Source organism: Pristis pectinata, chromosome 38 (genome assembly GCF_009764475.1).
Source record: "Pristis pectinata isolate sPriPec2 chromosome 38, sPriPec2.1.pri, whole genome shotgun sequence".
In the NCBI taxonomy this organism is placed as follows: Eukaryota; Metazoa; Chordata; class Chondrichthyes; order Rhinopristiformes; family Pristidae; genus Pristis; species Pristis pectinata.
Genome location: NC_067441.1, coordinates 1671822 through 1958791, shown reverse-complemented (window position 1 = coordinate 1958791; position 286970 = coordinate 1671822). Strand labels below are relative to the sequence as shown.

The 286970-nt window shown below is 51.2% G+C and overlaps 6 protein-coding genes and 1 non-coding gene across 7 annotated transcripts; 3 read left to right on the top strand and 4 right to left on the bottom strand.

Annotated features, from left to right (window-relative positions):
- Nucleotides 1–7606: 7606 nt before the first annotated feature.
- On the bottom strand, nt 7607–14408 carry LOC127586961 (chymotrypsin inhibitor-like). Its single transcript, XM_052045013.1, has 4 exons — nt 14036–14408; nt 9899–9945; nt 8773–8885; nt 7607–7749 (listed from the first exon to the last, which is right to left on the bottom strand). Exons 1-4 carry the CDS (start codon nt 14148–14150, stop codon nt 7674–7676), a joined length of 351 nt encoding a protein of 116 aa, XP_051900973.1. The 5' UTR covers nt 14151–14408; the 3' UTR covers nt 7607–7673.
- Nucleotides 14409–35086: 20678 nt separating this feature from the next.
- On the top strand, nt 35087–40529 carry LOC127586913 (trypsin inhibitor ClTI-1-like). The gene is made up of 4 exons (XM_052044941.1): nt 35087–35243; nt 36276–36313; nt 36804–36916; nt 40436–40529. The coding sequence occupies exons 1-4, from the start codon at nt 35189–35191 to the stop codon at nt 40527–40529; spliced, it is 300 nt and encodes a 99-aa protein (XP_051900901.1). The 5' UTR covers nt 35087–35188.
- Nucleotides 40530–64561: 24032 nt separating this feature from the next.
- naa40 (N-alpha-acetyltransferase 40, NatD catalytic subunit) lies at nt 64562–75658 on the bottom strand. Its single transcript, XM_052045011.1, has 8 exons — nt 75616–75658; nt 72466–72561; nt 71345–71397; nt 70356–70451; nt 68978–69139; nt 67962–68045; nt 67728–67805; nt 64562–65155 (listed from the first exon to the last, which is right to left on the bottom strand). Exons 1-8 carry the CDS (start codon nt 75619–75621, stop codon nt 65014–65016), a joined length of 717 nt encoding a protein of 238 aa, XP_051900971.1. The 5' UTR covers nt 75622–75658; the 3' UTR covers nt 64562–65013.
- Nucleotides 75659–75693: 35 nt separating this feature from the next.
- LOC127586912 (REST corepressor 2-like) lies at nt 75694–124900 on the top strand. Its single transcript, XM_052044940.1, is given in 21 exon segments — nt 75694–75803; nt 92430–92475; nt 93980–94048; nt 108542–108745; nt 109787–109843; nt 113394–113474; nt 114386–114438; nt 115015–115176; nt 115892–115913; nt 115916–116015; nt 116245–116317; nt 117681–117809; nt 117811–117900; nt 120265–120341; nt 120512–120536; nt 120604–120661; nt 122005–122146; nt 122904–122958; nt 123749–123798; nt 123800–123935; nt 123937–124900. Coding segments are annotated over 20 exon segments (1779 nt in total). The 5' UTR covers nt 75694–75803; nt 92430–92456; the 3' UTR covers nt 124114–124900.
- A 6948-nt stretch (nt 124901–131848) lies between these two features.
- On the bottom strand, nt 131849–258854 carry mark2b (MAP/microtubule affinity-regulating kinase 2b). The gene is made up of 19 exons (XM_052044939.1): nt 258289–258854; nt 193563–193757; nt 188566–188619; nt 165987–166035; nt 164434–164499; nt 162755–162825; nt 161624–161680; nt 159889–160125; nt 158588–158707; nt 157817–157916; nt 157621–157733; nt 156637–156782; nt 155620–155785; nt 154617–154717; nt 152346–152477; nt 149295–149555; nt 140510–140536; nt 134025–134069; nt 131849–133241 (listed from the first exon to the last, which is right to left on the bottom strand). The coding sequence occupies exons 1-19, from the start codon at nt 258331–258333 to the stop codon at nt 132899–132901; spliced, it is 2328 nt and encodes a 775-aa protein (XP_051900899.1). The 5' UTR covers nt 258334–258854; the 3' UTR covers nt 131849–132898.
- A 13024-nt stretch (nt 258855–271878) lies between these two features.
- Nucleotides 271879–277973, top strand: LOC127586952 (dual specificity protein phosphatase 10-like). The gene is made up of 4 exons (XM_052045002.1): nt 271879–271956; nt 272140–273122; nt 273985–274326; nt 275526–277973. Exons 2-4 carry the CDS (start codon nt 272165–272167, stop codon nt 275789–275791), a joined length of 1566 nt encoding a protein of 521 aa, XP_051900962.1. The 5' UTR covers nt 271879–271956; nt 272140–272164; the 3' UTR covers nt 275792–277973.
- Nucleotides 277974–283676: 5703 nt separating this feature from the next.
- trnat-ugu (transfer RNA threonine (anticodon UGU)) lies at nt 283677–283749 on the bottom strand. Its single transcript has one exon. It is a non-coding gene; the product is annotated as a tRNA-Thr (tRNA).
- Between the last annotated feature and the right edge of the window lie 3221 nt (nt 283750–286970).

The following is a 286970-nucleotide window of genomic DNA, read 5'->3' as shown; positions in this document are numbered from 1 at the left end:
GAAGGAGGCTGAGGGGTGACCTTATAGAGGTTTATAAAACCATGAGGGGCATCGATAAGGTGGAGGGTCACAGAATTCTCCCCAGGGTAGTGGGGAGTCTAAAACTAGAGGGCACAGGTTTAAGGTGAAAGGGGAGAGATTTAAAGGGGACCTGAGGGTCAACTTTTTCCCATGGATGCTGCTCGACCCTCTGAGTTCCTCCAGCAGATGGTTTGCTAGCTGAGGCGGGCATCTTGGTCAGCATGAACGAGTTGGGCTGAAGGGCCTGTTTCCCTCCTGTATGACTCTGTCACTGAGATCGGATTGGCAGGAGAAATTCCCAGCGATTTTCCAACGGATGGTGGGGAGGGACGGGATTGTCCCAGTCACCGGCACATCCCAATAGGTATAGAGAGATAGAAACTGGAAGGTGAAGGCCATTCAGCCCATCGGGTCTGTCCCAACACCCAACACTGAACCTCGCGAGGAATCCATTTCTTCCCACAGGTGACCCCAGCTTTCCGGGGGTAGCATTCCCCGAAAACTGTCAGTATTGCGATTTTCTGCAACGCATCATTCGCGCATGTCAACAGATGTGTGTTGAAAAAGATAAAGTTTGTGTCTATTTCTCCAAGACAGAGTACAAGGTTAATGGCAGGATTCTGGGCAGTGTGGAGGAGCAGAGGGATCTGGGGGTCCATATCCACAGATCCCTGAAAGTTGCCTCACAGGTGGATAGGGTAGTTAAGAAAGCTTGCGGGATGTTAGCTTTCATAAGTTGTGGGATCGAGTTTAAGAGCTGCGAGGTAATGATGCAGCTTTACAAAACTCTGGTTAGACCACACTTGGAGCACTGTGTCCAGTTCTGGTCGCCTCATTATAGGAAGGATGTGGAATCATTGGAAAGGGTGCAGAGGAGATTTACCAGGATGCTGCCTGGTTTAGAGAATATGCATTATGAGGAGAGACTAAGGGAGCTAGGGCTTTACTCTTTGGAGAGGAGGAGGATGAGGGGATACATGATAGAGGTGTACAAGATGCCTCTATCATGGTATTTCGTATACCATGATAGAGCCAGCATCTCTTTCCCAGGGCACCAATGCTCTATACAAGAGGGCATGGCTTTAAAGTAATGGGTGGGAAGTGGGAGATATCAGTGGGAGGTTTTTCACCCAGAGAGTGGTTGGGGCATGGAATGCGCTGTCTGGGGCAGTGGTGGAGGCAGGTACATTGGTCAAATTCAAGAGATTGCTAGATAAGCACATGGACGAATTTAAAATAGATGGATATGTGGGAGGAAGGGGTTAGATAGTCTTAGGTGTGGTTTAAATGTCGGCACAACATTGTGGGCTGAAGGGCCTGTCTTGTGCTGTACTGTTCTATGTTCTATGGTTCTATTTCTTTGTCTTTTTTAAACAGCTAAATTCCACAAGAGGGAATTTTTATTCCACATCTCAGGTTTTTCAGTAGGGGTTTGAGAATTCTGTGGGGCGAGTTTCTGTTACTGGGACAGTGGTAATGCACAGTTCGTCTGTACCTTCGGAAACTCGTCACCACGGGCTTCCGTGGGAGAAATTTCTCCTCAGTCATGTGCAGTTCCAGTCACCCTGTTACAGGACGGATGTGGAGGCTTTGGAGAGGGTGCAGAAGAGGTTCACCAGGATGCTGCCTGGATTAGAGGGCATGAGCTATAAGGAGAGTAGGAGGCAGAGGGGAGACCTTACAGAGGTGTACAAAACCATGAGGGGCATAGACAGGGTGAATGCACTCAGTCTTTTTCCCAGGGTTGGGGAATCAAGAACTACAGGGCACAGGTTTAAGGTGAGAGGGAAGAGATTTAATAGGAACCTGAGGGGCAACTTTTTTTACACCATGGGTGGTCAGTATATGGAACGAGCTGCCAGAGGAAGTGGGTTAGGCAGGTACAATAACAAAAGACAGTTGGACAGGTACATGGACTGGGAAGGTTTAGAAGGTTGTGGACCAAACGCAGGCAAATGGGACTAGCCTGGATGGAGCATCTTGGTCAGCATGGACCAGTTGGGCCAAAGGGCCTGTTTCCGTGCTGTATGAGCCTATGAGAGGTGGGAGAAACTTGGGTTGTTTTCTCTGGAGCATTAGAGATTGAGGGGAGACCTGATAGAGGTTTATAAAATTATGAGGGACTCAGATAGAGTAGACCGTCAGAATCTTGTTCCCAGGATGGAAATGTCTAATACTAGAGGACATGCATTTAAGTTTAAAGGAGATGTGAGGGGCAGGTTTTTTTACACAGAGAGTGGTGGGTGCCTGGAACGGGCTGCCAGGGGTAGGGGTGGAGGCAGATACGATAGGCGGGTTTAAAAGGCTCATAGTCAGGCCCATGGATGTGCAGGGAACGGAGGGATGTAGGTCATGTTCAGGTAGAAGCACCAAGCGATCTGCTGCAGGAACTCAGTGGGTCAAGCAGCATCTGTGGGGAGAAGGGAACTGTTGACGGTTTGGCTCAAAGTCCCACATCAGGACTCTGGCATCGGGTCTCGACCCGAAATGTTGACGGTTCCCTCGCACCCACAGACGCCGAGTTCCTCCAGCAGGCCGTTTGTTGCTGCAGATTCCGGCGTCTGCAGGCGGATAGGTTTAGTTTAACTTGGCGTCAGAGTCAGCACAGACGTGGTGGGCCGAAGGGCCTGCTCCTGTGCTGCACTGTCCTGTGTTCCATGTTCTCGGCTGGTATCCTGGGCAGGAGGGAAGGAAGTGGCACTGCCCCTGTGTGGCTGAGCTGTACACGGCCCGACTCACCACTGGTGGAGACACAGCATGCACTTGTTGGGATAGGTCCGACCATTGGATCCACAGACGCAGATATCTGAGATTTCCTTGGCACAGAACACGCTGGGATTACCATCGCAAGGGGGCCACAGCTTCTAGGATCGGCAGCGATAATTGACCGTTACTCAACCGTGGGTTCAGCTGAGCCTTAATACCCTTCCGTTTGTTAATGGGGGGGGGTGTAAGATAAGGGGGGATTAATGGGGGGTATAAGGTATGGGGGCAGGGTTAATGGGAGGGTGTAAAATAAGGGGAGGGTGTTAATGGGGGGTGTAAGACAAGGGAGGGTTAATGGGGGGTGTGAGATAGGAAGGGTTGGGTGTAAGATAAAGGGGGAGTTAATGGGGGTTTGGGGGGGTTAAGTTGCCCAGACCGGGGCTGAGGGATGGGCCAGTTCCCGTGGGAGGGAGCAGCAGGTCATTGGGCACGGAGCCATCGGGCCGAGGGAGGAACCGACGGGATCCCGCTCGAGGACTGTGGGGAGATGCGCCCCACCGGACCGTCCGGACAGTACCCCCCCACCGACCCTAACCCTGATCCTCGGAGAGCAGCGCTCGGCGGGATCGACGGGCTGTATGCTTTGGTCGACCTCCACACGGTGGGGTTGGGGGGAGGCCGTTAGTTCCCACTGACCGATGGGGAACTGACATTGCCTGGAGAACTTGCCCCCCTCCACACGCCCTACGTGACTCCAGACCCACAGAGCTGACCCACGGCCACCCTCTGGGTCTGCTGGCTGGGGAGGGCGGGGCAGGGTCCTGGCGGGTGGGAGGGGAATCCCTCTCGGGGTAAGACCCCTCAGCTGACCCCACGGACTCACCATTTTAGTCCAGGACAGATCTGGAAGAGAACAGAAGGGAGAGGTTGTTACCTGCACAAATCCTCCACCTTGTGACCCGTCTCAGCAACGAGAGGTCACCAAGGCCCCATCACCGCCCTATCCGGATGTATCATGGCTTAGCACGGCAACTGCTCTGCCCAGGGCCGCAAGAAACTGCAGAGAGTTGTGGACACAGCCCAGTGCATCACGGACACCAGCCTCCCCTCCTTGGACTCTGTCTTTACCTCTCGCTGCCTTGGTGAAGCAGCCAGCATAATCAAAGACCCCACCCACCCGGGTCATTCTCTCTTCTCTCCTCTTCCATCGGGTAGAAGATACAGGAGCCTGAGGGCACGTACCACCAGACTCAAGGACAGCTTCTACCCCACTGTGATAAGACTATTGAACGGTTCCCTTATACAATGAGATGGACTCTGACCTCACGATCTACCTTGTTGTGACCTTGCACCTTATTGCACTGCACTTTCTCTGTAGCTGTGACACTTTACTCTGTAGTTATTGTTTTTACCTGTACTACATCAATGCACTCTGTACTAACCCAATGTAACTGCACTGTGTAATGAATTGACCTGTACGATCGGGGTGCCCAAGACAAGTTTTTCACTGTACCTCGGTACAAGTGACAATAATAAACCAAGACCAATACCACCAGGCTCAAGGATAGCTTCTATCCCAATGTTATCAGACCCTTAAACGGACTCTCATACATTAAAGATGAACTCTTGATCTCCCAGTCTACCTCGTTGTGGCCCTTGCACCTTATTGTCTGCCTGCACTGCACTTTCTCTGTAACTGTAACACTTTATTCTGCATTCTGTTATCGTTTTCCCTTGTACTACCTCGATGTACCGATGTATGGAATGATCTGTATGGATGGCATGCAAACGAAAGCTTTTCACTTTGACAATAATAAACCAATTACCATTAACTTTTCCCTGACCCTGCCCTCTCCGAGGAGATTTCCAAACTGTTGATCCATCTGGAGACACCGGAGACGGCAGATACTGGAATCTGGAGCAACACCCAATCCGCTGGAGGACCTCAGCGGGTCGGGCGGCGTCTGTGGTGGGAGAGGAATTGTCGACGTTTTGGGTTGAAACCCTGCATCAGTCCCAGAACGTTGATAATTCCTCTCCCCCCACAGATGCTGCTCGACCCGCTCCGTTCCTCCAGCGGGTCACGTGTTTCCAATCCATGTGTTTTCCTTTGTGGTGGCTGGGAATTCAGATCAGAGTCCCGATCCCCAATCCCAGCTCCTCTGGAGGCTGAGGATCTGTATACGACAGAGGGTGGGGTTTGGTAGGATTTGACCCGGAGGAGTTTCCATCCACATTGCCAAGTCCCAGAAGCTATGGATCGAACAGAGTAGCAGATAAATCCCGATGGGAATCTGGGAGGAAGCCCCATCGCAGAGGCAGCACTGGGAGGGGGCTGAGGATGTTGAATGCAGAGGAGGGGTCAAGGGGCAATTGTGCAAGGACAGGAGGGAAGATGGGGGAGGAGGTTGGTTGGGGAACGGGGGCAAGTATGGAACAGTCGGGCCGAATGTCCTGTTGCTGGTTTGACACTGGCCCTACCTAGGATCCAAATGATCGAAACCCCCAGGAACCAGAGCACAGTTTACATAATAACCAAAAAACTCTCAGAACCCCAAAAATCTGAAGGTTCCAGGAGGGAATATTGTCCCGTTGACCAGGGAGAACAGCCCCCCTATCAGGGTGGAATGGGGCAAAGTGAACAAAGATGGGGCTGGATCGGGGTGGCAGTCTGCAGTGGGGGGGGGAAGGAGAACAAACACAGGAGGGGCAGGTGTCTGCTGCACCCAACCTGACCCCCTCACCCCAACACAGTCCAGGACTCACCCCCAACACAGTCCAGGACTCACCCCCAATACAGTCCAGGACTCACCCCCAACACAGTCCAGGTGTAACCCCCAACACAGTCCAGGACTCACCCCCAACACAGTCCAGGTGTAACCCCCAACACAGTCCAGGACTCACCCCCAACACAGTCCGGGTCTAACCCCCAACACAGTCCAGACGTAACCCCCAACACAGTCCAGGACTCACCCCCAACACAGTCCAGGACTCACCCCCAACACAGTCCGGGTCTAACCCCCAATACAGTCCAGGTGTAACCCCCAACACAGTCCAGGACTAACCCCCTAACACAGTCCGGGTCTAACCCCCAACACAGTCCGGGTCTAACCCCCAACACAGTCTGGGTCTCACCCCAACGCAGTCCAGGTGTAACCCCCAACACAGTCCAGGACTCACCCCAACACAGTCCAGGACTCACCCCCAACACAGTCCAGGTCAAACCCTAATGCTAATTCTAACCTTAACCCTAATGCATGGTAACCCTGTCCACCTTGAAACTGGGGATGATCCTTTACCATGCTGCGAAGCTGGCATCAGAACTGAACGTGTACTCCCACCCCCAGCACACAGACCGCACAGTGGATGATCAGTGTACACCCCACTTACTGACGAAAGAAAGAGTAACGGTTGCAGCAAGGATTAGCTGGAGACTCATCCTCTTGATCTGCTAGATGCTGGCTGAAAAATCCTGTATTTATGCAGCCACTCATCCTGTTACCGGTTACAATATCCTCGTTCCTGCGATAAATGAGTGACTAGATCCAGAGTTTTGCAAAGACGTTGTGATGGGTCGGATAGGACAGTGTCAGTGTGTCTAGTTTTGCCACGGTTGGGTGGGTGGTGTTGGGAGTTGGGTGTTCCCCGACGGGATGGGTTTCCAGCCAGTTCCCCGCTCACTGAGATGGGAGGTCCACAGCTCTGTGCCTCTTAGCACCCAGTAACAGGCAGAGTCCGAGCAAAGAAAAAAATCAGCACATTGAGATGCCGGCAATGACCATCTCCAAGTAGGGAGGTCTAACCACCTGCCCTTGGCATCCACTGGCACCACCATTGCCAGCCTCACCCTTGTGGTCACCAGTCACCTAGAGCTTGGCACTGTGGGCACTGTGGTGTAGTGGTTAAGTTGTTGGTCTGGTAGGCAGGGTATGGACTAGAGACGAATTCAAATCCCACCATCTCAACTAAAACCAAGTGATTGAACACATTTTGACCTAAAAGAGGAGGAATTGGAATTGGTTAATTATTGTCACAATGCTTAGCCTGCTGCTCTACACTCATGACTGTGTAGCTAGGCACAGCTCAAACGCCATCTATAAATTCATCCGATGACACCACTGTTGTTGGCAGAATCTCAGATGGTGACGAGGAGGCGTACAGGGGTGAGATAGATCGGCTGGTTGAGTGGTGTTTCAACAACGACCTCGCGCTCAACCTCAGCAAGACCAAGGAACTGACTGTGGTCTTCAGGAAGGGGAAGTCGGGAGAACACACACCAGTCCTCATTGAGGGGTCAGCGGTGGAAAGGGTGAGCAGCTTTAAGTTCTTGGTGTTAACATCTCGGAGGATCTATCCCGGGCCCAACACATTGAAGCAATCACATAGAAGTCACGCCAGTGGCTCTACTTAGGAGTTTGAGGAGATTCGGTCCATCACCAAAGACTCTTGCAAATTTCTACAGATGTACGGTGGAGACCATTCTGACTGGTTGCATCACCGCCTGGTATGGAGGCTCCAATGTTTAACCCAGTCCTGGCTCCAAGTTTAACCAGGTCCCAGCTTAACCGGGTCCCAGTTTAACCAGGACCCCCACCTTAACCAGAAACCCCAGCTAAACCAAAACCGCCGACTTAACCAGGTACACAGTTTAACCAGGCCCTCGTCTTAACTAAAACCCCGAGATTAACCAGGTCCAAAGCTCAATCAGACCCCCCAGTCTGTACCTAGTTTCACCAGCACCCCCAGTAACACACCAACACCCCCAGTTTCACCAGCAGTCCCAGGAACACACCAGCACCCCCAGTAACACACCAGCACCTCAGGAACACACCAGCACCCTCAGAAACACACCAATACACAATCTCCAGGTTAAGTCACGTTTATTCAAACCAAGACAGCCATTTCTCCACGGACTCGTCCACGACCCCTCCTCTCACCCACCCCGGTCAGTAACTTTCTTCATCTTGATCCGGCCTCACACATAGCCCGTTGTATTTGATTTTAACCCGGGCTCCATTCAGCCTGAGGAAGAAGAGAAAGTTATAAAGGTAATGGCCACTCCGTACAACAGCTCGTCAACTTGTTCCTGAACTCTGGGACGCAAATAACCGTACGGTCCCTGTGGATTTACAGAGGGAAGGCTGTTCTGGTCAGGGGATGGGATTCACAGCGTGGTACAGCACGGAAACAGGCCCTTCGGCCCATCGAGTCCATGCCAGCCACCAGCCACCCACTTACACCTATCCCATTTTATTCTCCCCACATTCCCATCAACTCCCCCCAGATTCCACCCCCCGCCCACACACTGGGGGGGGGGGGTGATGGGGCGATTGACAGTGGTCAGTTAACCCACTGACTCCGCACGTCGTTGGGGTTTGGGAGGGAACCGGAGCACCCGGGGGAAACCCACGGGGTCACGTGAGCTGACATGGATATGATGGGGTGAATGGCCTTCCATGTCATGTGAACCAGTTTCATTATCCTGACTGGTTGCATCACTACCTGGTCTGGAGGCTCCGATGCTCAGGATCACGAGGGGCTGCAGAGGGTTGTAGACTCAGCCAGCTCCATCACGGGCACAACCCTCCCCACCATCGAGGACATCCTCAAGAGACGGTGCCTCAAGAAAGCGGCATCCATCACTGAGGACCCTCACCATCTGGAACATGCCCTCTTCTCATTACTACCATCAGGGAGGAGCCTGAAGACCCACACTCAACGATTCAGGAACAGCTTCTTCCCCTCCGCCATCAGATTTCTGAACGGTCCATGAACCCATGAACACCTCCTCGTTATTCTTTTTATGACCCTGCCACTCCCTCCCTCCCCACTCTCTCTCCCCTCCCTTCCAACCCTTCCTCTCCCTGCCCGCCTCTCTCTCCCTCCCTGCCTCTCTCTCCCCTCTCCCACCTCCCTCTCCCTCCCTGCCTCTCCTCACACCCCCGGAGCTGGCCTCCCAGTGTTAAGGACCTGAGAGACCATTTGGCCCCAGTCCCCTTCCCCGTGCTGTTCCTGACGTTCACCGACGAGCAGCCTGTCACTCACCAGTTGTAGAGGCACAGGTTGCACCGGTTGATGTAAGTCACACCATCTGTGCCGCAGATTCTCTTGGTGAACATCGGACAGACCGGCAAATCCGGGAAATCCTCACAGTCCGGCTGCAGGGAATTAGATCAGTAGGCTATGGGAGGGAACTCTGAGAGTCACACAGCACGAAAACAGGCTCTTTGGCCCAACTCGTCCATGCTGACCAAGGGGCCTATCTGAGCCAGCCCCACTTGCCCATGTTTGGCCCACTTCCCTCTGAACTTTTCCTATCCGTGTACCTGTCCAAGTGTCTTTTAAACGTTGTAATTGTCCCTGCCTCACCTACTTCCTCTGGCAGCTCGTTCCACACACTCACCACCCTCTGAGTGAAAAACTGGCCCCTCTAAATCTCTCCCCTCTCACCCTAAACCCATGCCCTCTAGTTTTAGGCTCCCCTCCCCTGGGGAAAAGACTGTGTCCATCCACCTTATCTATGCCCCTCCTGATTTTATAAACCTCTTTCAGGTCACTCCTCAGCCTCCGTCGCTCCAGGGAAAACAGTTCCAGCCTGTCCGGTCTCTCCTTATAACTCCAGCCCTCCGGTCCCCGTAACGTCCCCGTGAATCATTTCTGCCCCCTCTCCAGCTTAATGACACCCTTCCTGTAGCTGGGTGACCAGAACTGCGCACAATTCTCCTGGTGTGGTCTCTCTAACGTCTTGTACAGTTGCAACATGATAAGATGAGATCTCTTTATGAGTCACCTGTACATTGAAACACACAGTGAAATGCATCTTTTGCGTAGAGTGTTCTGGGGGCAGCCCACAAATGTCACCATTGGCGCTTCCGGCGCCAACATAGCACGCCCACAACTTCCCAACCCCTACGTCTTTGGAATGTGGGAAGAAACCGGAGCACCCGGAGGAAACCCACGCAGACACGGGGAGAACATACAAACTCCTTACAGACAGCGGCCGGAATCGAACCGGGGTCGCTGGCGCTGTAATAGCATCACGCTAACCGCTACACTCATGATGTCCCGACTCCTGCTCTCAGTGCCCTGACCGATGAAGGCCAACATGACGAACGCCTCCCTCACCGCCCCGAAGTGTTTTAAATCGCTCGCTAGTACCCTGTCATCTCACCTCCTCTTCTGAGGTCCCAGGAGTGTAAAATCGAGCAGCTGACAGCTCTGAAACAGAGAAAGTACACGGCTGGTTACAGGCGACGTGGTGACTGCAGGAAGCTGTACCTCGATTACCCCTACGCCCGCTGCACAGGAAGAGTTCGTTCCCCCCCTCCACCCCCAACACACACAGTTCCAAAAACTGCTGCGTCCCAAGCTGTGACAATTTGCGGATTGCGTGACAGTGACTTTTGACTGCAGGGTCTAAAATGTGATTCAGGCATGTGACAAAGCTGGGGATGGGGCGGAAAAGATTCACGGGAACGTTCCCGGGACTGGAGGGCTGGAGTTATAAGGAGACAGAAGACAGGCCGGGACTGTTTTCCCTGGAGCGAAGGAGGCTGAGGGGTGACCTTATAGAGGTTTATAAATCATTAGGGGTATAGATAGGGTGAATGGTCACAGACTTTTCCCCAGGGTAGGGGAGTCTAAATCTAGAGGGCACAGGTTTAAGGTGAGAGGGGAAAGATTTAGAGGGGCAAGTTTTTCACAGAGGGTGATGCAGGTGAGTACAACTACAACGGTTAAGAGACATTTGGACAGGTATGCGGATAGGAAAGGTTTAGAGGGATACGGGCCAAATGCAGGCAAAGGGGACTGGCTTAGATCTTAGAGCAGGATAAAATGTCGGCACAACGTTGTGGGCTGAAGGGCCTGTACTGTGCTGTAGTTTTCTATGTTCTATAGATGGGAATCTCAGTCGGCACGGACCAGTTGGGCCGAAGGGCCTGTTTCCATGCCGTGTGACTCCATGCCGTATAGTAGGCTCATTACGTCCAAGCACTCAGCAGGTCAGGCAGCATCAGTGGGGAGAGAAGCCCCTCAGCGGAACTGGGAGGGAGCGGAGACAGGCGTGTCACGTTTCAGGGGAAAGGTGGCTGGGGGGGGCGGGTAATACCTGCGATTGGCCGCAGACCTGCGTTGTCAGGGTAATTAAAAATAAAAACCGGAAAAGCTGGGATCAGGCAGCATCTGCGGAGAGAGAAGAACGTCTTCCCAGTAGTTCCTGCCTTTTATCTCAGACTTGGAGCATCTGCAGGGTTTTTTTTTGGACTTTCAATGACTTTAAAAATGTTGAAGGGGGGAAAAAGTGAAAGGAACTGAAGGAGGAAGGTTCGAGGCGATCTGCGGGGAGAGAAAATCAGAGGTAATGTTCCAGACACGAACAGGAACGGTTGGTTATCTGAAATGACTGGATTCCATGTTGAGATCCAAGGGTAGATCATGTTCAGGTAGAAGATGAGCTGATGTTTGTTCTTTACCCTTGAGCTCAACTAAAGATATTTCAGCAGAGAACAAGGAACTCTGTGTTTTTATTATGGTCAATTAATAAAATTCTCTAATCTGGGTCACGAAATTACTGCAGACACGAGAGAGACTTCAGATGCTGGAATCTGGAGCAACACAAAAGGTGCTGGAGGACCTCAGTGGGTCAGGCAGCATCTGTGGAGGGGAGTGGACAGTTGATATTTCGGGTCGAGACTCTTCGTCTGGGCTGATGAGGTTCCAGGCCTGGGGGGGGACAACAGGCTGACCCCGGGCAAGAGGTTGGATGGCAGCCCTTGGTTTCTCCCTCAGCTACGACAGGGGAATCCGCAGCCCATCTGCTTTACCAGCGGACGCCAGTAATGGTTCCCAGCAGGGGAAGGGATGGGCTTCAGTCCCAACCTCTGGGAGTTTCCTGGGCCAGATTTTCCCCAGGGTCATCGTGTGCCGGAGAGAGGGAGAGGGAGGGAGAGAGGGAGGGGGAGAGGTAGGGGAGGGGGAGAGGGAGGAGGAGGGGTGGGAGGGGGAGGGGGAGAGCATTGTATTCCACACTGCAGGACAAGGCAAGGAACGAGAACCTTCCACACACGTGGCCCCTGCTGGGACCTTCAGCAGAGAGGGACCTGCACCTCCCTTTGTCACACAGAGTCACAGAGCTGTACATCACAGAACCAGGCCCTTCGGCCCAATCTGTCCATGCCGACCTCTCTGTGCATCTGTACGTCCCACTTGCCCGCATTACACGTGGGATTATGTTCTGTTAGCTCCAGGGGAGGGAATAAAAGAACAAAAACTCAATCCCAGTAACGACCTTCTCCAGAAAATTAATCATTAAAAGAAAATGTTACCAATGTGACTTTGACGTTTCATTCCCAAATATTCCATCGGCGAGAGATTGGGCAGGTTTAGAACAGCAGAGGGACAGGCCCTTCAGCCCACCATGTTGTACTGAACGTATTAAACCATTGACACCTAATCCCTTCTGTCTGCACAATGCCCACATCCCTCCGTTCTCTGCACATCCATGTGCCTGTCTAAGAGCCTCTTAAACCCCTCTATCGTATCTGCCTCCACCCCCACCCCTGGCAGCACGTTCCAGGCACCCACCGCTCTCTGTGTAAAAAAACCTGCCCCGCACATCTCCTTTGAACTCCCCCCCCCCGCCATCTTAAATGCACACCCTCTAGTATTGGACATTTCGACCCCGGGGAGAAAGATACCGGCTGTCTACCCTATCTGTGCCTCTCACAATCTTATAAACCTCCATCAGGTCTCCCCTCAGCCTCCGACGCTCCAGAGAAAACAATCCAAGTCCATCCAACCTCTCCTTATAGCTCATGCCCTCTAATCCAGGCAGCATCCTGGTGAACCTCCTCTGCACCCTCTCCAGAGCCGCCCACACCCTTCCTGTAACGGGGCGACCAGAACTGAATGCAATACTCCAGATGCGGCCTGACCAGAGTTTTATAAAGCTGCACCGTAACTTCCTGACTCTTGAACTCAGTGCCTCGACTAATGAAGGCAAGCACACCGAATGCCTTCTTTGCCTCCCTATCGACTTCAGTGATAAAAGTTCTATTAGGACTGTGTCCTGCTATACCTTGCTTACTTGAACTGAGTAACTCTTTCCACCTCATTGCAGCTATTAACCACTCCCTGTGCAAAAAACTTGCCCCTCAAATCTCCTTTCAACCTCCTTCCTCTCACCTTAAACCCACACCCTGTCTTTGATCGCCCTCCCATGGGAAAAAGACTCTGCCTCTCATATCCCTCTATCGGGTCACACCTCAGCCTCCTTCGCTCCAGGGAAAAACAGTCCCGGCCTGTCCCGTCTCTCCCCAGAAGTAAAGTCCTCCAATCCAGGCAACACCCCAGAAAACCTCCTCTGCACCCCCTCCATCCATAAATGTGGCCGTCCTCTGGAGTCTGTCTCGGCTTGGCGCCGGCTGTGCGATTGCATGCAGACAACGTTCCCAGTCGCTGCTAACTGTAAAGCTCCTCCCCACCAACAAGATTCCCAGAGGATCTGCAGGACTCACAGAGCGAAGGAAAAATCGAACAGCTTCTGGCAGGAGCAGCCTGACGTGCCATATTTCCTCTCGACATTGTAGGGGAACATTTGGCCCCTCATGTTAACGCTGACCCGTTCCCTCACTAACTTTCCTGTGATTTCTTCTCCCCCCCACCCCACATCCCCCTCAAAGATTCTACCCCTCACCCACACACTGGGGGCAATTAGCCCACCGACCCCGCACATCGTTGGGATGTGGGAGGGAACTGGAGCACCCGGGGGAAACCCACGCGGTCACAGGGGGAGTGTGCAAACTACACACACACACACACACACACACACACATACACACACACACACACACACACACACACACATGCATGCACACACACACACGCACACTCACACACACACACACATGCACGCACACACACACACGCACACTCACACACACACATGCATGCACACATGCACACACACACATGCACACGAGCACACGCACACACAGCCATACACATGCATGCACACATGTGCACACACACACACACGTGCACACACACGCACACTCGCACACGCACACACACATGCACACAGGTACACACACACACACGCACACACAGGTACACACACATGCGCGCACACACATGCACACGCACACACACGCGCACACACACGCACACAGCGCCGGAGGTCAGGATTGAACAGCTGTGAGGAAGCAGCCCGGAACCGTTTAACGATTCAATCAGGTTTGAGGGACTTTGGGGAGGAGGCTCGTTCAGCAGAAATTAAACGGGAATTTGCGGATTGAACCAAACTCACCGGTCGATGCAAGGAGGAGGAAGGCAGTGAGTGTACAGCCGTGGCCCATGGCACTGGCACTGACTGCAGTTGGGGGAGGCCGTGGGTGGCACCGAACATTTATACGGGAGGACATCCTGTTCCCCAGAGTCACGGCTCACGGCCTGCAGCTCACAGCAGCTCAGGCTTCCCCTCTTGCAACAGACGGATGCCTCTGTGATCCACCAGCCGAGGAACACCTGGCCGGATCCGCAGTCACGGAGCGATGATCCAGCGAGGAATTTATCACCGGCACCTGTGCCCCGGGGATGCTCAGGATCAGACTGTGCTGGGGCCTACGGGCTGCCAGGATGGGCCTGCTGGAGGTCAAGAGGGTGTTTCCTGTGACAGAGGCTGTCGATTGTACACCGCACTGACTGTACACCACACCGACTGTACACCACACCAACTGTACACCACACCGACTGTACTCCACACCCACTGTACACCACACCGACTGTACTCCACACCCGCTGTACACCACACTGACTGTACTCCACACCCCCTGTACACCACACCGACTGTACTCCACACCGACTGTACTCCACACCCACTGTACACCACACCGACTACACCACACCGACTGTACACCACACCCACTGTACACTACACCGACTGTACTCTACACTGACTGTATTCCACACCCACAGCACACCACACCCTCTGTACACCACACCAACTGTATATCACACCAACTGTACACCGCACCGACTGTACTCCACACTCACTGTACACCACACCGACCAGTTTCCCCCGAGTGCTCAGATCCCAACGACGTGTCTGTGGCCACTGTAAATTGCCCCCCTGGTGTGTGGGTGAGGGGTAGAATCCGGGGGGAGCTGGTGGGAGTGAGCGAGGAATGGTACGGGATCGGTGTAGGATTGCTGAGCGACAGTCAGCAGGGATTCAGATCTATCAGGGACGGGGCAGTGGTCTCACAGACTCACACAGCACGCAAACAGGCCCTTTGGCCCAACCGGTCCATGCCGACCACAATTCCCATCCAAGCCAGTCCCATTTGGCCCATATCCCTCTTAAACCTTTCCCATCCATGGACCTGTCTGAGTGTCTTTTAAATGTTGTTAATGTACCTGCCTCAACCACCTCCTCTGGCAGCTCGTTCCATGTACAGACCACCCTCTGGGTGAAGTACATTGGGCAGATCTTCACTCTAGAGGGGAGTCAAGGGTTATCTGGGGCTCTGTGAGTGCGTAAGTGGAGCTGAGCTCACAGTCTGATCGAAAGCCTCCCGGTGACCAGAGTTCCCCTGTGATTGGCCTGTCCCGTTGATAACCCTGCGTCCCCGTAACCGTGGGTTGTGAGGTCACAAACAGGAACACGGTCAACAGAAGCCGCAGAGCAGACGAACCCTTGTGCCATCACATCTCCAGCCCAGGAGCTCCACAAGAAACATGGGACTGCTGTTCATCGCTGCCACCGTCCTCCTTGGGTCTGTGGGTGAGTTATCGGTCTCTGCATTGGGATCTGTTCCACTAAACGCTGACAAGTCTCACGGTTGCCAAGCACACACATCGCTCCTCGGTTAAAATTAACTCCGCCAGGTTCCTGCCCTGCTGCCTGGTGACTTTCACATTGTCGATAGCTCATCAACGTGAAGTCCTGACCCTGTTTCTCTTTCTGCAGAGGCTGCCTGACCTGCTGAGTGTTTCTGAGATTTTCCGTGTTTCTTTAGGGGAGATTTACCAGGATGCTGCCTGGATTGGAGAGCATGTCTTATGAGGATAGGTTGAGTGAGCTGGGGCTTTTCTCTTTGGAGAGAAGGAGGCTGAGAGGTGACCTGATAGAGGTGTACAAGATGATAAGAGGCATAGATCGAGTGGACAGTCAGAGACTTTTTCCCAGGGCGACAATGGCTAACACGAGGGGGCATCATTGGAGGAAGGTATAAGGGGGACGTCAGGGGTAAGTTCTTTACACAGAGAGTGGTGGGTGTGTGGAACGCACTGCCGGCAGAGGTCGTGAGGGCAGATACATTAGGGACATTTAAGAGACTCTTCGATAGCCACATGAATGATAGAGAAAAGGGGGGCTATGTGGGAGGGAAGGGTTAGATAGATCTTAGAGCAGGATAAAATGTCAGCACAACATCGTGGGCTCTAAGTTACACAACATTTTGTAACTTAGAGTAACTTTATGTCTTGCACTGTACTGCTGCCACAAAACAACACAGTTCACATCATCTAAGTCGGTGATAATAAACCTGACTGTGATTCTGATCCCACTCCCCTCCTCCCCTCCCCTACCTGGCTCTACCTGCCCATCAACCTCCACCCCCACCTCAGTCCACCAATCCCTTCCGGCCCCCGTCTCTGACGACACTAAATTGAGTGGAAAAGTAAATTGTGCAGAGGATGTGGAGAGTCTGCAGAGAGATGTAGATAGGTTAAGTGAGTGGGCAAGGGTCTGGTAGATGGAGTACGATGTTGGTAAATGTGAGGTCATCCACTTTGGAAGGAAAAATAGAAGATCAGATTATTATTTAAATGGTGAAAGATTGCAGCGTGCTGTTGTGCAGAGGGACCTGGGAGTGCTTGTGCACGAATCGCAGAAGGTTGTTGTGCAGGTGCAACAGGTTATCAAGAAGACAAATGGAACGTTGGCCTTCATTGCCGGAGGGATTGAATTTCAGAGCAGGGAGGTGATGCTGCAACTGTACAGGGTACTGGTGAGGCCGCACCTGGAGTACTGCCTGCAGTTCTGGTCTCCTTACTTGAGGAAAGATATACTGGCTTTGGAGGCGGTGCAGAGGAGGCTTATCAGGTTGATTCCGGAGATGAGGGGGTTAGTCTATGAGGAGAGATTGAGTTGCCTGGGACTATACTCGCTGGAATTCAGAAGAATGAGAGGGGATCTTATAGAAATATATAAAATAATGAAAAGAGATACATAAGATAGAGGCAGGAAGGTTGTTTCCACTGGTAGGTGAGACTAGAACTAGGGGACATACCCTCAAGATTCGGAGGTATAGATTTAGGATGGAGATGAGGAGAAACTGCTTTTCCCAGAGGGTAGTGAATCCGAGGAATTCTCTGCCCAGGGAAGCAGTAGAGGCTACCTCATTAAATATATTTAAGACACAGTTAGATTGTTGCATAGTAGGGGAATTAAGGTTTATGGGGAAAGACAGGTAGATGGAGCTGAGTCCACGGCCAGATCAGCCATGATCTTATTGAATGGCAGAGCAGGTTCAACGGGCCGGATGGCCTCCTCCTGTCTCACCCTCCCCTCTCCTCTCTATACTGCCCACCTCCCCTCTCCACCCTCAGTCCTGACCCAGGGTTTTGAACTGTTGCTCCCCACAGACGCTGCTCGACCTGCCGAGTTCCTCCCGCGAACCCCGGGTTGCCTCCAGCTGCGACCTCGTTCCTGCTGCCTGTGGAATGTCCGCCAACCAACACCTCACTTCTCTCTTCTCCTGTTTCAGACCTAACCGAGATGAAACTTCTCCGTGGCAACAAGGTGAGGTAGGGTTTGGTGGGTGGGGGTGGGGGGTGCGGTTGTGGGAGGGGTGAACTGAGGGGAGAGGGGCAGATTTTAAATTCCGGGCAGAGTTGGAAGAGGCACAGAGCACGGAAACAGGCCCTTCTGCCCAACCGGTCCCTGCCGACCAAGGCGCCCATCCAAGCCAGTCCCGTTTGGCCCATATCCCTCTAAAGCTTTCCTAGAGGGATGGAAAGCTCCTGGACCTGGAGCTTTTATTTTTGTGTAAGCTTAAAAATGAAAGCTTAAACTTAAAAAGTGGACCTGGTCATTTTTAAGTGTAACTGTCCCCACCTCTCCCACTTCCTCTGGCAGCTCGTTCCACATACCCACCACCCCGTGTGTGGAAAACCTGCCCCTTTAAATCTTTCCCCTCTCACCTTAAATGTTCTGTGTTAAAGGATCCCAGAAGTGAAACCTTTAACATAGAACATAGAACAGTCCAGCCCTGGACGGGATATACGGCCCACAATGTCGTGCCGATCTTGACGCCAAATATACTAAATGTCCTCCTCCTGCGTATCATCCACGTCCCTCCGTTCCCCTCAGGTTCAAGAGAAATGAAGGACTGAAAATGCTGGCATCTAGATGATGCCGGAGGGACTCAGCAGGCCAGGCAGCATCTGTGGAGAAAAGCAGGCGGTCAACGTTTCAGGGCAGGACCCTTCTTCAGGACTGAAGCTAGGAAAAGGGGAAACCCAATATACAGGAGGGGAAAGCAGAGCAGTGATAGGTGGACAGAAGAGGGGAGGCGGGGTGGGCGCAGGGTGGGCGATAGGTAGATGCAGGTAAGAGACAGTGATGGGCTGGTGTGGGGGAGGAGGGGAGAGCAGATCCACCAGGGGAGGGGTCACAGGTAGTCTGGGAAAGGCAGGAAGAGAAGAAGCACAGTGGTGGTGGTGGGTAGGGGTGGGGAAGGGGGGTGGGGATGACCTAAAGTGGGAGAATTCAACGTTCATGCCGTTAGGCTGCAAGGTTCCCAGACGGAAACTGAGGTCTCTATACATCTAAAAAACTCCACCAAACTGCCTGCTTCCGCCACTACCCCTGGTGACCCACTCCAGGCACCTGCCCCTCTCTGCGTCAAACACTTGCCCCTCGCGTCGCCTCTAAACCTTCCCAACCTAAAAAGCACGTCCTGTGGTGTGTTGACGTTTGTACCCTGGGGAAAAGACTCTGGCTGTCTTCTTACAGTGCAGAGAGGAGCTCCCTGGAACTTATTGTCAACACCAAGAGACAATCAGGTCCTTCAGAAGGGAACCAAGAGGGATTAATGTCCAGAAGACCTTAAGATGTAGGGGCAGAATTAGGCCATTTGGCCCATTGAGTCTGCTCCGCCATTCGATCGTGGCTGATTTACTTTTCAACCCCATCCTCCTTGGAACCCTGAACCCCCTCACCGATCAAGTGTCTGTCCATCTCTGCTTTAAATACGCCCAATGACATGGCCGCCACTGCCCTCGGTGGCCACGAGTTCCACAGATTCACACACGGATTATAGTACAGAACACGTCAGAAACACACAGCAGGTAAGTCAGTTCCTGCAGAGGGAGGAGAGGTTGATGTTTCGGGGGGGTCGGGCAGCCCCTGAGAGAGAAACAGGTCTGGGACCCTCCGTCAAAACAGAGGAGACGGGACGTTAGTTTTCCGGGTGGGGGAGCAGGGATGGGGAGAACATCTCTGATAAGGAGAGACCAAGTGCTGTAATGTGCAGGTAAGATTAATTTGAACTGCTACATTAACTAATATGGTCCCTCCCTATCAGAGATTTGCCCCTTTTTCTCCCTCTCAGAGGCTGCCCGACCTGCTGAGTGTTTGCAGAGTGGGTGGGTACACGGGAAGCAGGCATTGAGTCGGGCGGCAGGGGGTTTCACTGCTGACCTCCTCGTCCTGCAGCCAAACTGCGAAGATTATCGGGACACCCCTTTCTGCACCAGGGAATACTCCCCCATTTGCGACTCGAGCGGGAAGACCTTCCCGAATCGCTGCGTCCTCTGCAGTGAAATCAGGTGAGTGTGCAGGGGGGTTCAGCCTGAGGGGAGGGAGACCCTTCCAGCGGGGTCCGGTGGTTTGCTGGGGAGGGGGATGCTTCAATCCGCCTTGGGAAAGCAAGTTCAACCTGATGCAGGACAACCCTGAAATTTTACAAGTCGGAGATTTGCTTTCTTGGTTTATTATTGTCACGTGTACTGAGGTACAGTGAAAAACTTTGTTTTGCATGCCATCCGTACAGATCATTTCATTACACAGTGCATTGAGGTAGTACAAGGGAAAACAATAACAGAATGCAGAATAAAGTGTTACAGTTACAGAGAAAGTGCAGTGCAGGCAGACAATAAGGTGCAAGGCCATAACGAGGTAGATTGTGAGGTCAAACGTCCAGTTTATTGTTCAAGGGAATTCTTCAATAGTCTTATAACAGTGGGATAAAAGCTGTCCTTGAGCCAGGTGGTACGTGCTTTCAGGCTTTTCCATACAGGTTGGACGCAATAATTCCCCCACACTCCCTGATCTGGCAGAAATCTTCCCCTCCGTACACAGTCTGGCTTATCCCCAACTCCAGAAGAGTCAGTTTACTGGACTGGTGCCTGGAATGGGTCAGTCGTCTTAAGAGTCAAAGTCAAGGTCGAGTTTATTGTCAGATGCACAAGTTCATGTGTGTACAGGTGCAGTGAAAAACTTACTTGCAGCATCATCACAGGCACAGAGCATCAGATAAGCAGCATTCACAAGAACACATAAACTATACACAAATTTTACAAGAAAATATAATTAGAACAAAAAATACAAAGTCCGTTGTAGTGCAAAGTGGTCCCAGTGTTGCTGTACTGAGGCAGTGATCAGGGTTGTGCCGGTCGGTTCAAGAACCGAATGGTTGAAGGGAAGTCGCTGTTCCTGAACCTGGTGGTGTGGGACTTCAGGCTTCTGTACCTCCTGCCCGATGGTAGGAGAGGTTGGGGTTGTATCCACCGGAGTTTAGAAGAGGGAGAGGGGGCTGGATTAAAGTATAAGATCCCGAGCAGTGTGTACAGGGTGGGAGCGGAGAGGATCTCCCTCCTGTGGGAAGTCTAGAACTGAGGGTGTCACTGGTTAGGTATAAGGGGCAGCCCAGTTACGACGGAGGTCGGGTGAGATGTTTTCTCTTGGAGGGCAGTGGGTGTTTGGAACTCTCCGAAGGGAGGTGAGAGCAGAGTCTTTGGATGTCTTTAAGGCAGAGGGAGACCGGTTTTCGATAAGCGGAGGGGTGATAGGTCACTGAGGGTGGGCAGGGACATGAAGGTTGACAACGTGTCCTTATTGGATGGTGGGGCAGGCTTGAGGGGTTGGGTGACAATGGAGGAGAGGGAGGAGAACTCAACATAACCAGTATTGGTTTATTATTGTCACTTGTACTGAGGTCCAGTGATAAACTTGTCTTGCAAACTGATTGTACAGGTCAGTTCATTACACAGTGCAGTTACATCGGGTTAGTACAGAGTGCATTGAGGTAGTACAGGTAAAAACAGTAACAGTACAGAGTAAAGTGTCCCAGCTACAGAGAAAGTGCAGAGCAATAAGGTGCAAGGTCACAACAAGGTAGATCGTGAGGTCAGAGCCCATCTCATTGTATAAGGGAACCATTCAATAGTCTCATCACAGTGGGGTAGAAGCTGTCCTTAAGTCTGGTGGGACGTGCCCTCAGGCTCCTGTATCTTCTACCCGATGGAAGAGGAGAGAAGGGAGAATGTCCCGGGTGGGTGGGGTCTTTGATTTGGAGCCAACCTGGTGGTGAGTCTGGGATGGGACATCTCCCTGTCCCGGGGAAACCTGTCTCAGATCCTCCTGTCTAAGAACAAGGAACCGCATTGAAGCTTGTCTCCCCACTCCCAGACTGTGTCTACAGGAGCGGGTCAGGGGGTGGGGACCCCGTGGTGAGGGACTCACCTCCTGACACCCCGAGGCCGTTCCCCCATCGACACGGCACAGGTCGGGAGTGTGACGGGACACTCCCCACTGGCCTGGGTGAGTGCGGCACCAACAACCCTCGAGGAGCTCGACACCGTCCAGGACAAAGCAGGCCGCTCGATCGGCACCCCATCCACCCCCCCCAAACACTCCCTCCCTCCACCACCGGCGCACAGTGGCTGCAGTGTGCACCGTCTACACAACGCCCCGCGGTTACTCGCCCAGGCTACTCTGACAGCACCTCCCAAACCCACCACCTCTCCCACCGAGGGACACCACCACCCGCAGGTTCCCCTCCCTGTCACACCCCACCCCGACTGGGAAATATCTCGCCGTTCCTTCACTGTCACTGGGTCTAAACCATGGAACTCCCCTGCACCCCACTACACACCCCAAAATCTACCTCCACCTTGAATGTATTCACTGACAACCCCTTCCCCACAACTGCCTACCATCCTCCCAGCTCTCTGGGGGAAGAGGATTCACCAAGAGAAGGAATCCTTCACCGCCTTTGTCTGAGTAAGGCCACGCACCTTATCTATACCCCTCATGGTTTAACTCTTTACAATCTTCCCCCCCTCACCTTAAACCTGTGCCCTTTAGTTTTAGACTCCCCACTACCCTGGGGAAAAGTCTGTGACCGTCCACCTTATCGATGCCCCTCATGGTTTTACAAACCTCTATAAGGTCACCCTGCAGCTTCCTTCGCTCCAGGGAAAACAGTCCCAGCCTGTCCGGCCTCTCCTTATAGCTCAAGCCCTCCGGTCCCAGAAATGTTCTCGTGAATCTTTGAACCCTCTCCATTTCGGTGACGTCCTGTGAGTGAGGCCTCCTGCCAGCAATGAGTGATGACCTCTGGAGTGATGACACTCCGCAGACCCCGGGAACTACCCCCACGGCTCCCGAATGCTCAGGAGGTTACCTGGACTCCTCCCGTCCCACCATCTCCCCTGCCCAGCCCCCTTCAGGTCTTGTATCTTTGAGTGAGCTCACCCCTCATTCTCCTAAACTGCAAGGAACGCAGACCCAAACCGTCCTGCCTCTCTCGATGGGACAACCTACTCATCCCAGAAATTACCTGGTTCAGTCCCCCGCCTGGCAGATTTCACAGTCGCTGTTTCTCCTTCATTTGCAGAGAGAGAGGAACGCAGATCCTAATCAGCCACGATGGGGAATGCTGATGCCACAGATCTCTCCAGAACCTCTCTCGAAACCCGTTTAATGCTGAGTGGTCGGCTGTAAAATAAACTCCTGTATATACAGATAAGATTTCTTTATTAGTCACACGTACATCGAAACACACAGTGAAATGCATCTTTTGCGTAGAGTGTTCTGGGGGCAGCCTGCAAGTGTCCCCACGCTTCCGGCGCCAACATAGCATGCCCGCAACTTCCTAACCCGTACGTCTTTGGAATGTGGGAGGAAACCGGAGCACCCGGAGGAAACCCACGCAGACACACGGGGAGAACGTACAAACTCCTTACAGGCAGCAGCCGGAATCGAACCTGGGTCACTGGCGCTGTAATAGCGTCACGCTAACCACTACACTACTGCGCCTGTCCATAACAGCTGCGTACAGGCAGGATGTTAAATAAAAGATAATCCTTCCTGAATGAACGACTTCTTTTGTAGAGATCAACTTTGGCAAGATAACATCTCCTGGTCTCAGTCAGGGGTTAAAGCCCTCAAACTGCACCCCAGGATTAAGATTTGGGAAATCTGACTCCGCAGGATTTATATACCACAGCCTCACTGTTGTTGGGGTACGTGCAGGGAGATTGGAGGGCTCAGCAATGGAGATGAATTCATCAGGACCTAGCCAGAGCACCTCCCAATAACTTGGCACTGCAAGGCTACTGAAAGTCGGTTAAACAATCCACTGACGTCAGTGGTTCTGGTTGAGGGACACAATCTTCTGCTGGAACTTCAAGTTCAAGTTCAAGTTACTTTATTGTCGTTCACCCGTGTGCTGTAAAAACACACGGAGGAACGAAATGTCGTTTCCCCCAGGCTCTCACAACAGAGGATGTACAGAGAACAGAAGACATACAACAAACAACTGGGCACGTACAAATATATACAGAATACAAATTTAGTGCAGAGTTAGTGCAAAACCGAGTTGGATGAAGAAAATACAGAACTCAGTGTGTTGCACTAATTGTATAAACATGTTCAGCAGCAGCCAAAGTTCTTACACGCTGTTGTGCAAACCAGGTCTTTGAACGTGGCATTTGTCCGAAGACCTTGCAGAATCACAGGTGACCCTTCTCACCCCTCACACGACCTTGTCCCACTGCCGTCTGGCAAGCGGTACCAGAGCGTCCGGGCCAGAACTACTAGACTGTACAACAGTTTTTTCCCCCGTCCTTGAGTGGCTTGTAGTCAGTGGGACAAACTGTGTGAGCAGGAGACCTGATGTCCCATGTCCCTGTCAAGTCAGTCTCCTCACTGGAGCTCCCGGGATCGGACGTACAGATACAAGGAACATAAAGACTCAAGGAAACAGGAGTAGGCCATTCGGCCCCTCAAGATTTCCCTACCATTCAATATGATCATGGAGACACATCTTTCATGCGCAAATCCCCCGCTGTGGTGTCCTGATGTGGGTCCTCTACATGATTTTCCCCCGGTTTCCAAAGGAGGTTTATTCAGTGATTAGAGAGTCGCGTTAACAGTACTTCACGGTACGCACGGTTTACAGTTTCAAATTAGAACGAGGTCATTGCTATCCAGAACGCACTCAAGCCCCTGAGGCACCCACCGGCCCTGGCAATCCCCCCCTGTACACACACACACACACACACACACACACACACACACACACACACACACACACACACACACACACACACACACACACGTACGGGCATGGACGTGACCCCGGCCCTCCTGGACGTCGGTCAGACCGGGTGCAGACCGGGCGAAAACTTCGCAGGGCACCTGCGCTCCACTCACCCTCCCCGGTGTTAGATCCTCCTCCCCACTCCCACCCCAACCTGTCTGTCCTTGGCTTCCTCCGCTGCCGGGGTGAAGCTAAACCCGGACTGGGTCTATATGTGACTCCAGACCCCGTCTGTACCCGGTCTGGGTCTGTATGTGACTCCAGACCGTCCGTACCCAGTCTGGGTCTACATGTGACCCCAGACCGTCCGCCGTACCCGGTCTGGATCTGTATGTGACTCTGGGCCAGGGACGTACAAGGAGTCAGCAACAGCGATATCCTGTGAAGGAACAAATGTAAAAAAACAAAGCTGGCGCCCTGCGAGTGGGAGATCACCAATTATTTGTTTGAAGTCTACTGTGCCTTTGAGAATCTCGTTGTTCAGTCACTTATTGAGGCGCAGTTGTAGGGAGATTCAGGAGAGTGGGTCTGCGAGAGGATATGTTGTCCGGGAACAACCTCCAAGCTCTGCTCACACACCAGGCCTGCACCATGAAGACAGGGGCACTTTCCCCACTGCTCACCCTTCTTGTGCTCGGTGAAGTATTGATTTTTATTCTTATTTCATATTTGTAGAATAATTAGTCGGAGCAGGGTGGGGAGTCATTTTACACCTGCAGTCTTCTGTGTGTTAAACCAAGCTTCTGATATAAACCTTATAAGATAAGATAAGATTCCTTTATTAGTCACATGTACATCGAACACACAGTGAAATGCATCTTTTGCGTAGAGTGTTCTGGGGGCAGCCCGCAAGTGTCGCCACGCTTCCGGTGCCAACATAGCATGCCCACAACTTCCTAACCCGTATGTCTTTGGAACGTGGGAGGAAACCGGAGCACCTGGAGGAAACCCACGCAGACACATGGGGAGAACGTACAAACTCCTTACAGACAGCAGCCAGAATTGATCCCGGGTCACTGGCGCTCTGATAGCGTTATGCTAACTGCTCTAGGATTTTTCAGTCCTCTGCTCACAGTTAGTGGATAGTTCGCGATACATTAGGGTAGGGGAGTCAAAAACTAGAAGGTTTGAGGTGAGAGGGGAGAGATTTAAAGGGGACCTGAGGGGCAAGTTTTTCCACGCAGAGGGTGTGTGGAACGAGCTGCCACAAGAAGCAGGTACAATTACATTTAAGAGATATTGGGACAGGTTCATGGACAGGAAAAGTTTAGAGGGACACGGGCCAAATGCGGGCAAATGGGACTAGCTTGGATGGGCATCTTGGTTGGCATGGACCGGATGGGCCAAAGGACCTGTTTCTGTGGTTTATGAATCAAATACTATTAGAGAAACTAGTGTGTGTGGTAAGGATGGAGATATCTGCGGCAGCTAAAGTCCAATGCTTGTTTAAGAACGGTTACTGCAGTCACGACTCTCTGCGTGTTGTTAGGGTGCATTAATATGCCAGAACTTGCAGCCCCTCTTTGCGTATCTGAAGGGGCTGCTGCTCAAGTTCTGGCTGCACTTCAGCCCGATGCTGCTGATCTACGGTCACCCGGTGCGGCGCCGGGTGGGGGGGGGGGGGGGGTGTCGCGCGGAGGATCTCCTGGTGGGTCTTCTCCTGGGCCTGGCCAAGCTGGCCATCCACGGGTCCCGGCGGCGGGCAGCCAAGGGTTCCGGCCGGTCCGCCTGCCTGTCTTCTGGGCTTATGTCTGCAGGCGGGTGTCCTTGGAGAGGGAGCGCACAAGTCTCCGCGGGCACCCTGGCTGAGTTCCGCGCTCGGTGGGCCCCTCAGGGGATCGTGTGTGTCGTGGACGGTGAGAATGCAATTCTTCTCTGAAGTGTTGCGTGGTGCGTTTCGTGGGTGTTTAGTTCACGTTATTTTGCTGTAGTTCTGTAGCTGCTTAGTTTGTTTTATTCTCTTTCTGTGTTAGTTGTAGTGAAGTGATACTGGCTGTCGTTTTATAGTGCTCTTAGCTAATAAATGTTTATAGTAAAAACAAACACACCAGTGCTGATTCTCTGCTTCTCTCTCTCTCAGGGGGTTTGATACCAGTGGCGATGATGGCGCGAACCACGGTGAGCAGCTGGACTCTTTCCTATCATCAGCTCCCTCCCTTGCACCCCTGCCCGACACCAACACTGTCCCCCAACCCCACGGCCTTGCCTCCGAGAGGCAGGGGCCGCACCTAAGTCCTCGCGGGAAGACGAGAGGGAAGCGGGGCAAATATTCTTCCCCCCCCCCCCCCCCCCCGGAGGTGGTGGGTGTCGAGAACTCACTGGCTGAGAGGGTGTCAGAGGCAGAGACCCCTTTTTTGCAATATAAACATTTATTAACTAAAAGCACTACATAAGCACAACCAGAGTCAGAACACTACAACTAATACAGAAGAGAAGAAAAGAAATAAGCAGCTACAGAACTACAGCAAAGTAACGCTGACTAACACCCACAAAACGCATCAAGCAACACTTCAGAGAAGAATCACATTCTCACCGTCCACGACACACGTGACTCCCCCTGACGGGCCCACTGAGCGCAGAGCTCAGCCAGGCTGCCCGCGGAGACCGCGTGCTCCCTCTCCAAGGACACCCCCGCGCGCACGTAAGCCCGGAAGACGGGCAGGCAGGTGGACCGGCCAGAACCCTCAGCTGCCTGCCGCCGCGTCCCGTGGATGGCCAGCTTGGCCAGGCCCAGGAGAAGACCCACCAGGAGATCCCCTGCGTGACCCGCACCCCTCCCCCACCCCAGATTCATCTGGAATCTGGGTCCAAGTGAAGGGTCTCGAGCCGAAGAGCATCTACTGTCCATCTCCCTCCACAGATGGTGCCTGACCCACCCTCCCCCCCGAGTTCCTCCAGGTATGCGTTAATCTGAAAAAGGGCTAGTACAGACACAGTGGGCCAAATGGTCTCCTTCCACGCTCTCAGCCCCTCGAGAAGGTGGGGGGGTTGAGCCGCCACCTTGAACCACTCTGTGTGGTGAAGCAGCTGTCGGAGAGGGAGTTACAGAATTTAGACCCAGTGAAGGTGTAAGAACGGTGACATATTTCCAAGTCGGGATGGCGGGGGAACCAGCGGGTGGTGGTGTTCCCCTGCACCCGCTGCCCGTGTCCTCGGAGGGAGAGGTGGCGGGTTTGGGATGTGCTGTCAGTGTAGCCCGGGCAAGTAATCATCCATCGTCAAAGATCCCCACCATCCGGGCCTTGCCATCTTCTCACAGCTCCCATCGGGCAGGAGGTACAGAAGCCTGAAGCCCCCACACCACCAGGTTCAGGAACAGCTACTTCCCTTCAACCATTCGGTTCTTGAACCGACCAACACAACCCTGATCACTGCCTCAGTTCAGCAACACTGAGACCTCTGCACTACAATGGACTTTTTTTTGTTCTAATTGTGACCTTTCTCGTAAAAATTGTGTTTAATTTATGTTTTTCTTGTGAATGTTGTGCCTCTGATGCTCTGTGCCTATGATGCTGCTGCAAGTAAGTTTTTCATTGCACCTGTGCACACATAAACTCGACTTGACTCGACTGTAGTGCGTTTTGTAGACACAGTGATAAACTATAAGACTCAGATAATCCAGCATCTGATCATTGAGAAATCCTGACAGTCCAGCATCAGGCTGACCTGTTAGTCCGGAATCCGGAATGTGAGCTGAGAGTGCGAGGTGTGAACTATGGGCCAGGGCTGGGATCAGGGTGTGGAACACTGGTGGGGAGGAACATGGGTGGGTTTGCAGATGGAGCCAGCATGCTTGTAGATTCCTCATTCCCTTTAACATGGTGTATCACTGGTGCTGAGGTGGAGATGGTCGAGAGCTTCAAGTTCCTGGGTGGATATGTCACCAACAACTTGTCCTGGTCCAACCACCTAGACGCCACGGCCAAGAAAGCTCACCAGCGCCCCTACTTCCTCAGAAGGCTAAGGAAGTTCGACATGTTCCCGTTAACCCTCACCAATGTTTACAGATGCACCACAGAAAGCATCCTATCCAAATGCATGGCGGTTTGGGACGGCAAATGCTCTGCCCAGGACCACAAGAAACTGCAGAGAGTTGTGGACACAGCACAGCACATCACGGACACCAGCCTCCCCTCCATGGACTCTGTCTACACTTCCCGCTGCCTTGGGAAAGCAGCCGACATAATCAAAGACCCCTCCCACCCGGGACATTCTCTCTTCTCCCCCCCTCCCATCGGGCAGAAGATACAAAGGCCTGAAAGCACGTACCACCAGGCTCAAGGACAGCTTCTATCCCACTGTTATGAGACTATTGAACAGACTCTCACATGCTAAAAGATGAACTCTTGATCTCCCAATCTACCTCATCGTGGCCCTTATTGTCTGCCTGCACTGCACTTTCTCTGTAACTGCGACACTTTATTCTGCATTCTGTTATTGCTTTTCCCCTGTACTACCTCGATGTGCTTATGTGTGGAATGATCTGTCTGGATGGCACACAATGTTTTACACTGCCGCTTGGTACATGTGACAATAATAAACCAGTTACCTGACTGGGTTCACCGAGAAACTGATTGTACGACTGTGCAATGTGTAAAAAAAGTGAATGAAAAGTGGGTTGAGGTGTTACTGGATTAACATCCAACAATCTGGAGAACCTATCTCCCAGTCTCCTGGTGATGGATTGTCAAAAGTTTTGCTCTAGTAGTCTCAAAACTGTTACATCATGGTTAATAACTGGAATGGATTCATTCTGTATTTCAGTATTACTGTGACGATATCCTGAGCTTCCCAGTGTGTCCCCTAATGATTCGAGAACTCTGTACACCACACGGCCCAAGTTATGGGTACCGATGCCTGCTCTGTCTCCTGAGCTGGTGAGTGCTAATTACATAATCATTTCCCCAGGGCTGGGGAATCAAGAACTAAGAGGGCACAGGTTTAAGGTGAAAGGGGAAAGAGTTAACAGGAACCTTTTTACTCAGAGGGTGGTTCATGTATGGAGTGAAAGTCAAAGTCGAGTTTACTGTCAGATGCAAAGTCCGTGTGTGCACAGGTGCAGTGAAAAACTTACTTGCAGCAGCATCACAGGCACAGAGCATCAGATTCACAGGAAAAACATAAATTAAACATTAATTATACACAATTTTTACAAGAACACAATTAGAACAAATAAAACAAAGTCCATTGTAGTGAAAAGTGGTCCCAGTGTTGCTGTACTGAGGCAGTGGTCAGGGTTGTGTCGGTTGGTTCTAGAACCAAATGGTTGAAGGGAAGTAGCTGTTCCTGAACCTGGTGGTGTGGGGACTTCAGGCTTCTGTACCTCCTGCCCGATGGGAGCTGTGAGAAGATGGCATGGCCCGGATGGTGGGGATCTTTGATGATGGATGTTGCCTTCTTGAGGCAGCACCTCCTGTAGATACTCCTGATGGTGGGGAGGGATGTGCCCGTGATGTATTGGGCTGGGCTGCCAGTGGATGAGACAGGTACATTAACAACATTTAAAAGACACTTGGACGGGTACATGGACAGGAAAGATTTAGAGGGATATGGGCCAAACGCAGGCAAATGGGACGAGCTGAAGTGGGCCACTTGGTCGGCATGGACCAGTTGGGCCGAAGGGCCTGTTTCCATGCTGTGTGACTCTGTGACACTAATAGTCTCTCCCTTTACTCCAGCTGTGGGGCACCTTCATCTCCAGCTTACACCTTCCTACAGTGAAATCCCTGCTTAAGGTGTGGGATAGGTTTACAAACGCTGCAGCAAAGTGGGACAAACTTTCAGAAGGTTACATTTACTACTTGCAGAACTTTACATAAGTCCTCGGGCAACTAATTTCTTACAAAGGAGTCAGGAGATTCAAACTGCACAGGGGAATTACATAGAATATAGAACATTACAGCTTAGTACAGGCCCTTCGGCTCACAATGTTGTGCCGACATTTTATCCTGCTCTAAGATCTATCTAACCCTTCCCTCCCACATAGCCCCCCATTTCTCTATCATTCATGTGGCTGTCTAAGAGTCTCTTAAATGTCCCTAATGTATCTGCCCCCACAACCTCTGCCGGCAGTGCGTTCCACACACCCACCACTCTCTGTGTGAAAAACTTACCCCTGACATCCCCCTTATACCTTCCTCCAATCAGCTTAAAATTATGTCCCCTTGTGTTAGCCATTGTCGCCCTGGGAAACAAAAATTTTTCTCGGTACATTTGACAATAATAAACCAATTACAATCCTCTTACAGGTTAAAGGGAATGAACCCTACCCTGTTACTATCCCGGGCCTGTACCTAACCAGGGAACGTTTGGCACGCTGGAAGACTGCGTCCCCCGATGGGGTTTGATTGAAGAGAGGAGGACCTTGCAACAGATGGTGAATAAATGAGACGGCTCCTGGATTGTACGAGTTCTCATTTCTGCTGCCTGTTCCTGGAGTCCGGGAGGTCGTCCACACCCCCTTCCCCCTCTCCCTCCGGTGCTCAATGGGAACGTCAGCAGAATTCCGGAGAATCCTCTCCTCTTGTCTGCTTCCCATTGTCCCATTTACGCCCTTCCGGCTTCATCACTGCCAGTTCAAGGTCAAGTTTAATGCCAGGAACATCAGCTCCTCCCAGCAGCAGCTCAGTACATTATGACCACAACAAAAGGGGTTAACCTAAACTTAAATTAACATAAATTATACATAACTTACACGACAAAATGAACAAAATAAATATAACGGTTAGTGCAAAAGTTGAGGTTATATAGTCCGAGGTGGTGTTGGGGTTTCTCAGGTGGGTTCACGGCAGTGGGGAACAAGCTGTTGTTGAACCTTGAAGTGTGGGTCTTCAGGCTCCTGTACCTCCTGCCTGATGGCAGCATCGAGAAGAGAGCACGGCCTGGATGGTGGGGGTCCCTGATGATGGATGTCGCCTTCCTGAGGCATTGCCTCCTGTAGATGTTCCTCGATGGTGGGGAGAGCTGTACGCGTGATGGAACCGGCTGAGTCCCACCGCTCTCTGCAGCCTCGTGCGTTCCTGGAATTCCCATGCCAGGTCGTGATGCAACCAGTCAGGACGCTCTCGCTCACCCGCACGCTCCCGGGTTTGATCATCCTCTGGTTCCGATACAATTCCCTGCTGGAAACTCAGCTGCCCCCATCCTAACATCACCAACCCAGGACCAAGAGAGTTCCTCCTCAATCCCCCTCATATTGTCCGATCAAGTCAAGTGGAGTTTGTTGTCATCTGCACAGGTACGGTGAGGTACAGGTACCGTGAAAAACTTGCAGAGCATCACAGGCACATAGGTACAGACAACACACAGAATAGAAATTATACAAGGCAGTGGAGATGAAAACAAAACAGTGAGGGGAGAAGAGAGTATGTCCGGGGTGGGTGGGGTCTTTGATTATGTCAGCTGCTTTACCGAGGCAGTGAGAAGTGTAGACAGAGTCCATGGAAGGGAGGCTGGTTTCTGTGATGTGCTGAGCTGTGTCCACAACTCTCTGCGGTTTCTTGCGGTCCCGGGCAGAGCAGTTGCCGTCCCAAGCCGTGATGCATCCGGACAGGATGCTTTCTGTGGTGAATTGGTAAAAATTGGAGAAGGTCGATTGGGTCATGCCGAAATTCTTTAGCCTCCTGTGGAAGCAGAGACGCTGGTGAGCTTTCTTGGCCGTGGCGTCCGTGTGGTTGGACCAGGATATTTACGCCCAGGAACTCGAAGCTCTGGTTCCCTCCCACATCCCAACGACGTGCAGGGTCAGTGGGATAATCAGCCGCTGTAAATTGCCCCCCAGAGTGTGTGTGTGGGTGAGGGGTACAATCTGGGGGGGGAGAGCTGGTGGGAAAACAAGTTGCAGAGTTATAGGAGGGCTATGGAGGTACCGATGGGCCGAACAGCCTCCTCTCTGGGGTCTGGACAATCTCAGCCCCCACCCCTGAAAAGAAGGCAGGGACCCTTGAAACAAAACTGGCCTTAACTCCGGAGAAGGTGAATAATAATTCAGAACAAAAATCTCCCTGTGCCTGCAGGGATCCCAAACGCTGCCCCCTCAGCACATCCACACACGTACAGCCTGTATGCACATGTCCCTCCCATCCCCAAGCATCACTTGAAGCCGTCAGAGCCCCACATGCTGCGTATCTGTTGCTGTTCCTGAGAGGGAGGATGTGTTCTCAGGACCTTGGGAACAGGGACTGCTCTGTCTGTGCAGTACGTAGTGTGAAACGCCACTAATAGACCCCTCAATCTTTGCAACTGAGACACGGCAGGTGCCCTCTTCACCCACGCTGGGTGTAACGCACACAGACTTGCTCCTCAAAAACCCACCTGCTTGTCTGCTCCAGGACCGCTCCCAAGGTCAGTTCCCACACCCGATCTCTCCTCGTCGGGACCAGGACTGAGATATACGCCAATCGGTCCCGCGTGCCCAAATTCTTCCCCGGCTTCCATGGATCCCCCCAAGCGTTTGGCCTCGGAAGGCGGGCGCGGGTGTGGCAGCTGGTGGATCCCGGGGATCGTGGGTGAGGTCAAATCAACGGGGGATGTCAGGTGCTGGAGCGAGGGCAGCAACGTTGTTATCTGAGTTAATTAAGTCTGTTGAAATGTTTTAAACTGGTTTTAAGTGTCTGCCTGTGGGTGTCAGTGTGTGTGTGATTGTGAGGGTGCATCTTGTGAGAGTGAATCTGTGTGTGTGTGTGTGTGTGTGTGTGTGTGTGTGCGTGTGTCTATCTATGTCACTGTGTGTGTTTGTGCGCGGTGTGTGTGTGTGCGCGTGTGTGTGTGTGCGTGTGTCTATCTATGTCACTGTGTATGTTTGTGCGCGGTGTGTGTGTGTGTTTGTGCACGGTGTGTGCGTGTGTGTGCGTGTGTGTGTGTGTGCGTGCGTGTGTCTATCTATGTCACTGTGTATGTTTGTGCGCGGTGTGTGTGTGTGTGTGTGTGTTTGTGCGCGGTGTGTGTGTGTGTGTGCGTGTGTGTGTGTGTGCGTGTGTCTATCTATGTCACTGTGTATGTTTGTGCGCGGTGTGTGTGTGTGTGTGTGTGTTTGTGCGCGGTGTGTGTGTGTGTGTGCGTGTGTGTGTGTGTGCGTGTGTCTATCTATGTCACTGTGTATGTTTGTGCGCGGTGTGTGTGTGTGTTTGTGCGCGGTGTGTGTGTGTGTGTGGAGCATTGGGACCCTGCCGCAGTGGGGACTGAGGGGAGGGAACCAGGACCCCAGAGTGGGTGGGGAGGGGGTGAATCAGCAAACTCCGGGCAGGGGAACCTTTGCAACATCCCCCCCACCCCCACCTTCTCTGCCTGCCAGCCCCCCCACCCCTCCCCGTTCCATTCAGCTGAATCAGTGCTGACCTCAAACCTCACCCAGTCTGGGTCTATAATGATGCAGCGACAGTGGAATCAGATCCCATCACGACACAGACAGACGGGGCTCAGGACGATCTAATGTGGGCAAACAGGATTAGTGCAGGCGGGCAAAAAGGTCAGCATGGATGTGATGGGCAGAAGGGCCTGTTTCTGTGCTGTACCCCACTGTGACACCAGGCTGTTAACATAAGACAAGGATGTCGAGGCTTTGGAGAGGGTGCAGAAGAGGTTCACCAGGATGCTGCCTGGATTAGAGGGCATGAACTACAAGGAGAGGTTGGATAAACTTGGGTTGTTTTCTCTGGAGCAGCGGAGGCTGAGGGGAGACCTGTTGGAAGTGTATAAAATGATGAGGGGCACAGATCAGGTGGACAAGCGATATCCTTGTCCTATTGTTGAGGGATCCAATACCAGAGGGCAAGCATTCAAGGTGAGAGGGGGGTAGGTTCAGAACAGATGTGGGGGGTACGTTTTTTACTGAGAGAGTGGTGGATGCCTGCAATGTGTTGCCTGATAGGGAGGTCGAGGCAAATTCATTGGGGGGTTTTAAGAGGGGCTTGGATGGGCACATGAATGAGAGGAAAATGGAGGGACATGGGCATTCTGTAGGTAGGAGGGATTAGCCCACAACATTGTGGGCCGAAGGGCCTGTTCTGTGCTGTACTGTTCTATTTTCCATGTTCTATAGCGCCCTTGGGGAAAGCCATAACCTGGACAGAGTGCAGAGGAGGTTTATGAGGGTGTTGCCAGGACTCGAGGGCCTGAGTTATAGGGAGAGGTTGGGCAGGCTGGGACTTTATTCTGGGAGTGAGGGGTGACCTTATAGAGGTGTATAAAATCATGAGGGGTATAGATAAGGTGGCTGCGCACAGTCTTTTCCCCAGGGTTCGGGAGGGCATGGGTCTAAGGAGAGAGGGGAGAAATTTAAAGGGGACCTGAGGGGCGAGTTTTTGACACAGAGGGTGGTGGGTGTGTGGAACGAGCTGCCAGAGGAAGTGGTTGGGGCAGGTACATTAACATTTAGACGACATTTGGACTGGACACAGATAGGAAAGGTTTCGAGGGACATGGGCCAAACACGGGAAAGTTGGACAAGCTCAGAGAGACGTCGGCCAGCATGGACAGTTGGGCTGAAGTGCCTGTTTCTGTCTCTGACTCGATAGACGCTAACTGGGTCAGGGGTCACTCAACATAAAACAGCCACCCTGGTCACGTGCCAACATTCTTTGACTTTTGCAACAGACTGCACCAGTTCCAAAACATGGATCAGATTTTAAACTTTATATTGGGACAGGATCCACCGTCCCGGGAAGCGGAGACTCAGGGGAAAGGTTGGAATCTGTCGGGCACGGGCTGTTGAACAAAGACAGGACTGAGCCACCTGGGCACTTGCTCACCTGTCGGGGCAGGTATGTGAGGTGGGACGGGGGTGAGGAGCAGGAGATTCGATATAAACCGTCTCCCTGAAGCCTTGTGAATTATTTCCAGGGTTCAGCATGAAGGGGATTCAGGTGTGGTTCAGCCTCAGCTTCCTGCTCTACACTCGTCCCGGTGAGTGGGGCGTCTGCGGGCAGCGGGAGGGTCTGGGTGGGGTCCCAGAACAAAGGTACAGGCTGGTGGTGTAAGCAGGGTGGTGAGGGAGTGCTGCGCTGTGGGAGGGGCGATGAGGAGGGAGCGCCGCACTGTGGGTGGGGCAGTGAGGAGGGAGTGCTGTGCCGTGGGACGGGCGGTGAGGGAGCACCATACTGTGGACAGTGTTACCTGTCAGCTAGGTATTAAAGATCCCGTTGCAGCCCATCAGAACAGGGAAACTCACCGACCAAATATTTACCTACACTGGGAACAATGAACAAATTCTCTCGGCAGTTAGTCACCAAGCTACCACTGTGTCCCAGTGACTGAGGAACACTGCAAAGTCTCTGCAGGAACTTGTGCCCTCGGGTGAATCTGTCCAAGACCCTGTGAGCTAGTTGCAGAGGGGCTGTCGGTAAACGATAGCTAACGTTAAGCAGATGGAATAATGTGACACGTAGGCTTCAACGAGTTAGCCTTAAGCCACCAAATCTCTGTGAATAATGTACATAGAACATAGAACAGTACAGCTCAGTACAGGCCCTTCAGCCCACAATGTTGTGCCAACATTTTGGTATTGATATTGGTTTATTATTGTCACTTGTACCAAGGTACAGTGAAAAACTTGTCTTACAAACCAATCGTACAGGTCAATTCATTACACAGTGCAGTTACATTGAGTCAGTACAGGGTGCATTGATGTAGTACAGGTAAAAACAATAACAGTACAGAGTAAAGTGTCACAGCTACAGATAGTTTATCCTGCTCTAAGATCTATCTAACCCTTCCCTCCCAATATATACAGTATTTATATAATAAAAATTTTGAAATATAAAGATAGTTCTGCTCCCAGTGGAAATCCTGGATTGTAGAACTGTAGAGGTGGGGGATATTGCAGGAAACTTTGGCTGTTGTGGTGACCGGTCCTCGATAGTTTCGGTGAGAGGTGACTGGACTTTGTTGGTCAGACCTTGGTCGGCTGCTGCAGCTCTAACCCTGTCTGTGTTTCAGAGATGGTTGGCACAACTTGGACGTCGGCTGGCATCGAGGTATTCCCATCTTGCCGTTCCTCTCTCGGTCTGAATCGCCGCCCCTGACCCCACTTGTACCGTTACAGAACCCACAGCCGTTCAGCCCATGAGTACTGGCTCCCAGCTCAGCAACCACGTCCGTCCTGTTCGCTCTCCGCTCCCCAACGTCTGTCCAATTCCCTTTTGAAAACCCTGATCCTGATTCCACTCCCCACCCACAGGCAGAGATTTCAGTTCCCACTCCCTTTAAACCCACCGGGGCCCCATTTCCCAATTGGCCAAGACCCTTTCCCCACTGATTTCACTGGAAAATTTATTAATCTGCTGTGCAACATCTAAACAAAAGTGAATTAAGTGTGTTGGGGCATTAATTAGGAATCGCATCCAACTGTCTGGAAGACGCTCATCCAGCACCATGTCCTGAGCATTCCGGGTTATCGGAGTTTTCCTGGAAATGCCGACCATGCTCTCCACCTTAGTTCTGACCAGCTGATTGTGTTTGTCGCAGCCCCGATGCGAGGACTTTCCCTATCACCCTGTGTGCCCACTGGTCCTGCAACCTCTCTGTGGGACTAACGGAGTCACTTTCACCAGCCTCTGCAACCTGTGCCTCTACAACTGGTAAGTGCTCGGTGACTGGACGCCCCCTTCCCAGGGAACACCCTGTTAGGAACAGGCACCTTAAACCATGTTGGTAACTCACAGCTGGGATGTCAGGTTGCAGCTGGACAAGACGTTGGTGAAACCGCGCCTGTGTATAGTTCTGGTTGCCCAGAGACAGGAAGCGTGTCATTAAGCTGGAGAGGACAGAAACGATTCACTGGAGGGCTTGAGTTATAAGGAGAGTCTGCAGAGAGATGTAGATAGGTTAAGTGAGTGGGCAAGGGTCTGGTAGATGGAGTACGATGTTGGTAAATGTGAGGTCATCCACTTTGGAAGGGAAAATAGAAGATCAGATTATTATTTAAATGGTGAAAGATTGCAGCGTGCTGTTGTGCAGAGGGACCTGGGAGTGCTTGTGCACGAATCGCAGAAGGTTGTTTTGCAGGTGCAACAGGTTATCAAGAAGGCAAATAGAACGTTGGCCTTCATTGCCGGAGGGATTGAATTTCAGAGCAGGGAGGTGATGCTGTAACTGTACAGGGTACTGGTAAGGCCGCACCTGGAGTACTGCCTGCAGTTCTGGTCTCCTTACTTGAGGAAAGATATACTGGCTTTGGAGGCGGTGCAGAGGAGGTTCACCAGCTTGATTCCGGAGATGAGGGGGTTAGTCTATGAGGAGAGATTGAGTTGCCTGGGACTATACTCGCTGGAATTCAGAAGAATGAGGGGGGATCTTATAGAAATATGTAAAATGATGAAGGGGAGAGATAAGATAGAGGCAGGAAGGTTGTTTCCACTGGTAGGTGAGACTAGAACTAGGGGACATACCCTCAAGATTCAGGGGAATAGATTTAGGACAGAGTTGAGGAGAAACCTTTTCCCAGAGAGTAGTGAATCTGTGGAATTCTCTGCCCAGGGAAGCAGTAGAGGCGACCTCATTAAATATATTTAAGACACAGTTAGATAGATTTTGGTAAAGTAGGGGAATTAAGGGTTAAGAACATAGAACATAGGACAGTACAGCACAGAACAGGCCCTTCGGCCCACAATGTTGTGCCAACATAGTTAATCCCTCCTACCTACAGAATGCCCATGTCCCTCCATTTTCCTCTCATTCATGTGCCCATCCAAGCCCCTCTTAAAAGCCCCCAATGAATTTGCCTCCACCGCCCTATCAGGCAACACATTCCAAGCATCCACCACTCTCTCGGTGAAAAACGTACCCCTCACGTCTGTTCTGAACCTACCCCCCCTCACCTTAAACGCATGCCCTCTGGTATTGGATCGCTCAGAAATGTGAATATTGCTTGTCCACCCTATCTCTGCCCCTCATCATTTTATACACCAACAGATCACCCCTCAGCCTCCACCTCTCCAGAGAAAAGAGCAGGTAGGTGAGTCCACGGCCAGATCAGCCATGATCTTATTGAATGCCAGAGCAGGTTCGATGGGCCGGATGGCCGACTCCTGCTCCTAGTTCTTATGTTCCTATGACAGGCTGGGACTGTTTTTCCTGGAGCGAGGGAGGCGGAGGGGTGACCTGACAGAATGAGGGGCATCGATAAGCTTCATTCATTGGATAGTCAATACCACAGGTCATAGAGTTATACAGCATTAGCTGGGGTGTTAGAGCAGGGAGGTGATGTTTCAGCTGTATAAAACACGGGTCAGACCACAGCTGGAGAACTGTGTGCAGTTCTGGTCACCACACTGCAGGAAGGATGTGGTTGCACTGGAGAGAGTGCAGAGGAGGTTCATCAGGGTGTCGCCTGGATTGGAGGACTTTGGTTATGGGGAGAGGTTGGAGAGGCTGGGCTTGTTTTCCCTGGCGTGGGGGAGGCTGAGAGGATGACCTGATGGAGGTGTACGAAACATAGAAAGGGTAGACAGCAGGAACTTTTCTCTGTGGCAGAGGTGTCCAGAACCAGAGGTGCAAATGAGGAAGAAGAAGTTTAGCGGGGATCGGAGGGGAAGGTTGGAAACTGGAACGCACTGTCTGAGGGGGTGGTGGAGGCAGAGACTCTCTCAGCATTGAAGAGGTATCTCAATGAGCACTTGAATCACCAAGGCAGGGAAGGCTGTGGAGCAAGTGCTGGTAAATGGGATCAGTGTAGGTGGGCTGGCAGGGACATGGTGGGACGAAGGGCCTGTTTCTGAGCCCTGTGACCCTACAGCAGGATGTCACTAATGCAATAAATTGTTTCTCATTACTCCCCCCAAAAAGGAAAACAAAATGAATTTTGGACACAAGGTTTCCTAAAATTGGCTTTCAGAAGAAGGTGCTGCTGTGTGGGAGCTCTCGTGTCCGGGAGTCACTTCACTCCGAGCCCCGGACTTTGGGAAAGGTGCAGGAATCCTAGAGACTGGAATGATTAGATTGAGGGGTTTCAGTTGAGGTTCTCTAATGCCTGACTGATACCCTGTTGGGGGCAAAAGTGCCTAAGGGGAGGTGAACAGGGTCCTGGTGGGTTCTGATGGGGTTAATCGTAAGACCACAAGGTTCTGGAGCAGAATTAGGCCATTCGGCCCATCGAACCTGCTCTGCCATTCAATTGTGGCTGATTTTCTTTTCTCAACCCCATTCTCCCCATAACCCTTAAACCCCTTACCCATCAAGAACCTCTCAATCCCTGCCTTAAATACACCCAGTGACTTGGCCTCCACAGCCCTCTGTGGCAACGGATTCCACAGATTCACCGCCCTCTGGTTGAAAAAATTCCTCCTCATCTCAGTTCTAAAGGGACGTCTCTTCATTCTGGGGCTGTGCCCTCAGATCCCGGACTCTCCCACTGATGGAAACATCCTCTCCATGTCTGCTCTATCCAGGCCTTCAGTATCCGGGAGGTTTCCATGGGATCCCCCCCTCGTCCTTCTGAACTCCTGTGTGTACAGGCCCAGAGACACCAAACGGTCCTCAAACTTTAATCCTTTCATCCCCAGGATCATTCTTATGAACTTCCTCTGGACCCTCTCCAATGCCAGCACATCCTTCCTTAGTTATGGGGCCCAAAACTGCTCACAATACTCCAAATGCGGTCTGACCAATGCCTTATAAAACCTCAGCATTACATCCTTGCTTTTATATTCCAGTCCTCTCGAAATGAATGCTGACATTGCATTTGCCTTCCTTACTACCGACTCAACCTGCAAGTTAACCTTCAGGGAATCCTGCACTAGGACTCCCAAGTCCCTCTGCGCCTCCGATTTCTGAATTTGCTCCCTGTTTAGAAAATAGTCTGCACCTTTATTCCTTCTACCGACGTGCATGACCGTACACTTCCCTACGCTGTATCCATCTGCCACATCGTTGCCCATTGTCCCAACCTGTCCAAGTCCTTCTGCAGACTCCCTGCTTCCTCAACACTACCTGCCCCTCCATTAGGAGATGGACATTCAAGGCAAAAAGAGGAGAGTGAATGAGAGAGAGAGAAAGAGAGAGGGGGGGGGGGGGGAGAAGGAGGGAGAGGGAGAGAGAGATAGAGAGAGAGAATGAAAATGGAAGCCTTCAATGAATTGATATCTTCCATTGTGTTACAGGGGAACTGGCTTCAAGATTAAAATTCTTCATGAAGGTGTGTGTGACTTGGTGACCGGCCCCACAGAACTAAGAATAAAGAAGACAAAAATATAAGACTGAAGAATTTTGGAGAATGCTTTCAACAGCAGAACAGAAAATAAAGTGCTCCTTCCGCTCGGTCCTGCGTCGATGTTGTCAGTGTGGTATCTTCAGGCCGTCGTGAGAAACACGATGATGCTGGAGGGACTCAGCAGGCCGGGCAGCATCCGTGGGGAAAAGCAGGCGGTCAACTTTTCGGGTCAGGACCCTTCTTCAGCACTGAAGATGGGAAAAGGGGAAGCCCGATATACAGGAGGGAAAAGCAGAGCAGTGACAGGTGGACAGAAGAGGGGAGGCGGGGTGGGCACAGGGTGGTGATAGGTAGATGCAGGTAAGAGATGGTGATGGGCAGGTGTGGGGGAGGAGGGGAGAGCAGATCCACCAGGGGAGGGGTCACAGGTAAGGATAGAAAGGGGAGAAAGGGGGGGTGTAGGAAAGGGAAGGAGCATGGTGGGGGGGTGTCGTGGGGTGGGGGGGAATTACCTAAAGTGGGAGGATTCAATGTTCATGCCGTTAGGCTGCAAGGTTTCAGGACAGAAAACGAGGTGCTGCTCCTCCAGTTTGCGCTTGGACTCCTCCCGGCAGTGTCGGAGGCCGAGGACTGACATATCAGTGATGGTGTGGGAGGGGGAGTTGAAGTGACTGGCAACGGGGAGATGCAGGTCGCGGTTACGGACAGAGCGCAGGTGTTCTGTGAAACAGTCAACTAGTCTGCATTTGGTCTCGCCAGTGTAGAGGAGGACACACTCGGAGCACCGAGTGCAGTGGATGATATTAAGGGAGGTGCAGGTGACTCTCTGTCTCACCTGAAAGGACTGTTTGGGTCAGTTGTGTCAGTGAAACAACTTGCTCGGCCACCTGTTCACCCTCACCTTGAATTACCCCGATGACTGTGCATCGAAACACACAGTGAAATGCATCTTTTGCGTAGTGTTCTGGGGGCAGCCCGCAAGTGTCGCCACACTTCCGGCGCCAACATAGCATGCCCACAACTTCCTAACCCGTAGGTCTTTGGAATGTGGGAGGAAACCGGAGCACCCGGAGGAAACCCACGCAGACACGGGGAGAACGTACAAACTCCTTACAGACAGCAGCCGGAATTGAACCCGGGTCGCTGGCGCTGTAAAGCGTTACGCTAACCACTACACTACCGTGCCTGGATGGGCACATGAATGAGAGGAAAATGGAGGGACGTAGGCATTCTGTAGGTAGGAGGGATTAGCTATGTCGGTACAACATTGTGGGCCAAAGGGCCTGTTCTGAGCTGTACTGTTTTATATTCTATCCTTCCTGTGGTGTGGTGACCAGAACTGTACACAGCACTCCGAGTGTTGTTGAACTTGGTAGGACAGTTTAAGAGTTTGGCAATTAGAAATTAAAAGTGCAAGTCAGAGTGATAACATGTGACATGGTTGAGGACATCGGGAGCAGGGAAGTGTAAGATCCAAAATAAAATCCAGGCGCACACACAGAGACCCCACTTGGAGTATTGTGCACGGTTTTGGTCACCCTGTTATAGGAAAGACGTGATTAAACTGGAAAGAGCGCAGAAAAGATTTATGAGGATGTTGCTGGGACTTGAGGGCCTGAGTTACAGGGAGAGGTTGGCCAGACTGGGCCTTCATTCCTTGGAACGTAGGAGAATGAGGGGCGACCTTACAGAAATATTTTGAATTATGAGAGGCACAGATTAGGTGGACAGTAACAGTCTTTTCCCCAGGGTAGGGGAGTCCAAAACTAGGGGGCATAGGTTTAAGGTGAGAGAGGAAAGATTTAAAAGGGACCTGAGGGCCAACTATTTCACGCAGAGGGTGGTGAGTGTATGGAACGAGCTGCCAGAGGGAGTGGGTGAGGCAGGTACAACAGAGTCATTTAAGAAGCACTTGGATAGGTACATGGAGGGGTGGGGCTTGGAGGGATATGGACTGAACGCAGGGAATTGGGACTAGCTGGGTGGGCACCATGGTCGGCATGGACTGGTTGGGCCGAAGGGCCTGTATCTGTGCTATATTGCTCTGTGACTCGGCTCTGGCCACTGCGGTTTGGGCAGGTTGCAAAGGTCCCAGAGCAGAATGGAGAAGCTGGAAGCCAAGAGGATTGATGGGGACTCTGGCCGAGGAGGGGAGGTCACTGGAGTCAAAGCAAAGAACCAGGAAGAAGGGGCAGCCATGCCCTGCAGCTCATTGGCTCGAGGGGCGGAGGAAGCAGCCAATCGGAATCTGAGCGATCGCGGAGAGTGGAGAAACTAGGAAAATTTGATGAGGAGGAACCGGGACAGGTCTCAGTCCTTCCCTCGAACACAAGGACATAGCAGCAGGAGTGGGCCACTTGGCCCCTCATGGCTGACCTACCCCAAGGGCCTCAGCGTGAGGTTATGACCAGTTGGCCGGCGGCTTCCCGAGGTTTCCGGCTTAATCGAAGGAGTTAAACCCCTCTCCCTGGGAGAGCTCTTCACGCTTCAGCGCAAACCAAACACGGGTACACATTGATCTTCACCACATCCTGTTCGTCCTCTGCCAGCCCAGCGCGAGCCAAAAGTAACGGCTGAGGAGGTACTGTGCGTTGGACTGAATCACCCTCTCTGTTCGATCCCCCTGAGTGACTCACGACCAAAACCACACCCTCCCACCATCCAATCATAGACTCGTACGTGACAGGAACAGGCCCTTCGGTCTGCCATACCCATGCTAACCCTCCACGCTGATCCCATTCGCCAGCACTGGGTGCGTCCCCTTCCCTGCCTCTGCCATTCAAGTGGTCGCCCGGATACTTCTTCAATGCTGTGAGGGTCTCTGCCTCTCCCACCTCCTCAGGGAGTGCGTCCCAGGTTCCAACCTCCCCCCCACCCGCACACAACCCGCCCCCAGGGGAAATAAAATCCGCCCCAGATGTCCTCTAAACCTCCTCACCTCAAACTAATCTTGGAGACGTCTGGTCTGCCATGGGGAAGGGTTTCTGACTACCTACCCTGTCTGGTATTGGTATTGGTTTATCATTGTCACTTGTACCGAGGTCAATTCATTACACAGTGCAGTTACATTGGGTTAGTACAGAGTGCATTGAGGTAGTACAGGTAAAAACAGTAACAGTACAGAGTAAAGTGTCACAGCTACAGAGAAAGTGCAGTGCAATAAGGTGCAAGGTCACAACAAGGTAGATCGTGAGGTCAGAGTCCATCTCATTGTATAAGGGAACCGTTCAATAGTCTTATCACCGTGGGGTAGAAGCTGTCGTTAAGTCTGGTGGTACGTGCCCTCAGGCTCCTGTATCTTCTACCTGATGGAAGAGGAGAGAAGAGAGAATGTCCCGGGTGGGTGGGGTCTTTGATTATGCCGGCTGCTACACCAAGGCAGCAAGAGGTAAAGACAGAGTCCACTGAGGGGAGGCTGGTTTCGGTGATGCGCTGGTCTGTGTCCACAACTCTCTGCAGTTTCTTGCAGTCCTGGGCAATACATCCCCTCTAGTATTAGACATTTCGAAGCTGGGAAAAAGACTGTCTACTCTATCTGTGCCTCTCATAATCTTATAAACTTCTATGAGGTCTCCCGTCAGCCTCCGACGCTCCGGAGAAAACAACCCACATTAGTCCAACATCGCACATACCCTCTAATCCAGGCAGCATCCTGGTGAACCTCTTCTGCACCCTCTCCAAAGCCTCCACATCTGTCCTGTAATGGAGCGACCGGAACTGCACACACGCACTGCAGTTAGTCACCCAGGATACACCGGGGGCATCTCCCAAACCTAGACACATCCGGCAGCAGACTGACGTTCCGTGAGAACAGACGGCTGTCAACCAGGAGACAATTATCAACTCTGGGACAGGGAACGACCCCAGGAGTGAAGTCTTTAATTGAAGCCCAATTTTTATTAAGGATCCTTAATGAAAGCACCCAATCATGAGTGACAATTCTATCTTGGATGGGTAAAGTCTTGTAGTGACATTCGCTGGGCAGATAATATTTTGAGCAATGGAATATTTTAGGAATTTTTTTCTGATAGGAACAGCTTCTCCCTGTTGGAAAACACTTCTTGTGCAGTAGAAGTAGAACAGGAATGCGTTGCCTGATAGGGCGGTCGAGGCAAATTCATTGGGGGCTTTTAAGAGGGGCTTGGATGGGAACATGAATGAGAGGGATGTGGGAATTCTGTAGGTCGGAGGGATTAGCTATGACGGCACAACATTGCGGGCCGAAGGGCCTGTTCTGTGCTGTGCTGTTCTATGTTCTATGTTCTATGTGCTTATGTTCTAACTTTGAGCCACAGAGTCATACAGCACGGAAAAAGGCCCTTTGGCCCAACTCGTCCATGCTGAGTTAGTCCCATTTGCCCGCGTTGGCCAACTTTGTCAGCACGGACAAGTTAATGGTTTGGCCCACATCCCCCGAAACCTGTCCCATCCGTGTACCTGTCTAAGTGTCATTTGAACGTTTGAACCCACCTCTACCACTTCCTCTGGCAGCTCGTTCCACACACCCACCACCCTCTGTGTGAAAAACCTGCCCCTTTAAATCTTCCCCCTCTCACCTTAAACCTGTGCCCTCTGGTTTCAGACTCCCCTGCCCTGGGGAAAAGACTGTGGCCGTCCACCTTATTTAGGCCCCTCCTGATTTTATAAACCTCTATCAGGTCACCCCTCAGCCTCCTTCGTTCCAGGGAAAACAGTCCCAGCCTGTCCGGCCTCTCCTTATAACTCGAGCCCTCCAGTCCCGGTAACATCTCTGTGAATCTTGCTGCCTACAGCGTTGATGAAAACAGAGTCAATCGGGTCTTTTAAAAGGGCTGCTGTAAGACCAAACGTATGATTGGAACTGAACAGGTGCCCCCATCAAGAGCCTGGTGAAGCAATGAATTGGTCTGTGCTGGGACATCTCCACAAGTTTGTACCGTACGTTCCCACTGGATCCAGTGCCAGCAGTGTCCTTGCTCAAGGAGTGACTGCTCATTGGGACAGGGTCCAAGCTTTCAGGGAACGGCAGATGTAGGGAAGCAAGGAATAAAATTGGATGGGCACATGAATGAGAGGAAAATGGAGGGATGTGGGCATTCTGCAGGTCGGAGGGATTAGCTATGTCGGCACAACATTGCGGGCCGAAGGGCCTGTTCTGTGCTGTACTGTTCCATGTTCTATCTTCTTATGTTCTAACTTCAAGCCACAGAGTTACAAATCCAGTAGGCACACTACCCTGCTTATCTTTCAGGGGCTTCCCTCAAACTTGTGTGAGGTACTTTCTCCCTGGCGTCGTTTGAAAGGTCCTGATTGGTTCTGCTTACAGCGGCCTGATTACAATCACATCTAGAAGACGTTTGGACGTGTACATGGACAGGAAAGGGAGAAGAGAAGATAAGATTTCTTTATTAGTCACATGTACATTGTAACACACAGTGAAATGCATTTTTTGCGTAGAGTGTTCTGGGGGCAGCCCGCAAGTGCCGCCACGCTTCCGGCGCTAACATAGCACGCCCACAACTTCCTAACCCGTACGTCTTGGGAATGTGGGAGGAAACCGGAGCACCCAGAGGAAACCCCCGCAGACACGGGGAGAACATACAAACTCCTTACGGACAGCGGCCGGAATTGAACCCTGGCGCTGTAATAATGTTACACTAACCGCTACACTACCGTGCCTGCCCTATGGACCAAACGGGGGCAAATGGGACTAGCTCAGGAAGGCACCTTGGCCAGCATGGATGAGTTGGGCCGAAGGGCTTGTCTCCACTCAGTATGATTATGATTGGTAATTGGTTCATTATTGTCACACACACTGAGATACAGTGAGAAGCTTTTGTCTGTACCATCCAGACAGATCGTTCCATACATCAGTAGATCGAGGGAGTACAAAATGAAAACAGAATGCAGAATAAAGTGTAACATTCACAGAGAAAGTAACATGCAGGCAGACAATAAGGTGCAAGGGCCACGATGAGGTATTGGTATTGGTTGGTATTGGTATTGGTTTATTATTGTCACTTGTACCGAGGTACAGTGAAAAACTTGTCTTACATACTGTTCATACACAACCCTCTCGACCTCAGCACCATTGATGTAGACGAGTGCATGTACACCGCCCCCTTTCCTGAAGTCAATAACCAGCTCTTTTGTTTTGCTGACATTGAGGGAAAGGTTGTTGTCATGACACCACGTCACTAAGCTCTCTATCTCCTTCCTGTACCCTGACTTGTAGATGGAGTTGGAGCAGAATCTGGCCATGCAGTCGTGAGTGTATAGGGAGTAGAGTAGAGGGCTGAGGATGCAGCCTTGTGTGGCACCAGTGTTGAGAATAATCGTGCTGGAGGTATTGCTGCCTGTCCTCACTGATTGCGGTCTGTTGGTTAGAAAGTCAAGGATCCAGTTGTAGAGGGAGGTGTTGAGTCCCAGACCTCGGAGTTTGGTGACGAGTTTGCTTGGGATTATAGTATTGAAGGCAGAGCTGTAGTCAATGTAGGTGTCTTTACTGTCCAGATGCTCCAGAGCTGAGTGTAGGGCCAGGGAGATGGCGTCTGCTGTAGACCTGTTGCAGTGGTAGGCTTTGTAGATTGGGAGATCAAGAGTTCGTTTTTTAGTGTATGAGAGGTCCGTTCAAGAGTCTGATAACAGTGGGATAGAAGCTGTCCTTGAGCCTGGTGGTACGTGCTTTCAAGCTTTTGTATCTTCTGCCTGATGGGAGGGGGGAGAAGAGAGAATGTCTGGGGTGGGAGGGGTCTTTGATTACGTCGGCTGCTTTCCTGAGGCAGCGGGAAGTGCGGACAGAGTCAACTGCTTTGTTCTTCCTTCTTGAATTGTTGGGACCTGCTCCCTGGTCCTTGATCCATTGCCAGTGGGAACAGTTCCTGTCTCAAGGAAAAGCTTTTTATTACACAGAGGGTGGCATGGTGGTGCAGCGGGTATAGCTGCTGGCCCACAGCTTGAGAGACCCGGGTTCGATCCTGACCTCCGGCGCTGTGTGTGTGAGTATGGAGTTTGCCCGTTCTCCCTGTGACTGCGTGGGTTTCCCCCGGGTGCTCCGGTTCCCTCCCACGTCCTGATGACGTGCAGGGAGGTTAATTGGCTGCTGTAAATGGCCCCCAGCATGTGGGGGAGTGGCGGAAGGATCCCAGGGCAGTTGACGGGCATGTGAGAGAGAGTAAATCGCAGGGCGACAGGGAAGTAAAGAGAAGGGATTGGGATGGACAGGACTCCTTGTACATAGAACACGGAACAGCACAGGAACAGGCCCTTCGGCCCACCATGTCTGTGTTGAACATGATGCCGAATTAAACTGAATCCCTTCTGTCTGCACATGATTCACATCCCTCCATTCCCGGCACATTCACGTCTCTAACAGCCTCTTAAACGCTTCTATCATATCTGCCTCCACCGCCAGCCCTGGCAGCCCGTTCCAGGCACCCACCGCTCTCTGTGTAAAAAAACTTGCCCCGCACATCTCCTTTGAACTTTCCCCCTCTCACCTTAAACTTATGTACTCTAGTATTTGATATTCCTACCCTGGGGAAAAGATACCAACTGTCTACTCTATCTGTGCCTCTCATGATTTTATACACCTCTATCAGGTCTCCCCTCAGCCTCTGCCGCTCCAGAGAAAACAACCCAAGTTTGTCCAACCTCTCCTTATAGCTCATGCCCTCTAATCCAGGCAGCGTCCTGGTGAACATCTTCTGCACCCTCTCCAAAGCCTCCACACCTTTCCTGTAATGGGGCGACCAGCACTGTACGCAATACTCCAAGTGCGGCCTGACCAAAGTTTTATACAGCTGCAACGTGACTTCCTGACTCTTGTACTCAACACCCCAACCGATGAAGGCAAGCGCGCCGAAATCTTTCTCCACACTTGTGTGGCCACTTTCAGGGAGCGATGGACTTGGACCCAAGATTTCTCGGTACATCAACACTGGTAAGGGTCCTGCCATTTACCGTGTACTTTCCCCTTGCATTCCCAAAGTGCAATGCCTCACACTTCCCCGGATAAACTCCATCTGTCGTTTCTCTGCCCCTGTCTGTAACTGCTCCAAATCCTGCTGTGTTAACGAAGTATCTCGGCTGCCTTTTGGGGAGGTGAATCAATCAGGGTTTTTGTAATGGAATAGAATGGGGAAAGGGGAAAGAATAATTTGGGATGGAACAAGGGGAAGGTGATGAGATTGCTCTGGTAGAATCCAATGCAAGACGTGTTGCCCTCCCCAAATGTCATTGTCCTTTGTTTCCGACGCAATGACTTCCCTCTCATGTTACCAGCGTTGACCTGTTGGGTGACCACGCTTCCTCACGGGGGGGGGGGGGGGGGGGTTCAAAGTGGGAGCCACGGAAGAGGGGAACAATTACAGACCAGTGAGACCGCAGAAATTCATAAAAACCTCTGTTTTATTCACAGTTCTGCACAGTTCGACAATCGACGGGTATCTCTGAACCCCAACAAGTACAACGTTAAATAAACCTGTGGCAAAATCCTGAAATGTCCGGATCCTGCCCGCGGTTCAACACTTTCCATGATTTTTTATGTTGATGTCTCGGCCGGATTTCCTGGAAAAACGAGTAGAGAAAGTTTAGGTTGTTAAGGCAGCGTGTTCTGAATTCCGTCACTTTGAAGATGCCCACACTCATTATAATTCCTCTCCAAAGCCTCCACACCCTTCCTGTAACGGGGCGACCAGAACTGAATGCAATACTTGAGGTGCAGCCCAACCAGAGTTTTATAAAGCTGCAACGTAACTTCCCGACTCTTGAACTCAGTGCCTCGACTAGTGAAGGCAAGCGCGCCGAACGCCTTCCTTACTGCCCTATCAACCACTTTCAGCGAGCTATGGACTTGGACCCCAAGGTCCCTCTGCACATCAACACTGTTAAGGGTCCTGCCTTTATACAGGTGCAACAATGACCTCCTGACTCTTGAACTCTACGCCCTGACCAATGAAGGCAATATGTCTTCTTAACCACCTATCTAGTTGTGTGGCCACTTCCAGGGAGCGATGGACTTGGGCCCCAAAATCTCTGGGTACATTTACATTTGATCTCCCAAAGTGCAACACCTCACACTGGGCCAGATCAAACTCCACCTGCCATTTCTCTGCCCATATCTGCAACAGATCTATATCCTGCTGTAACCTTTGGCAATCTTCGACACCATCCCCACCTTTAATTGAACAGTGACTGGCCCACTGTGTAACATCATTAAGAATGGATTGGGGAATTAATGAGTGGCATCCAATAGCCTGAAAGATCTGCTCATCTGGCGGAACCAAAGCCCTGGGCGCGCCGAATCATTGGAGCTTCACGATCAGTTTGAGGCACTCAGTAGGGAGAGGTTTGGATCCCGGGGAGGGAGGAAGGTCACTCACATTTTCTCCTTGCACAGGTCACACCGGTTCTTGTATGTCTGTCCGTCCGTACCACAGACGGGGCGAAGCTCCCGCACGCAAATCGTGGTGTAGTCACAGTCTGCCTGTGGGGGGGGGGGGTGGACCGGGTCAACGACAGTCGGTACCTGACCAACCCCGTCACATGTCTCCCGTGGAAACCCAGTCCACCAATGGGAGTCATTATCCCCAGTCCCCCCCTCCCGTGGGAACCTCTATCCCCAGTCCCCCCCCTCCCGTGGGAACCTCTATCCCCAGTCCCCCCCTCCTGTGGGAACCTCTATCCCCAGTCCCACCTCCCGTGGGAACCTCTATCCCCAGCTCCCCCTCCCGTGGGAACCTCTATCCCCAGTCCCCCCCCTCCTGTGGGAACCTCTAACCCCAGTACCCCCCCTCCCGTGGGAACCTCTATCCCCAGTCCCCCCCCTCCTGTGGGAACCTCTATCCCCAGTACCCCCCCTCCCGTGGGAACCTCTATCCCCAGTACCCCCCCCCTCCCGTGGGAATCTCTATCCCCAGTCCCACCTCCCATGGGAATCTCTATCCCCAGTCCCCCCCCTCCCGTGGGAACCTCTATCCCCAGTACCCCCCCTCCTGTGGGAATCTCTAATCCCCAGTCCCACCTCCCGTGAGAATTTCTATCCCCAGTCCCCCCCTCCCATGGGAATCTCTATCCCCAGCTCCCTCCTGTGGGATTCCCAGTCCCACCTCTCCCATGGGAATCTCTATCCCCAGCTCCCCCTCCCGTGGGAACCTCTATCCCCAGTACCCCCCCTCCTGTGGGAATCTCTAATCCCCAGTCCCACCTCTCCCATAGGAATCTCTATCCCCAGTCCCACCTCCCATGGGAATCTTTATTCCCAGTCCCCCCCCCCGTGGGAATCTCTATCCCCAGTCCCCCCCCCCGTGGGAATCTCTATCCCCAGCTCCCCCTCCCGTGGGAACCTCTATCCCCAGTCCCCCCCTCCCGTGGGAATCTCTATCCCCAGTCCCCCCCTCCCATGGGAATCTTTATTCCCAGTCCCACCTCCTGTGAGAATTTCTATCCCCAGTCCCACCTCCCATGGGAATCTCTATCCCCAGCTCCCTCCTGTGGGATTCCCAGTCCCACCTCTCCCATGGGAATCTCTATCCCCAGTCCCCCCCCTCCCGTGGGAACCTCTATCCCCAGTACCCCCCCTCCTGTGGGAATCTCTAATCCCCAGTCCCACCTCTCCCGTAGGAATCTCTATCCCCAGTCCCACCTCCCATGGGAATCTTTATTCCCAGTCCCCCCCCACCCCGTGGGAATCTCTATCCCCAGCTCCCTCCCGTGGGAATCTCTATCCCCAGCTCCCTCCCGTGGGAATCTCTATCCCCAGCTCCCCCTCCCGTGGGAACCTCTATCCCCAGTCCCCCCCTCCCGTGGGAATCTCTATCCCCAGTCCCACCTCTCCCGTGGGAATTTTTATCCCTAGCTACTCACCGGCCAGGAGAAGTTGTGGATACTGGCAGCCCTTGAGAATTCTGAAAGAGAAGGACATGAATCTCGGACTGTTACTGAGGTGTCCATGGCCGTTGGCATTCCTCGGGGAACAGACCCGATTGAGCGTTTATAAGGTGTTGGTCAGATCGCATTTGGAGTATTGTGAGCAATTTAGGAACCCGTATCTAAGGAAGGATGTGCTGACCTTGGAGAGGGTCCACAGGAGGTTCACAACAATGATCTTGGGAATGAAAGGGTTAACACATGAGCAGCGTTTGATGTCTCTGGGTCTGTCCTCGATGGAGATCAGAAGGATGAGGGGGGGATCTCATTAAAACCTATTGGATACTGAAAGGCCTGGACAGAGTAGACGTGGAGAGGATGTTTCTATCAGTGGGAGAGTCCGGGATCCGAGGGCACAGCCTCAGAATGAAGGGATGTCCCTTTAGAACTGGGATGAGGAGGAATTTCTTCAGCCAGAGGGCGGTGAATCTGTGGGATTCGTTGTCACAGACGGCTGTGGAGGCCAAGTCACTGGGTGTGTTTAAAGCAGAGATTGATAGGTTCTTGATCGGTGAGGGGTGTTATGGGTTACGGGGAGAATGAGATTGAGAAAATAATCAGCCATGATTGATTAGCCGAGCAGATCCCTTGGGAGAGTAAAACTGCATTCAGAGCAACACAAGGAAACCTTCCCTGCCCTTTAAACCTGTTCCACTTAATCGCAGGTGATCTGCCAAATCTCATTGGGAAATTAAAAGCTATTAATCCCAGGTTTAAAGATTTTACCAGATTTTTCCTGGTGTGGGAGCTCCAGGAACGCACGAGGCTGCAGAGAGCGGTGGGACTCAGCCGGTTCCATCACGGGTACAGCTCTCCCCACCATCGAGGGACATCTACAAGAGGTGACGTCTCAGGAAGGTGACATCCAGCATCAGGGACCCCCACCATCTGGGCCGTGCCCTCTTCTCGATGCTGCCATCAGGCAGGAGGTACAGGAGCCTGAAGACCCCACACCTCAAGGTTCAACAACAGCTTCTTCCCCACTGCCGTCAGGTTCTTGAACCAACCTGAGAAACCCCAACACTGCCTCAGACTGTGTTCCTTTTCTCTCTCTCAACTTGCACTGATGTTATGTTTAATCTGTCCTGTAAGTTATGTGCACAGTATTGCAGCGGTTAGTGTAACGCTATTACAGCGCCAGTGACCCGGGTTCAATTCCAGCCGCTGTCTGTAAGCAGTTTGTACGTTCTCCCCGTGTCTGCGTGGGTTTCCTCCAGGTGCTCCGGTTTCCTCCCACATTCCAAAGACATAAGGGTTAGGAAGTTGTGGGCATGCTGTGTTGGCGCTGGAAGCGTGGTGACACTTGTGGGCTGCCCCCAGAACACTCGATGCAAAAGATGCATTTCACTGTGTGTTTCGATGTACAGGTGACTAATAAAGATCTTATCTTGTAATTTATGTTAATTTAACTTGATGTTAATTTATGTTTGTGTGTATACTGTACAGAGCTGCTGCTGCAGAAAGCTAACGTCCATGGCATTTATACCCTGTATGCCTGTGACAATAAACTTGAACTGAAAAATTAACATGTGGCTTGGCACCGACGGGGCAAAATCCCACTTCTCACCTGCTCCCTGCTTGAAGAATTGTCCCCAAACTTCACTGCTGTAACCCGGCCCCTAATCCCCCATCCCCAGACTCCTCGATCAATTTGAAGGGCTTTCTCTCCATTGATATCCCAGGAACTGCGTTACAACTCAGCCTTAACCTCCGAAATTTGAGGGAGCAGGGCAGTGTGTGTAACTGTGCCTCATAATTCTAGGGATACAGACAGAAAGTACTGGAAAAACTCAGCTGGTCAGGCATCAGCTACCGTCGGGCAGGAGGTACAGAAGCCTGAAGTCCCACACCACCAGGTTCAGGAACAGCGACTTCCCTTCATCCATTTGGTTCTTGAACCGACCTGCACACCCCTAACCCTCCCTCAGCAACGGAACACTGCACACCACCTCTTGTACCACCATGGACTTGTCTCTGATTGTGTCTTTGTGCTTTTTGCACTAAGGTCTTGCTTTTGCACAGTCTTTTTTTCCACTGTATGGTACAAGTTATGTTCTGTGTGTGGTCTGTACCTACGTGTCTGTGATGCTGCAAGCAAGCAAGTTTCTCATTGCACCTGTACCTCACCATACCTGCACACGTGACAATAAACTCAACTTGACATCAGCGTCTCTGGAGAGAGAAACAGAGTTTACAAAGAACCGATGCCGGATCCTCAACCTGAAATGTTAACTTTGTGTTCCTCTCTCCACAGACGCTGCCTGACCTGCTGAGTGTTTCCAGCATTTTCTGTACCTTTTCCAGATTTCCAGCACCTTTTTATTTTCAGTTGTTCTCATAAACCACATCTCACCCCGATTCCAACCTCTCCCTTGCAGGCTGGGGGACACAGAGCTGTGAGGTAGTTCAGATCCTGCCAGAGGTGCGTATCAGCAGAGTGTAACCTCCATCCCTCCTCCCTGCTTTCTAATAGTCCACTGTGTATAACAATCATTTCCTGCACTCTGCTATGGTACAAGTCTCCCGAACCCCTCCTCTTCCTGCTTTTCATTGCTCTGTTGTTTCAAGAGCCCTACACTTGCCTGCATTGAAATTTTGCCCAGTCGCTCAACTGGAGGATGTTGCTGGGACTCAAGGGACTGAATTACGAAGAGACGTTGAGCAGGTTGGGACTTTATTAAATGGACTGTAGGAGAATGAGGGGTGACCTTATAGAGGTGTATAAAACCATGACGGGTATCGATAGGGTGAATGCACTTTTTCCCAGGGTTGGGCATCAAGAACTAGAGGGCACAGGTTTAAGGAGAGAGGGGAGAGGTTTAATAGGGACCTGAGGGGTAACATCTTCACCCAGAGGGTGGTCCGTATATGGAACGAGCTGCCAGAGGAAGTGGTTGAGGCAGGGACATTAACAACATTTAAAAGGTACTCGGATGGGTCCATGGATGGGAAAGGTTTAGAGGGATATGGGCCAAACGCAGGCAAATGGGACTGGCTTAGATGGGTACCTTGGTCGGCATGGACCAGTTGGGCCGAAGGGCCTGTTTCCATGCTGTGTGACTCTCTGACTCTAACTGGTTCCTATCCCTCCGCAACTTAACGCTTCCAGATACAATCGCTAAACAGGCGTAAAGGCCTTTCTTGGTAGTTTAAATTGGGTATAAAATTTGAGATTATTTGTGGCTCCAACACAGTCCTGTGTGGGAAGGATTGTCAGAATAATCCCAGCCACCCGCACCCCCAAACACCCCCACCTTCCACCACCGGTGCACAGTGGCTGCAGGGTGCACCGTCTACACAATGCCCCGCAGTTACTCACCCAGGCTACTCCTACAGCACCTCCCAAACACACCACCTCTCCCACTGAGGGCAGCAGGTTTAGGGGGACACCACCTCCCGCTGTTGAAGTCCCTTAGTACGATAAAGTGGACTCTTGACCTCACAATCTACCTCGTTATGACCTTGCACCTTATTGTCTGCCTGCACTGCACTTTCTCTGTAACTGGAACACTTCATTCTGTATTGTTTTACCTTGTACTACCTCAACGCATTGTGTATTGAACAGATCTGTATGGATGCTAGGCAAGACAGGTTTTTCACTGTATCTCAGTCTATGTGACAATAGTAAACCAATTTACCACCCTGACTGGGAAATATCTCGCCGTTCCTTCACCGTCACTGGGTCTAAACCCTGGAGCTCCCTCCTCAACAGCACCATGGGAGCCCCTTCCCCACACAGTTCAAAGGGGGCGGCTCCCCCCCTCTCATGGGGCAGTTAGGGATGGGCGGTAAATGCTTGGCCTTGTGACACCAATAGGAATTTAGTTCCAAATCATTTCCACAAAATAGTTTCTCTCTCGCTCTCACCTGTAGCCTGAAGTTTTAAACCTAGGAAACAGGTACATTGTTCCTTGAAAGTGGCAATGAAGAGTCGTGACATGGTGTCATGACAACAGCCTTTCCCTCAGTGTCAGCAAGACAAAAGAACTGGTCATTGACTTCAGGAAGGGGGGTGGTGCACACGCTCCTGTTTACATCAGTGGCACTGAGGTCGAGAGGGTTGAGAGCTTCTAGCCTGTCTTGGTCCAACCACGGAGACGCCACGGCCGAGAAAGCTCACCAGCACCTCTACCTCCTCAGGAGGCTAAAGGAATTTGGCATGTCCCCTTTTGTCCCTCACCAATTTTTACAGATGCACCACAGAAAGCATCCTATCTGGATGCATCACGGCTTGGTACGGCAACTGCTCTGCCCAGGACCGCAAGAAACCGCAGAGAGTAGCGGACACAGCTCAGCACATCATGGAAACCAGCCTCCCCTCCTTGGAATCTGTCTATACCTCTCACTGCCTTGGTGAAGCAGCCAACATAATCAAAGACCCCACCCACCCTGGACATTCTCTCTTCTCCCCACTCCCATCGGGTAGAAGATACAAAAGGCCGTACCACCAGGTTCAAGGACAGCTTCTGTCCTGCTGTTATAAGACTATTGAATGGTCCCCTAATACAATAAGATGGACTCTTGACCTCACAATCTATCTCATCGTGGCCCTTGCACCTTATTGTCTGCCTGCACTGCACTTTTTCTGTGACTGTAACACTTTATTCTGCATTCTGTTATTGTTTTCCCTTGTACTACCTCAATGCACTGATGTGATGAAATGATCTGTATGGATGGCATGCAAAACAAAGTTTTTCACTGTACCTCAGTACATGTGACAATAACAAACCAAATTAACAGAGGTAGACAGGGTGGTGAAGAAGGTGTTTGGCATGCTTGCCTTCAGCAGTCAGGACACGGAGTACAGGACCTCATGTAGGACCAATACCAAGGGCCCACAAGCGGCAACAAGGTCTCTGCTGTGTTGGAACCTGTGCAGTTCCAGCCTTGGCACCCTCAACCCCAAGCCTGGCACCCTAAGCAGCAGCTCGAAGCCAAGCACGACCTCAGAGTGAATTGGGCTGAGGTGCAGGGTGTGGCGGGGAGGAGACTATTGTGGGACGAACTGAGGAGATGAACATTGGAGCAGTGCACACAGAAGTGTTTTAGAACCTCCCGTGTGACTCAAAGCCCATGATTAACTTACTGGACTGCTCTATCATCCTGGGGTCGTAAGTTCAAATCCCACTCAAACCAGTGGAGAAATTAAATTAAATGTAATTAATTAATTTGGAATAAAAAGACCGATTCAAATGGATTTCAGTCTGCAAGCCAATCTGGCTCCCTAATGCGCCCTTAATATCATCGACTGCATTCAGTGCTCCAAGCGTGGCCTCCTCTACATTGGCGAGACCCAACGCAGACTAGGTGACCGTTTCACAGAACCCCTGCGCTCCGTCCGTAACCGCGACCTGCGTCTCCCCGTTACCGGTCACTTCAACTCCCCCTCCCGCACTATCACAGATAATGTCAGTCCTCGGCCTCCTCCACTGCCGGGAGAATTCCAAGCGCAGACTGGAGGAACAGCAGCTCATTTTCCGTCCTGGAAGCTTGCAGCCTGACGGCATGAGCATTGAATTCCCCACCCCCCTTCCCCACAACCACCCCCCCCCCCCCCCCACCACCGTGCTTCTTCTCTTCTTCCCTTTCCTAGTCCTTTTTTTCCCTCTCTCCTTACCTGTGACGCATCCCCCAGTGGATCTTCTCTCCCCTCCTCCCCCGCACCAGCCCATCACTATCTCTTACCTGCATCTACCTATCACCACCCTGTGCCCACCCCGCCTCCCCTCTTCTGTCCACCTGTCACTGCTCTGCTTTTCCCTCCCGTATATTGGGCTTCCCCTTTTCCCATCTTCAGTCCTGAAGAAGGGTCCTGACCTGAAACGTTGACCGCCTGCTTTTCTCCATGGATGCTGCCCGGCCTGCTGAGTCCCTCCAGCATCATCGTGTTTTTCATCTGGATTCCAGCATCTGCTGTCCTTTGTTTCCCCCTTTTATTTGCATTGGAATTGGTTTATTATTGGTAATTGGTTTATTATTGTCACATGTACTGAGATACAGTGAGAAGCTTTAGTTTGCGCGCCATCCAGACAGATCATTCCGTACACGAGTACAGCAAGGTAGTACAGAAGGAAAACAGAATGCAGAATAAAGTGTCACAGTTACAGAGAAAGTGCAGTGCAGGCAGACAATAAGGTGCAAGGGCCACGACGGGGTAATTTCTGTGGTCAAGAGCCCATCTTTATCGTACAAAAAGTCCATTCAATAGTTTTATAACAGTAGGGTAGAAGCTGCCCTTGAGCCTCACGGTACGTGCTTTCAGGCTTTTGTATCTTCTGCCCGATGGGAGGGGGGAGAAGAGGGAATGTCCGGCAAGGAATACTGTCCCCCACTACTTGATCTGGGCTGATATGTGACTCCAGGCTATGGGAGTGTTGCCCTTTTTGAAGTCCGATGAAGGATGGGCAATAGATTCTGGCCCTACCAGTGGATAGTCACATACACCCTGGATGGGTGAATGTTCACCTGCTCCCCAGTGATGAGGGCCAGCCCCTGCTCCCAACCATTTGGAGATCAGAGCCAATGGAGCCAACACCAACCGAGTAGACAAGACCCCAAGCTCAGTGACCAAGTAACTAAGAAAGGTTTGTTTTTACTTGCCCAGTAATAGGAAAACCAGAAGGGAGGTGGCGAGGAGTGGCCTGAATATCTCCATTGTGAGGGCGAGGGGTTTGGGTTGGTGACCGCATTGTTTATGGAACCTCTGGCCCCATTGTCCCTCTCTGTTTGTGACCTCAACAGTAACAGAATGAGGGGGCTCTAACCTGCTGATCTGGTCTCTGACACTCCACTGACCTTGGAGTCAACATTTCTCAGATAAGGTCCATTCTCTATGTGGAGATATTGAGCCTCAACTCACTGGAGTTTCTGAAACATCCAAGGTCCTGACTGAGTAGATGCTGGGAGACGGTTCTCCCTTGCTGTATCCACTCAGGTTTGCATTGGTTACACGGGGCATTGGTGAGAGCACACAGTCAGAGTCATACAGCATGAAAACAGGCCCTTCGGTCCAACTCATCCGTGTCAACCAAGATGCCCATCTAAGCTAGTCCCTCTCCCATTGGGTAGAAGATACAAAAGCCTGAAAACACGTACCACCAGTCTCAAGGACAGCTTCTATCCCGCTGTTATCTGACTCTTGAATGGGCCTCTCATACAGTAAAAGATGAACTCTTGACCTCAGAAATTACCTCGTCGTGGCCCTTGCACCTTATTGTCTGCCTGCACTGCACTTTCTCTGTAACCGTGACACTATATTCTGCATTCTGTTATTGCTTTTCCCTTTGTACTACCTCAATGGACTTGTGTCTTGAAATGATCTGTCTGGATGGCACGCAGAACGTTTTTCACTGTGTCTTGGTGCATGTGACAGTAATAAACCAATTACCAATATGTCCACATTTAGCCCGTGTCCCTCTAAACCTCTCCTATCCATGAACCTGTCCAAGTATCCTTTAAATGCTGTTATTGTTCCTGCCTTAACTACTCCCTCTGGCAGCTCGTTCCATATACTGACCAGCCTCCCTGTGGAAAAAGTTACCGCTCAGTTCTCTTAAATCTTTTGCCTCTCATCTTAAACCTGTGCCATCTGGTTTCTGAGTCCCTTGCCCTGGGAACAAGACTGTGTGCATTCACCCTATCGATGTTCTTCTATCAGCCACCCCTCCAAGGAATAAAGTCCTGGCCTGCCTGACCCCTCCCTCAAACTCAGTCCCTTGGCAACGTTCTCGTAGATTTTGTTTGCACTCTTTCCAGATTAGTGATGTCTTTTCTATAACAGGGCAGCCAAAGCTGTACGCAGGTGTGGCCTCACCAACAGATTGTACAAAACCTCCTGGAGTTACTGAAACATCCAAGGTTCTGACGGGGTAGATGCCGGAAGACTGTTTTCCCTTGCCGTATCCATTCAGGTTTGTTTCAGCTGCATAGGGCGTTGGTGAGACCACATCTGGAGTGCCGTGGACAGGATCGGGCTCGTTGTTTAAGGAAGGATATCAATGCATTGGGAGCAGTTCAGAGAAGGTTTACTGGACTGATACCTGGAATTGGGTGGGTTGTCTTCGGAGAGGTTGGACAGGCTGGGGTTGTTCCCGCTGGAGTTTAGAACAGAGGGGACTGAATTGAAACACAAGATCCTAAGTGGGTGCGGAGAAGGTGTCTCCTTCTGTGGAAGGGTCTGGAACAGGGGTCACTGGGATGGAGATGGGGGAAAATTTCTCTGACCGTCCCTCAAAGGGCAGTGGGAGCAGAGTCTTTGGATGGTTTTAAGGCAGAAGGCGATTGATTCTCGATACGTGAGGGGGTGAAAGGTCACTGGGGGTGGGTGGGAAGGTGGAGTCGAGGTTACAATCAGATCAGCTGTGACCTTGTTGGATAGCGGGGCAGGGTCGAGGGTCCGAATGGTTTCCCCTGCTCGTAACATGGTTTGGAAGCAGGAAGTCCAGCGAGGGGTTGAGGACAAGATGGAGATGGGGACGGACAGAATGCTGGGCCCCAGGAAGACTTGGTTGCTGAGTGTATTTGAAACCAGGGTCAATAGGTTTTTTGGGCTTCACAGACAGTGAGGTATTTGGATATCACACAAACAGAGTTAAATTCCGGGATTAGCCACGAGCTCCTGGTGAAATTGGCTTGTGCGACCATACTGTTCAGTCCTGTCATGATTTCTTATTGATCATCAGTATGGTCAACGTTTACCCCGTGAGAAGGAGGGGGTGAGCTGCCTCCTTGAACTGCTGCAGTCTGTGTGGGGAGGGGGTTCCCAAGGTGCTGTTGGGGAGGGAGTTCCAGGGTTTAGACCCAGTGACGGTGAAGGAACGGCGAGATATTTCCCAGTCAGGGTGGGGTGTGATGGGGAGGGGAACCTGCAGGTGGTGGTGTCCCTCAGTGGGAGAGGTGGCGGGTTTGGGAGGTGCTGTCTGAGTAGCCTGGGCGAGTAACCGCAGGGCCTTGTGTAGACGGTGCACACTGCATGGGGTGGGTGGGTGCCGATCGAGCGGGCTGCTTTGTTCTGGACGGTGTCGAGCTCCTTGAGAGTTGTTGGCGCCGCACTCACCCAGGCCAGTGGGGAGTGTCCCGTCACACTCCTGACCTGTGCCGTGTAGATGGGAGAAAGGTGTTGGGGGGTCAGGAGGCCAGTCCCTCAACGCGGGATCCTCAAACTCGTTGAAGCAACCTTGTAAACAACTCGTAAGATTTGCTCCACTAACAGTTTGGACAGAAAATTCCAAATTCCAACGGATGAACTGGTAAGGCCGTGTCTCTCGGCAGACGACGTGGCACCCCCCAAGCTCCCACCCTATGGCCACTGCTCTCCTCACCCTGCTACAGCCCATTGAATCTCATGGAGTCTGCTCTCGTCAACCTTCAGCCCTCTCAGACGGTGAGGAACGAGGGTTGAAACTACTGACGAGCCTGTACAGCACCTCATCTTCCAACTGGGCACAGTGCAGCCCTTGGGACTCAACATGAACCGAACTTCAGATAACCAGCCTTTCCTGTTTGTGAGATAACTGGCCGGTTCTGATGCAAAGTCACCCCCTGCCCACGCACCCCCCACATTTAATGTTGTGGAGACACGAGAGAGACTGCAGACACTGGAACCTGGAGCCACACTCAAGACGCTGGAGGAACTCAGTTGATCAGGCAGCATCTATGGAGGGAAATGGACAGAAGATGTTTCTGGTCAACCGGAAACGTCAACTGTCCATCTCCCTCCATAGATGCTGCCTGACCCGCAGGGTAACTCCAGCACCTGGATATCATTGACACCCAAAGCTCTAAGTTTGGAAACAACATCACCGACCTAAACTTCCTTCCTGGACAACACAGAGTGGGGATGGGAGGGGAGAGACGGAGGGGAGAGGGGGGAGGGGAGAGGGGGAGGGGAGAGGGGGAGGGAGTGAGGGGAGAGGGGAAAGGATCAGAAGAGCCAATGAACTGCTGAAGCAAAAGAAGAAATGCAGGAAGTTGGCAGCTGTGGAGAGACAGTTCTAGATGCCGAGCCTTTGCTCGAATGGGGAACAGCTGGAGATAAACAGCTCAGTGACGCAGTGGGTAGAGTCGCTGCTTCACAGATCCAGAGACCCTGGTTCAATTCCGACCTCCGGCGCTGTTTGTGTGGAGTTTGCATGTCCTCCCTGTGACCGTGTGGGTTTCCCCTGGATGCTCTAGTTTTGATGCACAGAGGGATCTTTAGGTGCAAGTCCAGAGCTCCCTGAAAGTAGCAACACAAGTAGATAGGGTGGTAAAGAAGGTGTATGGAATACTTGCCTTCATTGATCGGGGTGTTGAGTATAATTGTTGGGAAGTCACGTCGAAGCTGTATAAAACTTTAGTCAGGCCACACCTGGAGTATGCAGTTCTGGTCGCCCCATTACAGGAAGGATGTGGACGCTTTGGAGAGGGTGCAGAAGAGGTTCACCAGGATGCTGCCTGGATCAGAGGGCATGAGCCATAAGGAGAGGTTGGACAAACTTGTTTTTTTCTCCCCAGAGCATTGGAGGCTGAGAGGAGACATGATAAGATTATGAGAGGCATAGACAGGGTAGATAGAGACCTTTTCCCCCAGGGTGAAAGTGCCAAATACTAGAGGGAATAACTTTGTGAAAGGGTGAAAGTTTAAACAAAATTTGCAAGGCTAGTTTTTCTTGGTGGGTGGCACATTCCCGACGCATGAACCATTTGGGTCACCAACGGTTCTCGGGAAGGGAACCCTGTCGTAATGCAGGGAGGATGTGCCAGCTACCATGGATCACAGACGCTGGCGTTTCCCCTCTACTGTCCTGGATTATCACTGATGGAACCTTTGAGGAACAGGAGCGGTTAAAGTGCCTTTCGGAACATTGTGTCCAGTTCTGGTCACCCTGCTATAAGAACGATGCCATTAAGCTGGAAAAGGTGCAGAGGAGATTTACGAGGATATTGACAGGACTCGAGGGACTGAGCTATGGAGAGGTTGAGCAGGTTGGGACCTTATTCCTTGGAATATAGGAGTGACCTTAGAGAGGTGTATAAAATCATGAGGGGCATTGATAGGGTGAATGCACTCAGTGTTTTTCTTGGGGAACTAAAAACTGGAGGGCACAGGTTTAAGGTGAGAAGGGAGAGATTTAAAAGGGACCCGAGGGGCAACTTCTTCGCCCACAGCGTGGTCTGTATATGGAGCTGCTGGAGAGAGCTGAGGCAGGTACAATAACAGCACTCAAAAGACATTTGGATAAATACATGGACAGGAGGGGTTTGCAGGGATATGGGACTAGCTTGGACAAGTTGGGCCGAAGGGCCTGTTTCCATGCTGTGTGATTCCATAGTGGGAGCCAGATGGAGAATTAATGTGGCCCACAGCTGGACTGAACTCTGCAAGGCATTTGGTTTCCCCAGTGTGGCGGAGACCACATTGAGAGCACCGCACTCAAATAGAAGCCATTCCAGCCTCGTAATCCCCAGCTCCAGGATTTGGTTTTCTCCCCCTCTCCCCTGTTCTGGGATTAAGAGAGGCATAGATGAAGTGGACAGTCAGAATCTTTCCCCCAGGATAGAAATGTCAAATACTAGAGGGCATAGCTTTAAGACGAGAGGGGGTAAGTTTAAAGCGGATGTGCGGGGCAAGTTTTTTTAAAACCATAGAGTGGTGGGTGCCTGGAACGGGCTGCCAGGGGTTGGGGTGGAGGCAGATACGACAGAGGGGTTTAAGAGGTTGTTAGACAGACACATGAATATGCAGGGAATGGAGGGGCATGGACCGTGTGCAGGCATATGTTTAATTTAAGGGATTAGTTTAATTTGGCATCACATCACTGTGTTCGGCACAGACTCCTTGGACTCTGTCTTTACCTCTCGTTGTCTTGGTGAAGCAGCCGGCATAATCAAAGACCCCACCCACCCGGGACATTCTCTCTTCTCTCCTCTTCCATCGGGTAGAAGATACAGGAGCCTGAGGGCACGTACCACCAGGCTTAGGAAAGCTTCTACCCCACTGTGATAAGACTATTGAACGGTTCCCTTATACGATGAGATGGACTCTGACCTCACGATCTACCTTGTTGTGACCTTGCACCTTGTTGCACTGCACTTTCTCTGTAGCTGTGACACTTTACTCTGTACTGTTATTGTTTTTACCTGTACTACATCAATGCACTCTGTACTAACTCAATGTAACTGCACTGTGTAATGAATTGACCTGTACAATCGGTTTGCAAGACAAGTTTTTCACTGGACCTTGGTACAAGTGACAATAATAAACCGATACCAATACATTGTGGGCCGAAGGGCCTGTTCCCGGGTTCCCACTCTATCAGACTTTCCTCTCGGTTCGCTCCTCCTCCCCACTTTCTCCACAACATTAAACATGTTTTACTTCCAACTCCCCCCCCCCCCCCCCCCACTTCTGACGGAAGGTCTCTGAACTTAAACATTAACCCTTAGCTTTTCTCTCTCCCAAACATTCCCCAGAATCCTCCGCTGTTACTTACACTGGACACGGAGATGGCGCTGTGCGGATTCACTCAGGAGAGAGCTAGGACCGGCTGATGAATCGGGGAGCTCAGAAGCACGAGAGGCGACCTCAATGTCAGATTCCAAGGGGTGATTGGCCGTGTGGGAGCCGTGACCTTCCTTCCCCAGGAGAGTCGGAACTGGGGCAGATCAGTCTCATGATGAAGGGTCAACCACACAGTCAGTTTTTGGACCCGAAACACTGTTTCTCTCTCCACAGACGCTGCCTGACCTGCTGAGTATTTCCAGCATTTTCTGTTTTTATTTCAGATTTCCAGCGTCTGCAGTTTTTGAGTTTCGCCGGCTTCCCCCCCCAGGAATGAACTGAGAAGTCCCGGCATTCCTTCTCGCTCAGGTGCTTGTGGGAACTCAGGTGTCGAGTACATTCAAGGGCAAAGTTGACGGGGGGGGAGCAAGGGCAAAGTTGACGGGGGGGGAGGGGGGAGCAAGGGCAAAGTTGATGGGGGGGAGCAAAGGCAAAGGGAGGGGGAAGATTTGAGACACAGGATTAACAATGGAGCAGAAACTCTTGGGCCAATTAGCCCCTCCTGTCACACCTTAAACAGACACGGCAGGTTAACACAGGCAGCTGCCGTTATAAATGTGTGCAGAATGCTACAATGGAGACATACACATTTTAAAATACATTTACAAAACTTACTGCTAGGAGAAAAGTAATTTATTTAAAAATTGAAATGAAGTAACAGTTCAAGTTTCTTGTGAAGGTATTTTGCTGGTCTCTCAGTAATTCATCTTCCTCTGTGTATAAAAAGTGAGGGTTTTTTCTTTGTTTGAAAATGAAGACAGCAAAAAGCCATTTTGGCTTTCAGAAGGATTGTGCTACATTTTGCCCAGATTTTCAGTGAGATTCATTTTGCCCAACCAGGGGTAGACTCGAACGGGTCTGGCAGTGAGAGGCTGGGTGTTATTCACAGTACGTTATATTTATATATATATAGACGGATGTGCAGTAAAAGAACGAAACCTTTATAAAACAAAAGCTGTCTGCTATTCCACGCACTCACAGAGCTTCCACTTTCCAGTGGAGCGATGGACGGCTTCCCCCCCCTCCCCAAAGGAGGGGAAGGTAGGATTGTATCAGTGGGAGGGCTGAAGGGCGGCCCCTCAGTGGCAGCAGCCCCCGCAGTGTGGACTCCCGTGTTGGTGTGGGTGCTCGCCGTATTTGGTTCGCCGGCTCAGGATCTCGTAGGAGCAGTCATCCGTGCAGCATCCAGAGAGGCTGGGTGAGGACTCGTCGATGTCGAACCTGCGGAGGGAGAGAGCGGGATGGTCAGTGGGGCGATCCTGCGGGGCCGGGGGCCCCTGGTTATGTACAGAGGGATCTTGGGGTCCAAGTCCACAGCTCCCTGAAAGTGGCCACACAAGTAGATAGAGCGGTAAAGAAGGCATATGGCACGCTTACCTTCATCGGTCGGGGTGTTGAGTACAAGAGTCAGGATGTCCTTATGGAATGCTTGCTTTCATTAATCAAGGTATTGAGTACAGGAGTCAAGAAGTTATGATGCTTCTCTACAGAACTCTGGTTAGGCCGCATTTAGAGTATTGTGTGCAATTCTGGTCACCTCACTATAGGAAAGATGTCGAGGCTTTAGAGAGGGTGCAGAGGAGGTTTACCAGGATGCTGCCTAGATTAGAGGGCATGAGCTATCAGGAGAGGCTGGACAAACTTGGGCTCTTTTCTCTGGAGCGGTGGAGGCTGAGGGGTGAACTGTTGGAAGTGTATAAAATTATGAGGGGCATAGATAGGGTGGACAAGCAATATCTTTTTCCCATTATTAAGCCATCCAATACCAGAGAGCATGCAGTTAAGGTGAGAGGGGGTAGGTTCAGAAGAGACGTGAGGGGTAAGTTTTTTACTCAGAGAGTGGTGGATGCCTGGAATGTGTTGCCTGATAGGGCGGTCGAGGCAAATTCACTGGGGGGTTTTAAGAGGGGCTTGGATGGGCACATGAATGAGAGGAAAATGGAGGGACATGGGCATTCTGTAGGTAGGAGGGATTAACTATGTCGGCACAATATTGTGGGCTGAAGGGCCTGTTCTGTGCTGTACTGTTCTATGTTCTAGGTCCTGTTGCAGCTGTATAAAACATTGGTCAGGCCACGCTTGGAGTATTGTGTGCAGTTCTGGTCGCCCCATTACAGGAAGTATGTGGAGGCTTCGGAGAGGGTGCAGAAGAGGTTCACCAGGATGCTGCCTGGATTAGAGGGCATGAGCTATAAGGAAAGGTTGGACAAATTAGGGTTGTTTTCTCTAAAGCAGCAGAGGCTGAGGGGAGACCTGATAGAGGTTTATAAAATTATGGGAGGCACAGATAGAGTAGGCTGTCAAAATCTTTTTCCCAGGGTGGAAATGTCAAATACTAGAGGGTGTGCCTTCAAGGTGAGAGGGGGAACGTTTAAAGAAGATTTACAAGGCAAGTTTTTTTTCCTATGCAGAGGGGTGGGTGCCTGGAATGAACTGCTAGGGGTGGGGGTGGAGGCAGACGCGAAGAGGCTGTTAGACAGACACATGAATGTGCAGGGAACAGAGGGATGTTGACCATGTGCAGGCAGAAGGGAAGGGCACATATAGGATGAATGCACACAGACTATTTCCCTCAGGGAAGAGGAGCTTAAAAACTAGAGGGCACAGGTTGAAGGTGCGAGGGGAAAGATTTAAAAGGGGACCTGAGGGGCAACTTCTTCTGGCTGAGGGTGGTGGGTATAAGTAACGAGCTGCCAGAGTAAGTAGGTGAGGCAGGTACAACAAAAACATTTAACAGACACGGATAAGTACATGGATAGGAAGGGTTTAGAGGGATAGGGGGTCAAACGTGGGCAAATGGGACCAGCTTGGTGAGCACCTTGGTCAAGATGGGCTGAAGGGCCTGTTTCCATGCTGTGTGTCAATGTGTTTATTTCTAGTGTACACAGTGATCATAAATACAATAATACAGTCCCGAGCACAAAACAGGATTGTGCAAAGATTGTAGTGCAATCTGATGTAGTGTAACAAGAAATGCTAAAGTGAGTCAGATGCTTGCTACAAATTGCCCCTAGTGTGGGTGAGTGGCAGCAGAGTTGGTGGGGAGGTATTTGGAATTGGTTTATTATTGTCACTTGTACCGAGGTGCAGTGAAAAACACACCGTTCATACAGATCAATTCATTACACAGTACATTGAGGTAGTACAGGGTAAAACAGCAGAGCAACAGCTACTGAGGAAGTGCAGTGCAGGTAGGCAATAAGGTGCAAGGTCATAACGAGGTAGATTGTGAGGTCAAGAGTCCATCTTATCGTACTAGGGAACCATTCAATAGTCTTGTAACAGCGGGATAGAAGCTGTCCTTGAGCCTGGTGGGACGTGCTTTCAGGCTTTTGTATCTTCTGCCCGATGGGAGGGGGGAGAAGAGAGAATGTCCGGGGTGGGTGGGGTCTTTGATTATGTTGGCTGCTTTCCCGAGGCAGCAGGAAGTGTAGACGGAGGCCGTGGAGGGGAGGCTGGTGTCCGTGATGCGCTGGGCTGCGTCCACAATTCTCTGCAGCTTCTTGCAGTCCTGGGCAGAGCAGTTGCCGTACCAAGCTGTGATGCACCTGGATAGGATGCTTTCTGTGGTGCTTCGATAAAAATTGGCGAGAGTTAAAGGGGCCATGCTGAATTTCTTTAGCCTCCTGAGGAAGTTATTAATGGACGAGTGAATAGGTTACAGGGAAATGTAGGCATTGGGACTGCGCTGAGAGCTGGCATAGATTCGATGGGCCGAACAGCCCCCCTCTCGGCTGTAAGGAAATACGAAACGGACAGGCCTACCCAGGACAAGCGCGGAGACCTGACTTACTGCATTGCCTCTCTGAAGAACTGATACGCCCCGCTGTTGTGCTTAAATACAGTGAGCATCACCTTCTTCATCTGCGTGCTAGGGAGAGAACAGAGGACGGCAGTCAGCGTTGGAGTGTCTCGGATGGGGGAAGCACAAACGGGAGGAGACGCGAGCGTCTGACCCGAGGGGATCTGCCCCAAGGCGGAGAGGGGATCCGGGGAGGCCGCGTACAGCCTCCAGCACGTCCGTTACCTGTTGGCTAACAGCTGGAGGATCTGCATCAAGAACTTCCCCAGTCCTTTCCTTCTCACCCGTGTCTCCAGTTGGACTTCATAACTGTAACGCAAAGCAGACCGGTCAGAGAGTGGAGACAGAGGCAACGCCAACAAAGCCAGTCGCTCCCGTCACAGCTTCACAGGAGCAGATGGGGACACCACACTGCCCAGTCCCTGACTTTACAGGGGAGTGTGGTGCTAAAGCAACAGGTTCACTCATGGGGATACTTGACCAGACAATGATAACGGAGGGTTATTCTGCATCTAACTTATGCTCTCCCTGCCCTGGAATGGTGTGGCGGGATATTGCAGAGGGAACTTCACTGTGTCTGACCCCGGGAGTGTGTGATGGGACGGGATAGAGGGAACTTCACTGTGTCTGACCCCGGGAGTGTGTGATGGGACGGTGTGGAGGGAGCTTCACCCTGTGTCTGACCCCGGGAGTGTGTGAAGGGACGGTGTGGAGGGAGCTTCACCCTGTGTCTGACCCCGGGAGTGTGTGAAGGGACGGTGTGGAGGGAGCTTCACCCTGTGTCTGACCCCGGGAGTGTGTGATGGGACGGGGTAGAGGGAGCTTCAGTCCGTGTCTGACCCATGACGTGGGAGGTCAGGCTGCATCAGTGGGAAGAGAAACACAGTCGACATTTCAGGTAACTTGATTTCTCTGCCTGCATCAGCCAGAACAGTAGCACAGCTTGTTTGGTTTATCCCTCTGGGAGTGGAGCACCTTCCCGGCCTGACCTGCTGGGCACATCCTCCTGCTCTGCATTTTGCAACTCCTCCATCCTTTAGTCCATGTTCTCCCCCCCAACTGCTCCCAGTCCCTCACTGACCTGATAACCTAGTTTGCAGCTTATCCCCATGGTCACCCTGATTTTATCCCATTGGAGACATCCCTCCACCACCCCCCCTTGTCTCCTTGACCCAAAACATTGGCTCTGTTTCTCCTCCAGCGGGCGCTGCCTGACCGGCGGGTTCCCGCGGTTACCGTACCAGTACAGGACCTCCTCCCCGCACTCGACATCAAACCGGAAGTGGGAGAAGGCAGCGGGCTGTTTGCCTCCTCCATCCCGGGCCACCAGGTACCAAGCGCGCTCGTCCGTCATCTCCTCCCGCTTCTCTCGGTCCTTCCAACCCCACTCGCTCTGCTCGTACCTGGAAGGAGAGAGTGTGGCAGCGAGGTGGCTGGTATCGGACGCGCCCCTCCCTTCTCCGCTGCAAACTCTGGCACCCAAACCACCCCTCCCAAACCGTCCCAGTGGTCCCAGTGTGGGACAGGACGCATCAGTCAACGCGGTGGGGGGGGGGGGGGGAGGTCACAGACCCGCCTCTGGGTCAGGCTTCACTCGAGACCCCTGATATCCGAGGGAGCGCAGTGACCTTGGAGGAGGGTGTGAGGGAGCGCCCTGAGGTCGGGGAGGGGGAGGACGTAAGGGAGCGCCCATGCCGGCGAAGGAGCGGGGGTGAGGGAGCCCCCCCACCAGCGACCAGCCCCTCTGAAGGGGTTCAGTAGTACTGGAGGGGTGGGGCAGAGTAGACAGGGAACACAGCGGACAGAGTTACTCCTCAACCCTCACACAGCTGCCCCCAGACCCAGGCAGTGCAAAAGCAGATCCCAAAGCCATGCCAATCACACAGATATAAGAACAGAAGCAGGCCATTCAGCCCATCGAGCCTGCACCATTCAATGATGGCTGATTTTTTTTAAAAACCCCATTCTCCCCGTAACCCTTAACCCCCCTTACCAATCAAGAACCTGTCAATCTCTGCCTTAAATACACTTACAGCAGCCAATAGCCCATCTTTGGGATGTAGGAGGAAACCGGAGCATGGGGGTGGGGGGTGGGAACCCACACGATCACAGGGGGAACACAGCGCCGGAGGTCAGGATCGAACCGGGGTCTCTGGAGATGCACCTCTGTTCTGCCCTGTTGGACTGAAGAGACAGCACAGAGAAGGGGAGGGTTGCTGGAGCTGGATGGGTGATTGGTGAGGTTTGTCCCATCAGCAGGACCATATCGGAGCAGAATTAGGCCATTCGGCCCATTGAGTCTGCTCTGCTATTCAATCATGGCAGATTTTTTATTTTAACCCCATTCTCCCCAGAACCCCCTTACCAATCAAGAACTTGTCAATCTCTGCCTTAAATACACCCAATGACTTGGCCCCCACAGCCTTCTGTGGCAACAAATCCCACAGATTCACCGCCCTCTGTCCCTTTAGCCTGAGGCACGTCCCTCTTTCCCGCACCCTCTCTGGACTGAACTGCTGACCCAATGGTTGTCCGGAGAGTGTGAGAATTACCTACTGATATCTCTTTCTATTCCCTGATCCACAGGCAGGTGCATGCAGTGTCCCGGCTCTCACTCACATGGTTTGCATGTTGGTCTTGGTCAGTTCCACAGCCCAGTCCACAGTGCTGGTGTCCAGGTCTGCCACTCTCTTGCACTCGATCAGTATGTTCATTCTGGGTGAGAGGGGTAAAGGGAGTCACAGAGCGCAGTCACCTCCCGCGGTCGGGCACAGAGTTGACCTCCTACCCCCCTCCCCGTGAACAGTGGCAGGGAGACGACTGGCCAGGACAGCACCGATAACCCAGCCGGCAATAACACCATAGACTGGGCAGGCAACATCTGCAGAGAAACAGATGACCACCGAGGTGCAGGATCCTTCTCTCACTGCAGAGATGTTGAATTGTTGGGCACTGCCAGCATCTGCACCGTGCTCTTGGCCTGATCCTCAGTGTTTAGCAAGGTGTGGAGTAGCAGGGATCGAAGATTGGGAGGCAAGACAGGGAATACCAGAAGAAGCAAACTTCCTTCAATGCTGGTTCTCCTTAGAGACACAACAATTAGGGCATAGGTACCTCCCTGAGAGAGAGAGACTGACAGGCACTGGTCAGTGTATACATATCCCCGAGAAGAAAGGGACCGAGAGACACCAGTGTACTGATATCCTCCTGAGACCGAGAGGCACTGGTCAGCGTACAGGTATCTCCATGAGGGGACAGAGTGACACCAGTCTCCACAAATCACTTCCAAATGTTCAGTTTTGCCTTAATATTCGCTGGAGAAACAAGGCGAGCAACTTGCACCAGCGGACGCAGATCCGAGAGTGGATTGGGACCAACACTGTGAAAACAAGGGGTTGAGGGACGGTTGGTAACAGGCGAAGGAGTGGGGGTAGGGGGTGGGGGGGGTGGTGAAGTGGGCAGGGGGAACAGCAGGGTGCAACTCAGTGGGATCATTTCAAAGAAACGAGCATCTGGCAGACGATGACGGGGAGATGGGAGGTGTAAGGGCTGGTGGGGGGTAACACCGCTGGAGACGGTACACAAGGACACAAGTGACTCACCCTTACCCATTTCTGTCGTACTTTCTGAAGGCTGGGAAAGGCGCCAAAGGGTCTTCGAGCTGAAAGGGGGAACGGGAGGAGGGAGAGTAAGTATCTGCAGTGACGGCCCACCCCTCTCCTTCCACACACAACCCACGAACCCCACACCAGCAGGGCAGCCAGCTCAGTGTGCTGGACAGTGATTGGCCATTCTCCTGGTTGCTCCCCCCGCCTCCCTCACCCAGGGGTACCGAGGCACAGAGCACCCGGGTCAGTTTGTGTCCCAGCCAGGGTCGCCACATGCCCACCCTGGAGTGCCATTGGTTGGCAGGAAAGTCGCAGGCGACGGCTCCCAGAGTGGAACAGCCAGTTGTGTGGCCCACTTGGAGAGAGGCCGGAGGGTGATAGTCCCGTAGTCCCAACTGTGGTCTTCAGGAGGAGGGAAATCTGGGGAGCAACCAATTCCATACTAAGTGTGCGAGGGCAAGACCAGCCGGGGCTCCTCGGTGTTGTGGAGACCACACACCACTGCCCCTGCCCTTGTCCCCACTTCCCCTGACCACCCCCACCCCCCTTTACACCTCTGGCTCTAACTCCCTTCCCTATCCCACTCCCTGCCCTCCTCCCACACCCTCAAATGCTCCCTTACCTCCTCCTTTCCCTCACTCTCCGGTGAAGCCTCCCACAGTGGGGGAGGTGTGAGGGTGCAGGGACCCCGGAGGGGAGGTGTGGGGGTGGGCAGGGACCAGGGAGGGGAGGTGTGAGGGGGGAGGTGTTGGGGGGGAGATGCTGGGGTGGGCAGGGACCAGGGAGGGGAGGTGTGAGGGGGGAGGTGTTGGGGGGGAGATGCTGGGGTGGGCAGGGACCAGGGAGGGGAGGTGTGAGGAGGGAGCTGTTGGGGGAGAGATGTTGGGGTGGGCAGGGACCAGGGAGGGGAGGTGTGAGCTGCAGGGGGGAAGGGGAGCGCTGCAGGGAGGCAGGGGCCACTGCAGGGAGTTGTCGGTGGGGGGGGCGGGAGGAACGGCCGCGGGGTGGCGGGGACCACCGCGGGCAGACATGGGCTTTGTGAGCCTCCCTTGCGCTCTCCCTCCTCTCTCTCCCACTGCCGCACTTTCCCCTGTCCTGCTGCCCCCTCTCCCCCCGCCTACCTTGTTTGCCGTCTCCACCTTTGCACAGATCGCGTCCATGGCCGCCCTCTCCTCCAGCCTTTTCTGCTTTTTCTCTTTCGCTCTGGATGACTTTCTCTGGGGAGGGAACACAGCAGTGTGATGGGCAGAAGGGCCAGCCCCCCCAACCACCCACAGAGAAACTCAGGGGGAGTGAGACAGCGAGGAGGAGGAGGTGGGCTCATCTAACATTGGCACACTACGCCACAGATAACATGGGTCCTGTCTCAGCACACGGGGAAAGAACCTTAGGGTGGCACAGTGCCCTCAGCAACGCTGGTTTGATCCCGACCTCCGGCACTGTCTGTCTGTGTGGAGTTTGCACGGTCTCTCTGTGACTGCGTGGGTTTCCCCTGGGGGCTCTGGTTTCCCAACGACGTGCGGGGTCGGTGGGTTAATTGGCCATTGTATTACCCCCCAGTGTGTGGGTGAGGGGTAGAATCTGAGAGGGGGAGTTGCTGGGAATGTGGGGAGAACAAAGGATTGGCGTAAAATCAGTGCCTGGTGTTCGGTTCAACTCTTGGTGGGCTGAAGGGCCTGGTTCTGCGTGGTATGAGAGACCGCTGCAAATGCAGAGCACACATCACCTTCTGGACAGGGCCCGCAAGTACACCGTGACAGTTGACATAGCAATTTATTGTGGGAAATTTGATCAGAAAACTACAAAATGCTAATTGTGATCTCAGAAGGCAAGGTTGACATTTAGGGTCCCACACCTCGTTCACTGCCCCGGCCTCTCAGGGTTTGAATGCCCAATATCAATGATCTGACTTGTTCCTCCCTCTGCCCCATCTCCCAGAACAAATTCTGCTCCCTCGCCATTGACCGTATCCTCCTGCCAGCTGAGGTGAACATCAACACTCGCAATGGCTTCTGATCCGAGTGATAGATTCCTCGTCCACTTCACCGCCAGGTCCTCGCCCACTCCCCTCCTCCCTTCTATTCCACGGCAGCTCAAACTCTGGCTATCATCTCCCACAATGAAACATCCCCCTCAAGCAGACGCTGCTCGACCCGCTGTGTTCCTCCAGCAGATTGTTTGTCAATCAAGACCTGATCAGCATCCGCGTCGGCAACTCCTCTCACTGGAAGCAACATCCCCACTCTCCCACCCTCCTCCTCCTGGACGTTCCACCTCTCCCCACTCTGCCTGCTCGTCCTGCCCATCCCTCAGTCCTGCTCCGCTCTCTCTCCTGTCCCCTCACGCTGCCTGCTCCTCCTCCTCCTCTCCTTTGCCCCATTCCCCACACCGTTCAATCACTCCTCCCTTTCCCCACCCTGCTTACCGTAAACCCCTGCACCACCTGCCCCTTTCTCTGCAACGACCTCCAACACCTCCCACCCAATGAAAACCCCAGCAGCTCTCCTCACTGTTCTGTTCCCCCCTTCACCAGCACTGATGTGCCTCTGCAGCCCCAGGGTCACCCCTTCCTTCGCTCCCTCCTGCTCCAGCCTGGCTCTGGCCAGGCACACATCCCATCCCACCCACCCATTAACCCTCACTCATCCCCACACCTTCCTGAACTTCACTCGACCCCAACCTTTCCCTCTTTACCGCTCCCCTGTACTCCAGCACACTGCTCTCCCGCCTCCCCCCCCACCCCCCACCCTCCATCCCCACCAACCTCTCCGCTCCATACCCTTCCCTCCCCCTCTCCCCTCCACCTCCCAACCCTCACTCCCTCCCCCACCACCACCCTCCCCTCCATCCCCTACCCCCATCCATGCTATCCCCCTCCGCTCCATCCCCTTCCCCACCCTCCGTCCCCTCCACATCCCTCCCCACATCAACCCCTCCCTTCCCTCACTCCCTAGACACCACCCCCCCACACCTCTCCCTCCCACCACCCCCCTGCCCCTCCCTCCTCCCTCCCTACCCCTACTGCCGTCCCTCCTCACCCCCTCCCTCCGTCCTGCACCCTCCCCTCCCTCACCCCACCCCTCCCTCCTTCACCCCCTCCCTTCCTCCCTCACCACTTCACTCCCTCCCTCACCCCTTCACACCCCCATCCCTCCCTCACCCCCCTCCCTCACCTCCCCCCCTCCTCCCCCCCTCACTCCCTCACCCCCTCCTCCCACACCCCCCCTCCCTCCTGTCCCACCCCCACCTCCCCTCCCACCTCCCACCCCCACCTCCCCTCCCCATTCCCCCCCTCCCCTCCCACCCCCACCTCCCCTCCCCATACCCCCCTCCCCTCCCACCCCCACCTCCCCTCCCCATACCCCCCCTCCCCTCCCACCCCCACCTCCCCTCCCCATACCCCCCTCCCCTCCCACCCCACCTCCCCTCCCCATCCACTCCCCACCCCCTCCCCATCCCCTCCCACCCCCACCTCCCATCCCCTCCCCCCACCTCCCCTCCCCATCCCCTCCTCCCCCCTCCCCATCCCCTCCTCCCCCTCCCCTCCCCTCCCCCCTCCCCCCATCCCCTCCTCCTCCCCCTCCCCTCCCCTCCCCCCTCCCCCATCCCCTCCCCTCCCCCCTCCCCATCCCCTCCTCCTCCCCCTCCCCCCATCCCCTCCTCCTCCCCTCCCCTCCCCCCATCCCCTCCTCCTCCCCCTCCCCCATCCCCTCCTCCTCCCCCTCCCCCCTCCCCCCATCCCCTCCTCCTCCCCCTCCCCCCTCCCCCATCCCCTCCTCCCTCCCCCTCCCCCCTCCCCCCCATCCCCTCCTCCTCCCCTCCCCCCTCCCCCCCATCCCCTCCTCCTCCCCCTCCCCCCCCTCCCCATCCCCTCCTCCTCCCACTCCCCCCTCCCCATCCCCTCCTCCTCCCCCTCCCCCCTCCCCATCCCCTCCTCCCCCCCTCCCCATCCCCTCCTCCCACCCCCCTCCCCATCCCCCTCCCCCCCCTCCCCTCCCCCCCTCCCCATCCCCTCCTCCCCCCCTCCCCACCCCCCTCCCCATCCCCTCCCCCATCCCCTCCTCCCCTCCCCCATCCCCTCCTCCCCCCCTCCCCATCCCCTCCTCCCCATCCCCATCCCCATCCCCCTCCCCCTCCCCATCCCCCTCCCCATCCCCCTCTCCCCCCCCCTCCCCATCCCCTCCCCCTCCCCCCTCTCCCCCCCCATCCCTCTCCCCCCCCCTCCCCCCTCCCCCTCTCCCTCCCCCCCTTCACTCACCCCCTTCACTCACCCCCATGGCGGGTTCAGCACCACCGGCAGCGGGAGGTCGGTACTTCCGGTCCTTCCCCGCCGAACGTCCGCCACTTCCGGTCCGTCTGCGTCGAGTGTCCGAAAGTTCCGGGGGCGGCGGCGGTGGCGGGGCAGCCGGGCCGGAGGCGGCGGCGGGGGGAGGTGAGGTGAAGCTGAGCTGAGCTGAAGGTAAAGCCGGAGTCTCTGCCGCTGACGTGGGGACACGTTAACCCGCTGGGCGGTCACTCCTCGTACCCACCCCTGCGGGGAGCATGACACCCTCCGTGGGCCGTGCACCCTGAACTCCAACCCCCACCCTGGGCCGTGCACCCTGAACTCCAACCCCCACCCTGGGCCGTGCACCCTGAACTCCAACCCCCACCCTGGGCCGTGCACCCTGAACTCCAACCCCCACCCTGGGCCGTGCACCCTGAACTCCAACCCATCCCCTGGGCCGTGAACCCTGACCTCTATCCCCTATCCTGGGCCATGAACCCTGACCTCTAACTCTCACTCAGGGCATGAACCCTGACCCCTAACTCTCACTCAGGGCATGAACTGTGAGTCTCCCCTCTGTGGACGGTGAACCCCTGTTCTCCCCACCCCCCCAACCCAGCCCGACCTGTGGGACACTCACCCCTTCTCTCTTCCCCATGGAGCTTTTCCCCTTCCTCAGTTCTGAACTGATTCCTCAGCCGTGCTCTTTCCAAGATCAAAGATCCCTAGCCCGTCCCTCCTCGCCTCCTCTATCCCACCCCTGTTTGTTGAGATTGTGGAGATTTGTACATTTCCTAGTCAGTGCTAAGTGTTGTAACTCTTGACGTCGAACTTAACCACTTTATGTTTCAATTCTGCACCTCAAGATATAAACACCAATGATTTGTGTGTTATTGATTTAAATATGTTTTTACTCTGCATAACTGTTGTAATGAAATGCCTATTTGTAATCATCAATTGCTTTTAAATTCTTATCTGCAAAGTGAAATATGACCTCATTTTGTTCAGCAGTAGTCTGGAAGTTATTTGCCCATCACTCACCCAAAATGCAAGGTTATAAATATTTCTTGTAGGATGTTGCGAAACTCTGGACAGACCATCCCCACGCTCCGCTTGGGGGGGGGGGGGGTCACCTGCACATCTGGAAAAGCTGATTCTGTTTAAGATGGGGAGGAGGAGGAGGAGGAGGGATGGGAGGGACGAGTGCAAGGAGTAGTAAGAGGGTGGGAGGAAGAGATGTGTGTGGAACGGGTGGGAGACGGAGATGGTCTGATCAGATGGGCAAGTGCAATTTATACCCGAGAAGTATGAGTTAGTCTATTTGGAGAGACATACCAAGGCAGAGGAATGCAATGGGAGGATGTCAGAATCAGGTTTATTACACTTTGATGCAATCAAACGAGGCTGCAGAGGGTTGTAGACTCAGCCAGCTCCATCACGGGCACAACCCTCCCCACCATCGAGGACATCTTCATGAGGCGGTGCCTCAAGAAGGTGGCATCCATCACTAAGGACCCTCACCACCCGGGACATGCCCTCTTCTTGTTACTACCATCGGGGAGGAGGTACAGGAGCCTGAAGACCCACACTCAGCGATTCAGGAACAGCTTCTTCCCCTCCACCTTCGGATTTCTGAATGGTCCAGGAACTCGACTTTGTTATTCCTCTTTTGCACTATTTTACATATGTATCTTTTGGTAATGCAGTAACTGCTATGTCTTGCGCTGTAGTGCTGCCACAAAACAACAATTTCACAACATACGTCAGTGATAATAAACCTGATTCCGATATTATCATTGACATATGTCGTGAAGTGTGTAGTTCTGTGGCAGCAGTACAGTACAAGACATGAAATGACTATAAATTACAAAATAAGTAAATAGTCTGTAAAAAAAAAAGGAATAACGAGGTAGTGTTCATAGGTTCATGGATATTATTGTCACATGTACCGAGGCACAGTGAAAAACTTTGTTTTTGATGCCATCCATACAGATCATTTCATCACATCAGTGCATTGAGGTAGTACAAGGGAAAACAATAACAGAATGCAGAATAGTGTTACAGTTACAGAGAAAGTGCAGTGCAGGCAGACAATAAGGTGCAAGGTCATAATGAGGTAGATTGTGAGGTTAAGAGTCCATCTTATCGTACTAGGGAACTGTTCAATAGTCTTATAACAATAGAATCTGTCCTTGAGCCTGGTGGTACGTGCTTTCAGGCTTTTGTATCTTCTGCCCGATTGGGGGTGGTGGGGGGGAGAGTGTCTGGGGTGGGAGGGGTCCTTGATAAAGTTGGCTGCTTTACCCAGGCAGCGGCAAGTGTAGACGGAGTCCATAGAGGGGAGGCTGGTGTCCGTGATGCACTGGGCTGTGTCCACAACTCTCTGCAGTTTCTTGCAGTCACAGGCAGAGCAGCTGCCGAGCCAAGCTGTGATGCATCCGGATAGGATGCTTTCTGTGGTGCATTGATAAAAATTGGTGAGGGTCAAAGGGATGCACCAGGAGTAAACATTTCAGGATAGGATGAACAGACCGGGTCTCTCTCATCTGGGGGGGTTGACCTACTAGATGTCTTTGGTGTGAAAGGTTTCGATACAGAGAAACAGGAAGGATATTTCAACTTGTGATGAAGATTATATCTAGACCCTATCAACATAAGATGGCCACAGGGTGTGTTCCCATGCTCATAGAGACAGCACAGAAACAGGCCCTTCAGCCCATTGACTCTGCACCCACCCATTTACACTAATTCCATTTTATTCTCCCCACATTCCCATAAACTCCTCCCAGATTCTCCCCCTCACCTACACATTAAGGGGGTTAATTCACAGCTGTCGATTAACCCATTGACCCCCGCATGTCGTTGCGACGTGGGAGGAAACCGGAGCACCCGGGGGAAACCCACACGGTCACAGAGAGAACTTGCAAACTCCACACAGGCAGACAGCGCCGGAGGTCGGGACCGAACCCGGGTCTCTGGCACTGTGAGGCAGCGGCTCTGCCCATTGCACCACTCTACTGTGTGAGTCTATCACTAAAATTAATTTGAGCAGCTGGTGAGAGACAGGAGAGGCTGGGCTGCTCTCGTTGGAGAAGAGAAGGTTAACAGAGGTTAAAACCACGAGGGGTTTTGGATTAGGTAGGGGCGGCTGGAGACCAGAGGGACAGTGAGTGAAGTGGATCAGCAAAGGAGTCAGGTGGGAGACGAGGACGTTTATCTGCAGTGAGGTGCTATGATCGGGTACACACTGCCTGAAAGGACGGTGGAAGCAGGGAATTGGAAAAATATCAGAATCAGATTCATTATCACTGACATATGTGATGTGAACTGTGTTGTTTTGCGGCAGCAGTACAGTGCGAAGGCTTAAAATTACTATAAATTACAAAAATAAATAAATAGTGCGACAAAAATGAATAACGGTTCATGGACCGTTCAGAAATCTGCTGGCAGAGGGGAAGAAGCTGTTCCTGAATCATTGAGTGTGGGTCTTTCCTCGATGGTAGTAACGAGAAGAGGGCATGTCCCAGACGGTGAGGGTCCTCAGTGATGGATGCATCACTAAGCACTGGAGAGAATGTGGAGTTTGCTCACACAGGGAGTGGTGAGGACGCAGGCAGAGATGGATTTAAGGGGAGGCTGGACAAGGGGGTGGGGAAAGGAGCAGAAAATCCCGGGATAGATTGGGCTGAGGAAAGACAGGAGGAGCTTGGTGGAGCATGAACAGAATGGACAGGCTGGGCCGAATGGCCTGTTCCTGTGCCTGTGTGATCACAGCCACTGCTGCCAGTTCTAAAGCGTGATTACCAGTAGGGGATGAGCAGACACAATTTTAGGGAAACTGGTCTAACGGTTACGTAGATCAGTTCCAGATATGGGCAGGATGGAGTTCAGTCCAGACAAGTGTGAGGCATCGCACTTTGGGAGGTCAAATGTAAGAGGAAAGTACACAGAAAATGGCAGGACCCTTTGAAGCATTGATGTACAGAGGGATCTTGGGGTGCAAGTCTGTAGCTTCCTGAAAGTGGTCACACAAGTAGACAGGGTGGTGAAGAAGGCGTGTGGCATACTTGCCTTTGTTAGTTGACGTGTTCAGTATAAAAGTTGGGAAGTCACGTTGCAGCTGTATAAAACTTTGGTTAGGACGCATTGGGAGCATTGTGTGAAGTTCTGGTCGCCCCATTACAGGACGGGTGTGGGGGCTTTGGAGAGGGTGCAGAGGAGGTTCACCAGGACGCTGCCTGGATTAGAGGGCATGAGCTATAAGGAGAGGTTGGACAAACTTGAGTTGTTTTCTCTGGACCGTCAGAGGCTGAGGGGAGACCTGACAGAAGTGATTGTTTTTTTGTGGTCACATGTACCGAGATACATTGAAAAGCTTCTGTTTGTGTCCCATCCACACAGATTATGCCATACATAACCACATCAAGGTGGTACAAAAGGGAAAAAGGAACAATGCGGAATAAAGTGTTACAGTTACAGAGAAAGTGCAGTGCAGGCAGACAAAGTGCAAGGGCCACGATGAGGTAGATTGAGAGGTCAAGAGTTCATCTTTATCTATGAGAGGTTCAATCAAGAGTCTTATAACAGCAGGGTAGAAGCTGTCCTTGAGCCTGTGGTATGTGTTCTCAAGCCTTTGTATCTTCTGCCCGATGGCAGGGGGGAGAAGAGATAATGTCCGGGGAGGGAGGGGATTTTGATTATGCTGGCTGCTTTCCCGAGGCAGCGGGAAGTGTAGACAGAGTTTGTGGAGGGGAGGCTGGTTTCCGTGATGCGCTGGGCTGTGTCCACAACTCTTTGCGGTTTCTTGTGGTCACGGGCAGAGCAGTTGCCGTCCCAAGCCATGAAGCATCCTGATAGGATGCTTTCTATGGTGCATCGATAAAAATTGGTGAGAGTCATCGGGGACATGCTGAATTTCCATGGCCTTCTGAGGAAGTAGGGGCACTGGTGAGCTTTCTTGGATGTGGCATCCACATGGTTGGACCAGGACAAATTGTAGGTGATATTTACACCCAGGAACTTGAAGCTCTCAACCAGCTCCATCTCAGCACCATTGGTACAGAAACGGTGTAGATAAAATGGTGAGAGTCATTAGGTAGGGTAGATACAGTTTTTTTTTCCAGGGTAGAAATGTCAAATACTAGAGGACACAGCTTTAAGGTGAGAGGGGAAAGTTTAAAGAGGATGTGCGGGGCAAGTTTTTTTTACACAGAGAGTGGTGGGTGCCTGGAACTGGCTGCCAGGGGTGGGGGTGGAGGCAGATATTTTAACAACATGTAAGAGGCAGTTAGACAGGCGTGAGAACATGCAGGAGGTAGAGGGATATAGACCATGCACAGGCATATGTGCAGTTTAAGTTGGCACAGACATGATGGGCTGAAGGGCCTCTTCCTGTGCTGTACTATGTTCTCAATGGTGACTGAATCAGACTGGTCACAGATTGTCCCTGAGATCACATATCAGTGTTGTCACCGAGTCTGCCATTCTCCGATCTGTCACCTCCAGTGCAACCCAGGCCAGACAGAGACGGGTAGGGGTGTAGGGGCCGGAGAGGGTTACAGAGATGGGAAGGTGTGTAGGGGCGGGAGGGGTTACAGACACAGGGAGGGGTGTAGGGGCCGGAGGGAGTTACAGAGACAGGGAGGGGTGTAGGGGCCAGAGGGGGTCACAGAGACGGGAGGGGTGTAGGGGCCAGAGGGGGTCACAGAGACGGGGAGGGGTGTAGGGGCCGGAGGGGGTTAGAGTGACAGGAAGAGGTGTGGGGGCGGAGGGGGTTACACCCCTCCCTATCTCTGTCCACCTTGTTTCCTTTGGTCCATCTCCAGCAGTTGCCTGGGCCCCAAGCTCTGGAAACCTTTCTCTGTGAATCTTTCACCATTTCCTCTCTCCTTACGAGGATGGGTGGGAAATTTTTTTCCCTCATGGTTTCTGTGAAGGGCCTTGGGATCTATTACAACAACAAAGGGCAGCAGGTAAACAAAGGTGGATGTGCACGGAATCTCAGGAAGGCGATCGCGCAGTGAAAGGCCATTCAGACCATCAAGTCCATCCTAGCCCTTGTTCAGGAGCAGTCCAGTTCAACCTCCTCAGCTGCCCTCTCCCCATCACTCTGCAATCTCTCTCCGTTCAGGCCCTGACCCAGCTCCCTGCTGAACGTTACGGTTGGATCTCTTCCTCCACTCTGCCCTCGGACAGTCACTGCGCAGGGAAAAGAAATTTGCCGCGACCATTTTGCCAATCACCTTCACTCTCTGTCCTCTGGCTCTTGGCCCCCTTCACCAATGGGAACACTTTCTCTCCACCTCCTATCTATATCCTTCAGGATTGTACATCCCTCCGTCAGAGCCCCCTGCAGCTCCTCGTTCCATGGAGAACAGCCCCAGCATCCCCGGTCCATCCACTCGGCCAAATCGTGCTGGTGAAGTGATGATGCCTTTCACCTCATTGAACTTTGCCAGCTCTTTGAAAGAACACTCCATTTAATCCCACGCCCCACCCCAAAATATTCCCCCCAAAGTGCTTCTCCAATCTGCTCCCGCTGCCTTCCCCAGTCACGAGGACCCCCGCGGGAAAACGTTCCCCTCGTTTCCCCTCTGGTTCTTTTGCTGATTACCTTCACTCCGTGTTGTCTGGTCTTTGGAATTGGTATTGGTTTATTATTGTCACAGGTGCAGTGAAAAACTTGTCTTGCACACCGTTCGTACAGGTCAATTCATTACTCAGTGCATTGAGGTAGTGCAGGGTAAAACAATAACAGAATGCAGAATAAAGTGTCACAGTTACAGAGAGAGTGCAGAGCAGGCAGACCATAAGGTGCGAGGCCATAACGAGGTAGATTGTGAGGTCAAGAGTCCATCTGATTGTACCAGGGGACCGTTCAATAGTCTTATAACAGCGGGATAGAAGCTGTCCTTGAGCCTGGTGGTACGTGCTTTCAGGCTTTTGTATTTTCTGCCCGATGGGAGGGGGGAGAAGAGAGAATGTCCGGGGTGGGTGGGGTCTTTGATTATTTGGCTGCTTTCCCGAGGCAGCGGGAAGTGTAGACGGGTTCCATGGAGGGGAGGCTTTTGACCATTTTGCCCCAGAACAGTTTCACCCAGTCCAAAACCCCTTGTGATTTTGAGCAACGCAGTTAAATTTTCCCTTAACTATCTTTTCTGTAAGAAGGTTGTAGTGTTGCTGTCTGTGTGGAGTTTGCAGGTCCTCCCTGTGACCATGTGGGTTTCCCCCGGGTGCTCCAGTTTCCTCCCACCGACTCAAGTTGATTTTAGTCATGGTCACACGGCTCAGAAACAGGCCGTTCGGCCCACTGAGTCCGTGCTGAACTTCCACCACCTAGCAATCCCACTTTATTCACCCCACACTCCCACCAACCCTCCCCCAGATTCTACCCCTCACCCACACACTAGGTGTGTCTGGATCTGTGAGGCAGCAGCTCTAGCCACTGCGCCAATGTGTTGTCCCGTTGTTTGAATAGAGTGAATAACATTCTTTTGCTAATATTACTGAACTGTCAGTGCACTTACAAATAAGCCGACCCTACTGAGAGGAGGGAGGAGGATTTATCATGATTATCTCTCCTTTTGGTTCATTATGATTATTGTCATTTGTACCTAGATACAGTGAAAAACTTTTTGTTTGACTGTCATCCAGACAAAGGTAATGAAAAGGATATAGTGCAGGATATAGTGTTGCAGTTACAGAGAAAGTGCAGTGCAGGCAGACAATAAGGTGCAAGGGCCATGACGAGGTAGATTGGGAGATCAGGAGTTCATCCTTTAGTGTGTGAGAGTCTGTTCAAGAGCCTGATAACTGCGGGATAGAAGCTGTCCTCAAGAATGCGTTCTCGAGCATTTGTATCTTCTGCTCGATGGGAGAAGGGAGAAGAGAGAATGTCCGGGGGGGGGAGGGGTCCTTGAAGATGTTGGCTTCGGCCCAACCGGTCCACGCCGACCAGGTGCCCACCCAGCTAGTCTCAATTCCCTGTGTTTGGCCCATATCCCTCCAAGTCCCGCCCCTCCATGTACCTATCCAAGTGCTTCTGCAATGATACTGTTATACCTGCCTCACCCACTTCCTCTGGCAGCTTGTTCCATATACTCCCAACCCTCTGCGTGAATAAGTTGCCCCTCAGGTCCCTTTTAAATCGTTTGTCTCTCACCCTAAATATATACCCACTAGTTTTGGACTCCCCTACCATGGGGAAAGGTCTGTTACTGTCCACCTTATCTATGCCTCTCATAAGTTTAAACACTTCTTTAAGGTTGCCCCTCATTCTCCTACGTTCCAGGGAATAAAGTCCTAGCCTGGCCAACCTCTCCCTGTAACTCAGGCCCTCGAGCCCCCCAAACATCCTTGTAAATCTTTTCTGTACACTTTTCAGTTACCATAGAACCATAGAACCATACAGCACAAAACAGACCCTTCGGCCCACCATGTTGTGCTGTCCATCAAACCACCCTCACACTATCTAAACCTTTCCTCCCTCATATCCCTCTATCTCACATTCCTCCATGTGCCTATCCAACAAACTCTTGAACCTGGCCAATGTATCTGCCTCCACCACCACCCCAGGCAGTGCATTCCATGCACCAACCACTCTCTGGGTGAAAAACCTCCCCCTGACATCTCCCCTGAACCTCCCACCCATAACCTTAAAGCCATGCCCTCTCGTCTTGAGCATTGGTGCCCTGGGAAGGAGGCGCTGGCTGTCTACTCTATCTATTCCTCTCAATATTTTATATACCTCTATCATGTCTCCCCTCATCCTCCTCCTTTCCAGTGAATAAAGCCCTAGCACCTCAAGCCTCTCCTCATATTCCATACGCCCTAATCCAGGCAGCATCCTGGTAAATCTCTGCACCCTCTCCAACGCCTCCACATTCCTTCCTATAATGTGGCGACCAAAACTGAACACAGTACTCTAAGTGTGGTCTAACCAGAGTTTTGTAAAGCTGTACCATCACTTCGCGGCTCTTAAACTCAATCCCACGACTTATGAAAGCTAACATCCCATAGGCCTTCTTAACTGCTCTATCCACCTGTGAGGCACCTGTGAGTTCAACCGCATCTTTCCTATAACAGGGTGACCAAAACTGTACGCAGTCCTCCCAGTGCAGCCTCACCAACGACTTATACAACTGCAACATAACATCCCAACTCCTATACTCAATGGCCTGACTGAAGAAGGCCAGCGTGCTAAATGCCCTTTTCACCACCCTGTCTACCTGTGATGCCATTTTCGATGAACTATGCACTTGTACTCCTCGGTCCCTCTGTTCAATTACACTCCCTAGTGCCCTAATAGTGTAAATCCTATGCTGGTTTGACTTTCCAAAACGCATCACCTCACACTGATCTGTATTGAAATCCATTTGCCACTCCTCGGTCCACTTCCCAAACTGATCAAGATCCCCCTGGAATCTACGACAAGCTTCTTCACTATCAACAACACCTCCTAATTTTGTGTCATCTGCAAACTTACTGATCAAGCCTTGTGCATTCCCATCCAAATCATTTATATAAGTAACAAATGACGAGTCCCAACACTGACCCCTGCGGCGCACCACTGGTCACCGGCCTCCATTCCGAGAAACAACCTCCAACCACAACCCTCTGCTTCCGACCTCCGAGCCAATTTTGAATCCATCTAACTTGCTCTCCCTGGGTTCCATGGGACCCAACCTTCCAGACCAGCCTGCCATGCGGGACCTTGTCGAAAGCCTTGCTAAAGTCCAAATAGACAACATCCACTGCCCTCCCCTCATCTACCCTTTTGGTTACCTTTTCAAAAAAGTCTGAAAGATTTGTCAAGCACGACTTTCCACGCACAAAGCCATGCGGACTCCTCCTAACCAGACCCTGTCTTTCCAAATGCTGGTAGATCCTGTTCTTCAGAATTCCCTCCAGTAACTTCCCCACCACTGATGTCAGGCTGACCGGCCTGTTGTTCCTTGGCTTGTCCTTGCTTCCCTTCTTAAATAACGTAACAACATCAGCCACCTTCCAGTCTTTGGGAACTTCACCAGTGGCTAACGATGAAGCAAATATCTCCACAAGAGCCTCCGCAATTTCTTCTCTAGTCTCCCACAAAGTCCGAGGATGCACTTGGTCAGGCCCTGGGGATTTAGAATCAGAATCAGGTTTATTATCACTGATGTATGTCATGAAATTTGTTGTTTTGTGGCAGCAGTGCAGTGCAAGACATAAAGACAAAAACTACCATAAGTTACAAAAATAAATAGTGCAAATAAGGAATAACGAGGTGGTGTTCATGGACTGTTCAGAAATCTGATGGCAGAGGGGAAGAAGCTGTTCCTGAGTCGTTGAGTGTGGGTCTTCAGGCTCCTGTACCACCTCCCCGATGGTGGTAACGTGAAGAGGGCATGTCCCGGGTGGTGAGGGTCCTCAGTGATGGATGCCACCTTCTTGATGTATCACCTCTTGAAGCTGTCCTCAGTGGTGGGGAGGGTTGTGCCCGTAGTGGAGCTCCACCATCTTGTTTGACCTTGCACCTTATTGTCTACCTGCAATGCACTTCCCTGTAGCTGGGACACTTTACTCTGTATTCTGTTATTGTTCTTACCCTGTACTACCTCAGTGCACTCTGTACTACCTCAGTGCACTCTGTACTACCTCGATGCACTCTGTACTACCTCGATGCACTGTGTAATGAGTTGATCTGTACGATCGGTATGCAAAACAACTTTTTCACTGTACCTCGGTACAAGTGACAATAATAAACCAATACCTTAATCAACCATAATGCACTGTAAGGCACTGTGATACCTTCTCCATGGTAATACAAATGCCCTCCAAAACATCACCACTTGTTTCCCTTATCTCTTGAGCAACCATGATTTTCTCTTCAGTAAACACTGAGGAGAAATATTCATTAAAAATCCCACCCATCTCCTGTGGTTTGAGACATCAGCGGCCCTGCTGATCTCTATAAGGGGACCTACTCTCTCCCCGGCCACCCTTTTACTCTTAATATAGTTATAGAACCTCTTGGGATTTTTCTTAACCTTACCTGCCAGATCCATCTCAAACCCTCTCTTTGCCCTCCTGATTTCCCTCTTAACAGTATTCTTAATCTTTTTATAGTCATCAAGGGATTCATTCGTCCCTGACCTCCTAAACCCAATGTACAATTCCTTCTTTTTCTTGACTAGAACCTCAGTATCTCTCATCAGCCAGGGTTCCCTAAACTTGCCCGGTTTACCCTTCACCCTGACAGGAACATGCTGCCCCTGGACTCCTGATATCACACTCTTAAAAGCCTCCCACTTGCCATTCGTTCCTTTCCCTTCAAACAGGCTCAAACAGGCTCACCCAACCGACCTCTGCTAGATCCTGCCTAATTCCCCCTAAATTAGCCCTCCTCCAGTTTGGGACCCTAACCTGTGGGCCTGTCCTATCCTGTTCCATCACTATCTTAAAACTAATAGACTTATCGCCACCAGAGCCAAAGTGCTCCCTGACTGCCACTTCAGTTACTTGCCCTGCCTTGTTCCCTAAGAGCAGGTCCAGTATCGCACCCACCCGTGTATGCCTCTCTCTATATTGACTCAGGAAACGTTCCTGGACACATTTCACAAATTCCACCCCGTCCAGGCCCTTAACACCCTGGATAGTCCAGTCAATACCGGGGAAATTATAATCTCCCGCTAACACAACCCTGTTATTCTTATAACTTTGAGCAATTTCTCTCCACACCTGCTCCTCAAGTTCCCGCTGACTACTTGGGGGTCTATAACTCAGCCCTACTAGTGTGAGCTTCACTGAGGCAGCGGGAAGTGCAGACAGAGTCCGTGGAGGGGAGGCTGGTTTGCCTGACGGACTGGGCTGTGTTCACAACTCTCTGCCATTTCTTGCGGTGTTGGGCAGAGCAGTTGCCGTACCAAGCCGTGATGCCTCTGGATAGGATGTGTTTGTTTTTTGTGTCAGGGTCCTGGCTCATAACTGTCTGCATACCGACAGACAGGTGGTGCTATCCAGCTTCACTTGGTTATGTGAGTGTGCTGCTGCCCCCACCCCCTGCTTACTGCTCCTCAAGCTCCCGTGTTAAGACAGTGGCACCCAGCTTGGTGCCGTCAGGATCCAGCCAGCCGCCTCCCAACCCCACCCAAGGCAATGCCAAAGGCTGCTGGGGAACGGCTATCAGGATCCTGGCAGCAGCAGGGAACACAGGCGTCGTGTCAGCCGCAGAGGATTCCTCTGATCACTGCTGGTTTCTAGTGCTGGTTTCCCCCGACTGTGCAGTGGAACAGAAGGCTACCCCGTGGGTGTGTGGGCCCTGTGGTGTCCACACCACTCAGACCCCTCCCCTCACCGAAACACTAAGCCTCCGACGTTTGATTCAGGGCTTCGGGCATCAAATCTGGTCACGTGGACTCACAAGGTATTTTCCTGGGACATCCCTCTCCCCCTCTCCCCCTCTGCCCCTCTGCCCCTCTGCCCCTCTGCCCCTCTCCCCCTCTGCCCCTCTGCCCCTCTCCCCCTCTGCCCCTCTCCCCCTCTCCCCCTCTCCTTTCACTCCCACCTCCCCCTCTCCTTTCACTCCCCCCTCCCCTCCCCCTCCCCCTCCCCCCTCCCCCCTCCCCCTTCCCCTCCCCCCTCTCCCACCCTCCCCACCCTCCCCACCCTCCCCCACTCTCTCCCTCTCTTCCCTCCCTCCACCATTTTTCAATCTCTCCCCTCCCCCTTCATCGCTGCCTTGTTGCTTTGGGAGCTTTGCCCCTGTTAATCTGCAGTCCTGTATTCTCCATCCAGACAAAGACCAGGATGATCCCAGAGAGGTTCGCCATTGGCATGTTGGAAGGGCTTGGTATGGGGCAGAGATTGGGTACCCACAGACGGGGCTTGGGCATGGAGGGTGTTGGGTCTGGCAGGGGACAGGTGGTGTTGATGAAAATGAGAAAACAAAGCTGCAGATGCTGCAAGTCTGAAACAAAACCCAGAGAAGGTTTATCGGTTTAGTATTGTCACATGTACCGAGGTACAGTGAAAAACTTTGTTTTGTGTGCTGTCCATACAGATCATTTCATCACATCAGTGCATTGAGGTTCGACAAGGGAAAACAATAACAGAATACAGAACATTATGGTGCAGGCCCTTCGGCCCACAATGTTGTGCCGACATTTTATCTTGCTCTCAGATCTATCTAACCCTTCCCTCCCACATAGCCCCCCATTTCTCTATCATTCATGTGTCTATCTAAGGGTCTCTTAAATGTCCCTAATGTATCTGCCCCCACAACCTCTGCCGGCAGTGCGTTCCACACACCCACCACTCTCTGTGTAGAAAACTTACCTCTGACATCCCCCTTATATCTTCCCGTAATCACCTTAAAGTTATGCCCCCTCATGTTAGCCATTGTCGCTCTGGGAAAAAGTCTCTGACTGTCCACTCGATCTATGCCTCTTATCATCTTGTACATATCTATCAATCACCTCTCATCCTCCTTCTCTCCAAAGAGAAAAGCCCTAGCTCACTCAACCTTTCCTCATAAGACATGCTCTCCAATCCAGGCAGCATCCTGGTAAATCTCCTCTGCACCCTCTCTAAAGCTTCCACATCCTTGCTATAATATGGTGTTATAGTTACAGAGAAAGTGCAGTGCAGGCAGACAATAAGGTGCAAGGCCACAACAAGGTCGATTGTGAGGGTCAAGAGTTAATTTTTATTGTACAAGAGGTTTGTTCAATAGTCTTATAACAGTGCGATAGAAGCTGTCCTTGAGCCTGGTGGTACGTGCTTTCAAGCTTTTGTATCATCTGCCCGAGGGGAGGGAGAGAACAGAGAATGTCCAGGGTGGGAGGGGGTCTTTGATTATGTTGGCTGCTTTCCCGAGGCAGTGGGAAGTGTAGGCGAGGCTGGTTTCTGAGATGTGCTGAGCTGTGTCCGCTCTCACACTGCGTTGGAAACACTCAGCAGGTCAGGCAGACTGCACTGCATCAGGCATGCACTGGCGGTGCAGTGGGTAGAGCAGCTGCCACACAGCTCCAGGGACCTGAGTTTGATCCCGACCTCTGGCACTGTCTGTGTGGAGGTTGCATGTGTTCTCCCTGTGACCACGTGGGTTTCCTCCGGGTGCTCTGGTTTCAAAGACAAAGTCGAGTTTATTGTCAGATGCACAAGTGCATGTGAGCACAGGTGCAGTGAAAAATTTACTTGCTGCAGCATCACAGGCACAGGGCAATAAACAGTCACAAGAAAAACATAAATTAAACATCAATTATACACAATTTTTACAAGAAAGAACACAATTAGAACAAAAAGAAGTCCACTGTAGTGCAAAGTGGTCCCAGAGTTGCTGTACTGAGGTAGTGATTAGGGTTGTGCCGGTTGGTTCAAGAACCAAATGGTTGAAGGGAAGTAGCTGGTGGTGTGGGACTTCTGTACCTCCTGCCCGATGGGAGCTGCGAGAAGATGGCACGGCCTGGATGGTGGGGAGCTTTGACAATGGATGTTGCCATCTTGAGGCGTTGCCATCTTGAGGCAGCGCCTCCTGTAGATACTCCCGATGGTGGGGAGGGATGTGCCCATGATGTGTTGGGCTGAGTTCACTACTGTCTGCAGCTTCTTGTGTTCCTGTGCGTTCGAATTGCCGTCCCAGACCGTGATACAACCAGTCAGGACACTTCCAACAGCACATCTGTAGAAGTTTGTTAGAGTGTTCGGTGACAAGCCAAACCTCCTTAACCTTCTGCGAAAGTAAAGACGCTAGCGCGCCTTCCTTGTGATTGCATCTACGTGCTGGGCCCAGGACAGGTTGTCCGATATGTTAACACCCAGGAATTTAAAGCTGCTGACCCTCTCCACCGCCGATCCCCCAATGTAGGCTGGCACATGTTCTCCCTCCCTCCCTGAAGTCAACAATCAGATCTTTAGCTTTGCTGACGTTGAGTGAAGGGTTGTTGCTGCAGCACCACTCAACCAGGTGTCCCATCTCGCTCTGGTAAGCTGACTCATCACCACCTGTGATTTGTCCAACAACAGTGGTGTCGTCAGTGAATTTGTAGATGGCGTTGGAGCTGTGCTCAGCCACACAGTCGTGTGTGTATAGAGAGTAGAGCAAGGGGCTAAGCACACATCCTTGAGGTGCTCCTGTGTTGATGGTCAGTGAGGAGGACATGTTGTTACCAATCCTCACTGTGTGAGGTCTGCCGATGAGGAAGCTGAGGATTGTCGAGGGGTTCCTCCCACAACCAAATGACGTGCGAGGTCGCTGGACTAATTCACAAGATCACAAGACAAGGGAGCAGAAGCAGGCCATTCGGCCCATCGAGTCTGCTCCAAGGAAAGGGAAATAGAAATGAGAAATGGGGAATGGGGGAAGAAAAAAAAACAACTTATTCTAATCCCAATTTCCGGCCTTATTCCCATATCCCTTGATATCCTGACTATTTAGATATCTATCTATCTCCTCCTTGAACGCCCCCACTGATCTGGCCTCCACTGCTGTACGTGGCAAGGAGTTCCACAAATTCACCACCCTCTGGCTAAAGAAATTTTTCCTCATCTCTGTTTTGAAACTGTACCCTCTAATTCTAAGATTGTGCCCTCTGGTCCTGGACTCACCCACCAAGGGAAACAGCCTAGCCACATCTACTCTGTCCTTTCCTATCAATATTTTAAATGTCGCTATGAGGTCCCCTCTCATTCTTCTGTACTCCAGTGAGTACAGTCCAAGAGCCGACAAACGCTCCTCATACGTAAGCCCTAATTAGCTGATGTCAGTTACCCCTCATGTGGGAACTGGATAACCTGCCACAGAACTGGCCAGGTCTGATACAGACACAGGAAGTGAGTGACCCGATGTCTGATTACCAGCTGCTGGGTATCCCAATAGAGTAAGACCAACAGCAACTGAGGAGTGACCCTTTCTGCACAGAAAGCTTTGGGCCTTGGCAGCCCGATACCGAAGTTTGTAGATGAAACAAAAGGTGATCATGTGGTAATGGAAGAGTCATAGAGTTCGACAGCAGGGAAACAGGCCCTTCGGCCCAACTCATCCATGCCGACCGAGTTTCCTACCTAAGCCAGTCCCATTTGCCTTCATTTGGCCCATATCCCTCTAAACCTTTCCTATCCCTGTACCTGTCCAATGTTATTGTACCACCACCCCCCGCCCCCCCCCATTCTACCACTTCTTCTGACAGCTCGTACTGCTTGAAAAGGTGGGAGAGGCCAGAACATTCCCCATGTAAACAGTACTTGGGTGTGGATTGCAGCTGTGCCCTGCAGGATTATGGACCCAGTATTGGTGTTGGTTTATTATTGTCACTTCTACCGAGGTCCAGTGAAAAACTTGTCTTGCAAACTGATCGTACAGGTCAATTCATTACACAGTGCAGTTACATTGGGTTAGTACAGAGTGCATTGAGGTAGTACAGGTAAAAACAATAACAGTACAGAGTAAAGTGTCACAGCTACAGAGAAAGTGCAGTGCAATAAGGTGCAAGGTCACAACAAGGTAGATCCTGAGGTCAGAGTCCATCTCATCGTATAAGGGAACCGTTCAATAGTCTTATCACAGTGGGGTAGAAGCTGTCCTTGAGTCTGGTGGTACGTGCCCTCAGGCTCCTGTATCTTCTACCCGATGGGAGAGGAGAGAAGAGAGAATGTCCCGGGTGGATGGGGTCATTGATTATTCTGGCTGCTTCACCAAGGCTGGAGGGTGGTGGGGTTAGACAGGGGAGTGTCTCCTTGACCGGAGCAGTTACAATTGGCTAACTGACCTCTTCCAGGGCCGTACATTTCTATGAATCTGCATCTCAATGTATTAATATCTGTTTTTTATTCCTTCTGCAGATTCAGAGACGCCAATAGTTCGCAGAAATGAACATTGCAAAAGATGGTAAGCAGAATGCTAAATTCCTTGCTTTTTTAAATACTTATCAAAATAGATTATTTGCCTCTGGTGTGTCAAATGCCTCTGGTTACTGCCCTCTTCAATGCAGACAGAAATTGTCTATGTAAACGTCATGCTACAATTGCAGTCTCCCACCAGTGGGAGTGCTGCAGCAACACCACATGGCTAAACAAACTCTCTTGAGCTTCACTGCTTCTGTTGAAACAAGCTTTTGCCTATTAGGGGGGTAGAGAGGGAGGGGTGTAGTGGGGGGGAGAGAGGGAGGAATAAGGAGGGGGAGAGAGCGGGAGGTGGAGAGGGAGGGGGAGAGAGAGAGAGGTAACTTGTCTTGACAGGGTGAAAGGAAGCGCAGACTAGCAAGCTCTACAAATGATTTGCAGAGTCAAGTGCAGCGCAGTGGCCCACCAGTAGTGCCACTGCCTCACACCTCCAGTGGCATGGGTTCGATCCCGACCTCTGGCGCTGTGTGTGTGTGGAGTTTGCACGTTCTCCCTGTGACTGGGTGGGTTTCTCCCAGGTGCTCTGGTTTCCTCCCACATCTCAAAGACGTGCGGGTTGGTAGATTAATTGGCTGCTGTAAATTAGCCTGAGTGTAGTTGGAGGTGGGGTGAAGTTGACGGGCATTTGAAAGAGATTAGGTTTCAGGGAAATAAGTGGGGGAATGGGATTCCCGGAAAGTGGCGTCACAGGTAGAAAGGGCGGTGAAGGAGGCGTTTGACACGCTGGCCTTCATCAGTCAGGGCATTAAGTACAGGAGTTGGGACGTGATGTTGCAGTTGTAGAAGACATTGGTGAGGCTGCACCTGGAGCACTGTAGACAGTTCTGGTCACCCTGTTATGGGAGAGACATCGGTAAGCTGGAGAGAGTGCAAGGAAGATTTACCCAAATGTTGCCAGGACTCGAGGGACTGAGTTATAGGGAGAGGTTGGGCAGGCTAGGGCTTTATTCTTTGGACTGTAGGAGACTGAGGGGTGATCTTTATAGAGGTGTATAAAATCAGGAGGGGCATCGATAGGGTGAATGCCCACAGTCTTTTTCCCAGGGTTGGGGAATCAAGAACTAGAGGGCACAGGTTTAAAGTGGGAGGGGAGAGATTTAATAGGAACCTGAGGGGCAACTTTTTCACCCAGAGGGTGGTCCGTATGTGGAACGAGCTGCCAGAGGAAGTGGGTGAGGCAGGGACAATAACAACTTCTAAAAGACATTTGGACTGCTACATGGATAACATGCCAAACGTGGGCAAATGGGACAAGCTTAGTTGGGCATCCTGGTCGGCATGGACTGGTTGGGCCGAAGGGCCTGTTTCCATGCTGTATGAGAGCCAGCATAGACTCCATGGGCCAGATATCCTCCTCCTATGTTATATAAGCCTGTTTAATAAAAAAAAGTTTCAGCAATGGAAGTTGGACATTTGTTGAGCTGTGTTTCTTCCTGGTGGGAATTGCTAAGTCCGTCGATGGTTTAAGGGAATCTTGTGTTTATCCGCAGGCTCTCCCATTCCCTTCGGAGCCCGGAGTAACAGGGATCATTGGCTGACCAAACGCACTCCGTTAGCAGGTGAGTGAGAGGTCCCTTGCTGATATTAAGAACATGTGCACTGCTGCTTTTCTTCTGCTGTTGGTGTATTACATAGAATTGGCAGAATGAGGACATTCAGTCCATTGAATCTGTGCTAGCTCCCTGTATGGCCATTCCATTCCCCCTTCCCCGCTCTCTCCTGAAATCCCTGTATGGAACCTTACGGTGCAAGGTACCAGCTGCTCAGGGGTGCTGCAGGACTCAGTAACTATTGGCTTGGTGCAAGGAGTCAGAGGGTGGTAGTAGAGGGTTGTCCGTCGGATTGGAGACCTGTGACCAGTGGTGTGCTTCAGGGATCGGTGCTGGGTCCGCTGTTGTTTGTCATCTATGTTACCGATTTGGATGAGAATGTTGTTAATGTGGTTAGTAAGTTTGCAGATGACACCAAAATTGGTGGTGTGGTGGACAGTGAAAATGGTTGTCTCAGTTTACAAGGAGATCTAGACCAACTGGGGAAGTGAGCCAAGGAATGGCAGATGAAATTTAACTTGGACAAGTGTGAGTTGTTGCACTTTGCAGGTGAGGTGGTGTAGCGGTTAGCGTAACGCTACTACAGCGCCCGCGACCCGGGTTCAAGTTCCAGCTGCTGACTGTAAGGACCTTGTACATTCTCCCTGTGTCTGCATGGGTTTCCTCCGGGTGCTCCGGTTTCCTCCCACATTGCAAAGATGTACGGGTTAGGAAGTTGTGGGCATGCTATGTTGGCGCCGGAAGCGTGGCGACACCTCCAGAACACTCTACACAAAGATGCATTTCATTATGACACTTTACTCTGTACTGTTATTGTTTTTACCTGTACTACCTCAATGCACTCTGTACTAACCCAATGTAACTGCACTGTGTAATTAACTGACCTGTACGATCGAAATGCAAGACAAGTTTTTCACTGTACCTTGGTACAAGTGACAATAATAAACCAATACCAATATACACGTGATTAATAAAGATATCTTATCTCTTATCTTTGGTAACTTAAACCTTGGCAGGACCTACACTGTAAAGGGTAGGGCTCTGGGAAGTGTTGTAGAACACAGAGACCTAGGGACAGGTACATAGTTCCCTGAAAGTGGAGAGACAGCTAGACAGGGTAGTGAAGAAAGCATTTGGCACACTTGCCTTCATCGGTCATTGAGTACAAGAGTTGGGACATCATGTTACAGCTGTACAAGACGTTGGTGAGACTGTACTTGGGATACTGTGTACAGTTCTGGTTGCCTGGCTACAGGAAGGACGTGATTAAGCTGGAAAGGGTGCAGAAAAGATTGACGAGGATGTTACCAGAAACCGGAGGACATTAGCTATAAGGAGAGACCTTACAAAGGCTGAGGGGTGACCTTACAAAGGTTTATAAAATCATGAGGGGCGTAGGTAGGGTGGATGGTCAGTCTTTTTCCCAGGGTAGGGGAGTCTAAAACCAGAGGGCATTGGTTTAAGGTGAGCGGGGAAAGATTTAAAAGCTATCTGAGGGGCAACATATTCACACAGAGGGTGGTGGGGATATGGAACGAGCTGCCAGAGGAAGTGGGTGAGGCAGGTACATTAACAACACTTAAACGATGCTTGAACAGGTCCATGGATAGGAAAGGTTTAGAGGCGTGTGGGCCAAATGCAGGGAAATAGGACCGGTTCAAGTAGACAACTTGGTCGGCATGGACGAGTTGGGCTGAAGGGCCTGTCTCCGTGCTGTATAACTCTAACTCTATGACTATTTGCCTGTGGTACCATCACAGTGGACTGTGATCGTTCTCTCAAACAGGCCTGCCTTCCAGCCCTGCCCCCTCTCTGTCATATACAGCGTGTCAAAGAATTGCTGGGAACCCGTCCACCAAAGAGGGTGGGTATGTGTTTAAAGCAAAAGGAAAGCTTGTCCAGTCATACAGTCAGATCACAACCCCCTGTCCCCTTCAACGAACAGTCCGGAGGGGGCAGGACTGAGCTGTCGTGTCCTGCGCTGCACACACCAGGTGGCAGCTGTGACGAAAGGTTTTCCAACAAGCTCCTGAGCTGAAGGCGGCCTGTCCCTTTAAGGGGGAGCCAGCTGGTCCACTGACGTGTGTGTGCGAGGGAGGGAGGGAGAGAGAGAGAAAGTGTAATCTTCACACAAAAGACCTTCTGTCCCTTCCCAAAGCAGTGTGTTTAAGGATGGCAAATCTCATCGTTATCAGGCTAACTCCTCTACTGGTGCCTCAAATCCCGAAACCTCTCCGAGCCCTTCCCCATACTCTTTCCCCAACACCAAGCTGAGAGTTTAAAGGAACATTCCCTCCCCCTCCCCATTCCCCCTCCCTCCCCCTTCCCTTCCCCCTCCCCCCCTCCCTCCCTCCCTCCCTCCCCCCCTCCCCCCTCCCTTCCCTGCCCTTCCCTTCCCCCTCACCTCAAGTAAATTCCATTTTGAGCTTTTATTTTTCTTGTTAATCTTGCCCCTCACTCCTGGGGGTATTGTTTTATCTAAGTATCGGAGTATCTGAACCTGATCCAGCAAGTACCCTGGCCACCCTGTGGACTTTGGGGAAAGCTGGGTTGTGATGCCTTTCACAGTTAAATAGCCCCCACTTCCTGCAGATGTCAGGAGCTCAGATGAAGAACACAAGAAAATAGGAGCAGGAGTAGGTCTCTGGAGACTGCCCCGTCACTCAAACTGATGGTGGTTGTTTGACACCTTAGTGATCCATAGAGTTACACAACATGGAAACAGGCCCTTCGGCCCAACTCGTCCATGCTGACTAAGTTGCCTACTTCAGCTCGTCCCACTTGCCCACGTTTGGCCCATGTCCCTCTAAACCTTTCCTGTCCATGTACCCGTCCAAGTGACTTTTAAATGGTGCAATTGTACCCACCTCTACCACTCCCTCTGGCAGCTCGTTCCGTATGCCTGCCACCCTTTGGGTGAAAAACTGGCCCCCTTTGACTTTTTTTCTTCTTGTCACCTTCAAGTATTTAAAGTGAAGGTAGTTTTAGACTCCCCTACCCTGGGGAGAAGTCTGTGACCATCCACCTTATCGATGCCCCTCATGATTTTATAAACCTCTACAAGGTCACCCCTCAGCCTCCTTCGCTCCAGGGAAAAGAGTCCCAGCCTGTCCGGTCTCTCCTTATAACTCAAGCCCTCCGGTCCCCAGTAACATCCCCGTGAATCTTTGAACCCTCTCCAGCTTAATCACATCCTGCTTATAGCGTAGAGATCAGAACTGCAAACAATACTCCAAGTGCGACCTTACCAATGATTTCTACACCTGTAACCTGTTGTTCCAATGAGCCGCCTTTTCACCAGTCCCCATATCCTCAATTCACCGATCTTTCGAAAATTTATGTACTTCCATTTTAAGTACTTCTAATGATCCGGTCTGCACAACCCTCTGGGACAGAGAATTCCAGAGGTTCACCACGCTCTGCAAGGAGAAATTGCTATGTACCTCCATACCTTATAGCTAGGTCTCCTTGTTCAAGATTCTACCACTGATGGAAACATCTCAACAGCCACCCTGTCATGTTCCCTTAACATATTATACATAAGAACAAGATCACCCCTGATTCTTCATTCTTCAGGGAGGGAGGGGGAGGGAGCAGGGAGAGAGAGGGGCTGTGAGGGGTTTGAATGAGTGGGAGAGGTGGGGACTGAGGAGCAGGACAGAGCATTTTGGGGCAAAGGCTGGTGACGAGAGAGAAAGAGGGAGCGAGGTTCTCTGGAGGTGCAGAGGCTGTGTTAACATAATCTACAGCTGCTGTCACCTGAGTGGATCCACGTTCCAATCCCTTCGAAGGGTCTTGTCAACCAACAGACTGAGAGTGGGGGTCTGCGTCTTGTTCAACGGTCTCCCAACAAACTGTCCCAAACGGGACCCTGTCAGGGTTTGGTGCTGGGAATCGCTGGTTTCCCACTGTAAGGCCTGAAATCCTGCCTCTATCTCAACCCTTGCCAACAATCACCCTGGTCCCCACCCACACCTTGTTCATCTCTAATCTTCTCTGCCCCTCCCTCACCACATCTGACCCCTGGTCACTCCTAGGGTCACAGAACAACACTGCTTGGAAACAGGTCCTTCTTCCCAACTCGTCCATACCAACTAAGATGTCCATCTAAGCTTGTCCCCTATCCCTCTGAACCTTTCCTATCCATGAACCTGTCCAAATATCTTTCAAACGTAATTGTACCTGTCTCTACCACTTCCTGTGGCAGCTCGTTCCAGATACAATTCTCATCTCCCCCCGCCTCTCCCCACCATCCCTCTCCTAATCTCTCTCACCCCCCAACCCCCAGCCAACTCCTTAGATCCATCTCCATCTGTTCAACCCCTTCCCGTCTCCACCCCACACTCCTCTGCTGTCGTCTTCCAAATCCAACCTTCCCTCACCCTCCCCATTGCTGTCCTGCTCTCACCTCACCCTCCCCAGCCCTCTCCACCTCAGCCCACACCCACACCTCCACTCCCTACCCCCTCCATCTGTTCCTCTCAATGCAAAATAGATAACACCAGTTCTAACACTTGCATCATGAGGTTCAGTTAGTTTGAGTTGAGTTGAAATTGTAATGCCTATTCTTTAATTTTTAAAAAAAGTATATAAGATAAAAAAAATACATATAATTTTCTAATTAACAATAATGAATTGGATTGGGTAGGGTTCTCCTGACTTGGATTGTTTGGGTTATGTTGACTCTTGTAAGGGGATTGGATTTGGTCTTGCATTTGATTTAATTGATTTGGATCATCCTGGATTGATTTTTTTTGGATTGGAGTGAGATGTGTTGATTTGAATTGTGTTCTGTTGTGTTATCTTGGTCTAAAATTTGTCCTGGATTGGATCAGTTTCTTTGTCTTGGACTGGAATGTGTGTGGATTGCCTTGACTTGACTTGAACTGTCTTTGGTTGGGTGGTCTTGCATTGGATAGTGTTCTCTTGTGTTGGTTTGATTTGGTTTGTTTTTCATAGGTTGGGTTGTATTGTTATGCAGTGTTTTGAGTTAGTTTGCATTGTCTTCTATTGGGGGTATCTTACATTGGATTGGTTTGAGTTGGGTTGGCTTGGATTGCATTGGAGTTTTCTCGATTGGGTTCTATTGTGATAGATTTGGGGCTTTGCCAGAATGGGTTGCACAGTCCTGAATTGGAATGTCTTGAATTTGATAGGCTTGGAGTGGCTTGCCTTGGTTTGAAGTGCCATTTGTTGGAATGGAGTGGCTTATGTTGACTTTTGGAGTGCGTGGGGTGACCTGGAGCGGCCTGAGTTGGCCTGGATCAGCCTGCATTGTCTTGAGTTGTCTTGGAGCGGCTTGGCATGACCTGGCTTGCGTTGGCTTGGTGTGGCTTGGGTAAGGTCTGCATTGGCTTGGAGTGGTCTGCATTGGCTTGTGTTCACTTGGATTGGCTTGACTTGGACCAGATTGCACAAATTTAAAATATGTTTGAATTCTCTTTGACTATGTACGTTGTCTTGGATTTTAGAGCATTACTCTGCATTGTGTTGTCTTGGAATAGATGATCCTGAGTTGGTTTGTGTAGCCTTTATTGGGATGGAGTTATACAGAAATGTTTTGAGTTGTCTTGGAGTGAGTTGCATTGTGAGAGATTGCTTTCTTTTGGGACTTTAACCTTGAGATGCATTGAGCTGGTTTGCGTTGTTTTGAATTGGTCGAGCTGCCTTGGGTGGGGTGGGGTGGAGCTGCCTTGATTTGTGTTGCATTTTCTTGGATTGAGGTGTGCTATATCTGAGTACATTTCCATTGGGTTGTGTTGACTGGGGCTGAGTCATCCAGTGTATACTGGGATGCTTTTTCTTGTACCGAGTTCTCTACCTTAAATACAGTGTCTTGGTCCAGATTCCTTACGATGAACTGGATTGTCATTGACTGGTTGCATTGTCTTGGATTGCTTTGTGTTGAGCGCATTGCCTTGCCCTGGATTGTTTCGGACAGGATTGTGTTGCCTTGAGTTCAGTGATCTTCTTGCACTATGTTGGATTTGATTGCTGTTGATTGGGTTTGCATTGTTTTGAAATGCATTGGATTATACCAGGTCAGTTGTACCCTGTTGGATTGAGTGTTGTTGTCTTGGAATGGACTGTATTATCATGGATTGCATTGTCTTGGATTTTGGTTCCAATGTTATGGTTTGGGGTGTGGGTTGCTTTGACTTGGACTGAGATGTGCTGTCTTGAATTGGGCTGTGTTTTGAATTGGATTGTATTTGCTTGGGAAGGGTTGAATTGACTTGATCTGGCTGGCACCGGCTGGTGTGATTTGGACTGACTAGCATGGTTTGGACTGGCTGCTACTGGCGTGGACTAGGTAGATTGTCTTGGTGTGGCTGCTGTTGGACTGGGCTGCCTGGCTTTGAAGTGTATTACACTGCCTTTCATTGTTTGGTACTGGCTTGCATTCTCTTGAATTGTGTAGTGTTGTCCCAGATCAGTGGCAGTGTCCTGGAGCAGTCTGCGTTTTCCTCAACACTCTTGTGTATCCCCTGATGGGAATGCATTGTGCATTGCAATGTGATCGGATCATGTTTTATTGTGTTGTATTATAATGGAGTTACCTATGATGGGATAGGATTGGGATGGGCTGTATTGGTTTGCTGTATCTGCTGGTTATGCTGTCCTGGCTGTGGGAGTTCCCCTGCCTTGGATTGCTTTGACTTGGGTTGTATTGTTGTGAATTGGGCTGGGTTATATGGGATCACTTTGAGTTGTCTCGTATTGGGTTGTGATACCCTTGTGAGACTGAGATGCAATGGTCTTGACTGAACTGCATTATCCTGGTTGGATTGCGTGGTCTTGAACTGTATTGTGTTGTCTGCCATTGGGTTGCATTGTTCTTGACTTGCTTTCTCTTCTTTTGCATTGGGTTAATTTATTACAATCTCTTGGTTAAGGATGTTTACTCTCGGTCTGGATTGGGTGGCATTGTCTTATGTTAGCTTGGTTTAGCTTGTGTTGTCTTAGATTCGGTTGGATCAGTTTAGATTAGCTCGCGTTGCCTGGGATTGGGTTGCACTGCTTGGTTTGGGGTACATTATCTTAATCTGGATGTAGTCGCCTTGTACTGGGTTCTATTTCCCTGGATCAGGTTGCGTTTTCCATGGATCGTGTTGGATTGTAATGACTTTGATTGGGTTGCCTTATCGGATTGAATTGAGTTCCAACAACCTGAGTGGGGTTGCATCATCTTGGGTTATTGTGTCTTGGACTGGGTTGTGTTGGTTTGGGGATCTGTCCTTTTGGATGGGATTGAATTGTCTTGGTTTGGTGACTGTAGTCTTGGACAGGTTTGTGATGTGTTGAATTAAATTATCTTGGACTTGACTGCATTTTCTTGGTTTTGGGGTGCTTTGGTCTGGATTGGATTGCATTAACTTGAATTGGTTTGTGTCACTTTGAACTCGATTATTTTGCATTGGGTTGCATTGACCTGTATTGGGTTGCATGCTTTGGATAAGGTTTTGCTATATTGAACTCTACGGGGCTTAGCTGCATTGTCTTGGTGGATTGCTTTGAATGGTTCTTGTGGATTGGATGAATTCTTCCCGTTATTCACTACTGGACTGGCGTGCGTTTCGGACCCCATGCATTGTCCTGTGTTGGATAGTCCTGTTCTGGCGGATTGCCTTCCCTGGGATTGAATTAAGCTTTAGGTTTGGGTTGCATTGCACTTTCTTGGATTGCAATGAATTGAATTCTCTTGGATTGGGTTTGCATTGACCTCAAATGAACCAGCCTCTCTGGAGTCCATTCCTCCCACTTCCTGCCTCCCTCAAAGCTAAAAATACGCTCGCAGTTTTAACAGATGCTGCAGTTGGTCTGGAGCCGGCCCACACCCAGGGACCCAGTTCCAGGGCGATCCCAGACACTCCTCCCCATTGACTCTCAGCCATTTGCAGCCCCTCCATTGTCCCAGCACTGGGCCGCTGCACGCCCCCCACCCCCCGCCGGCGAGCGTGCTCTCCCGCCGCAAGCAATCCCCAGTCACATCAAAGAAAATGCAAGCATCAAAGGAGCCACCGCCCCCCCCCACAATGCACGGAGGGGCATTGAAGGAGGGGAGGGGGGAGGAATGTGCAGAGTGTGGGGTGCACGGGGGGGGGGGTTATTTTTCTATGCTGGGATGAGGGTGGAAGGCTCCCGCCGGTGTGCGGGGGCAGTGAGGCGGCGCTGCCGGCACTACTTTCCCCGGGCCAGGCTCATTGTGCGCGAGCCCCGGAGCCGCGCGCGGGGGCTGCAGGCGGGAGGCGTCGCCGGGCGCCGCGGCCACCCGGCAGGGCTCGGGCTGCAGGGAGGGGCAGCCACGCCGGCTCAGCGTGCACAATAACGTCCCCGCTGCATTGATCAGTGTGCACGGAAGAGAAAGGCAGGCGGCAGCGGCGGCTCTGGAAGGAAGAAAGAAGTAAGGGGGGGGGGTGAGGATCGCGCACTGGGAGGCAGCGCTGGATTTGGATGAGCGGGGCGGGAGCTGAGCGGCCGGGAGGCGGCTCCTCGCAGGCAAGTGTGAGGGGGGGGTGAGGGAGGAGGGAGGGGGGTGAGGGAGGGGGAGGGGGGTGAGGGAGGGGGAGGGGGGTGAGGGAGGGGAGGGGGGTGAGGAGGGAGGGAAGGGAGGGGGGTGGGGAGGGAGGGAGGGGAGGGGGGTGAGGAGGGAGGTGTGGAGGGGAGGGGGGTGAGGAGGGAGGTGTGGAGGGGAGGGGGGTGAGGAGGGAGGTGTGGAGGGGAGGGGGGTGAGGAGGGAGGTGTGGAGGGGAGGGGGGTGAGGAGGGAGGGAGGGAGGGGAGGGGGGTGAGGAGGGAGGGAGGGGGGGTGGGGAGGGAGGGAGGGGAGGGGGGGTGGGGAGGGAGGGAGGGGAGGGGGGGTGGGGAGGGAGGGAGGGAGGGGAGGGGGGTGAGGAGGGAGGGAGGGGGGAGGGAGAGAGGGGAGGGGGGGAGGGAGAGAGGGGAGGGGGGGAGGGAGGGGTGAGGGAGGGAGAGAGGGGAGGGGGGTGAGGGGGGAGGGAGGTGGGAGGGGATGGAGTGAGGGAGGGGGGAGGGGGAGTGAGGGGGAGGAGAGAGGGAGGGGGGAGGGGGAGGAGAGAGGGGGGATGGGGAGGGAGGGGATGGGGGAGGGGAGGGAGGGGATGGAGTGAGGGGGAGGGGATGGTGAGGGAGGGGATGGAGTGAGGGGGAGGTGGGAGGGAGGGGATGGAGTGAGGGGGGTGAGGGAGGGGATGGAGTGAGGAGGGGTGGGGGGTGGGAGGGGATGGAGTGAGGAGGGGTGGGGGTGGGAAGGGAGGGAGCGAGGGGGTGGGGGGTGAGGGAGTAGGAGTGAGTGTGGGGTGGGAGTTGAGGGGGCAGGTGGGGAGATGAGGGGGGAGGTGAGGGGTGGGAGGGAGGTGAGGGGTGGAACAGGAGAGGAGAGGGGTGGGAATGAGGGGGAGGTCAGGTGGAGGGTGAGGGTTGGGGTGTGAGAGGGAGGGGAAGAGGTGGAGGTGAGGAGGGATGGGTGGGGTGAGGGGGTGGGAGGGAGGAGAGGATGGGTGGGGAGGTGAGGAGGGGTGGGTGGGGTGAGGGGGTGGGAGTGAGGGAGGAGAGGGTGGGTTGGGGATGGGGAGGTGAGGAGGGGTTGGGAGAGGGTGGAGGTGAGGGAGAGAGTGAGGGGAAGTGGTGGGGAGGAGGTGAGGAGGGAGGGATGAGGGGTGTGGGTGGAAGGAGGGGTGAAGGGGTGGGTGGGGGACAGGGAAGGGATGAGGAAGAGCAGGTGGGCTGAGAATGGACAGAGAGTGGAAGGACAGTGGTGAGATGGGGTGTGGAGCGATGGGGGAGGAGAGTGAGGGGCAATGGCAGGAGTGAAAGTAGGATTAGAAGGCCACATGAGGGAGAGGAGGGTGAGCGAGGGTATGGGTTGGGTTGGGTTGAGGGAGGGAAGGAAAGTTGGGAGAGGAGGTGTGGGGTTGGGAAGGAGGGTAGAGTGAGTGTGGGAGGAGGGTTGGGGAGTGAGGTAAGGAGGGGAAGTGGAGGGAGAGGCTGATGGGAGGGAGAGAGGTTGGGTGGTGCTGGAGTGGGTGGTGTAGGAGGGAGTGGAGTGGGAGGTTTGGGGTATTTGGGAAGGGAGAGTGGGGTGGGAAGGTTGAGTGGAAGGGCTGTGTTCAGTGGATTCAGGATGAGTGTGAGCGGCATGAGGGGTGTGGGTCGGGGAGGGTTTGGGGGCATCGTGAAATGGAGGTGAAAGGAGGCGATGATTGATAGGATATGAGGTGCCCAGGCGGGGTGCGGAGGTGGGGTTTCTTGGGGGGGGCCAGTGAGGGGAGGTGTGCGGAGGTGAGATTGGTGAGGTTGAGAAAGCAGATAGTGGAAGTTGGAGGGGCTTTGGAGGGTTAGAGTATTGGATGGGGGGGGTGGTTTGGAGGGTTGGAGGAGTGGGGAATCGGATTGTCTGTGTCTTGAACCTTGGGTTAACCGAGTTCTGTGTTCCTGTGGATCGGAGGGGAAGCCACCCTGGGTTGGTGCCACTTCCTGGGCTTGTAGGTGATTCCCGTGCAGCCAAATAGCTTTGCCCTGTTGGAAGCACAGTCACGGGGCCATGAGCCGACAGAGCCTCGGGATTGGGGCAGAGCTCAGAAAGCAGCCGTCCTTGTAGGGCAGGCGGTCACTCTTTGCTGTGGAATGTGTCACAGCCCATTGATCAGGAATGGTGATAGGGGAAGGGGAGCAAGGGTTGTTAACAAAGTCCGGCGGGGGGGTGGGAGGGTGATGCGGAGCTCTCGTCTCCCAGTGAAGCATGCTTTGTGTTGAACTGGATGAGGACATGTATTCGAGGCATCAAAGGGGGCTGTTTGTACTCCCCACCACTCACATCTGTTCCAACCAGTGCTTGGGAAGCCTTTTTCCCTTGGTTGTTGCAGCTAATTGCAATGTGGTAACTAGCTGGGAGGGGACTGTTCAGCCTTCTGAGCCTGTTCAGTGAGATCTCAGCTGATCTAAATCTTAACTCGATATGCCCACGTTTCCGACCCGCTCACCCCGGTTGAAAATCTATCGTATGTCCCGGAATCTCCACCAGAGCCCCACTGCTCACCACCCCTTTGTGTGGGGAAACCTGCCTCTTGTGTGTCAGTGCTGAACGACCTGGCTAGAATTCGAAGGTGCCGTATCATCTCTTTCGTTCCCTCACCAGAGGGATTAGCTCTTGTCTGTCAGTGCGGGCAGTTTTTATTTCCACTGCTTTAAACAGCTCGCTGAGGTCACTCTTCAAATCTCCCAACCTCAGGAAACCACAGTCCTGATTTTAAGAAGTCAGCCCCAGGGGGGATTTAACTGCCGAGAGCCCAGAATGAGTCAGTTTAATCTCCCTCCACCCCACCCCCACGCTGTTCTCGCCTTCCCTTGTCTTTGCCCTCCCTCGCAGCCACCTCCTAACTCTCCCACCCTTTTGGATCAGGAGCAGATCTTTCCTGTGGTTTTTCTCTCTCCTCCCCTTGTGTCTTGTGCCTGAAACCACAGGCAACATCTCTACCCTTGCACCAGCTGCGGCATGTTAATCCAGCACAGTCCAGGAAGTCAACCCCTTCCTCGGCCTTCGTCCCTACACGGGGGTTTTGGGGGTGGGGGGGTGGTGGTGAGTGAGTGGTGTGATGGTGATTCGATGGGGGAGGGGTTGTGCTCTTTGACCTGAGTTGGTGACGTCTGTTAAAGCAGAGAGCGGTGCTTTACTCCAGGGTTTTCAGACCATAAGATTTAGGAGTGGAATTAGGCCATTCGGCCCATGGAGTCTGCTCTGCCATTTAGTCATGACTGATTTTTTTTCCAATCCCATTTTTCCACCTTCTCCCCGAAACCCTTACTGCTCCCACCAATCAAGAACTTATCAATCTCTGCCTTAAATATACCCAGTCACTTGGCCTCTGTACTAACAAATTCCTCTGGCTGAAGAAATTACTTCTCATCCCCGTTCTGAAGGGATGTCCCTTCATTCTGAGGCTGTGCCTTCTGGTCCCAGACTCTCCCACTGATGGAAACATCCTCTCCACGTCCACTCTGTCCAGGCCTTGCAGTATCTGGTAGGTTTCAGTGAGATCCCCCCCTCATCCTTCTGAACTCCATTGAGTACAGGGCCAGAGACATCAAATGCTCCTTGTATGTTAAGCCTTCCGTTCCTGGGATCATTTCTCGTTTTGGGGTTGGTTCAGGTTGTCTGAGCGTTAGTGCGTGAAGCTGGGCTTAGGCTGGTGACTACAGGGGGCTGTGTGTGTGAGTGCTTAGGGTTGTGAGCTGCATTAATGTTGCTTGTCTGTTCTCAGCAATACATGCTGCTGAGATCAACGCTGTCACTTTAAAGTTTGAGCCTCTTTGGTTGGTAACAGGGGATGTACCCAGTTGGATGTAGCCAAGATGTGATGCCCACCTCCTGTAGTTTGTTTGATTGCTGCTTTGGTGTAGGGTGGGGCCAAGGTTGATGAGACCAGGCGGGGACACCTGGTTCCAACGCCAAGCTTGTGTTCTGAAGGTGATAGGAAGGCCCGAGTCTTCCGTGGTTCTTGTGACTGGTGATTGGCCAAGAATCCAACATCCTAATCCAGTTCATTCTGATGGGGCATTTAAAATTACCAAGGGGGCAGAGGGAAGGTAATTTCACATGCAAGCAAGATCAGAATCAGGTGAAATCACTCTTAAATTCAGGGGAAACTTTTCCCCAGAGAGCCAGGAGAATGTGGACAGGTATGTGGATAGGAAAGGTTTAGAGGGATATGGGTCAAATGCGGGCAAATGGGACTTGCTTAAATGGGCATCTTGGTCAGCATCAGCAAGTTGGGCTGAAGAGCCTGTTTCTGTGAGTCGAACGTGGATTTCTCTCCCACAGGAAGTGTTATAAGGGCAATCCAGAAAAATACATTGGGGGGAGAGAGAGAAACGAGGAGGGGATTGGCACAGAAGCTGATTCCAGAGACCTGGGTTTGATCCTGACCTCCAGCGCTGTGTGTGTGTGTGTGTGTGTGTGTGTGTGTGTGTGTGTGTGTGTGTGTGTGTGTGTGTGTGTGTGGAGTTTTCATGTTATCCATGTGACTGTGTGACTTTCCCCCGGGTGCTCCGCTTTCCTCCTACGTCCCAGAGATGTGCTGTTGGTTAATTGGCCGCTGTAAATTAAAAACCAAGCCAGGAACTTCAGCTTGGTCACCTGCGGCTCGTGGGGAATGCTGCAGGCTGGGTCTCTGGTTTGTCCTGCTCTCCGGGAGTGCATTAAAACCCTGCCTTGTTTTTACCGTGACCATTCTTTTGGGAGTAAATTGAATGTTTTTAATCTAGTTTCCATCCTCCTTGCAACCGGAGTCTCACCCGCCTACAGTACTGTGGCTCCACTTTGATGCATTTTGCAGGTCAGCGCTAGGCAGCATTGCAGTCAACGCAGTGGTGTCCAGATCTGCCTGCAGGCATTGGTTGAGGGCATCAGTTCCCATCCCCACAGAGGCGAACACTGTCTCGGTGTCAAACCTGCTTAGTGTGGCTCAGGCCACTCCCCGTGGGACGTTTGCACTCGCTGGGCGAAAGGTGTGACAGCTGGCAAGGGGCTCCCTTGGCGCCGCAAGCACTTGGTGTCGTTTGGCGGGTGTGGGACGGGCCAGAAGTGGTTGTGGGCTTTGGGAGTCGTCACAGCCTGCTTGGAATGAGGTTCTGGAGTTGGGGATCTGAGCTACTGCACTGGGGCAGTGTTAAGAACTCTTTTCCCTTCATGTGTGGTTCTGGTGGAGGTTTTTGAACCCTTCACTTGAATGATAAAATATCTTTTAAAAGTGAAGATTTTGGTAATTGGTTTATTATTGTTACATGTACCGAGATACAGTAAAAGCTTTCGTTTATGTGCCATCCAGATGTATTATTCCATACATAAGTGCATCGAAGGACGAAAAAGAAAAACAGAATGCAGAATATAGTGTTGCAGTTACAGAGAAAGTGCAGTGCAGGAAAAGTGCAAGGGCCACGACAAGGTAGATAGATCAAGGGTTCATGTTATCACATAGGAGGTCCGTTCAAGGGTCTTATAACAACTGGGTAGAAACTGTCCTTGAGCCCGGTGGTGCGTGTCCTCAAGCTTTTGTATCTTCTGCCCGATGACAGGTGGGAGAAGAGAGAATGTTCCAGGGTGGGAGGGGTCCTTGATTACGTTGGCTGCTTTCCTGAGGCAGTGGGAAGCATTTACTCCCCCTTTCCCATGTGCCAAGCTGGTGTGGCTGATGAGTTGAGAAGTTTGGCATGCAGATCAAGACCCTGCATCAGTCCTTTGACCATCCCTCTGCCTCCACAGATACTGCTTGACTTGCTGAGTTCCTTCAGCAATTTGTTTTTTGATGCAGATCAATATTATGCCCTCAACTTCCAAGGAAGGATTTGGGAAGTTGCTGACGCCGTTTTTCCAGGAAAGTGACGCAGTGCCTGTTTGGAAGATTACCGTGCTAACAGCCCAAGGTGTGGAGGTTTGGTAACCTTCCGCTGTCTCCTCTTCTGACCGATTGCCTCCCTCCCGCAGTGATGCCGGTGATGATGGAGAAGTCGGGCTCGGCGGGAATTCTGTCCCGGGGAGCCAGGATGAAGGGCTTGAACAACGGGAGCAACAACGGGAGCCAGCACCTGCGGGAGTCGGAGGAGGAGAGCAGTGACGAGGAGCAGTCGCATGCCACCATGTCAGTCGTCTCCATCGAGTGGAAGAAGCGGGAGCAACATGGCCTGCACGGTGGGCACCTCCATCTTAGTCAGTCCCCGTTTTACCATCCTCTGGTGTAATTGTGTAGTTGTCCCCAACGACATTCCCTGCCCCTCCCTCCCCCAGCCCTCCACCCACCTGCCCTGCCCCTCTTGCCTGCCTCTCCTGCCCCTCTCCCTCCCCCTGCCCCCTCGCTCGCCCCCACCCAGCCCGCCCCTCCCTGCTCCCTCGCCCCCACCCAGCCCGCCCCTCCCTGCTCCCTCGCCCCCACCCAGCCCGCCCCTCCCTGCTCCCTCGCCCCCACCCAGCCCGCCCCTCCCTGCTCCCTCGCCCCCACCCAGCCCGCCCCTCCCTGCTCCCTCGCCCCCACCCCGCCCGCCCCTCCCTGCTCCCTCGCCCCCACCCAGCCCGCCCCTCCCTGCTCCCTCGCCCCCACCCAGCCCGCCCCTCCCTACTCCCTCGCCCCCACCCAGCCCGCCCCTCCCTGCTCCCTCGCCCCCACCCAGCCCGCCCCTCCCTGCTCCCTCGCCCCCACCCAGCCCGCCCCTCCCTGCTCCCTCGCCCCCACCCAGCCCGCCCCTCCCTGCTCCCTCGCCCCCCCCTGCCCAGCCCCCCTCCCTTGCCCCCCATCCAGCCCCCCTCCCCTGCCCCACTTAGCCCCTCCCTCACCCCTCGTCCCTCGCCCCCCACCCCTCTCCCGCCCCGCCACTCCACCACCTCTCACCCACCTGCCCTGCCCCTCCCCCTCCCTCGCCCTGCCCCCTTCACTCCCCCTGCGCCCACCCCTCCCCCCTCCATTCCTTCCCCTTACATTTGCCCGCCCCACTCCGGCCCCTATCATCTCTCCTGTCCCCCTCACCCGCCGCTCCTCTCCCCCCAATCTTGCTCCTCTCGCACATGCCTTCCCCTGCTCCTTCCAGTCCCGCCATTCATTCCCCTTTCGTTTCTCTGCCCTCTGCCCCTCTTACCCACTCCCCTACCTTCTCTTCCCCCACCTATTCCCCAATATTTCCTTTTATTTTCTGAACTGTACTCCAGTAAATTTGTGCCTTGTTCTCTCTTTCTGTTCAGACAGCATGATCCGGGTTGGATCCGACTACCAAGCCGTGGTCCCGGAGTGTCACCCAGGTACGAATCCCACGGGTAAAGGAAGGAATAGCTCGTGAGCAATGTGGAAAGGACTGCAGAGGCTGGAAGGGTGAAACAAGGGATGAGTGCTGAAATGCTGCCTGACCTGTGGGGGTGTTGGCGGAGAGTGAAACACTTACTGTTTCAGTGGACGATCTCGTCATTGGTGACGGTAATTTTGGGGTCTGACTGAGCTAAAGCAGAAAATGTGGGAAAAATTCAGCAGGTCAGGCAGCATCTGTGGAGAAGAGAAGCATTCAACGTTTTGGGTCTGTGATTCTTCATCGGAACTGGGACGGGGAGAGACGCGAGTAGTTTATCAGTAGGAGAGAAGGTGAGGAAGGGACAGAACATAGAACAGTGCAGCACAGGAACAGGCCCTTCAGCCCACAATGTCTGTTCTGAACACGATGCCAAATTAAACTGAATCCCTTCTGCTTGCACACCATCCCTATCCCTCCATTTCCAGCATATTTGTGTATCTATCTGACAGGCTCTTAAACATCTCTGTCGTATCTGCTTCCACCCCCAGCCCTGGCAGCACATTTCCAGGCACCCACTGCTCTCTGTGTATAAAAACAAAATTCCACCTCTCCACCCCCCCCCCCCCCCCCCCCCCCGCCATAGCTCCTTTAAACTTCCCCCTCTCACTTTGAATGCATGTTCTCTAGTATTTTTCATTTCTCCCCTGGGAGAGAACCAACCGAAGTTTGTCCAACCTCTCCTTGTAGCTCATTCCTTCTAATCCAGGCAACACCCTGTGAACCTCTTCTGCACCCTTTACAAAGCCTCCACATCCTTCCTCTAACAGGGTGAGTGAGAGCAAGGGAGTGTCTGCGATGATGAATTGAAATGGCTTAATGCAGAAAGTTACCAGCACATCAAGCTCCTGGCCTGTGTAATGAGGTGTTAATAGCAAGGTGGTAGGACTTGCCCGGCACACTAGACATCTATGCAGGATAAGAAACAAAACCAAGAAAATGGAAAGTGCAGGAAAAGCTAAGCAGATCACAGAGCATCCTTCCTATAATGTGGCGATCAGACAGATGGTAATAATATTATGAAAGCTTAATTCATTCACTAATGCTAGCCTTGCTTAGTAAAATGCACCCTAAGACGTCTTCAGTACATGCCTGCTCTAGTGACAAAGTTCTGCTTTCACAGCTGTAATGGAGGGCACCTATGTAAACATTGGTGGTACTGTGATCGCGTGGGTTTCCTCTGGGTGCTCTGGTTTCCTCCCACATCCCAAAGACGTGCGGTTTGGTGGGTTAATTGGCCGTTGTAAATTGCCCCTTGTGTGTAGGTGGCAGGAGAGTTGAGAACGTGTGAGAGAGAATAAGGGAAAAGTGGGTGAATGGGACTGATGGGATTGCTCTGAGAGCTGGCATAGACTCGATGGGCAGAAAGTGTGTGGAAATATGTCGGACATAGCACAGCATCTCTAATGGGAGGATGCAAAGATGGTGTGGCACGCTTACACGGGCAGTTGGCATGTAAAGATATGGAAATTTATGACATGCAATTTGGAATAGATAACTGGATTAAATTAAAACAGCGCTCCCTGATCGAGTAGTCTCCAGTTCACCTAACTTAACAAACCCAAAGACCCTCTCCCAAGCGGATGGCATCCTCCGTACCCTCCGCACGTGTTGTTCCAGCATTCTCGGCTGCTGCACAGTTATCCTGCAGTTTCTCTGCGTTTATCTACAGCGCGCATCCTGCTGCCTCAGACACCATTCTGCCATTTTCAGGGTGTCTGTGAGGAGTCGGAGGTGTCAGAAGTGTAAAGGGAGTGCCAGGAACAGCAGTAGTGTGTCAGAGAGAGGTAAGACAAGCCTGCAAGGTATTAAGAATGTCTTAGACCCAAGTACTGGAGCACAAGAGTGATAGGGAACTGGACTGGACGTTGCATGCCCCTCTCCTTTCCCCATTGACTGACGTCCAGGGCACCTTGTCATCGTGAGGGTCTGACCCCATCTCCGATCAGAGCCTTGTTCTGCCTGGTCTGGTAGATGTCAACCTTGGGAAGAGTGGAGAGTTCTCCCGATGTCCCGGACAACCTTGATGTCTCAGCTACCCAACACCCAGAGGTTCTGAATCTCTCTCTCTGTGGGGTCCTGCTGTGTGAAAACAAGATTGCTGCGTTTGGCTTCATTGCCACCACACTTGTAGCTCTACAGTGTTTGACTGACAGTCCACTGCTTTTCATTTGGTTGGCCCACTGCTTTGTGGCTCTTGCTACGTAACAAAATGTATAGTGCTATTCACATCATGACCTCTTCCTGTCCCAGTGTGCGGCACAGATGTGAATTAGTTGTGAGAACTCCCAACCTAAGTCAGGGGCCCATCTGCCCTCTTAGGATAACTGGTACTTTTCAAGGTGCAAGGCTCCTTTAGATTTGCCCCTCTGGCACCTTAACATTCCAAAATTCACCTCCTTCCCAGCCTTCCCAAAGTTTTTCCGCCATCCACAAGTCAGGAGCGTGATGAAACACCCTCCGCTTGCCTTGGTGAGTGCAGCTTCAACAGTACTCGAGAAGCTTGACACCATCCAGGACAAAGCAGCCCCTTCCTAAACACTCTCTCCCTCTACCACTGGTGCACAGTGGCTGCAGTGTGCACTGTCTATAAAATGCACTGCAGTTACTCACCCAGGCTACTCCGACAGCACATCTCAACCCCACCACCTCGCCCACCAAGAAGGACAAGGGCAGTAGGCACAGGGGCATGCCAGCAGGTTCCCCTCCAGGTTACACTTCACACACCATCCCATCGGGGAAACATATTCCTGTACCTTCCTCGTCACTGGGTCTAAATCCTGAAATACTGTGCCCAACACCCTCACCAGGAAGACTACAGTTGTTCAAGATGGTGATTCACTCCCATCTTCTCAAGGCAATAAATAATAAAAACCTTGCCCTTCTGAAATAAAGATGCTCTGCAGAAATGCACTGGGGTCATTGGGCTGTCAACACTCTCTGGTGTTGGTGTGGGGGCTCAGACCCACAGTATTCTGACTGAGCCAAGACTGCTGCCCGCTGAACGTTTCCAGAACTATTAGGCTGGCCGCTCCCCCCTTCGACCAGGATGACACACAAAACTGGAGCTACACCTGGTGATTTGTGAACTGACAGTAGAGTTAAAACCCAACTGAGCCAGTGTTCCTTGGGGGGGAAATGGGATCTCCCTCTTATACCTGTCCTGCATCTCTGTGACTCCAGCAGTACATCTTGCTCACAGTAAGTTCCCCACCCCATATCCCTGCAGACTCTCCAGGGGGAGGTGGGGGTAGTAGAACAGCCAGTCACCAGGGGAGAGGAACACAGTGTCCTTACTGAAATCCAGTCCAGTTAGTCTGTTGACATACTTATGATTTGGAAGCTTTTATAACTTAGCTCACAATAAGGGCAAATGTTTGAAAGAGTCACAATTCTCCCCCTTACCCCACCCACTTCAAAATGTGACACATCTGTGTAAGATCCCCCTCTCTCTGAAGGAAAGGATCTCATTCCCAGCTGAGCTTCTGCTTGTGTGTTTTTGTTTTTAGACAGTGCCACGCGCTTCATTGAGAAGGATGCTAAGGGCATGTTGGTCTGGTCTCCCAACCACAACATCTCGGATGCAAAGCGTAAGTTTTAGCCTGATGTTCAGCATCCTACCAAGAAGGGATGAGGGGCTGGAACTAGTGAGTTGCCCTGGTAGAGAGCCAGTGCAGACACAGTGGGCCGAATGGTCTCCTCCTGTGCTATAACCATCTGTGACTGTGTACTGGGGTACAGAAGGAAAACTTGACCCTGGTTCAGTCAGAGGAAAGCACTGGACACCTGAAGGTGTGATGCACACATTGTTAGTGAAGGTTGAAGAGGTAAAAGCAGCAAGGAGGGAGGGTGGAGCGCTGGCCAATCAGAGGGGGAGTGCCGGAAGAGAGGCCAGCCATGGTGGAGGTCATCGGCACAGAGATCAGTGATGGAGACTGGAGGTAATTATTAGGCTGATTCCTGGGACAAGAGGGTTGTTCTGTCCCAGGCAGCTGAGAGTTGGAGCTGGATTCTTTGAAGAATGAGGGGCGATCTTATCGTAGGTGGGACATGGTAGGTATCGAGATGTTTCCACTAGTGTGAGAGTCTCGAACGAGGGGCTGGAGTTACAGGATAAAGGGTTGGTCAATTAACACTGAGGTGTGTAGGAACTTCTCGCAGAAGGTGGTGATTCTCTGCCCCGGAGGGTTGTGGAGGCTGGATCACTGGGGGGGAATTAAGGAGGAGGGGGATAAATATTTGAAAGATTGGAGAGTTGAGGGCAATGGGGAACTGGCACAGAGGAGGAGATGGGGCCTGGGGCAGATCAGCCATGATCATATTGAATGGTGGGGCAGGTTTGAGGGCCCTGCCTCGGTCAGTGTGTAATCACAGACCTCTACTTTGTTGTAGTACTCACCAGTCTATGAAGGTTCAGATCTTTGATTGCAGGATTTGTCTTTCTGTATCAGTGACAGTGCCCGGTGTGAAGCCCTTTTCTAATTCTGCTTCTGTCTTTCAGTCGATGAGTACATCGCGATGGCCAAGGAGAAGCATGGATACAACATCGAGCAGGTAGGCTGGATCTGGGTTCCTGGCACTGAGTCGCGCTCTGTGATCCAGTCAGGTTCGGGACTTTATAAGTAGTTGGGAGTGAGTAACTGGCTGGAATCTAATCAGGAGGTTTGGTGGGGGTTTATGTATAGAATAATAGATATCCAGGAGTGAGTTGCAGGCTGGGATCTAATCCATGGGTTTAGGGCGTTTATATATAGAATAACAGATCCCAGTTACAGGCTGGGATCTAATCCAGGGGTTTGGAGGGGTTATATATAGAATAATAGATCCCTGGGTTTGAGTTACAGGCTGGGATCTAATCCAGGGGTTCAAGGAGTTTATATATAGAATAACAGATCCCAGTTACAGGCTGGGATCTAATCCAGGGGTTCAAGGAGTTTGTGTACAGAATAACAGATCTGTGGGAGTGAGTTACGGGCTGGAAACCAATAAGGTGATGGTAGATGTGCAGAAGGTTGTGGGGTGGTTTACAGAGGATGGAGTAATTGTGTAATTTGAGGGTGTGTAGCCTGGGGAATGGAGGGAGCTGCTCTGCTGACTGTTAACACTTGGACACCTGCTTCTCCCCGTCAGGCGCTGGGGATGCTCCTCTGGCACAAGCACGATGTCGACAAGTCGCTGGCTGACTTGGCCAACTTCACGCCTTTCCCGGACGAGTGGACCGTCGAGGACAAGGTCCTGTTTGAGCAGGCCTTCAGCTTCCACGGGAAGAGCTTCCAGCGCATCCAACAGATGGTGAGGCTGGGGTCAGGAGGGAGGGAGAACTGGGATGGACTGAGGTGGAGGGAGGGCTGGGATGGAGAGGGAGGACGGGAGGGATTGGGGTGGATGTGTGGGGAGGGAGACTGGAGTGGAGGGAGGTAGGATTGGGAGGGTGGGAGGTTGGAGAGGGAGGGAGACCTGGGGTGGAGGGAGAGAGAGGAGGGAGGAGTGGGCCGAGGCTGATGGGGACCTGATGGAGGTGTACTGACCTATGAGGGACGTTGGTAGGGTGGCTCGTTGGAAATGTTTTCCTGTTGCGGGGGCACAGGTTCAGGGTTTGAGGGGGAGAAGTTTTTGGAAATTGGAACACAGTGCCTGCAGGGGTGGTGGGGGCAGAGACATTCACATTTGAAGTATCGAGACAAGTACCTAAACGAGGCAGAGAAAGCGACGGACCAAGTGCAGTCAATGGGATCAGTGTAGACGGGTGCTTATTGGCAGAGACGTGGTGGGCTGAAAGGCAGGTCCCTGTGGGATATGTGAGCGAAGGGTGAGTGTGACCTGATGGTTCAGCCCCGCATGGCTCAAGCATCAAGGGTTTGACCAGCTGAACTGTAACGGGCACAGGGGAGAGAGCCTGCTGCCTTTGGGGAGGAGTGGATGGAGCGGTCTGGGCTGGTGATGCTGCAGGCATTTACATAGAGGGTGTGTAATCCCCTCCTCCTCTTGGATTAAAACCCCCCCCCAGTTACCAGACAAACTCATCTCTAGCCTGTGAAGTACTATTACTCCTGGAAGAAGACGCGGACCCGGACCAGTGTAATGGACCGTCAGGCACGCAAACTGGTGCACAAGAAGGAGCGGGAGGACAGGTGCGTGAGTCGTTTCTGTCCATCCCACCCCCTCCCACTTCTCCCTGGCTCTGAGCTCACTCCAGGCAACCCTGCCCATTGCCCTGTGTCTGTGTTCCCTCCTCCCACCCCCCCAGTCCCTGCTTGGTGGTGGACGGTGAGAGGGGTGGGGCGGTGCTGACAGAGCCGGGGGCGAGAATGAGTCCCTTCCTGGACCTGCCCTCACCTCTCGTCTTTGGTCTGTGTGCAGCAATGACGAAGCAGAGGAAGTGACGGTCCAGATCGCAGATGACAGTGATTATGAGCCCGATGTGAAGAGGGAGGTGAGTCCTTGTCTTGCTCTGCTCTCCTACCTGGGTGGCCAACGTACCTCCTGTGTTTAAGAATTGTTAAGTTCGTCGCTTTGATAGACTGGTTTCAGAGCTGGATAAGGCACAGAATGAGCTAAACCTGATGATATGTGAACTGACAGCTCTACTGTCACTGGGTCTAAATGCTGAAATGCTGTACCCAACACCTTCATCAGGAAGGCTACAGTCATTCAAAACAGTGACTCAAGGGCAATAAAATTAATAAAAACTCTTGCCATCCAAAATGATATGAGCCTCCACAGAAAGGCACTGGGGTCATTGGGCTGTATTAGAAGCTAAACCCTCTGTTGGTGATGTGGGGGCTCACACCTACAATGTTCTGACTGAGGCAAGACTGCTGCCTGCTGAACATTGCCTGAACTGTTAGCCTGGCCGCTGCCCCCTCGACAGACTGCCTCCTGACCTGGATGAGGCACAGCTCTGGAGTTAAACCTGGTGATTTGTAAGCTGACAGCAGCGTTAAATCCCAGCTGGGCCCATGTTCCTCAGGGAATGGACTCTTAAACGGACCTCTTGTACAATAAAGATGGACTCTTGCCCTCACAATCTATCTTGTCGTGGCCTTGCACCTTATTGTCTGCATGTGCTGCACTCTCTCTGTACTAACACTACATTCTTCCTTTTGTCACTTTTCCTCCCTTTGTACTACCTTGACATGCTTATGTTCTGAAATGATCTGTATGGAAGGCATGCAGAACAAAGTGACAATAATAAACCAATTACCAAAGGGGATCTTCCTCTCACCTGCCCTGCTCTGTAGATTAGGAGATCAAGAGTTCATCTTTATTGTACAAGTCTGTTCAAGCTGTCCTTGAGCCTGGTGATACATGTTCAGAAGTTTTTGTATCTTCTGCCCGATGGGAGAAGAGAGAATGCCCGGGGTGGGTGGGGTCTTTGATTATGTTGGTTGCTTTCCTGAGGCAGTGAGAAGTGTAGACAGAGTCTGTGGAGGGGAGGCTGGGTTGTGTGATGGACTGGGCTGTGTCCACAGCTCTGCAATTTCTTGTAGCCATGAGCAGAGCAGCTGCCGTCCTGAGCCGTGATGCATCGGGATAGGATGCTTTCTACGGTGCATCTGTAAAAAAAAAATTGGTGAGGGTCATCGGGGATGTGCTGAATTTCCTCAACTGTCTGAGGAAGTAGAAGCGTTGGTGCACTTTCCAGGCTGCAGCATTCACTTGAAGTTCTCAGGTAGGTAATGAACAAGGGCATTGCCGGGGTCGCCACAACCTGAGAGGGATCAGTCACTTCATGCAGCGCGGTGCTCCATGCAGGCGGATTGAGTGGTTGCTTCTGACGCTGTGCATTCCCTCAGCGCCCCGGGGAGCAGAAGCAAACGAATGGGAAGTCAATGGCGGTGAAGAGAGAATCGCAGAGCATCCAGTACAGGCACCACCCACCACGGGCCAAGAGGCGACCGCCCAAGGACATGTACCTGAGCCCAAGATGAGGTGGCTGGAGTCTCGGCCAACCCCAACGCTGCCACCATCGCGCTCCGACAGCTCGACTCCCAGCTGATCTCCATCAAACGGCAGGTGAGAGGGGCGGCTCTCAGGTACTTGCACGGGCTTCACCTTTCCGTGGTTCTACTGAGCTTCCTCTGGGTGGGCCAGGTTTCCTCCCCCTTCACTCCTCGCATGGTTGCAGAGGGATAATGAGCCGTAGGACGGGGGATGGAAGTGCCCCTCCAGTGTAGTCACACCACAGAAACGGGCCCTTCGCCCTACCACGTCCATGCTGACCTTCAAAACCTACCCATGCTAGTGCCATTTGCCAGCACTTGGTCTGTAGCTTTCTATAATTTGCTTCAATGTTGTGGGAGTTTCTGCCTCCACCACCCCCTCAGGCAGTGCATTCCAGATTCCAGCCACCCTCTGGGTGAAAAAAAACTTACTCATATCCTCACTGCCAGGCCCTCGCTTCCTCCCAGCAACCATGCCCTCTGGCCTTGGATATCTGTAACCCTATCAATGCCTTTCATACCTTTACCCATGTTCATCCCCTGCCCCATCAAAAGCAGACCCAACCTCTACAGGCTCCTACTTGTCACTGAAACGCTCCACCCGGGCAACATCTTTGTGAATCTCCTCTGCGCCGTCTCCAATACAATTGCAAAGTCAAAGTTGAGTTATTGTCACGCACAAGTCCATGTGTGCACAGGGGCAGTGAAAAACCTTACCTGCAGCAGCATTACAGGCACATGGCATCAGATAAGCAGCATTCACAAGAAAAACATAAATCAAACATAAATTCTACAAAATTTTTGCAAGAGAGATAACTAGAACAAAAAAGTTCTCTAGTGCAAAGTGGTCCCAGTGTTGCTGTACTGAGGTAGTGATCAGGGTCTGTGCCGGTTGGTTCAAGAACCGACTGGTTGAAGGGAAGTCGCTGTTTCCTGAACCTGGTGGTGTGGGACTTCAGGCTTCTGTACCTCCTGCCCGATCGGAGCTGTGAGAAGATGGCACGGCCTGGATGGTGGGGACCTTTGATGATGGACGTTGCCTTCTTGAGGCAGCACCTCCTGTAGATACTCTCGATGGTGGGGAGGGATGTGCCCGTGATGTATTGGACTGAGTCCTCTCTTCCTATGGTGTGGTGACCAGAACTGCACTCAGAACTCCAGCTGTGAGCTGACTGATACTTTACATAGTTGTAACATGATCTCCCTGCTCTTGCACTCTCTGCCCTGACTTCTGATGGCAAGGGTATAATTCACGGTGAGGACGTTGGAAGTGTTTCCATTGCAAGGTCTTTTTCCTGGCGTTGGATCCTCAGTCCAGCAGGAGGAGGCCACCAGCAATGATGAGTGTCATATTTGATGACGGGGGGGAGGGGAGGTTGGTGGTGGTCTCCACCAGCGGGGAGGTCCTGCCCACAGTGAGCCCCCTCGCTGTTGGTCCGGGGCGTGGTATGCACATCCTTTCACCAGCCTCTGGGCTGACTGCTTTGGCCGTTGCCTCCAGGTGCAGAGGAAGATCCCATGGTTGGAGATGTCGGAGGAGCTGTGGGTGTCAAGAGTCACCCCTCCCTGAGGTTCAAGGGTGGAGAGGAAGGGCATTTGAGGTGTGGGAGTTGGGTAGAGCTGCTGCTGCCTCCCAGCTCCAGAGACCCCGGTTCGATCGTGACCTCCGGCGCTGTCTGTGTGTGTGGAGTTTGCACATTCTCCCTATGGATGTGTGGAGTCCATACCCGGCCGTGATGCAACCAGTTGGAATGCTTTCCGCCGTACATCTGTAGAAGCTGGTCAGAGTTGGGGGAGGAGATGCTTTGTGCCTGTGAAAGGCAGCTCAGCCACTGGAGGAATCTGCTGCCATCCTGGGCCAAGCTGTGGGGATGTGGAGGCAGGGTCGCTGCAGCAGGATTAGAGGGACATGTGGAGGCACCACTGTGTCTCCCCCAACACTCCAGTGCCGTGTGCTTCAGTGTCAGGCACCTGCCTCAGTTGGAAGGTTGTGGTTCTGCTCCTCTGGGCTGTGTGTTAATTGTTTCACAATGTCCCACACTGGCAGAGATGGTTCAGGGTTCACGTAGATCCCCCTCTGCAGTAGCCTTCAGCTCGGGACACAGTCAGCTGACAGTGGTTAGTGGGGACAGGTGCAGCTCTAACTCATGTGTCCCTGCCCCAGGAGTGTGTGATGGGATGGTGTGGAGGGAGCTTCACCCTGTGACTGACCCTGGGAGTGTGTGATGGGATAGAGGGAGCTTCACTCTGTGTCTGACCCGGGAGTGTGTGATGGGACGGTGTAGAAGAAGCTTCACTCTGTCTAATCCTGTGTGTGAAGATGAAGCTGCAGCTGGTGTTCTTCTGTGGGAAAGGTTTGAGGATCAGGTGAGAGAGCGTTGCCTTGCAGTGGTTTTTGAGTTCTCGCTGGAAATGTTTGTCCTTTCCCACGCTGCAGGTGCAGACGATAAAGCAAATTAACAGCTCGCTGAAACAGACACTGGACGGAGGGATCGACAAACTGCGGCACCAGAGGTAGGGCTTCGGCTACTGTGTCGCGAGGGTACAGCATGGGTGGCCCAGTACAAACAGCCCCTCCACCAAGGGAGCGCCGCACTGTGGGAGGGCGGTGAGGGGGGATGATGGTGTGTGGGATGTTGCTGTACTCAGTTTGAATGCTGCTGTTCTTGTGACAATGACTGCAGCTCGAAGTGGTTTGTGTGGGGGAGGGTGGGGTTCAGGAGTTTGCTGCGGGTTCCTCTCTGTGGTTAACCCCATCCCCCATGTCTCTTTGTAGTCCAATCCGAAACTGAACTCTCGATGGACAACAGAGGAACAGCTGCTGGCAGTGCAAGGTACCCCTCCGCCTCAGTGACTGTTGCCTTCCCCCCACCTCTCTCCCTCCACCCCGTTCGCCTCTCCCTCTCTCTCCTCTCCCCCCCCACCCCCCCCACCCCAAGTAAGTCCCACACTACACCCCATCCTATCGCCCGCCTGGGTTGGAAACAAGGGAGGGGTAATTTCCCGCCCCTCCAGAGATGTTCACCCACCGCCCCCTCTGCAGTGTGTCGATAGGGGTGGAGTTGGGTAGAGACTGTGTGAGGTGATGGTGGAGGTTAACCCCACGGTGGGCAGGGTTGGCAGTGAACGTCTCGGACACACTCACCCAGTATTGCCCATGGTCCTGGGTCTGGGGTCAGACTGTGTATTGGGTAGTCGCAGCATTTATACAGCACGGAAACAGGCCCTTCGGTCCATCTCATCCCCTGCCGACCATGATGCCTGTCTGCACTAATCCTGCTTTCCTGCATTAGGCCTGTATCCTTCTGCATTTAAAGTTGTTGGATGGGAAAGGAGTAGAGTCATTGAGTCGTATGGCACGGAAACGGGACCTTCAGCCCAATTTGTCCCTGCCGACCAAGGTGCCCACCTGAATTTGTCCCATCATCTTCTAAACCTTTCCTATCCACGGACGTCCAAATGTCTTTTAAACATTGTAATTGTACCCCCTGTTGCACATACCCACCACCCTCTTGTGTGGAAAAACTTACCTCTCAGGTCCCCTTCACATCTTTCCTTAAGCCCATGCCCTGCAGACTCCCCTGCCCTGGGAGAAGGACTGTGGTCACCTATGTCCATCATGATTTTATGAACCTCTGGACGGTCACCCCTCAGGGCAAACAAGACCCAGCCTATCCAGTCTCTCCTTTTAGCTCAAGACCTCCGTTCCCAGCAACATCCTTGTGAATCTTTTCTACGCCCTTTCCAGCTTAATCACATCCTTCCTATAGCTGGGTGACCAGAACTGCACACAACACTCGAGTGTAGTCTCACCAATGTCTCGTGCAGTTGTAACATGACGTCCCAACCCCTGTACTCAACGTGTTGAACAATGAAGGCCAGGGTGCCAAAACACCACCTTCTACCTGTGTCTCCACTTTCAGAGAAACTAAGTACCTGTACCCCTGGGTCTCTGTTCTACAACATTCCCCAGGGCCCTGCCATTTACTGTGGAAATCCTGCCCTGGCTTAACTGGTTAAAATGCAGCACCTCGCACTTGTCTGTATTTATACACCCCTCCAAAATCACACCTCTCTTCCACCCCCCCCCCCCCCCCCCCCCCCCCCCCCCCCCCCCCCCCCCCCCCCCCCCCCCCCCAAATCAAAGAAACAAGTTCCCGAATTGTTGTGTGCCCAGGAATCCGCAAGTACGGCCGGGACTTCCAAGCGGTGGCGGACGTGGTTGGCAACAAGACCCTGGCGCAGGTCAAGAGCTTCTTTGTCAGTTACCGGCGCCGTTTCAACCTGGAAGAGATCGTGCAGGAGTGGAGGCAGAGCAGGTGGTGCCGGGACCATCCTCCCCTGGACGAGGGCTAGCGGTTCCAACCCCTCGCTGGTCAGCAGTGAGGAAGAGGCTGGACGAGGAGGCGGAGGTACGTGGGTGGGGGGGTGGGGGAGTTATATAACGTAGAACAGTACGGCACAGGAACAGGCCCTTCGGCCCACCATGTCTGTGGCGATCACAACGCTGAATTAAACCACATCCTGCATTCCTTGCACATTCATGTGTCTAATAGCCTCTTGAAACCCCCTCTGTCATATCTGCCTCTGCCTACGCCCCCACCCCCTGGCAGCACATTCCAGGCACCCACCACTCCTCTGTAAAAAAACTTTCCCCCTCTTGCCATTAAATTCATGTCCTCTGGTATTTGACACTTCTACCCTGGCAAAGCGATTCTGATCGTCTATTATAGTCTTTATAAATATCTTACCAGGTCTCCCTCAGCCTCTGACACTCCAGAGAAAACAACCCAAGTCTGTCCAACCTCTCCTTATAGCTCAAGCTCTCTAATCCAGGCAGTATTCTGGTGAACCTCTTCTGCACCCTCTCCAAAGCCTCCACATCCTGTAATGGGGTGACCAGAACTGCACACAACACTCCAAGTGCAGCCAACCAGAGCTTTATGCAGCTGCAATGTGACTTCTGACTCTCTTACTCAGCACCTCGACTAATGAAGACAAGCATGTTATACGTCATCTTTATCGACCTGTCTAGTTGTGTGGCTACTTTCAGTGAGCTATCGACTTGACCCCAAGATCCCTGTATACATCAATGCCCCTGAGGGTTATGCCTTACATTAGACCTCCCAAAGTAAACTCCTCTCACTGCTGGGATTAAACCCCATCTGCTATCTCTCAGCCATCTGATACTGTGGGCAATTTTGGGCCCTGTATCTAAAGAAGGATGTGTTGGCCCTGGAGAGGGTCAGAAGAATGATCTTGGGGATGAAGGGGTTAATGTATAAGGAGCATTTGATGTCTCTGGGCCTGTACTCGCTTGAGTTCAGAAGGATGAGGGGGATCTCATGACACCTACTGGATACTGAAAGGCCTGGACAGAGCGGACATGGAGAGGATGTTCCATCAGGGGGAGAGTCCAGGATCTGAGGGCACAGCCTCAGAATGAAGGGATGTCCCTTAGAACTGAGATGAGGAGGAATTTCTTCAGCCCAGAGGGTGGTGAATCTGTTGAATTCGTTGCCACAGACGGCTGTAGAGGCCAAGTCATTGGGTGTGTTTAAGGCAGAGGTTGGTAGGTTCTTGATCAGTGAGGGGGTTAAAGGTTACGGGGAGAAGGCAGGAGAATGAGAGGGGGTGTTTGAAAATAAAATCAGCCATGATGGAATGGCAGAACAGACTTGATGGGCTGAATGGCCTAATTCTTCTCCTGTGTCTTCATGGTCTGCATTCTGTACATTTTGGGTTATTGCCCCTGGCCATTCAAAGGGCAAGTTGAGTGTCAGTGAGGGGAGGGGGGGGTGAGTAGGGAGGGCTCTAGGTGAGGGGGGTGAGTAGGGGGGCGTGGGGTGGGGACAGTCAGAAGTTTTGGACAAAGGTCGGTGAGCTCTAACCTCCTCTCTCTCCTCCGCTTCCACCTCCAGGTCCAAGTGACTCCGGTTCCTGCTGCTCCGGCTCCAGCCCCTGGCCCCTCCCCTCTCGCAGCCCCCTCCGCTGCTGCGCCCCTCCCTCCCCGCCGCCCCCCCGGCCCTGCACCGGCAGCCCCCTCCCCTCCAGCAGGGCCGCTTCCTGCAGTCCCGCCCTGTGCTCAACCAGCCGCCCCCTCCTCTTCATACGCCCGGCCGTGGCAGCTCGGCACAGCCCGCGAGCAGCCCTGCCCTCGGTTAGTCCCCCAGCACCTGCCCACTCTGGTGGGCATCGGGCTGGAGCCCCCGCCCTCCTCCACGCACTGAGCCCCCCACCGGCCGGAAGGAGGTGTTGGGGGGGGGGTGGGGTGGGGGAGCATTAGCACAATGAGTGGCCCCCCCCTCCTCCCTCCCGACCGCTCGGGAACTTGGCAGGAGATGGGGTCTACCAGCGATCGATTCAGCAGAGAACCACCAGGATCTTGCGTCGCGGCTGCGATCGACCGCCGCCCCCATGGCTGTGACTCGCCTCCGTCCTAGGCGCTCTCGGCACAAGTCAACCGGGACCCTGGCGTTGCACCCTCGACCTCCTGGGACCCTCGCACCTCACCGACGGTAGACCCTGATATTGCACCCAGGATCTCCCAGGACTCTGTGCATCGCGCCCTCCATCTCCCGGGACGCCTGAGCATCAGCCGCACCCCCAGTCGATCGGGAAGCATGGACATCGCGCCCTCCATCTCCCAGGACCCTGACACGGTGGCCAGGATCGCACAGGTGCAACTTGAGTTTTAACGCTACGTTTTTTTCCTCACTAATTTAAAGCTTTAGATTTTAAAAATTGGAAATAGAGTTTTAACTTTTTTAAAATGTGTGCTTTCAGTGTGTGGGAATCTTGGCCCTCGTTCTGCAAACACTACATGGCAGCGATCTGCTTCCTTGGAGCGGGTACTTTGAGCATGGGGCAGGGCCTGGGCCCCTCCTGTGTTTCCTGCTCACTTACTGGTTCCAGGGTGGCCGTGAGGCGGTGCTGACCCGCGGTTGGGCCCTGTCGCGCTCAGCGGTTCCTCTAACGAAGCCTCCTGGTTCCCTGGGTGTCCCAGATGGTGCAGTGGAGGGTGAGGGGGAACGGCAGCCCTCTGGTCTCGGGACTGGTGTGGGTTTCTGACCGAGGACCAAGGAAGGGCTGGGGTTTGGTGAGCCCCAAACTCTGGGTAAACCCCTGGGATACCGTTGCCCCAGCCTGGAGGTGGGGACAAGAGCCACGGACCAGGAGAGGGGGTCGGTGCAGAGTCTGCTTTTTTATTCAAAAAAAAGAATGTTTTATAACTGGAATTCCCTCCGGCAAGTGTCAGCAGCCTTGCATCGGGAGGACGGTGCCTGAGGAGGCAGCTGAAGTGATTAGTTGTGTGTGGTTTATGTACCACGTAATTAAAGGGTTAATCATGCAATTTCTGGGAGGATGTTCGACCCATCGAGTCAGTGCGGCTCTCTGAAAGAAATCCTGCCTCCCTCACTATCCCCATTGCAACGTTTCCTGCTGAGTCTGCCTCTGTTGCTTGGTGGGGGGGGGGGGGGGGTGGGGAGGGTGGCATTGTGTCCCAGCTCGGGAGATCAGAGCTGCCTGATCAGCCCTCAAGCGTGGCCCATCAGTTGGTGTGTTCCCAGAAAAGCTTTCCCCCTCATCTCTCCTCCCCTCCTCTCCCTCATCTCCCCACCCCCAGGGGAGTGTTTCCTGCACATTCCTGGTGTAACAGGGTCTGTTTCTGTGCTGTACGAATCTGCACAAAGCACAGCCCCCAGAGTGGGCACTGCTGCTCCCACTACCAGGACCGCCTGGTGATGAGAGAGTCTCCCTCTCTCCTTCCCCACTACTGGACCTGAGCTCCCCCCACTCCAGGGCACGTAGAGCACGGGAACAGGCCCCGCAGCACATGCTGCCCCCTCTCTTCACCAATCCCACTTGCCCATGTTAGGTCCATGCCTTCTCTGCCTTGGAGATTTGAGTGCTTGTGTAGACCTTAAATATTGTGGTCGTCTCTGCAGTGCGTTCCAGGTTCTAACCCCCTCTGGGGGAAATGTTCCCCCTCAGATCCTCTCTCACCTGCCCTCTTAGCCACCTCCACCATTGGGAAGAAGATTCCTACTACCTAACCCACTCATAATTTTATGTACTCTGGTCAGGTCACACCCTCGGCCTCCTCTGCTCCAGGAAAAGCAAACCCAGCCCATCCAGTCTCCCCTTGTAACTGAAATATTGCAGTCCAGGTAAACCCTGGTGAATCTCCCCTGCACGCTCTCCAGCGCTATCACCCCCTTCCTGTAGTGTGGTGACCAGAACTGCACATGGTGCTCCAAGTGCGGTCTGACCAGTCCCAGCTCTTGTATTCTATTCCACAGCTAATGAAGGCAAACATCCCATGTGCTGCCTGCACCACCCTATCCACCTCTGCTGCCACTTCCAGGGATCTATGGACGTACCCCCAAAGTTAATCAACACTCCTTCGGACCCCACCATTAATGTCCAACCTTTGTTCGCCTTTTCAAACTGCACCTTGTATTTGTTGGGATTAAATTCCATTTGCCAATGCTCCGCCCAATTATCCAGCTCACCCATTTCATGCTGTGGCCTTGGGCGACCTCCCTCGCTGTCCACAATACGTGTGTCATCTACTGACTTGCCTTTTATACCTCCTACATTCCTATCCAAATTGTCAATGTATCCCACATCCCTTGTGGTGCATCACTGGTCATAGACACCCAATCGACCCTCCACCGCCACCACGTGGGCCTTGTCCAAGGTCTTACTAAAGTCCACGTAGATGAGATCTATTGCACTCCCCCATAGGCATGGTAATCTCAAAAATTTTAATCAAGTTTTTGCAGACAGGATCTCCCATGGACAAAGCTATCCCAATCTATCCCTGCCATTCCAAATCCCTTCCCTTAGAATTTGTTTCCAGGAGGGCCGAATGGCCTGTTTTCTGTGCTGTAGTTTTCTATGGTTCTATAGTTACTGAGCAAAATGGACACTTCTACTGCTCCTGTTTTTGATGAGACCCTGAAAGTCTTCCTCTCTTACAGTCAAATGGGATTAGTGTGAATGGATGGTTGCACGGACTCTGTGGGCAGGCCCTGGCTCTGAGATTTTCACTTCTATTTATTTCGGAATGTTGATCCAAAATCTTCCTGTTTACTGAGACAGAAATGTTCAGTCCCCCACAGCCTGCAGTCCCCTGGCTAGTGGAACACCTTCCAAACCAAGTCACTGTTGGAAGTGTAGAAAACCCAGTGGCTGATTGTGCAGATCAAGATCTCATAGGCAAGGGGGAGGGTGGGGCCTATGAATGCTAGTCCCCAGCCTGACTCCTCTCCGGTCACTGCCATGTGTCCTGAGGTCAGGGAAGGGTTTCTGATGTGGCTGGGACCCTTGGATTCCTCCCTCCTACAGGCTGGATGCAGATGTGTGGCGCTCGCTGGGTTTTGGGATCCTGCGGCCATCTCAACATCTGACAGATGTGAGCACTGCCTCAGTGTCCTGTAGGTTAGACTGGCCGTGACCCCAACAGGTACCAGCTCAGATCACTGGTCCTGCCCAAGAGGGGTGTCCTGGTACCAGGTGACGTCCTTTCACTGTCGTAGAATCTCCTGTGAACCGTGGTTAAGTATCCCTCCAGTGAGGTCAGACACACACACCTCCCCAGTCATTGTACCCTGACTCGAACCCCTGAGGGAGGATAATGCAGGATTAGTGTGAACGGCAGTGTCTGACCCTCCCTGTTCCAGTGTCCCAGCAGCTGAAGTTGAGACCAAGTGTGACAACTACTGATGGTGCAGTATTAGAGGACAAACATTAGTGGAGAGATGGTGTTAGAGATTCAGTTCCGGCTTCTCTGTATCATCTGACGGCCTTTCTCCCCCCCCCGTCAAATATAAAACTCTGATAATCCAGTACATTTGGGACTTAAGACTGGCAGATATTCTGCACTATTGAATGTCAAAGACACATTTAATTCACATTATTTTTAAAGTAGAAATAATAACTTTCCACTGAACCCAGTGAGTTTTAAGGGAGTGTGAGAATTAGCACCCTCTGGGCCAAATCATTGGGACTTGTGAATGGTCAGAGTTTACCGCAAAACGAGCTACTCAAGTTTGTCAGGGAGATGGGGGAACCACTCCACACTCATTAGACAAAGGTAATGAACACGCTACACTGCCCTGCTTGAGCAGTGTTCTCTGTTCAGCACAGTCCTGGGTGGGACGGAGCTTGCAGGCTCACCTGGTTCCCTCCACACTCCTGTCACAGACCCATACCGAGAGGTGGCAGGGTTCACGGATACGGGAGTGTGGAGTGGTTCCCCCATCTCCCTGACAAACTTGAGTAGCTCGTTTTGACTTCTGCATTGGCATGTTAAACCTTCTGGGGGGGGGAACTAGTTGGGAGTGAAGTTTGGGGGTGGCAGGAACCCCATCCAATGTTCTTTCAATCTTCAGTGCATTCAATCTCAATCCCACATCACCTTTCCCTGCAGAGTACCAGCAGTGGGTGAATTGATAGTTTAATTGGCGTCACAGTATAGATTTCAAGGTGGAATTGGTGTGGTCTAAGAGTGCAGCTCAGTGTGGTAAGGTCAGTGGGGCTGCAGATTGGTTCCTGGGTGTGTGTGTTTCTGGGGCAGATGCCTCGGTCAGTACTCCTGTGTGCTGTGGACAACTATTTCAGTATTAGCTCCCCGTCCATCGTGTTTCTTAGAGTGAGTGTGTGTGTGTATGCGCGTGTGATTTTTTTTAAATGTCAATTGATGATACTTTAACTTATTTTTGGTGTTTAAAGCGAGTTTTTTTAGTGAGTTTGTTTCTCCCTCCCTCCAATTGTTCAGAATTTCCTGGGTGTTCCTGCAATGGAAGTTGTGAATTATGGGATTTCAATAAAATATTTTACTAGACATGGACTCGGGCTGCTTGCTTTTTGGGGGGTGGGGGGGTGGATGTGTGAGGCAGGTAGTCCTGGCTATGTGACCTCCCCCCCCCCCCCCAAGCCAACACCCAGGTGTTGAAACTACAGAGCTACTTCTGGGAGCTATGCCAAGGTTTCTGTAACCATCGCTGAAGGACGTGAATCCGCTGCCAAGGGCAGGAAGTGGTAACCCAAACCAAGTGAGGGCCTCTCGCCATGGCCTGCTCTGGGAAAAGCTCCTGTGTTGGGGCCTGTTAACTTCCACTTCTGCTTAGGGGAACAGGAAGGGACCCCAGCACTGGGATAGCAATAGGAGGCCATTCCTCCCTTAGTTAGATTGCAGCTGATCTGCATCCCAGCTCCTGTGTTCCATATCATGTTGGGCACAGACATTGTGGGCCAAAGGGCCTGTTCTGTTCTATCCTTATCCAACCCATCAGTCTCAACCTCTGGAATGGTCCCAGTCCTTCAGAGGGATGGTATCCCAAGAATCATCCTAGGAAAAGGAGGGGAGGTCTGGGGGGGGGGGGGGGGGGGGGCCAGAACCAGAACCTTAAAATCAAGACCCAAGCTACATCCGTTGGCTACTGGAAAACTTCAGTGATCTTTAACATCTCAATCGACTTGCCCTTGGATGTAAGGCGAGGACTGCGGCAATCTGGAGCAACTATCTGCTGGAGGAACTCAGCAGGTTGAGCAGCATCTGTGGAGGGGAAGGAATTGTCGACATTTTGTGTTGGACCCCTGGCCAGAAGACTGGAGGAAACATCAGTGTCATCTGTCCAACTTCCACCCCATCCATTGTTCTGATACTTGGTGCACCTTGGTCAAAGATCACACCCCATCCGTCAGCCGCCCATCCAACTTGAGCAAGGACACTATGTAGACCACAGTTACGTTAAACTATAGAAGGGGATTCTTTATTGTAATCATAAATGCAAACTTCTCCCAACTCATATTTAACACATTATTTTCCTCTCACTGGTGCTGCACTTAAATAATTCTCAAAGGGACATTAAACCATCTAAAGGAATGATCACCAAAACAAGGACTGCACAAACCCAATTCCCAGTGTAAGCCATGCAAAAAATGTGTCCCACATGAATTAAAAAAATAATTCCAACGCTCCCCACTCTAGACCCAAGTGACAAGGAAGCAGAATTATTCACCCTCCCTGGGAGTGCGAGTGGCTCAGGGCTCAGCCACCACTCTCATGGTGAGAGAAACGTTGGCTGAGAGGACCGGAGCCCGTTCCAAAGAGTGGAATGTTTGTTTTTTAAAGCACAATCCCTGAAAAAATGAGACAGGACAAGGGGTACAGGGAGTTGGCCATTCAGCTCATCAAACCAGTTCTTCCATTCAATGAGATGTGGCTGATCTCATCTTGGTCTGAGCTCTACTTTGCTGAGTGTTCCCCAGAACCCCCCCCCAACAATAGACCAGATATCTGCTTCAAGCCTTACACTCTGCCTCCACAGCCTCAGGAAGAGAATTCCAAAGACTCACCAGCCTTGGAGAGAAATTCCTCCCCACCTGTGTCTGAAACAGGGAGGTTTCCATCGTTCTAGATTGGCCTAGCTGGGGAAACATCCACCCTGACAGTCCCCCTCACTGGATTGTATTTTAAGCAGGTAACAAGACGTAGTAGAAACACTGACATTAGATGAGGCTGGTCAGGGAGAACTAAAGGGAGAGCAGAGGTGAGAGCAGAGGTGAGAGCGAGAGAGAATATGCCTGGCTTGCTCATTACCAGTTTGCTGAAAAATCTCAGACTCTTGCTGGGATTCTGTTGAGCTATCCCATGCCCTTGAAGGTAAACAGCATATAGGTTCTCAAAGAACTGGGGGTGGGTGATCCATAGAGGGAGACACCAACCAAGGCTGCCTGTTTTGGGGCTGGTTCAGCTGTCCTGTGGGGCTGTTTCCCATCAGCTCTGCAAACTGTAATGTGGCCCATTGCAATTCTAGCAGCCAATCCTCTCTCCAGAATTCGTTTACAGAGGGAGCACAGGGGCGCGGAGCAAATGGGAATCCAAAAGAGACTGGAAAGTCTGCCTGCCCAGCGTTAGAGCAAGGGGAAAGTTGGCACTGTTACACCACCCAGGCCAGGGAAAGATCCCAGGGAAACCTAGGAAATACTGGAAAAACACAGCAGGTGAGGCAGCGTCTGAGGAGAGAGAAACTGCCCAGGAGGCGAAAGGGTCACTCACAGGTGGATGGTCAGGGACTGGAGATAATGCAGGGAAGATCGAACAAATGTTCGTGACTGCTCTCAGAGAGGGAGGAGAGCAGGAGAGGTGCATTTGACAGAAGGAGTGGAGGTACCTGCTGGTTCACACTACCTCAGCTGCAGGTAGGATGTGATTAGAGAGGAGGCAGGGAAAGACTACAGATGCAAGGATTTGGAGTGAAAAACAAGCATCTCCTCACCTCTTTATACTTGTCATCTCTCCTCCGCACTCTCAGCCCCTCGACCCAAAACATTGACTATCCTTTTGCCTCCACAGATGCTGCTCGACCCGCTGAGTTCCTCCAGCAGCTTGTTTAATTATTTCACAAGGATGTTGCTGGGACCGGAGAGCTCGAGTTGTGAGAGGCTGGACAGGCTGGGACTGTCTTCCCTGGAGCGAAGGGGGCTGAGGGGTGGCCTTACGGAGGTTTATATGATCATGAGGGTTGTAGGTAAAGTGAATGGCAGGTTTTTTCCCCAGGGTGGGGGGAGTCTAAAACTAGAGGGCACAGGTTTAAGGTGCGAGGGAAGATTTAAAGGGGCAGGTTTTTCCCACACAGAGGGTGGTGGGGATATGGAATGAGCTACCAGAGGAAGTGACAACGTTTAAAAGACATTTGGACAGGAAGGGTTCAGAGGGATGTGGGACTAGCTCAGGAAGACATGGAGGAGTCTTGGTCAGCACGCACGAGTTGGGCTGAAGGGCCTGCTTCAGTGCTGTACGACCACAACCTTGCAATGCTGACAGAGCCAGCAGCCAGAACCAACGTGGAGTGGACACTGTTGTGGGGAGGAAACATCCCTAATTAAGCTGCTCTCGGGAGCAGTAAATGAACGTAAAGGGGAGACAAAGACCATTGAATCTGCTGTGGGCAACAACACTCCAGGAGCTCGGACACTCCGGCAGGTAAAGAACAGGCCCCGAGAGCTTCTGCGATTCATCTACCGTTTAATTAATTAAAAAAAATTAACAGACAGGAACAGCAGATTCTGAAGACAGGACAAGGCTGCATTAGTTCATTTACAATTTAAAAAAGAACCCGCTGCGATCCACAGCGAGGACCAATGACTCCTCCCCAGTCCCCACAACCCAGACCCCGGCGCTGTGGTGGGAGAGGGGCTCGGATCGGGAGCACCAGCCGGAAGGTTATTCACAAAATAAATGCAGATGAAAGGGGTGCCCGCAGTTTCGGGGTACTCATGATTACAGGGGCGGGGGGGGGGGGGTAGCAGCTCTCGGGAACAGCCTGGCGCCGGTGTGTAGTGTCACTGGCCTCAGAGTGGGGAGCAGACCACCCACCCCACAAAGACCAGGGTACATGGTCCCAGCACACCTCACCCTGTGTGTGGGGGACCTGGTGGGCTTCCCACAGAGGGGGGTGGGTGGGAGAGAGAGTACGTGTGCTGCCTGGGTTGGGGGGGGAGGAGATGGTAGGAACGGCTCCCTTCCCATGCCCCCGAGAAATCCACAGGGGGAAAGGCAGGGATCTGGGATCAGTGTCGGGCGACACCTCGACACACGATTCCTGGGGGTGGGGAGGGAGAGGAGGGGGGCAAAGAATATAGTGGGGAAGGGGGAGCGAGTAGATAGTGGGGAGGGGAGAGGCGAGGAGGGAGGGGAGGGGAGGGGGGGAAGAGGACACCACCTTAACCCCTCAAGTGCCAGGACCCAGGCAGGCGTGACCCCCCCCCCCCCCCCAACCGTCGCTACATTGAGTTAGTGTAATGCTCTGTGTGAGACAACCCTCCCCCTCTGCCTCTGCCCCCACCCAGGGGCAAGCTGTGGACCAGCCTGTGACCAACAAACAGACCCCAGTTGTGACCACGTTGTGCAACTCATGATCAGGCAGAATTTAAAAAAACATAAAACTAAAAAATAAACTTAAAAACACTAACGCAAAAGGAAAATAGATAGTCACGGAAACAGGAATCCAGGCCAACGGGAGTGAGTCCAGCGGCATTCCCAGGGTCAGTGCCTCTCACAGCTTCAGCTCGTTGGCGATTTTGGACGCAATGTTCTTGAAGGCCATGGAGGTGCCAGATATCCGCTTGAAGCGGACGCCGTTGAGGGAGAGCCGGGGCAGCTTGCACACCTCCATCTCCCACTGCACCAGGTTGTCTTTGGCGGGGTCGCCGTGCATGCAGAAGAGCATGTACCGCTCTCGGCCCTCGTGCTCACAGTTATTGGCGTCCAGCACCTTGCCGATCTCCTTCATCATCTCGTTGGGCTCCATTGAACTCGTCGTCTTCATGCTCCAGGTGAAGCGCAGCGATCGCGGCTTCGAGTCCTTGTTCTCCTCCTTCTCGCCGGCAGCGTTGGGCCTGAGGAGGGAACGGAGGGAGAGGGTCGTTACCCCTCAACATCACTGCAGGCCCTTCAGCCCCTCTGCGTCTGCTTCACTGAGGGGGACGGCACGGAAACAGGACCTTCGGCCCACTGAGTCGCTGCTGACCATTTTTATCCTATCCCAAACCCATTTTCTCCCCATATTCCCGTCATAAACACTTTGGTGGAGAAGGTGTGTGGGGGGGGGCTGTGGTAGGGAGGGAGGGGTGGGGGGCCTGTGAACGGCCACACCTGGGGCCGGAGGAGGCAAGGGGGGGGTCTCTGCAGCGAAGACATGGATCCTCACACTGATGGCTGGGGACTTCAGCCCCCCTACCCCCACACCCCCGCCGGACAACCCAAGGGCGGGGGGGGGGGGGGGGGGGGGGGGGGGAGAACGGGGGCCAACAGCTGAAGACCGCATTGAGAAAGACCCTCGCCCCAGACCCATCAGGGCAGAGGCTCTGCCCCCAGCCACACACCCCACATCAGACAGGAGGATTGAGACCGGGGAGCACAGGGACTGGGCAGAGAGGACCGGGTTTGAGCCTGGAGTCTGACGGGGGTGGGGTGGGGCTGGTGGGGGGTAACTGACCCGGGGCATCTGACCAAGAATGGCCACAGATACCCCCACCCCCCACTGTCCTGGAGTCTGGGCGGGGGACCAAGGGGCCCTGGTTGGGTGTGAGGGACATTCACCGCCCCCCTCCCGCAGCCGGGGACAGGGCGCGAGGGGCGACCCCTCGGGAGGGATCGGCCAGATGGAGACAGGTTCTCACCTTAAGCCCTCAGCTCGTTCTCTGATCTCTCCCTCATTGGGCGCCCTCAAAAAAAGTAAATCAGAGTTCAAGTTTAGAACCGAGGCGTCAGATCTCACACGGGGGTCTGTGTACCCCACCCTCGCCCCCCTCCACAGACTGCAGTCCCACCTCCCCAAACACCCCAGTACGTCCACTGCTGCCCTTCCCCACCCACCAGCTGCCCCGAGACAGCAAGAAGCTACAGAGTCGTGGACACAGCTCAGCACATCACAGAAACCAGCCTCCCCTCCGCGGACCCCATCTGCACCTCCCACTGCCTCAGGAAAGCAGCCGACATAATCAGAGACCCCCTCCCACCCCGGACATTCTCTCTTGCCCCCCTCCCATCGGGCAGAGGATACAAAAGCCTGAAAGCACGTACCACCAGGCTCAAGGACAGCTTCTATCCCGCTGTTATAAAACTATTGAACGGTTCCCTAGTACGATAAAATGGACTCTTGACCTCACAATCTACCTCGTTATGACCTCGCACCTTATTGTCTGCCTGCACTGCACTTTCTCTGTAACTGGAACACTTTATTCTGCATTCTGTTATTGTTTTCCATTGTACTACCTCGATGGACTGATGTGATGAAATGATCTGTATGGATGGCACACAAAACAAAGTTTTTCACTGTGCCTCAGTACATGTGACAATAATAAACCAGTTTTCCCAGGTGGGTCCGTTCCGAGCTCCCGCACTGTCCCTGGTGTGTGACCGAGAAGCTGCAGCGGCACGGTAGTGTAGCGGTTAGCACAATGCTATTACAGCACCAGTGATCGGGGTTCGATTCCCGTCGCCATCTGTAAGGAGTTTGTACGTTCTCCCGTGTCTGCGTCGGTTTCCGCTGGGTGCTCCGGTTTCCTCCCACATTCTAAAGACGTACGGGCAGGTTAATTCGGGGTTTAAAATGGGCAGCGCGGACTCGTTGGGCCAGAAGGGCCTGTTACCACACTGTAAATAAAATTTAAAAAAACCTCCAGCCGTACCTTCCCCCGGAGACCCCCAACGTCACAGCTGCACTGGTTTACCAATGATCAGAGTGTCACTGGGTACTGCCAGCCTCCGTGGGGCAGTGGTCTCGAGGCAGCCCCCACTGGTTGTGGGACTTACTCTGCCTGACTCTCTGCAGCGATGCAGAGGGGCAGCCTGTGCGACACACACCTGGGGACATCGAACAAGGCTCCTCACTCGACTGGAAGCAGTTCAGCGAGTTGTGGGCAAGGTCTCAGTCACACAGCACAGAAACAGGCCCTTCAGCCCATGAAGTCTGTGCTGTCCATCGACATTGATCCCATTTTACTCTCTCCACATTCCCATCAACTCACGCCAGATTCTACCCCTCACCCACACACTGGGGGGGCAATTAACCCACCGACCCCACACGTCATTGAGACGTGGGAGGGAACCAGAGCACCCGGGGGGGGGGGGGAACCCACATGGTCACAGAGAGAACGTGCAAACTCCACACACAGACAGACAGCGCCGGAGGTCAGGATCGAACCCGGGTCTCTGGGGCGGGAGGCATTGGCACTACCTGCTGCGCCACCCAAAGGAAGGTCCCAGCAACAGATGGCCGTGCAGTCCAGCGACCAGCTGCTCGCTCGTGTCGCTGGGTGCTGGGACATCAGGGCTCATCACTGGCCTGCCTTGAAACCATTCCTAGCAGAGTTTCCACCAGTAATGCTGCTTGTACAACACAGGGGGCAATGAAGCTTGGAGACCCTCCTCAAGGGACAGGGTGGATCTGGATCACTGGCCCAACTCATCCATGCTAACCAAAGTGCCCACCTGAGATTATCCCATTCACCAGTGTTTGGCCCATATCCCTCTAAATCTTTCCTATCTGTACCTGTCCAAATTTCTTTTAAACATATTGTACCTGCCTCAACCACTCCCTCTGGCAGCTCAATCCATCTATCCATCACCCTGTGTGAAAAACCTGCCCCTGTAAATCTTTCCCCTCTCAATTTACACCTATACCCTCTAGTTTTAGACTCCCCTACCCTGGGGAAAAGACTGTGACCACCCACCTCATGATTTTATAAACCTCTATAAGGTCACCCCTCAGCCTCTTTTGCTCTGGGGAATACTGTCCCGGCCCATCCAGTCTCTCCTTATAACTTTGACAAGGTGCTGCACATGAGGCAGCTAAACAAGACGGGAGCCCGTGGTGTTACAGGAAAGGTACCAGCATGGATAGAAGGTTGGCTGACTGGCAGAAGGCAAAGAGTGGGAATAAAGGGGGCCTTTTCTGGTTGGCTGCCGTGACTAGTGGTGTTCCGCAGGGGTTGGTGTTGGGTCCGCTACTCTTCACGTTGTATGTTAATGATCTGGATGACAGAATTGATGGCTTTGTGGCCAAGTTTTTAAGATGATACAAAGATAGGTGGAGGGGCAGGTAGTGTTGAGGAAGCAGGGAGTCTGCAGAAGGACTTGGACAGGTTGGGACAATGGGCAACGATGTGGCAGATGGATACAGCGTAGGGAAGTGTACGGTCATGCACGTTGGTAGAAGGAATAAAGGCGCAGACTATTTTCTAAACAGGGAGCAAATTCAGAAATCGGAGGCGCAGAGGGACTTGCGAGTCCCAGTGCAGGATTCCCTGAAGGTTAACTTGCAGGTTGAGTCGGTAGTAAGGAAGGCAAATGCAATGTTCGCATTCATTGAGAGGGCTGGAATATAAAAGCAAGGATGTAATGCTGAGGCTTTATAAGGTGTTGGTCAGACCACATCTGGAGTATTGTGAGCAGTTCTGGGTCCCATATCTAAGGAAGGATGTGCTGGCGTTGGAGAGGGTCCAGAGGAGGTTTACGAGAAAGATCCCAGGGATGAAAGGGTTAACATATGAGGAGCATTTGATGTCTCTGGGCCTGTACTCACGGGAGTTTAGAAGGATGAGGGGGGATCTCATTGAAACCTACCGGATACTGAAAGGCCTGGACAGAGTGGACGTGGAGAGGATGTTTCCATCAGTGGGAGAGTCCGGGATCCGAGGGCACAGCCTCAGAATGAAGGGATGTCCCTTTAGAACTGAGATGAGGAGGAATTTCTTCAGCCAGAGGGTGGTGAATCTGTGGGATTCGTTGCCACAGACGGCTGTGGAGGCCAAGTCACTGGGTGTGTTTGGGTTGATAGGTTCTTGATTAGTGAGAACGTCAAAGGTTATGGGGAGAAGGCAGAAGAATGGGGTTAAGAAGGAAATATAAATCAGCCATGATCGAATGGTGGAACAGACTCGATGGGCTGAATGGCCTAATTCTGCTCTTCTATCCTATGGTCTCCAGCCCTCCGTTCCTGATAACATCCTCATCAATTTTTTCTGTGCCCTTTCCGGAATACAGGCCACAAAAACTTCACCCTGCAACTGCCTCCCACGACAACGCGCAGGTCAGTCTCCAAACCACAGGGAAAAGAACTGTGAATGGAGGGGGAGCCTGGGGTATCCTCCAGCCCTCCCCCCCCCCCCCCCCAGGTCTGGGATCCCCCTGTGCTGGCTGGTGTGGTGAATGAGCCACAATGCGTATACGCTCTGTGACATTGTTGTGGGGGCTTCATTAGAACACAGAACAGCACAGGAACAGGCCCTTTGGTTGTACTGAACCAATTAAACTAGTAATTAAACACCTAACTAAACTAATCCCTTCACCCTGCACAAAGTCCACATCCCTCCGTTCTCTGCACATCCACGTGCCTAAGAGCCTCTTAAACGCCTCTATCATATCTGCCTCCACCCCCACCCCTGGCAGCCCGTTCCAGGCACCCACCACTCTCTCTGCGTGAAAAAACCTGCCCCGCACATCTCCTTTGAACTTTCCCCCCTCTCACCTTAAGGTCATGCCCTCTGGTATTAGACATTTTGACTCTGGGAAGAAGGTACCGGCTGTCTACTCTATCTGTGCCTCTCATAATCTTATAAACCTCCAACAGCTCTCCCCTCGGCCTCCACCGCTCCAGAGAAAACAACCCAAGTTTGTCCAACCTCTCCTTATAGCTCATGCCCTCTAATCCAGGCAACATCCTGGTGAACCTCTTCTGCACCCTCTCCAAAGCCTCCACATCCTTCCTGTAATGGGGCGACTAGTCTAAAATTAACCTGTCATGAAAGCTAGACGTTTGAGAAGGTTTTCGGATCCCCGTGATCTGATCAGACCCAACCCCTTTGCAAATCTCGCAGAGTACCGTGCAGCCTCACTGTGTGAGGCTTCTGCCAACCCCAGACAGATCCCCGACTCTGCTTCACACCACTGCCCCACAACACCCCCTACAGACAAGTACTTAACCAGGAGTTTTAGGTCCAGTCCTGTCCTGTCCAGAGCAGGCACCTTTACTCTCCGAGGAGTCACTGAATAGGCAATGTGGACTCTGATCATAGCAAACCATGAGGACAAGCTCTTAGCCTGCCCGTCCCCATTAAGTCAACACAGCCACACCTGCCCTACTATACAGGCTGATGGTGTTGTTATCTGATTTCAATGCCTTATCCATCATTCTGGGCTGGATTTGATGCTGGTTATTGATTAAGTTGGACTACCTTGAGAGGTGTTACTGAACACATCTGGTTAATTTTAGTGGGAGTGATCTCAGCATGAAATATTGATCAAGTTGGATTGATTACAGGGTGAGTTATTGATCAAGATGGGCCAGATTAACGATCACATCAGACTGATGACACAATGAGTCATTGATTAGATTACAGGCTACATTATTGATCAAATCGGACCGATCACAGAGCAAATTACTGATTGGGTTGGCCTGATTATGGGCTGGGTTATGCACCAAGAGGGGAGTTATTGATCGGGAATCTGATGAGGGAGCGAGTTATTAATTTAGGAGCTGATCACAGGGCGAGTTATCAATCGAGGAGTTGATTACAAGTTATTGATCAGCTCAGACTGGTTATGGGTGGCGTTAATCGCCTAGTCTGACTGCAGGGCGAATTATTGATCGAGGAGCCGATTATGGGACCAGTTATTGATCAGGTTGTGCAGATTTCAGAGGCGGATCCTGATTTTTGGGACAGAGGTAGCTGACTCCCTCTATGCAGCTGCTTAGTCAGAGCTCTGTCCCGCTTCTACTCCCACCGTCTGTTGTCCACTGGCTGTCAGGCTGAACTTCACCGCACCTGGGGGAACAAGGGTTCTCTCCACCAGAAGGGAAGCAGGCAGGTTACGCATGCAGCAGACAGCGAGAGCACCCTGTGTACCTCTCGGTGACGGGGTTAGAACGTACACACAGCAATGGTACTTGCACAGTACAGGAGGACAAGGAGGGACCGGGTTAGGTTCAGACAGGGTTAGAGTAGGCATGCATGGTGTGAAGCACCCTGTCCCTCGACCATCCCAGACAGATACCAGCCATGCCAAATCACCAGCACAGGGGGAGTTGGGGGGGGGGAAACGACACACACAATCCTCGCTGTGCTTGTAATAGGGGGTGACCATGGGGGGGGGGGGGGTGACCTGAGTGCTGGGCTGGAATTTGGACACTGGACACAGTTCCCCTGCAGGTACTGGGCTCCGGAGATAGGACCCTGGGAGCAGCAGGGGCTGGAGGGGTTACTGGGACACCCGGCGTCCTCGGTGCTGCTTCCAGGAACGTTGTGAGCTGGCTGGGACGGGAAGGACGGCCACTTGGGCCGGTGACAGAGAAAGGAAGCAGAGACTCCAAACACAGGCAACTGCAACGCTGGGGGCACTGGGTCCCTTCTGATGCTTCACTGGGTCCGGCTGGGCTTTGGGTGGGTGGTGGGGAGTGGGAGTCGGGGGGGGGGGGGGGGGGGGGGGGGGGGGGGAGGCTCCTGACTGCCACAGGGGCAGCAGAGGAGGGACTGATCAAACCACCCCTGATCCAATGCCCCAGCAGCTTCTGTGAAGCAGGACACGGTGCCACCTCCATTACGGAAGGTCCAATCCGCACAGGTTGGGAGTCGGGAAGTGGGCTGCAGCAGCAGTGATGGGATGGCTCCAATGTGGTGGGAGAGCAGGTCGTTCCCGCCCACCCCCACTGCCCCTCTGGGGGGCACCACAGAGTTGGCATTGGGATGGGGGTAAATGACTGGGAGACAGGACACCGGGGGGGGGGGGGGGGGGGGGGCTGTGACTGGGAGACAGGACGCTGGGTGAAGTTGTCGGCTGCCTTTCATTCCTAGTGGGAGCGGTCTGCTCACACACACGCACACACATCCCCCTCCCTGCTGACAAACCCCCGCCCCTAGTCCCTCCTGAGCACCAGTCACCCTTCCCAACCTCTCGAAACAACATGCACCTTGGAAAGAAACAACCCCCACCCTCCCACTTGCCCCCGTTAACCCCCTCCCCGAAAACAACAAACACACAGAACAAGACAGGAAGAGAGGAGGCTGGGTGAGGGGATGGGGAAGGAGGGAGGTGGGTCGGGGGGCCAACAGCCAGCGTGTTAGTAACGTAACTCGCACAGAACGTACAGCGGCCGTGTTCCTACCTTCTCGCAAATCTGAAAGACAGATTTCTAAAAACAGAAACAAGAGGAGAGGTGTGAAGGGTGAATGAGTCACACACAGAGCGACACAAGGCTCTGACGGCTGAAGCGCACATCACCGAGACCCCCAACACACCCCGCGCTCCCTCCAACCGCACTGCCCGCTTCCACCGCTGCCCTGGAGAGCAGCAAGGGCTTTTGTTCCTGATTTATTGGGAGGCGAGAGGCTGGCATTGGGAATGTGCTGGGCAGGTCTAACCTCCCCCTGCCCTGGACCACTCGCGTGTGTGTGTCGCTGGAGGGAGGGGGGGAGGGAGGGGGGGGAGGGGAATTAGCCCCATGGTGAGGGAGCAGCCCCATGTTTTTCCGAGGTGGGACGGTGTGTGACCTGGAGGGGTCTGTGTTGTCCCCGTCTGTTGTAGGGGATAGAGGCACTTGGTGTGAAGCCGAGACTACAATTCGACTGTGGGGGGCATTGTAATCCAGCTTCCCTCCCCCACCCCCAACCCCCCCCCCACCCCCCCTCCCACCCGGAGTCTGTACGCCGTGCATTCCAACGGGAGAGGCTGGACTGAGGAGCTCAGAGAGCTTCTGATCTCTCAGCCCACCCTGAACACAGGTGAGATGTGAACAGTGGGGCAGCATCTCGCTGAATGACGTTACTGCAGCGCCTGGTTTGTGGGAGGGCAGAGCTCGGCACTGCAAGGAAATGCCCAGCACAGGAGGCAGAGATAGAGCAGGGGTGTGGGACAGAGTGACGCCCCCACCCACCCCAGGAGCTGGGCGAACCCATTGAGCTCGCACCCACAATGGGGCTCACCGATCTCACTCGCCCTCCCTGGGCTAACTCCTGGGACAAGAGGGTGACTACCGTGTACACTGTTCACTCTGTGAGCTTCACACCAGCAAGGAGTTTCATTGAACCCTGGTGTATATGACAATAAACTAATCTAGAATTACATGCATTTCCACTGGACTTTAGAAGGATGAAGGGGGATCTTATTGAAACATGCAAGACCCTGAGAGGTCATGACAGGGGAGATGTGGAGATCCTTCCACCAGTGGGAGAATCTCAGACAAGGGGACAGAGTTACAGGATTAGGGGGTGGTCATTTAACACTGAGGGACTGCTTCTCACGGGGGGGCGGGGGTGTGAATCTCTGGAATTCCCTGCCTCAGAGGGTTGCGGAGGCTGGATTACTTGGGGGGGGGGGGGGGTGAGGGGAATTGGGGGCAATGGGAAACTGGGATGGAGGAGTAGCTGAGGTCTGGGGCGGATCAGCCAGGATCATATAGAATGGTGGGACAGGTTAGAGGGGCCGGGTGGCCCTACTTCTGCTCCATTTTTAGCTGGGTGGGTTCACTGTTCCCGAGCCGACCGAACAGCCAGGAACAGAGGGGATGGGGGCTGCTGGTGAGATGCAACCGGAGACATCTTGCTCCATTCCTTCCCAATGTCTCCAGGCATCTGTCCAGTGACCCAGCTGTGAGTTCACCCCCGGCACACCGGGAGAAGGTCGCCTCACATCGGGGCCATCGCAGGAGACAGGGGAGACGTGGTTCAGGCATCACCTCTCATGGGCACTGGGTGAGGGGGCAGAGTGAAGTGAAGCGGCCACCCCCCCAAGCCAGAGACAGATCAATTTACTGGACCAGAGGGGTTCAGGGGGATGGAGACCAGGCAGTCTGAGCAGATCCCCCACCTTCGAAACAGCAGAACATGGACACAACACAAAGAGGGACATGACTCACTGACGCACAACACGGGGGGGGGGGGGGGGGGGAGGATCAGGAGGCCACGCTGAACCCCAGAATCGCCAACAATGAACAAGCCCTCCCACACAAGACCACTCCCCTTCATTCTGCCCCTGACAGGAAAACTACTGCACAACTTGCATGAAGCAGGCGTGTTTAATACTGTCAGAGTCACAGAGAGCAGAAACAGGCCCTTCGGCCCACCGAGTCCGTGCTGACCATCAAACACCCATTTAAAATAATCTCAGTTTACTCTTCCCCACACTGCTGTCAACTCCCCCACGGTTCTACCAACACACAGACAGACACTAGGGGAAATTTACAGTACAAGCAAACTAGCAGTGCAAGCAGGATTAAGTTACAATTAACCCACCGACCCCGCACGTCGTTGGGATGTGGGAGGAAACCGCAGCACCTGAGGGAAACCCACGCGGTCACAGGGAGAACATGCAAACTCCACACACACACAGCGCCAGAGGTCGGGATCGAACCTGGGTCTCTGGAGCTGTGAGGCAGCGGCTCTACCCACTGCCCCCACTAATTAATACAAGGAAGCTCTTATCCATAAATTTAAAAATTAAGCGTTCATTCTTATTTCTTTCCGACAGAATTTCCCTCCATTTACATCTTCCTGTGGCGTCACGTTTTACCATGGAATTTACCCATGTAAACGTCAAGGTGTAATGACCCTCCCAACAACGGTGGAGCTGCAGGCTCTTCTGACGCCATTTCCAGGTTCACGCGTTACGTTCTGACCAAACCGATCTCAATGCTTCCAGAATTACTGCACTCCTTTTTAATGATTTTTTAAAAAAAATAATCCAAGCACTAAGTAACGTCAAAATCTTTGATTTCAAATTGGGGATGTGCCCACCCTAATGCCCCCAACACTAGGGTTCCCAGATGCAACAATGAGGAATAAACTAGAATAAAGTGAATGATGTGACTTTATACACAGTCCCGTTACAAGGTCACAACAACGTACGATTTACATAAAGTCCTGTAATATCGGGTGTGATTGTTAGAGGGTCAATCCTTTAGTTAAGACCGTGCAGGGTCAGCTGTTGAGAGGAAGTGCCTTCAATGCAGGGGAACTGTACCTGACTCTCTTCGGGGAAGTGTCTCTAAGGGGATCTGCGTTGTGAAGAGGGACAGACAGACAGACACAGCAGGTGAGCGGTGTGGTGGGTGCCGTGTCATAGGGAAGGGGGCCAGGAGAAGTGGTGGGGAAGGAGGGGAGAGGAGAGAGAGCTGGGGTGGGGGCAAGGGGCAGGGAGGGGAGGGAGCGAGCTCTGCTGCTTTGGTGGGAGAGCTCAGCCCTGGATCTCTTAGCCAAGAGCAACAGCACCAAACCTCTCCCATCTCCATGTTACCGTGGGAACATTTACCCAGCAGGGAGGGTAATAGATGTGCGACTATCTTTAAATTGTTGACCACGGAGACATTCTGCGGGCTGTGGAAAGGGGAGGGGGTTGGGCGCCCGCGGATCACAGGTCACAGCCGCCAGAGGACGGGCCAGTCCCAAGCCACCCACTGCGTGAGCTTCACTCTCACCGGCAGCCTCCCTGGGCTTGGTTTGTGACGGCCCTCTCGGTGTTCCGGGGGGGTGGGGGGCACAGTTGGCGAGACTCCAAGTGGGACTGGAGTCAGCCCTCAGCACGAGGCGACCCGCAGCGGGGCTCCGACCCCCAAACACGGTACAAGGCTGCAGTGGGACGGCTGTCTCCACACCAGGAGTTGGGCTTGTCGGAAAACGGGACAGTATCTCCTCCAGACAGCCATCCCACCGCTCCGCGGTCCGCCAGTCTATTCGCTTCCCTCTGTGACCCTTTCTTAGCATCCTAAAGTTGTACAGCTCATAGAAACAGGCCCTTCGGCCCACCACATCCATGCTGACCCTATTGCCCATCTCCACTAATCCCATTTGCCCGCAATAGAACCGTATCCTCCCATGCCTCGACTTTTTCTGTCAAAATATCTCAAACACGGTGATTGTATCCGATTCCGTCACCTCCTCTGGCAGCGCATTCCAGATATCAGCCGCTCTGTGTGAAAAGACTTCGCCTTTAAATCTTTCCCCTCTCACCTTAAATCTATGCCTCCGGTTTTACGCTTCTCTACCCTGGGATAAAAACTGTGACTACCTACCCTAAAGTCAAAGTCGAGCTTACTGTCAGATGCACAAGTCCATGTGTGCACAGCACAGGTGCAATGAAAAACTTACTTGCAGCAGCATCACAGGCAAGTTTTTCCATTCACCTTATCGATCCCCTCATGGCTTTATAAACCTCCTTAAGGTCACCCCTCAGCCTCCAGGGAAAACAGTCCCAGCCTGTCCAGCCTCTCCTTATAACTCAAGCCCTCCAGTCCCAGTAACATCCTTGTGAATCTCTTCTGCCCCCTCTCCAGCCTAGTCACATCCTTCCTATGCTCTAACTCCATCTACAAGTTTGCAGACGATACCACCGTAGTGGGCCGTATCTCAAATAACGATGAGTCGGAGTGCAGGAAGGAGATAGGGAGCCTAGTGACATGGTGTCATGACAATAACCTTCCCCTCAATGTCAGCAAAACAAAAGAACTGGTCATTGACTTCAGAATAGTCTGTCCTGGTCCAACCATGTAGATGCCACGGCCAAGAAAGCTCACCAACACCTCTACTTCCTCAGGAGGGTAGAGAAATTTGGCATAACCTTCACTAATTTTTAATCAATGCACCAGAGAAAGCAACCTATCTGGATGCATCACAGCTTGGGATGGCAACTGCTCTGCCCGTGACCGCAAGAAACTGCAGAGAGTTGTGGACACAGCCCAGCGCATCACGGAAACCAGCCTCCCCTCCATGGACTCTGTCTACACTTCCCGCTGCCTCAGTAAAGCACCAGCATAATCAAAGACCCCACCCACCTTGGACATTCTCTCTTCTCCCCCCTCCCATCAGTCAGAAGATACAAAAGCCTGAAAGCACGTACCATCGGGCTCAAGCGCAGCTTCCAGCCCACTGTTATTAGACTATTGAATAGTCCCCTAGTAGGATAAAATGGACACTTGACCTCACAATCTACCTTGTCACAGCACTTGCACCTTATTGTCTGCCTGCACTGCACTTTCTCTGTAACTGTGACACTTTATTCTGCATTCTGTTATTGTTTTGCCTTGTACTACCTCGATGCACTGTTGTAATGAATTGATCTGTATGGATGGTATGCAAAACAAGTTTTTCACCGTACCTCAATACACGTGACAATAATAAACCAATTTACCAAGATGCATCAGCTCACACTTACCAGGATTAATTCCATCTGCCAACGGTCCGCCCAACTTTCCATCTGAAATACACCTCCTGCTGTAGCCCTAGACAACCTTCCTCCCCATCCACAACACCACATGCCATTCGCAAACCCACCAATGATACCTCCTGCATCCAAGACGTTAATATACATCACAAACCACGAAGGTCCCAGTACCAATCACTGGTACACAAGACAGAGACGAGGTTGTGGGAGGGATTGGGAACCAGGGTGATCACAGACAGCAGGGATGGACTTCTCATTCCCAGCCCTGTGTCAGGGGGGACAATCGGATCCAATCCAGTTTCCCCCAAGGTGAGGAACAGAAGACCCAGCAAAGACCTGGAGGAACCCCAGCCAGTGAGGTCCGTCGTGAGCCAGGGGTCTGGGGATAGTCCTCCGGTAGGCTTGTATGTGTTTGGGTAATTGAAGACTAAAGTATCTCATAGAGTCAGACAGCATAGAGAGAGGCCCTTCAGCCCACCACAGCCATGCTGACCATTGACTATCCACCCACGCCAATTCCATTTACCAGCACAGTAAATGGGCCCTAGTGGGTGTTAATGAACAGACACACCTCAGGGTAGGAGCAGCGATCCCCAAAAGTGGCAGCACTGATGGAGGTGGTGGTGGTACGTGCGATGCTTGCATTCATTGGCCATAGCACAGACATAGCAGGAGTCACATTACAACTTTATAAAATGCCAGTTAGGTCACAGCTGGAGCACTGCGTGCAGTTCCGGTCACCGCACTGCAGGAGGGAGGAGACTGCACTGGAGAGGGTGCAGGGGAGATTCACCAGGGTGCTGCCTAGGATGGAGCATTTCAGTTACAAGGAGACACTGGGCCGTGATTGTTCTCCCTGGAGCAGAGGAGGCTGAGAGGGGACCTGATAGATAGAAAATTATGCAGGGGTTAGATAGTTAGAATCTGTTCCACATGGTGGGGGGGTCTAAGACAAGAGGGTATACATTTAAGGTGAACCGCAAGAAGTTTAGAGGGGACTTGAGAGGAAATCTTTTCACCTAGTGGGTGGTTAGAGTCTGGAACATACTGCCTGAAGACATGGTGGACACAGAGACTCTCAACATTTAAGTAGTATTTAGACAAATGCTGCCTGGACTGGAGAGCTTGAGTTATAAGGAGAGACTGGACAGGCTGAGACTGTTTTCCCAGGAGCGGAGAAGGCTGAGAGATTTATGAAATCATGAGGAGTGTTGATAGGGTGAATGGTCACAGACTTTTCCCCAGGGTAGGGGAGTCTAAAACTAGAGGGCACAGGTTAAGGTGAGAGTAGAATGAATTAAGAGGGTCACAGAGGGTGGTGGGATATGGAACAAGCTGCCAGAAGAAGTGGCAGAGGTGGGTACAACTACAGTGTTTAAAAGACACGTGGACAGGTAAATGGATAGGGAAGGTTTAGAGGGATACGGGCCAAACGCGGGCAAATGGGACTAGCTCAAGTAGACCAGTTGGTCGGCATGGACGAGTTGGGCTGTAGGGACTGTTTCTGTGCTGTATGACTCTGTGACACTAGGTCCATAGCCAACTAAACCTTGGCTACAAGTGCTCTTGCAGCTGCTTTGTAAATGACCCTCCGGGCTATTTGAAAGAATTCAATTGAATAGGTCGAGAAGCTATTTCCTACCAAGTCTGGTGAATCTACACAGCCCTCCCTCTTAGGTCAGCTTTCCCTTTGTGAGGTGTGGCCCCGGATGCTCCCGGTCATCTAGCCAGGGTTGTGTCTGGCTGGAGAGCAACTGTCGCCTTGCACTCCAATCCTCTGAAAGTTCAGCATGTACCCTTTGATCCTCAGCAATTTTTATCGATGCACCACAGAAAGCCTCCTACCTGGATGCATCACAGCTTGGGACGGCAACTGCTCTGCCCGTGACCGCAAGAAACTGCAGAAAGTTGTGGACACAGCCCAGCACATCAACAGAAACCACCCTCCCCTCTGCGGACTCTGTCTACACTTCCCACTGCCTCAAAAAAGCAGCCAACATAATCAAGGACCCCTCCCACCCCGGACATTCTCTCTTCTCCCCCCTCCCATTGGGCAGAAGATATAAAATATTGAAAACATGTACCACCAGGCTCAAGGACAGCTTCTATCCCGCTGTTGTAAGACTCTTGAATGGACCTCTTGTACAATAAAAATGAACTCTTGACCTCACAATCTACCTCGTCGTGGCCCTTGCACCTTATTGTCTGCCTGCACTGCACTTTCTCTGTAACTGTAACACTTTATTCTGCATTCTGTTATTGTAATCCCTTGTACTACCTCAAAGCACTGATGTAATGAAATGATCTGTATGGATGGCATGCATAAAGATTTTCACCATACCTTGGTACATGTGACAATAATAAGCCAATTCCAAAGGCCAGCCTTCTATTCACCACCTTGACTCTTACCCACACACATCTGTGACTCAAGGATCAGTGCACACTGAACCCCAAGATTCTCTGGGATTTCCTGCCTCTCGGCTCTCCATTTGGTCTCTCATTTGCCCACAGTGAAACCCACTCACCAACACATAGACTCAGCCTATCAATGCCAGCTTGGAATTTAAGCCTCTCCCTACACTGCTAACAACACCACCGATCTGTGTGTCAGTGGAAGCCTCTCTCTCTCACCACACAAGCCACTTTACAAATGCGGTGAATAGTGAATAGTCCCAGTTCCAAAGAAACCCTTGCACAGTGCACCGATATCCCTTCCACCTCCGACCACTTGGGTCAATAACGTGCCTTCCTTTGAGTTGACTGTACCATTTACTACGTCAGCTACAATGACCTCACTGGTGCTGGAGGAACTCAGTGGGTCGAGACTAGTCCAGATGAAGGGTCTCGACCTGAAACGTCAACTGTCCATTTCCATCCACAGATGCTGCCTGACCCGTTGAGTTCCTCCAGCGTTTTGTGTGTTGCTCCAGGTTCCAGCAGCTGCAGTCTCGTGTCTACAATGACTCTGCTGTTGCTATGTACGCAAGGGCTTGGAAATGAGCCTGACAACTGTGGGCAGATTGAGCCCATCTTATCGGGCACAGACCAGGGTCCTCGAAGCTCAGCCCATTCCATGTCCTCCTTCCCCAAACCAAACTCTCCCCAGGCTCGTTAGCCCCCAACCCCGTCTCCCACAGTGGGGAGCCCCTCTCCCTGACCCCGCCTCTCATAGTTGGGGCACCCCCCCCCCCCCCAAACCCACCGTGGGCTTCCCCTGACCCTATGCTCTTTAAGCCTGTGAACTCCTGAACCAAGGTCGTGGCAGACTGCCGCCTTGTGTAGGTTGGTGACAGACTCGGCCACTGGTGGAAGATGGTCGGGGGCAAGCAGGGAGTTGGATAGGGATGTCTACGTAGGGTCGTCTAAACAATAGAGCAGCAATGCACAACGAGGCGCTTCTCAGGTCCCCCGTGAGATACTACTGAAGGAAGGGAGGGAGGGAGGGGAGGGAGCAGCCAACGCCTTGGCCTGTGTCGGGATAACCACACAGCTCAGGAGGAGCCCGCTCCACACAACATGCCTGTGCCAGCTCTGCATTAGATCTATCCAGCCCCACCACTTCCCTCTTTGCAACAAGTTCGAAGATCTTGTCCTCGGGTATTATCCAACTCCCTTCACATTCTGGGTTGGGGAACAGAGGGGTAGATGGGTCCTGATTCTGAGGGAGGTGTGCTTCTGGACAGAAGACTGTTGGGGGGTCCCGAATAAGAGGGGGAAACCAGAGAAGAGTTCCTTACCTGCGCACAAACTTGGAGGTGAACTTGCTGAAGATGCTGCCGGATGCCCCTCTCCGTGGCTGGCTGTTGCCATGGGAAAGCGTGGGCGAGGCAGGGGGCCCGTTGTAGGCGGTGTTCTGTTGATCGCGGAACTGTCGGAGCTGGCCTCCGTCGATGGTGCGCCGGCTAGCCACGCCCCGGGGGAAGTTGCTGTGATCGGCCATGTTGCTGCTGATGTTGTGAGCGGAAGGAGAGGTGACAGGAATCCGCTGCGGGGCTGTGCTGTAAGGGGGGAGAGGAGGGAAGGCACATTAAAGGGACCCATGGAAGCGCACACACACTTTAGCAACACCAGGATCACTGCACTGACTTGGCTTTGTTTTGTTCTAATTGTGTTCTTTCTTGTAAAGATTGTGTATAATTTGGTTAATTTATGTTTTTCTTGTGAATGCCGCTCACATCATGCTCTGTGCCTGCGATGCCGCTGCAGGTAAGTTTCTCACTGCACCTGTGCACACATGGACCGTGCATCTGACAGTAAACTCGACTTGACAAGGCAAAACATGGCTGTGATTCAGAGGGACTCCTGCACAGTAGAAACTCTGGGAACTGAGGTACAGGAGCCTGAAGACCCACACTCAGCGTTTTAGGAACAGCTTCTTCCCCTCCGCCATCAGATTTCTGAACGGTCCATGAACCCATGAACACTGCCTTGTTATTCTTCTTTTGCACTACTTAATTTTGTAACTTCTACTAATTTTATGTCTTGCACCGTACTGCTGCCGCAAAACAACTAATTTCACAATGTATGTCAGTGATAATAAACCTGACTCTGATAACCTTGGCAGGCTGTGGGGGGCGGGGGGCTACAATCTCACTCCCTTCCCATTCAAGTTTATTGTCACGGGCACACACACCCAGGGTACAACTGCCGTGAAAATTAGCCTTTTGCAGCAGCAGCAGCTCAGTACATCACAGACACAAGTTAAATTACCATAAATTATACACAACAAAATAAACATAACACTAGTGCAAGTGGAGAGAGAAAGAAAGAAAGATAGTCTAAGGTTTCTCAGGTGGGTTCAAGACCCTGACGGCAGTGGGGAAGACGCTGTTGTTGAACCTTGAGGTGTGGGGTCTTCAGGCTCCTGTACCTCCTGCCTGATGGCAGCATCGAGAAGAGGGCACGGCGCAGATTGTGGGGGTCCCTGATGGTGGACCTCACCATCAAAATAGGCAGCAAGAACATTTGCCAATTTAAAACACAAATATGGAGGGCATACATCGTAAGGACCCACACAAATTGCTGTGAACTTTGGAAATAGGTAAATAAAAGTGTTTCTGAAAAAAGTGGGAGGGGATGGGCCACAGCTCAGGGCTCTGCTGCACACACATTAAAGTTTGTGCTGAAACCCCATGAACTATTACTTCCAAGTTTGTAAATGGACGATGTTAATGTAATGGAGTAACATCACTTACTATGAAAATGTTGATCTGAACATTATTTATATAGAAACGAGACTGCAAGTGCTGGAATCTGGACATTGTATTTACATACTTTTGAATTTTAATGAACAAATACAACAAAGAGGTGGAGAGCTGAGGGAGTGCCACACCCTCAGAGCAGGCAGTGCTGAGGGTATCTGGCACTGGCTTGTGTTTTACACAGAACCACATCATTGTTTTGGGATTGGCGCAGGAAGGATGCTTTGTTGTTAACGTGACTGCGCAACGTTCAAGCACGACATGGCTGTTTTACAGGATCTTGGAACAGGGCACTCCCTCAGACCGGTCCTGTTTGTAGTATTTGGCTGTGATTTTCCACAGGGTTGCTCTGACCCCCGCAGTGGCTCACCATCCAAGGCCGAATATGGGGCCCTGACAGGGAATATTAATTCCCACCTTTCCCTCTCTACTATCCGCTCTACAGTGCAGGCACATAACGAAGGAGAATCATCTCGCAATGTGCAGCAGGATCCTCCTGGAAGGTTGGATGTCGAATGCATGAATAATAAATAGAGAGGGCTTCCCCTACCCCCATCTCTCAGTTGGTTGTGTGGGAGGTCAGCCTCAGGGTCCTAGTGCCCCCTTGTCTCTTTGCTCCTAACTCGTCCCAGAGGGAGTTAGAGGAGTACAGTCTGTACTGGGTCAAGCTCATTTTCATTTTCTGGGCTTGTCAACACTGCCGTGCAGAAATCAGAACCAGTGAAAAGTGGAGAGGATGGTGCGTTTACAGGAAGGATGTGAAGGCTTTGGAGAGGGTGCAGAAGAGGTTCACCAGGATGCTACCTGGATTGGAGGGCATGAGCTGTAAGGAGAGGTTGGACAAACTTGGGTTGTTTTCTCTGGAGCGGCGGACGCTGAGGGGAGAGCTGACAGAAATTATGAGAGGCAGCAGATAGAGTAGACAGCCGGAGTCCTTTTTTCTTAGGGAAGGAATGTCAAGTACCAGAGGACAATGTTTAAGGAAAGTGCTTTTTTGAGGAAAATGCGGGGGATGCATTTCACTGTATGTTTCGATGTGCATTTGACTAGTGGAGGTGTCTTATCTTAGATGGGACTGTGGCTCAGGTGGGCATCTTGGTCAGTATGGACAAATTGGGCCAAAGGGCCTGTTTCCGTGCTGTATGACTCTGTGACTGAGAAAGTTTAAAGGAGATGTGCGGTGTTAATTTTTTTCTAAAACAGAGAGTGGTGGGTGCCTGGAATGGGCTGCCAGGGGTGGTGGTGGAAGCAGATACGACAGTGGCATTTAAGAGGCCATTAGACAGACAGATGAATATGCAGGGAATGGAGGGAGACGGACCGTGTGCAGACAGAAGGGATTTAGTTTAATTCGGCATCGTGTTTGGCACAGACACGGTGGGCCAAAGGGCCTGTTCCTGTGTGGTACTGTTCCGTGTTTCATGTACGTATGTTCAAGTGGAGAGCTGTCATGTGGGTCACCTTGGACAGCTCACAAGTGCAACACTTGTTTCGTTTGGAAGTGTACCCTCTGAGGCAGTGTCACAACCTGATCGCCCCTCAACCCGTCCCCACCACCCCGGGGGTCACCGTGCCCAGACAGCTTGCCTGGGACGTTGCGAATCACTGCTGTTCCCCGTGGATTTCGAAGGGTGAACTGAGGTGGACATGGATTTGGTGTGCCGTGTTCTTGCCGAGGTCACCGACATGGAGGATATCCTGGAGCTCTGTGTCGACGAGCTGCAGGGCGAACAAAGTTTAATTAGAGCACTGCGTCTGCCACCCCTCCCTCCCATCTCCACCGCGTTCCCCGGCCGGATGTGGACAGTCTGTGGGGGAAGGATCTCTGCAAGATATGTGGACCAGTGTTTAACCCCGCTGCCCCACAGCTCCGGAGACCTGGGTTCGATCCCGACCTCCAGTGCCAAGTGTGCCCAGTTTACGTGCTCACAGCATCACCGAACACTCCAACGAACTTCTACAGGCGTACTGTTGGAAGTGTCCTGACTGGCTGCATCACAGTCTGGGATGGCAATTCGAATGTGCAGGAACGTAAGAAACTCAGCCCAATACATCACGGGCACATCCCTCCCCACCATTGGGAGTATCTACAGGAGGTGCTCCCTCAAGAAGGCAACATCCATTATCAAAGATCCCCACCATCCGGGCTGTGCCGTCTTCTCGCAGCTCCCATCGGGCAGGAGGTACAGAAGCCTGAAGTCCCCACACCACCAGGTTCAGGAACAGCGACTTCCCTTCAACCATTCGGTTCTTGAACCGACCGGCACAACCCTAATCACTGCCTCAGTACAGCAACACTGGGACCACTTTGCAATAAAATTGATTTTTATTTGCTCCAATTGTGTTTTCTTGTAAAAATTGTCTATAATTTACATTTTGGTTTTCCTGTGAATGCTGCTTATCTGGTGCTCTGTGCCTGTGATGCTGCTGCAAGTTTTTCATTGCACCCGTGCACACGTGGACTTGTGCATCTGACAATAAACTCGACTTTGACTCCCATGACCGCGTGGGATTCCCTCCCTGCCTCCCAAGCACACGCTGGTACGGTAACTGGCTGCTACAAAATATCCCTAGCGCAGGTAAAAGGCAAAGGAACAGCAGGGGAGCTGATGAAAGAGAATAAACTGCAAGGGCGCAGGGGGAATAGGACAGTTGGGACTGCTCTGCATGGGCACAATGGGCCGAATGGCCTCCCCCTGCCTTGCTTGCGGCTTTTGAGATATCGTTGTGCACAAAGCGGCTGCCAGCTCTCCTACACAACAACAGGGACTATAAATCGGCTATCAAATGGTTTGGGCACATTGAGATGGAGATGGAAGGCACCAGCCGTCTCCCCTCCACCTCTCAGTCCAGGTGAAGGGTCTCGACCCGAAACGTCAACTGTCCATCTCCCTGCACAAGATGCTGCCCGACCCGCTGAGTTCCTCCAGCTGTTTGTATGTTGCTCCAGATTCTAGCATCTGCTGTCTCTTGTCTCTCCATACGGGGTCTCTATTAAGTTCAGGTGCTCCAGACTCTGGATCTTAGCCATTCTCTTGCTCCACGTCCCAAACCCACCAGTGCTCGCGCCTGTCTCAGACTCATTGCAAACCTCTGGCAGTGATTCCCAGTTGCTGATGGCAAGCTGTGGTTTGCTTTCTCACTGTACAAGGTAACCGATTTACCACCAGCATCATTTTGGTGTTGCAAAGGATTTCACCGTCACGGAGATACAGCAATGGAAACAGGCCCTTCAGTCCATACCGACCATCAACCCTACATTAATCCTTTTTATTCTTCACACATTCCCTTCAACTTTACCGTTCACCTACACATTAGGGGGCAATTAAGCCCACCGACCCACACGTGGTTGGGATGTGGGAGGGAACGGGAGCACCAGGGGAAACCCACGCGGTCACAGGGAGAACGTGCAAACTCCACACACACACACAGCGCCGGAGGTCGGGATCGAACCCGGGTCTCTGGCACTGTGTCAGTGTGCCACCCGTGTTTAAATGAGCTCATGAGGCAGAAGAGGACGAGAAGTTCTGCCTCGGGGTAACCCAGACTCGGTGCCTTTTGGTACCTTTCAGCAGGAAGTCTCACAGCACCCTTCAGTTCCATGACAAAGAAAGTGCACGAGGTCAACACCAGCTCAGAAAGTTTAGAATTGCAACCAACCTCCTTCTGGTCTGTCTACCTTTCTTTATCTCAAATCAGGGTGTCCCCTAGAGCCAGTCTCCCTTCTACCTGCCCCCCGTCTCCCTTCCTTCAGAGGATGACAAATCAGGGGGTCCCCTAAGAGCCGAGGCTGCACCCGAGTGTCAGGGACCCACGAGCCATGGTGCGGAAGGAACACCAAAGCTTAGTGTTAGTTACCTGTCTTTGCCGTTGTGTATGCTGCCCTGCTGGCCGACGCCGGCTCGGTCCACCATCGGGGAGTTTCTGCCTCTGGCCACGCTGGTAGGAAGGGCACTGTTCTGTGAGGGGGTTGAGGAAAGACACATGTTTAGGTTTAACAGCCATGGGTACATAGATCAGTTACAGATATGGGTGGAGAAATGGCAGATGGAGTTTAATCCATACAAGTGGGAGATGTTGCACTTTGGGAGGTCAAATGTAAGGGGAAAGTACACAGTTAATGGCAGGACCCTTAACAGCACTGATGTACAGAGGGATCTTGGGGTCCAAGTCCAACGCTCCCTGAAGGTGGCCACACAGGTTGATAGGGTGGTAAAGAGGGCGTAAGGCAGGCTTGCCTTTATTAGTTGAGGCACTGAGTTCAAGAGTCAGGGAGTCAAGTTGCAGCTTTATAAAACTCTGGCTGGGCCACATCTGGAATATTGCATTCAATTCTGGTCGCCCCCATTACAGGAGGAATTGTGGAGAGGGTGCAGAAGAGGTTCACCAGGATGCTGCCTGATTAGAGGGCATGAGCTATAAGGAGAGGTTGGACAGACTTGGGTTGTTTTCTCTGGAGCGGCGGAGGCTGAGGGGAGACCTGATAGAGGTTTATAACATTATGAGAGGCACAAATAGAGTAAGCAGTCAGAATCTTTTTCCCAGGGTAGAAATGTCAAATACTAGAGGGCATGTGTTTCAGGTGATAGGGGGAAGTTTAAGGAGATGTGCGGGGCAAGTTTTTTTTTTACACAGAGGGCGGTGGGTGCCTGGAATGTACTGCCAGGGGTGGGGTGGATGGCAGATACAAAGTGTTTAAGAGGCTGTTAGACAGACACGTGAATGTGCAGGGAATAGAGGGATGTGGACCATGTGCAGGCAGAAGGGATTTAGTTTAAATTGGCTTCGTATTTGGCACAGACATGGTGGGCCGAAGGGCCTGTTCCTGTGCGGCGGAGAGTGTTTCGGTGGCTTGGCTCACCATGGCAGTGGACGGGACCACTTTCTTCCTGTCAGCACCGCTGTGGGGGCTGGCTGGCACTTTGACGTTGCTGCTGGAGCGCTGGGACCCGTCCTTCTCCTCTCCGGGTGTTTGGAATCGGTGCTTGTTGGCCTGGTTCCTCTTGGACGTGGAGCGTTGGGTCCAGCTGCAGCGAGAATCAAACAGGCAAGGTTAACCCCGGGTGGGTGGGTGAGCTGAGCACCAGGATGGAGCAGATGGGCTGAATGGACTTCTCCCAGCTCCTACAGCCCAGGGACCGTGAGGTCTATCCCTATCCAAATTCTGGTTGTGAAGTCAGTACAATATGGGATGAGGCTGGACAAATAAACCAAAGGTTTGCATCTCACCCCTGTAACTTGTGACATTGATTAATTTAGACTAGAACACTAACATCATTGAAATCTTACAACTCCAATGGAGGCCATGTGTCTGTCTGTGAAAGGTTGGTTTATTATTGTCACATGTACCGAGGTACAGTGAAAGACTTTGTTTTGTGTGCCGTCCATACAGATCATTCATCGCATCAGTTTATTGAGGAAGTACAAGGGAAAACAATAACAGAATGCAGAATAAAGTGTCACAGTTACAGAGAAAGTGCAGTGCAGGCAGACAATAAGGTGCAAGGTCAGAGAGCTGTTGAGCCACCGAAGCACAGTAGTGTAGCGGTTAGCGTAACACTATTATATCGCCAGGACCTGGGTTCAATTCCAGCCACTGTCTGTAAGGAGTTTGTACGTTCTCCCCGTGTCTGCGTGGGTTTTCCCTCCGGGTGCTCCAGTTTCCGCCCACATTCCAAAGACGTATGGGTTAGGAAGTTGTGGGCATGCTATGTTGGCGCCGGTAAGCGTGGTGACACTTGGGGCTGCACCCAGAACACTCTACGCAAAAAATGCATTTCACTGTGTGTTTCGATGTACACGTGACTAATAAAGATGTCTTGTCTCGTCATGATACCCACCACTCCCCCAGAAGCTGGACAGTCAGAAGTGGCCAGACCTACCTTGGTCACTGAACCTCCGCTGTTTTTGGCTGGCTGAGACACTCCGCTGTACCTTGTTGGAGGGTGACTGTGCGTTACTGTTTGCATGGTCAGTGCGGGGCTTCAGGCACAGGTTACTGGTAGAGAGAGAGTCCGCCTCCAGCTGTGGGCCAAACAGAAAATGTTGCAATCCTTAGCAATGGGGCAGGATTATTAGGTACGAGGCCCAGATCCGTGGATAGGCACCAGGGTCGGCATGGACAAGATGGGCTGAAAGAGCACGTTTCTGAGATTCGGATTCAGTCCTCTTTGACTGATCCCTTATGATCCTTTCCTCTCATCACAGGTTAATTACAGAACATGATTCAATTTACAGCAATAGCTTCAGATACTCCAAGGGCAGGACTGGAGGGCTTGAGTTATAGGGTGAGACTAGATCGGCTGAGGCTGTTTTCCCTGGAGCGTAGGAGGCTGAGGGGTGACCTTACAGAGGTTTACAAAACGACGAGGGGCATCGTTAAGTTGGATGGCCACAGCCTTTTTCCCAGGGTAGGGGATTCTCAAACTAGGTTTAAGGCGAAAGGAGAAAGATTTAAAAGAGACCTGAGGGGTAAGTTTTTTCACACAGAGGGTGGCGGGTGTGTGGAACGAGCTGCCAGAGGAAGTGGTAGAGGCGGGTACAATTACAATGTTTAGAAGTCATTTCGACGGGTACGTAGATAGGAAAGTTTTAGAGGGACATGGGCCAAACACAGGGAAATGGGAGTAGCCCAAGTAGGTAACTTGGTTGGCACGGACGAGCTGGGCTTGCTTCCATACTGTACAACTCTGTGACTCTATAACTATCTTAAATTAGCCAGGTAACTTTCTGTTGTGTTAAACAAGGGGGAGAATGGAGTTACTTAAACTCTGGGTGAGGTAGAACAGGTAACATTGGCAAGTGGGGCAGGATGGGATGATGGGGGCAGGTCCTGACCCCTCCATTCCCAGCCCCCACTTACCTCCGATGTCTTCCAACCCAGCAGCAGGTACGTGGCCATGACTTCGTTGTACTTCTGGTTCACCAGGGAGTCGGTGATCTCCTCCCGCGAGTACCCCATGTTAACCATGAGCTCTGCAGCACAGAGAAGACGCCATTAAACCGCTGGCAGTTGAAGGCTTGCGGCAAGAGGCAAGCGGGCACTTGGGGAAACTTACCTGTCCGCCGGGGATCCTTGTAATCTGGCTCGGGATCCACATAGGGCTTCAGCTCGTCGTCTTCGTGGCCGACATTCATCCACCGATCTTTCATGATTTGCTGCACAAGGCAATGGCTGAGGTCAGTTTCACCAAGGAGAGGCTTGGACTTACTGCTGTGTTTGAACACAGGCAGGGCCAGACCGAGCAATTCCCAGCTAATGAGGCAGTTTTATCGAGCTCTGCCACCGTTGTTACGGAAGGAACTCAGCAAACAATTTGAGCCCAGTGGGGTCCCGGACACAAGTAACCAGATCGCTGGCTTTTTAGCTCATTGAGAAGAGAATACTGTGCAGGAGGAGGTACAGCCTGAGGAATCTTTTACATCCAAGAGGTCAAGCAAAGGCCTCTGATTAATAAGACTCAAAAGGTCTCAGCAACGAGGCACTGCCCCTCTCGCGGGGCTCCACCCCTCGCCACCCCTCCCAAGGAACTCCCCCCTCACACCCCCTCCCACAGTTTCAATGCTCCCTCTGCACTGATCCCTCCTTAAGCCCTGCCCTCTTGGTAGTGCAGCACTCTCTTAGCACTGCCCCTCCAACTGAACACTCTGCCCACTGCTGCTCCTCAGACCCTCCTGGAGATTTTCAGTCTGTGGGCACCAGACCATTGAGAGCACCCTGCTCCTGACAGACCTCGCTCTGCACTGTGCCCCACTGCAGTGGCAAACAACTGTGCTTTTCTCTGCCCTGTGAAACCTGGCAACACGTCACGAATGCCTCTCAAGCTCACCTCTAAGTTGCCGCGTTTGGCGGGGTTTAGTACCAGGAATTTCTTGAGTAAATTTTCACAGTCTGTGGACATGTAGAAGGGGATTCGGTATTTGCCTCGCAGCACCCTCTCCCGGAGCTCCTGCAGACACACACACAGCAGATATAACAGCATGGCTTTACAATTTTCTTTTTTTTTAAAAAGTCCTTTTCAAATTTCATCAAGACTCCAGCTTAAGTCATCCTGATTGCAAGCGACTTAGTTCCGAGAGGCAATTATGGTTTACACACTCGCTTTTGCAACCTCTTCATCTATATGGAGCAAGTCTGACCTGGGTCTGTCTGATACCAGTCCCAGCCACACTATCAGACAGAGGCATCCCTTTCACTAACCGTGTTGACATGCCACATGCCATCAGGGAGGAAGCAGGGTGTCTGAGGGCAGCACACTGGGTAGACCCCCCGCTTCACACTGCCAGAGACCTGGGTTTGATCCTGACCGCCGGCGCTGTCTGTGTGCATATCCAGAGTTTGCGCATTCTCCGTGACCGCGTAGGTTTCCCCCGGGTGCTCCGGTTTCCTCCAGCATCCCAACGACGTATGGGGTCAGTGGGTGAATTGGCTGCTGTAAGTTGCCCCCCCTAGTGTGTGGTGAGGGGTAGAAACTGGGGGTGTTGGTAGGAATGTGGGGAGAAAATTGGATGAATACAAATGGGCCGAACTCAACGGTTAGCATGGACTCGACGTGCCAACAGGCCTGCCTCTCTCTCTGCCATCCCTCTCCCCCAGTCTGGGATGGGAAACGAGTTGGGGGGGGGGGGGGGGGTGGTGGGGGGAGAAAAGCAGGTAAAAGAAAATCGGAAAGCACTTGCACTCTTGACTGAAAGATTTTGTGCTACTGAATCTGATGTTTGATCCTGAAGTGAAATGAGGTGGTTAGTCTCTCTCTGTTTGAAACATAGAACAGTACAGCACAGAACAGGCCCTTCGGCCCACAATGTTGTGCCGACATAGCTAATCCCTCCTACCTACAGAATGCCCAGATCCCTCCATTCTCCTCTCATTCATGTGCCCATCCAAGCCCCTCTTAAAAGCCCCCAATGAACTTGCCTCCACCACCCTATCAGGTAACACATTCCAGGCATCCACCGCTCTGAGTAAAAAACTTACCCATCACGTCTCTTCTGAACCTACCCCCTGTCACTTTGAATGCATGCCCTCTGGTATTGGATCACTCAATGATGGGAAAATGATATTGCTTGTCAAACACAGAAACAAAACCTCTCACCACTCGGAGACGCCCAGCTCAGCTTGACCCAATACCTTCAAGTTCTGACCGTCGAAGGGCAATGAGCCGCTCACGAGTGTGTAGAGGATCACGCCAAGGCTCCAGACGTCCACCTCTGGCCCGTCGTACTTCTTCCCCTGGAAGAGCTCTGGGGCGGCGTAAGGGGGACTCCCGCAGAATGTGTCTAGCTTATTCCCCAGCGTGAACTCATTACTGAAGCCAAAGTCCGCTATTTTTATGTGCATGTCTCCGTCTAAGAGCAAGTTCTCTGCCTGGGTGGGAGAAAGTACGCAAAAATCAGAACAGAAATGGAGATCCACCAGCCGGTCACGACACAGGAAAGCAGGTACGAGAGTCGGCTTTGGAAAGTTTCCCAGATCACTTTACCCCTCTCGTTTCAAAAGACCCTTGCCCCTCCTCTAACTCAGGGGAAGCCCTCAACCCCATTGAGTCTTCTGATCAGTTTAAAGACCAAAGCTTGGTGACAGGTCCGCCCTGCTCGGAGATCATGCCACCTGACTCCTGCATCATAGTCACAGAATCGTACAGGACAGGAACAGGCCCTTCGGCCCACCACATCCATGCTGACTCTTCCACCCATCTACACCAACCCATTTACCAAATTAGGTCTGCATCCTTCTGTGCCTTGTCTATTTAAGAGGTTTCTCCATCCAGATACCATTTAATTATCCCCTCTCAACTCCCAATTAGACCATCCCTCCAATACCCAATATTCAAGGGGCTACAATTCCCAACCATAAGAAATAGGAGGCGGCCATTTGGCCCTTCAGTCCTGCTGCCCCATTCATCAAGGTCATGGCTGATCTACCTTAGAACTACTTTCCTGCACTATCCCCATATGCCTTGATCCCCTTAATACCTGGAAATCTATCCATCTCTGCTTTGAATAAATCTCCACAGCTCTTCGACAGAGAGAATTCCAAGATCCACCACCCTCTGAGTGAAGAAATTTGTCCCCATCTCCATCCTAAACATCAGTCCCCACCCCTTATCGAGATTATGTTCCTTGGATCCCGTAGATGAAATTCCCTCCTTGCACCCAGCCTGTTAAGCCCTGTAAGGATTTTGTACGCTTCAATGAGATCCGTTGTTCTAAACTCAGAAGTCATTCCATTGCCACCAATGTGTTAGTAAACCTGGAGACACAGGAGACTGCAGACGCTGGAATCTGGAGCAACACACAATCTGCTGGAGGAACTCAGTGGACTGAGCAGCATCTGTGGAGGGAAGGAGAAGGAAGAGAGAGCAATCCTGATGCAGGGTTTTGACCCGAAACATCGACAACTCCTCTCCCCCGCCACACAGATACTGCTCGACCCGCGGAGTTCCTCCAGCAGATTGTTTGTTGTTCCAGTAAACCTGCCCAGCAGACACTCCAAGACGGTTTCTCCTTTGAAGGTGCATGGCCCAGAACTGAATGTTGTTATTCCAGGGTGTGACCAGAGCTTTGTACAACTCCACCCTCTTGTGTTCCGTCCCGAGTCTCCATTCGGCAGCAGTGAGCTGAGTGCCTGCAGAGTCTGATGCATTTCAGGGTTACAGTAGTCCTTGCGGCAAACCCCTTGGTGCATTATGAGATGCACCTCAACTAGTCTGCGTAATAACTCTCTGAAGACAATTGCAGAAGCTCGCAATCAAACAAGGCACAATGTGAAGAAGTGATATAACTCAATGTCAGTGCTGCCCAAGAGTGTTCTTCTCAGAATGAATGCCCTGGCAAGACAAATAGAGAGAAACTATGTCCCTTACCTTCAGATCTCTATGGACAATGCACTTCTGGTGACAGTATTGCACAGCAGATACTATCTAGAAAACACAAGTCCGAGAAACATCAGATTAGCAACAAGCTCCTACTTCAACTTCCCAAGCACAAGGATTGCTTTAGATGCCAGTCAATGAACATCGAGTCTCCAAGGGGTGGGCAGAGATTTTATAGGTCTCAGTAACCCACAGGCAAGTACAATGATCTCCAACCCCAAAAAGCTGATGCCACGGGCAAATGGCATAAGCATGGGCAAAACTAGTTACATCATGGTCTGGTATGGCAACTCAAACGTGCAGGAACGCAAGAAGCTGCAGAGAGTAGTGGACTCAGCCCAACACATCACGGGCACATCCCTCCCCACCATCAGTAATATCTACAGCAGGTGCTGTCTCAAGAAGGCGACATCTGTTTTCAAAGATCTCCACCATCCGGGCCGAGCCATCTTCTCGCAGCTCCCATCGGGCAGGAGGTACAGAAGCCTGAAGTCCCCACACCACCAGGTTCAGGAACAGCTACTTCCCTTCAACCATTCGGTTCTTGAACCAACCGGCACAACCCTGACCAGTACAGTTTGGCAACACTGTGACCACTTTGATCACTCTGCACTGAAAAGGACTTTGTTATTCTTTTGTACTAATTGTGTTCTTTCTTGTAAAAAGTGTGTTTAACTGTGAATGCTGCTTATATGTTGCCATGTGCCTGTGATGCTGGTGTTTTTCACTGTACCTGTGCACACATGGACTTGTGCACCTGACAATAAACTCCACTTTGGCTTTGAAATTCAACTGCAGTGGGGAAAAATTCTCCTCACAGGGACACCATGTGGCCAGATGCTGGAACTGCACCGTGACTGTTTACATTGGAAAATCAAATGGGAAATGTTGGCATGGAAGTTTATGGCAGGCATTAGGAGAGAGGGTAATGAGATGGTAGGAGGGAACAGACGGCAGAACGGTGGAGCGGATAGAGGGAAGAAAGGAGTGAATGGACGCTGCACGATGCAGGGCCGGTGGGAGGGGGATGTAGAAGAGATAAGGAAACAAGGAAGAGCTGGGAGAAGCTGGCACCAATCTGACAGGCAGTCAATCACCTGGGCTCGCGGAGTTGACACTTACCTGTCTAAATTTGGCTCGGGCTTCTTTCTCTTTCATTCTTCCATGCGCAACTAAGTAATCAAAGACTTCTCCTGCAGGAAGGCACGCACGGTTAGCCATGGAAATTGAACAGAAGATCCTGCAAGCCACCCTCACAAGTGAGAGAGGTACTGCAATGCAACGCTGGCGCGTGTATTGACCGGTCCCTCAGTACTGGTCATTGATCCACAGACATGTATAGCGTGCAAGCATGACAAAAGGCAGTGACGACCAGGGAGAAATTCACAATCTGTCTTCTCCAGCAACCAACTTCTCTCCGGGCTCACTGTGGCAGTGCAGTAGTTAAGTTACAGGACTAACAGCCAAACATTAGGATCAATGGTCCGGACACAACTGAGTCCCACCAACCACAGCTGGGGAATTAAATAAATCTGTAAATTTTACAGAACTCATAGTGCAGCAACCACAAAACTACTGGACTGTTGTGCCTGGTTCACTGACGTCTTTCGGGGAAGGAAGTGCGCTGTCCTTCCCCAGTCTGGCCTCTCTGAGACTCCTGAACCACCAGTGTGGTTGTTTATCACCGTCCATGGTTGGGGGCTAGTCAGGGATGGACAATTGACGTCAGCGATGTCCACACACCCAGGTATAAATGAACTCGCTCTGGATTGTTCTGGTAAGGTTGAGGGGAAAATCAGGTGCTGTGGACAATGGATTACCACACAGGAGCAGGAGGAGGCCATTCTGTCCCGCGAGCCTGCTACTCCATCCACTGAGATCATGGCTGATCTTCTACAGTGCTATTTTCCTGAACTTTCCCCACCTCTCCAATTCATATATTTATCTAAATGTCATGAGTGTATCTGCCCCCACAACCTCTGCCGGCAGTGCGTTCCACGCACCCACCACTCTCTGTGTGGAAAACTTACCGCTGACATCCCCCTTATACCTTCCTCCAATCACCTTAAAATTATGCCCCCTTGTGTTAGCCATTGTCGCCCTGGGAAAAAGTCTCTGAATGTCCACTTGATCTATGCCTCTTATCATCTTGTACACCTCTATCAAGTCACCTCTCATCCTCCTCCTCTCCAAAGAGAAAAGCCCTAGCTCGCTCAACCTCTCCTCATAAGATGAGGAAGGTGGTGGGTCCTTGGGACATCTGATGAGTTTCGCAATTCCCCAACAGTTTAGACGGAACCATCTATTCACTGGACCAGCGGAAGGTGGGTTGCTTCACTCAGTGACCCGTTCAAAAATTAGGGAGCGACCAGTCCGAAACACCCAGTGTTGCCACCAGGGTTTTAAGATGGGTGTAAGGTCCACACCAATCTGGCCTGAATGGCAAGCGATGCTGTGGTGACACAGCCACGTGTTTGGGTTTAGGGTGACCAAAGGTCTTGGCGTTCCACACGGGTTCAGTTAATGTCGCTGGGTCATGGAGAGGTGACGGTGGTCTCTCCCAGGAAGGGCGAGGAGTGGTGGTACACTAGGAGCAATCCAGCAGACAGACAGGTGGTCTTTCCTAGAAGCTCCCCCCTCGAGTTATTGGTGAGAGGATGGGTAAAGAGTATCCCTCACACTGAGCACCTGACCCCAAGGGGTGGAAGCGAGTTTCAGACCCACTGCACATTGGTGGCTCCAACCAACACAGGGCAGTCATTCTGCTCTCTCACACACCCATCCCACACCAAGATACTCACCCCCACTGGCATACTCCATCACTAAATACAGCGTTTTCTCCGTTTCTATAACTTCAAATAATTTAACTGCAAGAGAGAAAGATAAAATTAGGTTTAAAAAAGTGCCACAGGAAGGTTTCAAACTTCTGCCGGAGGGAAGGGGTGAAGTATAGAACAGTTCATGGTTGTAAATTTCTGTGCTGAGCTTGGTGTGTCTGGTGCCACAGGTAATGGGAAGCTGTCTGCAGTTACGTTTCAGGACTGTGATAGACTGCCAAACATCTCACCCTTCCTCCTCCCAGCTCTGGTTCAATCCCCATTCTCTCTTCTCCTCCCCTCTACTGGGCAGAAGATACAAAAGCCTGAAAGCATGTACTACCAGGCTCAAGGACAGCTTCCATCCCGCTGTTATAAGACGCAGTTCCCTAGTACGATAAGATGGACGCTTGACCTCAATCTACCTTGTCATGATCATGCACCTTATTGTCTGCCTGCACTGCACTTTCTCTGCAACTGTAACACTTTATTCTGCATTCTGTTGTTTTACCCTGTACTACCTCAATGCACTGATGTGATGAATTGATCTGTATGGATGGTATGCAAGACATGTTTTCCACTGTACCTCAGTATGTGTGACAATAATGAACCAATTTTAAAATGAGTGCAACTTCATTTGGTGTTGGGGTTCAGACATCCAGTGAAGGAGCAATGCAACGTGAAGGAACCTTGCTCTGCTCTCACTGAAAGCACCCAAAGCCCAGAGAGTTGTGGACACAGCCCAGTCCATCACACAAACCAGCCTCTCCTCCATGGACTCTGTCTACACTTCCTGCTGCCTGGGGAAAGCAGCCAACATAATCAAAGACCCCTCCCACCCTGGTCATTCTCACTTCCCCCCACCCCCTGATCACTCTTGCTTCTCCCCCCCACTGCATTGGGCAGAAGATACGAAAGCCTGAAAGCACGTACCACCAGGCTCAACGACAGCTTCTATCCCGCTGTTATAAGACTATTGAACGGAGTACAATGAAGATCTTGAACTCTTGATCTTTCAATCTACCTCATCGTGGCCCTTGCACCTTATTGTCTGCCTGCACTGCACTTTCTCTGTGACTGTAACACTATATTCCATTAGTCCTTTTTCCTTTGTACTACCTCAATGTACTGGTGTTTGGAATGATCTGTCTGGATGGCATGCAATGTTTTTCACTGTATCTCGGTACATGAGACCGATTAGCCCACGTTTGGAAGGAGGCTGCTCTCAGTGGTTTTATTTGTGAGGCTTTCCTTCAGTTCCTCATCTAGGGTGGCCTGAGGCCATGTGTGGGACTGAGCAGGATGGATCACGGACAAAGTAATATCAGCCCTTTCCCCAGCCAGCATGGGGGAGTGCTGCGGTGATGGGAACCCGAGGCCAGAATCCAGGGAGTGCAAGTGATGCAGAACACCAGGTTGTGCCAACCCCATACACCGCGAGAGCGTGCGAGGCCCAAAACCCCAAAACCAGCCCGAGGCTACACTGGGCAAGGGCAGGAGGCTTATGCCGAGGCTAGGTCGAAGCAGCAAGTTCTCACCTATATTAGGATGATTCAGAATCTTCATTATTCGTACTTCACGAAACAACTGCAAGGAAACAAAAGAAATAAGATTAAATGCAGGGTCAAATCACAGCAGGTTCTTACGTTACACCAACACCTATGGAAAAGTTGTCTACACGCTGCGGTTCCAGTCTGAGGCTTTGTGCGATATCGGTTTCCCCACGATGAGGTTTGATGGTCAGCTCTATACTTGGAGCTACCTGTACAAGCCTACATCACACGGTAACACCACCATGCTGGCAGTGTCCTCCCACATTTTGTACAGGATGATCAAGGTTGTACTGGGAGCAGTGCAGCAAGACCAGAGAGCTGTTGTTATTCTGCAGGGGGAGCAGATAGTTTCTCAGGGATGACACTCCTGCTCAGTCTCCAGCTCCCTGCCCACCTGAACACAGGGGAGCACTCAGCGGCAGACCCTGCTGCTCTCACTTAGACACAGAACAAGGAACAGGACAGCAGCACAGGCCCTTCAGCCTGTAAAGTCTTTACCAAACATGATGCCATAATAAACTAATCCCTTCTACCTGCACATTATCCATATCCCTCTTGTCTAAATGCCTCTTAAATACCACTATCATATCACCACCACCCTGGCAGCCCATTCCAGGCACCCACCGCTCTCTGTAACATTTTGTCCTGGATATCTCCTTTAAACTTTCCCCCTCTCACCTTAAAGCTATGCCCTCTAGTATTTGACATTTCTACCCTGAGAAAAAGATTCTGACCATCTAACCTATAGCCTCCGACGCTCCAGAGAAAACAAGCTTAGTTTGTCTGACCTCTCCTTATAGCTAATACCCTCTAATCCAGGCAGCATCCCGGTGAACCTCTTCTGCACCCTCTCCAAAACCCCCACATCCTTCCTGTAATGGGGTGACCAGAATACTCCAAGTATTCCAAGTGTGGCCTAACCAGTTTTATACAGCTGCAACATGACTTCTTGACTCTTATACACAATGCCCTGACCAATGAAGACAAGCACACACCTTCTTTACCACCCTATCTACTTGTGTGGCCACTTTCAGGGAGCTATGGACTTGGACCCCAGTTTCCCCCTCTACGTTAATGCTGCTAAGGGCCCTGCCATTAACTGTATACCTTCCCCTTACATTAGACCTCCCAAACACTTCACACTTGCCCGGATTAAACTCCATCTGCCATTTCTCTGCCCATAATCCGTAACTGATCTATATCCTTCTGTGTCCTTTGCCAACCTTCTTTCATTGCTTGCAACTCCACCAATCTTTGTACTGTCTGCAAACTTACCAACCTACTCATCTTCATTTTCATCCAAGTATTTATATACATCACACACAGAGGTCCCAGCACTGATGCCTGCAGAACACCACTGGTCACAGACACAATGACACCCTTCCACAACTACCCCGTCTATGGGCAAGTCAATTCTGAACACAATGACACCAACTCACAGCGGATCTCACACCTTAACCTTCTGGATCAGCCTACAACTTGGCCTTGCCTCTAAAGTACGGGCAGGGCAATCAGACCCGACTAGTATAGGGAGCGGGCAAGGGGTCTGGGACACAGTGAGTACGCCAGTACTGTAATTGCCCTGGGACTCGGTTCAAGCTGGTTCAGAATGTTTGTGGCTTCAATGAGCGACTGAAGGAGGGAAAGCAGAGAGGTTTAGGGAGGGAATTCCTCGAGCTCAGGGTGCTAGCAACTGAAGGCGCAGCTGCCAGTGGTGGAAATTGGGGATACACAGGTGGTTGGAACCAGAGGGACGTGGATATGGAGGGTTGAGGAGGTGGTTACAGGGTCGAAACCAGGGGGAGATTTGAAGTCAATTAGAACATAATCCATAATGGAACCTGAGGGTGCTGGGTATATGCAACGAGCTGCCAGAGGAAGTGGTTGAGGTAGGTATATTAACAACATTTAATGGCTACTTGGACAGGTACATGAACAGGAAAGGTTTAAGGGATATGGGGCAACTGCTCTGCCCAGGACCGCAAGAAACTGCAGAGAGTTGTGGACACAGCCCAGTGCATCACGGACACCAGCCTCCCCTCCTTGGACTCTGTCTTTACCTCTCGCTGCCTTGATGAAGCAGGCAGCATAATCAAAGATCCCACCCACCCGGGACATTCTTTCTTCTCTCCTCTTCCATCAGGTAGAAGATACAGGAGCCTGAGGGCACGTACCACCAGGCTCAAGGACAGCTTCTACCCCACTGTGATAAGACTATTGAATGGTTCCCTTATACAATGAGATGGACTCTGACCTCACGATCTACCTTGTTGTGACCTTGCACCTTATTGCACTGCACTTTCTCTGTAGCTGTGACACTTTACTCTGTACTGTTATTGTTTTTACCTGTACTACCTCAATGCACTCTGTACTAACCCAATGTAACTGCACCGTGTAATGAATTGACCTGTATGATTGGTTTGTAAGACAAGCTTTTCACTGTACCTCGGTACAAGTGACAATAATAAACCAATACCAATACGCAGGCAAATGGGACTAACTTAAGTGGGAACCTTGGTCGGCATGGACCAGTTGGGCTGAAGGGCCTGTTTGCGTGCTGTACAACTTTATGGCTCTAATCCAGCTGCTTGGGTACAATGCACTTGCCTGGAGATAACTAAAAAGCTGGTTTACATCAATTTGAGTCTGCTATTGCCTGTACAAAGCATTCGAAATTCTCCCCACAACTCTCTCACAGCTTTTAGCTTCTATTTGCCATTCTGAGCGAGGTCCACTGTTTGCGTGTGCGGGGAGGGTTGCAGGAGTGGGAGGAGGAGGGTGAGAGCGGGAGCGACCGTGTTCTCACATTACGATCAGGCCTGCTGAGTTTGAGCAACTCCCATTGCAGGCAAGAGGTTTTGTTTGCGCCTCTGGCGGAAACCAATAGTAATCCAGTTCTGGCTGGTGACAAGGTTCCGAGAGATTTGTTTGTGTAGGGTTTAATGATCTGGGATTTACAGGTGGACCTGCTGAAAAGCTCGTGGCGGCCAAAGAAATTTGTCTCTGCGTCAGGAACGGGGAGTTGAGGGGTGGGGGGGGTTGCAGAATGAACCTCATGCTAAATTGCAGCATCTGAGGAATTGGGGGCAGTACAGTTGACGTAGCAGGTAGAGCCGCTGCCTCATGGCTCCAGAGACCCGGGTTCGATCCCGACCTCTGGCGGTCTCTTGAGTGTGGAGTGTGCACGTTCTCCTCGTGACCATGTGGGTTTCCCCTGGGTTCTCCTGTTTTCCCCCCCCCACATCTCAGAGTTAACTGGCCACTACGAATTGCCCTGAGAACACAGAACAGCACTGTGCGGGAACAGCCCATGACATCTGTGCTGACTATGGTGTCACATTAACTTAACCCCAGCTGCCTGCACATGAACCATATCCCTCCATTCCCGGCCTGTTCACATCCGTCTAATGCCTCTATCCTGTCTGATTCCACCGCCTCTCCTGGCAGAGTGCTCCTCAGTGTATAGGTAAGTGATAAAATCTATGGGGAAGCAGTACAAGGAGAATGAAATGAGATCAGTCCAGGACTTCTGTGAGTGTTTGAGGGTTGGTGTGGACACAGTGTCCTGGGACACAGTGAGTATACCGTTGACTAACCCACCCATCTACATTTTTGTACAAGTCATTCATATCTATTACAAAACAACAGGCCCAGCACCAATCCTTGTGGAACACCACTGGTCACAATAACACCCCCTCCACCACTACCCCGTCTTCTATGGCCAAGTCAATTCACGAGCCAACTCAGTGAGCCGTTTCCCACATTGTGCGACTCCAGTCACTGCGGTTTTGGACAGTTTGTGCCCAGAGAGGGAGCCGGCTTGAGTCAGCAGCGACTCTGGCCTGCAGCCATTTGCCACCCTCACTCCCCCCAGCCCGAAAGCAATCTGAAAGAGAGAAGGAAGCGGAGATGGAAGTGTGGGCACTTGCCCGGCTCTCGGGGCTGTGAATAAACACACCACCGCTGATCTGCAGCCAAGCACTGACATGCCCCGGGTTGAATCCAGCAAGGTGGATGCAAGAAAGTTGACCGCTGCGTCAGCCAGCGCCTTGTGAACCTTTTCGCTGGGGCATCAGGCGGACAGCTGTGCTGGGCGAGAACTCTCGCTTGGTCCAAATGTGCTCCAGTTCACCACCCCCACCTCCACTCACACCACAGTCCCAGTGCACCCAGCCGCACGCCCACTCGTGGCTGCTGCCTGCAGCGTGACACCTCGTGCAGCAACGGGGGGGGGGGGGGGGGGGAAGAATATTGACATAGCAACGTACAATGGGGAAAACGATCACAGATCGAGTCGGCACCTCGCATTCCAGAGCCTTACGCCCTATCCCCTGCTCTGGCATCAGCTGGAGGCCACGCTGTGCTATTAGCAGGCCATTCAGCCCCCTGATCCTATCCTATCTGCAGCTGCCAGGTGAGTATGTGAGAGGGAAAGCGTGCAAAAGATTCATACAGCATGAAACAGGCCCTTCGGCCCAACTTGATCATGCTGACCACCATGACAATTTACGTTAATCCCATTTGGTTGCGTTTGGCTCACATCCCTCTAAACTTTTCCTATCCACGTACCTGTCCAAATGTCTTTCAAGCATTGTATTGCACCCGCCTCTACCACCTCCTCTGGCAGCTCGTTCCACACACCCACCACCCTCTGTGTGGAAAACTTGCCCCTCAGATCCCCTTTAGACGCCCTACCTTGGGGAGGTCTGTGACTGTCCACCTTGTCTATACCCCTCATGATTTTATAAACCACTATAAGGTCACCCCTCAGCCTCCTTCACTCCAGGGAAAAATGTCCCAGCCTGTCCAGTCTCTCCTTGTAACTCAAGCCCTCCAGTCCCAGTAACATCCCGCAAATCTATCCTGCACCGTTTCCAGCTAAATCACATCCTTCCTACAGTGTATCGACCAGAACTGCACACAATCCTCCAAGTGCGGTCTCACCAACGAGTTGGATAACTGGAGACAGCCCAGAGGTAAGGGAGAGAGAGAGGGGAGGGGTTGGTAAAATGTTCAACTGTGTACACTGAGTAGAAACGTTCTCAAGGTTCTGGGTGTGTCTGCAACACCTTAAACTGTGGTGACGTTAAATTTGCTTTCAGTGCTGCTGATTACAGAACACCACACCCTGTGGGGATGACAACTCCCTCGAGGAAACCGGCTCCCTGGCCTTTGACAGCTCTGCTCTTCCCACAGATCCCTCTTCTGGGAGGAGGACAAAGAAGGGAACTTCATGATCTTCCTGCCCCTCAACCTTGTCTCCTCACCATCACTGGCTGTACCCTGGGCTGCACTGCACTAGCATTCATTTTTAATCTGCAATATTGGTTCCATTTATTTCATTCCCAATTTTCGCCAGAAAAAAACGACTGGCTTAAAAGTTAGGGTGAGTGGAGCTGTGTGAAGTCCACTCAGGAGGAGAGAGGGCAGAGTGTGAGACACCAGACAACAGGACAAGAGAGCGGGAGATGAAGGCAGAAATATACAGATCAGAGAGAGACTCTGAGAACAAGCAAAAGGGCAGCATGTGGGTGGTGGTTTCCCTGCCCTTGCTGCCCTCTTCCTTAGTGGGAGAGGTGGGGGGGTTTTGGGAGGTGCTGGCGGAGTAGCCCGGGCGAGTAACTGCAGTGCATTTTGTGGACGGTGCACACTGCAGCCACTGTGCACTGGTGGAGGAGGGAGGGGGTGCCTAGCGGGGTGGGTGATCGAGCTGGCTGCTTTAATGAGGAAGTTCAAGCTGTGGGTGAAGATGCAAATTGTCTACGCAAGTTGCATTAGTGTCGTTAAGTTTACATTAACTTGTGTTTGTCCTTGTCTTTTAACATACTGTGCTGCTGCTGCAGAAAGCTAATTTTCATGGCATTCATACCACATCTGCCCATGACAACAATAAACGAACTACGCAAATCCACCCCCCCAGCCCAGCTCTGAACAGCAGGGCAGTGCGTAGTCTGCTCTGCTTGACATGTTGGTCAGATGCACTGAGGGGCAGTGGAGAGAGCTGCTCTCTCTCCTTGCCAGCAGCCTAGGTTCAATACCTGACCTCTGCTGCTGTCTGTCTGTGTGGAGTTTGCACATTCTCCCTGTGACCGCGTGGGGTTTCCCCCCACGTCCCAATGACGTGCAGGGTCGGTGGGGTAATGGGCTGCTGTAGATTTTCCCTCTTCCACTCCCCCCACCCCCCCCCCCAAAGAGTTTGGGTGAGGAGTACAATCTATGGGGTGGGGGGCGTAGTTCATGGGAATGTGCAGAAAATAAGACAGGATTCCTGTAGGATCAGTGTAAATGGGTGCCTGACAGTGGACAAGGTCTCGTGGGCCTGTTTCGGAAAACAAAACCAGAACAAGCTGGAAACGTTCAGCAGGTCAGCCCGCAGTTGTGGGAAGAGGAGCAGTCAGGTGCAGCCTGACCAGCCTCATTTTCTTTTAAATTTCCAGCCTCTGCAGTCTTTTTTTTTGAAAACTTTACTTTTCACACACTAGGGAAATGAGTCCAGTTACAGGAAGCCAAACTCCAGTGTTAAGAGATAGGAGATCAGCAGCCTTCCTGTTGGGGCAGCACGGTAGCAGAGTGGTTAGCGTAACGCTATTACAGCGCCAGCGACCCGGGTTCAATTCCAGCCGCTGTCTGTAAGGAGTTTGTACGTTCTTCCAGTGTCTGCGTGGGTTTCCTCCGGGTGCTCCGGTTTCCTCCCACATTCCAAAGACGTACGGGTTAGGAAGTTGTGGGCATGCTATGTTGGCGCCAGAAGCGTAACGACAGTTGCAGGCTGCCCCCAGCACATTCTTAGCAATGCAAAAAGACATATTTCACTGTGTGTTTCAATGTACACGTGACTAATAAATAAATATCTCATGTCTTAAGTTGATGCTTGCAGGACAGGGAAAGAAACCTCAATCCAGTCAGCTGCAGCGAGGCAGTGCTGGGCACAAGACGGAGGGTGCCTCACACAATCAGGGACACTACACAGGACATACTTTAAGCAACTGTTAAGTTCTGTGACAGGCTTGTATTTTGGGACTGTGAGATCAACCGACCAATGACAGCCTTGTCTGCCACTAATGAGGACATGTGAGAGAGCTGCTCAACCTCCAGACTTGGCAACCACCCATTCTCAATGACTCCCAGGGTGACCCAAGCCATGGATGGGGCACAGGTCAACAGCAAACACTGCCTGCAGTCGCTCTGAGATCTCGCTGTGGTGGACAGGATGAGGTGACACACAGCAAGTTGCCACACGAAGCATAGGATCACATACAACACAAACTGGTCCTTCAGCCACCTTCGTTAGTCCCACTTAGAGTCACAGTCATACAGCACTGAAACAGGCCCTTCGGCCCAACTCCTCTGTGTTGACCAAGATTCCCATCTAAGCTAGTTGCATTTGCCAGCGTTTGGCCCATATCCCTCTCAACCTTTCCTATCCGTGCACCCGTCCAAGTGTCTTTAAAGGTTATTGTTGTACCTGCTTCAACTATTTCCTCTGGCAGCTCGTTCCATATACCCAGCACGCTGTGTGTGAAGAAGTTGCCCCTCGGGTCCCTTTTAAATCTTTCCCCTCTCACCTAAAACTCTAGTTTTGCTCATATTAGGCCCTTCTCCCTCTACACCTTCCTATCCAAGTAGCCGTACAAATGCCATTTAAAACTCGTAATTGTATCTGCCTCCACCAGCTCATTCCATATACCCACCCCTCAGATTGACTTCAAATCTCTCCCCCCTCACCTTAAACCTGTGCCCTTTAGTTCTAGACTCCCTGCCCTGGAAAAAAGACCCTCTCTTATCTATGCCCCTCTGCAAGGTCACCCCTCAGCCTCCGATGTTCCAGTGAGCCCAATATCTCTTTTAATGGTGAATCTCTTCTGCACTCTCTCTCTCTATTGTTACCACATCCTTCCTGTGGAGTGGTAACCAGAACTGTACACAGCACTCCAAATGTGGTCTAACCAATGTTTTGTACAAGATAGGAAAGGTGTAGAGGGACATGGGCTGACTGCAGGCAAGTGGGACTAGCTCAGGAAAGCATGTTGGTCAGCACGGACAAGTTGGGCCGAAGGGCCTGTTTCTATGCTGTTATAACTCTATTAGCTGCAACGCGACTTCTAGCTCTTGTACTCAATGCCTCAGCCTACAAAGGCAAGTATACCAAATGACTCCTTCACTACCCTACCCACCTGTGTCACCACTTTCAGCAAGCTATGGATTTGCACCCAAGGTCTCTCTATACATCAAATGCTCTTAAGGTCCCTACTGTTCACTCCACATGTCCTACCATAGTTTGAGGCAACACTCTTCTGATGCAGGAGTCTAAACAGTGAAGTGACACAAGAGTTAAACAGCACAGAAACAGACCCTTTGGCCCACCGAGTCTATGCTAACCACTGAGCACCCATTTTACACTAATCCTGCACCAATCTCATCAAGCACTCATTTTACACTCATGGTGGAGGAGGGAGAGAAGTGCCTGAAGTTTTGAAGAAGGCCCTTACTTTGGCAGGAGAACATGGAGGAGAGCTGACCATTGGAAAGCAATACCTCAGACTGAGTGGCAACACAGAGAAGGCCCAATCAATCCACTCGTCCCTGAACGTCACCACACATCCCTCTTTGTTGTATCCCCTTGGGACCCCAGGGTTCCACCCATCCAGGTGGGTATAGAAGGAGTTCAGCCATATGGCCAGCTCTGCCATTCAATAAGAAAGGTTCGGGAAAGGGTGGGAGCGTTGGGTGCAGCCTGAGGACAAAAGGAGCAGGAGCAAGAACAGGGCCAAGGGTGGGAGAGTGAGGCACAGTGAGGGAGGGCGATTCTGTTCCATTCTCCCAGTTCTTCCATCTCTGTGGCATTTGTTCCCCTCTGCCATCGTTAACAAAGCCCGTGACCGCATCTCAAACACTTCCCCGAACTTCTGCTCTAGGACAGATCAAGGACAGAGTTCCCCTGGTCCTCACCTTCCACCCCACCAACCTCTGCAGTCAACAGAATCATTCTCCGCAATTTCTGCACTGAAGATTCCACCACCAGACACATCTTCCCCTTTCAGCATTTCACAAGGACCATTCCCTTTGTGACTCCCTGATCCATTCTTCTACTACTAACCACACGGCCCTTTCTCTTGTAACAAGCGATGAAACACTCATCCTCTCACCACTTCCCTTCGGACCCTGACAGTTTTTCCAGGTGAAGCAGCGATCACGTGCACTTCTTCCAACTGCAATCGGTGTTCACACTGTGGTCTCCTCTACACTGGGCAATCACTTAGCGAAGCACATGTGCTCAGTCCGCAGGGGTGTGACGCCAAGCTTCCCGCTGCCTGCCACCTTAATTCCCCAGCAACGCACACCAAAATGCTGGAGGAACTCAGCAGGTCAGGCAGCATCTACGGAGAAATAAACAGTCGACGTTTTGGGGTCGAGACCCTTCATCAGAACTGGAAAAGGGGGCAGAAGCCGGAATAAGAAGGTGGCGGTGGCAGGAATACATGCAGGCAGGTGACAGGTGGGACCAGGTGAGGGGGGAAGGTAAGAGGGGAGATGTAGGGAGCTGAGAGGTGATAGAAGAGGGCGGTAGACCATGGGATAAGGGAAGGAGGTGGGAATAGATGGGCAGGGGAAGGGAATGGGCAGATCATGCAGGTGGGGGCCACAGGAATGAGGGAACACAAAGGAGAGAGAAAAGGGGGAGGGGAAGAGGGGAGGGGTTACTGAAATCGATGTTGAGGCCGTCGGGTTGGAGACTACCAACGCGAAATACAAGGTGTTGCTCCTCCAACCTACATCTGGCCTCAACGTGGCAGACCCAGAAGTTAAAGAAATCAACGTTGAGGCCGTCCCTCTGACTTATCGGTCTGCAGTCTCCTGTACTCCCACAGCAAAGCCCAACGCAAGCTTGAGGAATAGCACCTCATCTGTCTGGGCATGTTCCTGCCTTCTGAACACGGTATTGAATTCTACAACTTCAACTCACTTGATTTTTGTCCTGTATCAATCATCCACTTGTGATATTAGTTCAGCTTGTTTTCCTTCCAACCCCCTCCTCTGTTCGTGTCTGGGAGCGGAGGACATACCCAGCCTAACCTGCCGGGCTCATCCTCCTGCTCTGCATTTGCAACTCCCACACTTGTGTCTCGGTTCTTTTTGTCCACGTTCTCACCTTCTGCTTCTATTAACATCCCTGACCACATAACCTTGTTTACAAGCTTACCCATGGTCAGTCCAGTCTCCCCCATCAGAGACATTCCCCTCCCTGCCGCTTTACGAGCTTCTTTTGCCTCATTCCCAGTTCTGACGAAGGTCTCCAACCCGAAACATTAACTCCGTTCCTCTTTCCACAGTTGCTGCCTGACTTGCTGAGTGTTTCCAGCATTTTGTTTTATTTCAGAACTCCAGCATCCACAGAGGTGCTGATGTTGATTCTGTTTCCACTACAGAGCTTTGGAGTGGTGAACTTCCCTTTTGTTGTCAGTAAAATGTCCTCACAAATCAATCTCAAGCAATTACTCCCAATCTCTACGAGTGCAGCTCTCCACAGATCTGTGCACATCCTGGCCTTGACCGACAGGTGTGCTTACCAATTAAACAAGGAAATTTTTATACAGGAAGTAGCAAATGTCCCAGCACAGAAATTACTACATTAAAGAATGTTACTGGCCTTGAAGCTGTGAATGAACACAAGACAGTAAGCATTCTGAGCAATTCCTGGCTCACTGTATTTCAAGGAAATGCACGAATGCATTCTCGCAAACAAACTGTGGCAGGAAGTGGAAATGATTGTTAAACAGCTTAAACCAAATAATTAGCCAGAGTTGAAATGTATTTATGCCAGAGTCCAGGGAGGGGAAAGACAAACCAATACGAGGGAGATAATGACAAAAAGGAGGCAACCAACTATAAATCAGGAAACCTTGACCGTAGGTGAGCGCATTTGCTTCACTGCATCTCCACACAGATCGAGTACAGGGTAGAAGCGATGCCTGAACAACCCAGGAACCAAAATCTGCACAAGGCTACAAGTTGTGAAGACAAAGCTCCTGTGGCTTCTGTTCTTCCTTTCTCACGGGGACAGACTCCATCAACAATGGCAAACCCTGCACGCAAAGAACCAACTAAGAGGCATTTGATTAAACTTCGCCTGAAAGGATAATGAGACGCACATGGTTTTGTGGATTCAAGTCCAAAACCTGGGGTGACTAAAAATTGGGCTGTGGTATTGGTTTATTATTGTCACGTGTACTGAGATACAGTAAAAAGCTTTTATTAGTGTGCCGTTCAGAGAGATCATTCCATACCTAACTAGATCAAGGCAGTTAAAAGGAAAACAGAATGCAGTATATAGCCTTACAGTCACACAGAAAGTGCAGTGCAGGTAGACAAATAAATTCAAGGGCCACAACAGAGTAGACTGGGAGATCAAGAGTTCATCTTCATCATACTAGAGGTCCGTTCAAGAGTCTGACAACAGCAGGACAGAAGCTGTCCTTGAGCTTGGTGGTGTGTGTTCTCTCCAGCTTTTGTATTTGGAGTTTCTAAAGGGATCAGGTCAGTGACTGAGTTACTGCACAGGATGCACTATGGAGGCAGCATCCCTGGGAAGCAGACTACCTGAAGGACAGGGTAGGGAGGGAGTCCACGCTGCTGGAGGTTGGAGCGGTTGGCACCCCATTGCCAGTGGAACCTTCTCCCCAATGCAATGTTAAGCTCAGAAGCTGCCTGCATCCTCGGATGAATGTAATAAATTGCGCAGCCACAGACAACCTGAGATGATGTGTGGCCCTCAGCGAACAGCACCAAGGAGGATTCTAGGCATTACAACATTGCGCGTGCAACGTCATCGCCCAAAGTGACCACCTCATTATAACCTTGACTGCCCTTGTGTTCTAGGAGCACTGTGTAAATGTAAACTCATTCTTTATTCAGGTCAATTCATTTTGAAACCCAAGACAGGCTTCAATCTTCCCTGGGGCCAATTTTGTTTGGTGAGTGAAACTTGACATATCCTTCGGGATAACACTCAGCCAGCGCTCAGCTCAGACTTTCCACGCTGCACAGCAGAGCCTCTCGGTTTGCTCCTGGCAAACGTCGCTGGCTCAGGTTTCAGTCTCGCGTCAGGAAAATCCAGTCCTGCTGGGGTGCAGGAACTCCCTCTCCCACTGTTACCCGGGACCTCTTCACGAAAGGACCAAAAGCAACGTCCCTGAGCTCGGAATGCAGCTCCCCACCTCGCCCACTTCCAACAGGGGAGGGGCTGCCTTCCAAAGCTGAAACCTCAGTCCATCAGTGATCCCATGTCAACTTCCAATGAGAATTGGGCTTGTTCCTTTAGTCTTATGTTATAAGACATTGATAACAGACTCTTGAACAGACCTCTTACACGATAAAGATGAGCTCCTGATCTTCCACTTCTGGCAGCTCATTCATATCCCCACCACACAGAGGGTGCAAGAGCTGCCTGCAGAAGTGGTTGAGGTAGGTACATTAACCTCATTACATTAACGAAGGTTAGTGGTGTTGTGGATAGTGTAGAAGGTTGCTTTAGGTTACAAGGCATTGATAGGATGTAGAGCTGGGCTGAGAAATGGCAGATGGAGTTCAACCTGGAAAAGTATGAAGTGACACCTTGGGGAGATCGAATTTGAAGGCAGAATACAAGGTTAATGGCAGGACTCTTAACAGTGGAGGAACACAGGGATCTTAGGGTCCATTCCATTGATCCCTCAAGGTTGCCGCACAGGTTGATAGGGTTATTAAGGCGGCCTGTGATGTGTTGGCCTTCATTAGTCAGGGTATTGAGTTCAAGAGCTGCCAGGTAATGTTGCAGTTCTACAGAACTCTGGTTAGACCACACTTGGAGTATTGAGTTCAGCTCTGGTCGCCTCATTATAGGAAGGATGTGGAAGCTTTAGAGAGGGTGCAGAGGAGATTTACCAGGATGCTGCCTGGATTAGAGAGCATGTCTTATGAGGATAGGTTGAGCGAGCTAGGGCTTTTCTCCTTGGAGAGGAGGAGGATGAGAGGTGACTTGATAGAGTTGTACAAGATAAGAGGCATAGTTCGAGTGGACAGTCAGAGACTTTTTCCCAGGGCGAAAATAGCTCACGCAAGGAGCATAATTTTAAGGTGATTGGAGGAAGGTATAAGGGGGATGCAAGAAGCAAGTTTTTTTTTTACACAGAGTGGTGGGTGCACGGAATGCACTGCCAGCAGAGGTGGTGGCGGCAGATACATTAGGGACATTTAAGAGACTCTTAGATAGCCACATGAACGATAGAAAAATGGAGGGCTATGTGGGAGGAAAGGATTAGATAGATCTGAGAGCAGGATAAAATGTTGGCACAACATCGTGGGCTGAAGGGCCTGTATTGTACTGTGATGTTCCATATATGTTTTATGTTTAACATTTCAAAGGCACTTGGACAGGGACATGGATAGAATCCAAATCAGGTTTATCATCACTGACTTATATGTCGTGAAATGTGTTGTTTTGCAGCAGCAGTGCAGTGTAAAGACATAAAATTACTATAAATTACAGAAATAAATAAATAGTGTAAAAAAAGGAATAACGAAGTAGCGTTCATGGACCGTTCAGAAATCTGATAGCGGAGGGGGAGAAGCTGTTACTGAATTGTTGAGTGTGGGTCTTCAGGTTCCTGTACCTGAGACACAAGAGAGACTGTAAGTGTTGGAAATCTGGAACAACACAAGGTGCTGAGGAACTCAGCAGGTCAGGCAGCATCTATGAAGGGAAATGAAGTCGACGTTTCAGGCCGAGACCCTTCATCGGGCTCCTGTACCTCCTCCGCGATGGTGGTAACGAGAAAAGGGAAAGGTTTAGAGGAATAAGGGCAGGAAAATGGGACTAGCTCAGTTCGGCATCTTGGTCTGCGTAGGCGTGTTGGGCCGAAGGGCCTGCTTCCGTGCTGTACGACTTTGTGACTCTGCACGTTGACACAGCAAGTCCCACATCAACAAAGCCCTCGGCTATTTTAAGACGATAGATTGGCCAAACAAGACAATTAAACCAAATGACTAAGCAAGGACTGCTGCTTCTTCTCAGAGCCACGCAAGAGGTACGTCCCATCTATAACATTGGTGAACTGACAGCAAGGGCGTTGGCAATTAGAAAGCTGGGCCAAACGCCAAGAGGAAGATAATCACAGGGTGAGCATGTGTACGAGTGCATGTCAGATGCACAAGTGCATCCCAAAAATTCAGGAGCTGCTCTAGTCAAAGAGGGTAACAGATGGCAGCCAGGGAAATAGTTTATAATTCAATCCGAATAGCTTAGAGACTGTACTGCCAAGAATATCCAGTGTTTTGAACTTCACAGCCATGAGTTGTCTTTGAAGTACAGTGGAGACACAAGAGACTACATACTGGAAGCTGGCGCAACAAAATCTGCCAGAGGAACTCAGTGGGTTGAGCAACATCTGTGGGACGGAAGGAATTGTCGACGTTTCGGGTTGAAACCCTGCATCAGTTTCGATGTCAGAGTCCTGATGCAGGCTTTCGACGCGAAACGTTCACAATTCCCACCCCTCCGCAGATGCTGCTCAACCCACTGTGATCCTCCAGCAGATTGTTTGTTGATCTTTGAGGTACAGTTTAACATGATAGACTTGTACAGGATGCACCAATAACAAGCGAGTTAAGTGACTAATTTGTTTTTCCATGAGTGATTTTGAGTGATGGATAAATACTGAATTGAAACCAGGGAGAATGCCCCAGTAGTTCTTCGAAAGGCAGGCTGCTGAATCTTATCCACTACCACGCATCTGGAGTATTGTGTTCAGTTTTGGTCACCCTGCTATAGCAAAGATGCCATTAAGCTGGAAAGGGTGCAGAGGAGATTTATGATGTTGTCAGGACTCGAGGGACTGAGGTTATGGAGAGAGGTTGAGCAGATTGGGACTTTATTCATTGGAGTGTAGGGGTGATCTTATAGAGGTGTATAAGATCATAAGGGGCATAGATAGGGTGAATGCCCACAGTCTTTTTCCCAGGGTTGGGGAATCAAGAACTAGAGGGCACAGGTTTAAAGTGAGAGGGGAGAGATTTAATAGGAACCTGAGAGGCAATTTTTTCACCCAGAGGGTGGTGAGTATATGGAATGAGCTGCCAGTGGAAGTGGTTGAGGCGGGTACATTAACAACAAAAGGCACTTGGTACATCGGCAAAAGGTACATGGATAGGAAAGGTTTAGAGGGATATGGGCCAAACATGGGACTACCTTAGGTGGGAATCTTGGTCAGCATGGACCAGTTGGGCTGAAGGGCCTGTTTCCGTGTTGTATGACTCTATGACAGTGATATCAAACATGGCCCAGATCCCCCAGCACTGCCCCGCTGATAAGATGACACTCACCCCAGGAATGCCTATCGCAAAAGTAGTGGCAGCTCTGCAACTACAACTCGCATGAACCTGGGGAGCAGGAAGAGGCCATTTTCAACCCCTCAAGGTTGTCCTGATGCTCCAACAAATCAGAGTTGGCCTTTACTTCAACTTTGACGAAGATAAAATTATTGAAGGAAATGTGCAAAAATGGAAGTACATTGAGGCACCCCCTTAGAGATGATCTGACAAGAGGAAGTATGAAGTTGTGCAGGCTATAAAAGTGAGGGTGTGGTTCTCGTGACAATCAGCAGTTTCAGGAGATTGCAAACAGGTTAGCAGATATTTGGGGTGAGGAAATGCAAGATATTCTCACAGCATTTAAGCAACATCTAGACAAGTACGTGAATCACCAAGGCATAGAAAGCTTTGGACCTAACCCAGGTAAATGAGATTAGTGTAGACAGACAGCATGGACACTGTGGGCCTGTTTCTCTGCTGTTAAGTATAAATCCAAGTAATTTCTCTGGTACCCCCTCTGTTTACTTCAAAATTCACTACAGTTTCTCAAGAACTCCTTAGTTCGAGTGAGACAAGAGTGCATGTCTTACAACAGTCAGCAATTCTTGCCCATTAACACGACCACCCTAGTAGATGGAAAGAGAAGCAAACCCCCCAAAGTCCGAAACTTAAGGCAACAGGTTGAATTGCCGCTTCCATTTACCACATTCCCCACTGTCGGGGAAGGTAGATCACAGGATGTTTGGAGGCGGCTGTCCCACCATGTTGGATCAGAATCCGACCGGATGTGGTGCACTCAGGCCTGGACATCAGCCCGTCAACATGCCAACCCTTCAGATACCCAACAGCCAATCTGTTCGATTGGCTCGTCAGACCACACCGTGGTCAGAGGTTAGCTCCTTGTCCTCTTCCAGTTTAATTAATGAAACTTGCTGCCTTGCATGGAAAATAAATGTGTGTCCAATATTCTGCACTGGAATCTCAGAAAGTTTCCAGCAGGTTCCAGAGACAGTGCGGGATTCAGTGTAAATCCGACAGCCAACAGCTGCTCCTTTTCACTGGCTGGAGGCTGTAGACTTGAGTACACAATGTCCCCCACTGCACTCCATTTCCCTACTTTTCAAAAGTTTATGGGCCTAGTCTTAAAATTTTAAAGGTAAATTTTTCATTGCACCTGTGGCATACATGTACATAGAACATTACAGCACAGTACTGGCCCTTCGGCCCACAATGTTGTGCCAACATTTTATCCTGCTCTAAGATCTATCTAACCCTTCCCTCCCACATAGCCCTCCATTTCTCTATCATTCATGTGCCTATCTAAGAGTCTCTTAAATAGCCCTAATGTGTCTGCCCCCACAACCTCTGCCAGCAGTGCGTTCCACGCACCCACCACTCTGTGTAAAAAAAAACTTGCCCCGGCATCCCCTTTATATCCTCCTCCAATCAACTTAACCTCATGCCCCCTCGTGTTAGCCATTGTCGCTCTGGGGAAAAGTCTTTGACTGTCCACTTGATCTATGCCTCTTAATATCTTGTACATATGTACTTGTGCATATGACAATAAACTCCCTTTGACTAAATACTTCATGATTGATTGAGGACCTTTGATTTGCTGACTACTCAGCTGCGGTACAAAGCTCACTTGTCAGCATTACAAGCATTTGCCCAGCCCCTTTGAGCCATATAGCATGGAAACAGAACCTTCACACATCAAGCATCCATTTAAACTAATCATACACTAATTAAATTTTTATTCCCCCACATTCTCATCAATTTCCCCCAGATTCTACCACTCACCTACACACTAGGGACAACTAACCCACCAACTCTGTATGTGGTTGGAATGTGGGAGGAAACCGGAGCACCCGGGGGAAACCCACACGGTCACAGAGAGAACGTGCAAACTCCACACAGGCAGCACCAGATTGAACCGAAGTCCCTGGAGTTGAGGCAGTGACTCTACCAGCTATGCCACTGTGCCTCCATGTGTACATGGAGTTCCTCATTCAGCCATCCAATGTGAATGTGTTGGATGGAGTTACAGGAGACTGCAGATACTGAACCTGCAGCAACAAACTGCTGGAGGAACTCAGTGGATCAGACAACAGCTGGAGAGGGAAATGGACAGTCGACGTTTCAGACTGAGACCCTTTGTTCAGACCTGAAACATTGACTGTCCATCTCCGTCCACAGATACTGCCTGACCCGCCGAGTTCCTCCAGCCTCTTGTTTGTACCTAAAAATCCCACGTCTTTGCCACCTGGTTTGAGACCCACAACTCGCTCGGGGGGGGGGGGGGGGGGGGGGGGGGGGGGGGGGGGGGGGGGGGGGGGGGGGGGGGGGGGGGGGGGGGGGGGGGGGGGGGGGGGGGGTGGGGGGGGGAACAACTCGCAGAACAACCCAAGTACACAGACAGGCAAAGAGGCAGTGGGTCCTGTCCTGCACAACGTTGGAGGAGTCCATGGGCCAAATCACCACCTTCCGTGCTGTGGCCACTGATCTGACACAAACTCATGACCCACCACCAACAATCGCAGCTCAGATCAGGCAGAGATATGGACTTGGCAGGTTTTAGTGGATGGGTCTGCCTGGAGCCCCATGATGGGGTGCGCTTAATGGCCACTTGCACCCATACTTGTCTCATGCTCTTCCTGCTGCTCTTCTTGATCCCCACCATCCGGGCCGTGCCATCCTCTCGCAGCTCCCATCGGCAGGAGGTACAGAAGCCTGAAGTCCCCACACCACCAGTTCAGGAACAGCGACTTCCCTTCAACCATTCGGTTCTTGAACCAACCTGCACAACCCTAACCCTACTTCAGCAACAGAACACTACGGACCACCTCTTGCACTGTCATGGAGTTGTCTCTGATTGTTTTGCTTTACACTGACGTCTTGTTTTGCACAGTCTCTGTTTTGCTCTTCATGTTCCATATGTTGTCTGTACCTACGTGCCCGTGATGTTGCTGCAAGTTTTTCATTGTACTTGCACACAAACTCAACAATCCACTCCATCCCCATCACCCACTGAAGCTTGAATTCATAGTGCAGTGAAGAACACACACACACACTTGCGTCCTTCCAAGCCAACATTCCCAGTGGAGTACAGAGGGGGAAAGCACACCACCACACTTTGCCTCTGGGGCAGTGCCACACTGACGCCAAGCCCAGAATCTGCCCTCGTGTCCAGGGAACGAGGCTCAGACCCATTCCCTTCTGACCCGTGGGGCAAGAACGTTACCCACTGCTTCACAGCTGAACAAGGACCACAGGGCAGAATGAGCAGCCTCCCTGTGTGGGACCGTGGGGCCGATCCACACGATACACGTCCCCCTTTAAGAATGAAAGCAGGTCCTGACAAAGTAGCATTACCACTGAGCTGTGAACTCAGCAGATGAGTGGGCCTTATTGCAGGGTTGCTGTGGTAACCTGCTAGAGTTTACAGCATTAACCAACTGTTACAGACAGCAGCTAACTCCTTCATGTCTCCACTTGTCTGAATGCAGGCTAAGTAATTACCAGGCAGAGGACAAACGACGGGAAGGCTTATGACAGGCCCCGGTTAACAGGCATTCATTTACGACACAGGCAACAGCAGCAGGAAAGAAAATCCCAAAGCTGAAATAAGCAGCTGGAAAAATCACTGCAAAGGTGTTGCAGTCTCATAGATCAGTGTCATACAGCCCTTCAGCCCATTGAGTCTGTGCCGACCAAGCACCCATTTCAGAGTAATTCCATTTTACTTTTCCTCACATTCAGATCACCCCCCCTCCCAAGAATCTACCCCTTACCCACACACTAAGGGGCTGATTAACCCACCGACCCCTGCACGTCGTTGGGACGTGGGAGGGGACTGGAGCACCCGGGGGAAATCCACGCGGTTACATGGAGAATGTGCAGACTCCACACACACACAGCGCCGGAGGTCGGGATCGAACCGGAGTCTCTGGAGCTGGGAGGCAGCATCTGTGGACAGTCGACGTTTCGGGTGGAGACCCTTCATCTGGGCTGGAGTCTCACTTCAACTCACACCTAGTGCTCAACACCTCTGAGATCACCAACTTCCCAAGGCCACGAATGCAAAACTGGCCAGTTTTGCTTTCAAATTACTCACCATCAAGACTATGTAATAGTAGGCCACTCGGCCCCTCAAGCCTGTCTAACCATTCAATATGATCACGGCTGATCTGGCCCAGGCCTCATCTCCTCTTCTGTGCCAGCTCCCCAGAGCCTGCAATTCAACAATCTTTCGAAAAAAAATTATCTCCCTCCTCTTTAGCATCAGAGTTATACAGCACAGAAACAGGCCCGTCAGCCCAACTTGTCCATGCCGACCAAGATGTCTCTTCAAGTTAGTCCCATTTGCCATTGTTTGGCCCATATCCCTCTAAATCCTTCGTATCCACGTACCTGTCTAAATGTATTTTAAACATCGTAATTGTACCCACCTCTACCACTTCCTCTGGCAGCTCGTTTCACACACCCACCACCTCTCTGAAAAACTTGCCCCTCCATCCATTTTAAATCTTTCCCCCTCACCTTAAATCTAAGCCGAGTTTTAAACTCTTGTACCCTGGGAAAAAGTCTAACTATTCACCTTATTGATGCCCCTTATGGTTTTATAAACCTCTCTAAGGTCACCCCTCAGCCTCCTTCACTCTGGGGAAGAAAGTCCCAGCCTGTCCAACCTCTCCCTATAACCCCTCCAGTCCCAATAACAATCTTGTGAATCTTTTCTGCACCCTCTCCAGCTTAAATGACACCCTTCCTACAGCTGGGTGACCAGAACCATACACAATACTCCAGGTGCAGTCTCACCAATGTCTTGTACAGTTGTAGCATGATATCCCAACTCCTGTACTCAATGCCTCGACCGATAAAGGCAAGCGTGCCGAACACCTTCATCACCACCCTGTCTACCTGTGTCACCACTGTCAGTCAGACCCACCCCAACCCCACTTTTAAATCCCCCTGGTGATCCAGCCTCCACAACCCTCTGAGGCAGAGAATTCCAGAGATTCACCTTCTTCTTCCCCCCCCCCCCAAGAAACAATTCCTACACACCTTAGTTTTAACTGACCGCTCCCTCCCTAACTATATCTTCTCATGTGAGAGGCCCCCACCAGTGGAAACATCTCGATACTACTCTGTCAAGCCCCCTTACGATCATGTTTCAATAAGATTACCCATCAGTCATCCAAACTTAAAAAAACCTCAATCTAATTTCCTAAGCTATTTTTAATTTCTCTCTAACCTTCCCCAGACATCTCAGGGCACCTTTGGTGTTAACTCCTTTCGAATTCTCCACCACACCACTGACAGCTGTGCCTGATGGTCCAAGCTTTGGAAACCCCTCCCTGTGAACCTCTCCCCCACTCATTCTTCCCTCCTTCAGATGCTCATTGAAACTACCAAACTTAGGGTCACTGTTCTCAACGTCCCAAACATTGCTTTGACACCAACACAGAATGTTGGACACACCAGCGACTCAGGCAGCATCGGCAGAAAGGGAAAACAGATTGAACGTTTCCAGGGTTGGAGAACGCTCAGATGGGAAACATCAACTGTTTCTTTCCCCAGAGGAGCTGCCTGACCTTTTGGGTATTTTCAGCATTTTCTGCTTTTATTTCAGATTTCCAGCATCTGCAGCTCTTTGCTTCGTTGACACATGATGCACTTCAGACTATTTTAGTGTTAAGGTGCAGCACTAATGAGAAATTAAAATAAAAACAAAGATGCTGGAGGAATTCAGCAGGTCAGGCAGCATCTGTGGAGGGAACTGAGTCCAGGTGAAGGGCCTCGAGCTGAAATATCGACTGTCCATTTCCCTCCACAGATTCTGCCCGACCCACTGAGTCCCTCCAGCATCTTATTTGCTCCAGATTCCTGCATCTGCAGCCTCTGGCGTCTTACAAATGAGGAATGTTGATCCTCACCATACTCCTTTTGTGTAGGGGAGGACAGGGACAGATGCCTCTCATCCAGTGGAGAGTGAACCTTCCGCATTCACCCCCTACAAGAGGGGGGACCTCCAGGGAAACAATGAGGGAGAGCCACGGAGAGTGCTGACCCGTGGCTGGGTTAAGGGCATCAGCTGTGGCTGAGAGGGTCAAGGGAACCGGACTGCTCCCGTCAGCTCTCAATGTCACACGACCCGGCTCAATGCAGCCATGAACAGCAGCAATGTACAGGTAAAGGTGGAGGCACACATTTCGGTGAGGCAGCTTGCTGGTCTGCGGCACCTTCCACCATCCAGAGCATCTTCCAAGACATTACATGGCCATTTAAATACTTCTGAAGGTGCCTTAACATGGCAGCCAACTAGCTGCACAGCAGGATTCCAGAATAAACAATCGGGTGCAGCACACAGAAAGCTGGAGGAACTCAGGCTCCAGCATCTTCTGTAAACTGCTTTTAGATGAGGGGTCTTAAAGTACAGTCGTAGCTGATCCTATGGGGAGATGGGGCTTATTTTATCATTAGTACGAGGCACAGAATCACTGCATCAGAAGGAGGGAGAGACTAGATGAGCAGTTGTATGATTTGCTGCAAGGTTTTCCTTCAGTCAAGATGCCCTTCTATGGGAACTGTTTGCTCAATACGGCTAACCCAGCTTGTTGCTCCCCTGGGCAGAGCTGTGGAACAGACTGCTCTCTGGGCAACTCTGTCGGAACACGGCATCCAGGCTTGGGAACGCAGACGGCCCCTTTCACTTCGGCAAGGCTCTGGCTCAAGCAACGCAGCGAGTCTCGTGGGATTAGGAATATTCTGCGAAGCCAAAGCCTCAGACAACAAAGCAGCCCGTTCCTATGGCAACACTAAGCACTGGAGCAGGAGGTCTGACAAGCAACTGAACTCACAGTCAGGGTACGAGGGGAGAGGGGGGTGGAAGCCACGTCAGATGGGCGGGCACACAGCTGGCAAACTCTGCCAAAGTCAGCTGGCATGTCCTCTGACAGGGGGTCCCCGCTTGCCTGTGGACTCACTGATGGAGTGAGGAGGAAACTGCGGGGTGGGGGGGGGCAATCTGGAGTGGTAACATATGTGAGGGCAGAACTCATGGTCTCCTTCTTGAATACACAGGTGTCCCATCGTAGTGGATGCACATCCTCAGAGGCCGCACCGTGATTAAACAGCATGGGATGGGGCCACACAACAACCCCCCGCAAGACCGCCCACCACTGGGTGGTTCACCAAGAGCCAAGGGCTCAGTACTTACCTTCTGCAGACTGGAGGAGTTCAGCTGGGTCTTGTCAATTATTTTTACAGCAACCTAAAAAGGAAAGGAGAATAAATACTGTCAGCTTCAGATCAGCCATCCTCTCACTAACCCAGTACACACATCGGGACTCCCTCCTTGCCCAGCACCATCCCTTCCGAGCTCAGTTGCTCAGCTGAAGGGGAGAAAGACAGCAGTTGTTTGATCTGGTCAGAGTCATGCAGCATGGAAATGGGCCCTTCAGCCCAACTGGTCCATGCTGACCACGATTCCCATCTAGGCTAGTCCCATTTGGCCCACATCCCTCTAAACCTTTCCTATCCATGGACCTGTCCACGTGTCTTTTAAATGTTGTTAATGTCCCTGACTCACCCACTTCCTCTGGCAGCTCATTCCACATACGGACCACCCTCTGGGTGAAGTTGCCCCTCAGGTTCCTATTAAATCTCCCCCCTCACCCTAAATCTATGCCCTCTAGTTCTTGATTCCCCAACCCTGGGAAAAGACTGCGCAGTCACCCTATCGATGCCCCTCATGATTTTATACAGTTCTATAAGATCACCCGTCATTGTCCTACACTCCAGGGAAAACAGTCCCAATCTATTCAACCTCTCTCCATAACTCAGTCCCTCGAGTCCCAGCAACATCCTCGTAAATCTCCTCTGCACTCTTTCCAGCTTAATGGCATCTCTCTTAAGGTGTGATCATTTGCCAAACTGTCCAACCTCGTTTATGAGTGGCAGCAAGATGCGGGGGTCACTTTCAACACTAGGCTGGTGGGATAGAGACAGAAAATGCTAGAAACACTCAGCAGGTCACAAACGGGGTCAGCATTTCAAGTCCTAGACCCACCACCAGTTCTGAGACGTTAAGTCTTTCCCTTGTTGCGGCTGTACCAAAGGTTGGTTAGGCTGCACTTGGAGTAGTGTGTGCAGATCTGGTCACCACACTATAGGATGTGGCAGCAATAGAGAGAGAGCAGAACGATTCACCAGGACATTGCCTAGAATGGCTGTAGTTATAAGGAGGGACTGGATAGCTGGGTCTGTTCTCACTGGAGCATGGGAGGCAGAGGGGTGACCTCAGAGGGTTATAAGATTATGAGAGGCATAGACAGGATAGATAGTCAGAATCTTTTTCCCCAGGGTAGGGGAATTTGTAATTAGAGGGCATAGATATAAGGCGAGAGGGCAGAAATTTAAAGGAGATCTGAGGGGTAAGTTTTAACCCCCAGAGGGAGTGAATATCTGGAACGAGCTGCCAGAGGAGGCAGATACAACTACAATGCTTAAAAGGCGTTTGAGCAAATACTTAGATAGGAAAGGTGGGGGAGAACGTGGGCCTAATGAGGGCCTATAGGATTAGTGAAGATAAGCATCATGGTGGGTTTGGGAGAGGTGGGCTGAGAGGGTCTGTTTCAATACTGGATTCTATGACTGGAATTTATGATTTTCCACAGATGCTGCCCAATCTATACAGTGTTTCCAGCATTTTTGTTTTTCATTTTGCACTCACAACATCTGTATTTTGTTTTTGATTAGGCTGCTGGGGGAAGAGGCTCCAGAGGTAGAGAAATCCACCTGGGTAACACTCCAGAAGCAGGAACAGTACCCGGCCTCACAACCCACAGAAAGCCGTGAACCCTGGTTTGAAGCCCAGTTAACAAAGGCTTCAGGCAGCATTTGAATCTGAAGTACTTTCTAAAGTTTGATCCGGATTAAGAAGAGGAAATGCAGTTCAGCTTTGGGAGTCTCCAACCTGATGGCCTCAACATCGATTTCTCTAACTTCCAGTAACCCCTCCCCTTCTTTTTCTCTCCCCACACCCCCCCCATCCACTCCTTTGTCTTCCCTTATTCCTGTGGCTCCCTTCCCCCGCCTTGATGACCTGCCCATCTCCTCCCCTCCCCCATCCTGTATTCTATGGTCCACTGCCCTCTCCAACTGGAATCCTCCTCCTCCAGCCCTTTGCCTCTTCTGTCACATCTTCTTCCCTCCCCCACCCACCTACCCCACCCCCCTCACCTGAACACCTCTCCCCTGCCTGCGTGTACTCCTCCCCCTCCCCCCACATTCTGGCTTCTGCTCTCTTCCTTTCCAGTCCTGATGAAGGGTCTCGGCCCGAAATGTCAACTGTTTATTTCCCTCCATAGATGCTGCCTGACCTGCTGAGTTCCTCCAGCACTGCGTATCAGCTATGTACGGGAAGAGTTTTACGATTAAGGGGTTTGGTGGGGGGGGCTTTAATTTACTGGGCACATTACTGTTGTCAACACTACTTCTGTACCAGGCCCTGGGTCAGTTTGCACTGTACACCACTGCTAATTTTAATCACACCACCACCCAGCTTTGAACCTGCCCGGCTTGTTTCCATGTAACACATCTGGTGAGGTTGCTGGGACAACAGAGGGGGGGCTGGGTGCAAGTGGGGGTGGAGGGGTGTCCTGTGGGAAAAGGAGTCAGAGAATGGGTGTGCTAGCAGGAAACTGGTACTGCCATGTTACTTTATACTCCAACACTTGAATGAAGGATGGGGCTTTCGATCCATTGACTGACGACTCCTGCCCCTCGCCCCAGCATCGTCAGTGGATCACCCCTGAGGGAGTTCCATTACTGCCCGGGGCCCGTCCATCTACTTGTGACGTTAAAGATCCCTTGGTGCTGGTCTTTTAATGAAAATCAAGATGACCGCAGATGCCTCAATCTGAAACACAAGCTGCTGGAAACAAGCTGCCTCTTTCCCAGAGCACCAGTGCTCAATACAAGAGGGCTTTAAAAGTAATGGGTGGGAAGTTCAAGGGAGATATCAGAGGGAGATTTTTTTTATCCAGAGAGTGGTTGGGGCATGGAATGCGCTGCCTGGGGTGGTGTGGAGGCAGGTACATTAGTCAAATTCAAGAGATTGCTAGATAAGCATATGGAGGAATTTGAAATAGAGGGATATGTGGGAGGAAGGGGTTAGATAGTCTTAGGCGAGGTTTAATGGTCGGCACAACATGGTGGGCCGAAGGGCCTGTATTGTGCCGTACTGTTCTATGAAAACCTCTATGAAACTATGAAATACTCAGCAAGTCAGGCAGCACAGAACAGCACAGCACAGGAACAGGCCCTGCAGCCCACCATGCTGTGCTGAACTAATTAAACACCTACTCAACTAGACCCATGTCCCTCCATTCTCTGCACATTCAACCTGGACTTCAAGCAGCAGCAGAGATCAGAGGGCTCTTTGGGTTGGGTTTGATCCGCACGTGACCTAGGGCAACTGATTTGCGATGAGCAGGCGTCCCTCAGAGTTGAGTAGACTCAGCCCTGAGACAGGTGCTGAGAGATCCTGGAGGTAACTTCCAATGCAGCACAGAATGCCAGAGACACTCAGTGGGTTGGACAGTGTCTGTGGAGAGAGTTCACATTTCAGGTCAAATTTCCAACAAAAGGAGCTTAGACCTGAAACACAACTTTCTCTCAGGAAGGATGTGGAGACTTTGGAGAGGGTGCAGAAGAAGTTCACCAGGATGCTGCCTGGATTAAGATATTTATTAGTCACATGTACATTGAAACACACAGTGAAATGCATCTTGTTGCGTTATTCAGAATGTGCTGGGGGCAGCCCACAAGTGTCACCACTCTTCTGGCACCAACATAGCATGCCCACAGCTCCTAACCCGTACATCTTTGGAATGTGGGAGGAAACCAGAGCACCCGGAGGAAACTCACACAGAGAGAATGTGCAAACTCCTTATAGCCAGGGGCGGGAATTGTACCCGGGTCGCTGGCGCTGTAATAGCGTTACACTAACCGCTACACTAGAGGGCATGTGCTACAAGGAGACAAATTTGTGTTATTTTCTCTGGAACGGTGGAGGCTGAGGGAGACCTGATAGAAGTTTATAAGATTATGAGAGGCACAGATAGACATCTGGTATCTTTTCCCCCAGGGTCACTATGTCCAATACTACAGGGTATGCATTTAAGGTGAGGGGACAAGTTCAAAGGAGATGTGTGGGGTAAGTTTTTCCACTTACTTTTACACAGAGTGGTGGGTGCCCAGAACGGGCTGCCAGGGGTGGGGGTGGAGGCAGATACGATAGAGGGGTTTAAGAGGCTTTTAGATTGGCACATGGCTGTGCAGGGAATGGAGGGATATGGACGTGTAGGCAGATGCGTTGAGTTTAGTAGGCTTTTAATTAGTTCAGTACAACATGGTGGGCCAAAGGGCCTGTCCCTGTGCTGTACTGTTTCATTGCCTGACCTGCTTACTTCCACCATCTTGTGCTTGTGTTTGAGTCCAACATCTGCAGTCATTTTGATTTTCATTAAAAGACCAGCTAACCTGGCTGAGTGCTGGTTGATTCTTAACTCCAGTAAATTCCCTGCCAATAGCACCAAGGGATCTTTAGCATCACAAGTAGGTGGATGGGCCCTGGGCGGTAATGGAACTACCTCAGGAGTGATCCACTGACTATGCTGGGCCCTCCAATCACACAGCATGGCCACTACCCACCGAGCTCATGGCCAGTCTTTGATGTGAAGCCAGTTTAATAAATCGACAGCCTTATGGTTACATTACAATTCAAAGAAATACATGAACACCGTGTGCTCCTCAAGACAGCTCATACCCAAAGAGGAAACTGAGAATTCATCGGTTCAACGGCCGAGGTGATGTGGGGAGGATTTAAGGAGGGGGTCAGGAGACACAGGTGTGATGGTGACAAGAGCTGGAAAGGAGGTGGGGGCTGGGGCACTGGATCGTAAGGCAGAGGATGGGCCTCCAGGGATAAGGCCATGGGCCACAGGGCAAGCTGTGTGCAGCGAGGCTGGGGGGGGGGAGAGAAGGGGGGGGTCAAGCCGGAGGGGAGGGGGGCAGAGGGGGGGGGGTGTGGGGGGGGGGGGGAAGGGGTGTGGGGTAGAGGCAGTATATCATAACTGGCTGCCCCAACACCTGCCCATCACAGTCAAGCGGAGCCAGAGGTGCCCACGCCCCCCGCCGGTGCCCACTTACCTCTTTCCCCGTCAGCACGTGGCGGGCCAGCTTCACCTTGGCGAAGTTGCCTTTGCCGATGGTCTTGAGGAGCCTGTAGTTGCCGATGTGAGGAGTGTCCTCGGCAGTGGTGGCAATCGAGTTCCGACATCGCGGCATGCTGGACCTGCCGCTGGGCTTGGGCTGGTTCTGGGGGTCCACGTGCCCCACTGTGTGCTGCAACCAAACACAGAGCCGTCACCACTGGGGGAGTCGGAACCGAAGCTACAGAGAGCAGGACAAACTTGCTAAGAGCTGCTTTGCAAAAGTGAACACGTTGTGGCCCAATACAAATGATAACTGGAACTCCCTTGTTGCATTAGGGTAGGAGAACGAGAAGCAGATCGACTTTCTCAGCGCTTGGGAAGATACTGGAAACAGTTCTGAGGGAGAGGATTAATGATCACTAATAAGTCAGGGACAGCCAACATGGCTTTGTCATGGGAAGACCCTGTCCGACCGATTAGATTGAATTCTTTGAAAAGGTGAAGTGTATCGATGAGGGCAGGGCAGTAGATGTAATTTACACGGCCTTTAGTGAAGCTTTTGAGAAGGTCCCGCATGGGAGACTGGTTCAAAAGGCTCAGGCTCAGGGCAAGCTGGATCTGAAATTGGCTCGGCAATGGGAGACAGGGTAGAGGTGGTAGGGGATTTGTTTTTTGACTGCATACCTGTGACAAATGTTGTCCCACAAGGATTGGTGCTGACCCTTGGTGTTTGGAATACACGTGAATGACTTGGACGTGGATGCGGGAGGCACGATTTGCAAGTTCGCGGATGACAGGAAGATCGGTGGAGTTGTTGACAGTGTGGAAGGTAGTTTTAGGCTACAGAGAGGTGTCGATGTGTTGGTGAAATGGGCTGAAAAGTGGCAGACGGAGCTCAATTCAGACAAATGTGCATGATGCATTTTGGGAGCACTAGTGAGATTAGAACATACACAGTGAATGGCAGAGTCTTGGGGAGTACTGAGGAACAGAGGGACCTAGGAGTACAAGTCTATGGATCCTTGAAGGTGGCAGTGCAGGTTAAAGGCATATGGGATACTGGCCTTCATTAATCATGGCATTGAATACAACAGCAGGGAGGTTATGCTCCAACCCTATAAAACCTTGGTGAGATCCCTACTGGAGTACTGTGTGCACCAAGGCATAGGAAGGATGTGATAGTGGTGGAGACGGTGCAGAGGGGATTCACCAGGACGTTGCCTGGGATGGGGGGATTCAGTTATGAGGAGAGACTGGAGAGGCTGGGGCTGTTCTCCCTGGAGCGGAGGTATTTAAGAGCGGACATGACTGAGGTATATAAGATCAGGAGGGGTGCAGGAAACTTCACCATCGAAGGATGGCCAAAACTAGAGGACATTGGTTAAGGGTAAGGGGAAAAGATTCAGAGGGGATGCGAGAGGGAGCTTCTTCATCCACAGTGTTGAGTACCTGGACTGCCCAAGAGAGTGGTTGAAGCTGGGTCACTGACAGCATTCAAGAAGTGTCTAGATGAACACCTGAATCACCTAGGACCAAGTGCTGGGTAATAGAGCTAATATGGAAGGGTACCCACTGGTCAGCATGGAGAAGTTGGGCTGAATAGCCTGCTTCCATGCTGTACAATTCTGTAACTGGGACTTTCAGGGCTAGAATGGGTAGACTATTATTGCAGTCCATGAGGCAAAGGCGGGTAAAGGTTCGGATGCTCCTGAGGCACATCCTGACTAAAGGTTGCAATGCGACAGGACAATGCTCCTGGTCAACTTCATCTTCAAGAGGTGGTGCCTCAAGGAGGCAACATCCATCAAGGACCCGCACCATTTGGGACATACCCTTCTTGTTACTACCATCAGGGAGGAGTACAGGAGCCTGAAGACCCACACTCAATGATTCAGGAACAGCTTTTCCCCTCCGCCATCAGATTTCTGAACGGTCCGTGAACACTACCTCATTATTCCTTTTGTACTATTTTGTAATTTATAGTAATTTTATTCCCGCAAAACAATAAATTTCATGTCATCTAAGTTGGTGATAATAAATCTGATTCTGAATAACAGGCTCCCGCTGTGCCTGTGCGACAGGATCGTGGGATTGAAGAGCTGGGGAGATAACCGCCTCCTCCTCTCTGCGTACAACAGGTATGAGGGGCCGCAGGGACTCGTGCTGCTTCCAGTGAAAACTCACGGAGCATCCAGGTCACGGAAGTCCGGCCCCACCTTCCTTGGCCACCGCCTGGCAACACCAGGTTAAACAAGCAGAGACCTGCGTGTGTTCAGATCCCAGCACCCACAGTCATCATGTCTTCTGCTCCCCCACCTCCTGTGCCACGCCACCCTGGAACTGCAGACACGTGCCAGGGTTGCTTGCACAGTGGGTCGAGCCACTGCCTCCCAGCTCCAGTGACCCGGGTTCGATCCCGACCTCCGGCGCTGTCTCTGTGGAGTTTGCAGGTCCTCCGTGTCCCTGTGGCTTTCCCTGAGTGCTCCCACATCCCAATGATATGCAGGGTCGGTGGGTTAGTTGTGCACTGTAAATTGCTTCCCCCCACCCCGGGTGTGGGTGAGGGGTAGAATCTGGGGGGAGGTTGATGGAAATGTGCGGAGAATGACAGGGGACTGATGTAAATGAGCGCTTGATCGTCAGCACTGATTCGGTGGGCCGAAGGGCCTGTTCCTGTGCTGTATTGCTCCGTCAAGTGGGATCAACCCAATGGAGAAACAGCACAAAATCTACCTCGGGGGACAAAGCATCTGCAGCCCATGCACACCGGCTTGTGACCCCAAAGGTCGAGACTGTCCTCCCCACACAGCTCCCCATCAGCCAGCTATGCCAAGACGAATTATGCATCTCCTCAGATAACACATATCAACATTCACTGCTGGTCCATCAATAACATCAGATGGAAAGGCGGTGAATTTGTCCTTTGGAAAATTCAAGCAACTGAAGATCCCTTTATTTTGTACCAATCGACCACAAGAACAGGGCTCCAAATCAAGCAGAGAACATTCTCAGGAATAACTTGCTCTTCATCTGGCGTGAGAACACCTGCTCCTCTTCACTGGGGGCCTGGGTCCAAGTATCGAACGGCTTCCTTATGTCGTTCAAGTTTAGTCTCTCACCTACATCACGCACTGCTTCCCGCTCTCCTTCCCCCTGTTCTGGTCACACAGGACAGGGCAAGCAGACACTTCTATCCCTCATCTCCAATCTCCAAAATCCAGTTGATGTTCTCCCACTTGTCACCCCAACAGCCGATGCTCCTGCTTCACACCACGGGTAGGGCAACACCTTCTCCACAGCAGGGAGCCAGCCTTCTTTTCCCAAGAGATCCTCTCAACCATTGAATACATAGGTGCAGATGGAGAAAGAAGTTTGGCTCTTCTGCCCTCCAGTTACTGCACAACTCTTTCACCACACTCCCGGAAATTTCTCCCCCATCCAGGCCATGGAAGCTTCCACAGCCACCGTCTGTGTCACAGCCCTCCCCGAGCCTCAGATTCATTCCTCAGCCAAGAATCGATAAGGCCGAGGATCTGGTCATTTAGTACACTGGCGTCGTGGAAGCCTTCTGCTATGTGTTTCCATGTTACAGCGCTTGAATAAAACCGGGCTGCCAGGCATTTCAGGAAAGGCAAGGTGAGCTTAATCGGGCTGAAGTGCTGGCTAAACAAAGTCAATCACGATTTAATGGACAAGGAAGAAAATGAATAAAAGGCAGTGAATAAAGCAAGTCAGAAGGTTTTATACTGAGTTAGACAGCAAGCAGTTTTCATATTCCTATCCCCTTACGACATAGGAGACCATTCAGCCCATTGAGTGCATGCTGGCTTTCACAGCAATCCCATTCCCCCACTTGCTTCCCTGTGACATACCCATCAACTCCCCCGGATTCTCCTATCACCAGAGGCAGTTTACAACAGCCAATTGACCTACCAGTAAAAGCCTTTGGGATGTGGGAGGAAGCCCATGCACTCACGGGGACGACGTGCAGTCAGGACTGAACTCCAGTCGCGGGAGCTCTGAGGCAGCAGGACCATCCATTGTCCATTGTGCCCCCACCCCGTGGCCACAATGCCAAGCGCCTCCTGGACCGAGCGTTACAGGCTGCGAGCTGACCTGTAGACCTATAATTAGCTTCACTGCTCCTCATTGCTGGTGGGGGGGAGGGTGGTGTTTTTTTTGGATTTAGCTGTGGTCAAACAGCCTGCCTTGCCTGGCAATGCAGAACCTGGACACGTAAAGGTGCTTGGGTGTAGAGGTATGGAGTTGCATGCATTGGGAGACAAAACAAGGCAGAGGGGTGGAGGGGGTGAGGGAAAGGAGGGAAGAGGAGGAAAGACTAGTGCAGGGAGAACCCCCTTCTCAGGAGCTGCTGGCTTGAGCAGAGGCAGTTCCCTCTCAGCACACTACATCAGTGATTACTCCCACCTCTCCGAGGCTCTGTAATGAGCTCAGCAGCACGGAGGGGGGAGCAATGGAAGGGGGCCTCACCGAGCCTGGCAGGGGAGGTGCAGAGCATGCCTGGTCTCCGCTGGCTCATTTCATACATGTTGCATCAATGCCCATCCAAGGCAGCCTCCAAATAATCGATGACGAGATCTGGCTGGGGGGGGGGGGGGGGGGGGGGGGGTGGCGGGAGGTGGAGGGGTGGGGAGATAAACAGATTACCTGCCGCAGAGACTCCCACACGTCAGGCTTGTGACTTCAAAGCAGATAAATCAAAAGCTGCCTCTCAGTCCAGGCATAAAAAGAAATCCATGTGCTGAACTGGTGTAACACCAAAGTGCCTCACGTGGGGGGTGTGCGCACAGCAATGATCATTAGCAGGGCCGCTGTGTTGAACGGCGGGGAAATGACCTGCGGCTTCATGCAACACACGGCTGTCCACAGACCCAGCAGGGGGTGGGAGAGGATTAACACGGCACTGAGGGTCTGTCCAGTTCTCCCAAGACTGGAACAATGGAGCCAGGCAGTGTCAGCAGGGGAGGGCAAGACAGAAGTTGGAGAAACACCTCTAGGAAACAATTACATGTTATAGGAGGTTTATAAAATTTTGAGGGGATAGATAGGCTTTTTCCCCCCAGTGGAGGGAAGTCTAAAACTAGAGGGCATGGGTTTAAAGAGAGAAAGGAAAGATTTAAAGGGGCAAGATTTAAAGGGGCAGGTTTTGCCACGCAGAGGATGCGGGTACAATTAAATTGTACAAGAGACATTTGGACAGGTACACAGATAGGAAAGGTTTAGAGGGATATGGGCCAAATGCAGGCAAATGGGATTAGCTCAGATAGACATCTTGGTCAGCATGGACAAGTTGGGCAGAAGGGCCTGTTTCCACGCTGTACAACTATGGATCTCTGTGGCAAAACCCATCAGCAGACATTCCAGCTGGAACGGGCAGAGATGTGAACTTTATTCTCAGAGGGTGGCGAGTCTTTGGAACTCTCTTCCCCAAAGGATGGTGGAAGCCGCGTCTTTTGAATACTCCTACGGCGGAGGGAGATAGATTCTTGATAAGCGAGGGGCTGAAAGGTTACTGCAGGTAGACAGAAATGCAGATCAGCCATAATCTCGTTAGACAGTGGAGCTAGCTTGAGTGGCGAAATGATTGCCGGCTGTTCCTCCTTGCATTCTTAATTTCAAATCAAATTCCAAACCCCCTCCGAAATCCATCCTTATCATTCTCCATTCAGGCTCCTCCTACTAACACTGGATGTAAGGTAAACAATACCCCAGAACACATGCAACTGGAGTAGAGCCAGTGCCCATTTGACACAGTACTGCATGTTAAATAGGAACTACCAAGTGTTGGCTATGCATGCAGCTTACATTAACCCTTGAAGCACCAGGACAATACCCAGCCTTCTCCCACTTTGCCAGGGAACTGAGCCATCCAAATGAAATCCCAGCAGCAAATGTGATGCAAAGCCATCGTTCGCCATGCCACACTGCATTCACACCTCCCCGAGCACTTCAGCTGCAGAAAGAGCTGTCTTTGTTTCTCCCATTCCACCAGCGATTCAGACTCTCCCGGTCTTGGAACAGCTCCCAGTACATCAAGTAGCAAGCGCGAGGCAATAAACAGGTGCTGCAGCATCCAAAACTAATCGAAGGGGCCCTCTGTGACCGCGCTGTTTGTGATTACAAACTCCAGCCACAAGTTACTGGGCAAAACAAAACTGTATCCTAGTCAAGAGCAGTGTTGGTAATCACTTAAACAAATCCAGCAATGTCAGAACTAGAATTGTAACAGGGCGAGTTTCACCAGTCAACGGGGAAGCAGCTCAGGTGGGTGTGGGTTTGAGTCCTGATCCAGAGAGAAGCAGAAACTTTAGACCAAAACTCCCTGTGTAATGTGGAGGGATCAGCCCATGGCATTGGAAGGCTTGACAGTGGCAGCAAGCTGTCTCCCTGCGCAGGGATTTCATGCAGGTCAAGGTGACACTCGCATGCCCCTGGACCAGGCAGGTGGGCTCCATCCCTGATCTCAGTCAGAACTGTACCAGGGAAGTGGCTGCACTGACTTAGGAGGGGGCGGGGTGGGGTGGGGGAGATCTATGCAGGTCATAGGTGAAGTGTTACTGGACAGTATTGACCATACAAGATGGTTAATGGGATACGGATCAGCTGCCTGTACAAATGGCCAACCTCAAACCAAAACACAAGCTAAATCCCAAAAGAGGAAAATGATAAAATGGGGCAGAAATCACAACACAGGAGGAGGTTGAAGAGCAGACAGACAGATCACTTCCACAGGTTTATTACCTCTCTGGGAGGTGATGAATGTGCTTGGAAAATGTAATTATCTCACTGGGTGACCAGCAGACACAGTCCTTCAATCTCCCTTACAGATCAAACTGTCACGTCAGAAGGCACATCCTCAGACTCCTAGCAGAGAGGAGGGATGAAGGGGAGTGTGTGGAAGAGGGGAGAAGGCAAGGGGGGGGGGGGCGGGGGGAGAGTAGGTCCCAGAGAAAGGAGGGGCAAGGGAGAAAAGGGGGAGGGGGCCGAGAATAGTGAAATAATGGTGGAACAGAGGAATAGAAAGGAGACGAGAGAATGAAAGCAAAAAGCAGAAAGAGCCTCAACAATGGCACATTGTGAAAGCATAGTCATCTGTCAAAGTTTTTGCAGCAGATGGGCCCATCCCGATTCCTGCAAATTATTTTTTCACTGCTTAGTGAGGTGTCAGTTCTAAAATAAATTATTCCTTCACAGAGGTTGTGTTTCAGAAAGATTAATATATCCTTCCCCCACAACTTCATGGAACTCAAGCCCCTCGTAAAATCAACGTTGCTGGACTCTGCTGGTGGAGCCACTGCTGGTGTTCGGAAAGGCAGCGACGTATCCGAAAGGAAATTCACTGAGGAAAGTGGGGCGAGCTGGAGGGCTTGAGTGGGGTCGGTGTGAATTCGATGGCCTCCTCCTATGGAGGAACCATCCTCTGCAATTCTATTTGACACAGCTACCACACGGACTTGGAAGGTTCCAAGCTCAGTCCTTGATCCGTGTTCAAACAGCTCTTCCTGGGATGGGGAGAGGGAGGGATGTGGACATGGAGACCAAGACATGGAGCTGTGGGAAGGTTGGCCGGCCAGCGATATGGATGAAGATAGAGGTGGTCCTGGAGGAGATGGCGAGGTTCATTGGAGCCCAGTATGGATGAAGAGGATACAGATGGTGTCTGGAGAAGATGGTGAGGTTCGTTGTGCTTCACTGAAGCCTAGCTCAGCGCTCAGAGATTACTGCTCCATTGCTGGCATCATGAGTGCATTTGCTTGTGGTAGCCTTCCAGGCCAATGGCATCCCTGTCAGTTCACCAGATTCCCAACCATCTGTGGAAGAGGGGGCTTCAGAAGCAAGGAGCCCCAAAGTTGCGAAACATACACCAGCAATCGTGACACAAGAGGTCCTGCAGACACCGGAATCTGGAGCAACGCACACAAAATGCTGGAGGAACTCGGCAGGTCAGGCAGCAGCGTGCAGTGCCTGTGACGTGCACGCGCACAGTGGGCAGTCTGGAACAGGCACATTTATATTGGGAAATGCTCGTGTAAACAGGTCCCAAGTAATTCTGACTGAACTATATCTCAGCTCAAAATGGGGGAGAATAAGCTCCCCTGATAGGCAAATGTGAGGATTACACATGAAAAAGGAGCTGAATTTTATTTGGACGCTGTTGCTCTCTCAAAGACGGGGCAGATCCTCCCACACGTATTGGCAAACTTTCAGGCTCCACTTACCAAATGACCATCTCACACCCCCCCGCCTCCCCGCACCACCCCCACCACCGTAAAAATTTATGGGCAAGTTTTAATCAAACTGGGAACGTAGAGGAAGAGGAGGAAAGCCAACGCTTCAGACACTGGAGAACTTGTTTCTTCGCGAAGCGGTTGTACAGGTGGCTGAAAGCAACCCAGCACGTTTAAGCAATGGGGCTGGAATGTAGGGTTGGACTGAGACTGGAGGTGAATTCCCAGTGCCGCTCAGAGCTCAGTGAATCCTCGTGTCCAATGCAAATTGGAACAGACTCCCAAGCTCAAGGCGAACCCCCCTCCATCAGGCGCACAACCACGTACGTTAGCCGAGTCAGTGTTTCCTGCTGACTCTACCTCAACGTCAAGGCTCTCGATGTAACAGGAGTACAAGTCACTTCCATCCCTCGATTCCACTCCACAGCTAAGCTGCATCCCGTCCACTGCTGTCTCCAGATAGGAATCTAAAACTGTCTGGCCGAAATTAGAACAGTCCTGTTTGACCCAGGGTTTCACTCACTCATTTGCTCTATTCCACTGTTTCAAGGACACGCATCAAGGACCCTATAAGGAAGTAACTGTACTCCAGGCTTCAGGGGAGGCCCTCATCAGTGAATGAACCCGGAAACAGATTTGATGCAAAAACAAAACTCTTGGCATTCAGCACAGGGCACCCAAGTTTTACAAGATTCAACACTGAATGGATGATTACACAGTGGGTAGATTACACATTTTGGAACTAGAAAAAAGGTCATCCAATTCCAGAGAACTGATGTGACCCTCAGACTTATGCACACAGAAACACACCCTTCCCCAATATTGCCTCGAACCCTTCACAGGCACTGGCCCTAGTCTGCCTGGGGTAGCAAACCATTCGCACACAGGAATGTAGGAAATGAGACTCAATGAGCTATTCAGCTGCAGAAGCGTCACAGTCTAACTTTGCCTGATGCTTAATAATGCAAAAACCAGACCTCCTGCCCCACGGCCACCCAGCCTCAGTCTGGGGCCTTCCTTTTATTCCACCCTTAGCTCTACAGAGGGTGGTACATCAATCTACCGAGTCATCCCAGGAGGTAGGACTCCTGGGTGGGTGAGGAGGCTGCAGGGGACCAGTGACATCCTCTCTGGCGCCATGTTCTACCTCAGCATCCAACAGGATCCGGTTCAAGGAGCTCAGTACATTAATTTCCTGCAGTACAAGAAAGTTAATGACAATGCCAGGCAGTCAGAAGTGGATGGGATTGTTTGAGGGGTGGTCGGGGTGCAATTGCAAGGGAGGCTGGAAGTGTCTGAACGCGGATATGGAGAGAGGGGGCCAGGGCCTGTGTGAGCCGGCGGCAGTGACGGGGGGTGGGAGAGGGTAAGATGGTGACAGTCTCAACCATCTGCCCCGTGGATACTTAGGGTCTCACATAGCTCTGCTGTCCATTGTCAGTGGGATCCAGGAGATTCAGTGACAGGGAAGCAAAGATTCCCAACAGCCCACCTGGTCTCAGTTTCCATACAACATAGGCCCATTTGTCCCACTATGCTGCCTTCAGGGAGCCAGGCACATTCATTGGGCCGACACAGTGGACAGTGCCAGAGCTCACGTCGAACCCTCCCGCACTCCCTCTGACTGCAGTCCTGCCCTCACAGTCAGAAGCACAAGGTTCCAACATCAGCAAGAGAATCTTCACCCATACCCAGTGACAAAATCCATTTCAAAGGCCTTCACACCACTCTAAACATAGTGGTGGGGGAGTGGGAGGTGGCGATGGTTGGGGGGGGGGGGGGGGAGAAGAGGGAACGAGCGGGGGGGGGGAAGAAGAGCGAACGAGTGGGGGGTGAAGAAGAGCGAACGAGTGGGGGGGGAAGAAGAGCGAACGAGTGGGGGGGGAAGAAGAGCGAACGAGTGGGGGGGGGAAGAAGAGCGAACGAGTGGGGGGGGGAAGAAGGATGCGAACGAGTGGGGGGGGAAGAAGAGCGAACGAGTGGGGGGGGGAAGAAGAGCGAACGAGTGGGGGGGGGAAGAAGAGCGAACGAGTGGGGGGGGGAAGAAGAGCGAACGAGTGGGGGGGGGGAAGAAGAGCGAACGAGTGGGGGGGGGGGGAAGAAGACGAGCGAACGAGTGGGTCAAACGGCTGAGCCACACTTGCCATCAAGGTTCTGTCAACAGCAGCAGCCACTTGGGCAAGCTACCTCGACCTGTCCGCCCAACACTTGTCAGCTGGGAGTGAGAGAACTCAACAGGAAAAGGTGAAGTAGAAGTGAACACCCTTGCTGAATCCACCACAAGGCAACTTCCTCATCGACAGCAAGTCACACCAGAGGCGCATTACCTCACCCCTTTCACAGTGGGTGCTGACGGAAGAAGGGCGGAGCCCCCCAGGGGGCAAGAGGTCATCAAAAACACTGCCAAGGTGCACTGGGCCCTACCTTCATCGCAGCCAGTCGCTCTCGCTCCTACTGGACTTTAAGACGAGGGCTCGTTGCACAACAGCCAAGTAAATGTTTACCATTGAGGTGGAACAACATGGAAACTCAGCAGTGCTCGGCAGCCCCACCCAGTCAGGTTGTGCAGCCTCAGGTAGGTAAGGGCTGCTCTCAAAAAGGTGCTTTGCTTCCTCTGAGCACCTTCAGCCCTCTCACGACAACATTTTTAACGTCTTTGGCCATGGGAAAGCACACAAGGCAGTCAAGCTGGCGTTAAGCTTCCGTTCCTGGGCCAGAGAGGGGGATCGGGTTACGGCAGATCGCCCTCCGCGAGAAGTGTGGCGCTGGCCTTTGCTGTCAGCGTCTGCCACGGACAGGAGCGGTGGTTTGGGAGTTCTCACGGTACTACGGAAGGGGTGGAAGCCGAGCTCGGTGCCGTCAGCGCAGGAGCTGGCAGCGAGGGTGGGAGCGGTGTCGCTGCTCCAGGGACGGTTGTACACTGCGTACTGCAAGTCATCCAGGTTGTAAAAGGTAGTCAGGAAGTGCCAAAAAAAATCAAACTTAGTCCTGCACAATGAGGTTCAGGGAAGGGAGGTACCTGTAAAATTAACACATTCACTGCCAGCCACCCACACAAAACAGCCAAGGAATAAAAATGCAAGATGCTGGAAACATTCTGCAAGCTTCACCTGTGGACAGAAGAAAGACATCGGCTTGAAACACTAACATTTCTCCCTCCATAGATGCCGCATGTTCTGCTGATTATTTCCAGCAGTTTTTAAGAACAGCTCACGAACAGGCCCTTCAGCCCACGATGTTATGCTAAACTAATTAATCTTAACGAGACCAAACTAAACTAATACCTTCTCTGCCTGCACAATGTACATCTCCCTCCACTCTCTGCACATCCATGTGCCTCTCTAAGAACCTCTTAAACACCTCTGTCGTATCTGCCTCCACCCCCACCCCCTGGGAGCCTGTTCCGGGCACTCACCACTCTGTAAAATAAAAGCTGCCCTGCACATCCCCTTTCAACTTGCCCCCCTCACCTTAAATGCATGGCCTTTAGACATTTCAACCCTGGAAAAAGATACTGACCATCTACTCTACCTACACCTCTTATACTTTTATTAAACATCTTTCAGGTCCTCCCCTCAAGCCTCTGCTGCTCCAGAGAAAACAACCCAACTTTGTCCAACCTCTCCTCATAGCTCATGCCTCTAATCAGGCAGCATCCTGGTGAACCTCTTCTGCACCCTCTCCAAGCCACTACACCCTTCCTGTAATGGGGCGACCAGAATTGAATGCAATACTCCAGATGCAGCCTAACCAGAGGTTTTATAACACTGCAGGGTTTTGACCCAAAACGTCAACAGTTCCTTTCACCACCACCCCCCCCCCCCCCCCACCAGATGCTGCTCAACCTACTGAATTCTTCCAGCAAATTGTTTGTTGCTCCAGATTCCAGCATCTGTGTCTCTTGTTTCTCCATAACCTCATGACTCTTGAACTCAACTAAACTACAACTCAACTCAACCAAAACTTTATTTATTCTGCTTTTCAGTTTTTCCGTTACAGCAGAGAAAGCTTTACCACACCTACTGGGAACCAGGTAATAGTTCAATCAGAGGGGTGTGCCGTATAGTCAAAGGGGAAGCTCATTGCTGCACTGTGAGAAAATAAAAGTTAAAAAAAAACCGTATATACTGGAAATCTGAAATAAAAACCAAACACTGGAAACACTCAGCAGGTCAGGCAGCATCAGTGGAGAGAGAAACGGCTGGTGTTTCCCGTTAAGGAAACCACTTCTGACGAAGGTTCCTGAAGTTAAAGCAATGAACTGATTTCCTGCTTGGTGTTCCTAAACAAGAGGCTCTCAGCATTCTCAGAGAGAGTCCATTCAGCCCATCAACTCTTTGCAAAAGCTACACAATCAGTTCCATTTGCTCATTCTTTCCCCTACAACTCAAGTCACAGAATCATACAGCAAGAAAACAGATCCTCCGGCCCAACTAGTCCATGCCAACCAAGATTCTCATCTAAGCTAGTCCCATTTGCCCACATCCCTCTAAACCTTTCCTATCCATGTACCTGTCCAAATATCTTTTGTATGTTGTTAGTATACCTGCCTCAACCACTTCCTCGGCAGCTCATTTCCATATACTGACCACCCTGTGTGGAAAAAGTTGCCCCTCGGGTTCCTATGAAATCTCTGCCCTCTCACCCTAAACCTATACCCCTTAGTCCTTGATTCCCCAACCCTGGGAAAAAGACTGTGCACATTCACCCCTATCCTGAAGAAGGGTCCCGACCTGAAACGTGACCACCTGCTTTTCTCCGCAGATGCTGCCTGACCTGTGTTCCTCCAGCATCATAGTGTTTTTCATCTGGATTCCAGCATCTGCAGCCCTTTGTTTCTCCAGTATTACTTCACCCCATCTATGCCTTTATACACTTCTAAGATCACCCCTCATTCTCCTATGCAATGAATAATGTCCCAACCTGCCTAAACCTCTATCCATAACTCAGTCCCTTGATTCCTGGCAACATCCTCAAATGTCGTCTGCACTCTTTCCAGCTTAATGGCATCTTTCCCATATAAAGGAGACCAAAAGTGAACACAGTATTCCAACTGTGGCCTCACCAATGTCTTGTACAATATGACATACACGGACACACAAGAGATTCTGCAGATGCTGGAATCTGGAGTAAAGCACAAAAAGTGGAGGAACTCAGCAGGTCAGGCAGCATCCGTGGAGGGAAATAAACAGTTGACATTTTGGGCCGAGACCCTTCATCAGGACTGGAAAGGAAGAGGGCAGAAGCCAGAATAAGGTGTGGGGGGGGGGAGGGGAGGAGCACACGCAGGCAGGGGATAGGTGAGTCCAGGTGAGAGGGGGGCAGTAGGTGGGTGGGGGGGAGGGGGAAGATGTAGTAAACTGAGAGGTGACAGGTAGAAGAGGCAAAGGGCTGGACAAGGTGGAATCCGGTTGGAGAGGACAGTGGACCATAGAATAAAGGCTGGAGGAGAGGAGATGGGAAGGTCATCAGGATGGGGAAGGGAGACACAGGAATAAGGGAAGACAAAGGAGTTGGCGGGGGGGGGGGGTGGGGGGTGAAAGAGAAAAAGTGATGGGGTTACCGGAAGTTAGATGTTGAGGCCATCAGGTTGAGTAAGATACAGAGGAGCGGAGTTGACGACATAAATGTTTTTTTTTTCCCTTTTTAATTGAAGAAATATCAGTCCAGTTTTTATTTTGAAGTTTTTGAGTTTTTTTTTTGTTTATTCTCTATATTTTTTTATTTGGGGGTTCTTCTTTCATGTAATTAAATTTCATTTCTTTTCAATCTTTCCTTTTGTATTTGTTCACAATAAGAAAACGGGAGATCTAGATTAATTTTTTTTAAACTCCTTGTGATTACATATATTAACTGTTATGATTGCTGTCCTGATCTCTCTGCCACCAGATGTAGAATTACTAATGTTATATTATTTTGTACTAATTTGAAAATTAATAAAAAGATTGAAAAATAAAGAGTAAGACAAGATATCTTTATTAGTCACACATACATCGAAACACAGTGAAATGCATCTTTTGCGTAGAGTGTTCTGGGGGCAGCCCACAAGTGTCACCACGCTTCCGGCGCCAACATAGCATGCCCACAACTTCCTAACCCGTACGGCTTTGGAATGTGGGAGGAAACCAGAGCACCCGGAGGAAACCCATGCAGACACGGGGAGAACATACAAACTCCTTACAGACAGCAGCCGGAATTGAACCCAGGTCGCTGGCGCTGTAATAGCGTTATGCTAACCGCTACACTACAGTGCCTGCAAGGCGGAATATGGGGTGCTGTTCCTCCATCCTGCGTCTGGCTTAATACAAGGTGTTATTCCCAACTGTTATGGGATATGACATCCCACCTTTTGTACGCAATACCCTGACCGATGAAGGCCAGCGTGCCAAAAGCCTTCTTCGCCACCCTCTCTACCTGTGATGCCACTTTCAGGACACCATGTACTTGTACTCCTAGGTCCCTCCATCTACAACACTCCTTCAGGTTCTCTTGAAGTATCAAATAAATTTTCTTTTGACAGTTACTGCTAAATAGATCAGGGCTGGTTAGAGGGGCCATTGGTTGCATGTTGTAAATTTAGACTGTACATTACAGTATTGAATCCCAGAAGATTTAACCAGGAACTTTGATAGCAGACAGCTCAAGCCATTGTTTATGCACTGTGGGGGAGGAGAGACCTCTCTCCACTCAAACTACATTTTTTTTAGAATTGGGTGCCAAGGAGATTATTTAGCCAGAGGCAGAGAAATAAACAGTTTTGCTCAAACAAAGACCTGCCACTGGGTTGTAAATGTGCGCTGTGGTCCATCAGACCCACAATCCTGGGAGTTTAAACTTGACTTGGAGCTTGAGAGGACAGCTGGCTATTTGACCACAGTGGTCATCGGTTACAGCTTGTCCTGGAACAGTTTGCACAGTAATGGGTACTTGGAGTGTGGGAGACTACATCTCTCTTCTCCAGCTCTGGGAATGACTGAGGCCGTCATTGTGTACTAGAGATGCACCAACTAACCAGAGCCCAGAAGTTTTGGAGGGCTTTGTGGTTCTGCTGCACGAGTGACTGAGATGACAAACATCCCTATCAAGCACTGCACCAGCCGACCTGTTTTTCACCAGAGCAGAGTAACCTTCTTAAAATAGACAAAGGAAGTTTGCTAACTCCAGCCTACTGTGCAAAAAAAAATAGGAGAGGAACTGAACTAGTGGTCACACACAAAGATAGATACAGCACCTTAGATGACATCAGGCATAAATACAGCACCTTAGATGACATCAGGATGGTCCCAAACCACTTTGGAGGCAAAGCAATCACTGCAGTAACAAAGAAAACTTGGGAGCCAATTTGCAAACGTCAAGCTCCCACAAACAGGAAGAATTTTTTTTAAAGCTGCTGGAAATCTAAAGTAAAAACAGATAATGCTAGAAATACTCAACAGGTCAGACTGCACCCATGGGAAGAGACAGAGTTAATGCTCCAGGTCAAAGACCCTTCAGTATTACCAAAAACACTGTTGCATTCAGGAGTTACCAATCTTGGCCACAGTCATCTTGAGCAGGAAGAGAACAAAATGACAGGACATTGCGGTAAGATGCCAGGTCTGAACCACAGTCAGTGGCAAACTCCTCACCGGGATCCACTTGTCACTTGTCCACCTCTCCCTCACATTCTGGACATCTCTCCTCTACTCTTTCAGTCCAGATGAAGGGTCTTGACCCAAAACGTTGACTGTCCATTTCCCTCCACAGATGCTGCCCGACCTGCTGAGTTCTTCCAGCAGCTCGGTTTTTTTTGCCAAGTTAGCTGATTGTGCTGGGGTCGCTGCAGAGATTTTGAACGTGATGCGAGCACAAGATTAACAGAGAAATAAGCCAATGATACCCATTTATAGATGTAAGGTGCAGGGCATTCTGACTGGTTGCATCACAGCCTGGTCTGGAGGCTCCAATGCACAGGATTACAAGAGGCTGCAGAGGGTTGTAGACTCAGCCAGCTCCATCACAGGCACAACCCTCCCCACCATCCAGAGCAGTGGCATCCATCACTAAGGACCCTCACCACCCGGGACATGCCCTCTTCTCGTTACTACCATTGGGGAGGAGGTACAGGAGCCTGAAGATCCACAGACAATGATTCAGGAACAGCTTCTTCCCTCTGCCATCAGATTTCTGAGCGGTCTATGAACCCATGAACACTACCTCGTTATTCTTTTTTTTGCACGATTTGTTTTGTAATTTATAGTAATTTAATATCTTTGTACTGCTGCCACAAAACAACAAATTTCACATCAAATAGGTCAGTGACAATAAATCTGATTTCTTATCATTTCAACCTGTCTGGAGATCTCAGCCCAGCAAAGAACCAGGCTGTCTCATGTTGCTGAAACAAGCCAAGTAGTTCTGAGATACTAAGTTGTCCTGAGGCAATTTGCAATTGTAGGTGGGGTGGTGGGAAGAAATGGTATTGGTTTATTATTGTCACTTGTACCGAGGTCCAGTGAAAAACCTGTCTTGCATACTGATCATACAGGTCAGTTCATTACACAGTGCAGTTGCATTGAGTTAGTACAAAGTGCATTGATGTAGTACAGGTAAAAACAATAACAGTACAGAGTAAAGCGTCACAGCTACAGAGAAAGTGCAGTGCAATAAGGTGCAAGGTCGCAACAAGGTAGATCCTGAGGTCAGAGTCCATCCCATTGTATAAGGGAACCGTTGAATAGTCTTATCACAGTGGGGTAGAAGCTGTCCTTGAGCCTCGTGGTACATGCCCTCAGGCTCCTGTATCTTTTACCTGATGGAAGAGAGAAGAGAGAATGACCCAGATGGGTGGGGTCTTTGATTATGCTGGCTGCTTCACCAAGGCAGCGAGAGGTAAAGAGAGTCCAAGGAGGGGAGGCTGATTTCTGTGATGCGCTGGGCTGTGTCCACAACTCTCTGCAGTTTCTTGCGGTCCTGGGCAGAGCAGTTGCCGTACCAAGGCATGATACATCCAGATAGGATGCTTTCTATGGTGCATCTATAAAAGTTGGTGAGTGTCAAAGGGGACAAACCAAATTGTTTAGCCTCCTGAGGAAGTAGAGGCACTGGTGAGCTTTCTTGGCTATGGCGTCAATGCGATTTATCCAGGACAGGCCAATGGTGATGTTCACTCCCAGGAACTTGAAGCTCTCAACCCTCTCGACCTCAGCACCATTGATGTAGACAGGTGCATGTACACCGCCCCCTTTCCTGAAGTCAATGACCAGCTCTTTTGTTGACATTGAGGGAAAGGTTGTTGTCATGACACCATTCCACTAAGCTCTGTCTCCTTCCTGTACTCCGACTCATCGTTATTTGAGATACGGCCCCACTACGGTGGTATCATCTGCAAATATGGAGGAAGGCAGGACAGAAAGGGGGAGAGGAGAGCAAGGGTGGAAGGGAGGTGGGACTGGAGGGAAAGGAAAACTGAATGAAGGCAATGCAGACATCCTTCACTGCTATGTTATGACAGCCAACAGAACATTCAGAACCCCAACATCTCCATCACAATACAATCCCTCAGCTCAGCTAATTACATTCAGCAGCACACACCAAAACAACCCAAACCTTGAGCTGGATGCACCAGCACCCCATTCCCCTTCGTTGCTTAAGTATCACAGAGCTCTATGATACACAAGGCAGCCAATTGGAAGCTGCGTGTTGCTTTCCCTCTGACAATGGCAAGGCAGGTTAATACACGGCAGTAGCCTCGTGCTGACAGCACAGTTCACACCACCATGAGGTGTAGGCACAGCTGCAACATGCCCAGCCCCACATTTGACCAGACACATGAATGGAATCTGTCTGTTTTTGGGTCAGTGAATTACGTGGCAAGTGGGGTGGCATAATCGTGTAACTCTTTACAGCTCCAGTGACCAGGGTTCGATCCTGACCTCCGGCACTGTGTCACAGAGTCACAGCACAGATACAGGCCCTTTGGCCCAACCAGTCCATGGCAGCCATGGTGCCCACCCAGCTAGTCCCAATTTCCTGGGTTCAGCCCATATGCCTCCAAGCCCTGCCCCTATCCAACTGCTTCTTAACTGATACTATTATACCTGCCTCACCCACTCCTTCTGGCAGCTCGTTCCACCATCTGCTGCATGGAAAAGTTGCCCCTTGGGTCCCTTTTAAATCTTTCCCCCCTCATCCTAAACCTACGTCCCCTAGCTTTGGACTCCCCTACTCTGTGTGGAGTTTGCACGTTCTCCCTGTGGACCATGGGTTTCCACCGGGTGCTCCGGTTTCCTCCCACATCCCAAAGATGTGCAAGATGATGGGATTATTGACTGGTGTAAAATTGCTCCCGTGTAGGTGATTGGGAGAATCTTGGACAAGTTGATGGGAATGTGGGGAGAATAAAATGGGATTGGTGTAGAATTAATAAAGTGAGTGTGTGTTGGTCAGTGAAGAGTCAGTGGACCAAAGGGCCCACTTCCTTACTATACAACTCCCCAGGCTTATAATGGAAGTGCAGTAACCTGCCTCAAATGAGAGGTCCAAACTGTTGTGCTTGGCATACAAGGTACCAGGTTCAATCCTCAAAGATACATTTCCAGTCGAGTCCTACAATTGACCAACGTCCTGAGATTTTTCTGTGTGGTGGGGTAGAGGGAGAGATTGCCCCACTGATCAGTAAATGACATCCATCTACCTGGAACCCCACCCAACCTGAAGAGCAAAGGTATTGGACAAGGGCCCGGGCTGTGGCTCCCTTCACACAGTTGTCCAACCAAGAGCAACTCATGGCCAGGAGGAGCTGTGAGAAAGGAAACACTGCAGATATGGGGTGAGAGGTTAGAGTTACACAGCACAGAAACAAGCCCTTCAGCCCAAATCATCCATGCCAAGTTGCCAAACTGAGCTAGTCCCATTTGCATGCATTGAGTCCACATTCCTCTAAAGCTTTCCTGTCCATGTATCTGTCTAAATGTCTTTTAAACATTGTAACTGTACCCACCTCTACAACTTCCTCTGGCAGCTCGTTCCACATACCCCTCACCCTGTGAGATAAATTTGCCCCTCAGGTCTCTCTTAAATCTTTTCGCTCACCTTAAACCTGTGCCCTCTAGTTTGGACTCCCCTACACTGGGGAAAAGACTGTGACCACTTTATCTAAGCCCCTGATGATTTTATAAACCTCCACAAGATCACCCCTCAGTCTCCTTCACTCCAGGAGAAACAGTCCCAGCCTGTCCAGCCTCTCCTTATAACTCAAGCCCAAGGTAACCTCCTTGTAAATCTGCACCCTCTCCAGGTCAGAGGGGAAGAGACATGACTAACAACAGCATAGCTGGGGAGTTTTCAGTTAATGTGATTAACGCCTGGCTAAGCCTTCACCTTCAATAATACAACAGAGAAGAGCGCAGCAGAGTTTCAAAGGTCACATCCACACCTTTCACACACACACACACAAAGGCAGCAAGCCCCACCCCAGCCTCTGAACAAGTCAATACAGGATAAATGCAACAATACAGCTTTTCCAGTTACCAACCCACCTCCACAGCCCGGTGACACCAAGCAATCAGACCCCATGGTCAAGGCAAGAAGCTTGGATACTTACAGACAGAAACAAGGCGAGAGGAATGGGAACAGGCATGCTGATGGGATAGGCAGAAATGGGAGGATACACATGGAGAACAAACAGCACAGACGGGCTGGGTTGGGTGTCCGGTTTCTGTGCAACGAGGACTTGAAGGTCATCAGCTCTTCACTGATGTTGGTTGAGGGGTCAACACCAGCCTCAGGAGAACTCCATCCTGGTCTTCTTTGACAGAGGGGTGCAAACCGAATAAGGGCCGTGGCTGACCCAAACTGGGTGGAAAGGCAAGTGCCCATCCTACATGGGGCCCTGGAAGCCAAGCACAGGAGAGCAGATCTCCTGCCTGCCATCCATTTTAGGGTCTCTCCGTCACCTGGCCCAACACACCCTTTACAATACTGATGGGACACCATTATACTGAACACAGTGGTGGAAACGCTTCACAAGGATGAGGTATTAACACAGTGACTGTTTGTCCTCTCAGCTGGTCATTAAAAAAAGACTGACTGTATCAGTGGATGACCAGGGTGATCCCACACGCCAATAACCCTCCCCCCAGTCAAAATCACAGACACATTATCTGGTCATTATCACACAATTGCTTGTGGAAGCTTGCTGACTGCCATGCTTTCTACAGTGCAACAGGACGCCTGTTCACTTGCTGTCATCTTCTTAAGGATAGGCCTCGGTCTTGGAAGGCATTATAGAAATTCTCTTCTTGTTCTGTACAGTGCATGTTTAACTAACCATGCCAGACAGCCAAGGCACGAGGCTTTTATATCCTGGCCAGCCCTTTGGAAAGCAAAACAATTCTCATGGCAACCCTCGTGAAGCCATCAATGGATTAGAATGATCTAATTTGTCATTAAATAAAGGTAGCAATGGTTTGGTTATTAAGCCAGCTGTGACAAGCAGCACAGAGCTAACTCAGTCAGCTTGTGTTCTGCAGACAATGCTGCGATAACAGGCCGCGGCGTACCGATATATTTTTAGACTTTTATAAGGTCTGACGCATGTATCAGCTGGGGAAAAAAAATCTTTCAAGGAGGCAGGAGAAAAGCAGAGCATGCCTAAGTAAAGACAGAGTTAGGGTTGCTGTGCTTTGACACAAACAGCACTCCCTGGGAGCTTGGTCAACTGAGAGACTGACTTATACAGACCGTGTGGCCACAGGAACAGGTGGCAACCATTCAACCCTCAAGCCTATGCTACCATTCAACGAGGCAAAGGTTGATCAGTAAGAGAACTCGACGTAGCTTGTCTTTTACACAAGCCCCCGCCCACCTCAGCCTCCATCTCCTTTGGTTAGCAAAAACCTACCAATTCCTGGTTTATCAACGACTGACCTTGCGTTGATTGCCTCTCGCGTAAGTGTTCTGGCCTTAATAACCTTTTGCATGTAGGCGTTTCCCAACTACACTGACAAGAAGTCTGGCTTTAAACACTACGGGAGATAGGCAAGGTCTTATGTGAATACTTCTCATCTGTACTTACTGTGGGAAAGCTCGTGGAAGCTGGGAAATTCAGGGAAGAGGACAGTGATGTCTAGAAACATATCGATATTATGAAAGAAGAGGATAAAGGTGGATAAAACCCCGGGGCCAGACCAAGTTTATCATAGGTCGTTGTGGGAAGCAAGGGAAGAAATTGCTGGGGTCCTGACAGAGACTTTTCCTTGGTCACAGGTGAGGTAATGGAAGACTGGAAGGTAGTTAACATTGTGCCTTTACTTAAAAGCTGCACGGACAAGCCAGGGAACTACAGGCCGGTGAGCCTAACGTCAGTGGTGGGTAAGTTACTGGAGGGGATTCAGAGAGACAGGATCTATATTTGGAAAGGCAAGAAACTACTTAGGGACAGTGAGCATGGCTCAGTGTGCGGGAATTCGTTGTTCTCACAAATTTTAGAGTTTTTTTTGTGAAAGAGGTGACCAAAAGGATTGACAAGTACAGAGCGGTAGATGTTGTCAAAGGCCTTGCTAAGACCATGTAGACAAGGATGCGCATGGTAGGCTGGTCCGGAAGGTGAGATCACATGGGATCCAGGGTGCTCCAGCCAGCTGGATATGAATTTGACTTGGTGGAAGGAGACAGGGTGGTAGTGGAGCAGTGTTTTTCAGATTGGAGGCCTGTGACCAGTGGTGTGCCTCAGGTATCGGTGCTGGGTCCCCTGCTGTTTGTCATATATATTAACAATGATGAGAATGCAGGTGGCACTAGCAAGTCTGCAGATGACACCAAAATTGGTGGTGTGGTGGACAGTGAAGAGGGTTGCAACCATAGATCAACTGGGAAAGTGGGCAAAGGAATGGCAGATGGAATTTAACTTGGACAAGTGTGCCATAATAAGTTAAACCAGGGCAGGACTTGCACACTAAATTACATGGCCCTGGGGAGTGCTGTAGAACAGAGAGACTCAAGGGGACAAGTACATATTCCCTGCAAGTGGCAAAGTGGTGAAGCAGGCGCATGGCATCGGACAGGGCATTGAATACAAGAGTTGGGACATCATGTTACAGCTATATAGGACATTGGTGAGACCACACCTGGAATATCGTGGGCAGTTCTGGTCGCCCAGCTAGAGGAAGGATGTCATTGAACTAGAGTGTGTGCAGAAAAGATTCACAGGTATGTTGCCAGGACTGGAGGGCTTGAGTTATAAAGTTAAGACTGGATAGGCTGGGACTGTTTACCCTGGAGCAAAGGAGGCCGAGGGGTGACCTTAGAGGCTTATAAAATGAGGGGCCTAGATAAAGTGAATGCACAGAGCCTTTTTCCCAGGGTAGGGGAGTCTAAAGCTAGAGGACATAGGTTTGGAGGGGCAAGTTTTTCCACACGGAGGGTGGTGGGTATATGGAATGAGCTGCCAGAGGAAGTGGTAGAGGTGGGTTACAATTGCAATGGACAGGTACATGGATTGGGGAATAGTTTAGAGGAATATGGGCCAAATGCAGGTAAATGGGACTTGCTCAGGAGGGCACACTGGTCAGCATGGATGTGTTGGGCCAAAGGGCCTGTTTCCCTATTGTACGAGAGATAATTATGACAGGTGATCAGAAGCTGAGTCAAAGCAGTCAATATGGAGCAGCATCTTCTACAAGGAGGAGAGGTTTAGGGAGGGAATTCCAAGTTTAGGACCCAGCCGTCAAAGATGGAGCACTGAAATTCAGGACAATGAAGAGGTGGAAATGGAGCACGGAGACCTTGGAGGGTTTAAAGAGTCAGAGAAGCGACAGAAAGAGGGAAGAACAAGACCCTGGGGGGGAGATGAACACAAGTAAACTTTAAATAGAGGCATTGCTTTAATAAGGAGCCAACTTAGGTTGGCAAACAAAGAGGGGATGGGTGAAGGGACTCAGTGGACTTCTGGAGGACCCTCGAGTTACAACAGTATTAACGTAGCCTCATTAACACAGTAAAATTGTCTCAGGGCATGACCAAACATTGCATCAACAGGAAGTGGCAGCAAGTGGAAGTCTTCAGTGATATCTGGCTAGATGCCTTCACATGTCACGATATATTTGAAATGTTGGTAGCTGAGCATTAGAAAATGAAACATAACCTTTAACGAAGACAACATTGTGCAATGCTCACACAAACCACCAGAACTGCAGTCATCATCTAACCACCAGTAAACAATGCAACGCGAGGCAAAATGTTCTTCACAATTAAGATTGGAATGGGAATGAATCACTAACAATGTGTTTATTCGTTGTTCAAATGGACATCTCTCCCACCCACTGGATGATGATAACATGGTCTACTGCAGGTCTTTGGAGACCTGTATAAACATTCAGGAAACAAGACATCAAGAACTGTGACTGAGGGCTGACCTTGGGAGGAAATTGATAGAGATCAGGCACTGATCCTAAATTGAGATCAGGCACTGATCCTAAATTGAGATCAGGCACTGATCCTAAATTGAGATCAGGCACTGATCCTAAATTGAGATCAGGCACTGATCCTAAATTGAGATCAGGCTCTGATCTTAAATTGAGATCAGGCTCTGATCTTAAATTGAGATCAGGCTGTGATCATATACCAGCACTCTCCCCTATTTGATGCACGTGGCTCTGACCAATCGCCCCCTTCCCACAGGCTTTAACCACACCTAATATTTAACTGGGCGGCATGCATTGGACAGTGGCTGAGTTGAGGGATGGTCCTCATCAAGCCACACAAAACTGAAAGGGATGACGACAGACAACAAGAAGCCATCTTCTCAGGCTGCCAAGTCTAGACCTTGGGGCATGGGTCAGAGCCTTAGGATGAGAGGTCAGCCAGTTAGGACTGGGATGAGGAGACCGAGTGTTCCGAATTTTCTCCCCCAGAGGCTCTGATGCAACTGCTGAATATTATTCAAGGATGAGGAGCAGTATATTTTGGGGAAATTAGAGAAATGGAGACTTGAGGCACAGGATCAGCCATCATCTTACTGAACTGTGGAGGCTTAGAGTACCTTAAGACGCAACTCCTACTCCCATTTTATGTTCTTTACAATCAGCATCTTACTGAGACACAAGCTTTTCATCATGTGCCAGGCACTGATGGTACTGGAGATTAGATACGACTACGTAATTGGGAAGGGATGCCAGAGGGACGGGGGGGGGAGAGAGAGAGAGAGAGAGAGGGGGGGGGGAGAGAGGGGGGGGAGAGAGGGGGGGGGAGAGAGGGGGGGGGAGAGAGGGGGGGGGAGAGAGGGGGGGGGAGAGAGGGGGGGGGGAGAGAGGGGGGGGGGAGAGAGGGGGGGGGAGAGAGGGGGGGGGAGAGAGGGGGGGGGAGAGAGGGGGGGGAGAGAGGGGGCGGGAGAGAGGGGGGGTGAGAGAGGGGGGGGAGAGGGGGGGAGAGAGGGGGGGGGGGGGACGACGTTCCATTGCTTCAGTTACACAATGGTCTGTGGGGCAAAACACGCACCAAGCAACCATTATAGTGTCTGACCTGCGGGAGGTACATGGAGATTGGAGCAGAGCGCTTAGGTGCACAGTTAAAACCCAAAAGACAAAGGAAAGCGTAATCCAAGCTGGGAAGCTGTAGGCAAGCTTTCATTTAAACGAGAATTAGAGCTGACTAAAGTAACTATGAGAGGCTGTTATCGAGGGCTCGAGAGGGACGTGACCATAGTTCTGGCGATGCCCGATGAGAAACAGGAACAAGTGTCTGAGGGAGCCATGTGCTTTCAACCCTCTGTCAAGGTAGGAAAAGCAGGGTGGGAACATAGCAACTTGCCCACGGTCTTCCTGAAGGTCAGCTGATGAATTCTGACATGCCAGACAGCAGCAGATTTGAGAGTTTTCAGTAACACTATCCATGGCTACAAACTGGTCACTGTGTGCAACAACAGTAACTGGTGACAGCAGGATTTGAATGGCGAACATTGACACCGTCTACCACAGAAATACAGGCATGAGGGAATGAGGAAAAAAACTAGGCGTACGTGCTGACAGGGTGAACAAAGTCAGACAAGCAGCTTACCAGTTAGACCTGCTTCAGTGCTACACATTCTATACAATTTACGCAACATTCTACACAGAAGGTGCATTTTCACTGTGTGTTTCGATGTACATGTGACTAATAAAGAAATCTTATCTCATGTAACACCAGAAAGATAGATTTATTGGGATCTTTTATTTATAAAGAGCCCATTAAGATTCCATGACAGCACAAGACTCCAAAGGCACAGGCCTACACTGTGGTGGGAGTAGGGGCGGAGGCAGGTGAGGAGTGAAGGCATACCTGTCTGCCTCGTTTCTCTCCACAATAAGATAGGCTTTCCTACCGATACCAAGGGGCAGCTGAAGGATCCAGAACTTGGGGTCATAATCGTGGGCTAGCCATTTAAGACGGAAATCAGAAATATTTCCTTGCTTGGAGGACTGTGAATCTTTTGGAACTCTCTACCACGGAGTCCATACTCAAATTAATGAGCACATTCACCGACAGGGGTAAGATTTTTTTGGGACACAACAGGAATCAGATGATGCAGTTATTGGGCAGGAAAGCCAACTGATATATACAATCAACCAGAATCTTATCAAATTACACGGCAGCTTCGAGAAGCCAGGTTTCATTTCTTGTGCCAGAGGCCATTCATCCCACCAGTTCGATGTGCCTCTCAGAACATTTCCAGCAATCCCATTTCCACACTTACTCCCCGTAACCTATTCTTGCACACATACACACACACTCCCCAAATCTCCTTGGGTAATTTACAGTAACCAATTACCAGCGCATCTAATTGTGCATAAAACTAGGGGGATATAGGATTAGGGGCAAGGGGTTTAGAGGGATCTGTGGAAGAATATTTTTCACACGGGATGGTTGGAATGTGAAACACACTACCTGAGAGGGTGGTGCAAGCAGGTACTCAACATTTAAGAGGTATCTAGATGAGCAACTGAATCTCCAAGGTGTAGAATGCAATGGATCAGGTGCTGGGAAATGGATTGGTTACTGTTGGGTACTTTATGCTTGGCACTGGATATAGTGGGCCAAGGGCTGTTTCAGTGCTGTATGTTTCTACTCCTGCCTTAAGTTAACCACATTTATACCATTTTAATCTCTCCAAGTTGCTTCACCCAATGAGTTATGATGGTTCAAGGACTTGGAGTGACACAGGACATTCCACGCCAGACGTCAACATACAAGTAGATAAATTTACATTTAAGAGGAGGCAAAGCAGCTCGGATCTCAATGATTAACTACGCTTAAGGACCACTGAATTCATACATCCCAGGACCACTTGAAGATCAGTGAAGTCGACTCCCTCACCTGTGTCCCATCACATAAACTGCTTCATCAGGAACACAAAGGTTCAACAAGAGACAGATGATGGTCATTAGGTCACTTCCCACCATCCTGCTAGTTGGATGATACATCTATAAAAGTGTTGTTAAGTTGGTTGATGAGGTCTCCAACCACAGCCAGACATGTAGCAAGGAAACCCTTCTTGGAGAAGTGCATCTGAGTGCCCTGTTCCTCCCAGGAGATGACACTCCCCACAATGTGGCTCAAATTACTCAGAGGATGGATCCAAAGATGTTATTGTTTCCTTACAAGAGGAGGCAATATAGCCCATTGAGTTTATGCCAGCTCACAGTACGATCCCATACCCCACTAATTTCCCCCGAAACGTATTCTCCCCCCAATTCCCGAGATTTTTACCACTCCTACACACTAGAGGCAATTAGAGGTCCCAAATAACCTACCCAACCCATGCGTCTTTGGGAAGTGGAAAGAAACTGGAGCAGCCGGGGGAAAATGCACGCAGTCACTGGGAGAAAGTGGGAACTCCACACAGACAGCACCCGAGGTCAGGATCGAACCCAGGTCCCTGGAACTGTGAGCTCTACCAGCTGCGCCACCCCAAATGCTCCAAAGAAAATCCCATCTGTACAAGAATGAATGACTATTGCCAGTCCCCACCACCTTCAAAAGGCAGGCTGGTCTACAGATCAACCACCTTGTATCGAGCGTAGACTATGCAACCATTCGGCGAAGCACCTGCCCTCCACCCGCAAACAGCCATCTCGAGCTTCCAGCTGGATGTCACTTAACATCTCTCTCCCCCTCCCACACCAACCTGGCCGTCCTCTACCTTCTCCATTGCTATGGAGAGGCCGAACACAAACTGGGAGAACATCTCACATTCTGCTTGGGTAGCCAACAACTTATTGGTGTGAACACTGAACATGCTCACCTGTCCATCTTGGTTCGTTATCCCATTGTTCACCTCCCATCTTCTCCCTCCTCCTCCAGCTGGTTCCATCTGTCCATCACCCATTCCCCTCATCTGGTTCCATCTATTACCGGCCAGCCTCTGGCGCTACCCCTCCCACATACTCCTATACACTGGCATTCTTCCCCCTTCCCTCTCAGTCCTGATCCTAAATGTCAACTTAACGCCTTTTGCCTCCACAGAAGCTGCTTGACCTGCTGAATTCTTCCAACGTTGTTTCTTTGTCCCAGATTCGAGCATCTGCAAATCTCTTTTGTCTTCACACACACGCTATTTAGTAGTTTTGAATTCTACCCCCCCCCCCCCCCCCCCCCACCTTTACAAGCATGGCTTCATTGCTCTTGGACAAGCTGAGGATTTGTAAACAGGGACAAGAATTTTAAAAAAGGACATTGCTTAAATGGGACCCAGTGTAGAATGGCAAGCATTGGAGTAATGGGCCAGCGTCTTTCCCCCAAACCAGGAAAGTGTGGAGTTTGCATGTTCTCCCAGTGACTGCCTGGGTTAATCGCCCTGGGCACAGGCGAGTGGTCACACTGCTGGTGCAGCGCAGCTGGAAAGGAGGGTCTGCCCAGTCCGCGGTCGTCAGTCCCACACTGAGCAGCAAATTCACAAAGCAAACGGTCAGAGCTGTCCACGAAAACACTCAAAACCTGCCCGAAGGCACTGTTGCCCCAGCGCTCATTTAACCTCGCCTGGTTGAAACACATACAGTTGCAAGCAGCAGAGGGATGATGGTGAGAGACCTTACTGTGTTACAGCATGCACATGAGGGCTTTGACATGTTGCTGCTTGCACAGCCCTGTTTAACTTTTGCTCCCTGCCCTGTGAGAAACCACACAAACAGATCCCGGTGGAGCTGCTCGAAGGGCTCTACTCCATCCCACCTGTAGAACAAGCTCAGAGAGAGGCCTGCAGCCCCACGCCGAGGCTCGAGCTCTTCATTCGGGAGCCCGGCACAGAATCCGGGCAGGCACCAGTGCAGCGGCGAGTGCTGCAACAGAGTGGACATTAAAACCCAGGCCCCATCTGCTTGTTTTCAGTGGCTTTGCTGGATGTTAAAGATCCCCAAGGGGAATAGGATATTGAAGCTTGCTCTGGGTCGAGACCTACACCCCTCCTACAATCACTCACCAGTAACAAAGAAAGACTAACTGGTTATTTACCTCGTGTATTGTTTGCAGAATCTTGCTGTGTATTTTGAAGTAATTCATTATGCAACCAGCTTAAGAGACATTTGCCACACAGAACTGCGCAGTGTGAATACGAGTCTCTCTTCCAAGCCATACGTCACACAGCAATCACTGCACACCTACACACATCTTGTGAAATATTTCAAGACACGGGCAAGATTGTGGCCAGCTGCTGTTTGCAACTGGATGCATAGTAATGGGAGACACACAGGTATCAGCCTGCGTCAGGACTGAAGCACGGGTTCCCTGCGTGAAATTGGTGCAAAATGCCGATGGGGCATGGATTCTGGATGGTTTCTAGTCTGTGGGTCTGCCAGCAGTGACTCAGCAGTCAACAAAATCCAGGGACACATTGGAGTCCACTGCTGAGGGAATGCGGCACTGTCAGTGGTGCCAACCTTTACAAGTTCTTCAACCAAGAGCCCACCTCTGCTCTCTCAGGTGGATGCTACAGATCCCACAATGCACCTGGATGACACCGAGGCAACACATCCCTCAAACACCACCCAACGTGCATCCTATACACTTCTAGCTACATATTCAAAAAAAATAACTTCTCCACCAGAGTCAAAAACTATTCAACGGGAAGTCGGAAAAGATTTGGAGACAGATTAACAGTCTGAAGGGAGGAAAGGGACTTGGCTAGTGTAAATAAGGAAACGCTTCGGCTGGAGGGAGGGTCAGTAAACAGAGGAGACAGCTAGAAGGGGGTTGAGGTTTGTTTTATTACAGAGCGAGTTGTGAGGTTGAATCCCGATAGGGTGTCGACAGCAGATTCAACCAAAACTTTGACAAAGGCATAAATTTAAAGGACGATGGGGAAATGGTAGTGGACGGGGAGCATTGGGATAGGCCAATGGATTAATTATTTGCTCGCAGGAGTGGGATGATTCCAGCGAGGGCAACCTGCATTGCCCAGCTCAGTTTCTTGAACTGAAGGGCTATTCCAGAAGGTAGTCAAGAGCGAATGGAGGAGGAAGGTTTCACTTCCTGATAAAGACAGTGAACCAACATTTCACAACAATCGCCCACCTTCACCACCATCAGGTTTTTAGTATGAGAGCAGGAAGCAGAGTGGTGCAGCCAGCAGGGGTCCAGCAACCCAGGTTCAATCCTGACCCCCAGTGCTGTCTGTGTGGAGTTTGCATGTTCTCCTTGTGATTGTGTGGGTGTCCTCCCACATCTCAAGGACGTGCGGGTTGGTAAGTTAACTGGGCACCATGCATTGCCCCTGGAGTGCCGGTGAGTGTAGAACTGGGAGTTGATGGAAATGTGGGGAGAATAAAATGGGGTTAGGTGCTTGATAGTCTGCACAAACAGGGTGGGCTGAAGGGCCTGTTCCCAAGCTGTATGACACAACTTAGTTGAAGCTAAGGCCTGAGCTCCCAGATCAATAATCCAAACCCCTGGATAATTATTCAGTAACTTGAATGCTGTATTATCTCTGAAGACCTAATGTTCTTTTGTGTGATAGTATTATTGATAGCACTTAAACACCACCTAGATAAGTATGTTTTCTTAAGTTCCTTGTGTGGACACCGGAAAACTGTCACCAATCCCCCAGAACAGAGTAACCCCACTTCCAGAAGTCTCGGACAGCAAGGACTGATACAAAGTGGATGCAACCAAAACAGGAAGTGGGGAGGAAAGTTACATCAACAAGCACGTTTTTGTTTAGAAAAAGAGTAATCTGCTCGTTATCCTGAAGCTGAGGCTCCGAGGAATCCATGCCCATTCTGGTCATGGGTGACGGTGGAGAAAGATCAGTGGCACCTCTTCCATCTGACCCAGCACGGAAATGCACCAAATTAAAAATGTAATCAGTGGCTTTGTGATTAGCAAAGCAGCAGGCATTTATTTACAAGTTAGCTGGAGGCACGTACACAATCTTGAGCAACAACATAAACCAGGAAGTGGTTTATTATTTTCAGTGGGGCTCCAATGGGACACCTTTGTGACTTTGCTCTGGCTCGGCTGTCTCCAGCCAACACCGGGAGGAGAGAAATGGTCCAACGTGTCCTCCGGCCCACCCGTTTGTGTATGACAAACCCCTCCGCACTGGTTTAGCAAAATGTGCCACAATTACTAACTGGGTTAAAAACTTCTCTAAAATAGCTTGACAGGAAGTCAACACAAACATGTTTAATCGATGACCTACAAAAGGCAAATGGGGTGGGGGTGGAATTTCAGTGAAGAATTGGGAGCATGAACTGTACATCAATGCTTTGGATGAAAATATAGACGGGTGGATTATCAAGACTGTGGATGACACCAAGATTGGTGGAGTTGTGGACAGTGTAAAGGATTATCAAAAGGTACAGCAGGATATAGGTCAGTTACAGATATGGGCAGAGAAGTGGCAGATGGAGTTTAATCCAGGCAAGTGTGAGGTGTTGCACTTCGGGAGGCCAAATGAAAGGAGAAAGTATACAGTTAATGGTCGGCCCCTTAACAGCACTGAGGTACAGAGGGATCTTGGGGACCAGGTCCATAGTTCACTGAAAGTGGCTATGCAATTAGATAAGGTGGTAAAGGCGGCGTATGGCATGCTTGCCTTCATTGGTGGGGGTGTTGAGTATAACAGTAAGGAAGCCATGCTGCAGCTATATAAAACTTTAGTCAGACCACACTTGGACTGTGTGCCATTCTGGAGCAACACACACAAAAGTGCTGGAGGAAACTCAGCAGGTCAGGTAGCGTCTATGGAGGGAAACAAACAATCCTGGTTAATAAGCAGTTCTGGTCGCCCCATTACAGGAAGGATGTGGAGACTGTGGAGAGGGTACAGAAGAGGTTCACCAGGATGCTGCCTGGATTAGAGGGTATGAGCTATAAGGAGAGGGTGGACAACTTGGGTTGTTCTCCTTAGAGCATCAGAGGCTGAGGGGAGACCTGGAGGTTTTTAAAAATTATGAGAGGCACAGATAGGGTCGGTGGTCAGAATCTTTTCCCCAGGGAAGAAATGTCAAACACTAGAAGACATGCTGTTAAGGTTAGGGGTGGGGGGGAGGGAGTTTAAAAGTGATGTGAGAGCATGTTTTTTTTTAAAAGATGCAGAGAGTGGTAGGTACCTGGAATGGGTTACCGGGGTACTAATGGAAGCAGGCGTTTGGTCAGTTTAAGAGGCTTTTTGGTAGATACGTGAAAATGAAGGGAATGGAGGGATGTGGATGAGACACGGGAGGACGACGACATCTGGTATAAATAGACATCAAGATCAGCACAGCATCATGGGCCAAATGGCCTGTCCAGTTATGTACAATTCTATGTTCTATACAGTGGACGTTTTCATGCAACTGCTAGTGATTGCTGCACTACATTCCTATCATTAAGTACGAATCCCAATGGGCAGAAGATACAAGAGCCCGTACCACCGGGCACAAGGACAGCTTCTACCTCGCTGTTATACGACTATTGAACGGTCCCCTAGTACAAGATGGGCTCTTGACCTCACAATCTACCTTGTCTTGGCCGTTGCACCTTATTGTCTGCCTGCACTGCACTTTCTCTGTAACTGTAACACTTTATTCTGCATTGTGTTATTGCTTTTCCCTTGTACCATCTTGCTGATGTGATGAAATCATCTGTATGGATGGCATGCAAAAGTTTTTCACTGTACGTGACAATAATAAACCAAGTTACTTTATTTGTCCTCTTCATTACTGAAGCCACAGACTAACTCTACAGAGTACCCATGGAGTTTGGTCATAGATCAATCAGAAGTTTGTTGATTGGCAAAACAAGCTCAGGGAGTTGGACAGCCGGTTCCTGTTCCTCTGATAGCAGGATTGAAGGACCTCTGGGAAACTGGAAACTCCCCTGGCTTTGACAGAACCTGCATCAATCACCTGCAATGGAGTCACTGCCTCGGAGGGGGGGCAGCAACTAAAGATGCACACCCTTGCTGTAGTTCCACCCCACCCACCAGTGAGATTCCCACAGGAGCCACATCAAGGGAGGTCAGCGCGGCCCCGAGGACAAGCTTCGACTCCACCAGCTGAGCCCAGAAGCTCGCCAACCGAGACACACGAAGGCCACTTGGCCCCTCAAGCCTGCCCTGCCATTCAATATCAGCACGGCTGATCTGCCCCAGGCCTCATCTCCTCCTCTCTGCTAATTCCCGACAGCCTCAATTCCCTGATCTTTCAAAAATGAAGTGCCTACTTCCTCTTCAAATACCTCAAGATCTTTCCTCCACAACCCTGCAGGGTTGGAAATTCACCACCCACTGCAAAAAGTTCCTACACACCTGAGTTTTAAATGACCACCCCCTTATCATGTCCCCTCACTCGCGACTCTCCCACTGGTGGAAACATCTCCACATTTACCCTGTCGTGCCCCCTCAGGATCTTACACATTCCAACTCCAAAGAATAGAGATCCAATTCCCTTAGGTTTCTTTAGCTCGGACAAGGCACAAGGGGGGAAAACGGATCTAAAGTTCCTGGCAGCCTCAGTCATTCATGGAGTGACCAGGTGTTGCTCAGCAATCGCAAGGTACAGGTCATTGAGCTCTGAAACCATTGAAACAAAAGGGACAAGAGGAGTTGAGTCATTCTCCTTGTGCATTAAAAAGTTACAGGGAGGATCATTAAACAAAGTGACAATTTGCAGGCTGCAGAGGGAAGATTAGTGGATGGCACAAAATGCTAGTTGTCACTGGCTAGTTAATAAATACATTGGTTTATTACTGTCACACATACCGAGGTAGTGTGTAAAACTTTGTTTTGCATGCCATCCATACAGACCATTTCATCACGTCACTGCATTGAGGCAGTACAAGGGAAAAATGCAGAATAAGGTGTTACAGTTACAGAGAAAGTGCAGTGCAGGCAGACAGACAATAAAGTGCAAGGCCATGACGAGGTAGATTGTGAGGTCAAGAGCACCTTATCGCACAAGGGGACCATTCAATAGTCTTATAACAGTGGGACAGAAGCTGTCCTTGAGCCCAGTGGTACATGTTTTCAGGCTTTTGTATCTTCTGCCCAACGGGGGCGGGGGGGGGTGGGGTGGAGAAAATGTCCGGGGTGGGTGGGGTCTTTGATTATGCTGGCTGCTTTACCAAGGCAGTGAGAAATGTAGCCAGAGTCCATGGAGGGGAGGCTGGTTTCCGTGATGTGCTGAGCTGTGTCCACAACTCCCTGCAGTTTTCTTTGCAGTCCCGGGCAGAGCAGTTGCCATACCAAGCCATGATGCATCCAGATAGGATGCTTTCTGTGGTGCATCGATACAAATTGATGAGGGTCGATGGGGACGTGCCCAATTTCTTTAGCTTCCTGAGGAACTAGAGGTGCTGGTGAGCTTTCTTGGCTATGGCGTCTACGTGGTTGGACCAGGACAGGCTGTTGTTGATGTTCACTCCTAGGAACTTGAAGCTCTCAACCCTCTCGACCTCAATGTCATTGATGCAGACCGGACCATGTACACCATCCCCCCTTCCTGAAGTCAATGACCAGCTTTCGTTTTGCTGACACTGAGGGAAAGGTTATTGTCACGACACCATGTCACGAGGCTCTCTATCTTTGTCTTGTACTGCGATCTCAGACCTAGTGATTCCTGGGCTGTAGTTAAAGCATCCAGGATTAACCCTCCCCTTGAGATTCAGTAGCTCCTGTTGGACATGGGAAGTTGCACTGACAATCCCTGTCCGGGTTTATGCACTGAGAACACCCCAGTAACAGAGGGCAGTGCCACCCGTGTTGCCGCACCTCAGTGGGAAGACAGTACTGGGATCTGAGGAGAACAATGCCAGGCAGAGCCAAAATATAATCCTGCATTTAATTCCAGCAACTAAACCCTCACTTGTTACAACGTCAAGACAGAACTTCACAATCAAGCCATCACCTTGGTCACACTATGGAAAAGAACATCATCATTGTAGAGTAACACGTGCAGGACTCCCATGCAGTGTGGCATTGCAGAGGAGCACATTCACAGGGCTCCAGTGCGGTTTCACAGCAGAAGAAAACACTAATAGGATCATTAACAATTATTTGCAGCCAAGTTCAGCAAAAGGCCCACCAGTTCATTTTTAAAAAACTGCATTTGACGATGTGACAAAACATTTGACAGCTAGAGCACTCCCCCCTCTCACTCCCCCTCCAAAGTGCAGTCAATCTGCACATAAGATCCCACAAAAAGCAGTGAGATTGACGAGGCAATGTCAATTGAGGAGTTAATATTGGCCCCAGCAACTCAAGGGTTAACACCACCACCACCTCTCCAAAATAGTTCCACAGGATCTCTCAGGAGCGGACAGCAATCTTGGTTTACTTCCCACTGGGAAGGCAGGATCCATCCACAGGCAGCGCACTCCCTCAGTGTTATACAGGGAGTGTCCACCTGGATCCTGGTCCAGCCTCCATAACAGGAGTGGACCTACAACTGTCCGACCCAGAGGGCGGAGTGCTGCCCACCAACACACGGCTGACAATATCCCGTGGCACATCCACTCTCTGATTGCTGGAATCCCCTCCACACTGTCTTCTGGCCCATCTTTAGCAAATAAAAACCTCTCATGGCCCCTAATCACCCACACTTGGTTCACACACCATTAAACCCTGAGCTGTGCGTGGGAGGTTAATGAGCTATAACATTCCGAGCTCCTCGGTTATTACATAGCAGCCAACCTCTCTTACCTAGTTACAGTTTATGGTGCTCTGTGGAAACAAGACCTAACATTTCATTAAAATCCTTTTTTCTTAAATTGAGTTCCCACTCCTCAGTGTGATGGGAACATTAACTCCCTTCCTGTCGTGCCACACTTCATACCCAGATCTCCCGAGGAAAGAACTTCACCGAGGGGTCAACACGTACCCAACAGCAAATCGGGGAGACCCAACAATTTCTCTTCTCACAGTTACCCAGAGCCTCGGTAGATTGAAACACTCCTCACCCCTCCTCTTCTTCCAGGTGGCTGGTCTACACAAATACCTTCCAGCCTGTTGCAAGGAACTAATCGTTTCATTAATGTCCTTCAGGGAGGGAAGCCACTTGTCTCTGCCTGCATGGATTACGTACTCAATAGCAATTCCATCCTTTCAGAAGAATGACGGGTTACACACGAGAACAGCGCAGTGATATTGCAAGTGGAGCTGCTGCCACAGTGACTTGGGTTCAAGTCCAACTTCCGGTGCTGTCTCCGTGCGTGGAGTTTGCATGTTTCCCTGTGACTGCGTGGGTGGTCCAGTTTCTTCCAACATCCCAATGACGTGCGGGGTCGGTGGGTTAACTGGCTGCCATAATTTGCCTCTCATGTGGGGGTGGGGGGTGGGTAGAATCTGGGAGGATTTGATGGGAATGCGGGGAGAATAAAATGGGATTAGTGTAGGATTGGTGTAAACGGGTAGGAACAGAATTGGTTCGCCTATTTCACGCTGCAATACACACAGTATGTCCAGCACAGAAGCAGGCCATTCGGCCCAACTGTGTCCTGACAGCATTTATAATTGCTCAAGCACTCTCCCACCCCTTTGCACTTCAGCATCATCTTAAACATACCCAAGCACAAATCGGAGAACACTCCTATGGGCAGTAAACACCAGCACAGACTAGATGGGCCAAATGGTTTTTTTTAAATATACATATAGTCTCCTTAATTCTTTGGAAAAGGAAAAGCTGCTTGGTCCAGGAACCAAAGCAGGGAGTGGACTGTATGAGCCTGATATCTGTCCTTGAATTTACTTGCATTACACCATCTGTGCATAATATCAGGTCAATGGAGCAAAGGGGATAGTTGTCATTTTTCTTTAAGAAAAAAAAGAACCAGATTTTATCAGATAGCAACAGAGGTGGGAGGTGAAACAGAACCCCAAGTCATTGTCGTCAGCACAGGGGCTGTTGCATTATGTCCACTGACAGCAGTACAATGAAAGGCAAGGACTACAGGCCTCAGAGGGGCTTGCTGCTCGACAGTGTGAGCCAAACTATGGTGGATGAGGCAGGGATTTGAAAGACGATCTATGCTTTGTTATCAAACCTTGTGGTGCCGCTCCTTCCTTGAGCGAACCGACATGGCCTTTGCATCTGTGTAAAGCTCAAGTGCACAGGAAGTGAATGTGGTTCAAAGATTTTAATTAAATTGCAAGACTGACAGGCAGAAGTTGTCTGCAGTTATTACAGCAGAACAAGACAGAAGGTTTTTAGCTCCCATCCCTTGGGCTGTGAAAATAGATCAGGCCTTTTGCAGGGAGCGGTCTGTAATATATACTTAAAGCGACACAGAAAGTTGCCATTCAGCCCTTGTCGTCTCAAGGGGCAACACCATTAATCCCATTTTCCTTTCTCAGTACTTCTGCACCTTCTCTCTCATACCTTCTATTGCACTCCCTCTGCTCCCTCTCCCCTCGATTCTTTGTACCATTAATCTACACTCAGGGGCAATTTACAGCGGCCATTTAACCCAGGAGCACGTCTTTGGGATGTGAGAAGGAAACTGGCACACCCGGAAGCCCACAAGGTCACAGGGAGATCGTGCAAACTCCACACAGACAGCACTCGAGGTCAGGATCAAACTCGAGTTCCTGGAGCAGTGAGCCAGCAGTACTACCCGCTGTGCATCGTGCCACCAATTCAGTGTCGCTACAGGGGAAAGCAGTTAATCAAACAGGCAAGGGTTCCTAATATTTGGTGGATCCCATTGCCCCTGACACAAGAGTCCAGACATGGGTGCCCCGGACCCATCGAGTCACGAAATTCAACGCCTTCACTGCCCAGAATAAGAAACTAGGCACAGCATAGAGCCATTCAGTAAAATCTCATTGTCTGAACTGATAGCCAATTAAAGTTGCACTAGGACTTGGCTACAGTGCCCCAGACACAGAGGCCAGCCAGGATCTCTGCTCTTGAAGACAATACGCTAACTTCTATTGGTGAGGACCTCCAAGCGGCGAGGAGGAGCCAAGCCTTTAACAATAACATCGTAGGCAGAGCTGATGTGTGGCTTCCCATAGTGGAATAGCAACTACATCAGGGACTACTCAAAAGCATTGAGCTGCATACCCCACAGTAGGTCAGTGCTTGGGATCTCATCAAAAATGAACTCTGTTTAAATGTGAACAACAGGGAACTGTCATTATCAAATCGTGGAGACAGAGGAGGCTGCGATGCTGGAATGCAGAGCAAGAAACAAACTGCTGGAGTAACTCAGTGGGTCAGGCAGCATCTGTGGAAGGAAATGGACTGTCAATGTTTCAGGTTGAGATGAAGGGTCTTGACCCGAAGTGTTGACTGTCCATTTCTCTCCAAAGATGCTGCCTGACCCGCTGAGTTCCTCCAGCAGTTTTTTTTAATTATCAAACTGTGCATCTATATCTTTTTATAAAATTCTTTCAAGGAATGAAGGTGGTACTTGACTGATTATTCTTAATTAGCCTTGCTCAGCCAGTTGAGGCATTCAACCACAAAACTGGATGTCTGGTGACTCTGGATAACAAATGCAGTTATCCCGTCCACATAGGACATTTTACTGGACCAGGTGGGCTTTTAAGTGACTCTGGCAATCTCAGATTACATTTAAATAACACCGAATTAAAATCCATATCCATCCCTGGCTCCTGAACTACTATTCCTGTGACCTAATGATGGTGTTAGCTAGGTTACAACATCCTCAGAATCCACACACAGTGAACGACTCAGCCAGTTCAATCATGCTCAGCTCTCCCCACCATCAAGGACATCTACAAGAGGCGACATCTCAGGAAGGTGACATCCATCAGCAGGTACCCCCATCATCCAGGCCATGCCCTCTTGTTGATGCTGCCATCAGGCAGGAGGTACAGGAGCCTGAAGACCCCACACCTCAAGGTTCAACAACAGCTTCTTCCCCACTGCCATCAGGTTCTTGAACCTACCTGAAAAACCCCAACACTGCCTCGGACTGTATTTCTTTTTCTTTCTCAGCTTGCACTGATGTCGTTATATTTTGTTGTGTAAGTTATGTATAATTTATGTTAAGTTTGTTAGTTTATGTCAGGTACTGTGGTGCTGCTGCAAAAAGGTAATTTTCATGGCATTTATACCCCACGTATGTGTGCCTATGACAATAAGCTTGAACAAGCAGAGTGTGTCTCACTACGATCAGGGCAACCACCAAAGCACATGGAGGAAGTCTACAAAACCAATGACAGGAAAGCACAATACAGGAGATGCTGACGGTCCAAAATAAAAACAGAAAACGCTGACAATACTCGGGTAATGTTTAGATCTGTGCCTGCTGAGTACTTGCAGCAAGTCCTGTTTTTTTTAATTATTGCAAGTCTGAAGTATACACAGGGACGGGTACAGGAGCTCACAACACGCGCTGGAGACAGCCCAGGGCTGGAGGACTCTGCACCACAGGAACTAGTGCTGCACTGTAGACAAGATCAGCTTTTTATATCAAGGAACAGAAGACAGAGGGGCTCATTGGGAATGACAACAGATGCCTTGACACATTCGTAAATTTTAAATCGAGTAACACGGGAGTCCAAATTAGAACAGTATGTGCCATCACTTCCTCTCTTCCTACTTCCTGGCACTGTGCTACATGGATGGGTGTGTGCTTGGAAGCCCAGAACAGTACAAAACCCCTGCTCCGTCCCCACAGAAGCCAGAACAGTCAAAGCTAGATAGTGTGGCGACTGCCTTGGCCAAATTGGGAGCTTGGCACCAGGCAGCAATTCAGCCAAGCTGTCGAGGGTCTGATCCATCAACGTAACTGCAATGACATTTCTTGTTCGCATGAAGCTCAGAGTAGCCAGTGTACATGGTAATAATAAATGCAAGCACAAAACAGCAGAATGGTGTAAAGAATGTAGTGCAATCTGAGGTACTGTAATATTATGAGAGGTATAGATTGAGTAGACAGCTGGTATCTTGTTCCCCAGGGTTGAAATGTCTAATACTAGAGAGCATGCATTTAAGATAAGAAGGGAAACTTCAAAGGTGCTGTGCAGGTACAGAGAGAGTGATGGGTGCCTGGAATGCACTTCCGGGGGTGGTGGTGGAGTCAGATATGATGGAGGCATTCAAGAGCTCTTAGATAGGCACATGGATGTGCAGGGAACTGAGGGATGTGGACCATGTACAGGCAGAAAGGATTAGTTTAATTCAGCATCATTAGCTTGATTAGTTTGACACAACATCGTGGGCACAAGGGCCTGTTCCTGTGCCGCACTGTTTTATGTCCTCACAAAGAATACTTAAGTGACAATAGCAGAATAATTGAGAGAGGTAGAGTTAAGTGTCCGAGAACGAGGCAGCGCCGGTTCAGAAGTCTGATAGCAGTGGGGAAAAAGCTGTTCTTGAGTCCGGGCTTTCCAGCTCCTGTATCTTCTCCCAGAAGATGGAGAAAAGGGAATGGTGAGGATAGTAGACATCCCTGACGATACTAGTCTTCCTGAAGCAATGCATCGGAAGGATGGACTGGATGGAAGGAAGTGACGAGCCTCTGATGGACTGGACTACGTTTACCACTCTCTGCAGGTTCAGTCAAGAACAAAGCAGTTGCCGTACCAGGCTGAGATGCAACCTGTGCATGGAGGGCAGGAAATAACCCAGAGCCAGCACTAAGTGTACATCCAGCTGCTGTCTCACATCTCCAGGGATCCAGCTTTTCATCCAGCCTTTGGTCACTGCCAGTGTGGAGGCTGCACATCCTCCAGCTTCCTCCCACGTCCCAAAGACCTGCTGGTGGGTCCAATGGCCTCTGTAAATTACCCCTTAGCATGGGGGCGTGGCAGAAGAATCAGAGGGGAGTTGATGGGCACACAAGACAGGATAAGTTGCAGGGGGACGAGGAGAGGGGGAATGGGAATGCTCAATAGGGAGTAGCAAGGACCCCACGGACTGAATTACCTGCTTTTGCGCTATCATTTGCAAATCACATCACATGCAGCAGCCCAAGACAGGAGACAAGAGACTGCAGATGCTGGAATCTGAAGCAATAAACTGCTGGAGGAACTCAGCAGGTCAGGCAGCAACTGTGGATGGAAAGGAACAGTTGATGCTTCAGGTCAAGACCCTTCTCAACCAGAAGCATCGACTGTCCATTTCCCTCCACAGATGCTGCCTGACCTGCTGAGTTCCTCCATTTGTCAGCCCAAGACAGGACCTGATCTACCAGTGCCAAGTGACACTACGAAGTTATCTGCACAACTTGCATCCACATAGCACCTCTGCTGTAGCAAAATCCCCACAGACATTGCGTGGGAATACAACATCAAACCACACAAATGGAAAACGAGGGCTGGTGACCAAAAATAGGAGATCAGCTCAGGTATAAAATTAAACCCTGACGTAAACATTTACAATTTTGACACCTGATATTCAGAGTTGGGTCTTGTCGGGCTCAGGTCGAGAAGCCAGGCTCTAACCCAAAACGTGGTCAAAGTGGAAGGTTTTAAGGAACAGCTCAGGGGTGGAGAGGCTTAGCGAGAGAATGCCTGAGAGCCTCCCAGCAGCTGAAGGATCAGACGCCAAATGGTGCAGCGATGGAAATCAGGAATGCTCGAGAGACCACTGAGGGAATGCAGATATCGTGAAAGTGTTGTCAGGTTGTACAAGGCTACAGTGATCAAGGCATCTTACTAACGCATTAAAAAAAGACTGCCAATTTTTGTAGGTGGTGCAAACAGTCTTAAAATGTCGGGTGCTACGAAGCTGCAGCCTGGATCTGACAAAACAGGGCAGTCACTGTAATCTGCAAAATTACCAAATCAAACAATAAACTCCCATCAGCGTCAGCCTGTTTACATTACTAGTAGATTTTGTGACCTTCAAAGAACGTTGCAGAATTTTCGTTTGCATATTTCAAGCTAATTTTTTTTGTTCGGACGAAGGATGTAAACGGCAAGGTCAGCAAATATTTATTTCTCATCCCTAATTGGCTTTGAGAGAGTGGAGGTGAGCCACCACCTTGAACCACAGCAGGCCACGGGATGAAGGTGATCACATTGCAGGTTTAAAGTGGGAAGTCCCACAGTTTAGACCCATTGAAGGAACTATGATACATTCCCATGTCGGGCACAAGAGACTGCGTTCGCTGGAATCTGGAGCAACAAAACAATCTGCTGGAGGAACTCAGCAGCTCGAGCAGCATCTGTGGGTGGGGGGAGAAGCGGTGGGGTGAATGGGGAATTGTCGCCGTTTGGGATCAAGACCCTGCATCAGCAAGTCAGGATGGCGAGAGCCTTGGAGGGATAACCCACAGATGGTGGTGCTCCCATCTGCCTTGCCCTCTTTTGTGATAGGGGTTCAGGGTCTGGGAGGTGCTGTGAAGCAGCCTTGGTAAGCTTCTGTAGCACATTTCATCAACAGTACATATTGCAGCCACGGTGCCTTCTGCAAATCAACAACTCAATGTTTAAGCTACAGGCAATCCACATTGCAAATATAGATGTCGACTAGTGCTGTAAAATATTGCTCAACACCATTCTGTTACAACACAAAACAATGCAAAAATATTGAGTACTCCTGAAACAGACAAGTTCACTTGCACCTGAAGGTTCCACAACAAAGAAATAGCTCCACATTATCTGTAAACACAGCGCAGGTCAATGATTAGGGCTTGACAGCCTTAAAGGAACAGGCTCCATCTTAGTACGCTCCCTGCCCATCAACGCAAGACAGGCCATCCCACATTCCACAAGCAGTGCAGTGACAGATCTGCTGGTGATCTATTCACTTTAATAAAAATGAGGAGACTTATTTCTGCCCATCACACGAGTATACCATAGGCTGCAAGGCGATTTAAGAGTTTGAGAGAAATCAGAGTCTTTCAAAGCATCCCACTTCTTGGTAAACAAAAATAGAGTCATACAACGTGGAAACAGGCCCTTCAGCCCAACTGGTCCATGCTGACCAGGATGCCCATCTAAGCCCACATCCCTCTAAACCTTTCCTATCCATGTACCTGTCCAAGTTCCTTTCAAATGTTATAAATGTACCTGCCTCAACCACTTCCTCTGGCAGCTCGTTCCATATACTGCCCACCCTCTGGGTGAAAAAGTTGCCCCTCAGGTTCCTATTAAATCTGTCCCCTCTCACCTTAAACCTGTGCCCTCTAGTTCTTGATTTCCCAACCCTGGGAAAGAGACTATGTATTCACCCTATGCCCCTCATAATTTTATACATCACCCCTCATTCTCCTACACTCCAAGAAATAAAGCCCTCCACAAGTCCCAGCAACATCATAAATATCCTCTGCACTCTTTCCAGCTCAATGGCACCTTTCTTATAGCAGGGTGACCAAAACTGAACAATATTCCAAATGCAGCCTCACCAGCGTTTTGTACAACTGCAACATAACCTCCCAACTTCTGTACTCAAATGTCCTGACTGAAGGCCAATATGCCAAAATCCTTCTTCACCGCCCTGTCTATCTGCGACACCACTTTCTTGTACTCCTAAGTCTCACTGTTCTACAACACTCCCCAGGGCCCTACCATTCACTGTGAAAGCCCTACCCTGATTTGTCTTCCTGAAAAGGAGCACAGGCAGTTACTGAGAACGTGCAGAAATGCTCTTGGAACAGATTTATGGTATTAAATCTTATAAGCAGGACAAAAGCAGGGTGCTGACTGAAGCGCAAACGATTTGGCAGAACATGTCCAGGAGTCCTAAGGTTCATTGGCTTACAGCTCCACTTCAGCCAAATGCTTGATTCAGTAAGGTACAGAGGTAGCATTAAGGTTAACTAGCCTATCCATATTCAACTCCATCTTATCACAAAACCAAATTACAATACCCAGAGCTACAGAAAATAGTGTATCGTCCAGAATACTGGAGCTCTCAATTGTTGAACTATAGTTGCTACAGACAATGCCCCACCCTAGGTTGTGGCTCTCTGCATCAATGTCTCAGGACTCTTCCAGTAATCCTGCAGCAGTTTAAGTTGGTGGTTCAGCACCATCTTGTCAGGGGTAATTAAGGATGGACAATAAATGCTGGCTTTGCCAGGGACATATACATATCTATAAATGAATTGTCACTAAATGCGATATCACAATTTGGATCGAACTTAACTGCCCACTGCATGCTTGCACCAATCCCAAGAATTCCAATTGGTTTCAATCCCAAAAAAAGCCACAATCATCCATTTAACTTCCTCCAAACTCACCGCCAATGTCAACAACAAGAGCGGCACAGCAGGTAGTGCTGCTGCCTTGCAGCACCAGCGACCCAGGTTTGATACTGACCTTGGGTGCTGTGTGGAGTTTGGACGTTCTCTGTGATCTCGGAGGGTTCCCTTGGGTGCTCCAGTTTCCTCCCACATCCCAGAGACATGTTGATTAGCTACTGAAAAATCACTTGTGCAGGTAGGTGGTGGGAGAATCAGAGACTTGATGGCCAGGTGAAAGTGAATAGGGAAATAAATGGGGGATGGGACTGCTCTGAGAGCTGGCAGAGACTCAATGGGCTGAGCAGCCTCCTCTACAGAAGTGTGAATAACACGAGAACATCTTCCCAACTTACCGTCAACAATGCAGCAGACTCAAACATCTCTGCACCTTCCTAGCAAGGTACAACCTACAGCAAGGGGTGGAGAATTAATTACCCAGGCTACCCCCACACACCAACTGATAAGAGATGCTGCTTCACAGCGCCGGAGACCCTGGTTCAATCCTGACCTCTGGCGTTCTGTGTGTGGAGTTTGCATGTTCTCCCTGCGACCACGTGGGTTTCCCTGGGGTGTTCCGGTTTCCTTCCACATCCCAATGACGTGCGGGGTTGGGGGGTTGACTGCTGTAAACTTGAAGCTGCAGCTGGCAAGAGCCTGCCTCTCTGGGTGAGGGAATGGACGAGCTTTGATGGGATCAGATGCAGAAGACAAGGGTGGGAAAGGAAGTGAGAGATGAAGGCTGTGGTAATCCTGCCAGACTGAGCCTGGATTCGGGATCAGATCTCACTGAACAAGCTCCTGCAGTCTTGATCGATAATGAGGAAAAGAGTTAAAAATCAAAGAAAGGCCAATACTGGAAATCTGAAACAAACAGAAAATGCAGGAAACACTCAGCAGGTCAGGCAGCACCTGTGGAAGGAGCAGAGTTGATGTTTCAGGTCAAAGATCTTCCACAGATTTGGCCTGACCTGCTGAGTATTTTTTTACTGCAAGAGTTATGGTCCTTCCCTCCCAAGGTGAGGACTCCTCAGCCGTGACAGCTCTCCACTCTTATTCCAAACTCTTCCACCCCCCCCACACTGCTGTGCCCTGTCGGTAAAGGGTTAGCAGCTCTGCCACATACAAGATGGGGTAGCAGTTACTCCTGCTGCAGAATCAGACTTGTACAGCACCTTCAGCCCAACTCATGCACATTGACCAAGGCATCTATCCAAGCTAGACCAATTTGCCTGTGTTTGGTCCAGATCTCTCTAATCCTTCCCTATCCATGTACCTGTCCAGATGTCCAAATGTCGCGATTGTCCCCAACTCTACGGGTAGCTCGTTCCATTAACCATCCACACTCAGGGAAACTTGCCCCTCAGGTCCCCTTTAGATCTTTCCCTCTCACGTGTCCTCTAGTTTTAGACTCCCCTACCCTGGAGAAAAGACTGACCATCCACCTTATCTATATCCCTCATGATTTTATAAACCTCCATAAGGTCACCCCTCAGCCTCTTCACTCCAGGGAAAACTGTCCCAGCCTCTCCTTATAACCCAAGCCCTCCAGTCAACCAGGGAGGGGTAGGCAGAGAGAGAGAAGCACAAAATACCAGACCTTGCTAAGCAGTTTGTTCAGGGCAATGGAAACTTAATGTAGATCAATAGTGTAAATTAGAAATCCCCATCCAAGAATAGAGAATACAGAATTAACTGAGCAGTACAAGTCTTATCTAGTGCTTTATCTGTAGTCACAATAGGAATCTTACTGCACAATGTTCAGAAATCCAGTGGGGTCTCACTACAGTCACAAAGTGAAGGACCCTGGCACTACCTCCAATGAATCAAGTTGTCCTGCAATTAACATACAGGCAACAAGTTCTAAGTCCAGCAATAACTGACCAACAACTTCATCCCACAGTCTTCACTGCAGCTACAGGTGACAACCAGTACCATGCCTTCAGAACAAGGACAGATCACTCACTGGTTTGCGCTGTCTGGCACGTCTTGCCACCTTTCGTCCCAGCCAGGTAACCAGGAATGGGAGTCGTGGGTCATGAAGCACAGAAAGGGGCCCTTCGGTCCTCCAGGTGTGGGCGAGGTGTTGGAGAGGGGTTGACAGAGCAGAACACCGCCTCCATCTCCGCCAGCACCACACGAAGGCGCAGGGGCCGGAGTGCTCATGAAGGTCAGAGCACATGCTTCTGGGCTATACAATGCAGTGCCGCTGCAGCTCCCAGCATCGCCACCCCCCTCAGCATGGGAGGGGTCAGCAATGCTGCATTGTCTATATGCTTCACTGCCTCACCCTTCATGTGATTCCCCTGCATGCATCCTGCCCCCATCTTTCCTATTCTCACGCCCCCCCCCCCCAACAAGAGTTCCTCTTTTCACTGAGTATTTCCAAACACCGGCATCTTCCCATCCCAACCACAGTCTTCTTTCCCCAGCCAATCCTCGGGGGTTTTCCATTCCCAATAAACATTCTGGCACCTCTGCCACCTCCATACGTACACACACTCCGTCCCCTATCATCCTCCTTGTGTCCTCCAATAAATCCCACCCATGCTTCGCGCCACCCCTCCTCCTGCACATCCTGCTTCCCCAATACCTGCCTCCTCCACTTCCTTCCTTACCCTCTTCCTGCCCCTCCACCTAATCCCCCCCATCCTCCTCTCCCCAGCATTTCTCATTTGGACCCCACCAGAGTTAAGCCCAGACCCACGAACGGGAGCTGGACCTTGCCTGGTTCCCTTGATCACTGGCTACACTGGGCCACCAGGGGAAAGTTCAGCTTGCACTGGGAGATCGACATCTCACTGACATCCACAACACAGCGCTGGCTTGCCAGACTGACCAGCAGGCAGCTCATAAGTCGGTCGATGATCTAGCACATGTCCCTGGAGGCACAGGTATAAAGTAATAGTGCCAGATCATTGACAGCACTTGCAGAGGGGAAATGCGTAAAAATGCACGGGTCCAACACGCCAAGTGAGGCACTCGCGCTGTTTTTGTAGAACTAATCACAACGGTTGCATACATTGAGGTCCACCTGTCACCACTGATACTGCCACACACACCAAGCTCGACAACCGTACCTACATTCGGAGAAACGTCAGGCGGGAGGGGATGGGGCTCGGAACTGATCAGCAACCTGTAGCGCCTAAATCCACAATTACTCTGGCTTGCGGTATTCCAGCAGCTTAAGTCATGCTGCTAAGAGGACCCGCGTAGAGGCAGCTGGTTAACAAAACGTGGCGTAGTGCTGTGTGATTCAGGTGTTGTGACTGCACTGGCTCACTGCACAATGCTAATTGCTATCTGGATAAAGCATGCGAGTAGGCACCAAAACCTGGAATGGATTTACAGGGCAACCAGAGGGACTTCCGTCTTCTAAATTCCCCAACACACCCCATTATGCGTCATTAATGTCAGCTGCATTCTCAACTCCACTCTCTTTTCACACACATTAACAGCTAACATTGGCTCTAAGTTCAGCAGAGAAAGATGCTGAAGGGATTTCTGAAGATTCTGCTGCATGCAGGGGTTCATTTCCCTCAGCTAGGGAGTCTAGGACCTGCAGCACACTTCCTAGATAAGGGATCAGGAAGATATTTCCCCCACACAAAGGGTGTGGAATTTGGAATTCTCTCTCCCCGAGAGCTACGGACACTGGGTCGTTAAGATCAACAGATTCTGGGAATCCAGCCACGCAGGGAGGGGGAGGGAGGGAGGGAGGGAGGGAGAGAGAAACCGTGCAGAGACAGACAGCCCCACCTTCTCCCCTTATGCTTGGGTGCATCACTTCATCTGAAGGTGCCTGCCAACTGAAGCCAACGTTCTGACACGGTTGTGCTCAGTGAGCGCCGACTTGTCAACACGCAGTGACACAGCAGTTACCGTTGTTGTCTCAACTCCAGCGAGCCGGGTTCAATCCCGCCCTCCGGCGCTATGTGGAGTCTGCACGTTCTCCCTGTGACCGCACGTTTGCCCCAGATGCTCTAGTTTCCTCCCACACCCAACGACGTGCGAGGTCAGTTAATTTACAGTAAATTGTTGCTTAATGTAGGTGGGTAGGAGAATGGGGAAAGGGAGGGGTGGAAAAAAAGTTGACAGACAGAGGGCGAATAAATCACAAGGAAATAATTAGGACTGCTGTGAAAGCTAAGAGGCAGCACAAGCTCGAAGGGCCGAACAGTCTACGTCATAAGAAGACGAGACATTTATTTATTAGTCACATGTACATCAAAACACACAGTGAAATGCATCTTTTTGCGTTACTGAGAATGTGCTGGGGGCAGCCCGCAAGTGTCGCCATGCTTCCAACGCCAACATAGCATGCCCACAGCTCCTAACCCATACGTCTTTGGAATGTGGGAGGAAACCAGAGCACCCGGAGGAAACCCACTCAGACACGGGGAGAACGCACAAAGTCCATACAGAGGCAGGAATTGAACCTGGGTCACTGGTGCTGTAATAGCGTTACGCTAACCGCTACACCACCATGCCTGAAGAATATGGGAAATAATGCACAGAGCTACCTTTGGGTAGGCACCACCCAAAAAGAGATTAAAGGAGAAATCAAAGAGTTAACGTGTCAGGTGGATTCTCTCTCCACAGATGCCACCTGTCCTGCTGAGTGTCTCCAGCACTTTATTTCAGATTGTCAGCATCTGCAAGTTTTTTTGTGTCTTCCAATAGATTAAAGAGGCTGTTTTTTGGGAGCACGGACAGCCCCTCACTGGGCTAGCACAGCAGATGGCCCCAAGAAACAGCTCTACGACACTGGCACTTGATGGGAGTGGGCAAGGTGGTACCAAATGAAGTATAATGCAGGAAAAGAGGAGGAGATTCAAACACAGGAAGGCTAGGGAAAGAATGTTTTTCAAAAAAGGAAATTGGTGAAATACAGTAAAACTCCAATATTTGGAGACTTGAGCAACACACAAGATGCTGGAGGTCAGGCAGTGTCTATGGAGGGAGGGAAATGGACAGTTGACGTTTCAGGCTGAGACCCTTTTTCAGGGCTGGAAAGGAAGAGGGGAGACCTGATATAAAGGTTTGGGGGGGGGGGGTGGAGCAAAAGCTGGCAGGTAATAGGTGGATCCAGGTGAGGCGGGGGGGGGGGGTTGATAGGCAGATCTTGGGGGGCGGGGGGAGCGCGGTTTTGGAAGAGTGAGAATGACGTCAGAAGCTGGGAGGTGATAGCTGGGTGACAAAGGCCGACGATGATAGAACCTGATAGGAGAGGACAGTGGAGCATGGAATAGAGGGAGTGAGGTGGAGAGGGGAACCGGTGGGAGGAGATTGTCGGTGATGGGGAAGAATAATTGGACACTTGCAACCTCTGTGACCTTGGACAGGCAGGTTTTCCGGACTCTTAGATACTACTCCTATTAATTTTATAACACTTTTAATTCACTTTTAGATGTTACACAGCAGTACATGAACTTTTTGCAGTGAACCAGTCACATTCAGAGGGAGCATGGGAACCAGGGGCTCCTCCCAGCACGTTCAAAGGGATGGCGGGAGAAAGGAACCAGGAAGTGATGCTAGGGAAGCAGTTTCCTGTGGCTGAAGAAAATACAAGAGGACACAGCTTGATGGTCCTCCTGAGGGGCTGGGGGACAGAAAGCAACTTTTAAAAATAAGTCAGGTTGTGAGCCTTTGGAATTCCCTACTACACGGGGTCGGATACTCAGTCATCTGAATGCCGAGACCCATGGAGTTTTTGGCTCAAAGATAACCAAGGGTAATGGAAATCAGCAGATTAATCCCAGGAGAAAGCCCAAGAGGGAGGAAAAAAAGCAAGGTCCACACTTCCTCCTCGTTCTTGTACAAGGGAACCTGCAGCAAATTCAGGAGAAACCTCTTTAACCAGAGTACTGAGAAAGTGGAACTTGTCACCGCAGTGAGCGGACGAAGCAAACAGCCAAGCTGCATTTAAGGGAACTTGGAGAGGGACCTGAGAGGGGAAGGACCAGCAGAAAGTACTGTTAGTGCAAGAAGTTTGTGTGGAACGTAAACAGCGGAACAGGTCAACTGGGACAAATAAGTTGTTCCTATGCAGTATGGTCTCCGCAGTTTTATATGATGGTACCTCAGTGAAGTTGGGGTGACTTAGGGTGCATCTGGCAGACTATAGAGTCGCATTTGCAACTGTGGTGGGAGAAGTGGCGGTGAACAGCAAACTACCACTAACAAATGTACAGACAACTGCTCCCACCACCAACCCCCAACACACACCACAGGGACCTCAAGACCATAAGATATAGGAGCAGAATTAGACCATTCAGCCCATCGAGACTGCTCCACCATTCAATGATGGCTGATTTTTTTTTAAAACCCCATTCTCCCGTAACCCTTAACCCCCTTACCAATCAAGAACCTGTCAATCTCTGCCTTAAATACACTCAGTGACGTCCTCCACAGCCCTCTGTGGCAATGAATCCCACAGATTCACCACCTTCTGGCTGAAGAAATTCCTCCTCCTCTCAGTTCTAAAGGGACGTCCCTTCATTCTGAGGCTGTGCCCTCGGATCCCAGACTCTCCCACTGATGGAAACATCCTCTCCACGTCCACTCTGTCCAGGCCTTTCAGTATCCAGTAGGTTTCAGTGAGACCCCCTCCCCCCATCCTTGCCCCCACCCCAGTGAGGCAAAGCACCAGCAAGGAGAGTCAGGCAGAGCAGAAACAAACGAGGCCTTTGCTGAGTAAAATCATTTCAGTAAAAGCAGGCAGGAGGCTCTTCAACTGGCCTCGGGCCCCAAACAGAATGAGGAAAATCTGCCAGAATACCTGCTCCTCCACCACCCACCTGGGGCAGGACGGCAGGCCAGCATTTACTCAATCCCCTTTTGAAAGTTACTACTGGACCGACTTCCTCCGAACTTTTCAGAGTGCATTCCTGACCCACCGCGCTTCATTGATCACCTATCGTAAATCTGCGAACTACCGATCAAATAATCATTTGCTTTTAGTTACGTCGTACGAGGAAGGAAACAAAAATCATGAACCTAGTACATCCCTACTTCTTTATGGCAGAGGCACTTGTCCAAATGGAAAACTGGCACCTTCGATAGCACGAGACTAGGAGCCACAACCTTCCAACTGAGAGGCAAGAGCAAACGTCACCACTAAGGCAGTGCCAACAGCTGGGCAAACCTACAGCCAGCACCCAGGAACACTGACTGCCCAGCTCAGACACTGTGACTCAGGACTAGTATAGACAGAAAGGGCAGAATTCCCAGGGTCACATTGAGCTGAGCCGCTGCCAGGAACGGATTAACTATTACTCAAGTTCGCGTGTTGCAAAATAACCTGGGTTTCCGATCAGCACGTGTATAGCACAGGACAGTATTCCGACACAGGAGAGCCGACTGGGAACACGGGGAGGGAGGCGGACACATACTCTGCAACCATTTCCTACCCAACGGGAGTGGGAGGCAAGACCTCAGATCTGCTCCCAGCGCTGCCAAGCTCTGTGCTGGGGCCGCCAATATCAGAGAACAACTCCCACAGACCTTCTGCTCGAGGTGGCTCTTGCGCTGGGAGTCTGCAAGCCAGGATCTCCGCAACAGAGGAGGGATGAAGATCGGGAGGTGCCATGGAAACAGAGCCACCAATGAAAGGGAAAAAGACATCCGATCCTGGTGAGAACCGAAAGGGAGGCGGAGAGCTCTCACCTACGACTGCAAGGCAGGACGTGGGTTGCAACAACTGTTAATTACAAGAGCTGTTTTGTGAAAAGACTGCAAAGGAGACAAGGCTGTTTTACTGGGATAAAAGAGAAATCTAAGCTCCCCCTCTGCCCAAGGCTGGGCACCTGTCCTCGGGCCAGCCCTACTATTTGTGCAAGGGCAAAGCATCTTGTCCTCAAGAAAAGTTGGATTTATATTTGATGATACAATGAATATGGAGACAGATGCGTACCAATTGCATTTGCCATGCATATATTATAAAAAAAACACTTTTGAAATTAAGAGACTTATCTCCCAGATAAGCAAACATTGCTGACTAGCACATTCCAGGCTTCAGGAATACATGCTGAGGGACACGCTGAAGCTTGGTGCAGCCACTGTAAAGGGGTTGTGGGGACGGACCACATTATAGAGTCCTGCCACCACTGGACACTGAGGTACTAGACCCTGAAACATGCTTCTCAAATACTTCATGGGAACATTGTTTAAGACATCATGAGCAGTGTGGACCCAGTGGAAGAGAACATATTGATTTGATGGTACTGAAATACAGAGAAAGATGTGTATTTTCTGTATAAAATGAATAAAGGATTTTTTTAAAAATTAAAGCACATTTTTACAGCCTTCCCCTGTATCCTATACATGTGAAATGGATGAATTTTGTGTTTTGCAAAGACAGAGAGGGAAAGAGGAAATGAGGGGAAAAGATTGCGTGAATGGGGGAGGGAGAGAGAATGTTTTAAATATTCACAAGGGCATTTCAGAGGAAAGATGATGGTGGCTTGCGGAGCTCTGTGCAGTGCGGTAACCTCGGGTATGGGAGCAGCCCTACCCAACCTAAGTCAGGAGTAGTCTATAGTCCAAAGGTTGCAGGCTCAAGTTCCAGTCCAGGAATCTGACCATAAAATGTATAAATCAACACACTAGTGCAGTCCTGATGATGCACTGCACTGCCTCAGAGGCAGTACTGCCTGTCAAGAGGCGCCATCTTTCTATTAGGATGTTAAGCTGAGGCCAAGTTCATTCTACCAGGAAGAACCCACCCACCATCTGAAGAGTAGAGAAACTCTTACTGCTACCTTGAGACTAATACTTCTCTTGAAGATGCTTCATTGGCTCTCAAGAGCTCTGAGCCACACTGGGGTATTGAAAGGGTTATGCTACTGCAAGTCCCATCACCCTCTTCTCATTACTACCATTGGGGAGGAGGTACAGGAGCCTGAAGACCCACACTCAATGATTCAGAAACTGCTTCTTCCCCTCTGCCATCAGATTTCCGAATGGTCCATGAACACTACTTCGTTATTCATTTTTTTGTTGCACTATTTTTTAAATGTAATTTATAGTAATTTTATGTCTTCGCACTGTACTGCTGCCGCAAAACAAATTTCACATCATCTAAGTCAGTGATAATAAACCTGATAAAGACCTTTCTCCAACGTGGCCCTTCACATTCCCCAGCCACGGTGCAAGGGCAAGAGGGGCAGCGAACACAGCACGATCGGCTACAGATGTACACGTGGCACAACCAAAATAGCACGATAGACAGCATGTCTCAGGGAGGCGGTAATTGCAGCAAAGTCTGGAGTTCACGTGCAAATTGTTTCAAAGTTCACCTTCCCATGACACTCCCAACATGAATGGAGAGCAGCTGGAGCACGCGCACACTACGGTCACTAGGGCGAGGAGGAATTGGACCATTACACAAATGGCAAGTTTAAGCACATACTTTCAGACTGGAAGAGGGACTGAAAGCCAGTCTGCCCCACAGGCTTCATCCACCACATCAGTTAGATCACGAGTGATTGGTCCCTCTACTCCAACCGCCAACCAAGCTCAAAGGGATCCATGCATTTATTCAACAAATCCACCAGATACCCTCAGATTTGCTCACTCCATTCAGCTGCCTTGGGTTTTAGAAACAGTCAAATGACATGATGGCTGATGGCCAAGAGGAGATATAGCCTCAGGTGGAAAGAGAACAAAAAAAACTGGATTAGCCAGTACATGAGGTCATGACTAAACACTAATTTGGCAATCCTAAAACGTTACCTAGGCAATGCCGAGCTCACCTGCCCAGCCTTCCTTTAATGGGATCAGTTCAGCTGACTGTTCATCTCAAATCCCGGCTGCTCAGCGGGATGCATTGTCTGATACAAGGCCCATGGTGCAAGAGGGAAAGGACTGTTCACAGCTGGACAACCACTGCAAATGCCTCCCCAGCCCAGATGCCTCCACTCTGGCCCTCGTTTTGCCTGTTGCCCCCAGCTTTCAGGCCCATGCAGTACTTCCCTTACACCATGTACCGTAACCACTCCTGGATGGCTCCAGGAGTGGTTACGGTACACGAGTTTACTTCTTAAGATTTCTTCTCGGCCTCTACAACAACTTATCCCTCGACACCACTGAGGAACCTCATTGTTGCAACACTGCTTGCATGGGAACTTGCTGCGCAGAGGCTGGCTCCCGCATGTCCTGCATCATCACACGACTCCAATTGCAGAACTTTGTTGACCATAAGGAACATAAACAGAAGTGGGCCATTCGCCCCTTGGGCCTGCTCTCCCATTTACTAAGATCACAGCTGATCTTTGACCTCAGCACGACTTCCCTGCTCTGATTCCACATTCCCTCACTATCTAAACTGGCTGTCCAGCAAGTGTCTTACACAACCGAGGCAGTCTAGCAACTCAAATCCCAATGGTGAGCTCACGTCCGATGGAAGTGGAGGAGGAATGGTCCCAGCGAAATTCAAACCCTTAAGCAAGTGGCGAGTCAGGTAGATGGAGCCAGAAACACACGGGAGATTTACTGAGGTATCGCCTCTGGACTAGAGATAGAAAGAGGCTGGAGGCTTTGTGTGGGTAGGTGTTCAGGGAACATCTTCACAAATCACAGAACATTTCCACAAGGAATAAAGTGATAGACTACAGATGCTGGAATCTGGAGCAGCAAACAATCTGCTGGAGGAACACAGCAGGTCGAGCAGCGTCCGTGGAGGGAAATGGACAGCCGAGGTTTCGGGTCGAGACCCTTCACCTGGACTGAAAGAGTCGAGGGAAGATAGCCAGTGTAAAGGGGTGAGGGGAAGGGGTGGGGTGGGGCGAGGGGAAGGGCTGGCAGGTGATAGGTGGATCCAGGAGAGGAGGGTTGACGAGCAGATGGAGTCAGGTGGGGGAGGGGTGGAGATGATGCAAGGCTGGGAGGCGATAGGTGAAGGCAACAAGGGGCTGGTGGGGAAGGCAGATGGGAAGAGGGAGCAGGGGACCCAGTGGCAGGAGCGTGCGGGTGATGGGCAGATGGAGTATACAGAGGAGGGTAGGGAAACTGGGAGATGGAGGGCTGGGTTTGGAAAGAAGGGTGTGTGTGACAGGCCCTGGGTAGATCAGAGACAGATGGGGAGCAGGTTACCTGAAATTGGAGAACATTTGCTCCTGATTCCAGCATCTGCAGTCCCTTGAATCTCCTCAAATTGATGTCACTGGCTTCAAAGCCTTTGGGACATCCTGAGGTGGCAAGAAGCCTGCTTTCCTCCCTCTTTAGCACTGCTTATAACCCTGCAATAGATGTTTAGTCCAAACCAGAAGTCAACTGTTCAGCAAGATGAGAACCACATGGTGGGCCAAATGGCCTGTTCTACGTTCTACCAACAGAAATGGTAAATGAATAGAGACCGGGTGGAAAATAACTTGGGAGTGTGAGGAAAGTGCAACAGAATGGAATCGAAAGGATCATAAGTGCTGGCAGAGAGTCAAAGGGCCAAAAAGCCTCCTCCTGTGCCACAACAATTCTACAATTCCAGTGATTCACTTGAACATTTTGGATGAAAACTTAAACCAAAGTTCTGTCTGCCCTTTCAGACACACACAGAAAAATCACAAGGCCTAGAAGGCTATGTATTAAGTGCTGGTGAGGTGGGCTAATACAGATGAGTGCTTGATAGTTGACATAGACGAGAAGTGCTGTATTTCAAACAAGGGCATGGGCATTCTCCTCAGCAGTCAGACCAACACTTATCCCCCAGTCAACAGCATTAAAGAGCAGGCTGCCCGGACTTTAGCAATTGGCCTTTTGTGGAATGTTCCTGTATACAGATTGGCTGCCACCCTTCATACAACACCACAGTGACTGAACCAGGAAGTATTTTCGAACATCCTGAAAGGCACGATATAAATGCTTCTCTGCCTTCCTTTACAAGCAGCAAATGGGTTAAAAATCAAAATGCTTCCCCAAGGAAAAAGTACTCCCGGTGGAACCTCTCAGAACTCGATCGCAAAAGCTCCCAGATATCAAGGCAAAGGGACCGGGCAGGGAACAGGACACAGCCGCGGCAGACCATTGCCCTCGAATGTACAGTCTGTGCAAAACCAGTGAAGCAGATTCCACATACCCCTGTATCCAGCCAGTGCTGGTGCACTCACTGACACTGCGCTATTTATACTGCGAGCAGCTTGGATTTGCTTGGCACAGTGGTGGGACCACAGCGGTACTGGCAAACAATACTTCCAGCTCAGTTAAGTACTGGAGAGAAACCATTTCAAATGTACACGGAAGTACAGACGGTTCTTGGGCAACTCCACTGGCCACTAAATCAACAAAGGAAGAAGTCTGGAGAAGTGCAGGCTGCATGGTTACATTTGAAGCATTCCTTCCGGAGAGTGAACTTCAGAAAGCCAGACATCAGCTTTATCAGGACTCTTGGTTACAGAGTTACACAGCAAGGAAACAGGCCCTTTGGCCCAACTCGCAAATGCTGAACAAGATACCCATCTAAGCTAGTCCCATTTGCCCATATCCCTCTAAACCGCTCCTATCCATGGACCTGCCTCACCCACTTCCTCTGACAGCCCATTCCATATACTGACCACCCTCTGCGTGAAGAAGTTGCCCCTCAGGTCCTTTTTAAAACTTTTCTCTCACACCTTAAACCTCTTCCCTCCAGTTTGTGATTTCCTTTCCCTGGGAAAAAGACTATGCATCCACCTTATCTGTGCCCCTCATGATTTAGTGCACCTCTAGGAGATCATTCCTCAGTCTCCTAAGCTCCAAGAAATAAGGTCCTATCCCGCCTAACCTCTCCCTGTAACTCAGGCCCTCAAGTCCTGGTAACATCCTCGAAAATCTTCCTTGCACTCTTCCAGCTTAATGATGCCCATCCTATAAAAGGGTAACAAAACTGTACACAACACTCCAGGTGCAGCCTCACCAATGTCTTGTACAACTGCAAGATAAAGTCCCAAATCCTATACTCAGCACCCTGATTGAAGGCCAGCGTGCCAAACGCCACCTTCACTACCCTGTCTACCTGCGTTCTTGCACTAAATTTGTCAGGGTAAGCTTTGCACTCTGCACCATAATTTCCCAAAATATGGTGGAATAAAAGCCAGCAAACCAGATTCCAGTGCTGCTTTTGCACACTTCCCGGGACCAGTTACGGGGAGATAATGCAGGTTTGGATGATGCTCTGATCTCTAGGTGCAGACATACAGCAGAAAAGCTGGGCTCTACAGCAGGTGGTTAAGAGGAGATTTAATGGAGGCATTTAAAAATTACCCAGCAAGGTTAGAGAGTGAATGAGAAACGAGGATGGTTTCAGATAAGTGGCAAAGGAACAAGGGAGCACAAGGATTTTATTTTTACACAGTGAGCTGTTGCAATTTAAAAGATGTTGCCCAAAAGAGCAGTGGAAGCAGATTCAACAGGAATGTTTGGTATTGGTTTATTATTATCACTTGTACCGAGGTACAGTGAAAAACTTGTCTTACATAGCGTTCATACAGGTCAATTCATTACACAGTGCATTGAAGTAGTACAGGGTAAAACAATAACAGAATGCAGAATTAAGTGTCACAGCTACAGAGAAAGTACAGTGCAGACCATAAGGTGCAAGGCCATAACAAGGTAGATTGTGAGGGGGATTGGATAAGTACTTAAAAATTAATGGATTAATTGGAGGGTTCTTTCGAAGAGCCAGCACAGATTGATGTGCTGAATGTGCGGTCTTCCCCCACAGCCATCTTAATGTACCTGTTAATATTCAGAAGAATCAAAAACTGAAGAGTCAGACTTGGCTCTGTTCACATCTTACGAGTTCAAGCTCCTGTCTAGGACTTCATCCAAGGGACACGCAGTGCATGAGTGCTGGAGATGCCATCCTTCCAAGGCAGTATTAACTCATCCACCCTCAGAGCCAAGAAAAGCCCTTCTTTTGTCCCAGCCTATAATTACCCTTTAAAGGTAGGTTTATCATGCATTTGTGGGGGCTTGCTGTGCATAAATTAGCTACCTACTTCTTACATTACAATCATGTTCAGGCTTCAATAACACTATTGGTCATGAAAGGTACAGCTCGTGAAAGTGTTGATTAAGATTTTTTTTCCAGATATTGCCAAAGTTATTAACAAAAGTTGACTGGTATACTGTTGGCAATAAAGGCACCAGCTCCTTCACAAAGCAGCACATGCCAATGTTCAAAGCAAGAGCCACCCTCCATTCACAAAAGGTAAGAAATACACCCATCTGGGCCACCCAGCACACAGCTGCTGGACTTTGTTCAGCTGCCCAGCGTGATTGGGAAACGTACCTCACGTTTACCCCATCAAATGTTTTAAACTCAACAACTTGTTCTTCTGAGGCAGTCCCTCAGTCAAAAATGACCTGCTTCCACCGGAGATCCACACCGACGAGTGCTGTGTGGGGTCTGCGGACTCCACCGTAGGGGAGTAAGCGGAAGTTCAGAAGGCAGGTTAGTCGCTTGCAGAGACTTGAAGTGCTCCATCACTTCCTGGACCACCAGCCTTGGTTGCCAGAAGCTCGGGGAGGATGCTACAGCTTTTTTTCCCTAAAGAAAGGTGGTATTGAGACACAAAAGGCTGCAGATGTTAGAATATGGAGCATCACACAAGATGCTGGAGGAACCCAGCGGGTCAGGCAGCATCTGTGGAGGGAAATGGACAGTCAACATTTCAGGTCGAGACCCTTCAGCCGAAGTGAAAAAAAGAGGGGAAGGGAAGGGGTGGAACAACACACACAAGATGCCAGAGGAACTCAGCAGGTCAGGCATCACCTATGGAGGGAAATGAACAGTCGACTTTTCAGGATGAGACCCTTCATCCGGACTGGAATGAAAGCGGGCAGAAGCCAGGATAAAAGGGTTGGTGGAGGGGAAGGAGCACAAGCTGGCGGGTGATAGGTGAATCCAGGTGAAACAGGGAAGGTAGGCAGGTGGGGGAGTGGAGGATCCTAGCCGTCTCCCCTCTATCTTTCAGTCCAGATGAAGATCTCAACCTGAAACATTGACTGTCCATTTCCCTCCATAGGAGATGATTTTGTGGTTGTCATTTTCTCAGTTTTCCCAGAAATTGCTTTCCTTGATAGACGTCATAGAGTGACTGCCTTGCGAGCCAAGCACAGTCAGAGCCTCAATACTGGGAGAGGCCGCTGATGTTGGTTTACCTAGCCTCCCAGTGGATTTGGTACCTCTCCTGTGCCCTGAGGTGCCTCCTGTAAACCGCCCATGGCACTGACATGTATAGGAGGGCAGAGATTGCTGCTACTGCAGACCGGAGTGTGGTGCTGAATTCGAGGTTGTGTCCTTGGGCACCATTTCTCACAGATGGATCAAGGCTGTGCTGGGTGTAGGAGGCAGAGGCGGACTTTGTCAACGTCTGCACTTGCCAAAAAGTCATTCCCAGAATAAGGAAAATGATACATTGGGGCCCCAACATGGATCTTCATTATCGTGGGTGGTGCTGTGTGGTATAGTGGTGGGGGGGGGCAGGGGAGATGAACACTGGTTTTTCCACATACTTCGTCCGAGGACTACTTGTAGTGAAGGGACTGACAACATTTTGGAAGACAGTCTCTCAGCATATACATATGCAAGTGTTGTCTTCCTGCTGAAACTCAGTGGCTGAAGTTGGAGTGATTCTGGCCATGAAGAATGTTCCCCACCCAACCCATCCTACAGATTATCACCACTCCTGCAGGAAGTCTGGAGGCGAGGTGCAGTGTTGCAGCAAAGACTGAGAAGAGGGTGGGTGCACCCCTGCAGCCTTGCTTGACCCCAGCCTGGGGTGGATCCATCAGCAAGAACTGCAGCCTGCACATCAATGTGAAAGAGATGGAGAATGGCGATGAATTTTTGGAGACGGTTAAATTTGAGAAATGATCCTCCATGAAATCTCCCAGGGGACAGAAACGAAGGCTTCAACGAGGCCAAATGCTGTGTACAATGTAGATGCCGTTCCCCGCACTGATTGCCTGAAGTTTATGTCCAATCTGCCTCTTGACACATTGAATGTTGCAACTCCAGGAACACTTTTCGTTGGATACTGGGAGGTGGTGGTTGAGGAGAATTCTCACGGTGCCCTTTCTGACTGGCAGTCAGCAAGGGAACTCCTCTGTAATGACAATTGGACCAGTCTCCGTTCCTGAAGATGGTAACCCAAGAGACTCCAACCCTGCAGTCTGTTCTGCCAAGGAATCAGCAAAATCTCACATTTTCTCAAACAATCTGAGCAGCAATCAATTCTCTCTCCAGTACACTAAGCCTTGCTGGGAGACCAAGTTCTACAGAGGCAAAAACCCAACTGAGGGTAGGGGTCTGGACAGTCTCAGACACCAAGCAGAGGAAGCCAGCACAATGCTGCCCTTGCGTAACATTCACACACACAACCATTTTTCAGTAAAGATGCAATAAGTTGGAGCCCACACGCAACACACTGGCACCACAGTGCAGTACAGCACCGTCGGAGGTGCCCCTATCCACCAAGAGCCATAATCCAGGCCAGGTTCCACAGCCCTGTTGAAAGAACAGGGAGTTCTCCCTTTCCACTGCCTTCACTTATCTCAACAACAGATAGCTGACCATCCATTTGTTTCTTATTAATGGGACCTTGTTTTATGTAACTAGGGCTGCTGTGTGCCTACATAACAGTTACTTTATGTCAGAAGTGCTTCATTGAGTATCCCAAGGATCAGATAAAGCGAGAAACAATTGCAAGTTCCTTCCCCGCCTGTCCCAGGTTGCTGACACTGATCGGAAGAACAAACCACTGCACCAGGAGATGTGGGCTAACAGAAGGCCCTTCCTAAGCCACTCTCCCAGTGGCAAAGGTTCACCAAAGCCAAGTACAGCAGCAATAAACTTCCCAGGTTAATCGCAAAGACTGTAACCCCCAGCTCCAAGATCTGCTCCAGTCCAGAGGACTTGACCTGGATCCATAATGTCACCAACTCCTCTATGATTCACTTGACTTGGTGCAGCAGCAAAACAGGAGCTGTAAAACGGTTCATAGAGGCCGGAGTTCAATCACTACACTACCGTGGGCGGCACTGTAGTGTAGCGGTTAGTGTAACGCTATTACAGTGCCAGTGACCCGGGTTCAATTCCGGCCGCTGCCTGTGAGGAGTTTGTACGTTCTCCCCGTGTCTGCGTGGGTTTCCTCCAGGTGCTCCGGTTTCCTCCCACATTCCAAAGACGTACAGGTTAGCTGTGGGCATGCTATGTTGGCACTGGAAGAGTGGCAACACTTGTGGGCTACCCCCAGCAACGCAAGAAGATGCATTTCACTGTGTGTTTCGTTGTACGTGTGACTAATAAATATCTTATCTATTGAGTTGAGATTTGGACTCAAGATGATGCCAGAGATCAGGGGGAATCTGGTGGGAAAGCAGACGAGACACAGGATCATGTGACCGCATTTAATGGGAGACCAGGAACAAGCTGAATGACCTACCATTCCTTCCATTCTACTCCTCACAATCGGATATATGGAACGATACCAAAACCTGTCACTGAAGTTAATTACTAGCCAAGTCCAGTGGTGGGACTCAGCCAGTTTTATCGTGGGTGCAGCTCTCCCCACCATTGAGGGACATCTACACAAGGTGATGTCTCAGGAAGGCGACATCCTTCATCAAGGACCCCCCCCCCCCCGCCCCCGACCATCTGGGCCGTGCCCTCTTCTCGATGCTGCCATCGAGCAGGAGGTAGAGGAGCCTGAAAACCCACACCTCATGGTTCAACAACACCTTCTTCCCCACTGCCATCAGGTTCGTGAGCCCACCTGAAAAATCTTAACACTACCTCAGACTATCTTTCTTTCTCACTCTTGCACTAGTGTTATTTATTTTGCACCCATTTATGTATAATTTGTATTAAGTTCATGTTAACTTATGTTTATCCTCGTCTTGTAATATACTGAGCTGCTGCTGATAAAAGCCAATTTTCGTGGCATTTATACCCCGGGTATGTACGCCCATGACAATAAACTTGAATAACACAAATCAACACTGATATAAATCATGAGGCTCTAATGGAGAAACAGACAAGCAATTTAAGGGCAGAAACATGTGACTGAGACCGCCGATACCACAAGCAGTGCCTTGAGCAAGTTGCCACCTGAATCTCCACATTCAACCAATGATTCTGTGACCCGTCCAAATCTCCAGGTTTTGCACCAGGTTACATTTTCTCTTTTTAATTGACGGAAGTAATCAGTGCGTTGCAGATCACTGGGATAACCAAAGTCCCTTTACTCATTCAAATCAGATTAACTACTCAAGGGAACATATTATGGGATTACTGGTATTTAGTCTGCAGGTTATCAACAAACTGTCTCCGAGCTCATCAGATTAACACACAGTAACTAAACTGAAAGATCCTATTCTGCAAACCGGTTGGGAGGTGCTTGCAGTTTTACCCCTTCAACAAAATGGAAATGTGCCCCGGGGAAGGACCGACGAGGTCTGGAAAATCCCAGATTTCTCTGCTGATCTGTGCCTCTTCAGATCACCCGCCTGGGTTTGGGGACAGGGAGAGAAAAGGAAAATCAATTTGCCCAAAGAGCGGGTACATCCACCTCCCAGGAGTAGAAACTACTACTTTCATTAGGAGTTTGAGGAGATTTGGTCTGTCACCAAAGACTCTTACAAACTTCTACAGATGTGCAGTGGAGAGCATTCTGACTGGTTGCATCACCGCCTGGTACGGAGGCTCCAATGCACAGGATTGCAAGAGGCTGCAGAGGGTTGTAGACTCAGCCAGCTCCATCACGGGCACAACCCTCCTCACCAGAGGACATCTTCAAGAGGCGGTGCCTCACGAAGGCAGCTTCCATCACTAAGGACCCTCACCACCCGGGACATGCCCTCTTCTCATTACTACCATCACAGAGGTGGTACAAGAGCCTGAAGACCCACACTCAACGATTCAGGAACAGCTTCTTCTCTACCATCAGATTTCCGAACGGTCCATGAACACTACCTCATTATCCCTTTTTTTTGCACTATTTTTCTAACTTTAGTAATTTTCATGTCTCTGCACTGTACTGATGCCACAAAACAACACATTTCACATCGTCTAATTAGTGGCAATACATCTGATTCTGACCTGCTGCTCACAGGACTCAACACAATATCTAGTTACAGCAAACGTTAGCACCCACAGCAACTATAACCACTCATAACAACTCATTTTTAAATAGTGCCTTTAAAGTGGTAAAATGCCCAAATCAAGTACAAATTTTGTTCAGGCAGAGAAACCGGCCTTGCTGCCTCTTTTTTCCTTGCAGGCCACTCAGTGCTTATGAGGAGAATCAGCCCCGGGAGTCGGGCGAGAGCGACCTTGCTCCAGGCTCGCGTGAGCTCTGCAAGCAGTCGCAGACGAGACAATCTGCTTTGCCCTCCAGGGAATCCAGCCCAGCAACAGACTGAACGGCTCCTTTCCAGAGGGAGAGGGAGAGTAAACACAGTAACCAGGTTCCGCCTTTACCCTGCTCCGGGCAGGAAGTGCACAACTACTTTCACTGCACACCAAAGCAGCAAAAGGCTCTTCATATTAAATAAACACATTTAACTTGGGACTTCAAACCTTCTCCGCAAACTTGGAGAGGTATAGCAGCAATCAGACATCTGCAAAGAAAAAGGTGGGAGACCTATACACAAACCCACACTTGTGGAATCATATCAGCACTTGAGGAGACAAACACTTCAGGAGTGAAGGGACACACATTGGGGGGGGGGGGGGGGGGTGGGAATAAAGGCAAAAAGTCAAGCAATGGCTTCCCAAATGGCCTGCAAGCTTAATTTGGGTTCCATAGCTGGTGTCCGATTTTCTTTTCACAGAGAAGCTCCATTCAAAATTTTTTAAACTAGCTCCCAAGGGTCCCTTCGCCCCAACTTTCCAAAAGACAGAAGCAGCCTCCAGGAGCAGAAAACCTCACTCCAAGGCAACACAACGAACATGACAGCAAATCAACAAGGTCACAGCAGAGGGGAACGTAGGAACGGCACTACTACCTCTTGCCACAGAAGGGTGGAAGAGGAAAGTGTGCGGGAGCAGCAGACCTCAACAAATCTCACAAGTTCCCTGGAGCTAAACCAGGGGGAAAAGAGACACTGGCGATCTCAATGACGTACCCTAGCCCACAATCGAGGGGACAAGGTGAACAGAAGTCACTGACAGACCCGCCCAGAGGGAAAGAGAGGAACGCCCTCGACACCTCCAAAACTAGGGGAGCAGATCCCAGGAAGTGGGTAATGCAGAAACCTCACCTTGTCCAATATCTTGGGGGAAAAGAGGGGAGGGGGGGGAAGGGGAGGGGGGGAGAGGGGGGGGGAGAGGAGAGAGGGGGGGGAGAGGAGAGAGGGGGGGAGAGGAGAGAGGGGGGGGAGGAGGGGGAGAGGGGGGAGAGGGGGGAGAGGGGGGAGAGGGGGGAGAAGAGGGGGGGGAAGAGGGGGGGGGAAGAGGGGGGGGGGAAGAGGGGGGAGGGGGGGAAGAGGGGGGGAGGGGGGGAAGAGGGGGGGAGGGGGGGAAGAGGGGGGGAGGGGGGGAAGAGGGGGAGGGGAGAGGGGGGGAGGGGGAGAGGGGGGGAGGGGAGAGGGGGGGGAGGGGAGAGGGGGGGAGGGGAGAGGGGGGGAGAGGAGAGGGGGGGAGAGGAGAGGGGGGGAGAGGAGAGGGGGGGAGAGGAACGACCCCTGCCCCAGACAACAAGGCGAGAGGGGAAACAGACACCAGGGACCTTGCCTCCACACTCCCGCCCTTACCTCCACACTCCCGCCCTTACCCCTGATCCAGGGAACCCCAGCTTGTGAGATTAAAATGTGGCATGTTAATACAAAGCAACTCAGGCACGAAATAATACCCACATTAAAGTCCACAGAGCACTGGGAGTCATTAAAGTGTACTAGCCTTACCTGGTCGGTCTCATTGAGTGTAGGTAACGGCGTTCTAGTGGACATCACGATAATTTGAAAATCTCCACGCGGAAAAAAAAACTTTTAAATAAAAAAAACAGAGAATATATACAACTTCTCCTTAAAAAAACTAGTTTAACTGGTCGAGCCGGACATGGAGGGAGGAAAAGTCAGCGGAGGAAAATAAATTCCAGTAGGCGAAACTTGGACAAAAAAATTGAAAATAAAAAAAATGAGTGGGGGTTTGCAAGGGGCGGCTCACATGAGGGGGGGGGGGGGAAGGCAGCCGGGGGAGCTGAGGGGGCAGCCCGGCTGGGGCGTCACTCGAACCCCGAGGCTTCAGGGCCTCCCGGGAGAGGCGACGGGGAGTTTGAAGCCCGTCAACTTGCGGCGCCCGGGGGTTGGCAGCATAAATACCCCGGGTGTGGGCTCTCTCTCACCCACCCCCCACCCGGGCTTCTCCAGCTCCGGCCCCCCGCCGCCGCCTCCCTCGGGTCCCTCCCACCCTCCCCACAGGGACTCGTCTCCAGTCTCTCGCCGCCGCCTTCAGCGAGGGAAGCGGAACCGCTCGCACACCACCGACCCAGGGTCCGGCCCGGCAAAATGGCCGCCTTCGGCAACCCTCGGCAATCTCCGTCGCCGCCGGCCGAAACCACGCCCCCTCCTCCCCTCATTGGCTGCCTCGGACAACACACTCCCCGCCCCTCGCCCCTCGCTCGGCGTGAGCGAAACCACGCCCCCTTCTCCCCTCATTGGCTGCCGTGGAAACCACGCCCCCTGCTCCCGCTCGGACTCCGCCGGGCGAGGGCTAAACCACGCCCCCCCCTCCTTATTGGCTGCCTCCGAAGCCACGCCCCTTTCTCCCCCCCGCCCCCGACTTAAACGTTCTCCAAACCACGCCCTTCCTACCCTCATTGGCTGCCTCCGTAACCACGCCCCTTCCCGCCCCGCTCTCTGCGAAGCCACGCCTTCTCCGATTCCGCCAACAGCCACGCCCACCCACCGCCAAACCACGCCCCTCCCGCACAAGCCCTGCCCCTTCACCTCGCTCTGCCATCGGTCCCTCCACCTTCCACCCTCCCCTCAGGCCACGCCCCTGCGTTGGGGGCCGTGCGCTGCAAGCCCCTCCTCCCTTTCGCTCGCCCCGCCTCCTTCACCGCAGACGTCACCGATCCCCGCCTCACGCTGTGACGTATAAACGGACGTCAGCGGTCGGAAAACCCCGCCCCTGTTCGGCAATACTCGCCGCCTCCTCACTCGCATTAAACCGGGACTCCGGCAAAGTTCGGTCACTCGGCAACTCTCGGCTGTTTCCGGCACTCGGGGATTCCCGGCGCCCGGTCGGCTGGGTCAAACATGGCCGCCTCCCCATTCGGAATGACTCGGAGATGCTCGGCAATCTCCGGCAACGTTGCCGATTGCATTGGTTTGGAGAGGTTGGAGAGACCTGCCGAGTGCAACAGCACGTGACAAAACAACATTAAAGCTGACGTGCATTTGTATAGTGCCTATAACCACCATGCAACTCCCAAAGTGTGAGACACCAGAGACTGTAGGCGCTGGAATCTGGAGCAACAAACCATCTGCTGGAGGAACTCAGCGGGTCGAGCAGCGTCTGGGGGGGGGAGGATTTGTCGATGTTTCAGGTCGAAACCCCGCATCAGGACCTAACCACTTGTTTGTTGTAACTCCCACAGTGTTTTTAGCCAATGAAATAATCTTGCAATATAGGATTCGTGCCCATTGGGTATCCAGGCATAGTAATGTATTAATAAATAAATCATAGATTTATTAGTGACGCTGCTTGCAAGATAACTATTGACCAGGACATCAGGGAGAATTCCTAGACCATTCATGGGCGGCACAGTGGTGTAACTGGTACAGGTGTTGCCTCAAAAGCTGCAGAGACCCACATTCAATCATGACCTCCAGTGTGGAGTTTGCACATTCTCCCTGTGAGCGTCTGGATTTCCACTGTGTGCTAATGATTTCCTTCCATGTGGGTTGGTTAATTGCCCTTAGTGCCTAGGTGAGGAGTAGAATCTCGGAGGAAATGTCGGAAGAATAAAAATGGGTTAGTGTAAATAGATGCTTTATGGTCTGAGAGGACTGGGCCTGTTTCTATGCCATGCGACTCAGAGGGGAGATAGGACCATGGTTTCAGTATTACTTCCAAGTAAAAGTCACCTTCCAATGCAAGTATAATCAAAGATCCCACCCACCCTGTACATTTTCTCTTCCCCCCCCCCCATCAAGCAGAAGATACAAAAGCCAGAAAGCACGTACCACCAGGCTCAAGGACAGCTTCTATCCCGCTGTTATAAGTCTATTGAACGGTCCACTGGTACGATAAGATGGACTCTTGATCTCACAATCTACCTCATCATGACCTTGCACCTTATTGTCTGCCTGCACTGCATTTCATCTGTAGCTGTGACACTTTATTCTGCATTCTGTTATTGTTTTACCTTGTACTAGCTCAATGTACTGTGTAATAAATTGATCTGTATGAACGGTATGCAAGACAAGTTTTTCATTGTACCTAGGTACAAGTGACAATAATAATAAACCAATTCCAATTCCAACTTTTGGCATGTCTTGAGAATTTAAATGATCCATAATGACATCCAGTTCATTTATCCATTGTTGCAATGATGTACCCTTTGTCACCCGGGCAAGGTCACCCAAAGCTCAGTTCAATTGCTCATTATGCAGCACTGGGTCCATGCTAGCCCTGTTATGTCCAGATTGCTTCGAGATTTGAGCCTTTAAGGATGTGGCCAGTGTCAGGAATAACCATCAAAGGTCAAAAAATGTAATCACAAGATCACAAAACAAGGGAGCAGAAGCAGGCCATTCGGCCCATTGACTCTGCTCCAAGGAAAAGGAAAAAAAAGAAATGAGAAATGGGGAATGTTGGGGGGGGAACCCTATTCTAATCCCAATTTCGAGACTTATCCCCATATCCTTTGATACCCCTACTATTTAGATATCTATTTATCTCTTCCTTGAACGCCCCCACTGATCTGGCCTCCACTGCTGTACGTGGCAAGGAGTTCCACAAATTTACCACCCTCTGGCTAAAGAAATTTCTCCTCATCTCTGTTTTGAAACTGTACCCTCTAATTCTAAGATTGTGCCCTCTGGTCCTGGACTCACCCACCAAGGGAAACAGCCTAGCCACATCTACTCTGTCCTTTCCTATCAACGTCGCTATGAGGTCCCCTCTCATTCTTCCTGGGACAGGAAGTGATAATAACTTCTGATTCTGATTCAGAGCCAACACAAGGGATACATGTCAGAAAGAAACACAGAAATGAACCATGGAACAGGCAAGATTCAAGGAAGTGGAATGGGGACCATTATGAGATAAACATAGGAGGCATCCAATAGTAATTGCTTAGTCATTTAAATCTTCTGTCCAATGTTGATCACATATATATGGGAATGTTGAGACTACTAGTGCTCAAACCAGCCCCAGTGCTCAGGATCGAAAGGGCTGCAGCCAGCTCCGTCACTGGCACAAGCCACCCCACCATCCAGGACATCTTCAAGAGGCGGTGCCTCAAGAAGGCAGCATCCATCTCTAAGGACCTTCACTATCCAGGACATGCCCTCTTCTCGTTACTACCATCGGGGAGGAGGTACAGGAGCCTGAAGACCCACACTCAACGATTCAGGAACAGTTTCCTCCCCTCCGCCATTAGATTTATGAACGGTCCATGAACCCATGAACACTACCTCGTTACTCCTTTTTTTTGCACAATTTATTTATTTTTGTAATTTATAGTAATTTTACGTCTTTGCACTGTACTGCTGTTGCAAAACAACACAGTTCACTTCATCTAAGTCAGTGATAATAAACCTGATTCTGGTTCATCCTTCCGCTCATCCACTCTGGTCTCACTCATTCGCTTGTGTCTGAGATTCCTCCAGTTCCGGGGAGCTTGTCCCTATTTCTTGCCGCTCTACAGTTGGTGGCTGCTCCTTCATCTGTCCAGGTTTCCGAACTCTGGAATTCCCTCCCTTACCCTGAGAGTGGCGTCACAGTAGACAGGGTGGTGACGAAGGCGTTTGGCACACTGGCCTTCATCAGCCAGGCATTGAGTATAAAAGTTGGGAGGTCACAGTGCAGTTGTACAGGACGTTGGTGAGGCCGCACCTGGAGTATTGTGTCCAGTTTTAGTTGCCCTGCTATAGGAAAGATGTTATTCAACTGGAAAGAGCGCAGGAAAGATTTACAAGGATGTTGCCAGGACTGAGTTATAGGGAGAGGTTGGACAGGCTAGGACTATTTTCCTTGGAGCGCAGGAGACTGAGGTGTGACCTTATAGGGTGCATAGATAGGGTGAATGTGCACAGTCTTTTTTCCATGGTGGCAGAATCAAGAACTAGAAGGCATAGGTTTAGGGTGAGAGGGGAGAGATTTAATAAGAACCTGAGGGGCAACTTTTTTACACAGTGGATGGTGTGTATATGGAACGAGCTGCCAGAGGAAGTGGTTGAGGCAGGGACATTAACAACATTTAAAAGAGAGTTGAACAGGTACATGGATAGGAAAGGTTTAAAGGGATGTGAGCCACACACCGGCAGATCAAAAGCAGGTTTATTATCACTGACTTACATGATGTGAAATTTTTTTTGCAGTAACAGTACAGTGCAAAGACGTAAAATTATTATGATTTATAAAAATAAATAAATAGTGCAAAAAAAAAAAGGAATAATGAGGTGGTGTTCAAGGGTTCATGGACCATTCAGAAATCTGATGGCAGGGGGGAAGAAGCTGTTCCTGAAACGTTGAGTGTGGATCTTCAGGCTCCTGTACCTCCTCCCCAATGGTAGTAACGTGACGAGGGCATGTCCCGGGTGGTGAGGGTCCTCAGTGATGGATGCTGCCTTCTTGAGCCACCATCTCTTGAAGATGTCCTCGAAGGTGGGGAGGGTTGTGCCCGTGATGGAGCTGGCTGAGTCTACAACCCTCTGCAGCCTCTTGCAATCCTGCGCATTGGAGGCTCCGTACCAGGCGGTGATGCAACCAGTCAGAATCCTCCCACCGCACATCCATAAGAATTTGTAAGTGGGATGGGACTAGCTTAGATAGACATCTTGGTCGGCATGGACGAGTTGGGCCGAGTTGTATAATTCTATGACCCTTTCTGCCTCCCTTCCCTACTTTAAAATGCCTTTGAAAACTTTCCTTTCTGACTAAACCTTTGCTCATCTACACTAATATTTTCTTCTGTGGCTCAATATCATTTTTCTTGGTGGAAGATTTTTTTGTCACATTAAGGATACAGCATAAATGGAAGTTGTTGCTGTAAACATTCCACATAAAAGTAGGTGGCACAGTTCAATACGCAAGAGTCGATGTGGAACAAGTCAATTTCCATTGTCGTATGTATTTAAAAATTCCATCTCATGCCCCTGGGTCCTGGCACACTTGTCGTGATTTACTGTAGGGGTAAATGGTTTCTAATGTACAACAACAGTCATAAAGGCAATCTTTGTACGCCTTGACAATCCTGCAAGCTCTGCAGCTCTTTCATAAATCATCAGATAGCACTGACCTGTAGGGTGGTGGGTGTGTGGAACGAGCTGCCAGAGGAAGTGGTAGAGGCGGGTACAATTGCAACACTTAAAAGATATTTAGACAGGTCCATGGACAGGAAAGGTTTAGAGGGAAATGGGCCAAACGCAGGCAAATGGGATTAGCTCAGGTAGGCAACTTGAGTTGAGCCAACTCAAGGCAACTTGACCCTCTGTAGATACCAACACACTCCCAGAGATACCCTGTAAATACTGACACACTCCCCATGACCCCCTGTAAATACCAACACCCCCCCCAGGACCCCCTGTAAATACCGACACACTCCTGGGGAAATCTGTTCTTGCCAAGCCTGCTATGTCAGACCCGAGGGCCAAATGGCCTGTTCTTGAGGGGGCTTTGTGACTTACTGCACGCAGGGTGGTCAAAATATCATGACGTTTGGCTGCACTATGCCTCACTAGTGAAACCACAGCCTAAGGCGTGAATATTAGTCAGCCAAATGCAGCAGTATTGTGCTTAGAAAGCGGTTGTTGTGGTGATTTCCAACGCCAGTTATTGAATATATTCCTCAAAGCTCTGGGTCGATAAACCTAGCCTGCAAGCTGCAGTAACTCGGATCAATGAGTTGTAGCCACATGTCCCTCTCTGGACTGCCTGTGGCTGAGACATTCACCCTGCTCAGAGTGAACACACACACACACACACACACACACACACACACACACACACACACACACACACACACACACACACACACACACACTCTCTCTCTCTCTCTCTCCCCCTCTCCCTCTCCCTCTCCCTCTCTCTATCATTAAGGACCCTCACCAGCCAGGACATACCTTCTTCTTGTTACTACCATCGGGGTGGAAATACAGGAGCCTGAAGACCCACACTCAACGATTCAGGAACAGCTTCTTCCCCTCTGCCATGTAACAGGATAGGGGGGCTCAATGGCTTCCTCATTATCCTGCGACTGGGACCAGTGAGTTCAACAATCAAGAGGAAAGTTGCTCATTGGGCACATTACAACCAGCCAGGCGAGCAGGGGAAAGATATCTGGAGCAGAATTGCTCAGAGTATCAAGGAGCGGGGTAGGGAATATTCTCAATATGGGAAAGCGCATCCAGTAAAGAACCGGGAATTCAGCCAGGAGACACAAGAGACTGCAGATACTGGAACCTTGTGGGGATTCAACCAGGGAGCAAGCGCCAGCCAAGTGTTGCACCTTACAGCTGCGGCCACTGGATGGCAAACATGAGCAACTTTAACGACCAGTTCTGATGAAGGGTCTCGACCTGAAACGTCGACTGTCCATCCCCCTCCACAGACGCTGCCCGAGTCGCTGCCCATCCCCCTCCAGCAGTTTGTGTGTTGCTGCAGAGTTCCAGCATCTGCAGTCTCTCTTGTGTCTCCAGCAGCTTTAATGCTTCCCTTCCTCCAGGCCACTCTCAACATGTTCCTGCCCACCTCACTGAAGGCCCTTCCAATGTAGCATGGCAACATCCCACAGTAGCACTGACCAGGCAATCTGCTTGACCGAGAATTGGCTTGGAACAACCCTGTTCGGTGGGTATAGGATCGTTAACATCCACTCGAGAGGAAAGATACTGCCCCTCCCGCAGCGCAGCGCTCCCTCCTAATAGTCCCTCTGACTGGAGTGTACCTAATAAGATAAGACATCTTTATCAGTCACATGTACACTGAAACACACAGTGAAATGCATCTTTTGTGCAGAGTGTTCTGGGGGGAGCCCGCAATTGTCGCCACACTTCCGGCGCCAACATAGCATGCCCACAACTTCCCAACCCGTGCGTCTTTGGAATGTGGGAGGAAACCGGAGCACCCGGAGGAAACCCAAGCAGACGCGGGGAGAACGTACAAACTCCTTACAGACGGCGGCCAGAATCGAACCCGGGTCGCTGGCGCTGTAATAGCGTTACGCTAACCGCTACACTACCATGCCTGCCCGTGAGGTGGGGGTAATATGAAATTAGTGCCCTCCAATGCCCTTGCACCCACAGTGTGATGCCCCCACAGGTGAATAGCTGTGTTTCTCACTGTCAGGCTACACACATTCCACCCTGTCGCTTGCAAGGACACGACCCCCTTCTCCCAGTTCCTCCATCTCTACATCTGTTCCCACAATGTTTCCCACTCCAGGACATCCACCTTTTTCAGAAAACATGGTCGCCCCCCCCCCCCCCATTGCCATCAATGCAGCCACGTGGCTTCTATCTCCCGTACGTCTGCTCTTGCCCCATCCCCCTGCCCCGAGACATGACAGGGACAGGGTTCCCCTAGTCCTCACCTACCACCCCAGGAGCCTCTGCATCCAACACGTCATTCTCCGCAACTTCCGCCACCTTCAACAGGATCGCACCACCAGGCACATCTTCCTTCCCCTCCCCTTCTATAGGGATCGCTCTGTCCGCGACTCCCTTGTCTGTTCGTCCCTCCCCTCCGATCCCCCTGCCTCCCAGCACTCATCCCTGCAATGGTGCTACACCTGCCCCTACGCCTCCTCCCTCACCACCATTCAAGGCCCCAGAGAGTCCTTCCAGGTGAGGCAGCACTTCACCTGTGAATCCCGGGGTGTCATTTATTGCATCCGGTGCAGCCTCCTCTACATCAGTGAGATTGGGAGTTGTTTTGTCAAGCACCTTGACTCCGTCTGCTGTAACAGCCAGGATCTCCTGGTGGCCAGCCATTTTAATTCCACTTCCTACACCCACACCGACACGTCTACCACAACCTCCTCTACTGTCAAGATGATGCTAGATGCAGATCAGAGGAACAACACCTCATATTCCGCCTTGGCAGTCTCCAACACATGATGAACGTTTGTCGGCTCTTGGACTGCACTCACTGGAGTACAGAAGAATGAGGGGACCTCATAGAAACATTTCGAATGTTGGAAGGACTGGACAGAGTAGATGTGGCTAAGCTGTTTCCCTTGGTGGGTGAGTCCAGGACAAGAGGGCACAGTCTTAGAATTAGAGGGTACTGGTTTAGAACAAAAATGAGGAGAAATTTCTTTAGCCAAAGGGTTGTGGATTTCTGGAATTTGTTGCCACGTACAGCTGTGGAGGCCCAATCATTGGGGGTGTTTAAGGAGGAGATTGATAGGTATCTAATTAGTCAGGGTATCAAGGGATATGGGGAAAAGGCCGGGAATTGGGGCTCGATAGGAATAGCTTAGTTTAGCTCATGGAGCGGACTTGATGGGCCGAATGGCCTCCTTCTGCTCCCTTGTCTTGTGGTCTTGTGAACCTGACAGCATGAACATCGATTTCTCTAACTTCCGGTAACCCCTCCCCTCCCATCCCACTGGCCCCAATCACCCCTTCTCTTTCCCCTCTCCCACCCTCCACCCATCACCCACACACCCCTCCCTCTGGTTCCCCACCTCCTTCCCTTTCTCCCAGACTCCACCGTCCTCTCCTATCAGATTCCAGCCTCCGTCACCGTCACATGGAGGAGGTCTCCCCCCTCCTCCATCTGTCTCTCAACCCCCCCCCTCACCTGGACCCAACCATCACCTGCCAGCCCTTCCCCCCCCAACGTTTCTAGACCGACTATCTCCTCTCTTCCTTTCCAGTCCAGGTGAAGGGTCTCAACCCGAAACGTCGACTGTCCATCTGCCCGGCCCGCTGAGTTCCTCCAGCAGATTGTGTGTCCCTCCACTCAACCTTTCGAGTGTGACACACAGGAGCTCGACCTGCAGGGTACGCCGCCTGATGCCCTGTGGCATTGTAGCCTCCCCTGGAAGGAAGCGTTTCCTCTCCAGCACTGTGTCACAAAGCCGGCTCACAGAGGTTCCTTCTGACTCAACTCCCACTTGGCTTATTGCTGGAATTCTGACAGAACGCAAGCACATCCCTGAGAGTGTGGGAAAGGTTACAGAGGGTCCACAATGGCTGTGCAGGGGTTAATCCCATGGGGAACAGCTCAGTCATGCAAGTTGGGCAGTGGGGAGGGAGCTGTCTGGTGTACGGCAGAGTCTAACGTCTTGTTCACAATACTGGCTGCTCCACACGGGTCACTCCCGGCTTCTCACAGGGTGGACATGTGTGTTGGGATGTTAGGACAGGCCACTAAAAGCCAGTGGTGCGGTGGGTAGAGCTGCTGCCTCACAGCACCACAGACCAGGGATCGATCCCAACATCCAGCGCTCTGTGTGTGTGTGTGTGTGTGTGTGTGTGTGTGTGTGTGTGTGTGTGTGTGTGTGTGTGGAGTCTGCACGTTCTCCCTGTGACCGTGTGGGTTTCCCCCGGGGGCTCTGGTTTCCTCCTGCATCTCAACGACGCGTGGGGTTAGTGGGTTAATCAGCCGCTGTAAATTGCCCCCCTGGTGCATGGGTGAGGGGTAGAATCTCAGGGAGGAGGAAGAATTTTTTAAAATGGGAAAAAATGTGACTAGAACATAGAGCACTACAGCACAGTACAGGCTCTTCGGCCCACAGTGTTGTGCCAACATTTTATCCTGCTCTAAGATCTATCTAACCCTTCCCTCCCACATAGCCCCCATTTCTCTATTATTCACGTGGCTAAGAGTCTCTTAAATGTCCCTAATATATCTGCCCCCACAACCTCTGCCGGCAGTGCGTCCCACACACCCACCACTCTCTGTGTAAAAAACTTACCCCTGACATCCCCCTTATACCTTCCCCCAATCACCTTAAAATTATGCCCCCTCGTGTTAGTACAGCATAGGTTTGATGCAGAAGTGCTGTATCATTCATATGGCTTTGAGCTACTTATTATAGTATAGGAGGCCATTCAGCCCATTGAACTCCTGCTGGCTCCCAGCGGAGCAATCCAATCATTTCCTCTCCCCAGCCCTTGCTTTGGTGTTTCCCCTGCAACTTATCCTCTTCCACACGCCCATCAATTCCCCTGTGCTTCTTTTACCACTCACCTACATCAGTGGTAACTCACAGCGGCCCTGCATGTTGTTGGGATGTGGGAGGAAACCGGAAGCCCCGGGAGAAACCCACGCGGTCACAGGGAGAACGTGCAAACTCCACACAGACAGACAGCACCAGAGGTCGGGATCGAACCCAGTTCTCTGGGGCTTTACCCATTGTCAAGTCAAGTCGAGTTTATTGTCACACGCACAAGTCTATGTGTGCACAGGGGCAATGAAAAACTTACCTGCAGCAGCATCACAGGCACATAGCGTCAGATAAGCAGCATTCACAAGAACAACATAAATTAAACATAAATTATACACAATTTTTACAAGAAAGAAGGCAACTAGAACAAAAAGTCCATTTTAGTGCAAAGTGAACAAAGTGGCCATAGTGTTGCTAAACTGTAGTGATTAAAATCAGAATCAGGTTTGTTATACAAAATAAATAAAGAATGCAAAATAAGGAATAACGAGGTAGTGTTCATGGGTTCATGGACCGTTCAGAAATCTGGTGGCGGAGGGGAAGAAGCTGTTCCTGAATCATTGAGTGTGGGTCTTCAGGCTCCTGTACCTCCTCCCCAATGGTAGTAATGAGAAGAGGGCATGTCCCAGGTGGTGAGGGTTCTCAGTGACAGATGCCGCCTTCTTGAGGCACCACCTCTTCATGTCCTCGACAGTGGGGAGGGTTGTGTCTGTGATGGAGCTGGCTGAGTCTACAACCCTCTGCAGCCTCTTGTGATCCTGCTCATTGGAGCCTCCATACCAGCCAGTGATGCAACCAGTCAGAATGCTCTCCATTGTACATCTGTAGAAATTTGCAAGCCTTTGGTGAGGGACCGAATCTCCTCAAACTCCTAATGAAGTAGAGCCGCTGGTGTGCCTTCTTCGTGATTGCATCAACATGTTGGGCTCAAGATAGATCCTCCGAGCTGTTGATGCTCAGGAACTTGAAGCTGCTCACCCTTTCCACCGCTGACCCCTCAATGAGGACTGGTGTGTGTTCTCCCGACTTCCCCTTCCTGAAGTCCACAATCAGTTCCTTGGTCTTGCTGAGGTTGAGTACGAGGCTGTTGTTGCGACACCACTCAACCAGCCGATCTATCTCACTCCTGTACGCCTCCTTATTGCCATCTGAGATTCTGCCAACAACAGTGGTGTCATCGGCGAATGTACAGATGGCGTTTGAGCTGTGCCTAGCTACACAGTCATGAGTGCAGAGAGAGTAGACCAGTGGGCTAAGCACACATCCTTGAGGTGCGCCTGTGTAGATTGTCAGTGAGGAGAAGATGCTACTACCGATCCGCACTGACTGTGGTCTCCCGATGAGGAAGTTGAGGATCCAGTTGCAGAGGGAGGGACAGAGGCCCAGGTTTTGAAGCCTATTGATTAATACTAAGGGGATGATGGTGTTGAATGGTGATGTGTTGTTCAGGCTTCTGTACCTCCTGCCCAATGGGAGCTGTGAGAAGATGGCACGGCCCGGATGGTGGGGATCTTTGATGATGGATATTGCCTTCTTGGGGCAGCGCCTCCTGTAGATACTCCCGATGGTGGGGAGGGATGAGCCCATGATGTGTTGGGCAGAGTCCACTCCTCTCTTCTGCCCCTGTTGTGTGTTAAAGGGGGAAGAGAAGCTTAGGGAAGGAACTCCAGAGCTTAGTTCCAAGGCAACTGCTATTGAGGCCAGAGAAAGTTAGGTTATTCCGAAGGAGCACCCTCCTCCGTCCAACCTCTCTACCTCTCCTGACAGAAGCTGAGAAAGCCACTTCCCAGGTAGAAAGTCACAAGGTCTCAGGAGACATGGTGGGGTCCTCAAACTCAACAGTGGGGAGCCTCAGTCACAAATCCACAGCCTCCATTCCTCATCTGGGGAAGAGGGTCTCCCAGAGATGCAGTAATTGTGAGCACTTACAAGAAAGGAAACATCTCAGACTTGGGGGGTGGGGGGGCATCTACAGAGGGGCCACAGGGAAAGTCATCAGCAGGAGTCCTCCTCAACCTCCTCTTCCCCATGACTGAAAAGCTGCTCCTCCCTGCCCCCGCCCAATCACAGTGTCCATCCAGAGGCGCAGTGAGTGAGATCTTCAACTAGCGACAACTCGAACGAAAATACAGGGATCAGCACCAACCACTGTAGGTGGCTTTTTCCGACGTCAATAAATCCTTTGACTCCCTCGTCCGGGAACATTTAAACAGTGCTTGGATGTGTGGAGATACAAGAGACTTTAATTAAAGAGCTGTAACCTGCAGGGCTATGAACCCAGTGCAGGAAGGTGGGATTATGTTGGGACTTGTTTTTGGACTGTCACCGACATGACAGGCTGCATAACTTCCTATCAAAAATTTTCCTTAGCTTCTTGGGCAGCACAGTGACACAGTTAGTAGAGCTAGCTTCAATTGACCCGGGATCAATCCTGACCTTGGGCACTGTGTGTGTGTGTGTGTGTGTGTGTGTGTGTGTGTGTGTGTGTGTGTGTGTGTGTGTGTGTGTGTGTGTGTATTCTCCCTGTGACTGTGTGGGTTTCCCCCGGGTGCTCCGGTTTCCTCCCACATCCCAAAGATGACATGCTGCTGGTTAATTGTCCCCAGCGTGGGTTGGTGGTGAGATAATCAGGGGTTTGTTAATGGACATGCGAGAGAAAATGGATTGCGGGGAATTGCTCTCAAAGCTGGCACAAACACGATGGGCCGAATATCCTCCTCCATAATAAGGAAATAATACGAATAATGCGAAAATGCATCCCCCCACGAAACCATTTATAAGTTCGATGCTCCCGCTGTATGGGAGCTTGCTGTGCGCGGATTCCTTATTAACACATTCAATAATCTGTGGAGAACTTTGGGCTGTCGCTCTTTGTCACCCAAAGGCTTGACGTTTGGAGTGAGCCCCCTGCTTTGTCCTTGGGATGAGGGGGGCATGGACTCGGGCATCTCCCCGCTGACCCAGGGGCAGGAATTTTGCCCCATTAACCCGACCCTACAACCCACCTCCCCCGCCCCCCGGTCGCTCTGTTCCTCTCCCACTTCCTGGTTGCTGCCCCGCGCACGCGCGGAAATGTTGCTTTCTCCCCGGGGCCGCCCTGCCATTGGCTGCCGATGATGTCACCCGCCGCCCTGTCAATCAAGCCACAACAAGGGGAAGCCTCGCCGCCCGGGTTCGGAGCGGCCAGCAACCAGCTCCTGACAATCGTCGCCGCCGAGCTGAGGTAAGTGAGCTCCCGTGCAATGGGGTATTCAATTATTTGCAGAAAGAGAAGCCGATTGCATGCTTGGGGAAAATTGCTTGCAACGCTTCCACCTTTTATCCCCGGTTCAATTGTTGCACTCAGCCAATGGTGCAATGAATCATTTTGCAACACGCTGATGCTTTGCTTTTGTTTTGTTTGCAGATCTCCCTGCTAGCTGCAATCTCCGATGCCTCCGTCCCCTCTGGAAGAACATCTGGTGATACGGGTGCTGCAGAGACCCCGGTCGTTGGCGCTGCATCTCGACCAGGCGGTGTGCGGCCCGAAGGTGCCCGGCTTGGCGGAGGAGACGCTGGTGGCCGGACTCGGGCCCGAGGGGCAGAGCCCGAGGCTGCGCTGCCGGGGGCAACAAGCGGCCAGGAAGCCTCGGCTAATGCAGCAGCTGCCCGGCTTCGGGAGGAGAGCGGTGCAACGGAAAGCGGCCTTGCAGCTGTCGCCGGCCCGGGAGAGGTCGGCCTGCCCCGCCAGCCCGGCGGCCAGCAGCTGCCGGGGAAGCATGCACCCGCTGAAGTGCGGCTGCAGGGGCTGCTGGCGGCTGGTGCGCCGCGAAGACTCGGGCGCCTCCTCCCCCTCCTGCGTCCCTTGCAAAGCCGGGATGAGAGCCCTGGGCTGCGGCGGTGCATCCTCGGGGCTGCGGCGGCTCGGCTGCCTGCCCGCCCTCAGCTGCATCACCTGCGACCCGGGCGTCAGGTCGCTGGGGTCGAGCTGCAGCTTCTGTAGCAGCGACCCCATCGTGACTTACGACCCCCGGGCCGGCCAGGAGGAGGAGGGGGGCGGCCGCCAGCTCTGGCCCAGGAAGATGACCGAGTCCAAGGCGCACCAGCAGTCCGGCGTGATCCTGGACTGCCGCAGCCTGGTGGAGTACACCAAGATCCAGCTGCAGGGAGCCATGAGCCTGGGCTGGCCCGAGGGGGCGGCGCGGGGCCCCGGCGGCGGCGGCGGGAGCGAGCACGCCAAGCTCACCGTCTTCGACCTGCTCTCCAGCCGGGACGCCAAGCACTGCTGGTCGCAGGACGCCGGCCGCTCGGAGGTCCGGCCCAGGAAGGCGGGCCGGCCGGCGGCGCCGCACTCGCTGCACCTGGTGCTCAACCCGCTCGGCGCGCCGGACAAGGAGGCTCCTCCGCAAGGTAGGGGCGCCGAAGCCTGTCCCTGTCCCGGACCCCCGGCTGAGCGGGGCTGGGGATAGGGAGGTGACTGAGAGCTGATTCTGCCGCTGCCCAAACCCCTCCAGTCCCCCTCGGTCCCTCCCCCCTCCCCCTCAGTCCTGCCTCCTTCTCCCTTCCCCTCCCCCTCGGTGTCACCCCCACATCCCCCCCCCCATCCTCCTCTTTCCCCATCCCATGCACCAAACGACCTGACCGGTGGCCCCACGCGTCTGCTCCTTCCTCTGGCCCTGGCTTGCCCCTCTGCGGTGACATCAGCTGGCCTGGAGGGGGTCCCGGGGTGGGTGCAAGGGGTTGGGTCTGAGAGGGTTGAACACGTTGACCTGGGGGAGTAACAGCTGGAGAGATGCAAGGTAAAACCCTGCCCCTGGGGGGGAGAGGGGGGCCAACATCTGTCCTCCGGAAAAGGGGACTCTGGTCTCTGGTGAGGATTAACATCTGGCCCCGGGGGAAAGGGTCCAACATCTGGCCTTGACTGGGAGGGTGGCCAACATCTGGCTCCCAGCGGTGGGGAACTGCCCTCTAGTATTGGATAACACCTGGGGGCTAACATCTGGCCATCTGAATTTGAGGGGGGGACGTGTTGCCAACCATTTGGGGGGGGGGTATTTAAACCTTGCAGATTGGGTGATTGGGGCAGAACTGGCGGGGGAGATCTGAAATCGGAAGGAAGCCTCACTGAGGGCCCACAGGTGAAAGGGCATTGGCTGTGTCACCCTTGGGTGGGCAGTTCGCTGAGTGGGGATTGAGGTAGGTGTTGAAGGGTGACAGTTGCAAACGCAGCCAGAGGGATGACTGGTTTGTTCTCCCCTTTGTCTCTGTCCAGGTGACGCCAGTGAGGGTCCCGCCTCTGTTTTGGGGAGCGAGCCGTCCAGGGCGCCCGAGGCCAGGGACGCGACCTCTGAGCCCCCGGCTGGCCCGCTGACCCCTGACATCGAGAAGGCGGAGCTGAGCCCCATCCTGCCCTTCCTGTACCTGGGGAACGAGCAGGATGCTCAGGACCTGGGCCGGATGAGGCAACTCAACGTGGGCTACGTGATCAACGTCACCACCCACCTGCCCCTCTACCACGCCCAGGGGGGCGCCCTGCGCTACAAGAGGCTCCCGGCCACTGACAACGGCAGGCAGAACCTGCGGCAGTACTTCGAGGAGGCCTTTGAGTTCATAGGTGAGAGGGCAGGCAAGGGTTGTTGGGTCAAGGTCATAGAGCCATACAGTGTGGAAACAGGCCCTTCGGCCCGACTCATCCATGCTGACCAAGGTGCCCATCTAAGCTACAAACAATCTGCTGGAGGAACTCAGCATCTGTGGGGGGAGGAGCTGTTGGCGTTTCGGGTCAAAACCCTACCCACATATGCTGCTTGACCTGCTGAGTTCTTCCAGCAGACTGCTGCTCCAGATTCCAGTGTCTGCTGTCTCTGGTGTGCAGATGTAAGCTGATCCCATTTGCCTGTGTTTGGCCCATATCCCTCTAAACCTCTCCCTGCCGTGTACCTGTCAGAGTATCTTTTAAATGTCATAATTGTACCCACCTCCTCCGGCAGCTTGTTCCATTATCCCCACCACCATCTGTGGGGTACACTTGCCCCTCGGGTCCCTTGTAAATCTTTCCCCTCTCACCTTAAACCTGTGCCCTCTAGATACCCCTATCCTGGGAAAAAGACTGCATTCACTCTATCTATGCCCCTCATGATTTTATACACCTCTATAAGGTCACCCTGCTGTCTCCAACGCTCCAAGGAATAAAGTCCTAGCCTGCCGACCCCTCCCTATAACTTGGCCCTGAAGTACAGGCAACATTCTCGTGAGTCTAGGTCGCTTGCTATGCTGCATTGTGTCAGGGGGAACCAGGACGGGAGTGGTTCTCCAGGTCCTGTATTTATCTCTCAAGCAGTAGACAATCTGGGTCAAAGTCGAGTTCATAGTCAGATTCACAAGTCCATGTGTTCACAAGTGTAATGAAAAACTTCCTTGCAGCAGCATCACAGGCACATGGCATCAGATACACAACGTTCACAAGATAAAATTCGCAACATTAGTTATACAAGTAAGAACACTATTGGAACAAAGTCCATTGTAATGGAAAGAGGTCCCAGTGTTGCTGTACTGAGGCAGTGATTAGGGTTGTGCTGGTTGGTTCAAGAACGGAATGGTTGAAGGGAAGTTGCTGTTCCTGAACCTGGCAGTGTGGGACTTCAGGCTTCTGTAGCTCCTGCCTGGTGGTCACCTCCAGGATGGAGCATGTGGGTTCTTGGGTGGACTACCTGCGGCCACGAAGCAGGTGAGGGGTAGTGGGGAGTGGATGGGTGAAGGGAGGTTCTTTCTGGCTTTTTATGGACTCTTGCTGTTCCTTTCCTCCTCCCCCAGAGGAAGCCCAGGAGTCAGGGAAGGGAGTGCTGATCCACTGCCAGGCAGGTGTGTCTCGCTCCGCCACGCTGGTCATCGCCTACCTGATGAAGCACACGCTAATGACCATGACGGATGCCTACAAATACGTGAAGGGCAAGCGCCCCATCATCTCCCCCAACCTCAACTTCATGGGGCAGCTGCTGGAGTTCGAGATGGACCTCAACAAGGGGCTCACACCCCGCATCCTCACCCCCAAGCTCACCGGGCTGGAGACAGAGGTGTAGACCTGCCCTGTCCCCTCCACTTGTGAGGGGGGGTGGGGGCATCAGAGCCAGCCAGGAAGGGGGTAACTGACCCAGGAACAAAGCCTGGACACTTCACCCCCACCCCCTCCCCGCCCACCCCTCCCACCCAAGGAATCTCACACCGCGACCAACTCTAACCTGGCAAACTGCCAGCCTGCACTCTGGGACCCTGGTGAGTTCTGATACCCCCTCGTGCCATGGAGGGGGAAGAGCGTGCGTCTTCCAGGAGTTGGCGCGGGGTTGGAGTGTGTCATTTGTGTTGGGGGGGTAGTGGGGAAGGGTATTGGTGGGGTTGGGTGAGGTGAAATTTATCCTGAGACTCTTACTGTGAAAACCGGTCACACTGGACAGATGTATTTGGCAGGTGAGATGACCATCTCCCTCGGCTGGACTTGAGGCTGGGTTGGGGGGAGGGCGCTACCTCTGGTTCGAGGTTTCTGTCCTTGAGCCCCCACTGTGCTCCTGCCCTCCCCTGCACCTAGAGATGGGTTCTTTCCCCTCCCACTGCCACCCACTGAAGACGACAGTACAGCACCATCTTTCTTTCCAATACACTTCCTAGGTGGCTTCCAATGGGTGCTGGGTGGGTGGGGGGTGGTTTACACTGGCCAATGGGTGCAGGAGGGGGGTTTACACTGGCCAATGGGTGTGGGGGGAGAACACACCAGCCAATGGGTGTAGGAGAAGACGGGTGGGGGAAGAGACCCTGACCGATGGATGGAGAGGGATCAGGTTACCCCAGGTGATGGTCAACCCTGCCTGTGTTTGCAGATGGGGTGAATAGGACCCATGCCAACAGGAGTAAAGAGAAAAGGACACCCACACGAGGGGTAGGTTGGATGTCCACCATGAGGGAAGTGGGCTTGAAAGACCCTCGGGTGGCGGGGGCAGGACCCTCAGACGGGGAGAGCTCAGGGTGAGGGAGGAGCAGACGCTCTGGCTACAGTGTTCACCTGTGCTACCATCCCAAGGAGAGAAGGCTCCATCAGCACCAATCACCTGGGCACAGGCCGGACAGTGACAACATTCTCCTCACCAGCTCCTGTACATTTGATGCTTCACACCGAGTTCCTGTGGACCCTGAGGGGTACAACACTCTGCGGGGAGACGGTGGGGCCTTGGCCAGTGAACTGGACTATTCCCAGAGAGTGGACATACTCCTTTAACCATATTCACCTCAATCCATTCGCCTCGGATTCTGCCTTTTTTTTTGATTAAAGTCTTCCAGTTGCTTTAAGGAGAGAGTTTCCTAGGCACCCCAGCTTGTGGGGAAGTGAGACGCTCTTCATCAGCCTCTGACCCTCACTATAAAGGCATGAACACAGGACTGAGCAGAAACTGATGGGACGGTGCAGAGGGAGCTTCACGCTGTGTCTGACCCCGGGAGTGTGTGATGGGACGGTGCGGAGGGAGCTTCACGCTGTGTCTGACCCAGGGAGTGTGTGATGGGACGGTGTAGAGGGAGCTTCACTCTGTGTCTGACCCCAGGAGTGTGTGATGGGACGGTGTAGAGGGAGCTTCACTCTGTGTCTGACCCCGGGAGTGTGTGACGGGACGGTGTGGAGGGAGCTTCACTCTGTGTCTGACCCCGGGAGTGTGTGATGGGACGGTGTGGAGGGAGCTTCACCCTGTGTCTGACCCCGGGAGTGTGTGACGGGACGGTGTGGAGGGAGCTTCACTCTATCTAACCCCTGCCCTGGGAGAGTGTGACAGGATGATGTGTGGCCCCCATCTCTCTGACGCAGACTGCTCCTGCAGAGCCCATTCGTATCTTGCACTAGTGAACCTCCTTTGCGTGTGGGCATAGGAAGCATGTCTGGTCATTCTGCTGTGGAGGCCATTGCATGTGTACCCCAGGCTGTCCTGCACAGCTGGCTGAGCAGCAGAGGGTGGGGAGATGGCCGGGGCTGGAGAGAGATGTTGGGAGTGCTTCAGATGTCAGAGACAGAAGTGACGATATGGCCTCCCCAGTCAAACATGGGCCTGGTCCAAAGTCAGTGACTGTCCATTTGCCATAACCTACCTCCTCTTCCCACCACACACTGCGCCAAACTACATGATAAACCCGCTCACATCGGTGACCTCAGAGCCATGATCAAAGGTGAAGCTTTGACCTTGGCTAGCGATTTTTGTGTGTGTGTGTCAATCTATGTTGTTTAACTTGCTATTTATTTATTTCTACCCTTTTGGTGGTAAATTTCCATCATGTTATTTATTAAAGTTCAATTTTTAAATACGTCTGTTTGGTGAATGGTTCTTTGTCGAATCATGGGGTTCAGAAGGGAGAGGTCGGTGGGTTATAGAGTCAGAGTTATGCAGCACGGAAACAGGCCCTTCGGCCCAACTGGTCTGTACTGACCAAGATGCCCTATCCAAGCTAATCCCATTTGCCAGCGTTTGGCCCATAACCTTCTAAACTTTTCCAATCCATGTACCTGTCCAACTGACTTCTATTGTACCTGCCTCACGTCCTTCCTCTGGCAGCTCATTCCACCTAGATACTACCCTTAGTGTGTTTAAAAAAATATATAAATTACCCCTTAAGTCCCTCCTGCCTTGGGGAGGTGCAGTTAGCAGGAAAGAGTGGTGTGACCAGGAGACGGGAGTGAGGAGCCAGCAGAAGTCAATGGGACAGGTGGGCATGGGAGGAGGGAAATGAGGCAGCTCAAAGGAAGTGTGGATTGGGAGAGGGGTAATAACTGAGGAGATGAACTCCCTCAGAGAGAAATGACCATTAGATGGGTTATGAGGGAGGGCGTAAGATACAGGTATAACTAGCACCGTAGTTACTGGGCCATTGATCCAGGGGCACAAGTTCAAATCCCACCCTAGAAGCTGTAGCATTAAATTCAAGTGATTAAGTAAAGATAGAATTGAAAAATATAGTTAATTTCAATTGAGGTAATCATGAATCTACTGGATTGTTTTATTGGGGGGGGGGCAACCCTGGTCTGATATGTGACTCCAGACCCACTGATGTGGTTGACTTTTAACTGCCCCCCTCAGTTCAGGGATGGACACTAATTGCTGGAATTCTCAGTGATGTATACACCCTGGGAGGAATAAAAGGGGTTGGAAGAAGGAAGCTGGTGAGATGGAGTCAAGAATGGGAATGAGAAAAAAAACAGAAGAGCTAGAAATTCTTCACCATGTGTACGTGATGATGACAAGTCTAGTAAGGTACACAGAAGCTGGTGATACACTGATGAAAGGTTTGGGGCAAGAAATATGGATGGGGCACGAGGAAGAACTTGGGCAGTGAGAAGTAATGATCCGGGACATCCTTGGCTGAGGAAGGATCTGATACAAAATTATAAGGAGTACTGACAGGGTAGGTAGAAAGAAACTTTTCCCCATTGGGTCTAAACGAGAGGGCATGGATTTAGGGTATAAAGGGTAGGACATTTGAGGGGATCTGAGGAAGAATTTTCTCACCCAGAGGGTGGTTGGAATCTGGAACGCACTGCCTGAGGAGGGTGGTGGTTGCAGAGACTCTCACAAGTATCCAGGTAAACATTTTGAATCATCCAGGTAAAGAAGGTGACGGACTGAGTGGGATTAGTGTAGATGGGTACTTGATAGCACGGTCATGGTGGGCTGAAGGGCCTGGTTCTGTGCTGTCAGACTCCAGACAGCCCAAGGGAGATGGAGACAGAAGAGGTCTGTGCTTTCAGAGAGGACTTGCACAACACAAGGTAAATGGACATTCTGGGCCACAATGGATGGTATTGTTTAAGGGGAGCTGGCATAGACCTGACGGGCCAAGTGGCCTCAAGCTGTACAGTTACAACCCTATGATGTTAAAACATATTAAGAAGTAGTGTCCAGGGAAGAGGGAGATCCCAGGTTTTTGAGCCCATTGAACACTCCCTCCCTCCACCACCGGCGCACAGTGGCTGCAGTGTGCACCATCCACACAACGCCCCGCGGTTACTCGCCCAGGCTACTCCGACAGCACCTCCCAAACCCGCCACCTCTCCCACCCAGGACAAGGGCAGTGGGTGCAGGGGAACACCACCACTTGCAAGTTCCCCTCCCAGTCACACCCCACCCTGACTGGGAGATATCTCGCCATTCCTTCACTGTCTCTGGGTCTAAATCCTGGAACTCCCTCCCCAACAGCACTGTGGGAGCCCCTCCCCACACGGACTGCAGTGGTTTGAGGGAGCGGCTCACCCCCTCCTTCTCACAGGGGAGTTAGGGATGGGAAATGGGGTGTTAGTCGGGGGGAGGGCAGTTTGTGAAGGTGATTCGTCAGAAATCGAGAGATGATGGTGCAGATTACTGGAGATCAGCATGGATTGGGAAGATTACAATGGGGATCACCAAGGATATAAAGTTACAGGGGCAGCCTACCTGGATGAAGTTGGAGGGCTGGTCAGCAGCCAATCAGGGAGTGTGGAGATTGACCCTGGGCATGAGAGCCGAGTGTGGGAGGGAGGTGTCGAGGGCTGGACATCCATGGTGAAGGTGAGTTGGTTGGGACCAGGAGGGTGGAAACCACCAAGGTGGGGAGAGGATCAAAGGGGTCAGGGATGTACGTGGGAAGGAGATGGACCAGGGGGAGAAAGGACAGAGTCAAGGCAGGAAGAAATGAGTTCTGTAGGGCAAGAGCAATGGGTCTGCCCCCACACTCTTACTTGTGGACTTCAGGCAGGAGGCAGAGGAGGGCAACAACTCATCTGCTGGAAGAACTCAGCGAGTCGAGCAGTATGTATGAGGGGAAAGGAACTGTCGATGTCTTGGGTCGATAATCTGCCTGAGGACGGTGAAGTAGAAGCAGCCCGTGCAAGGTTGGGAGGGAGGGTCTCCCAAGGAGTTGAGAGCAGTAACTGAATGGAATGCATCAGTCGAGAGACTGTCGCCTTCACTGAATCCGAGGGTCAGGGGGCAGGGGGCGATGGATGAAAACAGATCTAGGATGGAGAGAGCACAACTGAGTTAGGGAATGAGGGGAGTGAGGTACAGAAGGGCTGTGACTGAGGCGTCAGGGACAGGCGGAGAGATGTGGAGGGTGATAGAAGGATTGGAACATGGAGTGTGAGTGAGACCGTGTGAGAGACAGCAAATGTGAATGGGATTCATGTTAGACTGGGTGGGGTACTAATGGGGGCAGGGAGTGAGGGGAGAGGACTAGACTCATTGGGTATTAAAAGATGTGGGATTAGACAGTGGGTTATTGAAGCATGTGGGATTAAACTGGTGGGTATTACAGGGTCTGGGATTAGATTGGTGGGGTATTAAATTGGTGGGTATTACAGGGTGTGTGATTAGACTGGTGGGGTATTGAAGCATGTGGGGTTAAACTGGTGGGTATTACAGGGTGTGGGGTTAGACTGGTGGGTTATTGAAGCATATGGGGTTAAACTGGTGGGTATTAAAGGCTGTGGGATTAGATTGGTGGGGTATTAAATTGGTGGGTATTACAGGGTGTGTGATTAGACTGGTGGGGTATTGAAGCATGTGGGGTTAAACTGGTGGGTATTAAAGGGTGTGGGATTAGACTGGTGGGGTATTGAAGCATGTGGGCTTAAACTGGTGGGTATTACAGGGTGTGGGATTAGACTGGTGGGGTATTGAAGCATATGGGGTTAAACTGGTGGGTATTTAAAGGCTGTGGGATTAGATTGGTGGGGTATTAAATTGGTGGGTATTACAGGGTGTGTGATTAGACTGGTGGGGTATTGAAGCATGTGGGGTTAAACTGGTGGGTATTAAAGGGTGTGGGATTAGACTGGTGGGGTATTGAAGCATGTGGGGTTAAACTGGTGGGTATTACAGGGTGTGGGGTTAGACTGGTGGGTTATTGAAGCATATGGGGTTAAACTGGTGGGTATTAAAGGCTGTGGGATTAGATTGGTGGGGTATTAAATTGGTGGGTATTACAGGGTGTGTGATTAGACTGGTGGGGTATTGAAGCATGTGGGGTTAAACTGGTGGGTATTAAAGGGTGTGGGATTAGACTGGTGGGGTATTGAAGCATGTGGGCTTAAACTGGTGGGTATTACAGGGTGTGGGATTAGACTGGTGGGGTATTGAAGCATATGGGGTTAAACTGGTGGGTATTAAAGGCTGTGGGATTAGATTGGTGGGGTATTAAATTGGTGGGTATTACAGGGTGTGTGATTAGACTGGTGGGGTATTGAAGCATGTGGGGTTAAACTGGTGGGTATTAAAGGGTGTGGGATTAGACTGGTGGGGTATTGAAGCATGTGGGTTTAAACTGGTGGGTATTACAGGGTGTGGGATTAGACTGGTGGGGTATTGAAGCATATGGGGTTAAACTGGTGGGTATTAAAGGCTGTGGGATTAGATTGGTGGGGTATTAAATTGGTGGGTATTACAGGGTGTGTGATTAGACTGGTGGGGTATTGAAGCATGTGGGGTTAAACTGGTGGGTATTAAAGGGTGTGGGATTAGACTGGTGGGGTATTGAAGCATGTGGGGTTAAACTGGTGGGTATTACAGGGTGTGGGGTTAGACTGGTGGGTTATTGAAGCATATGGGGTTAAACTGGTGGGTATTAAAGGCTGTGGGATTAGATTGGTGGGGTATTAAATTGGTGGGTATTACAGGGTGTGTGATTAGACTGGTGGGGTATTGAAGCATGTGGGGTTAAACTGGTGGGTATTAAAGGGTGTGGGATTAGACTGGTGGGGTATTGAAGCATGTGGGTTTAAACTGGTGGGTATTACAGGGTGTGGGATTAGACTGGTGGGGTATTGAAGCATATGGGGTTAAACTGGTGGGTATTAAAGGCTGTGGGATTAGATTGGTGGGGTATTAAATTGGTGGGTATTACAGGGTGTGTGATTAGACTGGTGGGGTATTGAAGCATGTGGGGTTAAACTGGTGGGTATTAAAGGGTGTGGGATTAGACTGGTGGGGTATTGAAGCATGTGGGCTTAAACTGGTGGGTATTACAGGGTGTGGGATTAGACTGGTGGGGTATTGAAGGGTGTGGGATTAGACTGGTGGGTTATTAAAGGGTGCAGGGAGTGAGGGGAATGTAAGATTAGACTAGGTGGGGTATGTTGTCTGAATCTACGTGCCTGTGATGTTGCTGCAAGCAAATTTTCCATTGCACCTGTACCTCACCGTACGTGTGCACATGGCAATAAACTCGATTTGAAAGGGTGCAGGGAGTGAGGGGAGCCTGGGGTTAGACCGGGTGGGTTGCAGCAATCTACCTGTACTGATTGGATTTACTGGGTGTTCCTGTTCTGTTGCCTGGTTACAGAGAGTTTGTTGACTCTTTAACAACATTTTTGAAGATTCCCCCAGAGCGTGAAGCAGCTGATTTTAAAAATCCAAATCTGAGAACCTTTTCCCCAAAGCTTCGTACTTCGAATAACCTGCCCAAGTATTTCTCTTTCCCATTTGGAACGCAGAACAAAACTGCAGAAATCAGAAAGAAAAACAGAAAGTGCCAAAAATATTCAGTTCAGGCACCATTCGCGGAGAGAGAAACAGAGCGAGAGAGCAGGTGTGTGCAGAGGAACATCTCCACAGATGCTGCTTGACCTGCAGAGTGTTTACAGCATTTGCAATTTATATTTCCTGTTTTCTGTCTTCTTAGATATCACTTTAAATGCATCTGGCATTAAATAAATTAGAATTAGCGTGAAAATATAAAAAGCTTTGCATTCAAATTGGGTTTGCATTAAATAATATTTGAAGAGTTTCGCATTAAATAGAATAACCCGTGTCAGAAGGTCCCAGTTTTTTTTTTGCTGCCAAGCATGTCCCAATTGAGATAAAGAAGCTGTTTGCTACTCAGCCTCAAACATTTGGGGGGAAAACTGATTTCTGTTTTGTGTATGTTAACATTAACTACAATCAGGGGGCGAAAAAAAATTCATGGAGGCCCCAGCGAGGATCGAACTCGCGACCCCTGGTTTACAAGACCAGTGCTCTAACCACTGAGCTATGGAGCCAGTTGCATTGCAGCGCTTGAAAATAGCAGCAAAAGCCGGCAGAGAGCGCAGGCTGCCTTCGAGAAATAGGATGTGACAAACCCTTACACTGAAGAGCCAGCAGGGGGAAGCCACAGCCAGATTGGTGAGATTTAAAGAGACAGGCAAGCCTGCATAACCCTTAAAGGGGCAGGCCAGTAGGCTAGGCTCATACAGGGCAGAAGGGAAAGATATTTAAGGCAGGTTCCATCAGGGACAAACCCATCAAGGGCATGGAGGCATCCTTAAAGAGATAAGTATGCAGAGATCCATAGAATGAGAGATGATCTCATTGAAATGTATAACATTCAGAAACAGAAACAACAGCTACAAGAACAAAAGAAACAGCATCAATATTACTAGCAATATAAATAAAAACATGGACTATAAAAGCAAGCTGCTGGAGGAACTCAGCGGGTCGGGCAGCATCTGTGGAGGGAAATGGACGGTCAAAGTTTCGGGTCGAGACCCTTCAACAGTCCAGACAGGAGGAAAGTATCCTTTATGTGTGAGGCAAGTATGTTTTACACAGAGGGGGGTGGGTGCCTGGAACGGGCTTCCAGGGGAGGTGGTGGAGGCAGATACGATAGAGGGGTTTAAGAAGCGTTTGGTCAGGCACATGACAGGCAAGGAACAGAGAGATATTGTCCATTTCAGGGATATGGGATTAGTTTAACTTGCCATCATGGTCGGCAGAGACATTGTGGGCCGAAGGGCCTGATCCTGTGCTGTACTGTTTTATGTTCCATGTTCTATCTACCTATGCTGTCACCTTCAGGGATCATTGGACTTGTACACCAAGGTTCTGTGGCTCCTCAATACTCCCTAGGGCCTTACCATTCACAATATATTCTTACCCTAATTTGCCCCCCAAAATGTATCACCTCAAATTTCTCAGGACTAAATGCCATCTGCCACTGTCCTGCCCAATTTACCAGCTGGTCAATGTCATTCTGTAGCCTAAGACTATTGTCCTCACCATCAACAATACCACCAATTTTCATTTCACCTGCAAGCTTATTAATCACACCTCCACAAAGTATATAACAAGCAGCAAGTCAAAGTTAATTGTCATGTGCACAAGTCCACGTGTGCACAGGTGCAATGAAAAACTTACCTGCAGCAGCATCACAGGCACAAGGCATCAGATGCACAACATTCACAAGAAAAACATAAATTAACCACATAAATTATACATTGTACAAGAAAGAACACAATTAGAACTATATTAAAAAATCAATTCAAAGTGCAAAGTGGTCACAGTGTTGCTATACTGAGTTAGTGATTAGGATTGTGTAGGTTGCTTCGAGAACCGACTGGTTGAACCGTGTGTCCCAGCACCAATCCCTGTGGTACACTGCTGGTAATAGGCCTCTAATCACAAAATCAATCCTTCACCATCACCTCTGTCTTATATTAGCAAACCAATTTTGGATCCAATTTGCCAACTTGATTTGGATCCTATGAGCTCTAACCTTTTGCATGTGGGATCTTTTCAAAGGCCTTACTGAAGTCCGTGTAAACCCCACCAACCACTCTGCCCTCATCAATAGAGTTGTCTCTTCAAAAAACTCAATTAGTCAGTCAGAATCTCCCACCAAGAAATCCCTGCTGACCGTCCCTGATCAATCCCTGCCTTTCCGAGTCCCTCAAATGCTGTCCCTTTTTTTTAAGTTATTTTTTTCTGATAATTTCCCTACAATTACCTGGCCTATCCCTGCTGCCCTTCTTGAATAAAGGTCCCACATTCACTGTCGTCTAATCATCTGGCACCTCACCTGTGGCCAGCAAAGATTTAAATATCTGTCAGCTCCCCAACAATTTCTTCCTTTGCCTCCCACAATAGCCTGGGGTACACTTCACCAGGCCCTGGGGATTAGTTCACCTTTATGCCCGCTAAGACATCTAATACTTCTTTCTTTTTAATTTAGGGCAGGCATGGTAGTGTAGCGGTTAGTGCAACGCCGATACAGCGCCAGCGACCAGGGTTCAATTCCAGTCGCTGTCTGTAAGGAGTTTGTACGTTCTCCCCGTGTCTGCGTGGGTTTCCTCCGGGTGCTCCGGTTTCCTCCCACATTCCAAAGACGTATGGGTTAGGAAGTTGTGGGCATGCTATGTTGGCGCCGGAAGCGTGGTGACACTTGCGGGCTGCCCCTAGAACACTCTACGCAAAAGATGCATTTCACTGTGTGTTTCGATGTACATGTGACTAATAAAGAAATCTTATCTTAGCAACATGCACCAGAAATTCACCATCCTAGCTATAATCTCCTACGTGAATGCAGATAAGAGTCACAGATTCAGACAGCAGGGAATCAGGCCCTTTGGCCCAGCTGGTCCATGCCAACCAAGATGCCCATCCAAGCTAGCCCCATCGCCAGTGTTTGGCCCATATCCCTCTAAACCTTTCCTACCCATGTACCTTGTTGTGACTGACTAAACTGAGCCATATGGAAGCTGTAAGTGGGAGATATAGAAGACACAGCACATCTTCTGGAGAGAGAGTATCCAAGAGAATCTCACTGTCCTGACACAATGTTTTATACTGTTTAAACACAAAGACAACAATACACTACAGTTTCAATGGCTATAAACACCTACTTAACTTTAACATTTTGAATATAGTCAAGTAAATTTGCAGAATTACATACTTGCAGTGGGAGTACATCCCAACTAACAGAACCTCTTTGAGTGTTCAATACTGGTGTCTGTTCCAAAAGCTTCTGTGCGCAAATTCCAGACACCCAAAATATCCCTCTTTTGTCACTGTGTTGAGGGATGGCTCAATGAATATACAACTGGCCAGAATGTTAAGTGACAAAACAGACCTGTCCTGAGCTATGCATTAGGTGGCAGGGATATGCCGTTGACAACGTGCTAATACAGGAGATGGGCGCTTCATGGGATCTCATCCTGAAGTTTTCAATGAGCACCAACTAACATCAACATTTACCTATTGTCTTCCCCTGCATAGTTTCAATGGGACAGAATCAGAATACCTTTCAATAGCCTTAAAGTATCAGCTGAAGTTAAATTCTTAAACGAGATTCTGCAGACATTGGAATCTGTAACAACACATGCATGATGCTGGAGGAACTCAGCAGGTTAGGCAGCATCTGTGGAGGAAAAAATAAACAGTCGCATGATGCTGGAGGAACTCAGCAGGTCAGGCAGCATCTGTGGAGGGAAGTAAACAGTCAACG

Bases quoted from the DNA above. Each gene is read 5' to 3' on its own strand.
- LOC127586961 (XM_052045013.1), bottom strand. From the start codon at position 14,150: ATGTCCTCCCGTATAAATGTTCGGTGCCACCCACGGCCTCCCCCAACT. The intron at 8,886-9,898 runs GTGAGATGACAG...AATTCCCTGCAG, and splicing joins CTGGGACCTCAGAAGAGGAG to CCGGACTGTGAGGATTTCCC. The intron at 7,750-8,772 runs GTGAGTGACAGG...CTTCTTCCTCAG, and splicing joins AACCTGTGCCTCTACAACTG to GCTGAATGGAGCCCGGGTTA.
- LOC127586913 (XM_052044941.1), top strand. From the start codon at position 35,189: ATGAAGGGGATTCAGGTGTGGTTCAGCCTCAGCTTCCTGCTCTACACT. The intron at 36,314-36,803 runs GTATTCCCATCT...TGTTTGTCGCAG, and splicing joins GGACGTCGGCTGGCATCGAG to CCCCGATGCGAGGACTTTCC. The intron at 36,917-40,435 runs GTAAGTGCTCGG...ATTGTGTTACAG, and splicing joins AACCTGTGCCTCTACAACTG to GGGAACTGGCTTCAAGATTA.
- naa40 (XM_052045011.1), bottom strand. The intron at 69,140-70,355 runs GTGAGTGAGAGC...CTCTCCTTCCAG, and splicing joins AAGACCAACATGCAAACCAT to GTACGAGCAGAGCGAGTGGG. The intron at 67,806-67,961 runs GTAACGGACGTG...TTCTCTCCCTAG, and splicing joins CTCCAGCTGTTAGCCAACAG to CACGCAGATGAAGAAGGTGA.
- mark2b (XM_052044939.1), bottom strand. From the start codon at position 258,333: ATGTCCACTAGAACGCCGTTACCTACACTCAATGAGACCGACCAG. The intron at 193,758-258,288 runs GTAAGGCTAGTA...GTTTGGTTGCAG, and splicing joins CACTCAATGAGACCGACCAG to CACACAGTGGGGCACGTGGA. The intron at 154,718-155,619 runs GTGAGCCAAGCC...ACCCCCTCACAG, and splicing joins TGGTCCCGTCCACTGCCATG to AACAGTGCCCTTCCTACCAG.
- LOC127586952 (XM_052045002.1), top strand. From the start codon at position 272,165: ATGCCTCCGTCCCCTCTGGAAGAACATCTGGTGATACGGGTGCTGCAG. The intron at 273,123-273,984 runs GTAGGGGCGCCG...GTCTCTGTCCAG, and splicing joins CAAGGAGGCTCCTCCGCAAG to GTGACGCCAGTGAGGGTCCC. The intron at 274,327-275,525 runs GTGAGAGGGCAG...CTCCTCCCCCAG, and splicing joins GGAGGCCTTTGAGTTCATAG to AGGAAGCCCAGGAGTCAGGG.